The sequence below is a fragment of the Psittacula echo genome (assembly GCF_963264785.1).
Source record: "Psittacula echo genome assembly, chromosome: 2".
NCBI lineage: Eukaryota > Metazoa > Chordata > Aves > Psittaciformes > Psittacidae > Psittacula > Psittacula echo.
Genome location: NC_137737.1, coordinates 1,447,948 through 1,709,210, shown reverse-complemented (window position 1 = coordinate 1,709,210; position 261,263 = coordinate 1,447,948). Strand labels below are relative to the sequence as shown.

General features: G+C 44.6%; 5 protein-coding genes across 5 annotated transcripts in view; 2 read left to right on the top strand and 3 right to left on the bottom strand.

Annotated features, from left to right (window-relative positions):
• The window catches only part of AOAH (acyloxyacyl hydrolase), a 69,579-nt gene extending 55,614 nt beyond the window's left edge, over nucleotides 1-13,965 (top strand). Inside the window, exons 17-22 of the mRNA XM_080611458.1 lie at nucleotides 1,877-2,049; nucleotides 3,512-3,570; nucleotides 3,650-3,709; nucleotides 5,192-5,288; nucleotides 8,247-8,323; nucleotides 13,763-13,965. Coding sequence (XP_080467584.1) covers nucleotides 1,877-2,049; nucleotides 3,512-3,570; nucleotides 3,650-3,709; nucleotides 5,192-5,288; nucleotides 8,247-8,323; nucleotides 13,763-13,891 — 595 coding nt within the window. The 3' untranslated portion in view covers nucleotides 13,892-13,965. The remainder of the gene's footprint in view (nucleotides 1-1,876; nucleotides 2,050-3,511; nucleotides 3,571-3,649; nucleotides 3,710-5,191; nucleotides 5,289-8,246; nucleotides 8,324-13,762) is intronic.
• A 4,234-nt stretch (nucleotides 13,966-18,199) lies between these two features.
• ANLN (anillin, actin binding protein) lies at nucleotides 18,200-45,023 on the bottom strand (the record flags this gene model as incomplete). Its single annotated transcript, XM_080639673.1, has 25 exons — nucleotides 18,200-18,323; nucleotides 18,448-18,620; nucleotides 20,660-20,767; nucleotides 22,500-22,586; nucleotides 24,370-24,423; nucleotides 26,081-26,193; nucleotides 27,183-27,204; nucleotides 27,560-27,598; nucleotides 28,919-28,975; nucleotides 29,053-29,101; nucleotides 29,943-30,069; nucleotides 31,847-32,029; nucleotides 32,348-32,483; nucleotides 33,137-33,284; nucleotides 33,602-33,753; nucleotides 34,298-34,524; nucleotides 35,082-35,198; nucleotides 36,088-36,208; nucleotides 36,686-36,793; nucleotides 36,929-37,122; nucleotides 38,028-38,247; nucleotides 38,939-39,285; nucleotides 39,838-40,131; nucleotides 40,492-40,645; nucleotides 45,006-45,023. 25 exons carry the CDS (start codon nucleotides 45,021-45,023, stop codon nucleotides 18,200-18,202), a joined length of 3,372 nt encoding a protein of 1,123 aa, XP_080495799.1.
• A 10,027-nt stretch (nucleotides 45,024-55,050) lies between these two features.
• Nucleotides 55,051-80,154, top strand: MATCAP2 (microtubule associated tyrosine carboxypeptidase 2; the record flags this gene model as incomplete). Its single annotated transcript, XM_080610881.1, has 7 exons — nucleotides 55,051-55,075; nucleotides 61,390-62,072; nucleotides 71,473-71,616; nucleotides 73,674-73,806; nucleotides 74,950-75,255; nucleotides 75,752-75,849; nucleotides 79,993-80,154. 7 exons carry the CDS (start codon nucleotides 55,051-55,053, stop codon nucleotides 80,152-80,154), a joined length of 1,551 nt encoding a protein of 516 aa, XP_080467007.1.
• A 6,456-nt stretch (nucleotides 80,155-86,610) lies between these two features.
• EEPD1 (endonuclease/exonuclease/phosphatase family domain containing 1) lies at nucleotides 86,611-139,821 on the bottom strand (the record flags this gene model as incomplete). Its single annotated transcript, XM_080610971.1, has 7 exons — nucleotides 86,611-86,810; nucleotides 86,905-87,099; nucleotides 89,642-89,768; nucleotides 91,053-91,187; nucleotides 93,505-93,615; nucleotides 108,994-109,045; nucleotides 138,968-139,821. 7 exons carry the CDS (start codon nucleotides 139,819-139,821, stop codon nucleotides 86,611-86,613), a joined length of 1,674 nt encoding a protein of 557 aa, XP_080467097.1.
• Nucleotides 139,822-193,206: 53,385 nt separating this feature from the next.
• SEPTIN7 (septin 7) lies at nucleotides 193,207-247,670 on the bottom strand. Its single transcript, XM_080611745.1, has 13 exons — nucleotides 247,584-247,670; nucleotides 245,941-246,043; nucleotides 218,386-218,492; nucleotides 212,859-212,959; nucleotides 212,121-212,255; nucleotides 209,604-209,721; nucleotides 208,020-208,112; nucleotides 206,741-206,837; nucleotides 204,624-204,675; nucleotides 203,883-204,008; nucleotides 196,617-196,752; nucleotides 194,698-194,837; nucleotides 193,207-194,147 (listed from the first exon to the last, which is right to left on the bottom strand). The coding sequence occupies exons 2-13, from the start codon at nucleotides 245,948-245,950 to the stop codon at nucleotides 194,108-194,110; spliced, it is 1,155 nt and encodes a 384-aa protein (XP_080467871.1). The 5' UTR covers nucleotides 245,951-246,043; nucleotides 247,584-247,670; the 3' UTR covers nucleotides 193,207-194,107.
• Between the last annotated feature and the right edge of the window lie 13,593 nt (nucleotides 247,671-261,263).

The following is a 261,263-nucleotide window of genomic DNA, read 5'->3' as shown; positions in this document are numbered from 1 at the left end:
TTTCCTTTCCTTTCCTTTCCTTTCCTTTCCTTTCCTTTCCTTTCCTTTCCTTTCCTTTCCTTTCCTTTCCTTTCCTTTCCTTTCCTTTCCTTTCCTTTCCTTTCCTTTCCTTTCCTTTCCTTTCCTTTCCTTTCCTTTCCTTTCCTTTCCTTTCCTTTCCTTTCCTTTCCTTTCCTTTCCTTTCCTTTCCTTGGACCTCTCTTCACACCACACTCCTGACCTGAACTCGCAGCCCTTCTCTCAACCATTTTTTTCTGACACTTCACTTCGAACACATGAGAGCGAAACGTAAAAACAGAACAACGACATACACCTGAACCCAGGTCACCGATCGACATCAAAGCTCACCCTGCCTTTAACAACGGTAGGAATTCCATGAGCTTTATCACCCAATCAACACAATCCCCTCTGCGATTCCACGGCTTCCTCCTCAGTCACTTTTCACTTCAGAACCTGGCACAGAAAGGACATGTAAAGAGATGCACTGAGGTTAATGCATGACTCCAGCAGACAATGACAACAGCAACTGGAATGTCAGTAATTTTGCCTCCCCCTGATACCTTTATACTTACAGCCAAGGCCTTACATCAGAGGAGTATTTGGGAATCAATTGCTGCAACACCTGCTGGTGATATGAAGCTATTTCAGCAGAAAACCAGGCACATGTCACTTCTCCCTCACCAGAAATTCTCAGATGCTTCAGAAGAACACACACCTTTAAGATACATTTCTGGGTCCAGGGAACTCATCCAATTATTATTTTGTGTCCAAACCAGCCTGCTGAAGAATCCTGGATCCTTGCAGGGAATGCAGTTCTCCCAGATGCTGCACCATTTCCTAAATGCAACAAGGGGAAGGATAAATCTGAGCCTCAGACTCTGATTCCTGTCTGCCAATGAGGCACAAAACAGGGCCATGCGGTGCATGTGGGACTCTAATGCAGCTCCTGTACTCTAATGAACATTTCTAAGAATTAGTCTTGAATACTTCTTTCCTCTTACATATCTTATCTCTTCCATGTCTATCCAGACCCTTCCCTGGTCTCCCACTCTCCTGCAGAGCTATAGTAAGAGGGGTAGGACACATGCAAGACAAAGTTATCTTAGGTATTTCTACCTGGCACAATCACAGAATGTAATGAATGTAAGCTACACACATGGAGGAAGAGGCCCTCCTTTCACCCATCAGCAGGGCACCCCTGTGTATGGAGAACCAGGAAAAGGTTCAGAGCCAAACCACAGAGGCTCCTAACCAGATACAGCACCACCACGCATTCCCTTAGGGCAATGGGAAAGTTTCCTGCTGAAACTTGACGTGGCCTTTGGGTATAGTCCATGTAACACAGTGCTCAGCAATAAAAAGGGTGGATTTTAGGGGCCTTAACCATCTTTTGCTCAGGAACTGTTATATTAATCTACCTATGGGCCTAGATAGTGGTGAGTGATTGCCTTTGCATCACTTTTTTTGCTTGCTTTCTCTCTTCTACTTATTGAACAGTATCTTGTTCTTCACTTATTGTACTATAACATTGACTTGTTTATCTTAAAGCCAAAGTTTTCTTGCTTTTACTCTCTCATCTCACTGTGGGGGAGAAGAAGCAAGCAAGCGGCTCTCTGATGCTTAGCTACCAACCACAGTTAACCCACAACAGGAGGCCACTCAAAAAAGGGATACATCTGTCTGTTTTCAGCAGGAAGAAGAGTTACGCTGAGGGAGGTTTCTGTATCACTTCCAATTTTGGCAATAACGATCACAGACTAAACCACATAGCATCATTTTGATAAGGTCTTTTTTAGCTAACAGTGTGGAAGAGCAGCAAAGGAAACGGTGCTTTTGGTTACCTGGCATGATGTCCTGTTGGCACCCTCTTCTGCAGGAACAACGACACGCTGGCTTACATGACTACACCCGAAGAGATGCTCTCCAACGTGATGCAGGCGCTGCGATACCTGGACACCCGTCTTCCAAACGGCAGCCACGTGATTTTAACAGGCTTGGTGGATGGGCGCTTCCTCTGGGATAACCTGCACGACAGATACCATCCCCTAGGTAAATGTGAGCTGCTGTGAAGTCCCTCCCGGTTATCCGCCCCCTGTTCTTATTTGTATCTGGCTAAAGGATTCTTTTTTGCATCTAAGCAAGTGGAAAGCTCTTGTCATCTTAGTTCTCATCAGCAGAGAGACAGAGTAGCTAAATCATGTCATTGAAACGATACATTACATCTTCACATGATTTTGGCAACCACGGGTACTAAAGCTTTCAGCAGACTCTGTGGTATCCCAAAGGCTCCTCAATCACTGCCACTGTCTCCACAGCTTCTGTGTTACCTCCTATGGGTTATTTCCCCCCTCAGAAGTACCTGCCTCTTTTCAGGAAGTCTGAGCTCTCCATTTCTGTTTCTGACACATTATATTTGTCTCTATTGAGCACTACACTGCTACCCAGGAAAACACAACAAAAACATCTCATCCCTTCCAGGGAGCCTGTGATCATTATTTTTAGGCACATAAACACATTTCTTCCCTTGAGTGCATGTGTATCACAGGGGCAGTTCTGCTGATTATCTAGTTATCAGAGCCAACATGAAGCACTTTTTGGCCCAAGCCAAATCGAGAGTGATTAGCTATGGGGCTGGTTGGAAATACTTTAGAAAGGCTGATTTGCCTTGGAGGAACCCAGTTAATCCTAAGCAACATGAGATCACTTCTGGCAGATCCTCTGATGGGTTGTAAGCAGGTTTCCCCACTGGGATGCAGTCAGAAGGTCTGGCCTTCTGCTGAATCCCTGATCTCCCTGACAGCCCATCCCAGGAGCCAGCTGATATCACTGCTGAGTGATGGGCATCTATCACATCTCTATCAGGGTGCCACTGCAAAGCGATCTGAGGAACCGGTTTCACTCATCAGACATCACACTTTGCATATTTCAGCACTGCAAAACCAATGAAGCCTGATGGGATGATCAGTGTGCTACACACTCAAAGAACTGAATGGCCATTCAATTTCCATCTTGGTTGTAGCTAAGAAGCAAAAAAGGTGGAGAAAATGGGTGATTTTCTTGGCAAGCCAGGCTATTGCATAGCACGGTATCAGCTGTGTGTTTGACTTGGTGCTTGAATTTGCTCACCCACACAAGCATATCCACTTCCCTCCGTGACAGCAAAATTGTTCGTCCCTGAGGCAAATGCGAGGCTCAGAGTACATACAGCACCTCCAATCTTCCCTTCAGCTTCACAACCCCTGCACTTCTTGAGAGGATGAGAGACATGTTAATGGGTAAAATATCAGTCACGCACTTGGGGCACTGGCACAGGCTGTGATGACTAACCCTGTGTGTGAGACGCATCACCCATGACAGGCTGGAGAGGGATGTGGGAGCATCCCAGAGGCTGTGGGGACATGGGTACCTTTAGCAGGAAGGATGCATCGGTGGGATGCAGTTGGTGCATGAGAACAGACAGACCTGTGTTTGGCCATCAGGCACATGATGTTTTCCTCTCTGTGCTTTGCAGGGCAGCTGAACAGGGATATCACATACAGCCAACTGTATTCTTTCCTTGACTGTCTCCAGGTAAGGTCTTTGGCTGTCGCTTACGAACCCCCTTTCCCCTCAACCCACTGCTCAAGCCCTGCTCCTTGTGCCTGGCCAGGTGAGCCCTTGCAGGGGCTGGATGACTCCCAATGAGACCCTCAGGAATTTGACCTCAGAGGTAAGTCTCAGCGAAGCTGTCTTGCACAGACACTCCTGTGCCTTAGATATAAGCCTAAAATCTCAAAGGCAAGATGTCAGCGCACTTTTTTCTCCCAAAGGCGGGGAGAAGATGGGGAAACATCGGTACAGATCCTTTCAAATGCCTCTGCGGCTCTGGGTGGCAGCCTGGTTAATGGATTCATGAATGTATTCGCTTTCAAACCTCTCAGCCAGCCAAATTCATTCTTAAAGCATGTGATCTCCCTGAGAAAAAACTGAGTTTATGTTCTTTAAGGAAAAAACATACCTGATAAGAAAGAAAAGGGTTGGGGGTCATATAGCTGTGAGTATGAAAAGCCAATTGCATAGATTTTGCTGGCAGAGGGAGTAGGCCCCTAGAGCAAGAGTCTTAGCCTATCTTCATTCAGGATTTGTGCTAATCTGCCTCAGACACATCTCTGTGGACTTCACCACCAGATGGTGTGACCGAGGAGCAGCCAGGCTCAGCGCGGGAATGGGAACAGACAGAACAGAGATGTCTTAAAACTCACCCTACAAATCTGGCTGCGGAAGTGACTGTCACAGAATAGCAGCCGCTTACTCCCTTAGAATACAAGCTGGTTTTTAACCCCAGCACCCCCTGCAACCCTGTAAAAGGCCCAGTAACCAAATATGCCATCTCTGTGTATACTTAATGTTTGCATTCCCTAAACAAAAAATACGGCCTGAGTTTCACCAGGGCTTACATATGTGCTTCATTTTATGGCATCTCTTGACTTCAGAGAGGCAATTAAGCACATCTCTAAATCTTTGCAGGATTGCAGCTTATAAATTCATACCAACAATCCAGAACATGTAACCTCTGTCCATGAACAATGCGAATGTCTGCAGGGTATGAATTAATCTTCTTTCTGAGCCCCTGTCTGAAACTAATTGTCTATGTTATTATCCAAACGGCACAGCTTAAATATTTAGGAGATCCTGATCTCTGTTACAGCTGTAGGAATCACACTGGATATATCACTCAGTTAGATGTCCAATAGAGGTCATTTACTCTGCTGAAAGTAAGTAAGAAAGCGGTATTAGCACCCACAACACAGTAGCAGGAAGGATAATGGGAAAGGAAAGCATTTTTGTTGTAGAAGCTTCAGTTTGCTCTAAGAGCAATGAAAATAACCGGGCTGCCACTCATCAAGAGACCTCCAACACAGAGAAATTCAGAATATTGATGTGGGCTTACAGACATATGCTGTATTACCTCAGCTAAGGCCTCAGTGCAACCTGCAGTGATGGACTGCATGGTGAACCGAATAGCCCAACGCCTGGCAGTGCTTATGCAAGTCTATATTATGATGAAGAACCCCATTCCACCTGCTTTCCTCCAGCTAAAAGGGCAACGTTAGCTTTCAAATTCCTGACTGCACATCAGTGACGAAAGCTGAAGCCATGCAAAGCAGCATGAGTAGCAATGAATCATCATGAAATCACTTGATTTTTGCAGAGAGCTTTACAACTTTCCAATGTCCTGAAAGAAATAGCGAGATCTGAGAAATTTGCCAACTTTGATATTTTCTACATGGATTTCCCACTGAGACAAAGTAAGTTGCTTTTTTTTCCCTGACTTCCTCACAAAGCACTTAGTCAAGTGTTGGGCTTCTGAGATGCTCTCCTGGTTTAGCTCTGTACTGGGAGCAGGACAGCAGAGCCAGCCAGCCTTGGTGATGGCCCTGCTGGCAGGGCTGCAGGTAAAGGGGGACACTTAATGCCATCTCCTGGTTGGTCTGACCACGCCATCAGCCTAGGGACCATAACCTCCACACTGCTCCTCGCTGCTGGCACCCACAACCCTGCTGTGCAGCACGCTGGGTGGCAGGGAGTGGTGGTGGTGAGGCTGGAGATGGCACATCTGCAGTGGTGAAGGTGGTCTTCATGGGCTGTAGTTACTACATCACTGACCATATTGCCTCCTCTGGGATGAGCAGTGCCTCAGGCCTTCTTTCCTGTGCTTCCTTAAGCACCCATATGCTACTGTGACTTTTGACTTGGAGAGCTTAAAAAACTCATCCTTTTGTGCTCTTAAGTGACCTTAGGTAAGCTCATTATCTAAATCACTTCCTTTTGCACTGACACTTAAAGAAAACCCACAAAAGAACCAGAAACCTTTTCTTCTTATGAAATGGACAGTGTCCTTGTGGGGCTGGGGACAGACACTTGTCCCTGGATCCCTCCCAGCTCCATTTCCCTTGCAAGATGTGCGTGGGTCCACCTTGAGGCATCACTCAGCATCAGCCCAGCTCCATTGCAAGGAGAAACACACTCTTCCTATTTGAAAATTGAATCAGCATGAGGTGAGGGATTGAGCTCATAGTCACAGAGAGAGGTAGTTCTGTGTCAGGTTCAGTACTGCAGCACAGTGTTTCAGGATGTCCAAGCCTCTTTGCAGCTTTCGCCCCAGCTACTTAATATTTACGAAGTCATTAGGGTTTGGATCGAACTACCTGCTGGGTAGGCAAATTGCTTTAATAAGTTAAATGACTAACTTTAGGTAATTTATTTGCTTTCACATAAAGAAACATCTAAATATAATTTGCTGTTCTTGATTACATCGCGTTAAATGAACGAGGTAAACAACATTTCACATGCACATACAAACATCAGTGCCGAAAGACACTTTGCAAAGTTGCCTGAAGCCCTGGAGCCAATGATTGGAGCTTGCCATAAGGAAAGCTGTCACTTCGTGAGTGCTCCAAAGGCAGCTGAGGCTGCTGACCTACTTTTCTGGCCTCTTTCTGAAGCAAGTGCAAATCCTCCCCTAAACTCTCCAGACATCAAATATTTAGCAGTGGTTGCACACTGTGATGAGCACATTGATTTCAGGCTGGCCCAGGCATATATATATATATATATATATATATATATATACACACACACATATATAGCAGCTGCCAGCTTTCTTGGAGTAAAATTTGGGTATACTAGTATTGGTTCTATATTTAGATGGACAGGCAAGCTCAGGTGTTGGGTGCTGAGGCGCTGGCCCAGGGTGCCCAGAGAAGCTGTGGCTGCCCCATCCCTGGCAGTGTTCAAGGCCAGGTTGGACACAGGGGCTTGGAGCAAGCTGCTCCAGTGGAAGGTGTCCCTGCCTGTGGCAGGGGTTGGAGCTGGAGGAGCTTTAAGGTCCTGTCCAACCCAACCATTCCATGATTCTGTGTTGACTTTGGATGAAGAACTTAGTGGGTTCTTTAACAAGTAGTGCAATAAATAGAGTATGGGGTGGTTGTTTCAGCTTTTCCCCAGTGTGGATGGGAGCAAGCTCTTGTCTAACCAAGGCAATAGGTACTTTTCAAACAAACTCTTGGCATAGTTTGTGGGTATTTGTGAAAACTGCTGTAGGATTTTTGCAGGTCAAGTATAATGGTCTAAATTGACCTACCTCAATATAAGCCTTACTTCTCTTACTCACTCCTCTGCTGTTTCTGATGCTGGAATAGTCATCCCTCTGCAAAGTAAAACACAACACATAGCCTTGTACTTGTATCATATATAAGGAATTAGGCAAGCTCAGTCTGTGCATGTATATGTGCACTCCATGGTGTAATCTAAGGTGAACCTTCTGTGCCCAACGTACAATTTGAAACAAAGCCCCAAGCCCTGCGTTTTGAAACAGGTTACTTTGGCTGTTGACTAAAGCATCTCAAGTAGGTTTCTATAGGCAAAGTGGGAATATATCACCCTTCTGTGAATTCAGAGTTAGTATGGGGACCCAAACATCACTTTTTGGCAGGGTTCATCAAACAGCAGTGAGTCTATGTCAAAACCGTGGTGCTTGAACAGAGAACATTTTCCTCCTGACAGGATGCCCTCATAATGCCATTAAGAATTCTTAATCTGTTATTATAAAAGAAATCATTGAGTTTACAGTCTGTTAATGCCATATCCACTGGTCCCATGCTTAATCACTCCACAGCCCTTTTGAAGAGAGAAAGACTTTTACTTCTCTAATGGCTCTGGGGCTTACAGCGCAGCATCATTTGCATTGACTGTCATGCTTCTGTAATTCAAAAGGTTATTTTATTGGAGCTGAAAAAGGCTGCTCAGAAGTAACTGAAAATGACAGCCTATTCCTGCAGACATCAGCCCATGTGAATACTGTGCTGCCATCTCTGTCTCTGAAAAGCACTGTTTTCTTTATCTCCCTAGGTTTTTTTGCACTGCTGAAGATGCAACTGAAATGGGAAATGCAAAAGTATTAAATCAGTGTTAAATAATTTACAGCTTTACTCACTACAGCATCCATCTTGCTAGGGAGGGAAAGTGAATTGGTTTACGATCATTTATGTTCAAAGCACTTCCTTGCATAAATATGGCAGAGGAAAAAAACAAACAATAAGGGCCTAAATACTGCCCCAAGCAGAGGGGCTTGCACAACGTACAACTCAAATAGAGTTATCATAATCTGCATGCAGAGCTGTCTGTGCTTTGAGGGAAGGGGTACGTCTCTGGGCAGGCACCTGTGTGCTCACTGGTGGTAACCCCTCTGCTTACACTGTTTGCAGCAGCTGAGAAGTGGCGCAGGATGGGAGGTGAGCCCTGGCAGCTGATCGAACCAGTTGATGGCTTCCACCCCAGCCAGGTAAAAACCTACCCCTGGAGATGGGTGGGAGCAGGGGGGAATGGGCAGCACACTGCAGGGACTGGGTCTGGGGCATTCTCCTCCTGTTCTCTGCTCTGGGGAGACCCCCCCTGCAGCCCTGACCCAGCTCTGGGGCAGCAGCACAAGAGGGACGTGGAGCTGCTGGAGCGAGGCCAGAGGAGGCCATGGAGATGCTGCGAGGGCTGGAGCAGCTCTGCTCTGGAGCCAGGCTGAGAGAGCTGGGCTGGGGCAGCCTGGAGAAGAGAAGGCTCCTGAAGGGGAGACCTTAGAGCAGCTCCAGTGCCTAAAGGGGCTGCAGGGAACCTGGAGAGGGGCTTGGGACAAGGGCCTGTAGGGACAGGCCAAGGGGAATGGCTTTAACCTGCCAGAGGGGAGACTGAGATGAGCTCTTAGGCAGAAGCTCTTCCCTGTGAGGGTGCTGAGGCGCTGGCCCAGGGTGCCCAGAGAAGCTGTGGCTGCCCCATCCCTGGCAGTGCTCAAGGCCAGGTTGGACACAGGGGCTTGGAGCAAGCTGCTCCAGTGGAAGGGGTCCCTGCCCGTGGCAGGGGTTGGAGCTGGAGGAGCTTTAAGGTCCCTTCCAACACAAACCAGGCTGGGATCCTATGATATTCATTTCAAACTATTATTTCCTGAACTCTGTAAGAGGCATACAGAGAGCATGTTCTGCCATCAGCTACAAATAAAGCCAATCAGTTTTCTATACACTAGCTTCAGATTTGGAACACTGACACAGAGCAAAGCAGCAGCCAGTCTTCCCCATACTGCTCTGAGAAAAACTTTGCACAAGATGAAGCCCTGTGTAGCAGCAGCAGCTCTCACCACTACCAGCAGCTGCTCTCCATCCCATTTACTTAGCAATGGCTCCAGAAGTATCTTGCTACCTGCTGCTATGAGGGAAATGCACCCTCCAAGCAGCCAGCTCCATTCCTAACATCCCACATCCCTACCCGAGGACATAGGTCCGGGCGGTGGCAGCTGGGAGGAGTGACAATCCTCAGTGGTGTTTTTCTGGTGCGTGGTACCAGCTCTGTGCCATGGCAAGGGGAGTCTGGAGAAAGCTCTTCCACCCCATTACAACCAAGCCATGCAAGTGAACCCCACCACGCTGCCCAGCCCCTGGCAGTGCTGCTTGCCTCGAGCTTCCCCTGCTCAAAAGCACAGGGTGAATTCATGGACTGGTGTTCTGATGCGAGCCAACACCCCATATCTATTGACTCCCACACCCCCATCACCAAATAACCTGATGGGATGATGTCTTGCACGCTGGGAAGGAGCAGTCTGTGGAGAAGAACTTTAATGGGCAGGCACTGCAAACACTGATGGACTGCAACATTCCGGCAGCTTCCCCTTTGGCTCCGCTGTCAGTTAAGCCAGGGAAGACCTGCAAGGAAAGCTAAAAGGCAAAAGATGTGCTTTAGTTGCTGTCTTTTAGACTCGTGCTGGTTGGCTGGAGCAGCACGGTGGCTTGCTTAGCCTTGCCAAGTCAAAAGAGCCTCCCTGTTTGACGAGGGAGTAGAAATTCCTACCTGGCTACCATACAGTACCAGGAGACAGATGCATGGAAGCGTGAGCTCGCAGCCTGGGGAGGTGGAGAAAGCCTGTCTGGATTTCTCCACTGCAGGCCTTTTGCAAGGAAGCAATTAGAGAAAACTTGGCAAATGAAACGAGAGTGAGAACAGTGATGAAATGAACCCCATTCCCAACCCTGCCATCTGTGCGATACCAGGAGTCAGGTAGAAGAAGAAAAGGTCTTGGTTTTGCATTTATCTCTTACCTTGAGGCTGGCCTGAGGCTTCTTATGACCCCCATCAAGAGGCTGCTGTGGAAGCCAAGCTCCATGGATCACAGCGTTTCACCCAGGCTCTTGCCCACATCCCTCATACCCCCGCTGCTGGAAGGAGGCACGTAGAGCTGAAGGCAGTGGGTATTTATCTGGAAAGGATCCTGCCTAAGCCAAAAGCAAATGACAGAAGGGCACTGAAGGACCCTGCACACCTACACACAGCCCCCTGAGTGCTGCGCTACAACATGAGGCCGAGCGCTGCCATATTTCGCTCCCCCTGGACCTGGCATCCTGCAGCGGTTCTCATCTCCCCCTCCTGCTGTTAGGATGACGTTAATGCTTTCATGGGCACCTTTTCCTTTACAGCCAAGCTGCCAACTGCAGATATGCCTCAGTCCAAGTGAGTTACTGCCCTCCTGGGATTTATTAATTAGCCTTATCCAAACATCCACTGCTTTAAATCCATTTTTGTTTCCCGGCTAGTATACCCGAGCCTGTTATCAACACACCGCTGTTTGGACAGAGACATAGCACTCTGCTCTAAAAGAGTGGCTCTCTTAATAAAGAGAGGGCGAAGTGAGAGCAGAGAGTGATATTTAAGAGTACACTGGAGAGAGATGATAGACAACTCACTCCTCAGACTAGTTTCAAAGTTCTGCTTTCTGCCAAAGTGAATGCCTCTGGCCAGGTAGAGCTTTCATACCATATATATGCCTTGTGGGAGAGGATTGATGCTGTGCAGCTTGTCAAGTGAAGGGGGGCACTTACTTCAATCTCTGCAGCTATTCTCATGCCTCAGGTACAGCTTGACAAATAAATACCACAGATAAGACCCAGCCTGGGTATTTCTACTGAATTTCCTCCCTGAAGATCTCAAAGCACTTGACAAATATTCTCCCGTTGTTGCATCGAGCAGCAGCACTCCAAGGAAAGCATTAACATTTTAGCTCTTGTCGTCAGATGTGGGGAGACTTTGGAGTCTGGGACACAAGAACCACAGTGCCAAGGGTGAGCTGGAAGTGTACCGTGATCCCTAGGCAGGATAAGCCAGTGGCTGATGTGTCCCCTGGATTTCACCTGCCATTTACTTGCTGTCCCTGTAACTAAAAGACACTAATCTGCTGGTATAACCAGGGCAGAAGTGTATGTCAGCAGGTATATCTGATAGTCAGTTCCACCGTGCAGAAGGGATATGGGATGGAATTGAACCTTCCTCCCTGAGGCTCCTCACTGCAAGGAGAAATGAAAGAAGATAAGAAAGAAAGAGAGATAAGGAGAGATAAAGAAAGAAAGAAAGAAGCAGTGCTCCTTTGTTTAGCCTGGCCCACAACCACATTCCCTCACTGCAAATGTAGTGGAGAGGAAGGGGGTTTCCTGCATGTTTTTGTTAAGTTGCAAACAAAACACTCATTCCTGGCATAACTGCATTCCTCTTCAGTGTCAAAGCTAAAATAGGGCTCCATGAGGTGTTCTTCCACAACACCCAGCTCAGGTGGAGGACATTCACACCATTTACTTTTGGCACCTAAAAGCAAAGTGCATCACTCAGTCCTTCTCAGTCCCCTCTAGAGCTCCCTTTGAGACACCACTCCCCAAAGTCCAGCTTGGTTGTCCTTGGAAGAAATCTGACTTTCTCTTCCCGTTGACTACAGAAGGAGCCCAGGGATTTGTTTTTTCCAGCATCTCTTCCTTACTACAACATTTCACTGCACATCCTTGTGAATGCCAGATGGCCTCAAGGACATCGCTTCTCTCTAGAACAGGTTTGGATGACAGGGCCATGCGTTTCAACAGCATCCTGCATAAACAGCTTCATTTCTTGCCTCTGTGAAGTTAACAGGGAGAACACAAAAACCCTGAGCATCACAAACTGGAACCTGAGACGCCTGTAAGATCCTTAATGATTATGTACAGGCAGGAAAGCACAGCTTGGGCGTGATTAGCTTCTCCCTTTGCTTTGCTGAGAAGCATGCCTATCACCAGTTGGGTGCAGCAGGAGAAAACAGATAGCCAGAAGCTGCTGCAGTAACTCAGCCACCTCCCAGTGGCAGTCATCCAGAGTTCAGAGAGGAATGGGTAATACTGCCTTTTAAAAGAATCACTTCATCTTCACCAAAAATTAATTGCAAACCCCATATGAGTTACAGCAGCTCTCAGAGCACAGGAGCTTTGGAATTTAAAAGCAAGCTAAAAGGTGATTTCCAGGATCATGAATTCTTCTCTGTGCCACACTACTCGTCCAGAGTGAATAACCAAAACCACCAGGACCACATGAAGTGATGTCCAAGCAGGACCTACAGAATTTAGGGCAGTCTAAGCCTTCAGGTGCAGTCACCAGGACTGTGAACACTGTAGAACACACCTCCAGTGATACCTTTGCAGAGGCTGCACTGTGCACAGATAGCAGGGTTCATAAACAAGCAAAACACCCAACCCACCCTGCTGCAAAACATATGGAGGCTTAGGGACTTGTGAAAGACGTTTGGAGCCTACCATGCCAGAATGGACCCCTCTGACAGAGATGGATCTCAGCCCTCTGGCAGCCATAGGGTGTCCTAGAATAACTGTGATCAAGAGAAAACACCCTATTGCACAACCTCCTCTATCCCTATTCCTCCAGGAGCTTACTGAGACCCCAAGTGACCAGAGCCTAAGAGCTTCCACCCCACACATGTGTACATGAGCTCTGAATACAACAAAGTCATTGTCTCCCAGCCCCTCGGGACAGTTCCTTTCAAAGCACAGGACTTACAAAGAAGCATTTAAAATTCCCCAAAGGCTGCAGCCTGCTCCCACCTCCACCCTCAAAACAAAGGCAGGCTTTGCTAGCCCTATTTTTAAGCCTCATAATTACAATCAATGCCAGAGTGAGTTTTAGGGTTGAAAATAAAGTTCCCATGTAAGCAAAATGTAACTGTGGGTCAGAAGCTAAAACAAAATGCATTAGCAGGGTGTGAAAACTTGGTTCAAGGAGAAGCAGGCTGTTGTCCCTTCCCTTTTCTGCTACATCCCCTGATGGTTTTCACCCTGGCAATACAGCACATACAATTTCTCTTTGGTGCATAACTTCTAGGGCAAAACAAAGCTCTAGAAGACAGCCAGCAGAGGCACAAACTTAGAGCATCAGAGCTGGGTAGTTTTGGACTTAGATGTAATTGGGCCTCTTTCTCCTCAGCACCTGTGGTCTCTTTACAGGATAATGTTTGCTACAAGTATCAGAGGCATTTAGAAGCATGAATTCCTTTGGGCTTGCAAGAGTTTTACACCTTATATTCAAATGATGCTTTAAAATACTGTCAAAATGCCTGGAGTAGAAAACTATAAAATCAGACTCTAGGGCTTTGAATATACATTTATGGACCAGACATCGTAGACATCAGGAAGCAGTTGAGGACTATCTACCAAACAACAGGTCAGGGAGGTGCAGATATTTAGTCCTCACGTTATTTTGACTGCTCAGAAGGATTTCCTCCTGGTCAAGCATCTGGAATGGGGCATCTTCTTTGATTAGAGGTTATGGTCCACCACATTGCTGTACATGGGAGTCGTCTTTACAGTGGGGTCTCCTAAATGTTGTCTGGAAAGAACTGCATTGTAGAGGCACGCGAAGTTGACAGTATGTGTGCTGTTTGCAGATTGCTGCTGCCCTTGGCACAAGCATTACCTGGGAGAAGGCACTGCAGGAATGGCCTCAGGTGCTTGGAAAGGAAAATCCATTCAACGACCAGATCGAAGCTATATTCAAAGATCAAGGTGGACACTGACTTCAAATGGCTGGAGCTCTGACGTGGTTTATGGTGATGCTTCCCAGTGCATGCCACGGAACCAGATGATTAAAGACACACACACAAAAAGGGAGAGGGCAAGTTGCCACAGCCAGCAGCAGTGGACATAACACAACAGCGCTCTTCTCAGTCTGTATCTCACCTGCACAAGTAGGCTATGCTACGCAAAAATAAAAGTCAAAGGATACCTGCCAGCTAGACCACTTGTTGTACTGGTTTGCAAATCCATACAGGACTTTAATTCCATACGTAGCAAACTTCTAACCCTACCTCCTTTTTTCCCCCCTGCAGAACGTTACTCCTAGGCTTTCCATTTGTGCTGTTACAACAGTTAATCTGATCCCAAAAGGAAGGGGTGGGGAGGAAAACCCCAGACTCATTATACTGCTCTAAATTGTATGGAATTGCCCTGAGTGTCACTACATTATTAGCTGCTATTTGCTTATTAAAATGCGCCAGGAATAACAAGGTGCTGGGATTTGGATGTGCCTGGCAGCATTAGTAGTACAGGCTGAGCACAAGTTCTCTTCCCCCTGCCCCCAGCATTAAAAAGACAGCAACTTGACAACCCTCTGTGTCTTTAAAACAGGTTGCCTTTTCAACCTTTAATACATCAAGTCTGATATACCCAGTCCTGGAGCTTTTGCAGGTATGACCCAGGGAATCACTGAAGACACTGGACAGCCCTTACCTGCTTGGCTTCATGCAGACTGGAAGGCTGGGAGCCACTAGCAGGTTTTCCACAGACTTATCCAATAGCAAAATCAACACACAAAACAAAATTAGAGGCTGCTGTCCCCTGCTCACAACCTTAGTGCTGATGAAGGGATCAGACGACACAGAACGGCAGCACAGTCAACACCACAGCTTTAAAGGTAGAAATTCCTTTGGGACCACTGCTAACATTTAAGTAAATATTCATGTCACCTGCTTTAGGAAACCAATAGGGATTATATTCCTTAATTGAATGATACTTACTAATAAGGCCCAAAATTCATTGAAGGCGTTTAAATGTTAGCAAAACACCGACTCTCCCAAGAACCTGTTCCATCTCCACAGAGGCATGCCTGAGGAAGGCTAGTTAGCGTTAGAAGGAAAAGAAAACTTACCTGCTGTCCATACAAAGTCTCTCCACCGTTTGCTGCACACTGGCCAGGTAGAACATCTCTAAGTATCTTTTGTTACCTGTTCAGGCTTCCTATCTTCCGTTAAAAACAAGTGGGTAGAAGGAACAAGTGCCTCCACATGGTTTTACTGTAGACCAAGTACAGCACAGACAACAATTAGAGAATATCAGATAATTGCCTCGATGCCAAAATACAGAAACATAGCAATTAAAAGGGGGAAGGGAACAGTATGTGCTTAGAAGCCCAATTTTCAAGCAATCTCATTGCAAATTATTGTGTTTCATTTGAGGTTGGGATTTAATAACACCAATTAGGAGTTTTACAAGCTAGTAAGACTGAAATTTCCTTAGCTAAAATAAGCTTCATTGCCCAGAGCAAAGCATTTTCCATTTATAGACTTATTAGTGAACATCTTGAATTTGTGAACAATGGGGGAAAAAGCTTTCTTGTAAAATTAGAACAGCATCTTCTCAAAGACGACCTGAAACCCAAAATAAAGCTCTTGGATCTGCCCAGTGTAATTGCTCTGTGCTTGGCAAAGGGTAATGTCTTAGGGACATTACGAAACAACAGGCTTGCCACTGGCCAAAGGAACACAGAACACTGCATGTCCTCACACCTTGGAGGCAAGCTCTGCAGGAGCTTGACTTACCAATGCAGTAACTACGCACAAATAAAGATGAATTCTGGGCATATTAAGCCATCAGCTTTTACAACCGCTGCATCTCTCTAGTGCCTAAAGGGGCTACAAGAAACCTGGAGAGGGGCTTCGGACAAGGGCCTGCAGGGACAAGCCAAAGGGAATGGCTTTAACCTGCCAGAGGGAGACTGAGATGAGCTCTTAGGCAGAAGCTCTTCCCTGTGAGGGTGCTGAGGCGCTGGCCCAGGGTGCCCAGAGAAGCTGTGGCTGCCCCATCCCTGGCAGTGTTCAAGGCCAGGTTGGACACAGGGGCTTGGAGCAAGCTGCTCCAGTGGAAGGGGTCCCTGCCCGTGACAGGGGCTGGAACTGGATGAGTTTTGAGGTGCCTTCCAACTCAGACCACTTAGGTATTAAGTCACCTTTAACTTACTATTCAGGATTACAAACTGTTCAGCTATTCTACAGGACAGTCAGGAGTCCAATCAGTTTAAAAGAAATTAGAAATTGATGTTTAAATGTCTGTGGTGTGTGATTCTATGATTCTATGTCAAAGAAAATAGAATTCAGCTGCAAAAACCAGCTGAATTTCTGCACCACAACCATCAATCGTGTCCCAGTACCACTCTAAAAATATAAGTCCTATATTTAAAGAAATGCTTCCACAAAAACTTATTATTATAAAAGGCAGTATCAAGCTAAGAATCCTGGTCTATGCCATTAGTTTTAAATGGCTCCTGGTGCTTAGGCTGGTTGAAGTCAAACGATTTCATGAAATTCAAACTATTGGAGCAGTACAGATTTGTAGCAGGAATGGTGTATAAGGGCCTTTCAGTTAGAGCAGGTGAATAGGTGAGGGATTATGTCACTGGCTGGTTCCAACGCACTGCAAATAGGAGGGATGTTTTTATGCCATTCTGCTCATAAACTCTTTTCCCAAACTGAAAGCTCGGTTTGAAATCACACGCTAAGAACTATTTTTGAGGTATTGAGCACCTGTAGGCATCTGAAGCTATTAGAATTCATGCAGTATGGTCTCTTAGAAGCCTCCACGTGGAAGTTTAAGTAAGTGAACAGTCGACCCTGTATCCACCATCTATGTTGTATTGCTGCTCCCAAGGCATCACATTTCCTTCCCCAATCAAGTAGTATTTTGAGTTTCACATTCTGAATGGGAGAATCCTTTCTTAAACATTGTTTGGAGCCCAGCTTTTCTTCTTCAGCTTACCAATTGGTATCTCAAATGCACAGAAGACACGATAAACCAAGGAGAAAGTGTCTTCTTTATTTTAAATGAATAAAATAAATCTCAATACATAGGTTGGAAATACTTAAAGACACCAGAAAAAGAAAACTAGATGTAAAAGAAATGACATAAGTGGCAGGATGAAAACAGTATAAGCTAACAGAATTTAGTGTTTCAAGTGTGAATACATGACAGCAATAGCAATTATAAGTATCCCACTATTGCATTTGCAATTAATGAGCTGGTATTTCACCAAGCCCAGTGAAAAGCTGTGAAAATTCTAAGTTTTAACTGAGAAGTTTATGGATGGCTCTGAAGTACTGCTGTTATCTGCATTTATGGACATGTCTATGAGGGGGGAGAAGAGCCATACTTCCAGCCAGCAGAGCATTAGTTGGTACATAGCAGCTTCATAGTGTCTTATATTAAGAGAAAGCACTTTTACAACCTACTCCTGGTTCTCAAATGGAGAACTCTAACTTGTAAAAACCATAAGTCCCAGGAAATACTGACATATACAACCCTAATATTATTTTTCTCTCTTTTTTTAATATAGCAGTCCTAACAAAAATAATCAAGACCTTTCATCTCTATCAAAGTGCAATATAATGCATACATAATTCCACACCTGTAAACCACATAGTATACATGCCATGCACTTATCCATACCAGTTGGTATGAGAAATATCAAAAGAAGTATGAATATATTGTGCATGTGTTTTGTTCTGGCTGCAAGGACACTGTGCAAGCAAGAAATACCTATAACACGTTGTAGAATATAACTTCTATGCCTGATCATTACGAAAACAACCTGACAAACCCTCCAATAGTAAATGTTCTTCAGCATCATCCTTGTTAGGAAACTCTGAGCTATTGTTTCTTTCAGGGAGCATAGTTATTTAGGAAGCTTGTTTTTTCACTAGCTTGCCCCCCTTCCTCCCCTGGAGTGTGATTTCCTGCAACAATTTAGTTGTTTAAAGAAAAGAATGTATTTGGCTAAAAAAGACTTCCAAAAAACGGGAGTTATTCAGCATGTTTAGCAAACAGCTAATTACTTCCATCATACTCAAAAGCTAGGAAGTAAAAAAAGCTTTAAAATTCTTAAAAGTGAAATAAAAATACTGCGTAATATACTCCTGGTATAATGTTAAATATTCTCTGAAATTTAAAGCGTAAGTGACCCAGAAGACTTCCCACATTCCCATTTAAGTTCCTTTTTTTTGTGTAGTTGATGCAGGTTTTGTATATATATTTTCTTTGCATTTCCCTTCCAGAGTTTAAAGCTTTCCAATTGGTTTATAGCAGGCATCAGGCTGCCACATGCGAAGGTCAACAAGGACTTGGTTGAGCTTTTGCATCCAAAGATTACGCTCTTCTTTAGTATCAGCAGACAGCCAGTTCCTAAAAGGCAAAGAACCCAAAGGATTAGGTATGCCTGTCTTTCTTTGCCTTTACTTAGTTCTTCCAAAAAATGTCAAGATGATCATCCACGGAACACTAAATAGCATTTTATCTATCTACTCACTTTGTAACGCAGAGGGTGTCTCTGCATTGGCTGACAAGAGTCTCTCTGTCATCTTCCCTCTGAGGTCGGACAGTTATCAGCTCAAAAGTATTGGGACGGGCACAGAACTCCCTGTTGGCAGGTTCAATCTGATGATTTGTGCAGTTAGCCAAGTTTATCCGGCCCAAAGGATGCTGAAAGTGAAGTTCATCAGTCAAGAATTCTGCAGTCAAGTGTAATTCTGACTAATATATGCTTTGACCAATTTTTGCTATATTAAGTGACACCCCCCAAATCAATGACTCCATACAAAAAGAGGGATTCCCTTTTTGGCATTTAAGAGCTATAGCAGAAGCAAGATAATTGACAATGGAACATGCCCTGCTCAGCCACGTACCATACAGCTAACAAATCCATCCCTTACCAAAGGCTCTAGGAAGATACATCTGCTCTTTATTCTTTTAAAAAGCTTTAACTCTCCAATTCAAGACCATTTCATAATAAAATCCAAACTGATAGAATAAACCTTGTCAAAGCCTACAGAAAACAAGCACTTTAGGGATGCTTGCATCATTCTTGTCAAAGCCTATAAGCACACAGATTCATCTTCAAACATGCAATAAGGAAGGCACCTTAAGTGCCAAGTCTGGCTGTTCTAGCTCCCTCTGTAATCAAAGCTAGACCCCTCCAAAGAGGATGTCCAACTTCAAGGCCTTTCTCTCTTTCTGCTGACTATAGACAAAGGCTCAGATCTATGCCTAAAGTTAGTTACAGACGTTGGCTCTGACTCTTCACACCTACAGAACACCTCATCAGGGAAACATCACAAGCTGCTCTTGGCTTGGAGAAAAGCTTGCTATTTATTGGGCATGTTCCCAATATTATTCCATAGATAAGTAGAATACCTAAGTTACAGGAAAAAAGGTAGCTCCATTTCAAGGAGCATGAAGAAACAGGTTGGTGAGATAGATAGATAGATATATTTATATATATATATATATATACATACAGCCATGGGAAATTTAGTAACAAAAATATTTCACAATTTAAAGCAATCAGTGCCCACTACTGATATTTCTGAGGTACATCTATCTCTGAATGCCGGAACAGATACAGTAGGGGTGAGGGAGGCATTTAATAAGGGTAGTTTAATATTGCTGTGGATGATAGTATATCAATAGAACACAGCTGACCCTTTCTCAGAGTAATAGTTTAGTAACAAGTTTAGAAGATTTTCAAGGGAATTGGAAAACAAACCAAAACTGCTTTCTTGCAGACAATGGTAGAATAGGAACCTTTTTCTTGCTTAACTCATTTTTTTTTTTGCCTATCTTCTATTACAGTAGGCAAAGTTTTCCCTCTCTCCTGGCAGGAAAATAAAGCACACTGATATATTTGGCAATGTCAACTATCAGCATATGGTCTTCCTCTGTTAGCAGTGAAGAAACTAAACTCAGGCATCTGGATTGGCATAGAAGACCCAAAAGGACCAGAGTTTGCAACAGAGTTTGGGAAAGAGAGCGTTCTGCCAACAAACAAGCAAGCGTTTAGTGGTAAATTACTTAAGTGAGTCAGAAAAGCCCTCTTGAAATCAGTTTGTGAAAGGATCTGGAAATATTTCAGCACACACTGTAAGAACAGGCTAAGGAGACAAGGTTCACCTCATGACAGATGAGCCTCTGATTTGCCTCATTAGCCAGACAATAACTTAGGTTTCCATGAGAACCATTTAAAAAGTACCAGTTTCAGCTATAATGTGGAGCTGCAAAAAAAGACTGCAAATAAGATAGTCCATAATTACAGCTATGCTTCTGCAATACAGAAGAATTGCCCACTCTAGTTCTTTACCATATTAAGCGTTAGAGTCATTATTTTGTCTAAAACTTAAGGCAACTAGATACAGTCTGCTTATGAAGCTGTACAAGTCTGATTAATTTCAATTAGTCATTTAACAAGCACAGAGGAAAGCCTTAAGACTAAAGAGGAAATTAAATATAGATCTTCCTCCACTTTTCCCCTTTGTCACTAGATAAATCAGTATGTTTCTAAGTTTCCCCTGATTGAGGTCAGATTCATGAAGGTCCCTCCATGCCCCAAAGGAAACATTATAAGCTTGAATCTCACGCTTTGAATGTACTTCTTTGTTTTAAGCCTGAACTGCCATTAAAAAGGACCAGCTAGTTGTGTAGGGTACTAAAGAGCTTGGGACTTGAGCTTTAGAAAACAGCATTACCTTTCGTTTTTCATCATCTGGGTATGTCCAGTAAGATATACAGTTTCCAGACAGCACACACCAGCGCCTATGCCATGCTCCAAATCCACTAACATCTTCAAACATAGTCTTAAAAAAAACCAATTAAAACCAATGAGGTATCATTATACCTTGACTGTACTCAAGTATTTTTTCTACCAGGTAGTTCTGCAAGTACAACCCTTCACAGGAGGAAACATAAGTGAAGCAAAAAATATATACACTGGGAGAGACTTCTGTTAGTACAGCATATTTATTTTCCAGATAGCATTGCTGCCCTTTCAAAATACCAGATTTTCATGTTGACAGTGGTTCATTCTGTTATTTTAAGATAATGGAGGGTTACTTATAGCAGATACAGGATGAACGGTTCACAAACCATAATTAGTATAACACAATTTATTATGATAAGTTTTCTAGTACCTAAAGGGGCCTACAAAAAAGCTGGAGAAGGACTTATACAAGGGAATGTAGGGACAGGACAAGAAGAATGGCTTTAAACTGACAGAAGGGAGATTGAGATTAGACATTAGGAAGAAGTTCTTCCCTGTGAGGGTGCTGAGGCGCTGGCCCAGGGTGCCCAGAGAAGCTGTGGCTGCCCCATCCCTGGCAGTGTCCAAGGCCAGGTTGGACACAGGGGCTTGGAGCAAGCTGCTCCAGTGGAAGGGGTCCCTGCCCGTGGCAGGGGCTTGGGACTGGATGAGCTTTAAGGTCCTTTCCAACCCTAACCACTTAAATACCCAAAGTCACCTTTGACTTACTATTCAGGATTACAAAACATTTAGCTATTCAACAGGACAATCAGCAGTCCAATCAGTTTAAAAGAAATTGGAAATTGCTTTTTAAATGTTTGTGTTGGTAATCATTTTACTGGATGCAGGATTATGCCAATCTCAAGCCCTGTTTCTTTAATACTTGAAATGGAAAGCTTAGTATATGACTTCTATTCTTGATCCCTCTTGAACATACAGAATTCTGCCCCCCCCAATCTATGTGTTGTGTTTTTCACTCTTCACAATTCAGATTCTAATTTTTATTGCGTAGGGAGTTTCCAAACCCTTACTCTGAAAAAACCTGAATGTGTATGTACAACATTCTTCAGGTTCTACATATTGTATAGTAAACAAGGACTTTGTTAAACAGTACACAAAACCATAGGATAGCAAATACCATAAGCACATGAAATGTTTTCATCTAATGAAATCTGTTCAACTTCAATTAAGAGTAAGGAGACAGAAAGTTCTGCTTGAAAAAAGCCTAAAGAAATTCTAAACCCATCAAAATGAGACAGTGTCAATGTTTTGCTGCAGTATTTTCAGAGCACATTTACTGCCATCTCCTGGACACGATCTCAACAGCTCCATCTATTAGGCCCAAGTATCAGCTGCACTTTACAACTCCAGTTTTACAGAGAGAACTGCTCAAGATGTTTCTCCAAAAAATACTGTTGCTTCCAAAGTTTGTGCATATGAGGGGGGCGGGGGGGAATGTGTGTGTGTGTAACTTTTCTAGGGAGAATTTGGTTTTACTTCTGGCAGAGAAGCTAGGATCTCATCTCACATCACAGATTATAGCAAGAGGTTAACTGAAGTTCAGAATAATAAATGAAGAGTGTTTAGAAGAATGAGAAAAATGTAGCTGTAATTCAGGAATGTTTAGAAGACAAACTAGGAAAGGTTTGAGGTCTGGTTCAGAGAGGGGCAGGGAAAAAATGAGCTAGTTTTAAGCTTTACAATCACTACAAATACACGTGTGAAGTTAAAGAAGTAACTACATTTAATAGGACTTGTAATTTCCATGGAAGCAACTTGAAGTATCTTACCAAAAATCCTTTCTCTTCCACAGAGGAGTCCACTTGGCATTTCAACTTCAGATATATATGACCTTCCAAAGGAGACAAAACGGGAACCTGCAAAAAGTAAAGCAATTAGTCATTTAATTTGGACACCTCTCAATTCTACCAGTTGAAGCAAGACACCTGCACCAAGATGTTAGCAGTCTTGTTCTTAGGATCTTAGGCCAGAAAGAAGTGGTCAGTCTACATTAAGACAGTAATAATCACTTTTTGTGTCAAGTTTATTCAGAAGCTTGTCAAGATTTGTTTGCTTATTAGTTTGCTCAGGACATATGCACAAACATGCTTCTGTCTATAAAAACAAGCACTCCAAGCATGGTTAAAAACAACACACAGCACCAGTCCACATCCTGCAAGCTTCTGCCTCAGTTTGACATTAAGCTGTTGGGAAAATATCATAGTGGGCTTAAACAGGATTGGTACTTGGATGCCATGAGCATTTTTGGCGGATACTGATGTAGTAGTGCCTGCTCAGAGAAATATTTGTATTTCAAAATACTGGGGAAAAAGGAATGAGAGCAGTTCTCAACTGGCACTCAAGGTGTTGAAGACCAGCTTAACCAGTGTACCAGAGGATGGTTAAATTGTTATTTGACACTAAAGAGTTTTGAAGAGGAAGATGCAATGAAGCCTGCCTATTGACCTCCTCAATCCCTCCACACATGTTGATCAAGTTGAATTAAGTTTTGCTAGTAGTTCAGATGAACAAGAGTAACCCTAATAGCTAAAAGTGTACATCTGTAGGCCTCAGTGAACCCTGCAATAGATTTTACAGTTAGAAACTGATCACCTTTGAGTTGCAGGCATACTGCAGCATCCTCCCAGACATGACACACATGTGCACAAGCAGGGGAGGAAATTGTTATTATGCATTAGATCTGCTCCACCAGACAGCATGCATGGCTTGCCATGTACTTGGCCCTACCGTATAGCACAGCAAAATTGTGAGTGCCAGGTAGGAGTTTACATGACCATTTGAGAAGCAAAAACAGGAAAATGTTTCCACATAATAATAAGTTGCACCAGTCCTGGATTTTTATCAGCACAGATAGCCCTGAATGCTACACCAGGGAACACTGGGTTGTATCCTACTAAACCACAGTAACATCCATTGCTGAGTGAGGACCTCAAGTTTGTCCGGTTCCCCACTTCAGGTTTATTGGTTTTGCATTCCTTTCTAATTTAGGTCAGATGAATCTACTTTGTAGATTGAGGAGTTCACCAGTGGAGAGCTGTGTGACAGTAAAACAAAAAGGCTGTGCAACAAATGGAATGGGATCAGTTATTCAGAGCCTGCAACACCACTACTAAAGCAGGGCTCAAAACACCCTCCGGTACAAGTAATAAGAAATTATTACATCCTAGTTAGCAACATATCCCTTTCAAAGGCAAGTGGGGTGGAGGTGGTAGAAAGAAAGTTGAAACGAGTTCACCCAACATTTAGGCCACCAATCATTTTCCCTGGTCTTGTATCAGCACAGTAGCTCATTTTATCCTGTGCAGTTCTTCAGAAGTTGGCTCAAATTTCCTGACTAGCAATCTTTAAGAGACATGGATTTGTTTTGAAACAAGACAAACCCCCTCTAGTGATCTAGGGTGACACATGATAGGTAAGGAAAAACCCTAGGTAGCCTGAATCACGTTGAGTTCTAGCAGCATGCTTATTATTGTAAGAGACAGGGAGTAGAATCCTGCAAGTCTTAACGGCTCTAATATTTCATGGTTGGTTAGTAAATCTCTGTAAGCATTTAAATTCTGCAACCAGGCCAGGCAGATGAGCAACATGCACTAGGAAGCAGTTTCCTATTAAAGTTATAAACTAAAGGATCATAGCAACCTGGTCCTGGAACATATAGCCCAACAGTTCTTTTTCCACCCCTTCAAAATTTATCTAGGGAAAAAAGAAACATGCTCAATGCAATTAGTGTAGAGTTAAGGTTTAATAAAAAAAGGACAGTTATACATGAGTACGTTTTTGTCCTTTCTACCCTGTGCATAGAAGTGGGAGGAATGAAACACAAAATACCCACTGTGGCAGCAGTTTGTTTCATATTAGAAATGCATGGAGCAAGTTAAAAAGAAGCTGTTTGGTACAGCCATGGGCCAAGTCCAAACAGAAGCTTTACAAAGATGATCACCTTTTTTAATTATTATTTTATCAAGTGATTTGACATAAAAGGGGAATTCTTATTCATTAATAACTGTTGAAGTTTGCACCTGGAGAAAAGTTAACTAAGTGATGATTTCCCTGGAGTTCCATTAGAACCTTTTGCTTGTGCTAGTTCACTAGTCCAGTCCAGTGTCCTGTCCTAATGACTAAACCAAAAGAGTTTAAACCCAAGTTGCTCAATGTAACATAAAATGCAATTCCCATAACTCCAAGAATAAAGGGTTTCCAATAACCAAGCCATACACAAACTGAGAATTCCGCATGTAGTTCTGGTTAAGAACAACATTTATGCTGAAGAGCAAAGCAGGTACTTCTGAAGTTCATGCAGTCAGAAAGTACAGTGCAATTAAACTGAGAAGTTCTGCAAACTGTTCCAGTAATAAAGTCTGCTTCTATCCACAAAAAGCAAAGCTCGTAAAAAGCGAATTGGGATTATTGTGATGTTTCTAACCTTATGCACAAGCAACAACCAATTTGTTTTATCTCATCACTCATCAGAAGCTATAACTGCAATACTACTATCATCACAATAAAACTTAACTAGCCAAGGAAAAAAAGTTCATTCTTCTGCTGCTGTTTGGATAAAGCTGTCATTTAGTACCACCATAAGATGTAGTAGCTTCTGAATTTAAGTTAGCTTAAGATAGCTGCTGGCGTAAACACCTATTAAAATAGGTTTCAGGTATAAGATATTACACGGTCAGAGACTGTAATGGACATAAGATTGCATGTGGTTTTGATTTCTGATGGTAAAAGCCAATAAGCATATTCTGTTCAGACAAGGAACTAGTAGTATAAAACTCAATAATAGCTCTCAAGAATTAAAATAATCTGCTTCTACAAATTGAATTAGGATATGAAAGGAAACTCTTACTCCTAAATATATTCAAATGGCAATTTTTAAGTCAATTAAATTAAATTAAAAATTAAGTCAATTAAATGCAGTCAATTTCAAATACTTCATTATCATTAAAATACAATGTCTTATTTAGGGGTAACTGCAAGACTAAGAGCAAGGAACAATGTGAAGACCACATACAGAGATACCAACTGCATACAATTTTTCTTGTCAGTGAAAGAAAATCAGTAACTAAATGCCTTTTTTATCTTTGCATAACTATACCTTACGTGGAGCTACAGAAAAGAAAACTCCTGGCATAATATACTATTTTTCTTTTGTGTCTCAAACTTACATTTCAGTCATATGAAATGAAATGTGAACAACTAGACATAAATTTTATATATAAGCAACATTTATATAAACTTATGTTTTGTTTCTAGGATGGTAATTTCATCTGAAAACAGTGAACCAGACTCATAGCTGTTATTCCAATAACATGCAATTACATTTGGATTAGTAGCCAATAATTTCCATTACCTTGTCCAATGCAAATTTGGCATTTCCTACAGAAGACAATGACAGCTTGTGGGATCCAACAAGGGTGAAATTTGTACTGCGTATAGCATTAGGACCACCTGGACTGGCCATGGCTGTGGAGAAAGAAGTGACAACACAAGCCATAACACAACATGCAAGCAGGATGCTGCAAGGCTTAAAAATGTTTTATTGGTACTGCTTAGCACTCCAGGAGGAGCACTCTTTGCAGTGTGAGCCCCAGCAGCACATTCAGGCAGGAGCTTGATGCACACCATTCCTCCTCAGTACATCCCTTCTTTCAGGAAGCAGTTTTGAAATATTCACAAATGGAGAAGACAAAGCATTTCAAGAGGTCTCAGGGGGACAGAGAGCACTCTAGGTCACACTACAAAAGTGCCTGTGCCCTGCGGCGGAAATGTGACTTGGAAATCTCTTAAGCTCCTCTCATGGGACACGCTGCAGTCTTCCAGAATTTGTATGCAGAGGAATACAGGCACTTATATCGATAGAAACAAGCACTGTAGCTCAGGCGCAGGAATCTGACCAGTTGCAGCAGCATGGCAAACGTTCCGGAGTTAATTTATGAGCTCCTTATCGGTGCAATTTGTACTTAAACTAGCTCAAGTATCTCCTATTGTAGTCAGACAAGTGTATAATATATTTCTATATGGTTAGAGAACACTCAGGAATGCTGTTCTTCTCCCCCAACAGTCAGAAATACATAAACATGTTAAAAATACTACACACAAGCAATCCTTCAGAATCTATTTGCATTTTCAAGTTTCGTCTGTATTACTTTGTTGACATCAGACTCTGGTTTAAAATCTTAACATTCGTGTGCGTTTACCTTCTCAGGAAAAGCATGTCAACTACAGGAATCTGATATAAGATACTAAGTTTGATTTTGTGAAGAGACCTTCCATTAAACAGAATGATAACTCAGGTATAAACACAGCGCCAGTTTGAGCTGGCAAGCTGACATAATTCTGTATTTATTACTCCCAAATTATCGTCTGTTACAAGTATTACTTATTGATATACTGCTTTAGACAGCAAATGCCAAGATGAATAATCTACACAGGATGTTTTGATTTATACTTACCTGGAGTAAGAAGTGTGCTTTTCTAGAAGGAGAAAGAGAGAAATAAAAGCTCAGTGGAGGAAGTAACTTCTGCACATCTCTACACAAGACTAAGCAGGTTAGAAAAGCCGCATCTGAGGTAGTTTAAAAAGCAAACACATCTTGAAAGAAGGTCCCACTAAATATGCAGTAATTGTATATTTCCAGCATTACATATTTAATGTAATGTTACCTATTTCTTGAGCTGATGTCTGAAGAATGTCGCAGAAAGCTGGACAGTTACAGAGTTTCAAGAGATACAAAGAGCCTGCTATGGGCACGGCCTTATTCAGTGTGAGAATATGGCCTTTGGAAGAGGTCATAACCAGATCTTGGTACAATATTACATTTATACTTACAGAGGTAATAGATGTTAATAATCTCTTTGGAGTAATAACCTACAAAAGAATAAGATGATAAATGCATTTTCTACTGAATTGTTCATCACTTTAGTGTAAAAATTAGACAGTGAAACTACTGAAGGCTTATCTAAATAAGTTTTGAATGGATACTAGTTGTTGTAATGAGCAGGTCTTGGTTTTTTTTATTAGATGTAACATTTCAGTGGAAGGAATGCTATATATCAAAGAAATATTTACTGCAGAAAGGTTCAAATACGCATTAGCTTGGGATGAGCAGCATGTGTTTGAAAAAACAATCTTAGGTGCTTATTAAAGGTAAGAGTTAACTATACAAATACAGAGATGTTCAGTGCTACTGTTGTACATCATCTATAGTTCCAAGTGAAAATATCCAAGTTTATGTGAGACTGTATATTAATATGAGCTGGAATTATGTGCTCATTTAATCTTGAAGCTGAAATACAAGTTTAAGAATCTTGTCAAAAAGCAGGTACAATATGCTATCAGCAAACCTGTAACTCCACATCAGCAACTTACGTACACTGACACAAAACCATTAGATTTTAAGTGAAGATTCCCCTAACTACAGCACAGGAGAGAAATAAAACACCCTGGACTTCAAACTGGTTTTATTGGGGGATACGTGGAAGCATGCTTTCACTGTGCCAATGAAAGTTAAGATTAAGAGAAATTCCTATCTGTTTGCAGAGACAGGATTTAAGTACTCATTGCAGCTGTTCTAAAAGACACTGAAGTTTCTTGGTTTTATTAAGCTACCATTTCCAGAAAGCCACTGGCTAGTTTGAGGTCACAAAGCCTTAATAAAGCACAAACACTTGAAACGTGCACCCTGTCCGAGCTGAAAAGTTTTAATAACTCCTTGGACATTGAAGTTTGCTTAAAAATAACCCACCAACATCTACGGTTTTTACTTAAGGCTGGGAAGACAGACAGATGTGTTGCAATTAATCAACAGAACCTTTAAGACAAAACAAACTGCAAGGTAGGGCATATTGACTGATGGTGTTCAAGTAAAGTGGAGAATACAGGCACTAAATCACAAGCAGAGGCACCCTACCCAATAGAAGTTTGCAAAGCATATAATTTTGCTGAACTAGTAAGACTTCTTCTCCTCTGATATATTTTAGACTCAAGCAAGTGCTGCAGGTCCAATCTACTAATACCTGCAGGACTCCAAAACCCATCTGTCATTGCAGATGTTCCAATAAATAACAAGAAGAGTAAAAGCAAGCAACAGATTGTCTAAGACCATTAGTCAGTTCTCCCTGGACACTGCAGTCTTCCTAGTGTACCTGCTGTTGAAATACAACATGCTGATTTTGTTGTTTCATTTACCTTAGATTTATTTGCCTTTTTCCTTTTATCAGTGCTTGGAACTTCTTTTCTCTGTACCTGTAAGGCAAGAAGATATTAAAGTGCACCTCCTCATTCTCCTTTACACATTGTCTTTATCAAGAACTGATACATACCAAACTGTAAACTTCTATATTTATTTCAAAGTCATTTGACACATCATGCCTAAAAGGGAGAAGAAGGGAAAAATGAGTTGAACAGACTGAAGCAAAGAGGTGATCCTTTTAAATGATACTCCTTACTTCTTCCCTCTTTCTACTCCTTAAAACTGGGAGCAAACAGGTTCTACACAAGAGAATTTGTTTGTTTCACTTCTACAGTAATACACTTCAGTGCAAGCAGCGCTGCTGTTTTTAAGACTTGAGTGTATTACTACTTCAAGATACTTTCTAGAACTCAAAGATCAAAAGGGGACGGAAGGACAAGGGGCAGATAGAGTGCATCGATCATTTCTCAGTTTGCACCCTGCAGTCCACTGCTGGCACACATTTCTACGAACAGAGACTGGGTGGTTGGTTTTGAATAAATATCTTTTAAGTGAAAATTCCAGTTCGGTTGGATTTTCAAAAAGGAGCTTATTTCTTCATTTTAGAAGACTTTTGCTAAAACCCAGCTATTTGAATTCGCAACACCTTTTAGCTAACATATGAGAGTTGAAGTTTTAAGAGTACTATTTTCTTCCAGACATCAAAACCAAATAGCTATGTAAAAGGTTAGTTGCTGAAAACGGGAAAAACACACATCATCCATCTGTCATTGCAGGTGTTCCCTGGCGAGAACAAAAGTAGAAAAAACAAGAGATAAGTTAGCTGATGGATGGTGGAGTAAGTCTAGATTGCTCTTTTGAGAGAAGTGCATTCCAGCTACTTCTTGAAGTGGGAAATAGCAAGATGTCACTATATTTGTTGGTGAAATATGACATCCTTATATGAAGCTGTTATACAGTTTTATGCATGCTCCATCATCAGAGTTGAAACTGGTTTGAAAAAAGTTCCTTTATACTCACATAGTGAATGTCGTAGTAAAAGTAAGAGCATCTCCACTCAGGGAGCTGGCAGTACTCGCTAATGGGGTTGCAACCATGTTTTCTGCTCCAGATCTCAGTATTATTACATAGTAGTAATTTGCTGCTTCTGTAAATAGAAATCAGATAGATACTTGGACACCTCTGGCTAACAAACCTAAAAAACAAAAAAAGCAACCCCTCAAATACTGTAAACATCTCTGCTTCACCCCCACTTGAACACTTGGTTATAATCAACATTTGCTTATAAACTTACTTTTAAAACAAGTTTTTACTTGTAACCACTACTGTCTCCACAACTACCTGGCACCTCAAGCCAGACCTACACTACCCTGTGTGTGAATGGGGAGAGGAGCTTTCAGGCAGATGCAGCAGTTCATTTTAGTTCCTTATACTCCGGTTGTTATTCTCTAGGCCTGCCAGCTTAACCATACACCAGCATTGCTACTGCCTGTTCTCATGGTTTTCACTCCTGCGAAGGAACTGGTAATTCAGGCAACTCATTTCCCTAACTTTTCACATAAGGGAGGAAAACACACCTCTCAACAGTGGCAGGAGATAATCTGGAGTTTGTGCAGCAAACTGCTGAACAGTAAAAGCAAATATCATACCACATTACACAAACAATCATTACCCCCCCCAACACTTTGAGTCACAGCTTTCAGAACAACTGTTGAAGACTCCAGTAAGCACTGACTTGTACTCTTCCCTGAAGAAAACAGCAAATGTAAAAGCAATTATTAGAGCTTCTAGTGCACAATGCATAGCAAACGTTGCACTTTCAGAACCAAGTTTCGATGACAAGTAGCTCATACTTGTCTGTTCAGACAATCTGGTTTGGAGAATTACTGATGGAAACTAAACTTATACTATTGTAACCAGAGATGCTTTTCTGTAACTGAGATGAAGCATCTCATGGAACAAGAAGGTGTAACATGTTGGGAGTGGAAAAGGGGTGGTAAATTAGGTCAGATATTTACTTTTATATTCTTGGCTGTGGTTTTATTTGAAGATGTAAAAAGAACCACTTCATGTTTCATTGTACAGTTAATCAAGGAAACAAGAAAGGCTACATAATAATTCACTAAAAGTTTTCCAACCAGTACAAAACACAATTTTGTCCAATGCCTTTTGTCCTCAAGTCTTACTGAGGCAAAAAGTAAGAATCTGTCCAGCTACAATCATATTTGGTAGCATTATATAAAATAACATTGGTTATCGTGGGCTTGCAGATTCTTTAAGCAGCCACATAACAGAAGCTTACTATATTCCAGGGTAAGTCTAGACCTACAGAGAGATATCACCAGATATTCTTCTGGAATAAAGACATAAATTCACATTTTAACTTTAAAGTTAAAAAAATTTAACTTTAAAGTCAACTCTAATGACTTAAATATGACACAATAATGGAAGACAGGCCTTTGTAAATGAAGTACTGTGGGATGTTAACAGAAAGACTGAAAAAAATTAGAGGCTTAATGAGTCTGTCAGAATTTATGTAATGACATCTAGGCACTACACTTGCACCCATCAATAAAATTCCAAGGCAGCAAGACAGATTACAACCCAAGATACAAAACTGTACCTCTTCTCCAACAGGCTACACAGGACCATAAAGATCTTTAAGACTGGCTGGAAAGGATAAGTTTCTTGAACTTCCCAAGCCAGAACAGGATGAAACTAAAACCACCATGGAAAATACTGAAAACTTAACCAAAAAGCAGATCAATTAAAAGCAATTGCTGGGTTTTCATTGCCCCCCTGATCTATGAGAAACACCAATGCAGAAGACAAGATAAACAACCCAGGGGTATGAACCAGAAATATGTGCAGGGAGGATGGGGAAGGGGGAAGAAAGGGGTAAAGTCTTCAGTTGCTGGTTTTACCTGGCTTTTGAACTGTACCACATACAAAGTCTGCTTTCAGAGGTAGACGCATTTCTGAAATGGAAACAGATCCCCTGGATGGAGCACATTCGGTGGATATAGAAGCAGCTTTATTTCTTTTACTATGAGGTCCCTCACTCTTCAGTCTATTCAGTTCTTCCAATAAAGCAGTTCTCTTCTCAGCTGCATAGAGGAATTAATTATAGTTGTAACAGAGGAAAAAGTAGTACTGAACATTCTTTTCTTCCCCCCATAAGCATGTAAAATGAAGATCATTAACATTTCTGTTGCAAGAATAGTAGGAATATTAAAGTCAAGAAAGATACCAAAAAAATCCTCTTGCCTATACAAGTGAGACAGAACAGGTATTATCCTGTTTTCCAGATGAAGAACTATAAATAAGCTGTTACAAGGTAGCATAATAAATGCATTGCCGGTCTTGTTCCTGCTTCTTCCCAAAGCGTTCATGACAAAGAATCAAACTTGGGTCTAAAAACCTACTTGCTAAGAGAAGAAGTCTCTCTGCTTCTGCTTCTTCTTGTGACCCTTTCCCATGCTCCTCATCAAAACAGCAGTTCAGAGCTTGACTGGCTTGATAAATCACTGTCTGCTGCATGTTGATCTCATTATTGAGCTCCTAGAGTAAACCAATAGTTAAAATAATTAGCAAGAAGAGAAAGATTTAGATTCACACATGGAAATGTCTTGAGATTAGCATTTTGAGGGCCACGATTCAGAGAAATTAGACTACTTACACACAGAATAGTAAACTACAAAGATCTTGCAGTTCACAGTCACTTGTGCAGAAGAATGTTGCAGCACCACTTTTTTTTTTACCTCAGAAATCATTTAAATAATGGGAGTGATTGACTTCAACATTTGTATGCTCCATATGCAGGCTAGTCTGCCCTTCACCAGGGGAAGCAGCAGTTAACCAGAAATTCAGCTTTGTACATGAAAGAGGCACTACTAAATATCAGAATATTGCCTACTGTAATTATGTAGTTATGAATCCCGCCTAATTCAAAGGCAGTAATAAGAGAAAGGTTCCCCATTCCCTTCTCAAAATGACAGCTTGCTCTCTCTAGACTTACTCTATAGCTTGAGCCTTTCAAGAGATGCATTAAACTGTACAGCTTATACAGTATCATTCCCTATCACTGCATATTCATGCTAAAAAGCCTAATTCTGCAGTTCCAAGTAGTGTGTTTAAGTCCTGGACATGCTCAAGGAAAATGAAGCAAGGAAACAGTAAATTAGAAAAAGGATTTTAAGTAGTACATTGCATACCTGCATTTTCTTTTTGATATTGACTTGATCAGATGGGCCATTATGTTTCATTTCTAGCTTGGAAGTAACATCTTCTTTGCGAACAATGATTTGCTTTATTGAAGGACGATCGGTTTCTTTAAACCTTTGAGATCTGTATGCATCAATGCTTTCAAAAGAGGAAGCCCCATTAAATCTTTCACAGTTGTAACAATGCTTGGGTCTTTTTTTTCAATATACATACATATGTATCACTTATTCATGTTTTTCTACTTGCTTAAACCGCTTTAAAACACATTTCCTCATTTTAAGTTTAAGCACAATACATAAAGACTACATGGGGACTATCTGTGATAAAGGCTGAAATTTTGGAAGAAAAAGCTTTTTTTGTAGTTTAAGCAGTATGCTTGTTAGAATTGCTAAAAAAATCCAGTGTCTTAAATCTGCCCACTTACAGAATCAGGGGTGCGGTTTTGCATTTATTACCTATAGGGAAGGTTGCGATCGTCTGATATAGAGCCAATGCTGTCTCCAGATTCTGCCCTGGGGACTTTAGTCCTTTGGAACTTGTCAGACTTCAGACTTACATCACTGATACTGCTACCTTCACCAGTTGACTTAGAAGGAGAAACAAAGACCTGGGGAGAAGAAAACGTTATAAAGATATCTGGCCACAATAACCATTATCTGCTTTCTCTCACATTGACTAGGTCTTACATATAAACAGTAAATAGTATTAAGCAGCCTCCAAACTTAACACACGTTTTACAAGTATCTTTTAGGACATGGAGCAAGCAAATGTTTTATTTTAAAGGCACCAACAGGTCATTGAACTCGAGAAGTTTTCACCCTTAGTTTCCTAACTAGTAAAGCAACAGTTTCTTCTCCTCAGATTTTCATCAGTGATCAGTTCATTGAATGCATGTATATCACTGGAAGTCCAACACAAGTAATAGATACATATATATACTCAAACTTGATTTAGCAGAAGTTAAACCACTTACTTAGCTCAGCTATTTTCAGAAGAAGAAAACTTTGCATTATTATGCTTTCATTAGTAAAATGTCTCTTTTAACTTCTTTATTTGCCCATGTATCACAATACAACAAAATACTGTTGATACAAGCAAGTTCCACCTCTCTGTGATAAACAAACCTTTACCCATCTTTTAGGAACTCTCACCTCTGGACCAACAGATTCCACTAAAGGGGTTAACAGAGACATAGACGAAATATTAAGTGACTCTTCCTGCTCATCCTCATCACTTTCACCTTCCAGGCTCATTCTCATTTCTTTCTTCAGCTTTTCTATGTCTGGACCATCTTCTTCAAGAACTTCAAAAATCTCATTTATCACTTTCGAGCTATTCATCTCATCATCCACACTCATTTCGACTGCATACACTTCATCTAAAAAGTGGCATTCAAAAAGTATTAGTAGCATCAGGACTAATCTCTTCATTCTCATTTAAATGAGCGGAAAGATGTTAACAGATAAGGCAACTGGTTTTGAATTTCAAGTAAGCCTGATTAAAAAAGGACTTTCAGTCAGGTATATAGAACCCTAAAGTATACTTCCATCCTTATTTTAATACACTATTATCACATAAACTGCACAGTTGACACAGAAAGAGAATACAAAGATGCATTTGTGAAACAAGTTTCAAGATCTTAGCTCAAACAGCTATGAAACATACCTGCAAGTCCCACAGTAGACAGTCTATCTTTTCCCAATAAACTTTTTAATATCAGCATTTTAATTTATCTTGAAGATTTGAATGTCAAGAGAAAAGGATTATGTGGAAAGAAGACTCCTGATTCATTTTACATAAACCTCATTACATAACACACAAGTGTCAGCAGATGGATGGTGAACTCATTGTCTACACTTGAAGGATATTGACACTGTGCTGGACAAGTGGCAACAGACAGTTAAGTGCATTAATATACATCTACTCAATACAAACCTTTCAGTTTCTCAGCACGCTGCTCAAGTTTTGAGACAGACATTGCTTTTAAAGGGCTTTTTGGCTCACCGATCTTCAGAGGACTGGGTTTCTGAGTCTCTTCACATTTAGGAGCATCTACATAGTTATAAAGAAGATGTCACTGAAGATTATGTCTAGCCTTTGAATTTTATTTTAAGTTTGGATTTTTTCTGGCAGCTGGATAATACAGCTGACAACTGACAAAAAGCCCACTAGATTTAAGATAGGTTGCTGTTAAAAAATCATTAGAACACATACCCTCCACAACCTGCGTAACTTTTAATCTTATAATCAGAAAGTTGATAGCACAAAAAGCAATGCTGAAACCATAGTAGAGTACCCTCAGAGCAAAAAGGGACATTTCAAAAAACAAACAAGCAAAAAAAACCCACCACACAAAAACCATCACAGCCAAATCCAAGCCAAAAGCAGGATCTCATCCTGGTCTTCTGGAAGCACATTTGATAGCCTGTTTGCCCATAATGTCTAAAAGAAGTAGTAACTAAATTGCCTTTTTTCAGAGAACTGGAGGCTTTTCCACTCAGGAAGCACCAGAAAGGATGTCACAAGCCTCTCTGAATTCTTTTCGTGTTACTTACAATAAGAATTACTAGCAGAAAGGGCTACTGAAGAGAGAAGAGTTCCCACCCATTAGATTATTGTGGAAATATGGATACTGGGGTACAGTATAGATTACATCTATAACTGACAATTTTCATTCACTCTCCTTGCACTTAACATACATGACAGTATGAAAAATAGGTAAAAAAATGAAAGGCAGTTTTTCCTGCCCATCTTTCAAGTGGCATAAGACTGCAGAATATTATTATCAGACAAAAAGATTTAGGCAGGTCAGTAATTGTGAAAGAGATCCAGTTTTATTTTTTTTATATATTAGTGCTACCAGCCTCTTTATCTGCTCATGAACATCAAGGACAGTGCTTCGGTCCAGCATTAGCCACAAGCAAACAGCAACAATTCTTACCTGAAGACTCCACGCTGGGAGACTTTGCTGGCCTATCACCTGCTGGTGTGTCTTCTGCTGATGCAAAAGCACTGGCATCGGAACAAGGAGAACGTTTTGGACTAGCCTGAGATTGGCTTTCCTGGCAAAAATAAAACCACAGTACATTTAGGAGATAATGGTTGAAGGGAATAAAATGCCAGAAAGAAACACATTTTAGTACCTGCTAGGAAAAAAAGGCTACTGATCCAGTCTCAAGAAGGATCCTATTTATTTATGTAAGAAATTTAGCTGAGGTACTAAACACTGTGTGAGGAGCTTTCTTTTGCTTTTAAAGTCATAGAATATTAAACCCCACACTTAGAAAAACCACGGATAAGCTAACTGGCTCAAACCAGTATCACTTGTCTCCTTCCATGACACTGCAGGAGGAAAAATATCTCTACTAATTCGTTAATAATCACGCAAACCACTTGACAAGCAGTCTTGCACAGCCTGAGCACTGGCCTTGTCTTTTATTTACAGTTGCACATCTGTCCCATGTTCAGAACATGTTAAAGCAGTTCATTTGCTTTAACAAAAGACTATCATCTTTTGATACATGGCAGTCACACGTTACCATTTTAGCTTCTGGAACTTTTCTCTTCTGACTTCCGTTTTCCTTGCCACTCCACAGATTGCCCCTATCAAACCGGCCACGAAGACATGCAAGTTCTCGTTCACGTTCCTAAGCAAATAAAGGGCAACAGGGGGAAAAGTTAACAGCTTTAAGATGTCAAAACATTTCAAGTTCCTCAGGCAGGTGCAGAACAGTATCTTCCCCAAGCTCATAAGCAAACTATGAACGTAGCAAAGTCATTACCTGCTTAAGCTGCAGTGCTAAACTGGCAGTAGAGGAATTTTCATTTTGTTTAAGAAGCCTTTCCTGGATTGTCCTAGTATTTGGGGTAACAATGGGTGTTCTGCACCCCGGAGTATTCGTAGCAGGACTCTGTGCACTACGCTCTTGACAGCGCTCCCCAAAGCGTTCCAGGAAGGGTTTAATTCCTGATCCCCCTACAAGAATAATTGTTTTGCCTTGAAAGAGACTCTCAAAACCACAGAAATCACTGTATCCTGCTGAAGCTTCTCAATGAAGCAATTAATCTGTCTCCTTTACAGCTCTTTAACGTGAACTAAACCTGAAGTGCTAATCACCACAGCAACAGAACACTGAAGTTAGTAAAACAGCAAATCAGAGCAAATAGATGTCATCCTCTTGCTAAAGTCCACGTGATCCACCAGTTACTTAAACTGGTTTGCTTTCTCAATGCTTCCTATACAGCCAGCCTCACTTGCATCCTTCCTGTAAATGAGCATTCTAGTACATAAGGTGGATACATTGTTTTGCATCCACCTCACTTAGTCTTTTGCTGACAGCATATCTAGAGGCACACACTTGCTCTCCTGGCCACCTTCAAGGAGTTCAAGCTGTTAGTCCAAATTTCTGATCCAACAAGCAGTTGAATTTAAAATTGGGGATGATCACTTGTTTCGACATCAGTGCTACCACTGTAAAGACCGTAAAGTTGGAGCATCTATGTGACATTTAGCTTTGATTTCTTCTAACATATGCAGACTTTTTACCTTATATTGTTTGGAAACACAGCACCCAACAACTTGCAAGAAGCTTTGAATAGTCTCAATTAACTGATGTTAGCAGGATACATTTTCACATAGAGAAAAATTTTGCTCTCAAGAGTTACTAAAAGTTTGTCCAAGAAAACATCCTTGCAAAATATGGAAACCGTATGATTTATGATAATTATCACAGAACTCTTCAGGACTTCAGTCAAGTTCCAGAAGGAAATAGGCATTACCTGATACATTACCATAAACTCTCAATTAGTATGTAGTTTTCAAGTGAGGACACACAAGCCCAATTTAAATAAACACTTATTGAAACTGGTAAAACAGCTTACCTGGTGTTGTGGGTTTACCCTTAGGTTCAGGTTGCACATGTGTTCCTTTGACTGGCTCTTCTTTGGACTGAACTGGTTGAGGCAAAGTTGATTTTGCTGTTTGTGTATGCTTTTCAGTTTTCTGAGGGCTGCAGGGATTCTCTGTTAGCGGTTGTTGTACTGCAGATTCTTTAGAACAGGGAACAGTGACTCTTGAGAATTGAGTTAAATTGTCTGGATCCTTAACAAGGAGGAAAAAGGAGTAACATTAAAATGAGACTGTACATTCTCATTCTTCCAAGAGGAAAATGAAAGCATTCTGCACAGCATACTATAACACACCTATTCCATCAACAACAAAGCTGAGAAAAAGTGTTAGAAGCTCTTTGTAGATTTTTCCTAACCAGTATTTCAAACTGTTTCAGCATTTGATCCCAAGTGCTTCTCCCAGCTACTTTAGGTAGCTTCCCACATGTCCCTAAACAAGACTGCGCATTGCAGATACTGTTATTTCATAAATGGTGTAAGTTCAACATAGGTATCTGGCACTACTTTCAGCATTCTAATTCAATTTTCATACAGCAATAACATTTAAGTCAATCAACCACATGAAGATACCAAGTGAAACCCAGTATTTCTGCAAAAAGCTCCCTTCTGACAGTCGAGAACAGCCACCAATTACTTTGACATGAACTTTTACAAGACTTAGAAATATTATGTTCAACCAAGTCTCAATAAAAGGGATTCTAAGCTGTTTCAGGTCTGCTGTTAAAAACAGGCATGTGGGACTGCAATAAAGCAAAAGTTGTAAAAAGACCCAGATTGCTCGCACCAAATCTTTAACTGCAGATTAAAGAGTTATGAGTTAATATTTGTGTTGCCCCCCCGATACTCAAATTGATTTTTAATCAGCAGCTAAATCAGACACTCACCGCTATCTTTGAGTTTGCTGGTTTATTAACAGGAGCCTCAACAAGCCTTTGAGAACAGGATGCAGCTTCCTGCTTTACACTGCTACTATTGATTCTAGCAGATGCTCCACTTGTAGTGGACAATTTGGATAAACAAGTAGTGCCAGGCTGTTCTTGTGCATTGTTTTGCTTTGCAGATGGATGACTTAGGTCATCTTCCCAGGAACCAATTGTAGCAGCAAGGTTAGCTAAACGGCCTCTTCTCCCAATAGGGGTATCACTTGCCAGGGCATTAGATGCCTGCTTAGGTGGAGAAACAGGCAGATCCTTTGACTGGAGTGGAGACACAGGAACATATTCAGAGGGATCTGGAAAAAAGAAAACACATTTATTTTGCTAACATAATGAAATATATTTGCATCTTTTACATTTTGCTAAATATTGAATTTATCAACAGTTAAATATTCTTACCATTAACAGAATCAAGCTACTAGCTCTGAAGGCATTGAGACTAATCAAATTAAAGCTTATTACAAAGAAATAAATTTGTAACCAAGGAGTTGACTAGGTTTATGCCACTGTTGTGATGAGAAAGGCATCACACTAAGGTGGGGGGTGGGGGAAATAAAAGTATAAAATTAAGCTGCAGTCAGGTTTCATTATTTTAGGCCTTTCCCCAGTGCTGCACAAGAATTCTTTATGAAAACATTAGTATTCATACACACAAAATTATCTTCTGCTAGCAAACAATCACAGAATCACATAATAGTTAGGGTTGGAAACGACCTTAAAATCATCTAGTTCCAACACTGCTGCCATAGGCACCTCATGCTAGACCATGTCACCCAAGACTCTGTCCAACCTGGCCAGAGTCATCAATGGAAACAACGAACCACTGCTGCTTAGTAAAGGAAGCACACCCTCGCTATCCCAGCAGCGTCGCTGTTCTGCCAATCTCTGCATACGTGTTTTGACTGAAAGAGCTGCAGGAACTGCAGGAGTTTCTGATTCGGTGTTTGTTTTTCCTTTCTCAAGAGGCTGAAGCAATGAAGTTCTGTTAGAAGCAGTTATGTGCAACTCCGAAGTCATCTCAGGAGAACACTGGCTTGTGGAACTTGAAGGAACTGGCTGTATGTTCTCTGAACTGGAAGCTTGAGTCTCCACATTGTCAGGGCACAGCCTCTTAGACGGTGAGGGCTTTGTACCAGGTTTCACTGTACAGGTCAGAGTATTCAAACATTAGTATTCAAAAAATCCTCAATATTTTCTCAGACAATACAAAATTGTAGTGCAAATAAAGTTATGACTTAGGAGTAACTTGATATGCCTCCAAGAATCCTGCCCTTCCGAAAACTATCAAGCACAAGGCACTATCTTTGGCAATATACAATTATTTTTAAATAGCTTACTAATTACTTAAAGCATCTGCTCTCAAGTAAAGCTAAACATTAGCCATATTCAGTCCTAGCGGTCGGGTAACTTCATCACAATGGAAGATAAACACTAGGGGTTTTCACTTGCCCTTATAAAAAAGGAGATGGACTTGTAGCAAGAGAATCTCTGCTGCAAAATACCTTCTTCTGCAGGAAGAGGCACCTGGTTCCCAGTTTCTAACAAAGGCTCTCTGACTCTCTTGGTCTGCATTGTGGGTCTTGCTCCCATCTTCGGCCGCTCAGCCATTTTCTTCTGCAGGTTCTCTCGCCTGGCACGGGTTCTTTCAAGGAGTTTCTGAGTAGTCAATAAATCATGTGTTACTACTGTACACTGCAATAGGTGTGTTAACTAGTAATAGCCCAAATTAAAAATGTTTGAATTTTATACAGCATGTACCAAGATCCACAAGACAAGAAATTTATAGTTAAGGCTACATTAAGACAAATGCTGCTCTTGGATGTTGCTAACTGATCTACTGTGGCACAACGTGATGGAAACATTCAAAGTCTGTTTTTCTGTCTGGCGATGCCCACCTGCAAGCAGAATGAACAAAACAGGTTTTCTACACTGCCAACTACACGTTTTTTTCTGTCTACCTCCTTTTTCTCACTGTGATAACCCCAGATCTTCATACTTCAATTTCACCACTGCAATACCCAGAGCTTCTCATGTTTTCAGCAAGTACCTGTTAGATAAAAGGTAGCTCACACTGCAGCACATTCTAAGCTACCTTTCTGCTATCTGGCCAGTCAGTACAGGTTTACAAGTTATCTGAAGTCTGGCCTACCAGACAGACAACAGACTGCAGCATTTTCTTCACAGAGGCAAGGGTCTGGGTCTTTTCACCTAGCAACAAACTTCCATGAAAATTGAAGAAGCAGTGAAGTTTGGGACACCTACTCATTTAGTAAGAGGTGAAGCCAGCTAGTAAGTTCCAAAGATCCAGTCATAAAATCAACTAGTGTCTCACATTAGTTTGGCTTTCAAAGGAAACCAGGCTAAAGTGACACAAGCAATGTCGAAACTAAATAGAGAGCCTGAAGTAGCCAATCTTGAACTGTCAAGTCTTGCTAGTGGGTTATTTTGACACATTGCTAAAGTATATGGTCAAGTCACCGGATTGACACTAACCCTGTAACAAAATAAACAACATTCAAGTGGTTGCCAAGTGGTCATAAAAAAGGCATTAAATTAGAATTGTGGCTGTAAAAAAAAAATAAATAAATGCTGCTAGTAATACCTTCTACATCAAGAGGTGAATTTCTCTTCCTCAATCATAAATTTTAATAGAAACATTAAAAGGTAGAACTAGCTTTCTTAATAAACAGGCTATTTATCATGTCTATATACAGAGGAACATATAAAGTGATACCAATTAAGCAACCCAAAAACATTCTCTTTCATTCCCTATCCATTTGATATTTGAGTGCTATGATCATATTCCATACAAAATAGCTGGGTTAGTAAACATACCACACTAACAGAAACTGATTCCTTATAGCATCAAGTCTGAAATAGATTGTGTTGGGTTTTTTTTTTTGCCTTTGTTTGTTTTGAGGTGGGTGGGTGGGGAAGGCGGTGTTTGTTTTAAATTCTGCATTCACAAATCATTATCACTTAGTTTGATCACATCTAAAGGATAATTAATTACTCCTTTGATCTAGGTTTTAAGGTATTTTGAGACAAGAAATTGTGTGAGTGAATCAATGGTCTTTTTGAAGGGAAGAATATAAACTGCACTTGTTTGGTAGCACGTAAATTATTTTGAGAACTGTGCCAGCCATTATCTGTCCTGTTGCACAGCAATTAAATCCACATTTCACATTTTTAACTGTCTAAGGCTGAAGTCTTCAACAATGTTCCATTGTAGGGCAACACAGGACAAACGGAATGTCAATCTCAACAGCTCTTTGTGACCTTCCATAGAAGAGGAGGATTTTGGAGAGAGGAAAAAAAAAAAGGGGGGGGGAAGTGGGGAGAGGAGAAGGGGGCTGGAGGCAGGCATGAAATGCCAAGAGTGCCTGGAATTCAATTTTCATGCTATTTGTGTCCACAAATCACCTTTCCTTGCTTCAGCCTCCAAAAGACAGAGCTACAAAGCGCAGGTAACCCCCACTGAAATAAAATCTTACAGGCTATATACACTAACCATTCTTCTTGCGCAAAGCTCAGTATATATTCCACAACACTATTCATACAGTTCTATTCAAATGCAGTCACACATTCCTTTCTGTTTTGTTAGTTCAGTAAAATGGAGTTTCAGTTGCTACAAATAGGATGTCACTTCCCAAGAATGCACGCCTCTGTTGTTGAACTCTAGCTCCTATTGGCTTTTGGTATCTCAAGTTTTCCATGCAACTGCCATAATTCAAACTCTGCTATTACACACGATGAGTAAGCCAGTCACCAGAACTCGAGACTTACTTTCCAGGTTCATCAACAGGGTATTTGCTACAAGTACCTTCTTCAAGTGTTCTGAAACTCTGGCTGTTGTCAGAGGAAGACATATCTATTTCTTTACATCTACAAGCCTGAGAACTACCAAGTGGAAGTTAGAGGATCATGTTTTATACAGCAAAAACAGCTTCTAAAAATCAGAAGAGGCTTTCCCACTTCAAATGTTGATGGACAATCTTGGTATTAAAAATGTATGTTTCAAAGAATGTATTTTGCAGCTTTAGAAAAGGCACTCAGGCCCCCCATGTGATTACCAGAATTTGTTCTACCTTGCTTTACAAGCAGAATGCAGCAAAGGGAGCAAATTTAGCCATGACATTGAAGTAATAGTTAACTTCAGACTTCACATATGCAGATTTTCCCCTGAGCAACTGCATCACTTATTACTCTTCGGCCATCCTTCATGCTAGGAAACCACATTCTGGTCTGTGAATGTTAGTAAGTACTTCCAAGCACAAAATGACCTGCACTATCTCTAACATTCTGGAGTAACAAAGCCTTTTGTGCAAGAAAGGTGAATCATACAATCAGCTACAAACAGAAAGCCACAAATAGTATGTACATTATGATTCTAAAAAAGAATCCACTGCACCATCTCCTCTGTGCATTCTGTATTAATAATTTGGTTAGATTCAGAAGGGTATTAGTTTTTGCTTGTAGGCTGAATCAAAAGAAACATTATTTCAGAACTGTCTGATTTTAAAGCATTCAACTGAGTCTTAAAGCAAGATTTACTTGAGCTTAAATTCAGTGAGACCAGGGCAAAATTTGTTACTGTAAAGTGATGAGCAAACACTGAATTAACAGCATGCTTTGGCCAATTAAGGCTTGAATTACACTGCTATACATGATCAGCACTTACAATACACTAATATCAGTTAGATTTTTACACAGCAGTGGAATGTCCTCTGCAGCATATCCAACACTCTTGATAAGGCAACATTCTAGGCACTCTGCAATGCTAGCTAACATTTGAATGAAGTTTACTCAAAGGAGTGGCCTCACAGTAGGTCATTGCTTTTCCAAGTCAGTTACCTACAAGAAGGGTGTGCTGAGGCTGGAATATCTCCCAGCGCGCCAAACCACTTTGAATTTGATTCAGTCATCTGGACTTCAAGTTTATTTAAGACAAGTCAGATCATGTCACCCACTACCAATTAAGGAAGAGGGTTTCAGATGTTTATACTTGGCAAGCCTTTACATGGGAGTAGGGTAAATCTGCCTTGGTACAACATACTTAGTTAGTATGTTCAGATCGATACCTTATGTTCAGCTTTTTAAACCATATCTGTGCAGTCACCTTTTTTGGACGCTCAGTTTATTTAAAGCTTGATATACAGATTGTTTTCAAGGGGAGGAGAGAGTATTTCCCCAAGCTACTCCATTTGGGGATATTTTTAAGAGCAGTTTGGGCTTTTGCTTAGGCAGGCTGCTTACTGAAAGTCATCATTACTGTGACATTTCTCAAATCAGTCACAAGACAGCCCTGCAAGGTGCCACAGACGTGTGACATATCAAATCAGGGTACAGCACAGCATCTTTAAGAAACCTCCAACCTTTATACAGACTGAAACTGGTCAATTTCACTCATTCTGTTACAACTTGGCCCCTGTAAAACCCAAATGCACACACACACAAATCCACCCTAATGACAAATTCCTTTCCTTTTTTAAACAAAAGAGGAACTGTGCCTGCCAATGAACCTGACCAGTGGCAATTATGTCTAACAGGGCGCATTTTAAGATTAAGTTCCTGCTTTGGGCAAACTTCATGCTCAACCTTTAGAATGGCAGGCACAATGCTAGTCAATATCACTCCCATTAGCTTCCAGGGTCCCTAGTTTCAGCCGAGCGTCTTATCTGCCAGACACACGTGAAAAGTAAACACTAAAGTGCCAGGAAACGCGGTCAAGTATCCGTTCAGAAAAGGGCCTCTCCCTCGCAAAGCCTTGCATGAATAACCGCTCTCTCCTCTCCTGGAAGAGACCTGACGCCCCAAAAGCAGCAGCAAGACGAGGGGGCTGCAGGGAGCGAGCCTCACAAGCCCACCACCCCCCCCACAGTTACACAAGCGGGGATGAGGGGCGCTGACAGACCTCACCCAGGAGCAGGGGAATCTCTCCCGCCTCAGGAGCCGCCGCCCCGCGGCAGCAGCCGCTGACAGTGGCCCTGCTGCCCGGCTCCGGCCGCGCTCTCACCTCGGTGAAGGGGTCCATCACTGCTGCCGCCGCACTCGTCCACGACGCCTGCAAGCACCAAAACCTCCACCCCAACCGCTCCCCGCGTTTGAATTTCAGCGCCCGCCACAACTGCGCATGCGTGAGTCTGCGCACAGGCGATCCCGCGCTCTCACGTTGATTGACAGGAGTGTCAGCCAATCAGACGGCAGCCTGCCCTGCTCGCCCCGCCCCCCCGCTGCAGGCTGTACCGGGTGAGGGCGGGCGGCGGGAGCGGCGCGGCCACGTTGGGGTTGCCCTACCCTGCGCTGGGGGCTTCGCGAGCCGCGCCCCCGGGCTCTGGGCTGACCCCTGCTGGCGGTCTGTGTGCGGCGTGCAGGGAGCGCGTCCTGCCAGAGCGGTCAGGTCGCCCTCCCGTCCTCCTCCTCACCTCCGCTGGGCACGAGGTGTGGGTTCATGGAATCATGGCATGGTTTGGGTTGGAAGGGGCCTTCAAAAGTCATCTAGGGCAACCCCTCTGCAGGGAGCAGGGACATCTTTATCTCGATCAGGTTGTCCAGAACCACATCCAGCCTGGCCTTCAATGTCTCCAGGGATGGGGCATCCACCACCTCTCTGGGCAAGCTGTGCCAGTGTTCTCTCACCCTCATTGTAAAGGATTTCTTCCTCATGTCCAGCCAGAATCTCTCATTTTTAGTTTAAAACTATTACCCCTCATCCTGTCACAACAGCTGTTTATAAACAGAAACTGGGGGCTTTTACCTCCATTACAAGTAGAGCATCACTGCCAGGTTGACCCTGCAGTTGCTCAGGAGTGGTGCCAACCAACATGATTATCCTTATTGCTCCAAAGAACCAAAGAAAGTCAGTCCTTTTCAGGAATGGTGCTATAAAGTGGCTACACAATTCATTGTCTGCATAATGGTGGGGGGTTACAGCCTGTAGCAATGGAATTTCCAGTCAGCGGTCTTGTTCTTAATGAAAAGTATTTGCAACTTATGCAATAAAATAAATAAATTAAAAAAAAGATTAAAAAATCAGCTAATGTTTCACAGTGTGAAGGCCCAAGGAAAAAGAGAGAGAAAGAAAGGAATGCCATGTTGAAACCAGCAGAACAATGAGCCGGCTCTGCCTGCAGAACAGCATTATATGTTATGCCAGCCTTTTGCATTCAAGCATTATGAATCGCCCCCTTCACTGTCTCCTTACCCCATGTGATGTGGTTTAAGATTGCTTTTTGCCAGGGGTAAGCTAATGAAAAGTAATCCCTTCTGGAACAATATATAACACAATCCAGAGTACTTGGGGAATGGGTTTTGCTTGCTTGCAGTTTTCATGGGAATTGAAAGCATGGGCACAGAATGCAGTCATTTAGCTTTTAACATGGCAAGAAAAACATTTTTAGTTCCCCAAGTTCTCCTTCAGCAGTTTTTAAAGCATATTGTCTATTTTCAGAGGTGTATTTTCATTTTCAGAGGTTGTAGAAGTTTGCATTAGCACTGTAATGAGAATGGAGCAATTTTAACTAACAAGGAAAGGACTAGCCAAAGGTTTTGTAGCTCTGGCTTCCTTACAATACCAATACAATCACAAACGTAAAACACTGTAGGTGAAAATGCTGATTTTGGTGTATTCCACTGTACAGATCCATTCTGGAATCCTCAGGTAATATTTCCGAGAACGTTCTTTCTAATGAGAAATGGAGTTCATTATTCTGATTCCAAGGAAAGATGAGCAAGGTGCTTCCTTTGATTGACAGCAAAATACTCAGAAAATACACTCTTCTGCTAATCACTTGCTGTCATGATTCTGATACTCATTTCAACACTGGTACTATGATTGCGTAGGATGCCATAGAGAGGAGAAGCAAATGTATAGCCTAGGACACGATGTTGTGCATCATTATTTATGGTTTATAGTTTCATTAGCATTAATTCTTCCTAGTGACTTCAGACAAAGGCTTTAACCCTGGGGAAGAGGCAAACAGAGCTTCTTGAGGCTGTGCCACCAGCACAGGCATCCTTTTCCCATAGCCCACCATCCTTTTGCCTCCAGTGAATCCTGGAGGATGTGTGATGCAAGTCTGACTCTGTGTCTTGATGCCTAAGATGAAGCTGGGCTGTAAGAAACTCCCTTCTTCACAAGCCCTACACCAGGACCCCTGTATAAGGGAATCCTGCACTGAAGAAGAGTGGTAAGAACATAATATCCATCCTTTCCTCATTGATTCTAACATGAAGACCAAACTGTGCCCTTGGGTTGTCCTGAATATCCCAGCATGCCAGAGACTTGGCCTGCAAAAAGGCAATTTCACCCCCAGACACAGAATAGAAGGGCTGGTCTATCTTATGGCAAAACACAGCAGTTTGGGTTAATCTGTATTTTCTATTGCAAATACTACATAATCAGGAACATTTTGATGGACAGCATTTAGGATCCCTGTGCCAAACCAAAGCTGATTATACTGCTTTTGTGTGCTCCTATGGTAATCACAGAAGCAACGTAGGCTGACATTATCCAGTAAAGGAATATATTTATGTCAGGAATAAGACAGGTTTCATAAGTAATCCAATGTGTGATGTGTATTTAAACTAGCATTGCTCAGAGCACGTCTCTCTTCTAAGAGCTCCAGCTCTTAGAGGACAGGACCAGCTCAACCAGACTTAAAGAATGTAGCCACTACAAGTCTGACTTCAGCTGGGACTGTGCTTTACTGCACCAAAAGGCTTCATGTATTACACTACCCTGGTAAGCGTAGTTGGGAGGAAAATCCTTTAAACTGGACATTTGCTAGGGGGAAATATGCTGTATTTTCAGAAAGTACGGACTGAGTTTCAAATAGTGTTAATTTTATTTGTTCCCTCACTTTTCATTTGTTAAATAAGGGAGGTTCTCAAGAAAATGCTGGCTCGATGAAGGCACCATTTATATTAAAGGTTGGAAAAGCACACTGTCATTTATATTTTACACTAAATTGCTGTATGATGACATGGGTACGTTAGTGTCAACTGTTGTCAGAGCTGAAACCCACCATCTCATACAAGGACTGACTGAGGGAATCAGAAATCAAAGCACACAATGGGGAGAAAGAATGGAAAAAAAGAAGGGAGGATAACAAAAGAAAAGAATATATATTAAAATAGAAAAATACTGAAGCAAGGAATGAAGCAAAACTCAAGTTTCATTAACTAGAGATAGTTGTCAAGCGGACTCAGTTTCTGGGTGGTTGAACTCTGCATTTTTACAAGGCTGTGGGAGTTAAGAAACATTTGCCTGTCATGCAAGCTGAAAAGATTTACTGAGTTCATAGTTTTCATAGTATAATATTGCATTTGTGTCACTAAATCACAGAAAGTTTCTCAGGCCCTCTCCTGACTGATTTACACAAGAGATGGGGAATGAGACTTCCTTCTTTTGTGTTTCAGTTATAAAATACCCCCTGTTCTTTCTTATCCATACGGTGCAGCTGTACCATTTGCTGACAGAATAATTCTGCAACGGAGCAAAGGGCCTGAGAGAACTTCAATGCCATTATGTTCATTTAGACCATGATGTCAATTTACAGTTCCTGAGACTGGCAACTCTGCAGCATAATGCACATGGATTAATCACATCATCACATCAGCAATTTCACCAGCCAAATTGTAGCACAATTTTATATCCTTGAAATCGTTTTCTGGACGATGAAAAAATGAGGAGATTGTTGCAAAAAAAACCATTTTTCACCAAAGAAGTGTTCTACCAGCTCTAGTTCCTTTAGAACTTTCAGTTCCTGGAAGACTTATCATGCTGTACGCTTCAAGTGGTGATGATTTTCTGACCTCGTTCTTGCCATCTTCTTCTCATGTTTTAAATGATTAAATGAAACTACAGAACACAGAGGTAAAATAAATCATAAATCATGCATAAGAATGTTACCTACAATATTACCTTAAAGTTCTTAAAACTAAAGTAGGTGCTCCAAGCATAGGACAGGAAAGAGCTGAGTGTATGAAACCGGTTTTATATGAGTTCATGACATTTTTTTTCTTTTACTTTCCATGTTATTCCTCTGAAAAAAAAATCCATTCAGGAACATGAAATCCTTTCTGCAACAGTAGCATGCTTACACTAGAGGGTGCTAGTTAGACAGGAGTTGGGGCTTCTGAGGGATTTGCTTTGGAAATCTCTTTTTTTCAATATTTGGGGAAAAAAATGCACATGTGGAGTAAGAAGCAGTTGTTTTTAGAGGGAGAAATAATACTGAGATTGGAACAAACACAAAATGTATCAGGGATGATATTTCCCATACACATACCCATGAGGAGCACTGTCAGCGTACATTTCACTAGAGACTACATATATAATGACACTGAGGCTGTGTTAAGAGATGAGTAAATATCTGTAATATTTCAGTCTGCTTTTGCTTAAAACTCTATTATGACATGGAAAATGGATTAACTAATGGAATATGAAAATAAGATCATGGCTGCTTGTTAATGAGAGGGACAGAAACATCCAATGGAACAGTCTGTAGAAGCAGTCCATAGTACAAACACAGCATCACTGAACGTCTGGTGTGATATAATGGAGGGTTGTCTCACCTTGCAATACAGCATGAAAGAAGGTAAAGGGAGTGGAAATAGCCGGGAGGTTGGTTTAAGATGGTGTGTGCCCTGCACTGCCCCTCACTCAGACACTCTGGAGCTCCCTCTCTGGGACCCTAGTAACATCCTGGTAAAGTGGTACCCAGGGAATCCCCCAAACCAGACATGAGATGGAGGAGAATGAAGTCTGAAAGGAACTCTGTCTTGGCTCATGCTTCTCCCAAGCTTGAACACTATTTCCATCAGCTGGATTTGCCACTGGTACCACTTGAAAGGTAAGAAAGATAGCCCCAGCTGTTTTATAGTCCTGTCTAACCCCACAGACTTTGCAGGAACCTGCAAGATAAAGCTAGGTAGCAGTGCCAGGCATGTGCTTGGAAACTGGAAAAAGAGAGTGGGCTTACAACTTGGGTTCTGCTCCTCATCGAGTCCAGTGCTTCTCCTTCAGAACAGGACTTACCAGAAGATCACCTTCTCCAGGCCTGGCAAACCCGTCTGCTCTGCAGATCCTGTCCTAAGTGGGAGAATCTGGATGTCCCAGGAAATGAAATGCTTTGATGAAGAAGCACATCATTGCTCTTTCCCCGGTGGGACTTTGCCACTGAGGTAGTGGGTCCCCCCCTGCTCCCAGCACTGGTGCTCTGCCTGGCCCTGACGTACCAGTGAGGCCTCTTTCTCCAAAGCACCAGGCAGTCATACCTACTACTGCACAACTAGCTGCTAAGGTGGTGTTTTGTGTTTCTGGGATATCCCTACTTCATTTCCTAGGTCTGGTGTACAGCCTGGACCAGCAAAAAATAGGGGATCAGGTAGATGGGGTGGAAGAGGAAGCAATAAGGAAATGAATGGCAATAGTGGAAGGAACACTGTGCTTTTCTCAGGTTAAGAAAAAAGTGAAGTCCCCACCTGATCAGCCAACAATCAAGTGATATATTATTGAGAACATTTATGTTCTTACATGAATATGAGAACATTTGCTTTTCAGCTGATATTATGCCAGCACCACAGAAGAGTTGACAGACTTCAAAAGGCCCAAAGATAAAGTATGAACATTTGTGAAAACCTCATTATTTGGGGACAGCTTGTCACTAGCCCCGTGCTGCCTGGCTTGGCATTGTGTTGCCACAGCAAGGTATCCGTGACTTGTCTGCAGGGGTTTGCAGTTGGGCAGGCAGCCTCCTCCGCTCGGGCTGCCTGCCAGTCCTGCCTGCCCCTGCTGAAGGCAACAGCCTGCCTTTTGCAGAAGGACCCCTGTAGTGGCAAGGCATTGGTTAGAGGAGGAGAGGTCAAGAGGGTTATATGGGTCCATCAGTCCATAAGGAGGCACGTGCTTTACCATGACTGATGTATTTATACAACCCAGTTCTCTGCCATAGAAAGCAGCCTCATTTTTTCTTACTAGGTATAAGTGCATTTGTCAGTGTACAATAGACATCTCTGATTTTTTTTCACTGTATGTCAATGGACAACAGTAAGCTACATTTGTAGGTTTGTATCATGAGGCTCTTACATTGCTTTCACTTCTCTGAACTTTACTGCAAAGCTTGCCTGCACTTTGTTTCCCCTTGTTGGCCTGGTATTGAGCCTCCTTAGCATAAAGTGGGAACAAATTCTGTGGATAAATCTGAATACTGGAGCTGTATCAAGTTGTGCTCTTCAAGGCATCTTAAAATAGCAGTCCCATTGAGTAAGACTATGAGCAAGCAGCTCCCACAAGCATGTGCTGCCTCTGCTGTATACTAGAAATGTAGATCAAACAGCAGTGTTGGACATCTCAGGAGTTTCTAGAAAGAACACGGCTGGAAGGATGGCCAGTTGGAGTCACTTGGTCAGTGAAATTGTTCAGTCAGAGGATACTCAGCCAGCTAGGAGTCACGAAGTCAGGAAGGGGAGGCTAACCTTGCCACGCTGATGGCCCTGAAGCTCTGCCAAATTATGCAGAGTTAGGTAAGGACTCTCATCTTTCCTTCTTGTCAGGACAGAGAAGCGGAAGAAAGATGTTGATGTGAATATGGGGGAGGAATGAAATAAAACCCATGTTAAAATAAGAGTCGCTATATATGTATATGTGTATTTAAAACCCAAATGCACATATATGCATATATATTTATATGTGTGTTTGCTTGAACTGTGCAGTGTTAGCTTGTGACAGATGTAGAGATGTATCACTGCTCTTCCAGACTGTACATGTTGCAGAGCTTATTGATAATTGGACACAGCAGGTGGTAGCTATAAAAATCATAGACCTTGAGGAGGCAGAAGATGAAATAGAAGATATACAGCAAGAGATAACTGTTTTAAAGTCAGTGTGATAGTCTTTATGTAATTAAATACTATCAATCATATTTAAAGGGCACAAAACTATGGATAATAATGGAATACTTGGGTGGAGGGTCAGCTTTGGATCTTCTGCATGCTGGCCCATTTGATGAGCTACCAGATTGCTACCATGCTAAAGAAGATCTTGAAAGGTCTTGATTACCTACACACAGAGAAGAAAATCCACAAGGATATATCAGAAGATTCCTAATAATATTCCTGTATTCCTATAAAGATACTCTTCTGCATGCAAGACATTGCAGCATTTTTTGACTGACTGAATATGAAAGGCATGACCGGGTAAATCTGCAGTTATCTCTGGAAGTAATATTATGTTGAAGCTGAAGTACAAGATGCATGCCAGGTTTATTCTGTCTCCTAGCAATGGAAACATGATACAAAGATATAGATCTATTTGTATTATGGAACTGTGTTGTTTAAGCTGTATTCCACAGTGTGGCTCACCTAAACCTTACCATTTGTCCCCATGTCCCCTCAGCTTGCTGCAATGGATCTGTGCCAGCTGCGCTGATGGCCTCCAGGAATTTTTTCATGACTGAGTAGCTCATCTTGTTCCCACTGTCCATCCAACAGACTTGCAAGCTAAGATGCCTTTGAGGTCAAAACTGCTAGATGTACATTAAATACATACATAGAATTCTTTTCATATTGAGATACTTTGTAATGTTTTTCTTGGCTGAGCTTTCCACCTTATGCTTTTAATCAACAAACGTGACAAACCTTGCTCAGAGGCAAAGCAGAAAAGAGGCGCAGGTGGCCTTTTAGCATCCTTCCTCTGTGCCTTCTGCTGCTGCCTTTGGCATCCTCCCGGTAGAGCCAGGAGGCAGCATGACCTAACAAAACCTTCAGGTCATTCTGCAAAGGAAAAATGCTAGTGGGAAAAGAAAATGGAAAGCAGAGGCAGCAGATTCACTGGTGACGAAATGGAATGCACAAGCACTCAGTGAAAAAGGTCTCACAGACACCAGGGAGAAGTAGGCAGGATATAAGAAACATGGAGAGAAGGCACCCACTGGAGAGAGCAAGGAGGGGGAAGAGATGTATAAAATACACATCAAAAGCTGGAGTTACCGATTTCATTGCTATGGCTTCCAAGCATGTATAAAGTTATCATCTCCAAGAGGATAATTTAGGCTCTGTACAGCAAAACCAGGGGGGAGTTGTGGAAAAATGGTACATGGGCTTTACGCTTTAGCAGCAATCTTCCATTCCTTCATCTGCTGTGCTGATTATTTGCAGTGCTTGAACTATTTTGGTTTGTCGGGGTTTGTGTGTGTGCAATTGGCACATATCACAAGCAGACTCCAACCCAGCAGTGATAGCTTTGTCTCTCTAAATTTAAAACTGTTTGTGCAGCTCCTGCGGTTGGAGATTTGGAGACAAGCCTGTGGGTTCCAAACTCTACACTGTTAGCAAAGTACTTTAGAGGGTATTTTAGGTTAAACTGAGACATGTTGACAGAGCAGATCTCTTCTCTCTTCCTCAAAGAACTCAAGTTAAAAGGGACATCAAATTTGTCAGCTAGGGGGTAGAAGCGTGTTTCAGCACTAGGTCTTCATTAGCAGACTGAGAAAAATGACACCTCAGTCTTTCCATAACACACCTCAGTCTTAAGAGTGCCTGTCTTTGTGAGGCAGTAATAAAGTGAAAATATGCACTTTAAACTCTCTTTTTTTAGTTATTGCCTTTGAAGAGTGGTGTGAAAGCAGACAGAGCTCTCTGATCAGTGTCCACTCACTGCCTACAGGAAGGATTCATGAAGTTCAGTAAATTTTCCAGGTAGGACACAGAAGGGAGTTCTCATAAGTATCTGAGCCACGATCTGTGGAATTCCCATCTCTGCTACATGATAACATGGCCAGATCTTACACCTTACAGAACCGTGATATGGAGAGAATGTATGTGTACAGCCCCCTGATGGGAGGGAAGGTGGCAGACGTTTGCGCTGTTCAACCAAAGCAGCACACAACTCCCTGGCTCTCCTGACCCTTGCAGATCACTACATTCACATAATGTATATTGAGCACTGTTGTGCTGTTAGGTCACTTTCAGCTAAATTGCTTTCTCTGTTAAGTGTTGACCATTCAGAAAAGTAAATGCATGAACAGACTAAAATGTATTCTTGTGTAGTACGACTTCAGCAATGTCCTTAAGCCTGCATGATGAGTACAAAATCTTCCTACACCATGCCTACATTAACTGGTTACAGAACTGTAACTGCTAAGATAGAATAACTCATTCCTATTTGATGTGCAACAGGCACTCCAAGACGTGCAGATTACATTTCAGGGAAAGGTTTCACAAGCAAAGCAACAGATTGCAAAACAAGTAGAGCAACAGACGGCCACAGTGTAAAGCCTACCTTCTGCTTTAAATTCTGTTTACTACTTAGAGTGTATGACAACCTTCCTCATTACTAAAATTGGTTATTGCCCCAAACTGTTGCTCTGGTGCAATTCCTTCATTCTCCTTAGCAAGCGACAACAGGCACAAGCCCTGCTGAGCACCCTTGCCCCGTGCAGCAATTTGTCTGCCAGCTTTAGGCTCAACAGATAATTACCAATCAGACCAATTATCAATTACAATGATGACAGTCGATACCTATGAATGCATTGCGGCGCAGTCACTAAATTCAGTGCCAGTTGTACCTGCCGGACTCCAAGGATGTTATCAAGGGGTGAGTCCGTGAGCCCGTGCTTGTCGCGACCCATCAGGCCAAGCCGTGCCGGGTGACAGCGGGGCTCTTCGGCAGTGGGCTGGGCGCAGCTCGGAGCCGCTGTTCCCCCGCGGATACAGCCCGTCCCCTGCACTACAACTCCCAAGATGCAACTCGGCCGCCACCATGTGCACGGCCCCGGCTGGCTGGCGCACGGGATGCCGGGACTTGTAGTCTGCGGGCCTGGGCAGGGTCTCGGCTCCTCACCCGCGGCTCCTGCCGGCCGGGCCGGGGCCAGCCGGGCTCAGTAGGCCGTGTAGCGGCGAGGCCGAGCCGCCTTCGGTGAGACTTGTCCGGCGCGGCTCGCTGGCTCCTTCCCCGCCTCTCATCAGGGCTCCCCGCTCCTCCCCGCGCAGGAGGCGGGAGCCCGCCGCGCAGGGGGAAGGCAGCGGGGCAGAGCGGCGGCGGTGCCCGTCCGAGCACCATGCTGGAGTCCATCCGTGTCACCGGTGAGTACCGTCCCCGGGGGTCCTCAGCCGGGCGGGACTGGGGCACCGGGGCAAGGGGCTTTGCCGGCGGCGAGGCCGCGGGGCAGCGTGCAGGTAACCGGTCCGTCACGGAACAAGACTCACCCGAGGAGGCGCCGAGGGGTTCCGGGAGCGGAGGGAACCTGCCTGCCCCGAGGGAGGACGGCGGAGCGGGAGCGCCGCAGGTAAGCGCGGACCTGCGGGGCGCCACCCGCCTGCCTCTCCACGGGGCGAGGGGCTGGAGATGCGAACGAGGATGCTAATGAAGGTGTTCCTGGTTGTGTCAGGTGGCTTTCACACCTCTCTCCTTCTCGCCGTGTTGTCAGACAACTTTACAGATCCTGATGGTATGTGTATATAAAAACTCGTGTTGTGACTATATTATGGGTGACCTGCTCCAGGTGGCCCTGCCTTGACAGGGGGGTTTGGACTAAATAATCCCCAAAGGTCCCTTCCAACCCTAGCGGTTCAGTGATTCTGCATACATGGTACATAGGAAAACCAGCTGCTGCTGCAAAAAGAGTGTTTTCACTCTAATCTTCTCCTTGTTTAGGTTTGACATCATTACCAAGCACAACTACAGGCTGAGGAGACTGCATTGAGAGCAGCCCTGAGTAGGTCTTGAGGGTGTTGGTTGATGAGAATCCCACCCTGCAGTGTGCACTGGAGCCCAGAACCCCCCCGTATCCTGGGCTGCACCCCCAGAGCGTGAGCAGCAGCTCAGGGAGGGGATCCTGCCCCTCTGCTGTGCTCTGGGGAGACCCCCCCTGCAGCCCTGATCCAGCTCTGGGGCAGCAGCACAAGAGGGACGTGGAGCTGCTGGAGCGAGGCCAGAGGAGGCCATGGAGATGCTGCGAGGGCTGGAGCAGCTCTGCTCTGGAGCCAGGCTGAGAGAGCTGGGCTGGGGCAGCCTGGAGAAGAGAAGGCTCCTGAAGGGGAGACCTGAGAGCAGCTCCAGTGCCTAAAGGGGCTGCAGGGAACCTGGAGAGGGGCTTGGGACAAGGGCCTGTAGGGACAGGCCAAGGGGAATGGCTTTAACCTGCCAGAGGGGAGACTGAGATGAGCTCTCAGGCAGAAGCTCTTCCCTGTGAGGGTGCTGAGGTGCTGGCACAGGGTGCCCAGAGAAGCTGTGGCTGCCCCATCCCTGGCAGTGTTCAAGGCCAGGTTGGACACAGGGGCTTGGAGCAAGCTGCTCCAGTGGAAGGTGTCCCTGCCCGTGGCAGGGGTTGGAACTGGAGGAGCTTTAAGGTCCCTTCCAACACAAACCAGTTTGGGATTCTATGGTATTTGGGTGGGTGGGAGTAAGACTTAGGTTAAATGTCCAATTCCCAACATCCTGCAGGCTCTAGTTAACTAACATGCTGTGAAAGTAGAAAATAGTTCAGAACCAGTCTATATACAGGGGCTTACTGACTAATACTACAGCTAAAACATTTTCATTCATTATGAATAGACAGATCTTCCAGTGCTGTCAGATCAAATTGCCTGACACTGTCTGTCTGTTCAAAGCTTGAGTGTTTGTAAACCGTAAAGGTGTTTGTAAACCGTAAAGGTGTTTATACAGGTGAGGAAATACATTACCGGATTATGGTCAGATTCTGTTATGCCACAAACATAAGCCTGTGGGGGTTGAGAGGCAGTGGAACGTTACAGATTCATATACAACACACTCTGTTGCCTGTTTCTTACAGAATAGTCTTTCTACAGCCCTCTGCATGCACCACCCACACAGTCTGGAGCTCATAAACTACACGTAGTTGTTAATCTATTTTTATTAGCTGAATATTGACAGATATTTCTCTGTAATGTAACTGCCCTGTTGTGATGTGTCAGAGAAGGGATCTTGTCACATCCATGCGTTTTCTGCTCTCCATCTCAAACTTCGCTGTTATTACTTGCAGACAGCTCTCATACATTATTTACAGTTCTGTCAATCTGAAAAGTCAACCTATTGGAAGCCATTTCTAATTTTGAACAAGAAATTCAAGTGTAATGGTAATGGTGAGCTGAAAACCAAAAGCAGTGGCTCAGACCATGACATTCCTAGGATAGTGGGAGCTGCTCTGAGAACATCTTTGCTAAGCACCTTAAGAATCATACCTGCAGTTTGGTAAGGATTTGTCCATTTTGCATATGTAACCTGAGTGACAGCTGCTTGAAAACCACAGGAGCTCTCTGCTTCTTTTAGAGCAAGGTTAGCTGGACAGAGGGAGGTCTGTGCTCACAGATATCTATGATTAAGCTCATTCCACCTTTGGGACAGGTAGTTAAGAAGCTACCCAGTAGTGTAGAGGAAGATTTTTCTACAACACTCTCAAAGTCTGGAAAAAAATCTTACATTGTGATTTTACCACAGTATTATTAACATGATAAGATTTGCTTAATTCATCAGTTTGCAGAGGATGGAGACAAATAATATAACCTAGCTCCCAAATAGAACATAAAATCCAACACTTTTCCTAATGATCTAGTCTCTGACAAGATTAGGCAGTGTCTGTGGTTACAAGATTCAAAGTTAATGTGACTGGGGTGCATTTCATTAGTGCAGCATCATAATAAGGTTTGTGGTTCCCACATATCCTCTGTTAGCAGTCTTCTCCAGCCGTGCTGTGACACTGGAATAGCTACATGTATATAAATGAACTTACCTTATGGGATAGCACAATCCAAACACAGTGGATCTGAAGAGAGGCAGAGTTCTACTCTGGCCCAAGACAGACAAAGTTGCTATTGAACAGGAGGGTCTTCTGTCCTTGGTACTCTAATGATGCCAAAAAGGGGACAGGCACCTCTTCTGCCCCTCCTTCTTGCTTCCTCACGTTATCACCTTACATGTTTCATTTAGCAATTCACCTGTCTCTAGGGTCTGTGTTTTTATTACTGTGTTGTTGCAGAGAGGAACAAAATATCATTAAATGGAAGTAAACATAATGGGAAATCTTTTGGGGAGAGACTATGCCTGTTTTACCATGAAGGTTTTTAACTGTTGAAAAATTTTGAGTGTTTGGAAGCAAGGGCAATGAAGACAATCTTTGTACATACATGACATGATTTGAGGGAGGTTCTCAAAGGTAACCGGGGGCTTGGGCATTTGCTCTTTGACAGTTTGCTGCTGCAAAATCCGAACTGTGTAAAGTCAGGAAGTTCAGATTTGTGGATGAGATACAAAAGATAAAACCTACATAATCTGTAGCATGATATGCAGAGTAGTGTTATGGCATAGTATGGTGATGTTAATTTTCATCCCTTTTACAAGTAACCTGTTGATGTCTGTGCTGTGGCATCCAGATTTTACAAGATGGAAATCACTGCTAGCCAATCTGTGTAATTAATGGGAGTTGACAATCCTTTCTCCAACAGGCTGCTTTATAGCAGTATGATACCTCAGTACGTTTTGAAACACTGAAGCACGTTTTCAGAACATGGGCTGTGTGATGAATGGGGCTTATACTCAGAATACTAGACCCCTGTTTCAATAACCAGGCATTGCTGATCCTTGAAAACTCTTGGATATAGTTTAGTAAGTTGAGTTTCCTGGAAGACAGTGTGGTTTTAGTTTGGTTGACGTGTCTGACTGTTTAAAATGGTCACTATTACAGATTAAACCTAATGTACTGGAGAAAGAACTTTCAAATTTGCTGATTCGCAACATGATTTTGACATTGTCTCAAATGTTATTTTCTCATTTATTTTGTAAAATAATGATGTGCACAGGACCAATCAAAAAACTGAGTTAAGTGACTTATGTGAAAAGTGCACTGTTATTTAATACAGTCTCTCAAATCCGATGGATTAGCACTGAGTCTAGGCTTCCAGCACAAATATGCATCAAACTGTATCCTAGTTTAGTCAGAAGGAAATTAAGGACATGCTTAGTTTGGCAGCTGAAAAAATGCTTTGCTATGAGATTGCACGTACAAAGTCACCACAGAATTGGGGACAACTATTTTTGATATCAGCCATGTGCACATGAAACCTGCCAGCGCGTGTTCAGCACTTGACGACCACTGATGACACTGACAGGAGAATTAACATCACTGACTTGTGATGCTCAATCACAGGAAATTATCTAGCTATAACTGCATTTATTACTGGCCAACTATACTTCTTACCTCTGAAAGCTTACTATCATGAGATTTTGGTACTGGACCAACACAAGTGTTGGGGGATGTTAAGGTAATTTTGAGTTGTTTCTTTGAATTCTATTTTCTATTTATTGCTTTTTAGATACAAGTGTGGTATTAATTCAAATTATTCCCGGTGCAGTAGCAATTTAATTGATTAGTAGAGAAGGTGAAGCACTACCACTGCTAGCATTACAGTATTATCTTGCCCGTTTTAAGAAGTAGCTGTAATTTCCTGCTTCAATTTTGTCTACAGAAGCAGTCACATGCTCAGAAATTTAACATTTCTGTGTTCAGCTGTTCTGGAAACCTTGCTTTTCATTTGCCCTTCTTAAAAGTAAGGGTTCTCCTACAGTAACAATTGGGAGAGGTGTGAAGTCCATCTCAAATCCTTGCCGAGGATAATGTGAGAGATAATGTTTCAGGGAAGTTGTTTTGATATTGTGATGGGAAGTGTGGTTTCTTACCACAACAGCTCATGGTAAAGCAGGATAAGCCATGTAGGCAGGTGGTCACGTATGTGATGAGAATGATCTGACAGAAGCTGAACAGGAATGCCAAGGACTACGCCAAGGATAGAAAGAGAACTCGCAAGCTTACCGTGAAACAAAACTGACCTTGCACAAGATGTGCATGCTTTAGTGAAACAGAATAATCTAATGCTTCTGTCTCTCTCTTGCCAGTGGAGGAAACACCCAGGCTGCAGATTTCCCATCGTATGTGCATGCAAACAGGAGCTCTGTCTCTTTGCTTTTTAGGGCAGCATCTTCATGAGAACTGAGGAACACAGATGGACACGAACACAGAACTGAGAGAGGTCCAGCAGCATGAAATACGTTGTCATGGTGCTTCTGTTGGGAGCAAAGCCTAATTTTACTGGGAAAATAAAGCTGAAATTAAACTGCTATTGAGTTGTTTTTTTTTTTTTTTCCCTTGGAGGCATTAAATGATCTTTTGCTAATGTTCCATTCAGAGTATAATTACTGTATGTAAAGTAATTACAGCTCATCTATGTATAACTGTGGGCTGCAGCTCAAATCCCTTTTGCGGGCTGTAATCAAACTCTGGCCATATCTCCTGTTCTGGTAATCTGTTCATTTTAGGTGCGCAAGTCAGAAGCATTTCTCTGTGGCAGGATGTGTTTGTGCCCTTACCTTCAGCTCACCTAATGTTCTAGGGTGAACCGATTGAGGAGAGCAGGGATGGTTAGAACCAGGGAAGAGAGGTCACTTCTGTCTAACAAAGCAGCACAAATGTCAAGTACAGTTTTAATCCTCAATGATTTTCCATGCAGCTGCCCTGCACCAGGGACCTGTCTCCCCTGAAGGCTATGCCAGGGGTGAGAGCAAGAAAGGAGGATTCATTCATTAAAGGAACCCTATTCTTTTGTTGTACTCAGCTTGGTTAACAGTGTTTCTTCTCAAGTGCTTTCTTAAAGTCAGCTGTTATTTTAGAACAACATTGAATAGATGAAAAAACAGCATTGTCTTAAGGATTCTGAGGGCTGTGTTTGTAACTAGGTGATCTCTCTCCTCTTTAAATGTACCTTACTGTCTGTATTAAGAAGGTATACATGAAACTGAAGTCTTTTATACTGCTGTTTGTATGCTGTTGTAAATCATTCACAGTGGCTGGCCCATTCCTGTGTGCTCATCCTTTCTGAGAGTAAATTCTGTGAATGAGATTTTGCAGCTAAGCCCACTCCAGACTGCTTATATCACAGCACAGATCCCTGTGGGACTTCACTGTAAATACTGCTCACATACTCCTATACAGTTCCCTATTTTTAAAGCTACTCTTTATCCATACGGAAAGTCTTCCTTGCATGGTAAAGATCAAGCAGATTTTGACTGAAAATTGGTTAATGTAAGAGTAAATACTCATAAAGGCCTACACAGATCCTTCTTTTAAACAGGTTTGTTCTTAATTGCAAATAGTGCACTCGTACATGGAGATCCAAGCATAAAATATTTGTTTATCTGGATCTTACAAATCCGAAAGTACACAATGCTCCCCTATGTCAGGAAGTTAAGATTGACTCGATGTGATTGCAGTTAAGACAAGTCTTGTGTTTCATTTATGTTGCAGTTTCCAGTCCCTAAGATTAATATTGCTGCATGGAACAATTAAATTTGTCCTCAGTTTTATTCTTTTTTCCCCTCCTCAATGCAGAAAAACTTCACTGGCGTAAAACAGAGCTTTCTAAGAAATCGCTCCTGAGACCAGAAGAACATAAGCTGAACATCAATAATGAAAACAGCCTCCAGCACCCACCTTCGGGGATCCTCAAGGACATTTTCACAACAGGAACGAGTAGCTACAATGTCCTTCTGCAGAGCAAAGAGGAGAAAAAGCACCACACTCAGAAGCAGTCATCTGTTCACCACAAGAAACACAGAAAGACTACAAAGTGTTCTGCCACCTCCCGAAGCAATGAGCACCACAAAATCAAGGTCCCGCTACCCTTGCTTAGCCCTGGCTGGTACTGCACAAACAGACAGCCCTCCATCATCGTCACCAGCCCAGTGTCTACCAGTGTGAAGTTCACCAGCAGTGTTTCGGTTGCAGGGAGCAGCATAGGGCTGCCATCTCGACCCAAAAGTAGAACTAAGAGGCATTTGAGTCTAACAAAGCCAAAGCAATCCCAGTCCTCAAAAAGCCATGGTAAAGAAGGTGATGCCTCTGGCCAAAAGCTCTGTTTACTGACTGCAATCAAGCCTTCCAACGTGGAGAAAGAGAAGATGAAATTCTTCAAGTCAGATTTTACATACAATCCTCAATTTGAATATGAAAACCCTGCTCTGCCAAACGTGCTAGCTAAGCACAGCCATGCATCTGACAGATTCCTTAAGCAGGTATAGTTACTTTCCTTTCTCCTTTTCCACTGATGAGTTTTTCCTACACCTATTAAGGTGGTATCTGGCTTTGTTTGTAGCAAGTTGTTTCTCCTTAACATCCTCCCCTACTCTTTGAAAAATGCATCAAAGAATACCATAGTAGTATATATAATATATAGTAATATATAGTATAGTAATAGTATAGTAATATGTTAGTAATATATAGTATATTATATAATATATAGTAATATATATAATAATATTGAAAGAAAATATTTCTGATTAAAAAAGGAACCCCTTCCTAATATTTACAGGATTCTCTAGGGTAAAGGCACAGCTCCTTTTAAATGGGTTTACATGAAACATGATTTAAGGCAAGAAAGCTTTTTAGGCAATGAAGCAGAGTGTAATACAGGAAAAATACAATACCTAAATAGGCTTTAGTAAACAGAGGAAAAAAGGCAGTCCTCTTGGTGCCACAGGGATTGGGAGGAGGGGATAGCAGTTACTTGAGGTCGTGGTTATTGGATAAGCATATGTTGATGTTGCTTGTTTTAATCAAATCAGAAAGGATATTTGCATATACATGAGGCTCAATCAAGCAGCAGACAAATTCCATGCCAGAGAGGGGTAAAATTTAAACAGACATCTCTCTCCCCCTGCAGTACTATGCAGCCACATTGGGAACATAGCCACAGACATTCCCATTCTGTGTTACTATGTTGGCTTCCTACCTGTCTTTGAGTTACAAAACCCCAAAACCAAGAACAAGACCTTGCTTTCAACTTAGACCTAAGTGACAAAACCCAGTGCTTATCTATGTAACCACAGAAGCAGTCCTCCTCCTGCTTTTGCCATTTTTAAATGGTTTATAAAGATCTGACTTGAGTCTGACAAGCTTTTCTATACAGAGAATCTCATGTTTCTAGTGATTACTTGGGAAGAGATCCTGCTGTTCCACGAGTTTCACTTCTTTGTGGTATGAATATTTCACTTAACCCCTCCCCAAAACGCATGGTGAAAAACATACATGAATTAAAGTACCATGGATTCTAACAAGTGGCCCTTAGCTTGTGGAGAGTCTGGCTTTTTCACATCCAAGAACAAGTGTAGGTGTTACTGCCCCTTGTAAGGCTTGGTCTGCGTTACCCCTCAGTAGCTGGGTTTTCTTTGTGAGAACAGCCTGTTCTGTACTTCAAATCAGCTTCCATATTTCTAAACAACCCACTAAATCACACTGACACCAAATAAGACTACTCCTTGACTAGAGCTTTTTACAAGTCTGCCGTTGATTTCGGTAGCAGTATGAGCAACAGTAATCATAACGAACAGCAAATCAGCAATGACTAATTTAACAAACTGAATTTAATACAAATTATCCCTTTCAGTATGAGGTAGCAGAGCTTTAGAAATTATTTCATGCATGATGTTTTTATGGAACAGGCCTATCATTGATTTACCCTTCTTTTAATAAACACCCCCCCAAAATAACAGATATTCTATTAATGAGTGATTCCTCAGGATTATTCTGTTACTCTATCTTTTTCCCTTTAAATACAAAGCATGGGAAAATAAAGGCTTTATAACAACTATCAAAAGCAGTGAAGGATTTCATATTCAAGGAGATATGATATTTCTGAGACTTACTACAGAAGACGTAAATTGTTTCATAAGATTCAGTGTAAGTTACAGAAGTTCTTCCCAAGCAAGGCATTTATCTCCTGAAAACACTGAACGAGTGTCTTGCACTTCATAGAAACGACCAAAAGAGCAACTTTAACACAGCCCCAAGCTCAGCAGCTGGCACTCCCTTTTTTAGCTCCATCTCACTTGAGAAATTCTCATCTCCATGCACATTTTCTACCTAGAAAAAGCAGCATTCATCACCATTTTAATCAGCAAATACCGCAAGGAGCACTTGCATTTCCTTAGGGTGATCCTTTCCAACCCCAACCATTCTATGACTCTATGCTTTTCCTTTTGCCACGCAGGTTTTATTTGTCAGAAGATACATGTTGGTATCTTATAGGAAGCGATAACTCTGGCTGTGAAAAAAGTACTCACAGCGCCATGAGTGGGGTCTGCAGTAAAATCAGAACTGTGTGCAGCCGTCCTTTTCCCTGCAACAAGGACAAATTCAGTTTTGGGGTTTATTGAACCACTGTTGGCTTTCATTTGTTGCTGTACATATTTAAGGAAGCTTTGCTTTCCATGAGCAGAAACAAAATGATTCCTGTTTTACAGAAACCTATGGAGGATGCTTACAGCAACTTAACACTTGCTCTTCTATGACTATTATCTTTGTAAACCCAGCTTCTTACTGACAGAACTCACCCATTTTACGGGGAGGAATGTTAGGATACTTCAGTGAAATGAGCTCAAAAAGTAACATTTCAGAGCTTTAGAGGATTTTTAATAACTTCAAAAATACTTTTATCCCCAGCTATGCATAGCCCACTAGGACATTAAAATAGATTGTGTTCTCTTCTCGCCCTTTGTGCACATCTGTGGAATTGGTTAATACAGAATTATTGCTACATGTCTGGAAGATGAATCACATCCTGCCCCGTTTATTTGTATTATGTTTTTTAAGGCAAAGAATGCTATGGATTTGGAAACCATTAACACAGCAGTGCTGCAGTGGGGAACACACAGGTTTGTAAGCAACCACCTTACCCCCAGGCTTCCGTCAGCTCAACGGTTTTAAACCATGGGCACAGCCCAGCACATTTATTGACTTCTCACAGATGTAAACACTTTTAATCAATCCATTTGAAACCAGCATTCTGTTGTACCTCTTCCACTTTGTTCTGTTTCTTTGTTTTTCTCCACTTTTTCTTCATAATAAGGCTCTTTCCTGAGTCACACAAGATGTGCCTTTAAGGAAGAGGACTTGAGAATAAAAACTAGCATGCAGACTTGCAGCTTTTCACATTGACTGACATATCTAATAGTACAGAAATTAATTCTCTTACTGCTGCGTTTCAAGGTCAGTGCAGCAACTGCATGCTCTCAGTGCTATGAATGTTTTCTTGTTAGCACCTTCTGGCTCAGACTGTGCTTCACTGTTAAGTTTCCTTAATACTTAATCGTGTTAAGAAACACTTGAAGTGTTTGTTATTTCTCCCACAGATGGGAGAGGTGGCAATACTTAGCTAGAAGTAATTGTCCCAGTGTTTGCAGAGCAGATGACTTAACAGTTGCCATTTGCTTTAACCAGAATCAGCAGGGGAGCTGCAGCTTCAAGTAACCTGGGTGTTAACACCTCTTTCTCTGAAGCCTTCTACATGAAGGCAGGAGATATATTTTTATATACATAGGTATTTAGAAAGGAAAAAAAAAAAGCATCATTTTGTTGATTAATCCCCTTGTGGAAGAGTTGTACATCCCTCCCTCTTGTACTCATCAAAACATAGTAGCTTTCAGTTAATAAATATATCAGTTGTGTCTTATTGCAAGTGTTTGTATTACATACCTTTTAAGTCATCAATACAAGTAGTCTGCAATTAGCAAATTTATCAGATGTTGGAAAAACAGTTAGGTGGGGCTGGAAGGCTGAACAGCATGGCTTTCAACACTGAGTAATCCTCTGCAACGGCCAGGTAACGTCACAGCTTTGGCATGTTGAAGATTCAAGAGCATGTCACTGGCTGTGAAAAGCACTTAACTTCAAAACCCCTCATTCTCCACTAGTAACAAAGTCTCTCCTAAACTAAGATTTATAGCTAAGGTGTGTTAATATCTAACACAAAGCACATCAGGCCATCCAAGTGGCATAAGTTCTCAGGGTACTACACAAACATCTCTCCTCTGCTACAAGAGACTGTAGACCAGTTGCTTCTGGTGATACTATGATAGGAGTATAGGTTTATTTCAGAACACAGTCTCATACAAAAACCAAATAGGTGTTAATATTTAGTTCCTTACAAAGCATTTGGAAAGCTTTTAGTTAAAAACGTTTCTGCCAGCTCTACGTTACTTAAACGTGGTCCTCATCACACCAAGAACAAGCACAGAAAAGACATTTTAAACACTGAATAAAACTCAGAATACTACAGCCTGAATACACTGGCCTAAAAAACCCTGCTCTTACCTCTCTCCATTATTTCCATTTGACCCAAAAGGGCGGGTAGCCACCATTTTATGGCTGTTGATTAGACAAGTTCCATCTGGTACCTCTTTGTGTTACCTAAAGACACACCTGGGAAGCTTTCTTCTCCAGCAAATAACCCCTGCAGGGAGGAAAGGGATGGTACCTGCAAGCCTTGTCTGTCCCACAAATCTTAACAGAGACTGCAACCTTTTTGTAGCGGAGCTGCTTCTGAACATAGGATGAGCTGACAGTGTAGGGGCTGCGCAAGGGAATTTGTCTTGAGGCTGCTGCTTCTTTTGGTACTCTTTGGTAACAATAAGAGGGATTAAACCAGACCTTTTAGATAATAATTAAAAGAACAGGAATTACTGCTCCTAACCAGTAACCTGGCCCAGCCACATAGTCCTTTTTCTCCATTTTTTTTAACCTATTGCTGAAGAATTTACAGTTTGGCCTTATGAACTGTGGCAATATCAGTATTCTGCTCCCCAAAGGCTGGAAAATAAGCTCACAGTTGGATGTTGGAATAGGCAAGAGCTGGCATGCTGGTCTGGATTTTCCCCTTTCCCAGCAAGTTATTGCAACACCCGACTTTGAGTCATTTCATCTCCGAGAAAAATGAAGGGCTTGCTGTTGTATTCAGTGCCTGGGGTCCAAAAATATCCCAAACCTTTTCCAGCATCACTAGGGACAGGGCTTCTCCCATATATCTGTGTGCTGTGTGTGATGGTTCTCCCTCTTGTTTCAGTGCTTCCAGAGTCATATCTGCCCACTTGGAAAGAATTATTGGGACTTCTGCTTAGCTTGAAACAGTCAAAGGAGAAGGTGATAGTAGAGAGCACCCTTATTAGTACTTTCCTAACCAAGAGAATGGATGTTCAGCAATGAGGAGGCTTAAGCTTAATGATTTTCTCAATATGCATGGGTTCAAACCTGCACCATCTATTCGGAGGTCCTGCCAGGATGTAAGGTGGCACAGCATGGCACACAGGGGACAGGAAGCATCCTTCAGTATCTCACCTTTCCTCTTGCAGTTGCAAACAGTGCACTGGGTTAAGGTGGGAAAGGCGGGTGTATCTGTGCCTCTTCAGTGGAACGTAGCCCTGAAGAACTGCTGTTCGCATTATGCTGTTGATTCAAGTGTCTCACAGCATTTTAGGAAAGGCCTTAAACAGCTCAGGAAGAGTTCAAGAGGGTCTCCTGGCTCCAAAACTCATGCTGCCTCCCTCGGCCCACATAGATCCACAGGGAGTTTGCTGTTACAGACCTCCAAGCAGGAAGTTAAATGCACATTTACAGTGCTTGTTTTCTCAGTGTTTGTTGTGATGAGATAGCTTTAGAAAATCATAGAATCATAGAATAGTTAGGGTTGGAAAGGACCTTAAGATCATCCAGTTCCAACCCCCCTGCCATGGGCAGGGACACCTCACACTAAACCATGGCACCCAAGGCCTCATCCAGCCTGGCCTTGAACACCACCAGGGATGGAGCATTCACAACCTCCTTGGGCAACCCATTCCAGTGCCTCACCACCCTCTCAGTAAATACCTGCATCTAAGGTAGGAGTCCTCTGAGATAACATCACCAAATAAACCAGCGCAGCACTGCATCTCATAATAGTAACGTCTTTATAAACAGCATGACAACAGAGAACTGGTTAATAAAGTTTACAAGCTGTTCTCAAACACCCATATTTTTATGAGCTGTCATGTTGAGAATAAACTGTTCTTTTGCTCTCAGATGGTTTTGTCAGTCCTCTGCTTCATCAGCTCTGCTCTCATCCACCCATACGTGACTTTGATCAGCACTCTAGATTTGTCCTGCTCTTTTCAGAAAGTATGCAAAGTATCTTTGCTATTCTTCAAGCCTTTTGTCTTGTGCTAGCTTTACTGGCTTCCTTCAGCCTGTGAGCCTCACCTGCCTGTTCTCCGTACAAAGGCTTTGCCATCGCATTGTTGGAAGAGATTTTATTCAACGTTTGATATGAAACGGAACCGCACTTGATGTTTGCTTTGCTGAGAGGCAGGATGGGCATCAAAATGTAATGTCTGGAACCCAACAGCCACATGATCCTTTCGCTATGGCCAAGTGTTGATTGAGAGAGAAGTACTGCTTTATCTAGGGCAACATTGTGCCCGGGGGCTTACCAACCATTCAGCTCAATGGATGGGCCCCTTGCAGCACCTGAGCCAGTGTTGTGACCTTGTTTGATTTACTAGTAGAAAGAGGTGGCCTGAGTGCTGGATACTTTCTGAAAGTTGCCTTAACATCCTTAAAAAGGAAAGGACCAAATCCTGGTGCCTATTGAAAATAACCTCCATCCCTGCATCAGTTCCTCCAGTGACTAGCTTCCAGAGAATTTAAAGCCAAACCTTTGTTCCCACAGGTTCCATTGGGCTTTAAAATACATTACTGAAAACTTTTGAGGGGCATGCTGTTCTGTCCGTGTACATTTGAACATGGACTTATCACACACACGTACTGTGCTTTGTTCAGAGAAGCCAGATACACCAAACTAGTGGGTCACATAAGGATCTGACACCTCACAAAGGGAACTGAAGAGGTGTTATTGTGAATTACTCAGGCATAAACTTCCTGAGACAGGGGGCAGGAATGCTGGGGTTGCTTCCTTAACCAGTGATTTTGTGTAAGGCAGGAAAATGCCTCGGTATTCACAGACACTGCAAAAATGATGAAATAGCCAGTGTTTATAGAAGGTAAAAGTTAATTTGCAATAAATTCATATGTAATTAAAAGAGAATCCTTTGGGGAAATATACAAGCTATTAAACAAGAGCTAGATTTTGCTCTGATTTGTTCTTTACATCTAGCCCTCGATCCTACATTTTGCTAGAAGCAATTGTCATTAATCTCCAGAAACACTAGGACTTGCATGAGGGATTCATGTGTTCCGTCACTTCATGCTTACACACTAACCTTGCTTCATTGATCGGAGGGCATTTGTAAATAACAAGTGATGTTAAGATTTGACACAAGAAAAAACTATTTACTGCCATAGAAAGACCTCTCATCTCTTGCTATAATCTTTTAGGCCCTGCTACACCTACATTACACTTGTACAAGGCTTAATGGGAACCAAAATCCCATTTACCTCGTAGGTCACCAGTACAGATGCATATTGGTCTTTACTCGTATTTCTGAGCAATAAGTTACAGGAGTAACAGCAAAACTATCAGCACAATCTCTGTCAAATACCTACAGCAGTGGGTCAGCAAAATGATGCTAGAGCTGCCCAGTTTACAACAGATGAGAGTGTATCTTCTACTTTTAGTACATCCATCTTTACAAATGTGACTTGGTTTGAAGTCACAGAAGGACTTTGCAGTTTCCCAGCTGCAGTCCCATTGCCTCTTGTCTTCAGGAGCAGGAGGATTTATTTTCTCTGCAAACAATCGAGCCAAAGGTCTATGAGGTACCTGTTGATTCTCTTGGGAGTCACCTGTTTCAGTGCTTAAATGGGGCTGCTTAACCCCCACCATGGAGCTGTGCTGCCCTGTGTCATCATTGCAGTGTTGTCAAACCATTTGCAGTGGCTCAGGTGGTGGCCCAGCTTTCCTCTTTTTATGATACCTCTCTTCAGACATCCTGACGCCTGATCTGAGAAAGAAAACTTGATAATGTGTTCCTCCTTGGTGCCTTTCTTCATAACATCCATTCCTTATTCATGCTAGCTCCAGGTCACAGCAGTGAGACAGTAGATGATAGATCCTTTGCTTCCAAATTGCTTAACCTCCCCAAATGACAGCCTTCTTAAAGCTAACCCCCCCACAAACACACCTTAATCTGTGCTAAGGGAATAAATTATGCTGCTTTCTTCATCCTTGAAAAAGAAATTGAGATCTGACCAGGAGGCCCTTCAAGTTTAATAACAAGTATTAGAGGCAGACAAAGAAATACTAAGCATTAGGTGCAGTATTTCTTTGGCATTCAGGTAAGTGATATTTCTCTCATCAGAGAGCCACAGGACTTTAAGAATACACCTAGCTGGCATGTATGGCTTTCAGTAGCAATTACTCAGGGTTGCTTAGTTTCAACTTGAAAAAAAACCGGAACAGGATTGTTCGTAGCTGTGAGAGATATAAAATGAATCCTATTTTCATGGACAATAAATCTGACAATGTCAGAATTACATAGCTGGAAACAAGCAGCTTGTTATCAGCTTCATGCGTGGGGTTAAGTGTACAACAAAAAGATTCCATCTGCAGTTTCCACCTTCATCATTAGTGGTATTTTCTTAGCAAGAACATTAATTTTTTAAGGTAATACCAGTAACACTTTTTTTCTCTCTGAGATTCTTGGGAGCTTCTGCTCTCATATCTATGGAAAAAGACATTCCCTGTAGCTGGGCTGTTGCTGGGCAAGAAGTTATTTTCCTCATTTTCTTTCAAAGGTGTGAAATGACATGTTGGGAAGTAGATTACTGGGCACAAGCATTTCATACCCTACCAGTAATATGTCCAATAAGCAGAGTTCTGATCACATTATAGGCATCATTCTCTGCTCTCAACCTACAAGGGTCTTCCAGCAGCTAAAGGAGTGTTGATACCACATTACTTGTCTAATTAAACATGCCTCCTTCATGGTGGGTGGTTATAAAGAAATACTGTGATTTAAATTAAAGGTTTAAATCACAGAATCCCAGCCTGGTTTATGTTGGAAGGGACCTTAAAGCTCATCCAGTTCCAACCCCTGGCAGGGACACCTTCCACCAGAGCAGCTTGCTCCAAGCCCCGTCCAACCTGGCCTTGAACACTGCCAGGGATGGAGCATTTACCACTTTTTTGGGCAGCCTGTGCCAGTGCCTCACCACTCTCACAATAAAAAACTTCTTATATCTAACCCTGTTTCAGTTTGAACCCGTTACCCCTTGTCCTATCACTACAGTCCCTAGTGAAGAGTTCCTCTCCAGCATCCCTGTAGCCCCCTTCAGACACTGGAAGGCTGCTATGAGGTCTCCACGCAGCCTTCTCTTCTCCAGGCTGAACAGCCCCAACTTTCTCAGCCTGTCTTCATACAGGAGGTGCTCCAGCCCCTGATCATCCTCGTGGCCTCCTCTGGACTTGTTCCAACAGTTCTGAGTCCTTTTTATGTTGAGGACACCAGAACTGCACACAATGTTCCAAGTGAGGTCTCACGAGAGCAGAGCAGAGGGGCAGGATCACCTCCTTGGACCTGCTGGTCACGCTTCTCTTGATGCAGCTCAGTATAGATTAAAAAAAGAGAGATTGAGAGGGAGAGAAAGAATACACAGTCCTACACGGGGGTCTTACTGCATTCATATTGGCTATGCTTTTGTATTTTGTAGTCCATTAGCATTATGGAGCGGACACTGCAGAAGTATGGAAGCTATGAGAAGTTTGAGCAGGCCACTGGAGGCAGCTTGCTGACCAAAAGTCGCATCTGGAATCACGTCAGGAAATACATGGTGAAAGAAGGCTGTCTTGGTGAGGTAAGTCACCCACTGGATCAGGAAAGAAACATTTACCTAGCTCTTAGAAATGACACATGGATGAGCCCAAGAGACCATTTGGGAGGCCTTTCCTCCATAAGGAAAAGAATATTCCTTACATCCTATTTTTCTCATGGCTGTGCCCAGTCTAATTGTTGAACAATTGAAATGATGCAAATTCCGTGTGAATGCTTCAGCCATCTCTGAGCCTGTTTCCTGATTCGTTCGTGCTTGTTCTCAAATTCACCTCTTTGGGGAGTACCCCAGAACGACACCGTTCCTTCCCTTTCCTCAGCTGCTTGGAGACCAGCACATTCCCATTTATTCATCAGTTCTGCCATCCGCTCTCTTGTATCAAGCCGTTTGCACCAAAAGAAAGAGTTAAGAAAAGGCCAAGACAAATAAGCAGCAGTCCAGGAGACTGATTTATAAGAAGCAACACAAAGGAAAGTGACATAAGTGAATAAAAATGTCTGAAAGAGGTTAGCTTGTTCAGTTGGTTTGAGTGCCTGACTTTAACCACCTAATTTTTTAGAGCCGTATGCAAAAAACACTCATTTCCACCATCCAGAATGTCAAAAGTCCAGTTTAACTGATTTACGCAGAATTGCTTGGAAAAGTCAGATGAAACTGAATATAGAAAGAGAGAATTACTCCAAATGAAAGCAGCAGCTGACACAGCCCAAGACTTGGATGAGATCACTGCCAGTGAGCAACAGGAGTCTGGAACGGGAGCTCAAGAGACAAAAATCAGTTTCCTAGAAACTAGGTTTCATTCGTAAACATAATATTATTAGGAGGAACTGTTAAACTCATGACACTTTTGGGGGAGACTCCAACTGGGCACTGCTACCAGACTTTAGCTGTTTCTAAGGCTGAGGTTATAAAACTATAGCTTAGACGAAGCAGAAAGAAAATCACATTTTTGGTCTTCGTTACGCTTTTATCTCCCTTTGCATTCGTTTTGTCTTGGATTGTCTTCATGGAAGTAGGACCCTACACCCGCATCAAACATCCCACATCCTTCTCCAGGAAATGCTTTACTTTTCCTGCAAAAGCAGGGTTAATACATCAATCACACTTAGCGTGTTCTAAAATATCCTGAAAATACCCTCTCAAGTTGGAGAGGTGTTAAAGTGAAGTGGTACCTGTGCTTTAAATCTAAATCCTTCCTGCATCTTAAACACAGGACTGACCGTTTGCTGTTGAACTTGAAGCTGAGTGATGGGGCTTGAAAACAGGGAAGTGTCACATTAATGCCATTGATCCCTGGGTCCTTTTCTGTTAACTGATATTAAAAAATTCTCTCTTGTAGGTACTCTCCCCTGTACTCCTCTGAGCAGTACTGTTTCTTTAGGCATTACATGAGGAGGGAAAGTCTCCAACAAAGAGTTTTCCTTCTTCCTCCCATTCACTTCTTTAAAAAGTCTTTTTATATTCAAAAATAACAAAATACATCAATTTGCATTGATTTCCTTCTCTGGCTGCTTTTGTTTTGACTACCAGTTTTCCATTGGTAATCAGAAAGTAAGAACTAAATGGTATATAAATATATACACACCATTTATATGTATACCAAATATATGTATGGTGTGTATATTTGTTTTCCTGGTATAAAACAAACCAATACCAGTATTTTAATAATATTTCAATTCTGCATCATGTAGCAGGAAATCAAGTTCACGGTGCTTCCCCCTCTTATTTATATGGCTTTAGAATTGCAACTAAGAAGATTTCAGACAGTCAGGTATATAGATACGTAGTTTATTTATGTGTGCTTATCTAATATTTTTCAGTTCTCAGTAATACCAAGATATTTAGAGACAGTTCAAAAAATCAGGTGTGTATCTTAACCCACACGCTGAGACCTGAGGTTTTGTCAGCAGCACAGGTAGCTCAGAGGAGTCAGAAGTGTCTCTCAGACTTGATTCCTGGTAGCAAAGAAGAGCTGTGAAGGTCAAGGGACCAAAGAGTAATGCGATAATGGGAGGGTCAAAGGAAAAAGCAGGGCCAGGAGGGAGAAGAGCTCTTTGCTACCTGAACTCTCTCATCTTTAGATTGTGGTCCATCTCACGGAGGACCTGCTGTCTCGAGCCTCAATGACAGTGGTGAATGGCCGCCCCACTCTCACTATCAATATCTCCACTGCGCGAGAGCACTGGCTGGAAGGGATGCTGAGACATGAAATTGGTACGAGCATGACATCGGTTCTCCATGCAAAGGGGAGTACTTGCATGCCTTCTTACTTCTTTTGCAATGATGGCCAGGCACTGTACATATACAGAAGGAACATCCCTATCTAAAAACCTATGCTGTAGGTTCAAGGGAAGGAGAAGCCTATTTATCACTGCAGCATGCACTGAAAGGATTCCTAGGGTTCATGTACATCTGCATTTTAGGTTAGATCAGGAGTGAGCTTTTGAAGTGAGCCTCCCAGCTATCCCACTTACTGCACTGAGGTTCACATGCCAAAGGAATCTTGGAGCAGGCAAAGTGTAATTTTCCAGATGATGCTAGCTGAGAGGCTGTGCTGCAAGGCATACCTTCTGTGTTGTCACTGCTCAGGGTCATTTTGCTCATGAGATCAATTCAGAGCTAGTCTGGAGTTAAAAAAAACCAAAGGGAAACAAAAAGATGAAACTCTTCAACCTCAGCACCAGCCATTTCACTGGACAAATCTGCTTCCATTATGCTGCATTGCTTGCAAAAGTAGGCATGCTTTAGGTGTAAAGAATTTACCCAGTGCCCCCTAAAATGGTGTAAGATTGCCTTGATTTTGCATTACACAAGCTTGGCCCAACCCTGTGGAAGGTTGCTATGAAGTTTTCAGTGACTTGTTCAGATTAAGTACATCAAAACTGGATAAACTTGGCTAGTGCCTGAATTTCAACTGAAGACGCACATTACTTACACTATAAGGGGACATAGCCTCTTCCAAGGCAATGGTAGGGCTGTTAAATCACCTTCAAGAGGCAACATTTCTGCCCCTTCACTTTGATCCTCCTTCCTTCTGTCCATTACACTGCCTAGCCTATGCTAGAGGCATTCAGCATGTAAGATGCTTTTGAAAATTCCTTTCCATGGATTTGGGAACTCAAGTCCCTGCTGACATTTGTTTTCCTTAGGTATTTGTGGGAGTCCCATTTGCAGCCAGCAGGTGAATAATTGCACCATGTATCTACATCGGACAAAATTCTCTGTTGTAAACATGTGCCCAGTCCTACCAGTTCAGAGTCCTGAAATGGGCATCTCCTTACATATTTTTTGTATATATATATTTTTTTTTAATCATTAGACGCTACTGTTCTAAGTCCCATATTCCTTTCTTTTCAGGAACTCATTACTTTCGGGGTTTTAACAACAACAGCCAGCCTTGGTGCAACTGGAATGGACGTAGAAAGCATGGGCTAAAGCCAATCAACCCTACAGAAGAGGGGCTAGCAAGCATCCACAGCGTCCTGTTCCGCAAAGACCCTCTCCTTTGGAGAGCTGCCCTGCTGTACTACACCGTGTATCAGGCTAGCCAGATGTCCTTCAGTCAGCTTTTCCAGGACTTGGGGAAATTTGTCAAGGACCCCAATACTCGGTGGGATTACTGCGTACGAGCCAAGAGAGGCTGGACCGACACATCGCAGCCAGGTGGGTTCCCTCTTTGTCTTCTCTACTGTTGTACCTCAGGGAGGTTTTCCTCATGTCACACACTCAAACCTTTTCAAAACAGAGCCATGGGACTCCGCACTTGCTGAAATGAGGCAGCAGGATTTCGGCTATTGAAAACAAGGTTGAAAATGCACCTGCATGAGGCTTTCAGACCGAATGCAGTAATGGATGGGTTTTGCTCTTGGAAGTGGGAATGTAAACTGCGAAACACTGAAGGAGTTCATACAGTCTGACCTCCTTTCATGTTCATTACGAGAGATGTAATGTTGCTGTGGGTGTTCACAGGCACCATCTTCTGTGTTTGATTTCTTTCTCTGGCTAGTGGGTTTAGCCTTCTACTTCGTTTTTGGGAAGGTTTTCAAAGCCTGGGATATAAACATCTACTTTTTAAAAATACAGTTGTTCTGCTCGGGATAGCTCCTGGGAATATGCCCTGAGCAAACCCTGACAGAGTATATCTCCTGCTTCCTTTTAGGCTGTTTCAATAAGGATCAGGTGTACTTGGATGGCATCCTCCGAATCCTGCGATATAGGGAGTCCATTGATTTCTACCTTCTGACAGCCCTTGGAAAGGTGAGTGAACTCATCCTTACCACAGGGTACAGCTGTGTCATTTCAGCAGAGCTGCCTGTGAAGAGCTGTGAGTCATTGCGCTCTGCTTTTCTTTAATCTCTGTTCTGTACAGCGCCTTGTATTACACAGTGCAAGTTACAAATATTTGAGGTCCCAACAAATTTCTACCAGCTGTTCCTCATTCCTCACTTGTCAGATTTAAGATTTTATGGTCATATTGCTCAAACTTTCCTCCCTTTACAGGCTGCTATTTGACTTGCAGTACAATGGACTGCCTTGGGCAACTAGTGCTAGATAAGGTAGTGGTCCTGGTAGAAAGGAAAATGAACCATCCACAACAAGTTTTCCATTTAAAATTTCTCTCACTGATGGCACCTGCAATGATTGTTAAAAATCAGTGGGTTTGTTTCTTTTCCCCCAGAATACATGTTATTTTTACATTCACAGGATGGATTTTATGTCATTCTAACTGCCATTGCTTGTTTGCTCTCAAAATCATACTAAGTAGTGCAGAAACTTCGCCACGCTTCCTGAACCAAATCCTTGGATTGCTAAGTTTCCACAGTTCGTAAAGCAGGGCTCATACTCACATAAACCAGGATTCAAATTGGTGTTGTGACTTGCATTTAGAGCTGGTACACCAGCATTTCTGCCTACTTTGCAATCAATGGGCAATAAAGGGAAGCGGCATATTATGATAGAGGGTTTTGGTCCACATGTTTTGCCTTTAGTGTCAGAAATACCCATATTGATGAGCAGAGCTATTTAGGTAACTGAACCAAGTTAAGAAGCTCTGAAAAGAAAATTGCACTATCAAATAAGTCTCTGCAACTTTCATCTCTGAAACTTCCTTTTGCTTTAAGCCTGCTTAACTCCACACAGCTTCTGCCTGCTAAACTACTGAGCTCCTGCACTGCTTTTCTCTCTTCAGGGAGTCTGCAGGATTGTCAAGCCACTTCAAAAACATACTAAGTCATTAGTCATACGATTACAGATTCCACTATAATCCACATGGCAAGGCATTCACATTAAAGGTCTACAAGCAATTTAATTCTAGCAGTATGATAATTTATAAGTGCTTCACTTTACAACTTCTAAAATCTAAAGAGGGATCTAAAAGACCACTCTAAATGTTTTTGCTGCACTCATCTTTTGCAGTCCAACTGGAAATCTGTATGTAAGAGCAGTGCCTGCTCCCAGCATCACAGAACCACAGAAGTCTGCAGGGACCTCTCAAGATGAGCTAGTCTGACCCCCATGCTTAAGCAGGGTCAGCTAGGGAAGGTTGCCCGGGACCGTGTCCACTTGGGCTTTGAATATCTCCGCTGATGGAGACTCTACAACCTCTCTGGGAAGCCTGTGTCAGTGTTTTACAACTCTCACCATAAAAAAGTGTTTGGTGTTCAGATGGAATTGTGTGCATTTTAACCCATTGCCTCCTGCCCTGCCAGTGGGCACTGCTGAGAAATGCCCAAATCCCTTGTCATTCCCTCCCATCAGGTGTTCATACATCCCGGTAGAATCCACCTGAGCCTTCTCCAGGCTGAACAGTCCCAGCTATCTCAGCCTTTCCTCACAGGAGAGATGCTGCAGTGCGCTCATCTTACTGACACTTACTGGTCCTGCTGCAATACCTCCATATACTTACAAGAAAAACAAGTTCTGCAAGCATAGAGAAATACGGAACTTGCACTGAGATCTAGGCTGTGGTTATTCTGAGCTTATCACTGTTCTAAAGGGTGATTTATTTGTTAAGGGTGGAATAGGAGGATCAGGTTGTTCCAAAGGGAGTGTTGAGCACGGCTGGCCTGTCTTCCAGGTTAGACAAAAAAGCAGAGGATTTAAATATAGGGAAGCCCAGCATTTACTGGAAATGTTTTCATTGCCTTTGGAAGATTCTCAGTGTTGTATCGTTAACAAATGAGCTCCTCTTTCTCAGCATGACTACCTTGGGCATATTTTCATTGCAAATACAATAAAGATATGAACATAATAGGAAACTAAAGCAGTCAAGTAGAGTGCTGACAACAAATAGCTTCTGTGCTTTAGTAGGTAGTTAACACAGTAGTAAAATCAAATCACTGCTTTCTCAGTGAATGTATTTAAGACAGAGCCATGCTGAAGTCTGTGTGTCTTCTGTTTTCATTCGAGTGCTAAAGATCTGGCTGATGGAGGCAGCCATGCCTTCCTGATGCTTCTGACATTACTTACAGTGTAGTAGAGAGCAGTGTGTGGAAACAGAACACATGCAAGCTGTCCAGCATACCTGAAAGTGGCTAAGGAAGGAGCTTGAAGCCTGAGGAAATATACTTCTTAGAAGGATCAGTAGGATAAAATCATGGTTTTGATGTCCTCGGGATGTCAGCTTCTTTCAGCAATGGCAAGGACTGGGAAAATACATCCCATACCTCAGATCAGATGTTTGTTTCTTGGTTGCAGCAGTAACAGAAACCCTGACCATAAAGGCGGAAAGTGCCCGTTTTCTTTCCTTTGGAAGGAAAAGAGGTAGAATTTCAAGTTGGGATGGGAAGGAAGGTCAGTATTTAGTCTCATTTACTGCTGTGTCTCCAGACTGAGAGATGATATGGTTTCATATAGCTCTTCTGTATCTACTTCTAATCAGGTGTAGTGCCACACCATCTTCAAACAGCAGTATCTCAGTGACTTGAGGAAACCTGGGCATGGGTGTAGGTTTGGCTTTTTAATCAGGATGTATCTTGATCCTGTAGCTAGGAAAGCACAGGTGTGCACCCAGCTGCAAAGTCACTCTCCTTGCAGAGTTTGTTCCTGTTATCATCAGTGAGATATGCAGCTATCTCTGACTGCCTCCATGAATCAGGCTTAGTATTCCGGATTACACCATCCTATCCTTCCAGAGAGGCCTTCCATGCCCCTTATACATTGGTGGATCATTCATGCTCACTTTAATCTTTCCCGAATAAAAACCATCACCTGCTAAGAGGCCAGGGAAGCCTGACTGCACCATGCTCAGCTCCTTAGAAAAAACACAGGGTGGAAAGGTTGGAAGGCTCCACTCTCAAGCCACCTTGCACAAACCTGCTGTGAGGAAATAGGATGTGCCAGTTAGTAAGCACAGCCAGGCTTGGGGCTTTTGCCAGTACGTATGCTTCTGTCTGCAGGGTGCCCAGAACACACAGGTTTAGACAAAGCAGCGGCCACATAGATTTCATCACACTGGATGGCTGCCCAAGGAGCCCAGTCCTGTGCCTGCGGGCAGCTTGTGTAGCTATTGCACAGCTAAAGCATTCACCTTTCCTGGACCATCATTCACAGCACCTTGAGCTACTGTGAGCTCAGGACTTGAAGCCTTAGCTTGTAGAGTCATAAGACTATGGAGAAAGATCTCAGCTTTCATTAGAAAAAAAGTAGTATGTCCTGTAGTAGCTGGAAAACATTTGGGAGTCTCACGCCTATATCCAGAAAGCTCTGGTCTCCAGTGGCCAAGTGGGAAACCCAGTCTCTGCTCTGCTATTAAATGGGAAAAAACACAAACTGGGATGCTTAAGGGTTGCCCATACTGCAGTAAATTACCAGAGGTGCCTTTTAATTTAGCTTTGCATAAGCACATTTGCTAGTGAAAATGAAAACATCAGAGGTCAGCTGCCACCATGCCCTTCCTAAAGCTGGAGGCTCCCTGCTTCCTGTAGCATGCTGTCCTGCACTCCCTTTCTAGTCCTTCAGTCTTTGGCACAGCGTTTCTGCCATGCTCATGTCAACCTTTCCACCTCTTTGAGAGGAGACTCCAAGACTCACGTGTGCTCCTATTGTTTCCCTCTCAATTCCTGCAGCTGCTGTAGGTCATTCTCAACCAGGTTGCTACAAGTGTGTTCACTGATTGAATCAAAAGCAGAATTAGGTAGTGTGGTATTTGCTAAAATGATATGGGGGTTTTTGCGTCTTCCCCTGAGGCACACAGTTACTCATAGAATCACAGAATGGTTTGGGTTGGAAAGGACTTTAGAGCTCATCTAGTTCCAGCCCCACTCATGTTTTCAAAGGAGTCTCTCAAGCTTTTAAATCCCCTGCTCCAGAATGTTTTCTCACATGCAATAGAGAATTTAGAGTCGCAGCAGAGAAGTAACAGGCCTACAGTGTGAAATTAAACCATGTCCTTCCTTACAGATCTCATATGAAGATGTGGACCGCCTGAAAGGATTAGCCGTGATTGAGAACATGAGGGTACCACACTTTCTGCAAGACCATGCCCGGTATATGGAGCACTTGGAAAAGATCATGCAAGTCAATAAGCTGACTGATGAGGAGCTCCAGGATCTCATAAATTAACAGCATTAGCCCACCATTCACATACTCTGTGAGGATGTAGAACTGGACTTCCAAGAGCTTGCAGAAATGGAGTTACGAGAGATGGCGTGGGAAGGGTAGCCAGAATATGTGGAGTTGGGAAAAAGCCCCTTTATGTTCCTCTTGCACTGTAATTGTATCCTGATCACTTTTTAAAGGGTTTGTGCATTGGTTTACATTTGGCTTAGAAATTCCTTTGCAGTGATCTGTCCAATCATCTGCTCTGTTTTATATGCTTGGTATAGTGCTTGACACTGTCTTTTGTAATATACTGCCTTTTCCCACCCAGGGTTAGAGGTGGAGGAAAGGAGAAAGAGGAGAAATTCCCCCTTAGTTCACTTGTATTTGCCCTGTCTTGGGTCATAGTTTTCATGGTTCATAGCAACAGAACTTCTGCAGATTAATTCTGCGTCGCCATCTGCAGAACTCTTTACCATTTGGTCACCATTGCAATGAAAAAAGAGTTTAAAAAGACAGTGCACAGAAGCAGGTCTTTGTGCCATAGGGTCAAAGCTTTGTCATGCTTGAAAAGATTTGTTTGTTTGTTTTTAAATGGGAGACTTAGCATTTGAAAAGAAGAACCTATTGCTGGTTTGATCCCAGACTGGTTTGGGTTGGAAGGGACCTTAAAGCTCATCCGGTTCCAACCCCTGCCATGGGCAGGGACACCTTCCACTACAGCAGCTTGCTCCAAGCCCCATCCAGCCTGGCTTTGAACACTGCCAGGGATGCGTATGACTGTAAGCAGGTAGCAGAGTTATTCCCCTTCATCGCCTCAAAGATTTACACTGTTCACATCTTTCTCTGTATAATACATGTTTCAGGAAGCTGACCTCCAGAAAGATTCTCCCTGCTTTGAGGACAAGCACAGCCTGTCGAGGATGTTCAACGTGGCAGTCTTTTGGGAGAAGAATCAGGCAGAACTGTGATTTCATGTCTTGCGTGTTTGAAATAAATTCAGGAACACAGGGGCAAGATTCAGCACCTCAGGCAACACCCACCTGGGTCACCTGAGCTACAGATGGTGAAATCAGCTTTTTGAGCAGTACTTCCATATTACAGCAACCTTAAGCTTGTCAGGCTCCTTGAAGAAGCAAGATGTGAATGGGGGAAAAGAAGACTCACAAGTGCCCTGTTCCTGTGTTCCAGCAGAAGTGCTGCACTACTCTGAAGCAACCTTACCTCTGTTTTAACTGCTGGTGCTATATCCAGAACCAAGAAGAGAAAGCACCTTACTGTAAGGCATGGCCAGAACCATGATAAATAGCTTAGATGATGCAGGAGGACTTGTTACATAAACTACATTTTCTGATTCCAAAGAATTATGGTATTACCAAGGGAAATAGAGTTTTGCACCTATAAGCATTCTGGCAAAGGCCTTTGTTTTAGTAGGCAGCATTTTACCAGGGCTCCTCTGAACCCCTGGGAAGCAGCTGTGGTAGGAGAGACTGGATGGGAGCTAGTGAGAGTCTTGGACAAGGTGTCTGCCATTTCTTCCCTTCAGCCTTGGCACACTGGTAACAGGCCTGGCGTTGGTTAAGGAAAGTAGATGAAGGCAAGTTTCCTCCCCACCACATCTGCATGCTGTCCTCCCTTCCCATTTATCCTGTTCTTTAATGAAACAGGATGGAATAAGCCTTTAACCTTATTTTACACTCAGGTCATTACCAGCCATGACAGCAAAGCCTTGAGAACATGTTTTCTGATCCATAGGGAAACGTGAGTAAAAGCTCTCAGCTGACTAAGAGGTCTGAAGGCTTTTGAATGATCCCATAAAAGCAGCTGCCTCTCTGGTAGCATTGCAGGTGCTGTTGCAGCAGCTGCCTGGCTGCTTCAGAAAAGAAAATGCACTCAACAAGCATAAATTTACTAAATTTGGTTGTTTTTGAGGCAGGGACCAAGAACTGCTCACAGTAGCCTTAATTTTGTATTGTCAGTATTGTTCAGGAGCTGGAAGACTTCAGCCTCCGTATGAAATAAAAGCCCTTCCTTTCTCTTCCCCCCCCTCCAGGCTGTGTAGCTGGCTCAGTGGTGACTTCTCTTTACAGAGCAGCGCAGAGCAGACGTGGGACTGCAGTGCTATAGAACCATCTGCAGCCGTGCACCCATGGGCTCCAGGTTTTGGCTCCTTTACCAGGAGCGGCAAGAAACCTACACATGGCTGAGGTCGAGTCAAAAGAGTGCAGTCAAAAGATGCCTTTAATCAGGTAGAGATCACTTGAGCTACCCCATGAAAGAATCTGGCTGACTTTGCTGACCCAGGGGTGTGCCAAGGGGACAGTCCTTTGTGGAAGGGACCATTCTGAACTCTTCTTTTTCTTACAGAAACAATCCCTGCCTTCCTCCAGCGACTTCTGCATAAGCAAAGTGCTTTTCCTTCTTCCCCGGGAGTAATGTATTATAATCTAAGTGTATGTACATAATGTGTCCTTTGAACCAGGAGGCTGCGCTAGTCACCCTTCTGTGCTGCAGAATGCCATGCCTGAAGTCCTCCCTCTAGCAGCCAGCTGACTCTCTTGCCACTCTGTAGCCCTAAAGACTACTACAGGCCTTTTTGCTCTACTCAGAAACCTGCATCACATTCCTTCAAAGCCATAGGTGCCATTAAACTTCTTTTCTTTGTTATTCTAGGGTTAGATTTGCCTTGTGCAAGGTTGGAGCCTGGAATTGCTCAGTATCAAAGTAATACCATAGCAACAGATGAAGCTGTCAGCTCCTTTTGGCATCAGATTTGTCCTTCCTCCCTTGTAAAAGCATTCCAAGTTTTGAAGTGTAGCTTTTGTAAGTCTTCCTGAAGTTTCTTCTTCCCCTGGGATGAGGCTGGTTACTCAGTCATGGTACTGAAGCTGTGTAACAAAGCACGTGGCCAACAGTGCACATGAGCTCATGTCACTACACTGTGATGGTATCAATGACATGCTGACGGCCTCTCCTAGCAGCTTGGTGCAGTTGCTTTGCTGTGTATCCGTGTTTCACTACTTTGGCATTATTCCTATACAGAAACCTGGTCAACATTGGAAAAGCCTCCCTGTTTCATCAGGCCAATTTTAAAATACATTTTGTACAACTTATAAATAAAGATAAATGAAAGAATGGTTGGGGTGAGGGTATTGAAGTGTTACCTTGTGTTGGGTGAGCGCGTTACTCTCTTTTGACAGCACTGGCTCTATGGCTACTTGAACATCCCATAATAACGTTATTCCCAGCGTCCTTGCTCAAACATTTCTCTACCCTTCTTAGGGACCTCCGTGCTGCAGCTATGTCCTAGATGTGCATCACTTCTGGGAGCCCCAGCACAGTTCCTGCCTGTCCATTGGCATGCTCCTGCTGTCCCCCTGCATGTTTGCAGTCTCTCACACATCTCCTCCAGCACCCCATGACTCTTTGAGGCTCCTGCATGGGTTCTTGGCTGTCCCAAGAGCAAAAGAAATCTCCTTCCTTCTGCTCTGAAGTGAAGGACACGGTTAAGTGTACCTCTGCTTACACCTTCCCAGCCTACAGCCCTGCCCATTACATTGCTGCTTTCCTCCTGCAGACAGAAAGGAGCAGCAGTGGATCCCCAGCCTGCTGGGACAGGCTTATTTCTAAGCATAAAGCAAAGCATGGTACTACAGGCAGACATCCTACTCTTTCCATCCCACAGGTGATAGGCAGGGAAAAGCAAGGTACGTATCCACTGACCCGTATTGCCACCCTTTGGGTCTCCACATGTGCCTCCACGCATCCCTCCAGGCATAGGGCAGAAGGCGGGAAGGAAACTTAGCACCAGTGCTTCCCCCCCAGCACCTTCCTGACCCAAGGGAGCACCTGGGTGCATGAGGACAGGGGGAAAGGTCCCTTTAAAGCAGGTGAGGAAACCTCACGTACGAAGGGGAAGAGCAGCATGACCACAAAATGATCCATTCAACCTGCAGCTGCCACGACCTGGTTCTTGGAAGTTCAATGCCAGCACAGTTATTCAGCTGTGTTTGCTTCTCAGAGGTGTTGAGCATCTCTCATGATTCCTCCTGTATCAAAACCCCTTTACTTTCAGCTGGCTTGCAGCACTGCTTGGTGCAGCGACGCTGCAAAGCCAGGAGACCAAATGGACCCTTGCCAAATAAATCCCCCCAAAAAAGCCCACAGGATAAAGCAGAGGCTTTGCCCCGAAGCAAACAGGTTGGAGCAGATAGGAAAGAACAGTAAATTTGGCTGTGAATGCTTTAAGAGCCTGCACTGTGGGAGCAAAGAGGAGAGGCCAAACACCAGATGTGCCCCCCTCAGCCTCGGTGAGCAGGGCGCTGCTTTAAGGTTTTACTCCAGCAGGCTCAAAAAGGTCATAACTCAGCTTGAAAACCTGCAAGAACGATTCACTGCCACTGTGCCACCTGCCTGGTGCTGCCAGGGCAATGCAGCTACTGAGCACCGGGCTGGCCCAGCTGCTGCTGTAAGCATCTTGGAATAACTGCTATTGCTGTTCAGGTTTGCTCCCACCACTGAACTGAACCACCATAACATGACCAATGCTCTTGGGAACTCCAGAATCCTTACAACCATCTCATCACCCTCCAAGGATGTCACACACACAGGCAAAGCAAGCTTTTTGACCCTAGTGACACTATCAAGACAGAGGCACTGCCGAGTCCCAGCATGAAGTAACCAAGTACGTACCTCATACTGATGCTCCACGTAAGGCAGACCTCCATATAGGTACCAAACTCCTCTGTCCTCCTCCCTCTGACCACAAAGGATCCATCTTACTCCAAGGCATCTTCTTAGTCACCAAACAATCACCCTTCCAGAGCTCCCCATTCCTCCCAGCAGCCTGGGCTGACTCTGGGCTATAGGCCAGTCCCATTAATCCTCCCTATAGCTCCTACATGGGTTATGAAGGTGGCTTCTGCTCATCACCCCCACCATCAGCCCATGCTAATTGGCAGCTCATCAGCCATAGCAAAGCCCCCTCCTGCAGCAGTGAGTGCTGCTGCTTTGCAGACCATCACCCTGCACTTACACCTGCAGCAGGTTAAATCTGATCTGACCCTTACGAGTTCTGTTTCTAGAGCTATGAAGTCATTTCAGCCTTCGAACATTCATATGTAAGGGAAAAGGACAAAGCAGCAGCAAGGATCCAGAATGAAAGCTGGAGCTAAGCTCACCGGCTGGCTTCATGAGCAGGGACAAACGCCTGCACCTCCCATGTTCAACAGGGAATGCTGAGCAAGTAGTTTGGTCTGGTAACTCTGAGTCATTCACTGCACCTCTTCAAATGTCAGCGACACCTCCCTCAGTCTCAGAGTCACACCCAGACCATTTCACCTTCATCCAGGCTTAGTTTTGTTACAGGCAGAAAAGCTGTTTGAAATCTCCAGCTGTGTGTGTTTGCACCTGAGTTTATTCAGCTCTTGCTACCTGAAATGAGGCAGTAGGTTAGAAAGTCAAGAAAACACTGCAAGAATATGGTACTGTTTTGCTCTAAACCTCTCAATCACATCTCCTTCGGTATGGCAGTGCTGCCAGCAGTAGTTTTCCCTTTGTAGTCTGATAGCTGCGCCCCAGAGCTTGCCTTTCTGCTCAGCAGCATCATGTGTGGCCACCTACAGCTAGTGGGCAGCTCAGCACATCTCACACTCAACCTATTTCTTTTGCAGTTGCTGAATTGCTTTTCCTTATACTTTTCCCGTCTAGGTCACTGCTTATTGATTGCTGCTATTGAAAACTTCCATGAAGGTAGCAAATGTGATGCTCCATCCCATGGCAGCTTGCTGACTGCAGTCCTCCCCACCCAGGGCATGTGCAGCAACAAAGCTCCTTAGAAGCAGACCCCATCCCTGCCACGTGCACAGTGACCATACACTGTATTCAGACTCCCCGTTGTGGTGCCTGGACTTACACAGCAGTGAAGCTCAGGAGAGCGATGATCCGGAGGCAGAAACTGAACACCAACCGCTGGGCAAGGGTTGGTACAACACGTGCCTTTGCAGCGGCTGCGTGAATGTGAGCCCGTCTATAGACCCTCCCGCCGATGTACCACCTCTTTGTCCCCAGTGCAGAGCCCTGCTCAGAACACCAGCTCCTGGGCTAAGACCCGGGGTTACCTCTCCTCCCTGACGCCAGTTGCAGGACCAGAGGACAAGGAACAGAGACAGCTTCCCCCCTCACCGTCCCCACGAAGCCCTGCTCGGCTGCACTGCAGCAGGCACCCTGCACAGTATTAAAAGCACACTTTATTTCCTGTACAATTCTCATCCCAGTCTCCAGCCGTGGGAAATGTCCTCTGTGGCCCCACAAAGCGCTGCCATGGGGCACCCCACAGCTGTCCAGGAGGGGCACAAAGCCCCGGCCGCCGAAATCAAGTGCTGGTGCTCCCTAGGCATGGGGAGGAGAGCGGGAAGGAAGGAGAAGGGGAGGCAGCCTCCGCCTGCTCCCCGGGGAGCAGGAGGCACCCTCAAGTTCACGTCATCGTTCGTGCTTAGCATGGGAGTCGTTGCGTTCCACCGTCACCCCGTTCCCGTTCCGCGTCACCTCCTTCCTGCTCCCGTCCTTTTCCAGGTAGAACTCAGCGAGCACGGGGCAATGGTCCGAGGCCACCCCCCCCCAGGACCAGTTATCAGGGATCCATGGGTTTGTGAGACCTTCGCGCACGACAGCCCAATGGCCTGCATGGAAAAGAACCACAGACAAAGGTGTTGCCCACGACTGACACGTGTCACTCGCTGAAGGTTCCACGACCTCCCTGAGAAGCAGCTGTACCTGTGAAAAGCTTTTTCAAGCTCCGGCTGATCCAGATGTTATCCAGCGACTTGGATCCTTGTGGGTTCTTTGTGCTGATGTTGGTGAAGGTGCTGGAAGGGACCAGGTGATGGAACTTCTCCTTCCTCAGTACGTCGTGGTCGCTTGTGTCTGGGGCCTGGTTAAAATCTCCCAGGATGATCACGTCTTTTTCTCCTAGGAAACAGGAAAACCAGGGATGACCGGGAGGAATGGACGTCCATTGCTTAAGTACAAGAGGGAGCGAGGACAAATGGGAGGAGGGCAAATACAAACGCTGAGTCGCAAAGCTGATTTGACTCCGAACTCCTGGCAGAAACGCTGTCTAAAGGCTCCTTCATTGGCTCTTTACTCCTGGCTTGCGCTGCCGTTCCCAGCGCCCAGGGACAAACCTCCTCGCCTGGGGCTGTTGCTGTAGGAGTAGCCAGGAGAGGGAGCGCAAGTTCAACAGCAAAACCGGTTCCACTCCCGCTCTGCGCTGTGTGACATGAACTGAGGCTGGAGAGCAGCGAGATTGACAGCGTCTGACCTCCAAACCCAAACACTTCAAACCGTGCTGCTGCTTGCTAAGATGCAACGAAAAAAGAGCGAAACCATTTGTGGTTTCTCTGCCCTTTGCAAGCCACAAATCATACTGGAAATGACAGCAGGTTTCAGTATTATTTTGCTGCCAAGGTCCCTCCCACAGACTGTACTGTCCCACAAGGACCCAGAGCATCCATCTGGTGGGACACAGTGGCATACTTCCCCAGATGTGATTGTACACTGGCTGCTAAGCAGCTCCGTACAGCCTCTCAAAGGTCTTATAACCCTAGTGCCTGATGCATGGGTAACCCATCGAATACGGCCAAGCCAGATGGGAGAACACCCTGGTCCCTGGCTTCAAGCACTTGCTGCACATCTGGAATAGCATCTGTGTGCTGCGCGCACTGAGGACAAACTGACGCTGCAAAGAGTTAGCTATGAGCAACCAACAGCCACCACATCTCTCCAGCACTGATGAAAGGAAAGAACTAGGTGGAAAAAGGAACCAGGACTCTCTGGTCTGATGGCAGAAATATGGGATCATTAGTATTCTACATTACAGGAGGCTGTGGACAGCAACCAGATTTCCTTAGATGCTCCCATGCCTCTTCATAAGAATGAAAGAGAACAGAGTAGGCATCTGTTAGTACTCACTGCAGTACTGGCTTATAAATCAGTTCTTATTACCCATATTTTACGGACTGATTTGGAAGAAGCTGAAGGATGATGGTAATCTGAAGCATGGCATTCATTTTGGCAGGGTAATTCAGTACTTCAAAGTAACAAGTGTGCACTACCATTTGCTTAGGAAACAAGACCTGCACTGCACAGGTTTGGAGGACTCAGAATCTCATTTGTGAAGGACTAAGCAAGAACAAGTACCGTCCTACCACAGGGAAGTGAACACATCAACTAAAAAGAAGCCCTAACGCCAACAGTCTCAGTTTAGATGCAGTGGAAATGCAACTGGGTTGACTTCAGAAGAGCTACACATTTATCTGTGCCTCAGTTCAGCCTCTGGGGATTAAACAAATGATCCCTTTGTTTACCTTCATCCTTTCCAATTTCAAGGTACGTGGACAAATACTTAAACCAGTAGCACCTAAAACCAGCTCTGACTTCTTGCAGCTCAAAAGGAACAACAATAGCACACACATAAACGACAAACACCTCTTGTGTTATACACGAGGGATATTCATGCTTCCAAGCGACCAACCTTGCTAAACTGGTCCAAGCTGAGAACTACCATGCATAGAACCTGGTAACCCTCTTGCACCCTTGTCAAGCAGTAACCGAAGGGCTAGGTTTTTCTGTTCCTATAACAAGATCAGCAACACGCAGAGCCTGAAAGGTGCTGCTCTGCTTCGGAGGAAACGGAATTCCATTTGCAAGCTTCCAAGTAAGAAGCAAATTCTCAGAAGTGAGGTAAAGAAAAGGAGGCAGCTGCCCCAGTGTTGCTCAGGTTCAGCTCTAAACCCTGGTGTCCCTCATCCTGCTGTAAATCCAGAGCAGCTGATTATTTACTATCAACAACATTACCCTGCACATCAGACCAAACCGCAGGTACCAGAGCAGGATTTGGTCTCTTTTTAATTCGTTAGCATTGAGTTTTCCAAAAGGCTTCCAGTTACCCAAAAAGTGAATATACAGAACCTATTTCTTTGGGGGGAAAAAGCCATTAAGCTTTGTTCTGATATCAGGTGTGCCATTTCCACAAAGCACTTACAATAGGGTCTTAACCCTGGGATCTTTTGGGTTTTCTTGGCTGAACCTGCTCTTAAACTAGCATAAAATCGGAAGGGATTGCATTTGAAAAGATGCTCTCAAAGCCAGTAGGATCCGCTGTGCTGTTTGTGTTAATGAGGAAAGACTTTAAGACAATGAGGAAGAGGAAAGCACATTTGCCACACTGTGCACCATCGAAGCACAGGTAAAGACAACTCTGAGGCTGATGAGGATCATAGAATCCCAGACTGGCTTGGGTTGGAAAAGGACCTTAAGCTCATCCAGTTCCACCCGCTGCCATAGGCAGGGACACCTCACCCTGGACCATGTCGCTGGCCCTGAACACTGCCAGGGCTGTTTGTGAAGCTCACGCTGAGACAGGCTTCACTCTATGCATTTAAACCCCTTTTGATGCGAGAGCCCGGCCCCGCGTGCTCCTGAGACCCAGCAGCGCTGAGCCCGGCCCCACCTTTCAGTGTCTCCTGCAGAGTCTGTGCAAAGGCTGCCAGTTTGTGGCTGTCGTGGTTCTTCCCAGTGCTCTCGCCCGCCGGCAAGGCCAGGTGAAGGTTAACCAGCGTTAGGTCGTTCATCCCAACCTGGGGAGGAAGGAAGGGGGAGAAATCGATGCCATGCGCACAGGGCACAACGGGTCGTAAAGCCGAACCACACGCCTGTTCCCAGTGCTTTGGGTGACGAGGACTCGCTTAGCGATGTGTGTGGTGGGGTTTGGTTTGTCTTGGCCTCGGGAGGACGAGGGGGAAGGTGTTTTGCAGCTTTGTTTCCACTCACCTGACCCCCTCCCAGCTCTGGAGAAACTGGTTTGCATGAGCATGAGCATGAGCAAACAGCTTCTCTCCACCACGGCTGCAGAAAGAAGCCAGCTGCTGATGGAAATCAGTTGATGCAAACCCAGTTGTTAATAAGCTACAAATAATGCTGTGGTCATTACATGGGCTAATTACTACTCGTGATTAGCCCTGGTTTGTCACAGAGACTAACCAAGAAACTTAATGTACCTTGAAAGGAGCTGTTGGCTCCACACAATCTTCTGCTTACCTTCAGGGACTGACCTGGCATGAGTAATACTTACTCCCAACATTGACCTATTAGCATTATTAATTAATATTATTATTAATAATTTATTTACTAATAATTATTTTACTAATGCTTCTCTGAAAGCATTACCAGAGATGTCAGCTTCCCCAGACTGGACCCCTCCATCACAGCCTGTGTGGAGATGGGCTCCCTCTGCTTGGATGTTCACTCGAGCACATAGAATCATGGAATCACAGACTGGTTGGGGTCAAGGGACCTTAAAGCTCATCCAGTTCCAACTCCTGCCACGGGCAGGGACCCCTTCCACTGGAGCAGCTTGCTCCAAGCCCCTGTGTCCAGCCTGGCCTTGAACACTGCCAGGGATGGGGCAGCCACAGCTTCTCTGGGCCAGCACCTCAGCAACCTCATAGGAAAGAATTTCTTCCTAATATTTAACTTAAATGTAACCTTTTTCAGCTCAAAGCCAGAGCAGATGTATGGGAACAACCTCCCAAATGCACGATGTTCTTTTAGATGGGCTCAGCCTAGTGAAACAGCTTTAAAAGGGAAACTCTGCAGTATGCCAGCAACATAAGCCTGAGTCTCTCAGGAGCACTGTGCTTTCTGTACTTGCGTATCTATATATCTAGATATCTATATCTATCTCCATCCTGCCTACTCTTACCCCTCTCCACCTTTCTATAACCAAGCCATGAGACGGTGCCGCAGTGATGAGTTAGAGCCCAATGCGGGTTTTCATCTCTCAGAAGACTGTGTCTCTTTCCACCCTTCCCAAATGTTTTAACCAGTGCTAAACAAGGGTCTGTTGGCACAACAGCGGTTACCTTGAAATGTGCAAGATAAGGGTGAGGGTACGAGTGCTTGCCATTGCCGTTAGTCTGCGGACTCTCCTGAGATGAGGCATCTTTCAGTTCGATGCCAGCTGTGGTATCCCAGAGGAAGCCCGAATATTCAACTCCCTGGAATTACAAACAAAAAAGAGGGTGAAAAAAGCAAGCAGTAAGAAGGCAAAACCAAATTGTTTGTCTAAGCCTGAGCTCGGTGCCTCATGGTCCCATTGGGTGGCTGCTGGGGCTTTGGAAGATGACGCTGAATACACTTGTTCCTTCTCCCCATGCCATATGCCATCGCAAAGGCTTCTGCCACCCACAAACTGAAAGCATCCAGGCTCCTTCAGTATCTTAGTGTGTGATCTGGTCTAGACCTCTCAGCTCTGTCAATCTGCTCTGTCTCTTTTCCAGCTCTCCAGTCCTTTCAGCTCTTTCTACCATCCTGCACAGGGTTTTGGTTTTGATAACTTCAGGATGTGAAGCTGGCATCCCACCCTGGTTACAGCAGCAGCAGTAGCTACAGCAAAGCCTGTCAGCCTCTCCTCCCATCATGCAGACACCATCTTCCTTGATATCATTCAAAGCTGCTTCCCCCAGTTAACCACAGTTAAATCCAGCACAAAGAGGATTCTTTTCGTTTTCAGCTGCAATAAACAAGTATTATCTGCCCTGCTGACTTCCTGTGGGCCTTGAAGGAAAGTATTAAGGTGGCTGAAATCCTTTGGTAGCTACTTTAGATAACTCACCCTTAAAACACTGACACTATTCTGCCAGTCACAAGTCCAAGGTCTGAAAACCGCTATAGGAAAAGATGGGGAAGAATAAAGCTGCTGACAAGTGCTCTTTGCTATTTCCTGGCTCCAGATTTCACACCACCACGGTGGTCAAAGTCAATCCGTGGTTGAAGGCATGTGGAAGCAAACGCTATGAAGAGTCCTGATACCAGCCTTGCACTCAGGGTCACACTCTTCCTTCACTGCACTGCACCCGCATACACAGTGTTCCAACCTGAGGGACTCATTAACTAACCCAAGGGGTAGAAGAGGCTTTCCCTGAGTGGAACAAGCCCCACGTCCAGCACAGCCTGGATCTCTGTTAGAGCAGCCAAAAGGAAGAGTCAGCGGAGAACATTCCTATTCTTAGCTTGGCCACAGGCTTCTCACCTGATCCGTTCTTACATCCCTACCAGTAAAACAAGGTGGATGATGGGGTTTAGTCACTCAGCCCACGGTCAAAGCTTTCATTGTTATCTTTGGAAACAGAGCTCAAGAAAGAATGGACGAAAGGCTCTGGATTTCACATGGAAACCGTGAGACAATTACTGACAGCTCTTGGAAAAAAGCAAGAGCAGAGGGAACAACTTTGACAACTGTGCACAACTTTTAAACCCAGTGCTTTAATAGCCGGGCCTAACAAGGGATCCCAAAGGAAAACTCCAGCCAGGAATAAAGATGTGTTGAAGGGAATCTGCACTCTGCATCGGAATTAAGTGTGAGTTGTGGTAAACCTTGGACACTCTCCAAGCCTTCCTAGTGGTAGGCAGAGCCCAATCCTTGCACTGCTCAGGTGGTGGGTTTGGGTTTTGTTTGGGATTTTTTCCCCCCGTGTTTGGGTTTTCCTCCGAAGGGCAATGCAAGGAAGTGCACCTCCCACAGCATCAGTGCAAAACCAGCGAACAGTGGCGCAACCTGATTTGGAAAAGCCAAACTAAGGAAACGTGAATTCAAAGCAGCGTGATTAAGGGATACAACTGCGGCTACGTATTTAATAACGCCAGTGGTCAGAACAGATGGAGGCAACCCCATGCACTGCTGAGTTATGTGACAGGTCTTGGTGCCTGCTTCCACCCCACAACAACATCCACACTGCAATAACTGCATCATGAGAATGAACCCATTCAGCAGCAACAGGCTCCAGCTCCAGAAGGACCTTGCTCTGAAAACTCATTAGCACCCTTAACGGAAAGGAATAGAGATTTTCCCTTGGGAAAGGCTGCTTTTGGGCACCGTTAGTGGTGCACCCAGTGTAGCTATACCTTGAACACTGTCACGGGTAGCAGGTGAGTACCTCACTGCAGTCCATATGCATATTCCCACAGCAGAAGATGCTGCAGGGAGAAGCACAGTGCAGACTGCCAGGGGCAAAACCAAGGACTCTTTCCTTGTCCTAATGTGTAGCCTTTCTTCTCCATTTCTGCACCATTTTTACCCACCATACCTCCCCCCAACACACACCTTCCTCCTTATAAGAGTGCCACAGGCTGAGGAGAACAATTCCTCCACACGGGTGAATCAAAAGCTCCAGGAACAGCCAGCTTAAAACACAAGAGGTGCAAACCTTGCCAAAACAGATTAGCACAATGTTTTGCCTAAAACATCCAAAATATGTCCTTGGTTAGAGGGGAAAAAGGAGCAAAGGCAAAGTTCAGACTTGGGGATTAATGTACCTTGTGTAGCTGGCCTGAGGGCTTCTCGGAAACAACACCCTTCCAACATCCTCTAGGGCCCTTCCACTTGCGGATGTTTGGCAGCACCGGCTGGTTCAGCTCCATACAAAACTGGAGAGAGGAAAGGGAAAAGGGAAAAAATAAAAGAGATCAGCTTTGTAGGGCTTGGAATAAAACCTGAAAATAAGGCACGGGTAAGACATGGACAGGCTGCGCTGCCTGCCCTCCCTGAAGGCTCACAAAGGAGGTGGGACACATCGCAGGCTGACTCACCCCCACGGACATGACTTGGAGATAAATAGCAATGACAACAGCTCAGTGCAGGTGGTGCAAATGGAACGGTTTTCCCTCAGAGCCTTTCTTATCCCCCTCCAAAGCTGCTTGCTTGGCTGGAATGAGGTTTCCTCTGTGCCACCTCCGGAGATGCTGCCTGGACCGTATCCCACCCTCGAGGGGCTTCACGCATGGCTGCTGAACTCTCCCCAGGGCAGGAAGCCCCCGTAGCGTGGCTGGCCCCACTCCAACGCTAAGGCTGCCAGCACTACACCAGAGGAAGGGTGTTGGCCAAGCTCAATAGCTGGCATTTGGGGGATTTAAACCCGGGATGGCGCATTGAGACTCCCTGAGCACGAAGGAATCAGCCTGTGCGCAGATCCAGCAGATCCGCCTGACCTCCCTGGAGTGCTCATTTTCCTGGATACTGCCATACAGCCACAGCACTTGGACACCTTTATGTGTCCAAGCACGTGGTTGGAGCTATAGGAGCTGTGTCCTAATGCCCAGCAGGTCGGGGATGCTGTAACTGTGGACACCATGGAAAGCCCCCAGGTCCTTTTGGTTGAAGAAGTAATATCCAGAATGTCCCTCCTAATTAACGGAGACGGATTTTCAAGGCAAGCAATAACCTCCTGTCCACAGTGACTCTTTGCAGTGGTAATGACAAACACAGTTCAAAGAGCTACAGTGATAAACTGTGCAGATGTGTTTCCTATGTGGGCATCAGCAGAACAGTGGGACAGCTATTCTCATCTTTATCTTTTGATTCAAAAATGAAATTAAACCCCTGCTCTCTCACTAACTGCCTTGTCTGCAACTGCAGCATCCCAGAGGTGAAAGCTGTAAGTGTTGACTTCTGAGGTGCATGCAACCCAGCAACCCCTTCTTGCCTCGGAAGGCTGAGGGTCATTTTGGTCACACACCCAAAGCAAAAATGCCTGGCACACCTTCTAAAAGAGTCTTCTGAAATGCAGAGATTGGCTGGGGCTTCTCTTTCAACATGTCACATTAACACAGACTGGTTTGTGTTGAAGGGACCTTAAAGCTCCTCCAGCTCCAACCCCTGCCACGGGCTGGGACCCCTTCCACTGGAGCAGCTTGCTCCAAGCCCCTGTGTCCAACCTGGCCTTGAGCACTGCCAGGGATGGGGCAGCCACAGCTTCTCTGGGCACCCTGTGCCAGCGCCTCAGCACCCTCATATTCTTGCTAATATCCAAGCTAAATCTGACCTCTTTCAGCTTCAAGCCCTATCACCCTTGTAAAAAACATACGGTGTCATTGTCTGTTGTATGCCATCAGGCAGGAAAAGTTGACATTAGAAATTCAACTGTAACTCAAGAAAAGAGTTTACTTATCCCTGGGTTGCAGCTGCCTCCAAAGTCCAACCAGCATGAAGTATACAAGGGGACTGAATAAACCCTACAGAACCCATCACCAGTCTGAACACTTTGTTTCCTCCACATTGATTTAGTTTTTAAGGCCTTGGTTTAACTTTGCTCAAACGAAAACATGACAAAGAAGATGATGCAGTTTGTTCAGACAAAAAGCCACCAGCCTGCCCTGGCCATGGTGGCCGCAATGGAGAGCTTGGCCTGCAGCACCTGACTTTAGTCTGTGCCCATTCTCCAGAGCGTGGAGGCACACGGATGCTGAAGCTGTGACAGAGCACGTGCTCAGGTCATGGGTTTTTGATGAAGTGAGAAGGGCGTTTCTCAAATCATCTGCCCACAAAACCCAGTGTCAGGCAATATTCTGCTTTCCCTCGGGCAGCAAGAATACACAGACAAGCTCTTAGACCACACTGGGAAGGAAAGAAATGCCTTTCCTCCTTTGAAAAGCTAAGTTAGAGCTACGCATCCTTACAGGAGCAGTTCTTCTGGTGGGAAAGGAAAATCAAAATCAGAATCAGAACAACATTTTTTCCCCAAAAAAATCCTCCTAAGGAAAAAAGTTCCAGTTTTGGCTTTTTCCAGAGCCTTTCTGCCTGCAAATTGTTAGAGATTAAGTCACCTGCTTCTTTAAACCCTACACATACAGAGTCAAAACTCACACACACACCGTAATACCAACAGCACCTGGGTTTAGTCACAAGCATGCCCTGCACCACACCTGTGCTGCCATGGTTGCCCTTCCAGCTGCGTGCTGGGCTGTGTGGGACAAGCAGTGATTCCAGGGAGCAGGAACACAGCTGCACCAGGATCCAGGCATGTCCCTAGCAAAGACCATGCTGTGCTCTTGAGCAGCCAACCCCTTGTGCCATGTACCTGCCCACTGCCCCCGTTTGGTGTGCCAGGTGCCAACAAGGGCCACCAGCCCAGGAACCGCGACAAGCCCTGCTGCCTTTGCTCATCAGCAACGCCTCATTTTCCTAAGGAGGGAGGATCCAAAGATGTAATTGCTCCTTGTCCACCCTAATAAAGAGCCAGCGTATGATGCTCCGAGCCCCTCCAGAATCAGAGACGGGTATAGGAATGAGCTAATGACTTACACTGGAAGAAGCTGGGGAAACACATTTGAGGAGGGACTGAGGAGCAGAAAACAAGGAGCCTTGGACTAATCTGGGAGCAGGGAGAACAACATCTTCTGGGCTGGATATCCTAAGGGAGCTGCACACTCCCTAACACACCTACCTGCCCCCCTAAGACACTCCAAGCACTGCAGGCAAGAGCATCCAATTTGTACATTAAGTTAAATCTCCTCCAGCGCAGTAACTGCCCACTAGGACCCACTGCCAGCCAGCATCCTGCAGCAGCCCACAAGCTGATCTCACCTCCTCTTGTTCAGGATGCCCTGGTCCATCTTTGTCTTCTTTTGAGGGTGCTATTTGTGCAGCCAGCCCAGAGCAGGCACTGAAGGGTCATCATCTCCAGTTGATGACACCATTCCGTGTGGAACACCTCTGCTCATCAGGTGTTCCTCCCTGCAACACCAGCACTGAGGACCACTCTGAGCCAGCCATGTCCCTTGAGGTGAGCATCTTTTGCTCAAAAAGAGGGTGTGCTACTCCTAAACCTTGAGGGAAACTAAATGTGACGCAGGAAAACAATGCCTTGGGGCTTAATCAACTGCACATTTCTAATTAGCCAGTGATTCCTCTCTGGAGGACGCTTTCGTTGCAGACATGGTGTCAGAGCAGAGGCTATAAGGAGAGTGAGAAGAGAAGGAACAGTGAGGAGGAGCTGCCGGGGTGAGCCTGTTGTTATGGCATGGTCCATCTCGGTGCTGTAACGAAAGGCGCTCAAAGCAACTAAGTGCCTGTTTTGGTTAATTACTACAGCAGCTTTCAGGCCAAACGTAAACAGCAACTCACTTCATCAAAGCAAAGGTGATTTTGGTTCCTCTTAACCAACAGGAAAGAGCACAAGAGAATGAACATTCCACTTCCAGGTGTCGCATATACACAGGTCCTTTACCTTTGACACTAGAGGGAGCAGCTTTAATGAATACGGGAGGTGGAGATGAAACTTCTTTCAATTCCTTACCATTGCAGCTATGTTCAGGGGTCATATTAGTAAAGATTTGACATCGTCATGGTGAAAGAGCCTTGGGGTTTGAGTATGAGAGCTGGAAATAGCTGAAAAGGAGACCCCAACTGGGGTAATGTTAAACTATAAGGTCAAAATTCACCACCTTTTTCAAACTGCAGATCCTGCATAAATCTTGAAGTAAAAACCTGCGCCTGAGCATGAAGAATGTAAGGCTGGTAATGGGCTCACTTTCCTGTTACTTTTGAGGAACAGTTTATGGACTGCAGGTGTTTCCTATCTGCAGGGATAGGAAACACCAAGTTAAAGGCTTCTCTGAGCTCCAGAGCATCTCCTAGTGCTGGACTTGATGCTTTAGGAAAAAGTAAACACAAAAGCTCTATGATATATACCCTGTACATTGTGCAGTGGTGCTTGAGGAGAAGCCCCCCCCCCAGTTCAACACCCATCCTGAAACATGTTTAATTTATTTCTGATGAAGATAGAACAAAATTGACATAAGACCATCTGGCACTGTTCTTTTTTAACCCATCTTTTAATACAGATTTGCCTTCTCTGCTCCATCACTGGGTATCGTATAAGCTAAAAACCATGGTCCTGGGATGCCCAGCGTGCTTCTGCAGCTGGGCAACAGAGCATCCGCTTCCCACAGGCAGGAATGACTCAGTGAGGGGACATGGAGGAGCATCAGGCCCTTGATTACATTTGGATTCTTCTATAACCAAACGTTACAGCAGGGAAGGAAGTGTTGTTATGGCTAAATCATGAAACAGAGACCCAGCGTTGGATCCCATTTCCCACTGACAGCAGTGCTGTCCCAGCCCTTCATCGCTTGTTTGCCTTTCCCTCAGGTGTATACCCCTTTCCGGTTTGCAGAAGTAGCCAAAAACCACACACACACGAAACAGATGCATCCGGTAGTGTGGGGAATGCACTCACAAACTCCATTCAGAGGAACCCTATCAATAACATAAGGGAAAACCAGGGTGGCCCTGTGTTAAGATATAACATTATTCACATGCCCATTCAACTAATCCCTTCTAGGAAGACTTCGTTAAGGACTGCATAATATTTGTTTCCTGTGCTGTTCAAGTATAGATATTACATAAAGGCAAATAAAACTTGGCAGGCAGATGGGGGCTGGACACACAGATAATTGTGAGTGTTTTCAAAGGAGAACAGCCCTCTTCCAGGGAATTGGGTTCAGTTTCAGCCATAACTGTACACTTATGTTGGAAAAGGTTTTTTGCTTCTACTTGTACCTAATTCTACAATGAAGTTAGACCTGAAGAACTAAATACATAGATATATAATTTATGGGGAGGGTTAGATCAGATATTAGGAACAATTCCTGCCCCAGAGGGTGCTCAGGCATTGGAACAGGCTGCCCAGGGCAGGGCTGCAGTCACCGTCCCTGCAAATGTTCACACACCGTGGAGACGAGGCCTCGGTGCCATGGGTCAGTGGTGGCCTTGGCAGTGCTGGGACAATGGTTGCACTTGGTGACCTTAAAGGTCTTTTCCACCCAAGTTGATTCTATGATCTACAGGCACTGTCATCACCTCTATGTGCCTTTACATGCTATGGACATACAAAGCTCATTTGCTGGGAGGACAGGCATGCACATCGGGGTCCCAAGTCCTGGTCCATTTGAAAGCACCTACGGCGTTTTTCCGAGCTCATTTTTTCCTGGAAAATGTGCTGTTTCCGCTCCCTACAGAGCATCCCCATAATTCAGACTCACAGGGTGTCCTGCCTCTGAGGATCAGATGCTCACTCAGCTCCTAAATGACTGCTCCAAGCACCATGTTATGGACTGGAGAGCAAATATTTCCCATACCTGGCAGCCACACAGTGACCCAAATTCATGACTTTGCTGCAGAAACCACTTCTAAGCTTAATGCTTTAAAAAGGAAACCTCCGGGACTGAGCTTCTCAGAGGAGATAGGATGAGGAGGGCTCATTTTTCAAGCCCAACTATACAAAGACTAGAAACTAAGTTGTCCAAGTCCACTCTGCGTGCATCAAATGGGGGTAATTCTGGGTCTGCAGACAGGCACTGCTGCTCACTTAAGAGCATGAAAGCAAAGCATCAGGATCTCTGCCATTCAGGCACCCCTGGGGTTATGTAGCAGCCAAATGATGCTTGGCAGGACTGGAAAGGTTTTCAAACTGAAGGCATCATTTCCTACATCAGGTAACAGCCCCTCCATGAGCTTGGCTGTGCTCTGAACCAGCCCATGGATGTGAATCCAGCTGGGCACACGCCTCTCTCCTGCCATTGCTGTGTTCCTCACCCATTGTACTTCATGAACATGCGGGAAACAATTCTGCTGATAAGCTTAACATTACCTCAATTATCAAAAGTGTGTGATGATTTGTTTCCATACACAAACCTGCCTGAATCAATTCAGAGGAGGGATTTTAAGCCAGGCTCTACAGGATCAGCTGGGGAGTGGCAGGAGCATAAGTCTGCACTTCCAAGTTATTTGCTTTCCTTTTTAAGCACTTACGTTGGAAAAAATTAGCAGTGAGTTCCTACACTGCCCTCCCAGATGAATTACAGCTCAGCGCAGACACCCAACTGCTTAATTCTTTGGAACAGCTAAGAGGAAATTACTTGATCCTTGAATATATGATTAGAAAATACCAGGCTGTAGCCCACAAAACCAGTTCTTTGCTCGCCTGCAATCACGGTGCTCCCAGGACAGCAATGCGGGTCATTCCCTGGCATGTTCTCCCACCTCCATCCTAAATAAAGTGATTATTTATATAAACAATGTCTTTTTATAGCTCTTCCAGAGGAAGACATTGAAACCTTTGGTGCAGAGCAGCAAAACAACAACTGGAAGAGGCAGCACAATAACTCTCCTCTCTCCAGCACTTAAGTGCTGGAGCCACTATTGAGGAATTACGGGATGCTCAACTACCTATCGTCAAAACAGGATACGTAACATCTTTCAGCCGGTTTGCCATTTAATGGGAAGCTGTCTTCACAGATGCTTGGTGGAAATCTATACTGCCCCTTCCCTATGGAAGAGACCACCTGCATCTGCCATCCTCCATGTAGGAGAAGTTTCGTGGGGTTTTAATTTCTCATGTTTCCAGTCACAAGCTGAGTTTTTTCCTGTACTTCATGAGACAGACTAATACTGCAGAACACATTTCCTGACTACTTCTTTTCCTACTCTTGAGGGGTTTTTTAAACATGATACAGGAATTCAGGCTCAAGAGGATGACCACAGTCTGTGCAATTTATTCTTGAAGCCTTTTCAAGATAATGTTTTCTTCTGCATAAGTAAGCTGTATAGTCATTAACAGCAATAATAGCACGGTAAGGGACCTGGTGTGCTGTAAAGAAGCCCTCATGACTATGGGGCTATCTTTTTCATCAAGCTGCTTTTACGAGAAACGAGTAGTTGAGTTCAAACACTTCTGTCACATTCATAAACCAGTCTATTCAACTGGTTAGCTGTGCTAAAATCACAGCCACCCCATGACTGAATCATTTACTTGTTACTGTGCTGTCCACTGCAAATATTCCAGTGCTTTTCCAAGTTCTCCCCTCCAATTCATTACTTCCAAAGCAAGATGGCAAGCTTCATTCTGCTGCCACTTTTACAGCTGCCTGTAGGGACAGGCCAAGGGGAATGGCTTTAACCTGCCAGAGGGGAGACTGAGATGAGCTCTTAGGCAGAAGCTCTTCCCTGTGAGGGTGCTGAGGCGCTGGCCCAGGGTGCCCAGAGAAGCTGTGGCTGCCCCATCCCTGGCAGTGTTCAAGGCCAGGTTGGACACAGGGGCTTGGAGCAAGCTGCTCCAGTGGAAGGGGTCCCTGCCCGTGGCAGGGGTTGGAGCTGGAGGAGCTTTAAGGTCCCTTCCAACACAAACCAGGCTGGGATTTATAATTCCGCCAGCAGAAATACCCCTCTCTGGGAATACGTGTGTATGCTTAGGGAAGGTATCACTGAGATCAGTAGGACAATGCAGCAACCAGGAATCAGTGACTTGCTGGGAACCCCTCTTATTTTTCATTTCATTTTTGTTTATTCCCTGGGGTGATTCCTTCCTCATGAAACCTGAAACTCAGGAATCGATTTCTGCGCGGGGTGTAAAACCAAACCACCGTGAGTACAACCTTACTCACCCAGTAACTACACAAAGGGAAAATCAGTTTATCAGAACCTAGCCTTTAATATGGAAAGCAAACAGAAAACCATCCTATGAAACACGAGACCTGAAAGTGCTGAGAAATAGTTTCTGGTGCACCATTAAAACATACCTCAAACAACAAAAACCAACCAACCAGGGAGCTACATTGATTTGCCATGATCTGAGTCTCCTTACATGCACATTGCCTTCGCTCAGAGGAAAGAGGAGGTGAAACAAAGTGTACTAATACAAAAGAAAAACATAAAGGGAACAGGGAATCCACAGTCTTGAATGTTATTAATCAAGGAAAGCTGCTTAAGCACACAACATAACAGGGTCTCTCTCCATTCCCAGGATAGAAATACACTTATTTCCAGAGCTGTAAGCAAGTGAGTTGGATATTTGATTTAAAAGATTGTGCCCTTCTGGCATATACCTGGTGGTAAAGACTTACAGGACTGTCCCGATGTGCAGGATGAGAAGGAATAGAAGCAGTATGTTAAGAACTGGTGTGACACAAGGAAAAGGCACAGCCCGAATTACTACACGGTCACAGTTTGGCCACCTTGACAGAGACTTCCATCAGAAATAGTTATTCACTGGGCATTCTACCTCCATTCATTTCTTTCCCTCTGTTACTGTTTTCCCCAACTGATTTTCATCTCTGCTTAGCGCAAACATTCTTTCCCATGGTAAGAACACAAAACAAGGGAGAGAAAAATATATAATATGACTCACAACCATTGCCAGCCTCAAATATTTATTCTTCCTTCAGGCATTGATTACGCCACGTACGGAACACTGTGCCACCTTCTGCAGAGTCACTTAAATCTGTCTCACATCCCATTCCATTCATTTTTGGGGTAGATGCTTATTATTAAGAGAATCTCCTCAGTTTCTGGCACTAGGACATGTTATTTCACCTTTTATAAAAACATCTCATACACTTTTAATACTCTTTTTCACACCTCTAAATTTAAATTTAAAGAGCCCAATCTGACACTGAGTCCTCTCTCAAATAGCACATTCTTTATTTATAGGTTAGCGTAAGTAATAGATGGCTTTCTGCCTCCACTCACTAGCACGCTCTCCACAGAGCCTATGGGACTGTCCTCCAACCCTGACCAAGGCTCTGCTCTAACAGATGCAATGGGCTCTGGTTCCCCATAGAGAACATACGTATCACTTAATCCATATAAACTACTAAAAAATTATTTGGGCTGAAATTCAAACACTCTTACTGCTATGTTAATCCATTCAAAAGGAAAAAACCAACCAAACCTCAAACCACCCTTGCCCAAAATTGCTGACTATCCAAAACTGGTCCTGTTCTCTGAATTCACTTTGTCCTCTGCCATCCTAGATTCATAGAATGGTTAGGGTTGGAAAGGACCTTAAGCCCATCTAGTTCAACCCCCCCTGCCATGGGCAGGGACAGCTCACACTAAACCATGCCACCCAAGGCTCTGTCCAACCTGGCCCTGAACACTGCCAGGGATGGAGCATTCACCACTTCTCTGGGCACCCTGTACCAGCGCCCCAGCACCCTCACAGTAAAAAACTTCTTCCTTATATCTAACCTGAACTTCCCTATTTAAGTTTAAACCATCACCTCTTGTCCTACCACTACAGTCCCTAATGAAGAGTCCCTTCTAGAAGAAAGCCATCTAGATGAAAGATAAAAAGGGCTAAGGACCTCTATCAATTCTACTGCCCACAAACAAAATTTACACAGCAGCAACATGTTTTCTGTTCCTCCTTGTTCTGGAAGTACAGAGAATGATTTAGTGACGGGTAAAGCTTGGCTTCTGGTTCAGAGATAAGACGAGGTGCCTCACAAGCTAGTATGCCAAGCTAGTACGACAAGCAATCTCCATACCACCACCTCTCAGAGAGGCACAGCCATGTTCTGGAGCAGAGGAGGGCACCTCCTCAACGACAGCATTTCAAGTGCACCCTGTGTTTTCTGTGGCTCCCTGTAAAGTCTGTAGAGTTTTGTTTATTGAAGTCCACTGATCATCAGAAAATAGGCTGGCAATGCAACTAAAGAGAAAAGGAATCCAGCCAACACCAAAGACACCAGAAATACTGATAGATGAGAGCCTCTGCTTCCAATCCTGCCGACCACTTGACGATACTTTGCAGCAGAGGGGCTTGGAAAGAAAACGTAGTCATAAAGTCCCCTGCAGAGAGCAACTGAAACCACCACTGAGCAGGCCCAATGGTGAGACCTGACTCCAGCTCCCCTCTCTGGAAATGGGGAACAGAAAAATTAAGCAGCAATAGGGCTTCAAAGGTCCTGACTAAGTCATTGGCCAAGTCTACATCTCCTTTTCCAGTTCTCTAAAAGCCAGGTGCTGTTCTTTATCTGACTTTAGGGGACATCCCAATGTACTTAAGTTTCAAAGGGGTCAACCTCTTTTTGGAAAGGATAATTAAGAACAGGCAGTAAATATAACTCATTTATAGCAACTAATTCATCCATTGCCAAGTGCCTTGTAACCTTTTTTAACCAACAGCTCTGAAGTGCAGCAAGATTGCAAGATGGGGCTTGCACTGCATTATCACAGCTAAAAATATGCTCCCAAAGACTCAGTCCTGAACTAACTGAGTTTCTGGGGTACACGTCTGCTGCAGTAAAAACAATCCACATCAAAGAGGAAGGGTTGTCTTGGCTCCAGAAGAGTGCCTGGGACTCAGGAGGCTGAGGTTCACTTCCCAACTCTATTCAGAGTCAGTTACCTTGGGTAACTCTGCCAATACTGTGATTTCCTTGTAACTCCAGCACACCTCCATAAATCAGGGATCACGACCATCCTTCCCTACCTCTCTGGGACTGCTGCTTGGTCGCACTCTCCAAACAACCAAACCACAGCAATAGGACATGACATTTTGGCTGTGCAGGCAACAGATACATTCCAGGTGATCCAATCCCAGCAGCTGCAGAGCTCAGACAGCTGTTGCAGACCCTCACCCTGCACGCAGTGATGTCAAAACCCCTTCCCTATTCTTCCTTCAGGAGACACTGATGGTAGCTCCCATGCCAGTGCCTGCTTATACACAGGCAATAACGTTTGCCTGCTTATACAAAGGCAGTAACGTTTGCCTGCAAGGGCAGCAGTGACTTGTGACCAGCCACTTGGTGCTTTCACCAAGGAAATGGTGATGGGCCAGACAAATGCCCTCCAGTGACCAGCTGCTCCATGTCAAGGCACGGTATAGCTGATGTCCAACTGCCCTAGCAAGCGCACACACAAACATATTTATATCCACGCAAATATATTTATACCCACACAAGCAAGAAGCGACGTGCCTATGCTTCCCCCTGAAATGGAGAACACAGCCTCTTTCAAACACCAAAGAGCTTCTAGGGATAACCTTTCACAAATAAACAACCTGCTCTGCTCCGAGAGGGATTTTAGAAAGAACAGAGATTACAATGGGCTTAATCATGATTAAACACTGATCTGGCTTGATCTACTCAAAAGCAGACTAAAGATAAATAAAAACCTGCAGCAGATGCATTTCATACTGGAAATTCTGGAACCTCGATTGACGTCACACTTTTTATGTTCAGATAATATCTGAAGGAAACAGATCAAGAAAACAAAAGCAAATTTTGAGTTAAAATTCTCTGTGTGCTGTGTAGAAAGGAGGCAGCTACAGCAAGGCATGCACAGGGCAGCTGAGCATTTCACAGACCTGGTTTTGGCTTTAGCTGAAGTGGCACTATTAGAGCGATGCCACTAGATAGGATCAAGTATTCCCTTTTGTTCTCATCTCCTGGGTCTTACCCTGTAAAAGTAGACAACATTAGTCACTGCATTTCCCCTCAGACAGAAGCTGCTTCTGATCAGTGACAGGCGGTGATTTTCTTGTACTAAAAAATGTCACCTGCTCAGTATCTACCGCAGTTGGGGTTCACTGATTCCTCAGGCATAACAAGAAAGTTCTGCACGATGGGAAGGGGTTGCCTTTAGTGCACATCTCTCAAATACAACATCTGGTCTTTCCTATGGGTGAGGAAACCCAGGAAACAGATTCCACATCACAGGAGACAACTCCAGCCATTAGTACTGCCGAAGGAGGTGGGAAAAGTAAAGCAATGAGCACGGATCATAGAGACTGCTTGCTTACAGTGCTAAGTTTTCCATTTCATTCAACAGGGTAAGGGTATTGTCTTTGAAGAGACAGAAATACCTTTCCAAATGAGGGGGGAATGTATGTGGAGGAGAAAGCTGATCAGAGTTCTCTCATTCTATCATTTCAACTCTTCATGTCCACATAAGCCCAATGGATGACTGCATAATGTTTGGCCAATAGATGGGAGATCCCTTCCTGCACTAAGACAGCTAGAAGCTAATCACTACCTCTCCTGGTGCCTAGGGAATGTATCCTGTGCTTCATAGCTACAGGAACTCTACTTCCAAACACCAGGTGAAAGACTTTCAACCCCTTTTTATTTGTGACCTCCAAATCTTCTCCAGTGAGGGTGACAATCCCCATACAGACAATGTAAGCCTACTGATAATTACTTTGCTCTTCTCACTTGCTTTTCACTGACCTCTTGGACGTAGCTTACAGCGCACAAATTTGGCACCACTGGCACAAATAGACCTTGATATTGAAGCCTGTGTTACTTACCCTATTTTTTCAGGCTGCAAGTTATCACCTACTTCAAGAACATCACCCTGCACAAAACCACAATTCTCATCCCAGCTCCTACCATGCTTCAGCCCACCCGTTGTATCTCTCATGCCAGTCTAGATTGATAACTTTCAACTTCAAGCAGAACAATCATCTCTTTGCAGTTGAATTCCACACTTGCACAAACTGCAGATGAGGGTTACACGATTTGCACTTCCTAGATGAGAAGCCACCAAACTGCTGTCGGTGGAATCAGTGGACAGTCCTTCCTCATCGACAGTAACAGCAGATGCACTTGCTTATTAACACACAAATAGGAAAATCATGGGTTAATGTTGCTTTTATCCCCAAAAAACCTTCTCAAAAGAGAAAGCTGTCAGGGGGTTACTAAATATAAGGCTGGTGCACAGATTACTTAAAATTGCTCAGTAACCTACTTCTGAAGGAGAAATGAGTCCAGGAGCCCTGAAACACCTGAAAGGAGCAGGGGGAACACTTGACAGAATGCAAAGAGTACTTTTATATTCATCTTAAATGGGTGGCTCCTCCTGCACATCCTACCGGCGTCAAGCACCAATGCCAACAAACATGTTGGCATACCTGTTGCCTATGGGAAAGGACTACAGAGCTAAACATCAGAACAGCAAACAATGTGAAATGTCACCTGGCGAGGGGGTGCAATCTGTTACTTGCACAGATTTCTTTTTAAGCTATAAAGACAGCTTGTTCCTCAGGAGAATTATTTTGTTCCCCCTCCCAAAATAGGTACAATTAACACTTGCCGAGGAGAATTCTTCATCTGCAATTAAGGACTTCCCGAACCTAGAAATAACACCTAGACCAGTAAAACACTCAAAAACACCCTGGGGCGAGAGTTCCTGGGGAGCTCTCCCAGAGCTGTGCCTCTTCCCCAGGAAAAATCAACCTGGCAGTTAATAGTAAAACATTATTATTTAATAATATTCTGTATCCCTGCAATACAATGCAGGGAAATAACAATTTACAAAGACAAAGCCCAGCGTGTGCCCTCAAAACCTGACTCTGCAAGCAGGCAGGACACGGGATTTTGTTCTTGTCTACTTCCCCCAACCCCCTCCTGTATTTAAAACCTAAAGACAGCAAATTTATCTGAACTTACATAATGCCACCCTGCTTTTTTCCAGAGGGCTAATCTGGCCTTTTACATTCGTTAAGCCTGGCATTGTATGACAGCAGATATCAAATACCCAGAGAGCTCAATTTAGAAAGATCCTTTTTCTGAGGCTGAGCTTTTCTGAAGACCTTCCTGCAGAGCTCCAGGCAATGCCTCAATCAGCCATTCCCACTAGGCCAAGGGCACTCACCCTTCCCAAGTATGTTTTAGGAGGTGCAGGCCCGACAGAGAGGTGAGAACTGTACAGGGTGTGAGGTGCCAGAGACATCGACCACTGCGAACAATGACAATGTGTGAATGTTAACCTGTTTTGCACGAGTGGTTGAGAACCGTGCCTTTGCATGCAAGAAACTACAGCATCACCTGCCTAGTTATCACCTGTCACTGCCTTCCAACAAAATCCACCCCTTTGGGTCAAAATCAGAGCTCATGAAAGCCAATGAAGAGATACCCCTCTTGAATTAACAGGGTTGTACATCGGGCCTCTGTGAAACACCAACCCAGCCAAGGCTGAAGCAGCCGCTGCTGCTGCATTTCATCCTACCCAGTATTTCTAGAGTACCTAGCAGATGCAGCCTCACCCCAGTGCTGCAGGACCTTCTCCTTCACACAGGCAGGATGCGCTCAAGGCAGGAGGTGGTTTCCTTCCTTCCTTGCCATGTCACTCATAGGGGATACTTGTGTCAGCACCAGCTCACTACCTGCCACAAAAGCAGCGGTTTTCCCAGCAGGGCTCTGAGTCCAGGGGTTTTCTTTGAATCCTACCCAGTCTCTTGTATTTCCATGCTGCCCCACAGCTGGCTCCTTGGTCTCCTAGATGAAGGTGCAGAAAGTGAAGGGAACCCACCAGTCCCAGCATAGATACTGGAAGAGCAGTCCTACCCTCCAGGCCAGCAAAATCATAGACCGGTAAGAAACGCAACGCTTGGTTCTTCGCGCAGAAGGGAACGATCTGGTTTGCAACACCAGGCTCCATTTACAAACCCTGCAGCCTTTTGCGGCTGCTGGTTTTGCTGTATCTCTGCAGGTGGGATCTCAGGCTGCTGAGACACCTTGGTTATGCTAATGGGAGGCCTTAGGCACTGGACCACGGGGATGCACCCCCTGAACAGGACCACATCGCTTGGATGCAGGAAGCCATCAGCTCCACACAGTTCCTCCTCTCTGCCTCCCCCTCCTCAGCCATGCACAGGCTGTTTGCAAACCTCCTCATCTCTGGGACAGTGATGGATAGCACATCCCTCAGCTCCCTGGAAGGCCAGGCTTAAAGGCAGGCCTATCCCTGCACAAGGCAGACAGGAGGAGATCTGAAGCTAACAGACACCATATAGTCAGCTGGCGCTGTTAGGACCAATGTGGAATAGTTGGCTGCTTTGATCTCTTTATCACTAAATTAAACCATACTCTAGCCAAGGCACTTCCAGCCATTCTTCTGAGCTGGATGTTCAAAAGGGGCTCCTCAGCCACTCATTCTGCTTCAGGCATTCATCTCTGTTGGTTCAAGTCATCTACTTAGCTGTTAGCAGGAACTGATTTCAGGAAAGCTCACACGAGCAGGCTGGAGGCATTGTTCACCCCAAGCCCACTGCAAGATCAGAAAACACCAAAAGCATGCCATCAGCTTGGATAAAACAACATCCCTCTGACCTCACATACTACATAGCTAGGTAGATGTCCTATTTTATGCCGCATGATTTCCCGTAAAGCTGGAAGCCCAGCTAAACCAGAGGGTTTTAAGAGCTTAAATGTATTATGACAATTAGATATGTTTTAAAATACCTTTTCCAGCGCTTCTCTATCGACCAGCTCCTGTACAGCTAAAAGCTTGATACTGTAAGAAAGAACAGAGAGAAAGAAAAGAATGAATCGCTCCATTGCAAGCATTACAGAAACACAAGTCACAGCAGAACTGAAGCTCTCTTTTTATCCTCCCACTTCACACAGCAGCCTGTAGAAGTAGCAAACAAGATTTTCTGGTTTCCAACTTAAAAGCATGCCTGAATTCACCTGACAGAGGAAGCGCATTAATCATTACATTTTCAATACCTTAAATGAACAATTTAACCATTACATTTTCAATACCTTAAATGAACAATTAAGGATCTTCTGAATGATAAACACAAAGGAAGACTCTCAACATTTCTATTGGGTTTAGTCAGCTTTGTTCTTCAGTAGCAAGAGGTTTCTCTGGGTCCCACAACAATCAATCCCAAGGATTTAGAACATCATGTATTAAGTACAGTAACTAAGACAACCCAGCTCAGGAAACTTGAGGGATATATGAGGGAAATGTGCATAACTGCTTGAAAGTAGGGTAAAAAGATAATCCCTAATTATTATTCTTGTAGTGCCATTTGCTCATCAAAACCGGATTTCTTCACCTCCTGGATCTTTTCTAAATTCACCTCTAGGAGCTAAATCCTGCACATTGAATTTCCTTCACCTCGAAAAGACTGCGAGTTACCCAAGCAGGATTTTGCCCTGTAAGACGAGTGAAATCAGAGCTAAATCAAAGTATACAAGAGAACTATGTAAAACATCTGTACTTTCAAAATCAGTTTAATGAGCGATTCGAAGTTATCCCTCCTTCAACTTTGGTTGTAGTACTTGTACACGTCCCCATGTAGTGCAAAAGCCCCATCCTTCCCACAGTAAGGAATTCCAGGAAAATCTCGTTGCATCCCCACCAAGCTGCAGGGCTCACAGGGCAGGTATGAACCCGGAAAGTCCTGACAAAGCATTGCCAATAGGTTGAAGGAGGTGATCTGTCCCCTCTATGCAGCACTGGTGAGGCCACATCGCGCCTCCCCGTTGCTGGGCACTCACAGCAGTTACCTTAGCCAGGGAGTAGAAGGGATCAGCAACAAGGGATCAGCAACACATCCACCTGTGGAGCCAGGCATCTACTTTAAGATGACATGGTTGATATTCAGCCCACCTAAGCTTTAGCTCTTCACAGCTTTAGTGCCTACTTCAAGCTTTAGATTGACTATATGGTTAATGAAATGAGAGAGGAACTTCACTTCCCCAGGGCAGTTCAAGCCACCTACCAAGCCTGCCAAAGGATATAATTGGCCATGTACTACAAGAAGCTTTATCCATCTTTCAAAACCTCAGAGCAATGCTGTGTAATTCTTGAACGTCCACTGACATCTTATACATTAATCATGTAAATCCGTCCTCTAACAGCAGCTGGCAAAACAGAGCTTTAGTCCTGTCCTTCTACTGCATTACAATGCTTTCCACTACAGGTATTCACAGCCTAAGCCCTAAACACAAATGTGCTTTTACTTTAATGTACTTCTAGCTTTCAGATGCCTTCAAAGCATCATAAAAAGCCAATGAATTATAAAATAGCTCCATACATTTCCAGCCTGTAGAGGCTATTATGACTAAGACAGAGAGGGTGGAGGTAGTTCAGAAAACAACAGGATAATCAGGAAAAAGGTATTCCATTAAAGCCCAAGCACTACAGTAGCAGAGGGCACATGCTTTTCTGTTACCATTGAGCTGCACACAAGCATTCAGCTGAAGTGGAAGGTGCACAGTAAAACCCCACATTTTGCCATTCCCTCCTGCCAGCTATACATCAAGGGGTTTGTTATACAAATTGCTTTGTCTTTTTCCTTTTGAAACCAAAAACTTTTTGATCACTTGGTCACGAAAAGGCAGAACTTATCAATTAAGGCTGCTTCTACCAATTGACTGATTTATTTCTAGGACATTAATTGTGGATTATCTGAGACTCAATAGCTGCAAAAGAAAGAGAGAGACTGCCGCAAGTGCAAGTACTGTTCTCGTTAGAGATCATCATCTTACTGCACAAACTTACTCTCCTTCCCATTTACACTAGTAAAGCCCCACAAGGACTCCTTCAACTGGCACGTTTCTATTTAAAACAAAGAATACCAAGTTACACAGAAGCAAGCAATAAAACAGGGAGCAGGAATCTTCTTACTTTATCTCACTGTATTTACAGGGATGCTGTACTCTTGTTTAGAGGTGAAAAACCCACAGGAAACATTTACATCCTGCAGAGATACTGCATATGCAAGGCCAGAAGAAAATCCAAATTCAATGTTGTTATGCGATTTGCAACAACACTGGTTTAACTCTTGGTGAAAAAAAGCCTTCCCTCTACTGTTATCAATGCACAGAGATCAGTGTCTGCCCAGTACTTCACTCTGTCAAGTATTTTTTCTGGGTCAAAAGCAATCAGTAAATGTAAATATCAGCCTTCATACAACCTGCTCCAAGATGTTTCTTTCCTTGAAGCAGCATCACAGATGCTCTCTGCTCATTGCATTACAGTCCAATACCTGGAAAACTGCTCAACAGCTAGTTAGTCACTGCTATTTCTTCCAGCAATTCCAATCAACATTAGTATGTGCTACTTTATGCAGTGTTGGCTTAGAAATGCAGCTTCTTTCAAGGCTGCTGCTTTGGGGGCTTTATGCTTTGAAATGACATCAGGCCACTTATTTAGGCACTCCATCAGCAATCCTACAAACTCTGAAAGCAACTCACAACTACCTCTGCTGTTGTAGCTTGTGTGTTCACCCACGATTTCAAAACACACAGGAATACGATCAGTAACTGAGAGGGAAGGAGGATCTCTACTAAAGCAGAAATGCAAAGACAGCCACCAAAATCCAGTGCTGAAGCTCAAGACCTTGCTGTCTGCAATAGCACACTTTAGTACTCTGTTTATGCACTGTGGTGTCATGTCTTTCTTCTTCATCTGTGCCATGCAAACAGTACCTCACGAATGAAGTCAGAGAAAAATCATATTTCCTGAAGACACCTTTTGGATCCTGGAGCACCAGCTCTAATGTACCCGCCTTCCTTAAAGCATACTGTTGAGAAACCTGCGGTGCAAGTAACTATACCAGCTTGATAAAGATGGCCTTGCTTGTATCCGAAACTCTGTTAAAAATACTCCCTGACTCCATCACTTCCATGATCTATTTAACCAAAGCTATTGCATTTAATAAACTGGCACCTCCGGCACACTCCAAATACCTGAAAACATGCAGGGATCAGGATGAGGGACTCTCCTCCAGCTGTGCAAATATGCAACCATGATGTGCTGTCAAGGAAACACGATTCCCTCTTTTTTTGGCTGGGGTGACGCACAGCATTCTCCTCTGAGGGAATTCCTTTTGGTTTCCAGAAGATTAGTCACAGTGCTAAGCAAATGCCTGTAGCTACAGCACGTCTGTTCCTTGGGGCAGCATTGCAATCCTTCCCTCAAGGTCTTCTTACTTAAAAACACATAGCACTGGGCTCCTCTCTCTAATCCCACGTACCCAGGAATAATGAGAGCCTTTTTAGCAGCCTTTTCCAATACTATAAACTTGCCAATAGGTCCCTTGCTGGTTGGTGCATTCCTATTCACCATGAGCCACTGTTTGATTTGCACTGAGCTTCACTTCGCAGCTTGAGTTCACACTGCCCATAAAACCCCATCTGCTCTTGCAATGGGGATGTCAGGGACTTCCTAAGAACCACCTCAGGGTCCTCTGCCTGCAATCCAATGCAGCTGTGGCTCTACAGCAAGCCAGATGGCATAGGCACAAACTACCACGCAAGTCAGATGCAAGAACCACTCATGCAGAATGCTCTTGAGGAAGAGAAGATGCTTCCTCCAAAACCACTTTGAAGAGTGCCTTAGTATAGGGATGGAGAAGAATTAGGAGTACAGCCAGGTTCTGGACCACCCCTGCACAGCACTAGAATTGCAGCCATTAGGGACACAGGTCACTTGGCTGTCAGTATTAAAGAAGGTCTCTAGACCTCAGTGACCTGCACCTGCTGAGCTGACCCCAGAGAGGAGCTGAGGCTCCCATTCAGTGCAGAATGGGAATTCTGAGAAAAAGGGGAAGAGAAGTGAGGAAAATGTGAAGCATTAAGAGCAGTGATCAGCATCAGTGAAGCATTGAAGCATCATGGTGGCATCCTCCAGAAGCTGCTAGGCACTGGGATGCAGGGCGGCTGCGAAAGCAGAGCCCAAGATCCCAGCTGGAAGCTGGCACTCCCAATGCCTGCATCTTGGCTCTCTGTGCCTCGTTAGCCTGCAGAGGGCTGGTGCACAGGGAGCCCCCAGGCACACCAGAACAGCCACATTTGCTGCCACTTTGCTTATGCATCCCGGCACACGGAAGAGCTGAGCTCCTCAGGCAGCCAGCACCGCCCGTCTCCCATGGATCGGTACAGCACATCATCTCCAGCCCAGGTTTGTCACCCAGCAGCGATGTGAACTGAGGATTGGCTCAATTTGCTTTGCAAGCTCATACATCTTTGCCTGGGGCCTGAGGTTTTTCCAAAACGCTCATGCTTTCTATGAGTCAGCGCATGAGCCTGACTGAAGTTAACAACATCCAGAAATGCCGTTTGACTTCTCTTAGTTTTCTGGCTCCTCACTCAGCAGACAGCTGTGCCGAATCATGCTTCAGCTAGGCTCACAGACACCATCATAAATAGCCCGTATAAAAACCACTCAACCCCAAACTGCTGTTCTGAGCATCACTAAATCATTCCCTTCCTCCCTCCCTTTCAGTCCATAAACTTTTCCCTTTGTTCTTGAGAGGAGATACTGTAACGATGTTGTGGCCCACGGTGAACATTCTACGGATGAATTACATATCCAAAGAGAAGAGCACGGATGCACGTAACAGAAGTGCTTAGGTTCGGGTTAGTTAACAAAAAGAACAGTACAAACCCCCTTGGGTCATTGAATTTGTGTTCTAAAATGGTATTTGCATACCTGCATAAACTGGTCTCACTCCTAAATCAGTTCTGCTCTAAGAGATGGGCATGAAACACAAGAGTTGGAAAACCAAAACACAGCTGAGCTGTGCTGACTGCCCTTGGTACCTGGGAGGGAGCCCTCCCCATCAGCTGCCTGCTCTCCCCATACCTGACCTCAGTCCCCAGCTCTCCTGCGCAAATGGCATGCTCTGTTTCCTCACCATTCACATCACAGCTCTGTTTTCCCTTTGGTGGTTGGTGAGCTAACAATAAGGATGGGGAAGTGACCGTCACAGGGTTTGTGCAGCCTTTACAGTGAAGGAGCAACATTTAAAGATGTTCGTCAATGCATGCACTGGGAAAAACCAGCTCATTTCTGCTGGCATATCCCATTTAAAAAGTTGTCTTTCCCCCCAAGACCCTCTTTACTCAAACCCCAGTAAAACCAAAAGGAGACAGAAGAAAGAATAAAAATACGCTTAATGACTTTCAGCCTCATAAACTTCCTCCATCAGCCCCTGCGAAGTCTGGAAAGGAAATAAAACCGGTTTCTCCTTTTCCACTAAAAGCATCTGCATCTTCTCAATCACCCCTGAAAGGAAAGGGAAAAACCACGTCCACTGCCACGTCTTAATGGCTGCTGGAAGCCATCGGAGAGCTTATGAAGTAAACTGATGGGCCTGGATGAGAATACCATGCCATCTAAAGTCCCAGCTTTGGGACTGGCTGCCAGCTAATGACACCACAAAATGAGCTGGGAGATTCTCAGGAGAAAATACAGCTACAGTAAACAGAAATCAGAATAAAAACAGGGAGTTGGGTTTCCTTTAGAGAAAAAATTATATATGTATTTACTTTATGTATATCTATATCATGATATAACGTGTATTTAAAGACATTATATATTCATATTATATGTTAAATAGCTATTATAAATTTATATATAATTTTATGAACATAATCTTGATATAATACATACATGTAAATCTACTTAGAGCTAATTTTTGCAGTTCGGATGTGTTTTTTGCTGTCTAGTCATCATTGATTTGCCTGCAGAATGGTTGGAAACCCAAAAGCAGATCAAGGCACTGTAGCTGGGAAGGGAACCAGGAGTAAACGGAAGGAGCAGAGAAGTTGAAATCCATCAAGCAAATTGGCATACAAACACTGTTACCCCGGTGTTTGCATCTGTGGATCCTATTACATTGTGTGAGTGATTGGAGTGTTTGTCATGGGGAGAAAGGAAACTGTAATGGAACTAAAAGGGGGAAAACATGCATTATCGATGGTTACTACTGAGCATTTAAGTAGGGGTGGGAATAGCAGCATTACCCAAGCTAACAGGCAGGAGGCAACAGAAACAGTTCACTCCTTTCTTTTTCCATTTGAGCGGTTCCCTGGGTCCAGGGATGCTCTTTCAATCCTCTCCAACATGCAGCTCCCTCCTTGCTGTTCTCTTTCCAACACCTGCAGTAAAGCCATCACTTTGCAGGGCCTATAAACTTAGCATCGAGGGGCTGATCCCACGTGATGCTGTGGCTTCAGCACAGCTATATCATTGCAGGGAAGGAACGATGATTCGTAAACCCTGGACACTGTGTGTTCCCAATGCACAAGTGCAAAACCAAACAGGGAGGTTGCAAGAACTTCTTCCTAGCACTCTGGAAGGAATCAAGACATGCTCACAAAATGACCCAACCCACAACCGGCAACAGAAAGCATCAGAGTCCCCATGTTACATATGAGACCTGGAAGCCTTCTTGACCTCCTCCTTGGGAACACCCATTCCAAGCTCTTTCCAAAAGGCATGAAATCCATGCTGCTGTGCATACAGACATTTCCTACATCAGTGAGCAGAGAGGGTCATGCACAATGAAATTAAGAGGGGAGCTGCTCAAAACTCCCAGGCACTCTGTAGCACTAAGGAGACATCATTCTTTTCTCGTCCATCTACACAGAAAAGGTGTCTCCTGAGTGGTGAGGCACTGATGCTCAGCAGGGCACTGATGCTAATTCTGGGGGGTTCCATTATAGAGAGGATTAAGAGCAGTAGGGAAGCATCCTATTTACCTTCTCCTCCACATACAGGATCATGTCTCAAAGCCTAATTCTTTCTTTTTTCAGCTAAGGGGGAAGGAGGCAGGACATCATCTGATTGTTTCCACCTGTACAAAGTCTCCCTTTCTGAAGATTCCCCTCAAACTTTTAAATCAGAGGAAGTCACAAAAGAGGCATCCTTTTGGGTGCACGCAGTGAGTGCATGCATAAACAATCTTATTCATTATGGTCATAAAGATCTGCTAACCCATCTCCATCTGGGATGAAGAGTACTGAAAACATAAGCCCTGAGCTAGATGCACTATTTAGAAACACTTTGCTAAGTTGTAGACCATCCTATGGCCTTTTCTCTTGCTGTCCTCTTATTAGTCCTACCTATTCTTCTCCAACGCTGTCCCTGCACACTGGTGCAATGCCAAGAGTGGCAGCAGTTAGAGAAGTAAAAGTCATGGAACATTACCAAGGTCCTCAGAAGAGATGTTGGTTATTAAGGACTGGGATACATTGCACTTGATTGGACAGAACCAAAGCTGATTCCTGAGGGGCAAAGGTTAATTAGGCAAATGGCTCAAAGGATCAATCTGTTCCAAGTCATTGTTTGTTGATTTTGTTTGTTTTTAGAAGAGTTTAAAATAGACAGGGCAGTTGAAAATAACCCCCAAATTCCCAAACTCATGAGATGAAACCACAGAAGGACTGAGGCTGCCAGTAACATAATGATGTAGTAGCTAATGAATAAAGCAGCAGCAAATCAAATACCTACATTAAATGATATTGAACACAGCAATCTTGCCTGCATATATCTACTAACGGGGACCAGGTACAGGCAGTGGCAAAATGCAGATTAACTTCCACCATGGTTCAAACCTCAGGGTAACAATCTGGGAGGCTTCTCTGTCACTGCTTCCACTTACTCCTCCACTGGTTACTCCCGTGCCAAACACTTCACTATACAATAATTCAGGCAGCAGAACGGAATACTACTGCAAGTGCAGGGGGAATAGTCTGATGACAGTTATATTTACTCACAAAACCCACACAAGTTGTTTCAACTCACTCTGAACACACAGCAAACCAAAACCAGTTGCCCGTGTTAAAAAAAGGGGGGGGCTTGGCTTTTGGTTTAATTTATAACACGGTAAAATGTATTTTCCTTCTTCCGTACTGCATTTCTTACTACATTTCTTACTTACTCATAACATCTCCTTTCAAACCAGTTCACCTTATGCCCAGTGGCTCTGAAATGAGGGGAAAGTGCTCTGTGTAATGCTCACAGCCTTTGGATTCGTTTTCATTCATTTTTCAATTCTTCAGAGGACGCCTGTTTCCTTGTAATTCTGCAGGAAGAGGGAGGCCCACAAAGAGCGCTGTGTTTGCAGCAACATTGATTTCTTCTGACTCATTAAAACTGGACATGGGCAAGTTATTTAACTTGCACTGAATTATTCAAATCTGTCCAATGAGGAAGGAGACCAAGGTTGAAACCAAAAAATGTAGAAGCTCATAAAACCCAAAAGGTGACCGAGCTTCCAAATACAGGCATTACGTTATAGTGCGAGTGGTCTCCGGTATTTGGCTCTTCTTCCAGATTTTCTGAATCATTCCCTGCTGGAGTGAAGCTCCTTAGTTCCAGAAACAGCACCTCCTCCAATGCAACCCTGCCCTACTGCAGCAGTGGAAAAACCGAGCAGTCCTTCATTAGACCAGATGGGCATGTCAGGGAAAGGCTGCACCACCACACTATCGTTCTGCCATGAAGAACACAGCGACCCCAAAGTTATAGGACCTTGGGAGGCAAAGCGATTCACGGGGACTCTACTAGGAGAATTTACCTCCGTGTCCCTGCAAAACAGACTTGAACTTGGAAAGCAATAAAACATGGTGTGAAATAGTTTGGTCCCCTTTTTCTGTCCAGTATGTGAACCCTATGCCATCAAGTTCTTATGTGAAACCCCCTCATATCCCCTTATTCACTCGCAGAAACTTAATGCAATATTACCCTGTCCTACACACACATCCTCCTCTCAGAGGAATGGGTTTGCCCAGTTAAGAGCCTTACAGCGAAGCCAGCTCATTTTGTTAAATACAGGCCCAAGAGCAACGCTACAGTTTGGTAGCAGCACCAGCTCGGCAGTATGCAAAGAGTATTGCAGCTTCCTGGCTGCATCTGTACACAGAATTTCAAAGCCTTTTATAGTATGCTCTTAACAAAGAGTTTTAACCTCAAAAGCTGGCTCCTACTTTGAAGAGGCTGGCAGAGCGCTCAGCAATTGTGTGTTTCATATGAGCACCTTCTGCAGAAGACTTCATGCCAAAGCGGAATGGTTCTAACGGTGGAGGAGGCTGAATACCTGGGATTAAAATAGGAGAACATACACAAGAGCTGCCCAGAGAGACACCAGTGAAAACCCTGAGGAGAGGCACTGTGACAAGGGGAAAGGAGCAGTGCAGAAATCAAGCGCAGCGCTTTGGTCAAGTGTACTTTTCTTTACGGCTCTTTCATGAGCAGCTTATGTTGTCTTACAAATAGTGTCAGGACCCACTGCCAACAACTGGGCTATTCTCTTTGTAGCATCTGTACCATGTGGAGAAGGAAAGGCCACAGGAGATGAGACTTTCTCAAAACTGGCACTTGGCTAGCACACTTAAAGACTACAAAACCCAGAACAATTTGGTACCCAAGCTTTGAAGGAACACGACCATGTACCCATCCTCCTAAAACTGAGCTCAACTGCACATTCCAAAATGTGATGTAAAGAAATGGAAAACTGGGAAAAGAAGTGAGCCACAGAGAGCAAAAGCTGAAAACCAGAGTTTGATATTCCAGTGAAGATGGCACTCCTCTGTCTTGCGTACACCCAACCATCAGGAACAGCACGGAAAACAACCAGGTAAAGCTACTCACAAGTGGAGTTAATGTCAAGCCATAAAGAATTTTGTTTATGTTGATGCTGCAATCTCAGGTCACCAGAAACACAAAGGATGCTGTAGTCAGAAAATAACAATCTGCCCATTGTCACATCTGCATGAGCCCACAGTGAGCACAGATTAGATAAGAAAAACACGTGTCACGTAAGGGTAAGAAGTTAGAAGCCTCCTTTCCAAGAGCTAATTACAAAAGTATCATGAAATCCCAGCCTGGTTTGTGTTGGAAGGGACCTTTAAAGCTCATCCAGCTCCAACCCCTGCCACGGGCAGGGACCCCTTCCACTGGAGCAGCTTGCTCCAAGCCCCTGTGTCCAACCTGGCCTTGAACACTGCCAGGGATGGGGCAGCCACAGCTTCTCTGGGCACCCTGGGCCAGCGCCTCAGCACCCTCACAGGGAAGAGCTTCTGCCTAAGAGCTCATCTCAGTCTCCCCTCTGGCAGGTTCAAGCCATTCCCCTTGGCCTGTCCCTACAGGCCCTTGCCCAGAGCCCCTCTCCAGATTTCTTATAGGCCCCCTTTAGGCACTGGAAGACTGGTATCCTACCAGCTTCATCTACAACATCACACGATATTGCATTAGAATAGGGAATTTAACCTATGGGGCATTTGGAGTGCCATTTCAAGAACTTTAACCCAAATAGCAGGCCAGAAGGTCTTTCTATCACTCCAGTTGTTGTTTACTTTATTAATGTCTATGAAGTGTGACAGGGGCTGCATGAAGCTTAAGCCTCTGGTTATCCAAAAGCCACAACCTCATACAGCCTTTGCTCTGAGTATCAGAGTAACAGAGAGAGGTTTTGACTTAAACCTCCAGGGATGCATCACATAGCTGCAACTCTAATCCGGGAGAGAATGTAATCCCTTCCTCAGTTCTTAAAGTCAGAAAAACCGGCTGAGTCGGCACCATCCCAGCCAACTGCTGTCCTCACACCAGCCTCTGCTCAATGTGCTGTGAGCTTTCCAGCAGAGATATGCTAAGCAGAAGGGCCAGACTGATCAAAAGGAACATATGCAACAGACAGACAGCAGAGCAGAGCAGACTGTAGCCTATTTCCACAGGCTGCTACCATCACTTTTTATAGTGCATCCCAGAATATTCCTGGAGACCGTGTGACAAAAAGAAGAGCCCCCCACCAACGAAAGCAAACCCTGGGTGTCTGTAGGGATACTGCAGAACCACAAACACAGAAATGTTGGTCAAAAGAGGCCACCTGATGCAACAACCCCCTCAACATGGGACTCTCATGATGTTAGCGGTGGCTTCACCCAATTGAGTCCTGAAAACCTCCAAAACACTTAAGACTCCATGGCCTCAAGATCACCTCTTCCAGTGCTGCACTAACTTCTGAGTGAGCCAGCTGCTTCTAATGCCTGTTCTGAAGATTCCAAACCAGCCAGTTGCCCACTTGTACTAAAGCAAGGGGTTATTTTACCTGCAGTGCTAGGCTATCTGCTTCCTTTTGAACGCCATAAAGCTTCTGTTGACCTAGCCAAGTTTCTCCAGGATCTAATGGACTGAAGTGCTACCAACTTCTACTGCAGCCACTCCCTCAAATTACGTACTGTTATGCAGCATAACAACTTAGTACCCATCATAAAGGGTAATTACCCTGTGTAGCAAATACATACTACCCCAACAGTCTTTGTTGACACAGGAATAGGTTTATCTGGCTAGGCACATGGGTCAGGTCATGTTTTCTTTCTCCCATCCCAAGAATAGCTTGTGCCAGGTTCTTCCGAGGACAAGGCAGCAAACAGCTTCTCTGCTTTCCTCCCCCTACTCTAACCTCACATAACGGGATGCCACCACTTTCCATGTAAGCGGCTCATTCGGTGGCTCCCAAGCTTTCTGGGCTGAGAGCTGTTGTCAGGATTAAAGCTGCTCTCCATGAAGAATTACTCATAGTTGTGAAACATTCGACCAAAAGATACTGCAGAAGAGATCTCATCCACCATGAAACCACAGTCATGTTGGTCCCACCGCTGGAACACAGGAGGAGGAGGGTGACTAATCCTTTCTTTGAGCTTCTCTGGGCTCCTAACCCAGTGTGGCATTTTCTGGCATAGAGTTATTAATGTGCTATGTTAAAAAAATCCCTTGAAGCAAGCAGCACAGCACAAGGTTTTTCCCTTGTTCTAATATGTGCTTAGAAAATAGCACAATTGAGCTATTTTATATTCATTTATCACAGCAGTCTATTATCTCATGACTGAGATCAGAACAAACCTCATCAGTAAGGAACTTCATTAAAACTCATCTATTTCTTCTATAAGAGGAGAAATCTGAAGATCGTGGAAGATATCAATGAAAGTTATGAGTTGTGGAATACTTCTATTTGGAATAACAAGTTTCAAATCAAGAGGGTCACATGGGTACATACACAGCAGCTTGTGTCACAAGCAAAAACAAGTACTGGTTTTTCCCCTCCGGCAGGTTAAAGCCATTCCCCTTGGCCTGTCCCTACAGGCCCTTGTCCCAAGCCCCTCTCCAGGTTTCCTGCAGCCCCTTTAGGCACTGGAGCTGCTCTCAGGTCTCCCCTTCAGGAGCCTTCTCTTCTCCAGGCTGCCCCAGCCCAGCTCTCTCAGCCTGGCTCCAGAGCAGAGCTGCTCCAGCCCTCGCAGCATCTCCATGGCCTCCTCTGGCCTCGCTCCAGCAGCTCCACGTCCCTCTTGTGCTGTTGCCCCAGAGCTGGGTCAGGGCTGCAGGGGGGGTCTCACCAGAGCAGGGCAGAGCGGGTGAATCCCCTCCCTTGACCTGCTGGCCATGCTCCTTTTGATGCAGCCATCAGTCACGGCTTTCCCACTTCCTTATGACAAATACAACTGGCATTTGTCAGGGTAATAAAGAAACCACCAACAAAACAAACAAAGTAGTGCCAGTCTCAGAGAGCTCCGGTTTGATAAGGAATATTGCACCATGGCAGGACACTGTCAGGCAGAGCAGCATCACACTGAAACACAACAGCACTACCGGCACCACAACCATGGTGGCTACATCTACCCTCCTGGGGAGGGCCACGTGGCAGAGCTCCATCTCCCCTGATGGGCAGCAGTGCTGAGCAGGTGCCAGAGGTGACCGTGATGGCTACAGTCCTGGGCCACAGCCTTCCCCTCTTCATCACAGAATCAACCAGATTGAAAAAGACCTTCAAGATTACCAAGTCCAACCATCACCTCTTAGGCCACCTCACTCCTTAATGCCTCATTTAGATGTTTTACAGGGCATGAAAGCATTATATAAGTGCTAATTATACAGTGTTAAGGGCTCCTACTTCAGATTTAAGGAAAGCATTCATGCATTATTCATTACTTCATCATTTACTCTTTTCTATTTGGATTATCGCTCTGATTTCTGGAGCACACACCATCTTTTTCTTCTTTTTCTGATTTGTCCAATAGAATCATAGAAACACAGAATAGTTTGGGTTGGAAGGAACCTTCAAAGGTCGCCTAGTGCAACCCCCCTGCAATGAGCAGGGGCATCTTCAACTAGATCAGGTTGCCCAGAACCACATCCAGCCTGGCCTTGAACAGTTCCTAGCTATCATTTTGATTGCAGTTTGCAAGCGCTGGTTTCTGAAGGATTCATTCTGATGGTAGAGGCAGGAGAAACGCGGTGGATACAGCCAGTGGTAGTCCAGAAGCACAGGACAGAAACAGGAAGCATCGTGGTTTTCTTCTCAGCAGGACTCCGTCAAGCAGCAGAAGTTTCAGGCTGTCTCTTCCTCAAAGCTTGTCAAATAAACCCCCCAACACTGAGGGGCTGCAGCTTACAGCTTGGTCTTAAAAGGGCATACGCTATTTAGAGTCAAATAAAGATTCAAACCAAACGCAGAGCACCTGAGGAATCTCCAGGCTGGGAGGATGGGAAGGGACATTCATTTCATTACACAGCTCTCATTAAACACAGATGGCTAAAAACTGTCATGGGCACAGCCAGCACACAGGTACATCGCCAGTTACTATAGCAAGTTATAGAAATGACCATTACATAAATTGCAGAGCTATAAATCATCTATAGAGAGATTTTCTTCAATCAGCCTGCTAGTATCTGCTAAGCTGTAAAGCAAAGTTGAAGGTCTAAAGCAAGGAGAGTCTGTCACATCTGCTTCACCAGGTGTCTAACAGGGGACAATAAACACGATTCTGCTGCATCAGCTGGCACCAAAGGTTTTCCTTTAGAGAGGGCAGAGGTAAACTTAGAAGTAACCCCCCCAAATCCTTCTATTTTCAAGAGGCTGGGAGTTTGTTGGGGATTAAAGAAAAAGCCCTAAAAATATCCTTGTAAAGCCTTTCAGCAAGCCACGAAAAGGAGATTTTGTTCCACACGTGATTCCTGCCATCTCCTTATTTGTGCTACGCAGCGCGAGTAGGGCAAAGATTTAAGGTGCTGCTGCCTGTGAGTGGATGCAGCGTGAACTCCCTGAACAGAAGTAACCCTGCGCAGGCAGGGATCCAGGCAGACGTCTTAGGGGTTACTGGGATTCACGTCTGCAGAGGAGGAACACGGACTCTCTCTCTCACCAATAAAAATCAAAATTGCCAAAGGCAGATGTCTCCACGTGCTTGAAGTCAGCTCCATGTGGTTGCGATTGCATTGCCACAGGATTTAGTAAGAGGAAGTTGTCTTATCTCCCTTGGCTAGGCAAAAACAGAATGCCTTTTTTGGTTTATAGAGAAAAAGGGAAAACAGCACTCACCACACAGCTTAAGAGGGGAAAAAAAGCTGCTGACATTATGCAAGTGCTAGCAGTGTAGGAAAGGTTAATGTAGTTCACTGGACTTCTAATAGGGCATAAATGTCACATAACTTCACAGCCTGCACGCATCAAAAAGGTGATTTCTTATCTTTTCTTACTTATTCCTCCACGACCAAACTCCTTTGCCTCTAAGCCCATTCTCCTTTCTGAGACAACATCCACCTCGGTCAAGCAGAGCTGTGCAGCACACGTAAGGGTACTGAACCTTCCAGACACGGCACCACATTAATTTCTCCAGTGGGACTGATTTTGGTTCACAGTCCAGGCAGCCAGGATACCCAGCCAGGAGGAAAGGAAAGCCTCCACACCTTCTCCTGATGGAGTCCATGGAGCAGCATTTCAGAAGGGACTTGTCCCTCCATCAGGCTGGCATGCTCTGGCTTCCAGAACATGGCAGCAGCCTTGACCTACAACAGACCTGCCTGTGGCTCTTTGGATGCTCAGTGATCTGTCACTAGTTTAAGCAATCAAATGCTATTCAAATGATAACTCTACTATGGCATATACATCTAAGATAATAAAGAAAACCATGCCCCCCCAATGCCTCAAACCCCAGCGCTCAGGAAGAGATGAGCCATGTCACAGATGATGAAAACAGAGCAGGTACAGCAGCATTCACCAGCACTTCCCTGAAGAAAAAAAGCTGAGCTCAAGATTCCAATTTGGCATCTTGCTCTCAGTAAGGTCCCTGTGAAGCAGCACCATCCTCAGGGGAAGGAGCTCAAGGAAGGAAAAGCGAGTCCTAATGGAGTGGAAGGGTATGGTAGGTCACTGGGCAGACACTGCAGGACGCAGCCAACCCATTACTGAGCCCATAGGGTACTCAGCAAGGCAATGAGGGCAAGCTGGGGTGGCCCCTCTTGGGACAACGCCACATGTGCACATGACAGTGTAGGGACACAGGAGGATGAGGAAAGCGGTACACATGGGGAGGAAAGGTTGCAAACAAGAGGAGGCAGCAGTCATGCCTTCCCCTTTCCAGGACAGCACAGGAAGGCGATGACAGCATACGTAACACCTCATGACACAACCACACAAGAAAACGCTAAGGGCAGCTTTCCCAGAAAAGCAGGGTAGAAGAAAGGAGCAGAAAGGAGAATTTCAAAGTTTCGTTCTCCTCTTCAGAGGAAAGCACGAAGAGTTCAGGCAAAAAACATCCCTGTCAGGGCTGGAGCACGATTTAATAGTCAGGATGGGCAGAAAAACAAGGCTGAGCAATCACTGCAGCAGCTCCCCAACAGAGATGCTCCTCCCTTCACTGCAAAGGGAGGGTCCTGGGCTGGATGGCAGGGTCCTCTCTTCCCATACCACATGCAGGCAGTTAGCAGTAAATGGCATCATTTCTGCCTATGCAAAGAAACCCAGTTTTCAGATATCAGTTGCTACTTTATGGAAGACAAATGACAACTCAGCTCTTTCTCAGCCCTCTCAGAAGCCGTTATCCATGTGCATGCACAGTAATAGCAGTGGCAGCTCTGCCCAGTCAGAAAGCACCCAAACAAATGCACGTTGCACTGACACATAGGAAGAAGCCAGCAGCGGGGAGACAACCTCTTCTGATGAGTAAGCAGGGGTGATGCACGTGTGTGCAGACACAGAGTATGCAAAGGAAGTTTGGTAACAGCACGAGGTGAGCCAATTCTTTGCTAGGATTAACCCCCCCAGCAGGAACATTACGAATTAGTCAACATCGCCACAAAACATCGCACCCCCCCAGCTCCGTGCTGAAGAAAGCTCTCACGTGGCAGGCACACCATCTGATTCACTAAGCCAACGGAGCCAGGGTGCTGAGCTTTTGCCTTCCTCTGTCCCCCACCCCCATCCCAAAACACAATAATGCTCTAAAACGCTCTTTGAAGAAGGGAAACACCCACCGTGCTTACAGGATGTGAGAGGTGAAAGGGATGTGGGTTAGTGCAGCAACGATCCTCCAACTGCCGTGCCCTCCAAGTCATACCAGGACATGCCCCACAGCTCCCAGCAGACAGCAGCGGGCCATGGGTATCATCGTGCGACCTTGCTCTGAAGCATCCTACCCACCTCCCAGCTTAGCTTTCCATTCTCTGGGGCACACAGCCTTATCCACAGGGCACAGCTCTGTGGGATGAATGCAAAAGGTGTGAGGTTATGGATCACAACAGTCTGCAACTGTGTGATAGTGCAGCCCTGAATTAATCCTGCTATTTTTTAGAGACCATCCTCACCATTTTTGAATGTTCAGAACAGGCAAGACTTGAACATTAGGGCCTGAACCTGCTAACGGTCCCCTACCTCCATCCACCACTGATTTAGGGATCAATGGCTGGTGCCATCTGTGTGCCATTGATCAAATGCTGGCTGGTGCTCATGGGTAAAGCTGCTTACAGATTCTCACAATTAGAAGAAAAACCAAGCCATCAAACTGTGCACGAGCTCCTCCAGCACACCTCTGACCACAGCTTTCATTCTACCCCAGCTTCCTCTTCCTCAAACCAACTCCTTCAGCATCCTAACACCCACGGCTAGTAATACCAGCAGAGCTAACAGCAGCACAGCCAGGTGCATCAGGAGATCTCAATTCAACCAGGCTCCTGACCTGCTGCACCCAGGAGAAGGTGAAACAGCTCAGCTGGAATAAATTGTCTTTTCTTCCTTTATTTGCTCTTCAGGCCTGCAAGCACCTCGAGAGGTGTGCAAAGTCTTCTGGAGCAGCACCTTCATGTGCCAGGTGGGTTGACCTCAAGGCTGTCACCTTATGAATGATGCAATCCAAACCTCCAAGGTCAAATCCCTGCACTGAAAGATGTCCTCGTAAAGACATCTCAATATATCTATCTATTCATCACCTTGTTTTCTCTCTCTCTCCTTGTGCCTGGGTTTGGGAAGAAAAAAGGCTGGTTCAGTAGAAAGCACCCTCCTCCCTGCCCCATTAACCTGCTTTTATTTCCCCTGGCTACCTGCACACAAAAAGAAACTGCAAACCAGTACCAAAGCATCCCTGAGAGACTGCAAGCAGGGTCGAGAGGGAGGCATCATTTCCTCCTGCTGCAACCCCAGAGCCCCACCACGCTGAGTATCTGTGCTTCTTGATGGCAGGCCAGCAAGCAGATAAATGAAGCCCCACCATAAGCCAGCCCAGCTGGTCATAGCAGCCACAGAGCTAGCCACAGAGCCAAGCACTCGTACCACCATCACCCCATACAGCCGCCCTCCGCCTTGGCTCATTGCTAATTCAGGGTTACCTTATTCCCACGAACCGCCGCTTGTGTTCCCGCGTGGAAAGCCAACAAAGGAACATGCGAGCCTCCCGAATAACCATGCTCTGCAGGGAGGAGGGGGTTACGAGGGAACAATGTCAGAGTGTCTTCAGTGAGCTGGAAGCAATCCCAGCTTCCAATGGCACAATGACACGCAGGAAGGAGTTTTGAAAGCTTCCCAGTCACAGAGTACCCCTGCGTGCCAGGCTCGGGGACGTCTGGACCTGAGAACGGCCTTTAAAGCATAAGGATGCAAGAGGACTGCAGAGCCCTGCACACAGACTGGCCCTGGCAAAGCTGGGAATGGTGGCTTGAGCTTAGCTTCTATGGTTTTTCTTCTTGCTGGCACTGGATGCTGATTGTGTCGCCCAGCTCCTTAACCTTATTTAGGTCAGAAGCTTCAGCACGAAACAGTCTTACAAATGCCAGTCTTCAGTGGGAATGAGAAGCCTGCTTGTCCAGACCCAGAGCTCTCCAAACGTTAGAGCTGAAGTGCAATCATATGTTAGAAAGGGATGACAGGAGGAGATGGCGTTTGACGTGCTGCACACAGTGGTGCAAAGTTAGGCCTCGTACAGGTTTTGACATGATTCGTGTGCCTGTAACAAGCTCCAAGGCAGATAAAGCAGCTCCTAATGAACTATGTGCAGGGCATGAAACAGGATCATGTGGATGCTCACAAAGCTATTCCCCATCGCCCTGCAGCAGATAAACACACAGTTTATGGATGGTTTGGGTTGGAAGGGAACTTAAGATCATCCAGTTCCAATCCTTTGCCACAGGCTGGGACACCTTCCACTACAGCAGCTTGCTCCAAGCCCCTGTGTCTAACCTGGCCTTGAACACTGCCAGGGATGGAGACAGGAATGACAGTACGGTCATTGGGCTAATCTCTGCTCCAGAAGAACTGGAGTTTTCAGAAGATGGTACCTACATTGCTGGCTGAAAATACCCTTATGTACTAAGAGAGGACCCACAGTTAGTGCTGATCTGGCTGTAGACTCCAAACAATCCTCCAAAATGTACCAATAAGTGCTTGAAAAGCTGGGGCACAGCAAGTCTTGCATGGACAACTCGGTTCTTCTCCTACAAATACCAGGGTTTAGCAAATCAAGCTGTTCCCAGACCCTAAAGAGAAGCACTGCTGCCGTAACAAGGCTGATATTCCTCGAGTACTTTCTATTTTTGAGAGAAACGCTGAATGACACACGGTGTTGAAGAGCTGCTAGACCAAAAGATTCTTCTCATATAAATTCATCAGTCTCTCCCCACAGAGCTGACGTCTGTAGACGCTATCTTTAGGAAGACAAGATGCATATCGAAGGGGAATCATAAACTGTGTGTGCAGCATCCAACCGTGCAGCATAATCAGATAGGCTCAACTGAAGATAGTAACAAGAATGTTGAGCACTTGTGCTGCCAAGCTCCTAGCATACATACAAACTGCTTTTAAACAACTGCTCTAGCAAGGCAAACACAATCCCATGTCCAGCACACCAGGAAGTTAGCAAGGTGCTTTCCTGCAGAGCTTTAAGGACCTCTGAGGAACAGAAATCAAACCCAGAAATGCTTCTTTCCTCTAAAGCAATGGTACAGGAGCCTCCTCTATTTACAAGGATTTGTAACTCCCCTGACATAAAAGGCAAGGCTGCAGTTTTTAAGCAGGTTTTGCCTGAAACTCGAGCTATCTTAAAAGGTACTGATTTTCACACTGCCTGGCAAGAGGCTTCAGTGGAGGAGAAGGAAATACTGCAGCACATCTTGGAACAAGAAGAGAGTGTTAGAATGATTTGGGGGAAAATATCATGGATGATCCAAGGGAACTGAAGTCCTCAGCCTTGTAGATAGGAGATGATCCTGTTCAACCCTCACGGTGTGAAAGCAAAGGCTTAATCAAGAAGCACTTGCAATAACTGAAGGTGCAGAAGACAGTTTAAAAGCCAAGGGATGCCAGTGGAAAGGCTTTAGTTTCAGTAGGAGTGGAAAGAGGACAAGGAAGGGGGTCAAGTCCCCGTTACAAGAGCAAGCTTCAGAGGTCAGGTCAATGATAGAGGCAGGTTTATGAGGCAGTTTCCTCTCAACCTGTGGACAACCAATGTACAGGAATCTGCCCAGCTCCTTACTGCCACTTTCTTTCTATCAAATCTGAGCGCACAGCTGGGCAATAGAGAGGGTCACCATCATCACTGCACCCAGCTCCTCAAAAACACTGCTGTATTGAACGCATGGAGAAGCAAGTCAAACCAGACAAGTTGAAGCGGTCTCAGTTTAAAACTGGAACGGGAAACACCGCATGCTTAGAGGTGGCTTTTGCTGGTGCAGCAAAACCTCCAGCTACCGGCAACACATCCACAGATTTCACTGCCAACAGCTCTGCACGGAGATTGAACCTGTTAAACCCAGGAGCTGCTGATGGAGGACTGCTCAATCCCTCAACCTTCATCTTGTCCTTTAAGCCGTGGTTCCCTTTTTGCACCAGAGAACTCAGACACAATTGAAACAAGAAATCACTGTGGGGTTTTTGGTAACCAAAGGGTAATATTTAGCAAGAGACCCCTCTGAAGCATGCTGGAAACCAGCCCCTTCACCCTCACCCAGGCCACATGCTGTTCATTGCTCAATGCCATGTGTCCGGGCGGGCGGCCAGCGCAGAGGACAGCAGGCAGCAGTGCTGGTAGTGCCGTCTCCATTGATTATGAAAGGGGAGCGTAAACACAGCGAGAGATAAGGGAAGGAGCTGTACAAAGGACTAGCAGGAAGATATAGACAGATAGCCAAAAATTGCATTGACAAAATCATGAGTAAACTTGGGCTGGTCAGTATAAAGGTTGCAAATGGCAACTCAGGTAGCACCGCAGCACCTTCCTGCCAATAGCATTTATCTTAACACTTAATTCAGCAGTGGCTCTGATGTTTCAGACATGTTGGGGATCTCCTGCAGACACAGTGTACTTCCTCTCCCATGCACTGTGATGCTGGTATGTGCCTCACCACCACCAGCCCTGCACACCACGAGAGGGAAACAAGTCCGTGACCTCCCTAAGGTGGTCTGCATGTGGGACCCCATCATCTGCCTATGATAGCTTAAGGAAAGCTGCTGCCTTGTTTAAAATGCAGACTGGTTTAAATCAAGTCATATGGGTCCTTTCCAACTTAGACTGTGAATCCCCATCATGGAGGATACTTTTCCATGCTTCCATCTGCTTAGGAAGACAAAAAGGAGAGCAGCAAGGTAGTTATTTCAAATGCTACAAGCAGGCTTGGCAGCAAACCTATGGAACTGACCTTGCATGCAGAAAAGCAACAAACCTGCCTATTCTACAGCTCATTTTTCAATCCCAAACTAGAGCTGCTCCTGCCACAACACCCTGCAATTCATGGGCACTGAGCTGGAGCTGCCCTTAGTCCTACTTGCTTAAATAAAGAAACCAGGCACGAGGTTTCTAAGTTAACATCCAGTGCATACCCCGTAGCACACTGCTTCCAGTCTGGGAGAGAGCTGGCTAACCTTCACACCAGCCGAGCCTGGGTGAGGGAGGGAGGGAGGGCACTGACTGGAAATGACCCTGAGCAAGGCTGGACCAAGCCTGCAGCTTGCTGAAGTCAGAAGGATAAGTCTGAAAGCAACAGCCTCTTTATGCCGTAGCTGGGAGAGGTTTGTGCTTTGCATCCCCCTTGTTAAGCACAGGGCAGGGTGTTTTTGCAGGACGAGCAATTTAGGGCAGGAAGGCTGGCACCCAAACGCACGGGAAAAGCCTTGTTGAGCAGTTCAGTGACCCATTCATTAAACCCCGTTCCGCTCGGAACGCCTCGGACAGCTGTTGTGGCTAAATTTGCAGAGGAGCTTCAGCACGTCGCCTGAAACGCCTCTAAAAACAGGGCAGAAAATAGCCATGGAGAAGGAAAAGGACATTTTCTAGTTCCTCCTCCGCATCTGTAAGCCTGCGGCATGAGCCATAGGAACAGCTTTGCCCTGTGGGATGCTCCCCACAAAGGGCAGGATGACATTACCGCGTGCTCCCCCCACTCTGTGACAGACACAGAGATGGGACAGGCTGCATAGCCATGTGGCTCCCTTCCAGATAGCAGAGGGACTCCAACTCGCTCTGCACAAGCTGGCTGCATCCATTCCGCTGCAAACACGGCATTCCTGGCCATCCTTAGCACAAGTGACAATATAATCCCAAATGTATTTTTTCCATAGGGATTATTCTAATTATATTTCTATGCACACTTCAGCTTCCGGAACATGCACACGCGTTGTGCACGAGCAGGGTAAGCACATCTCCTACTCACTGGGCTCTAATAATTTTACCACAGGCACTGAAAATAACAGCTTGGCACTGATGTGAGGCTCCTACATGCACAATCCCTCCAGAAGCAGGGATGAAAAAGGAGGTCAGCAGCACTGATCCTCCCCGCTGGTGCTACTTATTCCCTTCACTATTTATCTGCTGTTGACAGGATGCCCACCCTACTCTCAGCACCTTATAGGGCATTTCAGAACTTGTCATGAACCAGAGACAAGGGAGGGAACCAGACTGAAGCCTTGTGGAGAGCACATCCACAGCTCTAACATAGGAAAGGACGTCATTAATAGGTCTCACCCTCCACTTAGCAAAGCCTTTGCACTTTTATTGCAATAAATCAGCTATTATTCAAACAAAGAAAAGCTCTGAATATAACCAAGTAATAAATAAAAAAATCTGGAGAAGCAGCAGCAATAGGGTTCCTATTTTTAAAGCACCGTTATTAATAATGTGCCACGGTTCTTGTCTCCATCACCGCAACGTATAATAGTGTTGAGAAATTACTGCAGCCTCTTGTAATGATTTCAGTAAGGACACCGTGCCTCCATCTGTCAGCTTACACCTGCATCGCCACGCAGAACAATGCCACTTCACAATACGTTACAGGCACACTGTAATTTGTGTCCTGTCAACTCTTCTCTGCTCATCCAGCCAAGCCTTGAAATCATTATTTGGGCAAGACTCCCAGAGAACTGCTAATTACAGCCTGAAGCAGCAGGGCCCTGCTAACAACACAGCTGTAGGAAACACGCTGAAGCCCAACTCCATCCAGAAGGGCCCAGCCAAATCTGCAAAACCAGATTCTCCTAAATGTCGCTGTTTGACACGGCTGCAGAGGCAGTGCTCGCAGTGCGCCAGGCCGGCACTGGCTGCAGAGGCAGTGCTCTCCTCTAGTTGAGGACTGACCAAGTTTCTGCATGCACCTTTTCAAAACCTTGGCAGTATTGGATCCCTCTGCTTACAGTCCCTCGGTCTGTTCTCCTGGTAAGAACAGCAGCAGCAGCATCTTCTGCCTTTAAAAACAGTCCTATTGCTCTTTTTAAAGCCAAAGCTGGAAAAACAGCCTCCCTGCAGCTGTACCATGAGCCTTCAAAGTGCAGGATCCCAGGTTAAAGGTTTCTGTGCATAAACTCTGGTCTGTCTTCTACAGCCATGCGGCACAAGCGTTTTGAAAAGTCTAGCAGGATGAGGTTACAGTTCTGTGGCCTGTGCCCAGCATCCAGGAGCAGGCAGTGTAGCATCACTCACTGAGCCTCCAATTTATTACCATAAATCACGGATCAGTTTATGTTGAAGAGACCTTAAAGCTCATCCAGCCCCAACCCCCTGCCACGGGCAGGGACCCCTTCCACTAGAGCAGCTTGCTCCAAGCCCCTGTGTCCAACCTGGCCTTGAACACTGCCAGGGATGGGGCAGCCACAGCTTCTCTGGGCACCCTGGGCCAGCGCCTCAGCACCCTCACAGGGAAGAGCTTCTGCCTAAGAGCTCATCTCAGTCTCCCCTCTGGCAGGTTAAAGCCATTCCCCTTGGCCTGGCCCTACAGGCCCTTGTCCCAAGCCGCTCTCCAGGTTTCCTGCAGCCCCTTTAGGCACTGGAGCTGCTCTAAGGTCTCCCCTTCTCTTATCAATGAACCCATTTAATCTTTGCCACACAGAATACAGCAAACGCTGCAGGATCAAGCAAACTCGCAGCCCTGGTTTACCACAATACCATCGGCGACATGAATCCAGTGACATGAAAGAAATGTCCAGAATAACCCAGCAGGCATGGATTGAAACTCTGCAGTCACTAAGTGCTGCCAGATATATCAAGTACACATGTTAGGAGAAAAAGAATAACACATGAACAAATGCTTTCCCCTCTGATCTGTTCCATTTTAGTCAGGCTTTATGGCACAAGTAACAGTGTCAGGGTACGATTACAGCTTTAAAACAAGGTTTATTTTATATGGATAAACTGGCCTTTAACCACAGCATTTTTCCAGCCACATTCTCAACTTTAAAGCAGATAGAAATGGCTTGTTGGATACAGCCTCTCAGATGTTCAAGGAGTACACCGAGGCAGCTGTTCAAAGTCAACAGGATGCCCAGATGTCCTTTTAAAAGAGAAAAGCCTGTACTACATCCCTGTGCCATGTCCGAGCTGTGGGAGCTGCAGCAAACCCACCAGATCCACAGCAATCGACAGAGACCAAGCAGGAACCGGCAGCTCAATGCATCCATCCCTATGAGCTCCTGTGCAGTGCATGGCTCCAGACTCCTCCTGTGGCAGGCTGGACCCGCGGATGGGGTACAGCCTTCATGATCTTGCTGCAAGTTCACCCACTGCTTTTGATCTCTTCTGCAAAAGAATTGAGCAAGGGACCCACCTCTTTCCTACCGGAGGAGCAGGCGATGCCCATGTAGAAGGTCTCAGCACTACATCCGTAGAAAGCAGAGGTTTGGAAATGGAATTGAATTCATCGAAATTAAATCACTGACATTCCCCCAGCAGCAGTCCTAAGAGGGGCTGGGATCCCTACCCAAGGTGGGAGCAGTACCGCAGAGGAGCCCTCGCCCCCCAGGAGATGGTCATGCTTCTCAGCACCGAGCTCCGCAGCCTCCATGTGAATCAACGGAGACAAAGGAATGTGCCAAATCCTGAACAGGACTAAATCAGTGGAGTTCCATGTCACTGGAAAACGGTGTAACTCCGGGTCTGACCTCCGAATATCTTGCTGCTTGCCCCGCCAGACTGCATGCAGAAGGCAACTTCAGTTTCCCACTAGTCTCCAGCAAGGAAAATATTGTTATCCTCATATAGGTGTAGCCAAAAAACAAACCCACAGAAAAAACCAATCACAAAAGCCAACACCAAAGCCCACAAACACAACAGCTCTTCCATCGCCCCATTTTTTTTTGCTCTTAGAGGTATTAGGAAGTACAAATTAATGGTGTCTTTTCATACATCTGCATTTCTATTGCTCATAAAAACCCTTCTGTGGAGGGCACATAGAAGATACCATCTACCAATTCCTTTTTCCTCAAGTTTTCCCTGAAGTTGCAGGATTTCCTCCCTATTACATAAGGAGAAAAGGGTGTATTTGTTCTTTTGCCATTTAAGACTTATTAGCACGGTCAGGTTACTGCGGCCAGGCCCTCTTTCCTGATCTTTTCTTGCAGGGGAATTAGTCTTGGCAAGGCTCCAGCCTAGTATTAACCCAATGGAGAAAAACCAAGCGGCTGTCTAAAGGAAGAGACATAAACCAGACACACCTCGGGGCTTTGCCAGGCCACTGAGAGCTGCAGTGACAGAGCTGAAATAAGTACAAGCTGGTGCTGAGCCTCTGAAGGATACAGGTACAACCATCACTACTACTACTACTAGGATACACTATTACAATGTCTGTTTTGGGGGAGGAAATCCAGCTACAAGCCAACAGGCAGGGTACCACACTGCACACCTTCCCAAACCAAGCATCAAGCCCCACTAGTATATAATTGTCCTTTGGAATGACACCACCTCTCGGTCCTGACTAAGAGATTGAAAAGAAAAACAACTCCACCAACCCATTATTTAATGTAAGGGAGCAAGGGGAAAGTGGCTCTCCTCCCTTTGGCATCTAGTGCAGGGACAGGATGGCTTTTTCCTCATGTCTCAATAGAAAGAGCACGATTCAGGAGCTTGCCTTGGGTTTAGGTGTTGAGAGGATGTGCTTAGGGTGACTGCTCCCCTAGGACACCTACCTGGCGTAGGTAGGACAAGGAGAAAGAGCTTCCAACCATGGGGCACAGTGAGGGTTACCCAGGGACTGCCTGCCCACCCACTGCCCCCCAGGAGGCTATTCTGGGCTGAGGTTTACATCCCCTTCCCCAGCAGGAACACCAGGTTGGGTCTCTGAGTTAACAGAGGTTAACTTCTTACCTGTAAACTCCTACGTAACCAAAGTGAAAATAGCTAACCAGTTTCAAAGCTAGAGGAGGAAGAGGCCCTGGCATGTTCCTAAAGGGCAGGCATGGAGGCTTGCTGCTCAAGCAAGAAACTAAGCCAAGGAGAAAAACCAAAACAAAAACCCAGTCAATCACTGTAACAACCTCCCCAGGGACGCAGGAAAGCCCCCCAACACTGGAAGTTTTCAAGACACAATTGGACAGGCTGCTAGATCATTTCATCCAGGCTCCCTTCCCTACAAAAGGCATCAAGAGAACACACATTCTGCCTTTCAGACCCTCGATCGATGTCATTTACTCAACTGCAAGTGTGCTTACAAGAAAAAGGCAATTATTATTAAGAGGTCTTCACAAAGTTACTGCTCAGTATTATAAGGCATAATAAAAACCACGCTGGGAAAGGTGCACAAGAGATCACTGCCCTTGGCTACTAGCAAGCAATTAAACTAGAGGGTGCACCTTCAGCACGCTCTCCACTGATCCTTGACTAGAGGCAACATCTCCGCTGGGGCTACTTTTCCTCCCCATTAAAACGCTTTGACCTGAACTTGCTCTCCCCTTCAACCATGCTACACTGACCCTTATTTTGCTGAGAAGCTGTTGGTTTCTCCATCCACCAGGAACGGGGAGGCCCACGAAGGTCAGCAGAGGGGATGACCTGCATACCCAGACCAGCTCTGATCCCTTGTCAGCAAACCCCAGATTTGCCAAGCCACGCCTGCAAGAAACATTGCAGGTTTGGGCAAATTCACCCCACATTTGATATTTCAGTTACACATCACGCTCGCCTCCACATTCATCATGTTAATCTCTGCTAAAATTACCCTCTGGTCCTCTGAATGAAAACACCTCGTTCCTCCACTCCAGACACTGTGATAAACATAGAAACTTGTAATATGAGAAAGAGGGCAAGGACCTTGCTGTGATTTATTATTTTTGCACTGCAGTGATGAGTTTCAAACTAGCTGAGCAGTAGTAGCTGTGCTGCTGATTTGGTACGTGTCCCCTTTGCTGCTCTTCAGAAATGGAGCACTTCTGGGCTCAAGTGTGAACATTTTGGGTTGAATTTTTCCTTCGCCACTTCACTAGATTACATGATCACATCTTCTTGCTTTTTGTTTGTTTTGAATGAAGGCACGGCCCTCTTCCCTTCCTGCACAACTGGTCCCTCAGTGCAGGGCTGCAAGACAGGAGGACCTTCATCTTCTAACTTCACCTGTGAATAAGCAGTAATCTTCCCCATTGTCAATGCCTGAAAGAACAAGCTCAAGGGGTCTCAACGCTATTTGCTGTGAACTGGTCATGAGAAAAAACCCCACCAGACAACAAAGCACAACCAAACCAGCCTTTCAACCACCGTGAAAGTCCCCGAGATCGCCAATTAAGATTCTTTCCTGCTCTTTACACAGTTTCAATAGAGTCTTCTCTTGCTGTGCTTTATTCCCAGACTTCAAAAGCTAAGTGAGGAAAGTCCTCCAATAAGAGTACTGCAACAAGGCACTAGTCCAGCTCCTGTGACCACCCCAGACTATAAGGGACCTGCATGCAGGAGAATGCTTGTGTACATAAAGGCATCTGTGCACCAAGTGCATCAGCAAGCAGGTGCCCATCAGCATAGCTCATGAGAGCACCTGCTTTCTGCTGGACCAAATACCCTTTAGATCCACCTGGGAACAGCTTGGGTCCTAGCCAGAGACTTCAGCAACCCCACGTGGGACACCTGCTGAAACACAATGTGCCCTCAAAACACACCACATGAGCTTGACAAGGCAGAAGTGCTGGGCAGCCCCGTGCAGCAGCGTGTTCTGGCTTGCGGAAACAAAAGATTAATGTCTCCAGCTGATTATCAACTGAAGTGCATTTACCTGGGCAAAGAGTAGTTTGCAAGGCATTTTATCAGTTCCCATGGTACAGGGCCACGGCTGGGAGGGAGACCATGGATTGCAAACACAGAAAGAGGGCAGGTTCAGACCTCAGCTGAGGCTGTTTTACAGCTGCAAAGCTCCACTGACCTCAGCAATGCCAGCACAAGCAAGAGGAAATTCCTCCCCAGGGTGCTGAGTAGGACTTTTCCCAACTTACACTTTTTTCCTGCATTGTGTTGATTTTTTGCTGTTCCCACATCTATTTTCCCAGCAAGGTTCTGCAGGCGTGCACAATGTGGATGCACGTTGCTCCAGTGCCTCACGTTGTCACAAACAGGATTAAGTACAGACAACAATTGCATCACATTCTTCCTGGGTGATGGATGGCCCATCTACATATACTAAAACAGAACAAAACCCCGTGCTCCTATCAGGCTCCTTTTGAACTTGAAGGTATCAGAGAGACCTTTCACACCACCCCATGCAACCAAGTACATGTTTGTAAGCTGGATGGAAACAAAGTACCATGCGTTTAAGAGCAGAACTAAGATGCCAAAGTGACAGACAATTAGCACCTTACTGGATGAGGTCCTTAAAAAAACCCATTTTTTATATATATATATATGTATATTTACATACACACGTATGTATGTATACATACCATCACTGTCTTTCTCGCATGCCTGACCTCTGCAACCACACCACCAAGAGCCATTATTCAGCATATGACTAGAAAAAGACAGAGCCCTCAGCACTACCAGAGCTCAACATCACTTCCCCTCCCCACAATATCCCTTTTGCAGAAGTCCAAGACTCCTCTGCCCCCATTCATTTCCAGCTGGAAGCTTGAACAGCAGCCAAAGAGAAAAGTTAAGTTTCCCAATACTAAATGCTGATCAGCTGGGACAGATTTCACACATGGAAAGGAAAGGGCAGGAATTGTTTCAAAACCCTTATTGCATCCTTACATTTGTGTTTCAAGCAGAAAGTTTAGCAAGAGACACCCCCAGCACTGCTGCCCCATTACCTTACCAAAGCAAGTAAATAAAAGATAAAAGATAAATCACAGCTCTCAGCTTCTCAGCCACTAACACCAGAAGTACCATCCCACTCAACACACCACAAACAGACCTTGCTCCGTGCCCACCAGCTCAATTAAATCAGGCACAGGGACAGCACAACCCCATGTCTCGCATCCCCAGGGATGAGTGGTCCCTGCAGCTCAGCAGATGCCCCATGACCACACACTAATAAGCCGTGTCACCTTTGTGGGATGAGCCATGGCATTCCACGCTTGTTACACAGCCCAAACCATCCTGACTGTGCTCCAAAGCCCTTTTTGATTTGAGGAGCTGATGCGAGGAGGAACGGACTACAGCCCTAATGCTGACGTTAAGGAGGTCACCACCCAAACAAGACATCCTGGAGAAAAGGCACCGGCAGCTCTGGCAGAGGCGGATGTAGCGCTGCATCCCGCCTCCCACGGCAGCAGTAAGATGCTCGGGGAAACACCATATGAAATGGTACACACAACACAGCCCTTCCTCTGCTGTTCCTCCCCTGCTTCTGGCAGGAAACACAGTCCTCTACTACTTGTTCAAATGGCTCTTAACCGAGAAACAATCCCATTAACAGGCCCAACGCGGCTAACCATAACAGCTCAGTCTTCCCCACACAGATGTGTGCACCCACCAACCTCCTCAGGAGATGCACCACCACCTGTCAAGGAGTGCAGAGGCTTTATCAAGAGTCATTCCAGCACTAGACTCAACCAGGGTTCAATGCAAGAAACGGGAAACATTTGGCAATCCTGGGAAGGGGCAGTCCCACTGGGATGACAACAGGATTCTAAAGTGCCCAAACCCCAAGGGCATTAACCTCTAATCCTGCACCTACAGGTCGGGTGCTGCCTCTTACCTGTTCTCCAGCAGCGTCATGCACACCACCTCCCGCACTCCTGGGTTGTTGGCTTTCTCGATGGAGCAGCTTTGCAGGTTCCAGGTAGCCACCCTCAGGACGGGTCTGCCGTCTCTCACCCCCCCAAACATCTCCACAGAGGGGCGAGTGGATATGATCTGGGTCGGACCCCCAGGAGGGAAGTCCAAGTCCTCGCTCTGGAGGCTCAGAGAGGTGGGGCTGGGGTGAGGCTTGGCGGTGAAGTTGAGGCCACCATTGGTGTTCGTCGAAGGGGGCCGGGAACGCTCCGCAAAAATCTGATGCCTGATTTTGTCCAGGAAGGAGGAATTGATGCAGTCCATCCTCACCAGGTCCTCGATGCTTTTGAAGGGGCCGTGCTCTTTACGGTAGTCCACGATGCTGTTGGCGATCTTCTCGGTGATGCCGCGGATGCTCATGAGCTGCGCCGGGGTGGCCGTGTTAATGTTGATCTTGGTGGCGGAGAGGTGATGCTCAGCAGGCAGGTCCTTGCGCAGGGAGCTGGGCGAGTGCTGCACAGAGCTGCCCTTGCTGCTCACGCAGATCTCAAACTTCACCTGCTCCAGCTTGGCAGCCCCGACCCCGCTCACCAGCGCCAGGTCCTCCACTTTCTTGAAGCCGCCGATGTACTCCCGGTACTCCACGATGTTCTGAGCCACCACGCGGGTGACGCCGGGCAGGGTCATGAGCTCCTCCTCGGTGGCCGTGTTGATGTTGAGCCGCTCCTGGTTCACCAGGATGTTGCTGAAGTTGCACGCCGCGCTGAACTTGCGGCTGTGGCACAGGTCGGCCGGGTCGCGGGGGATGGAGCGGTGGCAGCCCAGGCTCCCCCCCATCTCACCGACCGGCGGGCGCGGGGCGCTGCCCGCCCGGCACTCATGGGCCCCCGCGGGAGGCCGGCGACGGGCAGACCGCGGCGGCTGCGGGCAGGCACGAATCGACTCGGTCAGGCGGACCCGAGCCCTTCCTCTTCCTTCCCCCCCTTCCTCCTCCTCCTCCTTCTCCCGCGGGCGGGCGCCGCCGCTCCAGCCCCCAGCGCACAACGGCCGCCCGCTGCCCCGCGGCAGGCAGTAGTAGCTCGGCGGGAGCTCCCGCCCCTCGGCCCGGCGAGGCGGGGCCGGGCGCCGCCGCCACCAACCCACGCCCCTGGGCGTCACCGGCACCGCCTCGGCTCTGGCTCCGTCCCGGAGGGAAGAGGGAAGCGGGACAGAACGCGGGGGAGGCTCGTCCCGTCCCGTCTCATCCCTCACGGCACAGCATCCCCGACAGGACCAAGGGGACCCGCCGTAGCCTCACTGCGCCGTTCGGGGCAGGTGTCCCTTCCTCCTCCCGGTGATGGGAGCCAGGTGCTCAGGTGCTCTCTGCGGCATTCCCCTCGCTGGAGTTCCCTGGGATCGCCTCTCCGCCGCTGGCACGGCACCAGTGCGTTTCCAAACTGCATGAAAGCCTCATCAGTCACCTTCAGTGGCTCTTTTTTTTTTTGCTGCGGCAGGCACTGTACTGTCATACAACTGGATTTCTTTTTTCCCCCCATTTCGAGTAATCATGCGAGTGCTCTGCAAAGTGAATGATCATAGAATCATGGAACGGTTTGGGTTGGAAGGGGCCTTAAAGCTCATCCAGCTCCAACCCCTGCCGCGGGCAGGGACACCTTCCACTGGAGCAGCTTGCTCCAAGCCCCTGTGTCCAACCTGGCCTTGAACACTGCCAGGGATGGGGCAGCCACAGCTTCTCTGGGCACCCTGTGCCAGCGCCTCAGCACCCTCACAGGGAAGAGCTTCTGCCTAAGAGCTCATCTCAGTCTCCCCTCTGGCAGGTTAAAGCCATTCCCCTTGTCCTGTCCCTACAGGCCCTTGTCCCAAGCCCGTCTCCAGGTTTCCTGCAGCCCCTTTAGGCACTGGAGCTGCTCTCAGGTCTCCCCTTCAGGAGCCTTCTCTTCTCCAGGCTGCCCCAGCCCAGCTCTCTCAGCCTGGCTCCAGAGCAGAGCTGCTCCAGCCCTCGCAGCATCTCCATGGCCTCCTCTGGCCTCGCTCCAGCAGCTCCACGTCCCTCTGGTGCTGCTGCCCCAGAGCTGGGTCAGGGCTGCAGGGGGGGTCTCCCCAGAGCACAGCAGAGGGGGGGAATCTCCCCCCTTGACCTGCTGCTCACACTGTAGGGGTGCAGCCCAGGACAAGGGTGATTTCTGGGCTCAAGCACATACTGATGGGTCATGGGGAGCTTCTCATCAACCAACACCCCCAAGTCTGTCTCTTCAGGGATGCTTTTGAACATACTAGGTCTGTCTCAGCCCATGTCTCTGGTGTACTGCGTGCCCCACCTTTCCCTGAGACAGAGCATTCTGCCCTGAAATCCTGGTTGAGCATCACATGTGTGCCTCAGCTGCTTGACTATAGTTCATTGATGGCCTGAGAGCTGCAGCTGACCACCACAGCCCGTGTAGGTAAAGCCACTGAAGTATTTACCCAGCCTCTACTGCACTGAGCCCCGTGCTGTGCTGCCTGCAGTGCTATCTGTAGCCAAATTAGCTCATTTGAAAGGAGCTTGACTGTGCCCACACAGGAGTGACTGCAATGTCAATGAATCCAAAATATAATTGGGGTGTATAATTGAAAGGATGGGGGAGGAAAACCTAGAGAAACCAAAAGAAAGAGCAGCGTATGCCTGCAGCACCAGCTACTCACCCTGATGCTGCCTGATGCTGGGACTCCACATATATTTCTTTTAGCTGGACAGAGTATGATGCACATATATTTTCAATACCAAGACTGTTGGTTGGCCCTCTAATGGAAATTAAACAGTTTGTAATAGCAATTTATGCATGGCAAGTTAATGGAAGTTATTTGGGTTCACCTAGAAGAAAAGGTTGAACTTGTGCAGGTTCTTGGGGAAGGAGGATGTGATGCACATAAGGGAGTGCAAGGAGCTTTCAGGCTGCCCAGGGCACTGCTGCTTTAACATTTGCACTGGCTATTCTGCTGCGGGTCATGCATTTCTCTCCTGTTTGCCTGAGCAACAGAGTTAGCAAATTGCCATTACAGGAATGGGCACCGGCTGCATTAGGGCATTGGCTCTCTGCTGACTGTTGGAGTGGAGAAAGTGCTCGCTTAGGTGATTAAAAGCTTCCACATCTACTGGAAAGTGCTTGTGCACCGCAATAACAGCAGCCAATGCAGCAAAAGTCCTGCTGGGCCTAATCCTGCTGGGATAAAACCAGCACAGAGCTGCAAACAATTAACCATTGAAACAATTACTCTTTGCAAGGCAATATTATTATGGTAATAGCTCCACAAGCTGTTATCTCAATGGAGAACATACTCTTCTGCTTTCTACAGCAGGTTCTTTCAAATTGGTCCAGGCTCATTAAAGAAGTTGCAAAGCTGAAAGGCACCAAAAGCCATCTGAGGCATCATCTATGTTGCAGGCAGCACTGGGTTATCTGAGCTTCAGAGAGGAGGCAGGAGCATCTCCAGAAAGAAAATAACAGATGTCCTGCTCATCCAGCACTTCCTATTGTCAGCAAATACTCTCTATTTTTCAGTCTGCAGCACCAAGATAACTGGTGCAGCTGAGGAAGTGGAGCTTGAAGGGGTGCAATGAATGTCGCATCACCTAATCCAGAGTAGGACCTGTGATACTGTAATGTGCACCTCACCTGTAATGTGAGCTGCAGGGGGAGAAAGGGAGTTATCACTCCAATAGCCCCTTACCCTTATTTTTTGCCAGCATTACCTAAATGACAGTTACAGGGAGCTGACTGAGCTCTGAGTCAACTTTTGGCACACCTGGGTGTTTTGAGAAAGTCCCAAAAGATGGAAAAAGGTACAGGACTGGTTTCTATTTGAAAGAAAAAACAGAGTCATCTTGACACCAGTGTTAGGCAATGCGTTAACATGAGGAAGCTAAAAACGGGGTGCAGTCAGTAAATGATTAAAAAAACAATGGTGAAATTATTGACAGCCAGCGTAGGCCACAGAGAGCACATCTTGCGAAACCCAGGCAGGGACTAGATTTTATCTCCGAGCCAATCCCAAGCTCAGTGCATTTAAAGGTAGTCAAGAAGTGATTGATGGTGCTCTGCTGGTGCTCACTGGCTGGCAGGCAGCTCAGTACCTAACGTGGGAAGTGCCCAGAAATCTGTCTGAACACCTCGCACCCTGTCCCCTCAAGCAGGCAGTGAAACAGGTTCCTGGACAGCAGAGTGGGACCAGGACAGGCGGGTGGCCATGTGGGAAAGGCAGGGGTAGGGTCATGTCATCTGCTTGCCAGTTCTGGAGGTCTCAAGGTCCTCTTCCCTGCAGCAATTGTTCAAAGAGGAAAGAACAAAACTAAACTGTTCTCCATTGGAAGGAGGTCCTGCAGTACTTAAAGACTTTAACTGTAATGTTTAAGGAGGGAAGAAGCTCTTCCCTGTGAGGGTGCTGAGGCGCTGGCACAGAGAAGGTGCCCAGAGAAGCTGTGGCTGCCCCATCCCTGGCAGTGTTCAAGGCCAGGTTGGACACAGGGGCTTGGAGCAAGCTGCTCCAGTGGAAGGTGTCCCTGCTCGTAGCAGGGGCTGGAACTGGATGATCTGAAGTTCCCTTCCAACCCAAACTTTTCTATGATTCTATGATATGGAATTGCTTGAACCCCTAACGATGGAGTGGGTGCAGATGCTGCTGAGCAATGCCTTTTGGCTTCATTTGTGCAAAGAATCAGCCTACAGGCAACTACATTTTAAAGGCTTTAACTTCTCGGCATTTTAAGATGGTTGTAAAAAAATGGATTAATCTATTTTCACATTTTTTCCAAAATACACCATCTACATTGCAGACTCTGAACAAATAAACTCTGTTTCATGATGAGGGCTAGAAGGAGCCAGGAGATGTTGCTCAACAGAATACCACAGAATTTGCCTTCAGTCTGCAGGCAGCAACTGCAATCCCTACCAACCCTCCATGTGACAGCAGTGCCTTTTCCAGCTCTCACTTACACGGTCTCAGGGAGCAGGGGGCTTGGCACTGAGGAGCAGTCACGCTCCCTGGGACTATGTTTTCAGACCTGCTGCACTGGGCCCTTACCAGGCAAGGGCTCAAAAAGGCAGGTGATTAACTGGAGTGCCCGTTTCTTTATTTAAAGGAGCTATTAAAATAATTGTTTTCCTTCTGAGAGGACACCTTCAGGAACACTTGTAACAGATGCCAAAGGCAGAAGACACGCAGTGTCTTTATGAAGACAAGTAGGAGTTAGCAATTTCATGAGCAGTGGGACTTAAGTCTGATTTCTGATGGCTCTTTCCTCTGTTGACTTGCTGATGTATAGTAATAACGCTGAGTATCCATTAGTCTCTCAGTGGGGTCACTAACTAGGATGTCTCTGTTCTATGTGGCCATCGGTTTTCATGGCACTCATAGGAACTCTGTGCTTTTGAGACATTTAACCTCCATCAAATGTGCTTGAAATTAGCCCACACGCTAATGAAATCCCTGCGGAGGGGATGACTAGCGGAATAGCAGAGCACACAATCACATGAGTTTTGTCTTAGGAAGCCAGTGTCTATGCTGTGAGCTCTTGTTCCTGTAAGGCATTTTACATGGCTGCCAAACTTGTTGCAAGAAGATTAAGTGATGTCACTGGTGCTAGGTTGCCAACTTACAAGTGTCACATCCTACAGAGAAGTACAGTCAGAAGGGTGAGCAGAAGTGACTCATCCTTATACCTGGATCAGGGCTTCATTTGGGTTGGTGTTAGGTCTGAAACCCAGAGCTCCCCCTCCCACAGGAGATCCCAACCACTGGTGCACCATTCTGTCTTGTCAGCACGTGGTGGGATGGCTCATCCTGGAGAGAAATGAGAGGAACCCTTGCTAGAGAAGATGTTCTCCAGTAGAGCCTGGGATGTGATTTCCAGGTTCCTTAGGCAGCAGGGTGTTTAATTCCCATCCTTCATACCTGAGATGATGCTTATTTATTCAGACATCCCTCGAGGCACAGGGATGGAAAGGAAGTAAGAAATCTAGTCGTTCCTTCACTCCAGGCAGAGTCACGGTGGTGACATCTCCTAAACTTCCCAGATGAGAAGCATGGGATACAGTGGACCTGTGTCACAACTAATGTTTTCTTTGAGGCCTCGTCTGGCAAGCCTTTAGTGAAAATACCTACAGATCACTCCCTTGTGAATCTGGCAGGGTGGAGTGTCAGAATCTGTGACTTGTGAGCTAGGTGGCTAAGCTCTCACCATGGGCAAGCTTTCTGTGGTTCCATCCAGAAGCAAGCATCAAGTTGATTTTAGGCATCAAATGATTTTAGGCACCTCAAGAACCAAGCAAGAGGAGAGGGGAGATCAGCCAGCATGCCAGAAAGGGACATCCAGTATATCATCCAGCACTTCACCCAGTGCCTTGGTTATCAACGAGGACAGCCAGCCTCTCAAACATTGCCTTTCATGTAGACCTCTTACCCTTCAAGTGTCTTTAAGCGATGCCTCTGGGTGGCAGATAGGGATTTAATATGCCAGTAAGTCAGCTTGCAAATTTGTAGTGAGCTATGGGCTTCACAGGGAGGGTGTTTCATTGCCAAACATGTGCATTTCAAAAGCAGCATTACTTGTTGATTTTGGTGCCAGAAATTGTGGTAAATATTAAGGCCAATCTCCTCATCATCAGTTAACTTACGCATAGAGCTTTTTAACTCAGAGTGGCTCTGCAGTTACTGTAGCAGCCAATGCAGTTCTGCCCAGACTTATTATTACTTAGAACTTCTGCTATGTGGGGGTTTTGAGTTTGGGTATGGTTTTGGTATAAAACCTAAGAGCTCAGTCTCTGCTCCTCACTCACATAAACAGTCTTGCTTCAGAACCTGAAATCATCCAGGGAGACAAACCCTGGGCTCTAAGTTCTCCTCATTTCCCCAGATGTAAGGAGAGGTCAGTCAGGTCTCTGTGTTGTTTATTTGTGCTAAGAGTCATTTGTTTCCAATCTTTGCATCTTCACGTGTAAACTCCTATTTGTTAGGAAGGAAATCAACTGCAGAGTCAAGTTTTCCCTGAGCCCCGAACTCTCAGAGGAGATCTGCAGAGAACAGAGCTGCAGTATAAAGCCAGAGCTGTGCTGACGATCAGGTCATTGGTTTATGAAACAGTAAAGGCTTTGTTTCAGATCTCACACAAAACACAGCATCTTGCGTAAATGAGCATCTCTGCACTGGGCTCTTGAGAAAGTCTGTCTCTCACATTGCAAGCCCTGCACCAACAATTAGCATGGTTTCATTACGTCAGGCACTCCCGACAGGCTTTGAACCTCTCTGAGGAACCTCCCTGGCAAGCGACACCTGGCTGCCTAGTCATTACAGCATCTTCTGGGAAGCTTCCATCCAATTCCCATAAAGAGGGGATGCACAGAATGATTCCAAAGGCTGCTTTTCCCATTTACATGAGCAGACGGACCTGCGCTGTCGATGGAATTGATTCATGTGGTTCTCCACCTGAAAGCCAGGTGTTTTCAAATGGAAGCACAAAGGAGGTAGGAAAGCAGGACAGAATAGAGGCCTTCCTGTAGAATCAGGTCCTGTAGGATGGCTGCTGGGAGGAGGCAGGTGAGCTCAGGCCAGCAGTGTCTGAGGGAATGAGCAGCAGAGCATCTGAGCAATACTGGACCAGTGGAGGACAAACCAGTCCCTAAGCACCTGGAGGTGCACAGCCCTGAGCTATCTAAACCCCAAAATGAAGGACCCATGAAGCTTAGCTTTGGTCCCTGGAAAGACCCTGGCATAAGTAAGGATTTAAAGTTTGGAAGATTAACTATGTGATCAACAAACCCGCCAGCATGGCTTCATCAAAGTCATTTTGCTCTTTGATGATGCAACTGGCTTGAGAGATAAGACAGAAACAGCCTAGTAATGGCAGAGGGGTGGAAGAGGGTATACTTACAAAGCTGTGGGTGGCACTGAGCTTGCAAGGACTTGGGCAGCTGGGATCAAAAACCAGAGGAGTCTTCTCAGATCAAAAGGATGCTCCAAAACTGACAAGATGAGTTTTTGTAGAGACCTGGGGAGCAGAAATCCACAGCATCAGTACAAACTGAGGACTAACTGAGCCACAGATGGAGCAGGAAAGGCTCCATGACATAAAGCGGAATCAGCAGGATGGCCCATTAAGTAGAGACCAAAGGCTATTTCTAGCTGATCTCATGAATGCTACCATGATTAGGAAGATAGTTATGCAGTGACACAGTTGCAGTCAAGAACATGATGCTTAGAGCCACCATACCAAAGTACTGATGAATTACTGCCAGATGTTGTATGAGTTGCACAAACCAAACAGTTCCTCCAAACCAAAACCCACAGCCCTGGAGCTCTTACTGTTTTAAGCCTAGATCCTAGTCCTATATGCCCAGTAATATATATGCTGATAAACAGCCTAACTGGAGTCACAGGTACTGTTGGAAAGGAATAATCATAGAATCATAGAATAGTTAGGGTTGGAAAGGACCTTAAGATCATCCAGTTCCAACCCCCCTGCCATGGGCAGGGACACCTCACACTAAACCATGTCACCCAAGGCTCTGTCCAACCTGGCCTTGAACACCGCCAAGGATGGAGCATTCACAGCCTCCCTGGGCAACCCATTCCAGTGCCTCACCACCCTCACAGTAAAGAATTTCTTCCTTATATCCAATAAAGCTTGCATAGCCTAGGGTGAGGAATTTGCTGCCTGAATAAGGGCTTAAATTACACGAGATGTCAGTGTTCTTTTTGCTGTATGTATGGCTGAGGTCACGTCCACAGCTCCAAACCTTGTTCTAGCCAAGTATCATCTGCTTTGGAGATGCTTTTCCAAAGCTCGAAGAATTGCTGTCACCATCCTACATGAGCTTTTGTGTTCTGTCAGCAGCACGAGGTCCCCACGCTCTGCAGGACGTTCATTCCTTATGCACCTGATGGATTTGTTAGCATGACTCAACATGAAAACAACACAGCCATTGGCTGGCTGCAATTCCAATGCCAGCATCGCTCTGAATACCGTGGGACTTCTCTTTTTCCTGTGATGGATTTTCTGACTTCGCTGTGGCTCCCGGCACCTCCTGCTTCAAAACAAACCTCTCTACCCATCCCGAAATCAGGTTTTAATCCTTCCCCCAGGTGTCTCGAAGCATGCAGCTGATTAGCCATGATTCTGCACCACCGATTGCCATGTCACACACACACACACCCTTGCCACGCAGTACATGAGCCACATTCTTCCCATGTTAGTCATGGAGAATGTCTGCCTTTAACCTACCCAGTGGCAGACAATTATGGGACACACACAAGGAGTGCTCCTCCCATGACTCAGGAGACATTCTTGTCTCTCGGCACTACAGGGTGCCGGGCATCCCTATTCTGCCACCTACCAAGTGACATCAGGGGATGCTGGTATCTCACCAGCATGACCCCTAGGATGGGACAGAAGGAAGGCAGGACATTCATCATGGACAATAAGCTCAGAGAAATGGTTGGATGAATGACTCGTTTAAGCTGACGATTTTTGGCCCCATCCCGAAGGTGTCAATTGCTGAATCTGACTGTTCCTCATGCACACACACAGAAGCTGTGGCAGTCAAACCCCTCCAGGAAGACAAACGCTGCACCTGCAATATACATAATGTACTGCTACCCCAAACTGCGCGTGAACTTAATATAGGGCTGACTGCATGGTGAATTTTGTGCCTTGAGCTTCAGGGTGTCAGGTGCCCCTTTTGGATATGCTCATTCCCTTGGCCTGCATGACATGCAGCACTCCTGGGTAAGGCTGTCAAGTTTACCTCTCAGACCATTAGATTTGCCACGTATCAATTATGCAAACCAAGCAAGCAGCTGCTACTAGGTGCACTATCACCTTTGTGCTGCACAGGGTGGGAAAGCTGAAGGTCAGGTTGTACAAGGCTTTGAGCAACCTGCTCTGGTGGAAAGTGTCCATCCCCATGGCAGGGGCTTGGAACTGGACGAGCTTTAAGGTCCCTTTCAACCCAAACCAGTCTGGGATTCTGTGATTTTCAGCAAACCAAAGCATTGCTCATACTGTTGATTTTTTCCCCAAAGCTTTTTCCACTGAATTTCACTGCTTGCAGACATTACTTCTAATAGCGCAGGACAGTAGGGTTTTAGAAAGGCAGGTCAAAAGAGAACCCAGAATGGTCTCCATTTACTTTAAGAGAACTTCAATAGAGTCATTACCTATCATATCAATATGGGTTTGCAGGTTTCTAATGGCCGCGGGCCCAGTTCTGCCAGGTCTTTGGACCTGAACTTGCCTCTGCATGGTGTGCATGAGGATCTGCCATCTGCACTGCCCTCTTTGAATCCAGCTTTCTCCAGCATGATTATGACTAGCTGGAGAGCAGGGGATTGCCCAGCATGAGGAACGGGATCAGCATGTGGCCTTCACAGGGAGCGTTTGAAATAGGCTGCAATCATGCCAATAGCTGGGGACATTGAATTGCCTCCACATCAATCCATCTTGATACCATCTGGTTCTGAAAGGGCTAAATCTACACAAGAGAAACACTTGAGGGTTCTCACCATCTCTGAGGTAGCTTGAAAAGGAACGGGGAAGGAGTTTTGTTCCATCTGTATTCTTTTGACCCTCCCTGCTTTTAGATAAGGCGATGCAAATCTGCAGATTCCCTTTGGATTTAAGCACAATGATGACTCTGTATCACAAGAACGGATCACAAAAGAAACACTGTGAGAGAAGAAACCCCTCAAATCAGGGAATGCACTGTATTTTCTCCCTCATTAAGCTCTGAATTCCCTTTGGTTTTGCTGGGCAGAGGCTCAGGCAGGTGTAATGTGGGAGGCACTGCCCAGCACAAACATCCCACCAATTTACTGCAGGATCATAAGCCCAAGTCAATACTCAAGGGCAAGTTCTCTGAGGTGTTTGCAAGTCCCTCAGCAGTGGCAGGGCATGCTTCCCCTTCAATTTCAGGAAGGGTTAGAGATTCCCAGGAGATTAGGGCAGGCACGGAACATGGAAACAAGAAGGCAAGACAAGAACTGGTGTTACTTTAAATCAAGTGGAGAAAAAAACCCCAACCAACCAACACTAAAAGTCACCACCTGGTTATATAAAGGCTAAAAGAAGCCTCTTTCCCATGCTCCAGGAAATTCTCAGTGTGTTCTCTAACTCCCATTTTTAAACCAAAACATTCAAATAGATCCTATCAGGTAGTTTCACTTTCCAGAATGGGAGCATTCGGTAGGAAGTCAACTCTAGTCTTGATTTTAAGTATTGAATTCAGCTTTAGAAAAGAAAATCTTAGAAAAATGGAATATCCCAGCATCATTTCCTTGATTAGGAAATGCTCTTTTGCTAAGAGCTCCGGACATTTGTGATGTCAAACAATTGTTCCAAGCTCACTGTTGAAAACAAAACTAAACAAACCCCAAATTTCTAAGGATTTGTTTTCCAAACAGGCTTGAAAAATCTGCAATATTTGACTGATCTATAGTGTTAAAGGAACCAGCTGTAAAGGGGTTCACCTTAATATGCTGTTGTCACTTTATAGGGTCAGATATTCAATGCTCACGTATTTTAACCTTTGAATAGAGAACTGCGACTGCCTGCAGATAAGATATCCAGCACTCTCCATGCTGTCTTCTAAATTGCCTACAGCTTCACTTAACAGCTCCCTGACTCATATGAAACCACTGAGAAGCGTTTAAGATCCAGGAGCAAATTATCCAGGAGAAGCTATTTTCTTTTCTTCCTGCTTTCTGTACCACCCACTTGTCTTTCTCTTGGCATCCGCTCCTGCTCTTTAAAGCTGTTTATGACTTGCAGCTAGCAGTGGCAGAGAGAAAATCTGTCACTCCTAACCATGGCCTAGTTATTATTAAGATGAATAGATCTAATTTTAATAATATTAAACTCTTGAAATGTATTCAATTTCAGAGAAATTGAACAACTTTCCCCACCCCAAATATCCCCATGAGAGTGATGCAGGCCCTGGGCAGGAGTCCAGAGAAGCTGAGGAACCACCATCCTTGGAGATACTTAAAATTCCACTGTACATGGTCCTGAGCAGCTTTGACCAGGAGGTCAGTCTGTGATCTCCCTTCCAACCTGAACTGTTCTGCAGCTTTGTAGAAGGTGTTGGTCTTGGACTTGTTGCCTTGGTAAATAGGAGCTGGGGGAGGATTTGGTGAGCTGCAAGCAGCACGGCTATGAGAGGGAGAGGAAGGGAATGGAGGATGGGTAGTATGGGACTGGTAGTTATCCATGCTTGGAAGATCCCTGGGGATCACCATCCTGTTTTGGACTGTTGAAGGAGCTGTCAGTTGTGTATTATTTTTGATAGCTAAGGGGAACACATGAACTAAACTGGAGTAAGAAATAAGTAAAAAATCCTCATCCATCTGCTCCCAAATACTTCAGTTTTTTTCTGATTCTGCAGGAGGGGGGACGGTGGTTTGTTAACCGTGTGCAGGTAAATCCATGAGGTATGAGTCAAAGCTCTGCTGAAATGGTCCCACAGAGAGCCTCCCTAGTAAAGGAGAGGTGCCTTCTCTGGGGAAGGGGGGATCAAGGCAGCCTTCAAGCAGCAACATAACAGAGTTTTTATTCTGCTGTCACTTTGCATGATATTTGGGGTTAATTTTAAGAGGGAAAAAAAGTGGCAGGCTTTTCTTTCTGCTGCTTTTTGCCAAATAGGGAAAAGTTCGATCATTTCAGAACAATGGAAGCAATGAGAACTCCAGGGAATTGTTCATCTCGTAAATGGATTTTGATTTTCTAATGCAAAGAGCAGGCTTTAATTACAGCAAATTGAAACAATAGAACATTTCCTTACTGAAACTTGGAGGGTATTTGCTGCTATGATTACTATGTGAAGGGGATGCCTGTGCTTAGGAATGCTAGTGATGACAGTAGGGTTTAACTTCAGCCAACTGCTCTATAAAAATGACCATAATTGACAATAAGAATATTTTCCATTAACTTCTCTTAAGGACCATGATGTGTGCATAGTCATTGCATGACATACTACATTGGCACAAAAAGGGGCAATTACCTTTGCTTCAGGAAAGGGACCTTTTCTTCCCTTGAGAGTGAGGCCCTGAGGAGATCTCCTTCAAGGTCTTTTGGAGGTCCCCCAGAAGAGACAAATGGATCTCCATCTCCCACAGTCATCCCTTGGAGGAAAGATATCAAACAGCAAAGTCACGTTAAGATTCTGCTCTGTACTGAATGAAGCAGTTCTTGCTAGCTTGCAGTCATCATCTTTGGTCAGATTATGACCAATAGCATTAATAAGATAGCCCAGGCCAGGATTTCAGGATCCTCTGGCCAGGATTTCAGGTTTAAAATGCCCACAACAGTTTTTTCCATAGCTACACTTCTTCACTCTCGTGGTCCCACCATGAGCTGGGGACACACGTACTGGTCCCTGGCACCACTTTTGGAAGCAGAGGTTCCAAAACTTGCGGAAACGGAAAGAAAAGAAGTGAACTCCCACACTCCTGCGATGCTTTCTGAGTATGAAATGAATGCATGCTGTGTTTCTTACAGGCTACAGTCAAATTAGCATTTAATTACGTTAACATTTAATGCTTTAAAATGTCAGGAGAGGACTGGGGTGGGGAAAATAAATCAGAATGGAGAATAGAGATAGACGAGATGCACACAAGTTTAAAGGCCTGATCTGGTTTCCCAGTGAAGAGCCATCTCCATTGCCTCATGCCATACTGCAAACAAAAGTTTGGTGTGTTCAATCTTAAAACGCTCCCTCTTCCAGCTTTCTAAACTAGTTGAAGCTAATCAAATGTAACTACTGCTTCCAACTGATTTTGTTCCCTGGAATGTGTTTGATAGTGAAAATCGTGATGGAGATAAAACAGATCATGTTCTTCTGAGGTCTCAGGACTATCAACCATGCTCCATTTAACCTTAGCACTCATCTGAGTAGGAGTAGATGAACTCAGAGCTGACGTAGCAGCCAGCACTGTGCCTGCACAACAAGGAGCAGCTCTAGGGAGCTGGTGCTCATGTTCACCACCTTGTTTCTTGAGCCACATAGCAAAGAAGCTTGCACCTTCGGGAGACTAGTGCTCTGTCAGATTGAGATTAGACATATAGTCAGTGCATACAGACGCGGGAAGACAGAAGTATTACATACATGGTACATACATGGTACATGGACAGTCCTCGCTAATGAAAGAAGTCCCATGTTGTCATCCTTTTAATCATCAGATTTCTCCAAGCAGCCTGGAGAAGCTCTGGCAAGCTCTGGTCCTGGTTATCTCCTGCAGAAAGGCCAGACGGGGTATGTTTCAGGGCTATTCTTGAGGATTTGGGGTTTTTTTTAATTATTATGATCCCCTCAAATAGCAATGGAGACTCCTACAAAGTATAAGCCGTGCAGTCCTGAAGTCCAATAAAAGCCTGTGCCTTGGTGTTGCTTGGCGAAAGATAATCCAGCAGAATCCCATTGCTGAGAACTTGGGATTTCACAGCCAGGTGAACTTACACATAGAAGAGAACATTCATAACATACATTCATTTTTAATGAAGACATTAAAAACTCAGAGCTTTGTTTTCCCTCCTGTGCCCAGCCTACAGCCTCTGCAATGAGCACCCCAGCCTCAGAAGAACAGTCTCTGCTAGAGAGACTTCAGGGTTTTGGTCTCTTCACTGAAGAAAATACTTGACCCTAATGGTTTATAATGAAACCAAACTGCCTGGAAGATTTGATAACAAACGAGTGGGACCAAGGGCTGTATGGCCTTGAGTCTTCTCACCATCCAGAAAGCCCCAAGAAGGATCTCTCACACACTCTGGTAAGCAGAGCAGTGGCCAGAGGGCCGAGGCAAACAAAGCAAGGGATGAGGTGTTTCTGGGCCAGAGGAGCTAATACAGCATCACAAAAAAGCATTTCATCTCCTCTCCTTTCTCCTAACAGTAAGGTTCAGAACAAATAGATGCCTTCTGCACTTCCAGGGCAGCACATGCAGAGAGGAAACCCTTTGGGAAAACACAAATGAGGGTACTTCCCTGGAGAACTCTGGTGATCCAAGGTCATGGAACAGCAAAGCTCAGAGGTACTTGCCCTGCCACACTGCAAAAGAAGCAGGTCTGAAAACTGATGAACTAACAAAACTAACAATGTGGGATTGGAAGGCATCTGCTTTCCAATCACCCTTTCCACAGTGTTTCTAATCAAGGCGCCTCAGGAACATCACAGAAATCTCTTCTTGTAGCTTCTTTGTTTCAGCTGGAAGTGCCATTGACCCCTTTTTACAACTGAAAAACTAGGGATTAAGATGAAATGCCTAAAAGCACAGAATCAACCATGTTGGAAAAGACCTTTAAGATCATCAAGTCCAACCATTACCCCAGGACTGCCAAGACTAAACCAGAGCCTGATCTGTCGCAGGCTTTCTCCTCACCCCTGGGCTACTCCATCACACATGCAAGATAAAGACAATCTTGTATTAGTCAAGCCAGACAGGACAGAAGATTTGTTTTGAGGAACATCACCCAGACACTGCATTCATCCTACATAAGTCAAAGCAAATATTTTCTTCCTTCAGTACCCTCTCCTGTCAGCAATCCCATTTCATAAAGTAATATCCGTAGACTGGAGTTTCTGTATGGAAATGAAAATGAAACATTACTGTACTGTAATGGCTTCTGGCATGGACATGTACTGCGTTTGAGTCATTGCTCATGGTGGTTTTATTTCTGAACTGTGAAATCTTGGCCACCTGACTCTTAGATTAATACATCAACAAGATAAATCAATAGACCACAGGCTTCTTAAAGTTTAGCTATGCAGGGGCTTCCTATTTTATCCTTCACTATGTCACAACGAACTTTAACATCTAATTCTTGAGCTAAAATTCCTATTCAATACTTGATGCTCGACAGATAGAGCAATATTTTGGAGTTTAAGTTTAGATGAGGTGACACGCAACAGAATGGAGCGCAGACACTGGAAAACAGTCTCCTGCAGTGTGACAAACGACAGAGTACAACTGAGAAACACAGAGGCAATTAGAAAAGGAATATACACTGGAAGCTGGCACCCCACAACCCCATGACTAAGCAGCCAAGCAACCAAGTGAGTGCCAACACCCTCAGCTATGTTTAGGCAGCATGTTCCTCACATCTAACCATACTGAGGGGCAGTCCAAATGAGAACTTCGGTGCAGTTCTGTGGCAGTGGTTATTTTCCTGCACAGTGCAAAGGGACCCTATACACCAGCCCTCCCCTCCTGTGCCATTATCCATGAAATCACTCAAGATCATCCAGTGCAGCTAAGTTAGGACCTCGTCTGAGATGAAACATCACTCTTCACGCAGGAAAGCTTTAAAGCAGGTACTCATCTTGCAGCATGGGCATAGTCCCATTGGCTTTACTGGCTCAGTGGTCCTGCATGCACGTTTACATTTCTTTTGCTGGAAGAAGCCCCCCACAGATGCCTCCATCTGCCTGGCTTTTAGGAGGGTGCATGACCTCAACAGTATGACCCACTGAGAGGAGCTGGGATTTTCACCAGTGTACTTTAAGCCAAGCAGCGCATGCAACAAGGTGTTGGCACTGTCCTATGGGAGAAATGGTCTGCAGCTACAAAAGGCAGCCAGAACTAAGGGTCAGATGGATTAAAAGAAGTAAACAGTAATTTGGAAATGGCCATGCTGACAGAGCAGGGGCGATGTTAAATCTCCTCCTAGCTTAAACTGCAGGGTGGAAAAGACATTTGGCAAAGTCCATTTCAGAAACACACAAAGAGCTAAGATAGGCCTAACTCCAAGATTCGCATCTGTTTCCAAGGTATTGTATAGTCTTAATTGTGACAGCATCTAAGTTATCACACCAAGGCACTGAAATTACTCATCCAACAGAGCACTATAATTCATACTGTCAAAGCTATTTTTGTTCACGTGGAGCTGTTTTTAGAGACTGACATAATTGGACAACAGGTATGACAAGCCTTTACTGTGATGTTATCTCCTTTGAGCCGGAGACCTTTGTTGTGGAAAAGGATGAAAACCAGGGCTGTGGCAAACAACACAGTGTGAAGAAAGTTTACCTTGCCTAGGGAAATCAGGAGGTTTTTCTTCTCTGAAGCAAATACCACTCCCACCAAAGCTATCTCACTGTAAGACTCAAGAACTGTAGTGGTGTTTTATGCTGGCAATTTCCTAGTAACCAGTTATAAAGAGATAACATAATAGGATACACTCATCCCTTTACCTTATCACCAGAGCCCACATAGCTCATCTTTACTGAGCTAAGCAGTAACAACTTCTGCATAGTGCTTCACCCATCTTGCAAACAGACTGACTTCTTGCATTGCCCTGCTCATGGATATGGATAACATTCAGACACATCTCACCAAGTGGGCAGTTCTCACAGAGAAATTAAGCTAAAGCTCTGCGGCCACACAAAGCTGCCAGCTCTGCTGCTTGGCAAAATTGACTGTGTCTCAGTAAAGCAGCACCTACGTGAGCACAAAACAACCAAAACCAAATGAACTATTTCCCACCTCCTCCTGACCTCAGTCTGGTCTGTGCTAAGAAAGCCTTCGCTCAAAAACAGCTGAGGCTTAAACCCCACACTGGTTAGAGACAGCACACACTGAGTTAGAAAACCTGGTGCCTAAAAGAGGCAGCAAGTAACTATCATCCCTTATCACTGGGAGATGTTCTCCCCACAGCTCCTAACCAGCTTGCACAGCATTGGCTTTCAGTGGGAGCTCCTCGCTTGCTGAGATTGCCTGACAGGCTTCCCCAAGCACAGGCTACTTCTTTGCCATCCTTCCTGTGGTGTTTACTCCTGGCTAGGAATAACTGAGACTACTATAACATGAATAAAACGGTACAGAAAGCCCCCTGTGCTGCTGACACCAGGAGAGCTCATTGCCCTGTGGCAAACAAGGCGATCATAATCCCTCCAGTCCTGATGAGGCTCATGGAAATGTCAAGGCTGGTAGCTGCCCTTTCTCTCCTGACGTGATAGTTAGCCCCTGGGAAGGAAATAAATTACTGAGCCACTTAACACCTCATTAGCAGTTAAACCTATACATTCAGCATCCCTAAGCACATCTTTAAAGCAGCTTGGGTGTTCAACAGCAAGCTGTGAAGTTAGCGCTGCTGGTATACAGCACTATTTCCTTAAGGAAAGCTTTTCCTTTAAATGGCTCCAAATCCCTGTCAGGTAACTGTTTCCATTCTCCCTGCTTAGCTGCCCTGGTTTGGGTTGTGTGGCCTGTCTGTATTTATAAACAACCCACTTTGTTTACCAATTATTTTAGGTATTTTCAGGAAAGGGAAGGAAGGCAATTTTGGAAATATTGCAGTTGCCTGCCTGCCCTCATTAGCCCAGTGATGATTTCACTGTAACTCAATTTTGTTTCTTGTACTAGGCTCAGGATAAGAGGCAGCGGCAGTTAACAGCTGAAAGTTCCTCTTCTCTTTTCTACTCGTCTCCAAGGCAGTTCATCCCTGCCTCTGCATCATTCCTCCCTCCCAGTTATGATACATGGGGGGCTTGCTTCTGGGTATTGAATCAGAGCTAAAAATACTTGCCTTCCTTTCTTTTATGTAGGTTTTGATTGTTTCTAAACCCAGATTGGTTGGCATTTACGTGGTGCATACATTGTGAAAGCTAAATAAGACTTATCTTCTTTTGTTCAAGTTAATAAAATCTGTAAACACTGTGTGACCTATTACTGAAAACTAAGATACTTTAATACTCAAATCTGCGAAGCCTCAAGACTGCGTCAAAGCAAATGCTTTGAACTGCATTAAACAGCTTTTGATGCTCTTTACAAGCTCCCTGGCTCGAGAGGGTGTCATTTGTTCCCCATGCAGCTTCATTGGCAAGTTGCATCCTCTCCAAAGACTGAGTGTCTCCCAGTTCACTTGCTAAGGGGGTCTCCTTTTGCTGACAGATCCAAGAACAGACCTGCGTAGAAGAAAGGTGACTATCCTGCTACTAGGAAGGGGTAGTGGGGGGAGTGTGTTTAAACACAGCTCTTCCTATTTTAAAAAGCAAGTCTCAGTCAAAACTTGGTTGATGCAATTTCCTCAGCAAGGATACGTTGAACCGAACTGGTTTAGAATTGTCTTATTTCTGTTGTAAAGCTAAAATGACCTATTCTTTGATCTATTCTTATTTAACCCCAGGTTCCAGTATAGGTTGGGGAACGACCTGTTAGAGAGTAGTGTAGGGGAGAGGGACCTGGGGGTCCTAGTGGATGGCAGGATGACCATGAGCCAACACTGTGCCCTTGTGGCCAAGAAGGCCAATGGCATCCTGGGGTGTATTAGAAGGAGGGTGGTCAGTAGGTCGAGAGAGGTCCTCCTTCCCCTCTACTCTGCCCTGGTGAGACCGCATCTGGAATATTGTGTCCAGTTCTGGGCCCCTCAGTTCAAGAAGGACAGGGACCTGCTGGAGAGAGTCCAGCACAGGGCAACTAAGATGATGAAGGGAGTGGAGCATCTCCCTTATGAGGAAAGGCTGAGGGAGCTGGGTCTCTATAGTTTGGAGAAGAGGAGACTGCGGGGGGACCTTATTAGTGTATATAAATATATAAAGGGGGAGTGTCATGAGGATGGAGCCAGGCTCTTCTCAATGGCAAACAATGATAAGACAAGGGGTAATGGGTATAAACTGGAACACAAGAGGTTCCACTTAAACTTGAGAAGAAACTTCTTCTCAGTGAGGGTGACAGAACACTGGAACAGGCTGCCCAGGGGGGTTGTGGAGTCTCCTTCTCTGGAGACATTCAAAACCCGCCTGGACACATTCCTGTGTAACCTTATCTAGGTGTTCCTGCTCTGGCAGGGGGATTGGACTAGATGATCTTTTGAGGTCCCTTCCAATCTCTAACATACTGTGATACTGTGATACTGCTTGAACCAGAACTGCACTTCAGAGCCTAAGGAGCTTTTCATGCAGGGGGGAGAGTGGTATATTCCTCCTTCTTACCTGTTCCACTTACACTTTATCAGAGCAACAGCGTGGAGCTGCTCTTCCAGAGTCTTCCTTTTCCAACCAGATGGCAGCTGCCATCCTTCCTGTGCTTGATGTTCAAGTCTGTGTCACTCATGTTACCCTTTGGCAAGCTCCAGTGACCTCTGTGCATGCCTGAGCCCACCACAACAGCCAAATGCCAAGATTCAATCTGCAAAGGGTGACGCACCAGAGGAGACAGCGCATCACGGTGTGTGGACCAGACCAAAACCAGCTCTGGTTTCCCCAGACTAGCTGTATGTGAGGAGCTATGAAGTTAGCTCAGGTTTCTCAAGATGACCATGCATTTATCTTGTTCATCAGCGTGGCCCTTCCCAGAGAAGCCAGGATGTTCTGGGAACTGCACAAGAAGGGGAAGCTTCCTGTCTGGTCTCACTGATGTCTCCTGCCTAGGAACAACGTGCACTTTGCTAGCACATCAAGGCTTTCTGATTTGCCTCACTTCTCATAAACACTCCAGATCCAAAGGGGTGGAGGAAGAAGAAGAAGAGGAAAACATAAGGAAAAACTGGGGGGAAGAATGACTGTGAAGCCCCTCCAGCTCCCAAGAGCGAGTAAGAACTGGTTTATAATAATCGATCTCAGTGCCAAATCTTCCATTAGCCTCCTTCTCCCAGAGGCCTTTTGGGGGGGTTATTTTTAACTCCCATCACTGCTACGAATGGGTAACCCGTGTCCTCACAAGCAGTGTTACCAGCCGCACCAAGAAGGCATGGGGGAACCATAACCCAAAAGAGGAGTGGGGAGATGGTGGATTTTGCTGAGCCTGGCTTAAACAGACTGGGGCACCAGGAGGGATATCTGGAGGAGGATGGAAATGGGTCTTTAAAAGAGTATTTAGAAACTTCCAGGACCTCCCAAGACAGCCTTAGCCATAACCCTGTGCATCTGCATCCAACACCAAGGACTGTTCCAGTCAGCACCTGTGTCTTACTGCTGCATTTGGTTTGGGTGCAATACGAAGCTCTCCCTAGTGCTACATATTCTTTCTAAGGAAAGGACTGGACCTTGTTGGTATATTGTAATTGTCCTTTGACACTGGGTTTCGAGCAGGATGTATCCACCATCAGGAATGGGAAGGAACAAGAGGGGCAAGCACCCACTGATATCCTTGACAGAGGTAAGTCTGTGTTGTTCAGCTCCTTCAGTCCTACCTTAGCAACAGGGAAGGAAATTACTCTTCATGTTCTGAAATGTCCACTTAGTTTTTCCTTCATGCTTGGTGGCAATCACTGGGTGTGCAGAAGTGAAGCTAGTTCCAATGGGAGCAGCCTATGCCTTTGTATCAGGGACAGCTGCTTCTCCCCATAGGTCATTGATGGCTTTCTGAGTGCCCTTGGCATGCAGCGGTGTGACAACCATTAAGGCCTGGGTGACTGGTTTGTTATAGCAATGTTCTTTCCAGATGTACCACAAGGAAAAGGCACAAGTCTGACATTACATCCTTCCCGGAGAGGGGATGGCTAAACCATGCCCCCCCCGCAGCAGGATTACTGCTGATTTTCCCATGCATGGACTGTCTCCATCTAATGCATCCCCAGTTCTTGTCTCAGTCCTGCAAGCTGACCTCCATCTGCAGTACATCCGGTGATGCTGTAGAGCAGGGTTACCCTTGGTATGGCTGAACTTGTCTGACCTCATCTCAGATACCCTCAGGTTTGATAGAAAGTTCCACTCAGATTCATACGTTTCTAGGTGCAGAGTAAAAACAAGTAAAAGAGGAGAAGAACACAGGGAAATGGTACTCAGCCTATGGAGCAAACAATACAAAGGTGATCATGAAATTAGAAGCCAAAAGGGGAAAGAGAAACAGTCTAACAAATCCCTAACAGCCTGTGCCTTGTGGAAAACGTAGTAGCTCTCGGAAGGAAGAAGGAAGGTTATTTCATCCCTAGATCATCATGTGTCCTCTAGCTAGAGCATGCTTTCAATCTAGATTAATGGCCCAGCATAGAAACCCTAAAATATAACATTTTGAAAGCTAGGTAGATTTGTAAGCCTCTTCAAAAAGCACGGTGAGCAGTCTGTAAAGCCCTGCGTGCTCCTAAATACCTACTTTCTGTACCAGTATTTGAGGAAACCACGACAGATGAAACCATGCTGTAACCATAGAAGACTTACTCCTTTTATTTAATGTTATGTTTTAATCAGTCTTCCTGATGCTATTCCCCAGTAGCATCTGCAGCCTGGGACCATCCTGCTTCCCCGTGGTGTCCCAAGGCAGGGCTGTGCTGGTTCTCCAGTCACAGGTTCTGCCTGGGCAAGTTCTTCACCCCACTTGGAGGATGCTAAACTCGGCCAGGCAGGTTTTGCAGGTGGAAAACGGAGCTACTGGGGAAGGGATAGCACTTGCCTGAAGATACACAGCTGATCAGGGACAGAACTGGATGAATTCCCAGGCTTTTCGAGTCCAGGTCAGTGCTTTCTGCTCTGAAACGCTTCAGGTGAGCCCGCCACAAGTATCCTTCTGCTTGGGACCCTTCAGCCGAGACACTGCGGGAACACAGCCCTTCCCATCTCACACCAAGCTCAGGGCTGCACAGGGAGCCTCTTTCTCCCAAAGTCACCATCTGGTCCCTGGTGACACCCTGAGGACCTTCTCATCTGCTGGGGTGGGAAAGAAATGTGTTATTTTATGTTCCTGGGTAGCAGGAAATTCTGCCGCCAAAATCACCAGAGTTTGGTGATCACCAGTGTGATGCAGCACCAGCTAAGGAGGCAGCTAGCTCCTGTCATGGGAAATGCTTTGTGGCCATAGTGGGATGAGCTGCTCAGGACTTCGTGATGACTTTGGCAAGGCTACGATGATAGGCTTCAGCAGTTCCCCAAAGCTCCTTCTCTGAGGACTGAAGAGAAGAAACCTGCTCTTTCTGTTCAAAGACATCCATTAAATTCCCATTTAAAAGTGTCTTTGGAAGTAATTCAGCATTATCTGTAAACATGGATTACTGACTTTGTGAATATTTCATGATTTCTATTAGTCATCCGTATTTTTAGAAACATGGGCCATCAAAAATTGAAGTCATTTTGCTTCAGTTCTGCCGTGCCAGAAAGCTTTTCCTCCCAAATGTGTTGTTAGAGCAGTGTACGTGCTGAAAGAAATAGGAGTGAAGGGATTAAAAGGGATTCCTGGCTGGTCTCTTAACACTTGCCTGAAATATGGGTCTACCAGGGTACATGGCAGTGGACCAGGTTTCATTAGGCAGGTGGGGAATTCTCCTCTCCACATCCCCTCCCAGCACTGACTGTCCTCAATACCTTCTGTTTCACCCAGTTAATTTTCCCAGGGTTTACCCTTTTCCTAGATAAAACCATACCTTTTAATTTTAAGACATGCATTTGTGCTCCATTATATTTAAAGTCCTTGCTTTTCTCATGACCCGTGGTGCTCTGATGGCTAAATCCTCCTGCAGCCACACACAGCCTTATGCTTGGCCTGAGGGCTCCTAATGCTGCTGCAGCCCCAGGGATGGAGATGGACCACAGGTTGCCTTCTCCTGTGCAGGCACGATGCCCAGCAGCTCCTATAGGGAGTTCAAGAAGCCAACCTGCTTCTGGCTACAGGCTCTGGGGGTGATAGGGGTTGGGATGTGATCTGGGGAGCTCAGCAAGGACCCAAAGAGCAGGACTGGTCTCTCTGGGGCTGGGGTGACCTGTTAACACATCTCTCCGGAGCACCCAATGACCCAGATTTTGATGATAAGCTCTGAGCAAAGGGATGAGCTGTGGCTGTTGGGATTTGGGTCAGATATGCAGATAATGCAGTCCAGAAAGTGCAAGCAGCGCTAAAGATGGAGATGAGGGCGCAGCATCCTGCTGTGCAAGCCCTGGGGGTGAGCTGTGTTTGAGCTCAATTTAATATCCTCAACATCAGAAACATTCACTTCACAACAGATAAAACAAAGCCCTGCATTATCCACGGCTGGCAGCCAGATGGGGTTGGGACTGATGCTGTCCATCACTTGCCACAATAGGAATGGGGAGGCAGGAGAGCACAAAAGCAGGAGCAGAGGGCGTTGCTGCATAGGGCCCCTGGGTTTGCTTCCAGCTTCCAGGCAAAGCAGACTGATTGTTTTCATCATGCAGATCCTATTTAAATACAATTTATCGCGTTTTAAAAGACTTTTAACCTGCCAGATTGACATCCCCCTAAACACACATTGCTCCTTTTCCTGTTAGAGTTTTACCCCCTGACGTCTGAGGCATAGCAGGTCACAGTGGGAACAGAAATCTTGCTTTCCAAGAGGGGGCAAAAAACCCAATTCCACTAAAATTGTCCTAAAATTTGTTACTCACAGATGCGAGAACAGGGTCAGTACAGAACTGTGGCAGCAGCAAATGCTGCACACATCCCTGCTCCACATGTGGATGGAGACTTGCCAGCAGCAATCCATCGAGGGGTGGTAGGGCCTTTTGGCAGCACGTTATTGGTACACCCTGTGAATCTCCAGCTGGCCTCTGGGTTGTAAATGAACTTCTGTAGCTGCTGCAATTCCTGCTCCGGCTGTTCAAAAGCTCGGTGCCACCACAGGCGGGCTGGAAACCATTAGGTTGGTTTTTCCCTTACGTTATAATTACTCACAGCTGCTGGGAGCCCACATACTCTGATCTCCAAATATAGAAAGCTGGGTAGCTTAAACCTCAGTCCCGGTTTTCCACAGCTTGCTTTACATCTTCCAGACCCTCATTCTTCTTTAGGCTTTACGTGAGTTTCCGAGCCTGACTGGAAGACCCAGGAGGCCCGTGATGGAAAGTCACCACTTCTTAAGCGCAGCACATGTCAGGTGAAGGAACCCTGAAACCACTGCCGGTTCTTCCCCTGGAATGCTCCTATTCCCTTTGTTTGGCACTGGTAGCCCAGTGAAAGCGGCTGGAAGAGAAAGTGTTTTGCATAGGAACAAAGGGAAATAAAAACACCCACTGGGTTGTAAGTCGTGGCTGGCTTGGCCAGATCTGGCAGGTTTTCTCCTCTTTAAAACTCTTTACAGCTTATACTGTTCTAATGGGAATCCGATCTAGAAACCATGGAATTGCAGCTGATTTTAAGACTCATGTTTAGCCCACAGACCTTAACCTCATGGTGCAATGCAAAGGGATCAAAGACAGCACAGAGATACGAGCAAGTTCAGATTTCCAGCCACGCTTCTCTCCCCCTCTTACAGCTCCAAGGACCAGACTCGGAAACAAGGTGGAAAGCCCTGCAGCACTGATGTCTTTGCAGCCCTTCATTTACAAAGCCGTAGGAAGTCACTCGCAAGGGCTGATGTTGGTCCTGTTGTACGGCTCCAGCAGCCAGCTAAGAAGGGGGAAAGCGGTTTGGTCACGGGTGTCAACACTGCGGGGCAGACACTGTGGAAGCTCCGAGTGCATTTTTCAGCTCTCTCCCTGCTGTTCTTTGCATGTTCTTGTAGTCACAAGAGACACAGGGCAAGAAAGCTACTCTAGATTTTAAAGCTTTTAATCTCCCGAGTACTGCCCCATGGATCCGTGAACTGGATTCTACAAATTCCCTTAGATATGACAGGAGCTATTGAAGACTCTCCTTAAGCTTAATGAGACACCTGAAAGCTGCTTTCCTGTCAGAGCCCAAAACGATCTGCTGCCCTCCCTTCGCTCAAGTGTACTCCCATAATCTGTGCCAAAAAAGTCTAGCACCCGACCATTGAGCTCGGCTGGTCAAAGCCATGGGGTGAGTCCTTCCAGCCTCTGTCACTCAGAGTCTCTGCCAGGACAGGCCAGTTTGATTACAGAGTTTCTCCATGCTCTGCTTCTTTTCATCATAGTTTCACTGGTGGCCTAAAACATTCCTGTGTCAGCTTTGAACTAAACACCAAACACCACCAGACAACTTCAGGGCAGCCCTGGGGAGGAAAGCTCAGCTATCTGAGAAAGTTTTGCCCTTCATATGAAATGTTTTATTTTATGAATAAAGGCTATCCTGGTATAACTGTGGAAGAGTTCTTATTCTATGTGTTTTAAAGCAGCCCAGTTATGGTTTATTTTACCCCCTTCCAAAACAACAGAGGCAGGAAACAAAGCAGTTTCATTACATACCAAGTCACTGCAGGTACCTACGTATGTCCATCACTTCCATTCAAAGATGAAACGTAAGAAATGTACTAAATAAGGTCCAGGAAGAAAGTGCAAACTCATGGAATATGAGTGAGTGGATAAAAACATTGGTATTATATAGGACCCAGGACAAAAGGACACAATAATTGCACACTTCAAGCTCAATTCATTGCTTGTGTGAAGTGGCAGAACTCCCCTGGAGCTGAAGCAGCAGTAGCTGCGTACACAAGGGACTTTGTGCAGTGGGTCAGTCAGGTAAGATTTAACAGTAATTTTCTGACTGAAAACCAAGGTGCATTTCATGGTTCAGCTGCCCATAAAGGCATCCCAGACCACCCTGGGTGGAGCAATAGCGCTCCCTCCCCTTAGGGCATGTTAATTTTGCCCACCTCATGCGCATCTGCACTTTTTCCCTTTTCCTTAAAGGAGTACCAAAGACCTTTCTCACTTTTCTCTGATGCTTATTAATTCCTTGAATATATAGCTTTAGTTTTCCTAAAACTGGAGAGTTCAAGGACCAAGTTTGTGCTGTGGCAAATAGCTGCTGTTACCAGGCTGAAATCTCAAAGCTTCCTCTCTCCAAGTCTGCCCATTTGGAACTAGATGATCTTAAGATTCTTTCCAACACTAACTGTTCTATAATTCTATGATTTTGGTATATGTTGGGTGCACCCCATGCCCAAAGCCCCCACATACTGCATGAGTTTCCGTGTCCTGCCTGGCACAAGGCTCAGATGGAACAGGTAAGCCCTGCGAGGTTTGTCACAACATCACACTTTCCAGATGCCCATGGATAACCCCTTTTATGTCTGTGAGGCTGTCCTGAGTCTTATTTTTCTTTCAGAGTCTCAGAAAGCTGCACAATGGAAGTGGGAACCATCTAACAGAGCTGCAGCTGCTGCGCTGGCCCCACTAAAACCATATGGAGGGCCTTGGTCAAAATTCATTGCCTTGTCCTGCTTCAAAGGAGAAAGCATCAGAGAAACCTGTTCCCACTTCCTACATCTGCTCTGTGGCCTTAGCAAAGGCGTTTCACCTTTTACTGCCTCTGTGCCCACATCTGCAAAGATAAACGGTAAAGAAGTGCATGGCATATGAACACGGAGTGCCACGGGAAACTTAGATCAGGGAGGCACTAGTGAGACCAACCAGCAAATAAAGGCTGAAAAATGACTGTCGCTGCAGGGCTGTTATGTTTTGCAATGCTGCTATATTATTTTCTCCCCTTCTTCCTGCGTTTTCTCTCCCAAGCAGTTATGCTTCCAGTGGGGAATTTTGCAGCCCTCCCCCAGCCCTTTCCTTTTCCATAGAGAAATTCCACGTCTCCAGCAGGAGCCCGGAGCCACAACAGGCAAAATGCTCATATTTCACTTTGTGCCTGCATGACCTTTAAAAATATAACCTGAGAGTGATGGGAAAAACATAAAGGAGAAAGGTGTTCAACTCAAAGCACAGGCTTTCACAGCAGCACAGCCTTCATGGGACAGCTGGTGGTGAGCAAGCATGGACCACCAAGACAAGTGACAGAACAGCTGTGCTGCATCACACAGCTGGAGAGACACCCGCCAGAGACTCTCAAAGGGTGACTCTCTCCCTGCCTTCCCCGTCATGTAGCTCACTGGTCAGATCTGCCTTGATTGACAGCCCGTTGTAAAAGAGGATCAGCCGTGGTGGGTGGCATTAGTCAGAAATCCCAGAGCGGGAACATGGAACCTTCAATCACGTAGTGAAGCAGAGCCAGCCTGGGGACCTGGATTTACAGCTAATAACATCACCTCCTATTAACCTCTTTGCTGCACAGGAGAGGTTTCAGCAAAGAAACTCGCTGTTTCGTGGGACTTTCATCCGATGCTTTCTCCGCTGTGCTCAATGGCAGCGGATAAAAATAGGAAGGAGGTGCAAGAGATATAATTAGCACTGTTAGCTTTCACCAGGATCAATTACGGTGAGCAACAACTGCTTCATTCATCTGAAACATCATCTTTTAGGAAGGAAACCTAACTGAAAGCCTGACTAAAGAGGACAATCAGAAGGATAAGCAGACTGCGATGCTTTTGATGTCCTCCAAGCCACACTTGGGGAACAGTGGCAAACAGCCATGAGGCCCAGTGCACGATTCCCAGAGGTATTATCTATTTCAGTAGAAGTTATAATGCTTTTGGGAATCCCAAGCAGCCACTTTTTTGCAACTGAAAGATCCTCAAGCTGTAGAAAAGCTGTTCTGTAATCAGAGGCTCCTGTTTTGTTCTCTTCATCATTGGGTGCTATGAGAATTAATTTGGGAAAGTGCCTGCCTGGACAGTGCTCGAGCTGTGATGGACAGAGCAGCTTGGATACCAACTGGCTCTTTTATTCCAATGCACCAGAAGAGAACGATGTTAAGAAATGAATTCAATTTTCCTTTGGGCCACTACATACCCATTGAACTAAAAACGCTGGAGATGTTCTAGCTCAAGAGGAACAACTTTTTCCACTTACAAAAAAATCCAATTTCACACTCCATGAAAAATCCAGAAGAAAACTTAAAACACTTTGAGTGTTTTCACAAATTATCTTGGGGGGTTTGATTTTGAAAGGAGACATTTTTAAGCAGCAAGATGCTATGTGAAAACTCAGACTGTCTGTAATTGAATCCAGCAGTGGGAATGATTCAAAACCTTACAAAGAGTTTGCTCAGTATGTGTATCCCATTGTATTGTCAGTTTATTGCTAGCACATTGTAGAAATGGATAGCAGTTACTACAGCTGTATCTGACAAACTATAATTGTGAGGTGTAAATTCATAATGCCTGTCCCTAGGACCTGCATCCTTCTCATGTCGTTTTATAATGCAGGGTAGTGCAGCTTGTGTAATGCTGGCAATAAAATATTAAGATGCACCCAGCAGAAAATTGACTTGTCCCGTCTTTCAGCTTTGGGTCTGCAGCAGATGCTAGCAGGAGAAGTCAATTTTCTTGACAGGGCCAGTCTGGAGAGTGAAAGTCATTGGCTGTTGGCAGCAGAAGAAAGCATCGCTTTGGAATTCATGTTGAACCACATGAGCCATGCAGCCGCTTTGCTACTTCCTTCTGGATGTTAAGTGAAGGTGGCAGGTTTAAACTGAAGAAAAAGAAGCAGCCTTTCATGCAAAGCCTCAGCAAGCTACATCACCTCCTGGTGCCTAATGGTATGGACCCTACCAGTTCACAATGACTGCAGGGACAGCTAGGTGGCCTATGAGACACATCAGTTCAGCCATGAACTACACAGAAAATGCCTGTATGGACCCTGGCCTTACACTTTGTTAGTGGACAATCATAGAATCAACCAGGCTGGAAAAGACCTTCAAGATCATCCAGTCCAACCGTTCCCCAGCACTGCCAAGTTCACCACTAACCCATGGCACTGAGAGCCTCTTCATGCCAGTGATGGGGCAGCACAAATAGGGATCACAGCAGCAGCCAGCCCCTGATGTGGGCACATGGAGATCGAGGCAAACCCATCACCAAAACACACAGGACAAGTCATGAATGGTTAAATGGATGCCAAAACTGTGTGCAGATCAGTCCTGAGCTTATCGGGGGAAAAGAGCTGTGGCTCTGGGGGCTGTTTGGCCCAGAGTGACACTGACCAAAGACACTTGATTGAATTTTGCCTCAGTAACCTGATTACCTGGGCTGCAGCCCAGCTTTTGACATCTTATCAGCTTTTCTCAAGCTGGAAAGGAAATGCTGACCCTTGGCCAAAGAGCAAAACCAGGGGGGCAGGTTGCTGCATTAGAAAAGTAAAATAGTAATAACATATTGAAGGAGTCTTTAGCAACTGGATCAAAGAGACCAGGGGGCTTTCATATTTAGCTGAAGCACTTACATATTATCTCGGTGACAAACAGGCCTAACCATACTATGAGTCTACGTTGCAACAGGATTAGCTTGAGATTTCCAGCCTAATTTCAATGTTTTACTGCTGCCTTCGGCTGGTAAAGAGATAAAGGCATCAGCCATGCGCTGGGATCCTTCTTTGCAGAAGCAGGTGCAGGATCTGAATCAAAACCTATAGCATTTTACTCTGTGCACATTGCGATTAAGCTTCTCCGGGGGTTCATGCCTCTCTGCAGGTGACATTGCATATGCGTGTATGATAGCCCCAGATAAGCTCTTGGAAGTATAAGGCACCTTTTCTTCTGCTTGCCGAGGGCCCTGGCACAGCTCTGACATCCTACGGACACACATGCAGTAAGCAATAAGCCTTTGAAGTTTTAAGTAGCAATTCAGCACTGGCTTGGGAGTTTCCTCAGATCCTGTGAGAAGGACTCAAACCCCCCTCAACTTGATTACAAATGGGTGTCTGCTCCGGTGCAGCGTGTCTCCATCATGCCCCCACTTCTCTGATCCCTGGGGATGCTCAGGGGAACAAGGTGTGCTGACAGAGTGAGGAAGACTAAAGTGCCCAGCTAATGTCCCAAAGAGGTCCTTCTCTCACAGTGTTTAATGCTATCAGAGACCTCATCTTCAGTGTCCAGAGGTAGAGAGCTGCAAGTGCCTTTCCTCCAGTGCGTGCCCCATAGGGCACCATTCATCTCTCTTCCTATGCCATTTGCCTCACTTGCCTAAGTTGCATTTTGTCTCCTGATTATTGCAAGCATTATACAGGTCAGAATAAGAGGCTATTTAGAGAGCACTGGATCTGTTGTGCTGGATTTATAGATCAGTACAGATAGGAGCACTGTCAAGTACTGATTTCAGAAGTCGTCTGTAGGTAGATGTGAATGTAAATACATTTTGCTCACATCATCTATAAACTCTAAAGAGACATTTATCTGTGTGTGCCTGTAGGTGTGTCTATATATAGCTCTCTGCATCTATCTACCTGGCATCTCCATTAGCCTTTCCTTAAAACGTGGTATGCAGCTCCAAGGTCCACAATTCTTCATCCTCTCACCCTCATCTCCTTCCTTTCCACTTCACCTCCCTGTCCTCATCCCTCTGTTTCTTTCATCCCCTCCATCCCTGCCTTGTCTCCTGGCTATTCAATTCCCCTACCCTCTGCATACAACCTTTAGTCATGGTGTGTGCCCAAAAGCAGCTCCCTACACCTGTGGCAGAGGTGGCAGCCACAGAAGAAAAGCTATGTAAAGGTGTTGTCAAACCCATTTCTCACTGGAAGCACAGGCTCTCCAGCCTAGTTAGAAACCCTAGGGAAAACCACATTTTCCTATTCATTTCCCCCCCATGTACCAAACATATATTCTCAGAAAGGCCAACAAAAGCAGATGGCCTTTCTAAACCAAGCCCAAAATACCACTGAGCCAAATCAGCCCCCAAACACAACAACATAAGGAATATTTATATTAGGTTTAGTCTGGGTTGGGTTTCTTTTTCAATCATTGTAACATTAAAGTACCTTCCATCATTTTCAATAAGGAGCACAGATCAACTGTGTGGGTGAACCAAGGAGAAAGAACATGTCTGTTACTGGCAGGCAGCTTTAGCTTCAGCTTCAGCTGTAGAAGAGCTTGTGTCTCATCTCAACATCTCCAAGATGTTAAGAGCGGGGAGCAGAGGAGCAGCTCTGGATTTGCTCACACATGATTCACTTGCTGTTGAATTTCCCCCTCCTTGTGCACCAGGCACAGTGGGGATGTGTGGTCTCCCCTTCCACTATCACATCCCTGTGACTGTCTCCAGGTATCCCACAAGCCACATCCCAGGGAGCAGCAAGTTGTGTAGGACAGTGACACAGCTTCAGACTTGGCTTCTAACGCTAAAACTTGGCAAGCTTTAAATGCAACAGGCCCTTGCTGGCACAGTGCAGCCAGAGCCAGCTGTGTGCTAAGATAAGTCCTGGCACTTGATGGTAACAGATACCAGTAAACCCTACCAGCAGCTGGTCCTGGGAGGACTGGCATAGCTCAGCAGGGCGAGGGGGAAAGGTCTGCCTCCTGGTTATAATTAGCAAGCAATTCAGCATGATAGGAGTGGGTGAACGGACTAAAGCAGCTGGTGCCCCCATGCTATAAGCAGTTCAGAGGTTTTATTTCAAATGAGGTCTGGTCCAGTCTCCCAGACTGGGTGTCACCACCACAGGGACCAATCTGGGCTACCCCGGATAGGGATGGACCAGTTACGATGTGCACGTGGAGGCAGCGTCTGGTTTGGTTTCCTCCCCAGGCGCCTGGGTCACATACACCAAAGCATCCTGCCAGCACATACAGTGCTCATATCCCAGCATACAGCTGCTCTGAACCACAGGGTGAGCAGGAGGCAGGGAGGCACAGCCACAGGCTCTCAGTCTTGCATCTCTGCACTAGAAGAAAATGAGCTGAGCACAGAGACAGCGGCCCCGGCTCCATCCTGTTGCTAATACACAACACAGGCAGATAATGGTGCCTGCATCCACAGTTAAACTGCAGGCACAGATCTGCCCTCTCCCAGCAGCAGGTTCCCTTGGTTTCACCATCTTCCAGGCAGAGCAGGTCTCATCGGGGTGATCGTGCTCTGCACCCCATAAGACAAGCTGACCTCATTGATACAGAGATGGGGATTGCTGCAAGCCATCGCATCCTTAAACTGGAGATAGGAGCAGGGAAAAGAAAAGGCAGGCAAATTGCGTGTTGCATTACAAACCTAGGACTTCCTATTGACTATTTGGATAGCCTAGTGCCCAAGGTGACAAATGGACACGTTTATCACAGCCTGTGCATCACTTGGGGAAGGGTTGAGAGATTTTTCTTCTTTATTTTTAATTTCTTCTTGCTTATCTGCATGGGAGGGTTTTAATTAGCTCTGAAATGCCATTAAGAAATAAAGCAGGCCAAGTTCACCAGGAGATGAGTCTCCTGGAGGCAGCTGCATTGCTCAAGGGGTCAATATCCTCCTCCATGCTTTTTGTGATCATGTTATGAAATATGCAGGGCAACAATTAGATGTTTTGACTGGAAATAGATTTCACCAAGGAAACATCCCCCAGTTTTAGCAACCCCCATCTGACCTAGGACAAACCCAGCTGCAGCTCCCCATCAGCCACAGAGCACAGCAAAGCCTGAGCGCATTCCAGCAGCAGTTTGCATAGCTGAGTCCCCAGATGGCCACCACCACCCCTGTGCTATTAATAAGAACTATTTTGGAACAAATGATCATTTCACAAGCAACCTGTCTATGTATTAGCCTTACTGTCATTCCCACCAGCTACAAGGTGTTGTGAATACCTTGTGCATTGCAGACATAGCCTGACCCAAAGACAGGATGGTGCGAGCGAGGGTGATGAGCTGGCCTCGTTGGGCACGTTAAGCACTTGGAAAGCTGATGGCACCTCTCTGCCTGCTTGGCTCTTTACAGTAATGACCTGCAGCAGCTATTTTTTTCATGGCTAGCAGCAGAAGAGACAATGCCGTTCAGATTATCTGGGTCGGTCCCCTCAGGTACTGCTGCTTCCCTCCCCAGCACACGCTCTGCAATTGGAGTTGAATCACTTGGAGTGGCAGAGCTGCTCCCAGCAAAGGCAAGGCTCCTATGTACTTGTTGCTTCCTATAGATTAATGTCTTGCAAAACGTATTCTGTGTGTTGAAGAATAAAACCACGTTAAAAAAGGAAAGCAAGAAGGATGACGACGCAGTGCAGCCCAATGCAGTGTCCTCAGGGGATCCCTTCTTGGAAGCCATCCTGAAACTTTTACTCCTTCAACTTTCTGTCACAGGAAAAAGCAGTGGGTTGGGGTTTGGGGTTTTGCTGTATGCATGGGTGAGAAAAGGGGTTTGCTATATGATGGGTGAGAAATGGGCTGGCTGCTGCAGCAAGCTGGCAGGAGGCAATATCTTTACTTTGCCTTCTTTGATGGCTGCCACCTCTCTCACAGGTGTAAGGAGATGCTTTTGGGTACATCATCACAGAGGGTTGTATGCAAAGGCAATAAATAACAGGGAGTCTAAACAAGAATGGAGAGGATGAAAGAAAGTGGGGCATGAGGACAGGTAGGTGAAGCTTTTGATTAGATGCTAAAATGCTGTCATTTACTTCTATTCCAAATTAAGTGTCTTCCACAAAATGGCCTTTTGTCCCACCTTCCTCATAGTCCTCTTCGTCACCGTTGGGAAGACAAAGGTAGGATAAAGCCCAGTTTCCAGACATGTTTTAATCCCATCATGGTTCTGTGCAGCAAGCGGTGTAATGTGGGACGGGCAAAACCCACTCCTCATTCCAGTGACAACATGCTCTTTCCAGCCAAGGGGGCCAGCAACAGTTGATCCCTGGCCCAGCAGCCACCAGGAAGGCACACATCAGAACACGATGCTCCCCATAGCTGGGCAGCTCCAGACACCCCACTTCAAAATCCAGCTAGAGAAAGCAAAGCAGCTCCCTTACACCCCCCCCCTCCATTCTAAAGATTGCCTCCCTATGGATTTTACAGGATCTACAAAGTCTTTTGCAGTTTTGGGGTGAAGCCAAAAAGCAGACTTATAATGGCAACTCAGCCACAGCCTCTGGTGCAGTTTGGCAGCTCTAATCCTATAATAAACCCAAAGCACACGTGAGTCTGCAAAACAGTGTGATGAATTCTCTATTCCTGTCCACAGTATTTTTAGCAACTGGAGTCATTTTTAGCCGTGTGTTTTTTTCCTCTCGTTCAGTGTAAGGATGTCGGAACACAGGCACTGCTCACGGTGCGAGCAGCAGTCAGTCGATTTGGACAGACACGCCTGACATTTCAAACCCCAAAATGCTCAGCGATCCCATTCCTGACATGGTATAAAATGCACAAGTGTGAAGCTGTTACCCATAGCAAACATTTCTCCATCAGATGCATGACAGCATCGTGGTGAGGAAACCAGTGGAAGAGGAGGGGAAAAGTCAGAGTTTGTTTTGCAGATGGCTTAAGGGAAAGGAATCCTGAATCTTGAGCAAACGTTTGGGTTTGCCCTGTGTCAGAAATGTTTGTTTCCTTAACACAGGGCCATTGCAACTGCTTTTTGTTTAAAAATACATCTCCCACTGTCTGGGCTGCAGTGTAAACAGGATGCACTGCAATGTCAGCCCATCCGTGGCAGACACACAGGGAGCCAGCGCTCAGATCTGAGCTGCTTCTGCCAAATAGAGCTCTGCTACCCTTTCAGAGCCATTGTCATCTGATTTCGGTTTGCCACGCATGGGGAACGTGGAGATGAGCAACCCTATGGTCACATATAGAGGGACTGAAAGCAAAAGCTAGGGGGGTGAGCCTGGGGGATGCACAGCCATTAAAGAGACAGGAATCCCTCAAACCCCTCAGGCACAAGCACTGTCTTTGCCAGCCCCTGGGCACCAGTTAACACACCGGAATTTTCCCAAAAATCAAGTACATTAAAGTGTTAATTTACAGCAAAATGATGCTAGTGCTGGATCCAACCCTTTCTGTTTTCCTCCACCAGAAGTTGCCCCCATTGAATCTTCTTAAAAGACAGTTTCTTGTGATCTACAAGAAGCCTCTTCTATTATAGAATCGATATTCAACAGACTGCTTGTGACAGGGCCACCATCCCTTAGGTGTCACTGATGTAAGAACATTTCCCTTACCATCCCCACGCGCTCTGTACAACACACGTTGCACAGGGTAAGCACTTCCCTAAAAGTGCTCTTTCTTCTGCATTTTCCTGAGCCCTGATCCAGCACAGCACTTGAGCATAAGGTTACCTTTTAGGATGCCTGTGATCACACCAAAACCAAGAGGCCCCCCTACAGACAGGAACTCGAGGTATCCAAAGGTCCCTAATCAGATCTATCAGAAGTAAGTGTTTCTTGGAGCCCACCTGGACGTTAAACACAGCCTTACATAGTTTGATTATGATGACTTGGGTAAATCAATGTGCTCAAATCAATGGAGTGCTTCAGCACTCCAAGACTTGTAACAGAGCACAAGTTACACTCAGATTAAGAAACCCCAAATCTTCTCCCATACCCCAAAGCTCTGACAAGAACAGCAATAGGTAGAGCTCTGGTGGGTGCAACCACATTAAATTGAATTCCTTATTATCCCACAAGCTCATGTGTCTTTAGGGACTCTTAAAACAAACTTGTCTCCAGCAATGGTGTCCAACCAAGCTAAAACTGGAACAAGCGTTCAGGGAAGAACACTTCACTCAACTACCATCTCTTTACAGAACAGGATTCCCAAAAGACCAGCTGGAGTTTTATGGAAAAGCCATATGCAATTACCTGGGTTGTGGGAAAACACGTGTCAGCATATAACAACTATGAGGGCTAAGGATGAAACTAATTGCTTAGGAAACTACTCACAAAATGAAATACATACATTTGCTTTAACTCAGTGAGCATAAACTGCCCCTTGAATGAGCGATCTTCCATTCTGTTTGCTTCCCTTCGGTTAATGAATGACCAAATAGGCTTGCTTTTCAGTATGTAGCCAACAGCTATAAACATCATGGGCCCTTCAACCAAATCTTTGCTCTCCATATTTCAATCCAGAAACCAATGAGGAACATAGGGCTATGGCTGATTTTCTTACAGGTGGCTGCAAATCCTTTACAAAATAGTGTATCATGGAGATATTACTAGTGTCTCTCCTCTCAAAAGCTGCCTTATACTCCAGTGGTATGAGAATCTATATAACAGATCTGCAGCTCACTTCCATATAAATGGTGGTCTATGACATACATGTGCATCTGCTAAAACACAGCATGTGCTGAAGAATGCAAAGAGGAGCAAAAACCATAGAGAAACAGCTATAGAATGAACAGATTTTCAGGTGCAGGTGGAACCCAGATTGCACATGAGGGTTGATAGCCCTCTTGCCTTGTCCCTGCTAGCAGGGAGTGGGAAAGAACAACACACTCTTAACAACCCCGTGCAGGGGGGCACATATCTAACCACTGATGCCTTTTCCAAATGGAGAATGTTGCAATGTTGGACTGTTACTGAAATTACCAAGAAACCCCTCTTCTCCCAATGGCCAATGCTAATTATTTTTCCCTGATAATTTTAAGGTGCGTACATGTGTCCCAATACACAGAGATGCCCCATCATCAATGGAAAGAGATAGGTCTGCTTTTTTAAGCCCTAGATGAAGGTCAAATAAAGCCAGCTGGAATAGCTAGGGTGTTTCATGTGGGCTGGCAGGTCAGGAAGCACACTTGGACTTCTGCTGACAGATTTTGGCTGAGCTGGCAGGTGCTAGAAACGTAAGATGAGGAGGCAGCAGTGGGCAGGAACAGTTGACCAAGCACAGCGTTTACTGCTAAGAAACAAAATACATCAGGGGAGGTGGACCCAAACACATGAAATCCCCAGTCATCTTCTCTTTAGTTTTCATAGAGAGCAAAGAAATCAATACAGAAAATACCCAAACCCCAAAAGTCAGAGCTTGCTTTGGTGCTACCAGTGCAGACTCAAGGCCATATTGTTCCCTCTCTATGCACCCATGCATGCCAGACTTGTGGGTTGGGGCCATCCAAAGTCAAGAAATCCAAAAGAAACATCAAGGGTCTGGACGCTGATGCTGCACATCCTGCCTGAAATCTGTGCTGCCTCCCAGCTGACAGGCAGCATCCCTGCAGTGGGGGCTTGGTCCCTAGGCCCGCTCTGGGAGAGCATCATCTCTCTCTCATTACTCTGCCTTTCTGACCCTCCTGTTTGCAGAGCAGCACTTACTTCCACCCCAGAAAGACCCAGACAGACCCAGGCGTTTACTATTGCTTTTTGGCTGAGGATATTTTTCAGGTGCAAAAACATCTCCTGGTTTCAAGCAAAGGATGGGCTGCCTCACGACTTAGAACACTGGGAGCTGGCAAAGCAAGGAAGGCAAAGCAGCAGCTGGCAGCTAACAGTGAGAAATCCGGCTGCCTTTTTCCCTCCTCCCTCCCACTCTTTCCCTACACCAGATGTCAACTGGGACACACCGAAATGCCTGCCATCATCCCAGCTCCCTGCCTGCTGGCTCATGGCACAGCGCGCTGTGTGCAAGCCTGTCACCAGCTTCCCAGCACTACCTGCCAGCCACCCAGTCTGTGCTGAAAAGGCATCTGCGCTCCTACCCCTCCGTCCTCCTCCTCTCCCCTCACCTGTTATACATTGCAGAGGTGTCTTTCTGGTGGGGATAGCAGATACACAAAGAGTACGTTAAAAACATGCTAAATGAAAGTCAAGGCAGGGAGAAATAGCCCCAGAGGAGCCATAGCAGCAGGGGAATATGAATCATTTCCCATCAAATAAAGCCTAGTAGAGCTCCTCATTCCTTTCAAATAGGCAGGGTTTCCTCTTTTCTCCCTGCTGTCCATGTTGCTTTGTTGGGTTAGTTTGCTACCAATAGAAGTGCCGTGTTGAAGGACATCTTCAGACCATCCCCACCCCACATGAAACGGGCCTGTTCAACAACAGCACAGGGCAACACACGACGATGAGAGCCTGGTGTTCACTGGGAACATTTTAGCCGTGCAGCAAGCTCTCCATGGTCTTCTCAACACAGAGTCTCTGTGCAGGGCCTGATGAGCCCTCCCAGCCATGGAGCATCCAGGGTTGGGCTCTTTCCATGCTACATGGAGACAGGCACACAACCCACCAGCCTCAAGCTTTCTCATCACCATGGGGACCACATGTTGCTCACCACTCCAGAAGCGGACAGACTTGAATGACTGCGGTGACCAGAGGTGCCCGCAGTGAAGATGGTTCTCAAAGAGTGGGATTATCCAGAACTGCCTCACCCCATTCCCAGGAAGGTGAGCTGGAGTTTCACACCTCACTGGTGGGACCAGGGTCAAGCCAGCCTGTTTTGCTTTCCAAACTCCTTCCTTGAGTTTAGAAATGTTCCACACAGTGTTCAAGGCCAGGTTGGACAGCGCTTGGAGCAACCTGCTCTCATGGAAGTTGTCCCTGCCTGTGGCAGGGGATTGGAACTGGAAACACAACTTAAAGCTGGAACTTTAAGGTCCCTTCCAACCCAAACCATTCTATGATTCTGTGCTACCTTCCTGTCTTTACACTCCAAATACGGGGGCTCTGCACAGCAGGGCACTCAGAGGATGGGGATTTATTCCCTCCTTCTGATGCAGTGAGAAGATAAGTTACACCATTTATCCTCCAGGATTGAAGTCCTCAGACACCTAGATTGAAGCTTTGGCTTGTGCATCAGCCCAAAACCCAGTACTGAAAACACCAGCAAGGTAGAAGCAGAGTTTGACAGACACAGTGTATGGTCTGTGGCTGAGGAACTTTAGTTTCTTTGTCCTTTTGTCATAAGGGAACAAACCAGACTTTATGCACAGCTCCAAAGAGACAAAGGAAGAATTCAACCTGAGCTCACTGGGTTGTGCCCACAAGGAGTGCAAAAAAGCCCTAAAAGGCAGAGCAGGGGGAAAAAGAGTCCATCTCTGAGACCACCCAAGATACGGGTTATCCTAAGGAGCCTCGGCATTTTGGCTCAGTTACTACTTGCTCTGAATGAGTTTGAAGTCCATGCCTGGATGGCAATAGAGGGACAGAATCGTACTGAAGAGCCCAGTGCTTTCTCTCCAGGTATCATCATTGCTGCTGAAATCAAAGCTCTGCCTCGCTCCACAACTTTCAGAGTTATCTCCTGCCACACAACCAATCTCCGCCTCCAGCTCCTTCAGTGTTTCTTAACAGAGCTTTATGTGCACATCAGCATCTCTGCCAGGCTGTACCAGAAGGAGCCAAGTGGCTCCACTCTGTGCCACAGCTTCTGCTGTGATGGATTCCCATCAGGACTGAGTTACTGACAGGCACTTCCTTAATACATGGAAGCTGAGTTTAGCCCAGGACACCAAGATTCAATCATCTTTGTTAGAGATTATTTTTAATCATTGTGGTTAAAGATTATAATTTGTGTAAAGAAAATAAGATCAGAGCACGATTTTGAGCAGGAATCATGTTCAGGAGGAACGTGTCTCCATCAGGTACACAGGGCACCGGGTATACCCTGTGCCTGAAGGCAGCCTGCAACAAACACATTGCCTGGGAAGCGTTTGCAGGGGATTCACTCACATGGATACGGCGTCAGGATCTGCCAGCCACAGCGTGCATCAGGGCCACTGTGCTGAAGAAACACACTGTTTGCCCCCAAGAAAGCAAAATCCTTCAGGAGGAAAAAGAAGAAAGGGAGCGAAAAAGCCCGCCTGGGTTTTGCCATTCTGCTCTGAAAGGCAGAATGCTGCTTTTCCCCAGGAGGGGCAGCTAAAAGGGCTTTGCAAGGTTGACACAAGCCTGATTCCCACTTTACATGGAGGGAAAGGCCCTTCATTGCTCAGCTCTTCCTTTTGCCAGGAGCAAGTTATCACTTTGGAGAGTCACTCTGAGCAAGGAGGCAAGATTAAGCTGGTTACATCCAATTCCCCTCATCTCTACAGGCCTCCATGCAGCAGCTGACAGAGAAGAGTGAGGATGAAGTGGGAGCAGCAGAGGGGCTGCAAGAAGGTTGGCACTGGTTACTGTGCCTGCTGTCAGCCACCACAGCTTGGCCTTCACTTTCCAAAGAGAGCAGTGATTGCAGATGATGCCATCTGGGGGGTACCCAGCACAGAAACACTGAAAACAGATCAGCATTTCAGGGGTGTTCAACATCTTGAGGAAGCCTCCAGACAGCTGCCCAAGTGGAAAACTGCTGCAGTTTTCCTTCATCCTTGCTCGTGGCTCCCCAGCCAGATCAGGCAAGGAGCAGATGCACAGAAAAGTGAAAAGCTGTTGAGAAAACACATATAAAAATAGCTGCAGCAGCCATTTTGGGATGCAGAGAGCACAGCGATGTGAAGAACACGTCTCAATGCCAGTAAAGAGACTCAAGACATCTCTGGTAACTATGGAGCATCAATACCCTGCCCTGCTCTCCTGCTCCCATGACAGACAGCAGCTACTCTTGCTTTAGAGCAGCAGCAAAGAGGGTCCCATCAAAGGATGGAGACATGGGAGAGATGAGTTTAATGACCCTTGAGTACTAGCATTCCTGCTTGCTTTGGCTTCCCCTGCTGTGGAACGCTGTTCTCCTCTTCTGCAGCATCTCCAGGCTCTGCTGCTGCAAAGCCACACGTGGCTAGTAACTATGGAGGATAATCATTGTAGCAGTGATCATACAGGTGGGTCTTCTTTGCAAGGCTCTGGTGTTCCTTATTGCTCAGCAGGGGAGGATGAGGTTTGTGAAACATAAGCTCCCTGACCCCTGCAGTAACACAAGCATCTGGCTCAGAAGGGCCTTTGCTCCCCTGTATCATGTTTACAGGCCCAGTATCTCACCACCTCTGATCCAGTCCTTTCGGAAGCACGAGCTGCTCGAGTTCTGCCAGCTGCACCCAGAGAAAACCCTCCCGCAGGCAGAGCCAGCAGCGATGCTCCTTGGGGCTCGCTGTCCTCGTGCTTTTGGTCACACCCGTCAATGTGCTCCTCCTGCAGGGCTGAACTTCCCCCCCATAAATCCTGAATAACACTCTGGGCAGTCACCACGAGGTGCATTTATCATAGAATGGGTTGGAAGAGACCTTCAACAGTCATCAAATCCAACCCCCTGCAATGAGCACGGACATCTTCATCTAAATCAGGTTTCTCGGGACCACATCCAGCCTGGCCTTCAATGTCTCCAGGGATGGGGCATCCACCACCTCTCTGGGCAACCTGTGCCAGTGTTCTCTCACCCTCATTGTAAAGGATTTCTTCCTCATGTCCAACCTGAATCCTTTACTTCCTGAACATCATCTGTAGCTGATCACTGATTCTGCTTCCGAGCAAGGGCAGCAACCTCACAGGTTATTGAGTGTCAGTTCTCTGTTCGCTGTAGGGGACTTCCAGCATGGGAATATATGAGGTTGAAAGCATATTCTCTGCAAGCCCCAGAGTCCCAGTGATGGCCTGAGCAACCACCTCCACGATCCCTGCCTCAGCTGTTGATGGAGAACATGCTCTGATGCATGGAGGCTTTGGTCCTGGAGGGAGGGAACATCACCGGCTGTCTCTTGCTGCTGTCTTTATGGGCACCAGGCCCCCAGGTGCATCCCTGCATTTGCCTTCTCTCTACATCATGCACGATTTTCCCATCTCTGAAGCAGCACTTTGGGATCCCACTCCCTTTCCTGCTCTGCTGTAGTACAGAGCACGCAGTGTGGTGCTGGCTGGGCACCAGAAGCTCTGTTCGTGAAGGAGGGTTGCAACATTTGCTTTGAGAAACGTGTGATTCCTATTCCCAAGTCACATCATAGCTTATTTTCACTGTACGGTTACACATAGGAGAAGCTGTAGGAGAGAAGGCAGCTCCTTTCACTACCACTGCTGCAGAGCAGGTGGTGAGCAGGGCAGGAAAGAGCCTCTTTTCCTAGTAAGGTTTCTAGAAGCCCCAGACCAGTTTTTGACTGGAATGATCCAGGGCATGATGCAAAAGAGGCCACAGATGAGAGCAAAAGCTCGGTAAAGGCAGGCAAAGCTGTGGCAGGAAGACAGGGATAAAGGGCTCTGTGGGACTCTGGGAAAGAGGAGGGAATAAAGACAAAGTCTCAAATCAGACAGTAAAATGGTAAATGAGGCACAAAGAAGTGAAAAGAGCAATGAGCCTGCTGTTGCTACTCCAGCCACAGCTTCCAAAGCAGGACCGTGAATCACCAGCCCCATCAGGGCTGGAACAGAGCCCCCCAGCTCACCACGGGCAAGAGCAGAGCATCGCGGGTCTGGCAAAGCCAAGGGCTCCTGTCTGTGGGATGTGGGAGGCTGGAGGTGCAGAGGGAGGCGCTGCAGGTACCTGTCCGCGGTAGGAAGGACCACTCAGCCGCACGGAGGGGTGCTCTGGGGGAGCAGGGCTCTCTCGTCCGTGCAGAGCTCACGGGCACCACTGGACAAGGTGCAGGCTGGGGCTGTGCTCTGCAGCCTGGGGTTTGAGGCTTGCTAGGAAGGACGTTTTCTGGGGGGTGTTAAGGAGTTTTCAGGTTGTTTCCTTCTTGCCCCAGCAAGACACAGCGCTGAGCTCTCACCCAGCCGCTGGTTTGGGCTACCCTCACAACCCCGTGTCACACCGGATGCTCCGACTTTGCCATTGGTAGCCTGGGAGCTCTGAGCACTCCCCAGCACTGTTGTGGCTGCCACGAGAGCCAGCAACACTTTCCCAGTTCCTCTTTGCCCATCACAGGCATCTCAGAGGCACTTGTAGAGAGAAAAAGTGTGCGTGCGGCTTCTGCTGTGTTTTAACGTATCCATAAGGAAGTTGTGCATCCGCTTTCGTGCGGAGAAAAACCTTTTGTGCATGTGGAAGCCCTGAAACCACACAGGGCATAACACTGCGGGCAGCACCCAGCCCTGGCACAGAGGCATCTGCAGAGATGCTGCAACCATGAACGCCAAAAGGAACAGATCCTCGGCCAGCTGAGGGTTTATGGGCTTCGGGCTGGTTTCTCCCCTACTGTGCACCACAGGGCTTGGGTTCCCACGCAGCACAGGGGAGCAGAGCTACCTGACATGGTGCAAAGCACAAATCAGGGGTTGCCCCAGCAGGATGCCCGGCTCCAGCTTCACGCAGTCTGGACCTGCTGGGGTGCTCGCTGATGTGGTGGGCAGGAGATGCACTGTGCACACACAACGTATACGTGTGGAAGCAGAGGTGTCTGAGGAAGGTTTCATTTCCCTGCAGCGGCTGCTGAGAGATGCTCTGAAGCTATTCTAGGAAAGCTCAGTGTCCCCTTGGCATGCAAATCAGCTGAGCAGCCAGGCAACCACACGTGGGTTTCAGTTGGAAGGGACCTTAAAGTTCATCCAGCTCCAACTCCTGCCATAGGCAGGGACACCTTCCACTGGAGCAGGTGTGCTGCCCCATCAAAGCTGTGGGCCTCACTGCTGACATAGCCCTGCTATGCTTCAGGTGGCTCCCTCTTATTTAAGCCCAGAAGCCGTCATCATCAGGGCTCCGTTAGCTATAAACTGCAAGCAAACAGGAGTCTTGCCTGAATGCTCTGAGAGATGCTGTGGAGCTGAGGCAGCTCTTTCTGGGGTGAAACAGCAGGACGCTTCAGTCCTAAAGCTGTCTGACAAGTAGTAATAGAGCCCAACAGCATTAGCAATCATTTGCGTGCCTATAAATAGTGAACAGCCCTGTTCCAGCTGACAATACTTCCATCTCATGCATAAAGATGCTTCGCCCGGTCTCTCGCTTTGATCTCAGATAAAGCTCCATCCCAGGTAACTCCTTGCACTTGGCAGATGTTGGATTTCTGGCCTGGAGGATGGGATAAAAGATTTCCTGCATATTTTAAAGGCTGCTGGGTGAGACAAGGAGAGTCACAAGAGTTGTGACTAGGAACAGGGCGCTCCGGTGTGGCAGGACAGGCTCCTGCCTGCAAGCCCCTGACAGCGCTGCTTGTTGCCATCTCCAAAGCAGCTTTACATAGACAAAGCCCAGGTCACCACCCAGCCCTGTTCCTCCTTGGGACCCCAGGACCAGGCTTTCTGCTTGCCCCACTGCTGCGAGTGGACAGGCCCTGGGCACCAGCCTTCATTCTAAAGGTCACCCCAGGAGTCAGGGGAGATAAAGGGTTCATTGACTCCTTAAGCAAACAGAGTGAAGCGGAGTTCATCTCCCATCACCCACCCCTATGGAGGCAAGAGCAGAGCGGTCAACGGCTCTTCTCCAATCCTGTGGCTATTCAGGTCTGGACAAATGACCCCTCTGAGGGACGTGGCTGTAAATTGCTTCAACAAATACAGAGTTCAGACAAGTGCAAGGAATGTGCCAAAAAGAGGTTACAAAACACCAGTGCTTTCTGCAGAACAAGCCTGAGACACTCGCTTGTGAGAAAGAGGATGAGGTGCCAAGAGCGGCGAGCGGGGAGATGGGAAGGGCTCTGTCTCTTACCCAGACAGGGCTTTGTGGCTGGGTTTGCTGTTATTGCTGCTAAGACATGGAGTCACCCAGAGCCCCGCAGAGAGAGGGGGGCAGCAGAGGTCCCCTGGGTACAGCAGGTGAAGCAATGTTTGGCCTGGCTGCAGGGCAGCTCATTCCATCACCCGTTCGGTCAGGAGGTGACCCCCCCTCAGCACAAGAGCTTTCCAAGTCCCTTGTGCTCCAATCAGTAGCAACTTCCCACATCATGACCCCAAACCACTTTAAGGAAGGGGAATGACCTGGCCAGCATCTCCCAGCTCTTACGTGGCCTTGTCCCCACCACGCATGGGGCAGGCACATGAGCATCGCCCACCGCAGCAGCGAGCTTTGCCATTGCAATGTCTGAATCAAAGACAAACTCGGGCTCCCTTTTTGCCCCTAGGAAGCTGGCCACAACAGGTTGTTTTTCCCCCTGCACAGCACCAGGAGCAGGTAAGTAGTGGTTGCTACTCCAAAAGCAGCTTAAAGCCACCACCCAAACCCAGTATCTAGGAGCTGTACAAGCTCAGTGATGAAATCCTCTGTAACCAAAGACCTAATTAAACAGCCACCAACATGTGGCCAAGGGCTCAAAGCAGTAAGAGGCTCTTTTGTGCTGAACACTGCAGGCACACCCTGTGATTTACACAAGTCACCTCATTCAGGGCACAAAGACATGACCATGCCTTCCCCCAAACAAACTTTCCAGAGATAAGAGACAAGGAGCACAGATGATTTTTAACCCAAAATCCCACCTAGGACCCCCCCGACCTCTCACTGTTCAAGCCGCTGTGCTAAGAGCTGGTGTTTTACTGGTTTATGGGGTGAGGAAGGGAAGGGGAAAAGGAGAGAAGGCTGCAGAGGGCAGAAGGCCACCGGGAGGTCACAGAGCCACATAAACCAGATGGGCAGGCCATCAGAGCAGATGAACTGCCTGAGATCAGCTGCACAGGGCTGTGCACACAGGTACGCAGCTTCTCGCTCACCGCTTGCTCAGGAGCGCTGCCAAACCCTCCTCCAGCCCCCCTGTGCGATCCCCTCTCGCAGGCAGGGCATCGTTACCCCACATCGACCTGGAACGGTTTCCTGGCGAGCCACAGAGCATCTCATCGCACCTCCCCTGCACACCAACGGCTGCCCAGACAACCCCTGCCGCTCCCCAGGAGCCAGGCATGGAGCTGCACGGCAGCTGCCCCACAGCATGGGGGGATTTGAAACCTTGGACCTCATCTCTTCATTCGAGCACCGAGCCCCATAACCTGCTTGTGTCTTGGTTTCCATTGCAGGGCTAACAACCCTCAAGCGTATTTGGGAAGTAGCAATAGTGCTCAACAACATCAGCAATCATTTACGTGTCTATAAATAGTGAACACCCCTATTCTAGATGCTGATATTTTCAACTCATGGATAAAGGTGCTTTGCCCAGTCTCTCACCTTAGGTCTCAGATAAATCCCAAGTATCCCCATGCACTTTAGGGGGTAACGCATGCTGCACGAGGAACTTTAACACAACAGCTTAGATCCCAAACCTTTCACAAAGACGCATTTAAAACAGGAACATCAGCATCTCACATTTTGGGGTTTAACCCATAGAGAATAAACACAAGAAGCAACATTTTTGTTCTAAACCCTTCCTTTTCTCACCCACCCGCACTTCCTGCAGCGTGACTTACCTGCCATCCCTGAGCTAGGATGCTGAAATACCTCTTCTGAGACCCCCAGTACAACAGCACACAGAACAAACTGGAAACCACCCACGGCACTGAAACCACCTTTAACTCTGCCCCTTAACTGGGAGAGGGCTTTAGATCCCTGCTTAACCTGACCCCAGAACTGCCAGCTGCTGGGGATTAAGTCCCAGCTGATAGAGATCAGCAGTGATTCACAATTACCACACCAGAAAGGTGGGGGGGGTCTCTGTGCCAGGACGGGATGTGTGGAGCCACAAAGCACCTGGGGAAGCCCCTGGCCCCAAAGGGATGGGATGGGATGGGATGGGGTGGGGTTTCTCCTTGCGTCACCCTGTCACAGGGCAAAGTGGGGCTCTGCTTGGCATGCTCTCTGACAGCTCTCATGCCTGAAGGCTTTGCAGAGCCCCTGCCCCACTAAGATCAGGAAAGGTGATGTACAAGACTTGGGAATGCCAGCCCTTTTCCAGTGCCGAGCACTGAGCTCATTAAGCGGGTTGTGCCTTTCAATGGCCTGAGGCAGCATGGGAGCCTCCCAGCACAAACTGTGGTTGCTTTTCCACTCGTGCCCAAATAGAGCATCCTCATGGAGCATCTGCTGCTGCTGCCTGCCCCTGGTGACTGAGGCCAGCACATGAGCAGCTCCTGCCAACAGCTTTGGCTCGCTGCCTCTTGCAGGCAGGTGGGGATGGAGAGCAGGGACATGTACAGTGCCAGGAGATGGCCTGAGCTCCGAGCAAGGTCTGCCTGAGGAGTGCTGTGATGAGCCTCACTGGGGATTCACTCCTGCAGCCTACGCGTGGACACCCAAAGCATCCCCCATCAGTGACCGCACCAGAGCCCCTCATCCACACCTCCCTGCAGCAAGGCAAGAGCTTGTTCATGGCTCTTGGACAAGCAGGTCACACTGACCCCAGCCGTAACATCACCGAGCAGGAAGTCAACAGGAACACACAGGAAGAAGAAATTCCTGTAAACACCCCTGACTGCTGCTATAATTAGACGGGAAGGGTGCTGGCTCCCAACTTACCATTCCTTCCTGTGATTTCCCATCCGCAGGCCTCATGAGAGCAGCTCCCTGGAATGGATGCCTTCCCACAGCAGCTGCTCCCAGAGAGCTGCTGACACTGCATGGCTTAGAGATAGGGATATTGGCAGTGATTTGGCTCCCCCCATCCCTGTGTGCTTGTTAAGATCACAAGGGCAAGCAGAGCTGAGAGACCTGGTGTCTAAGCACAGAGCAGGGTTGAGGAGCGCTCTGCCCCCCATCCCATGATGGGTATCTCAGCCACCTTGGATGGGAACTTGCCCAGGCCTGGAAGTCCACCAGACCCATGTGCAGGGGAGCAGGGGGCTGTAACGCGTCGGCTTTCTTGAGAGGCATCAGAATAAACCCAAGGCACGTGAAATCCCCGGGGGTCCAATGAGACCAAACTCTGCTGTGACAAAGTGACAGTCCTAAGGAGAAAGGTGCAACCTCCTGACTCTGCTCTGGACAAAGCCACATGGCAGGGGGCCGTGGTAGGAAGGATGGTGCTTGGTGCATGGGCTGGAAATCAAGGATCGTTCCAGTGTTTGTGACACACACATGAGGATATCTTTGCTTCCAAGGCATCAGTGAGAGCCGCTCGAAGCACCCCGCTTGAACCAGCAGGGAGTTAACATCCCTGACAGAAATGCCCCCTGTGGGGAAGCAGCTTCAATGAGAACCCAGCGCACATCCTGCCGTGTCAGCACCGGGAAATCCAGACCGTGCGCCCAGCCCTGGCACGCAGCGGGGCTGAAGCACGGGAGAACCATCAGGGATGCTGCTGGCTGCAAGTTTGGGCACCGCTGCCCCATACAGACGCAATGGACAAGGTGCCCTGCAGAGGCCTGAAGCCAGGGTGATGGCTCCTTCCTCTCGGCTGCTCCGGCACAGCAGGACGTGCAGCAGGGACGGCAGGCACCGGTCCCCAGGATTAGGTCAGCGGAGCTGCAATATCTGCCCTTCCTTTGGAACGAGGCACAGGACCCGCTGTGATGCGAATACCCCGGGATGCGGCTCACGGGTGCTGGAGGGTCTGAGCGCGTTGTGCTCTCCCTGCAGCCGAGGGGCTGTGGTCGCCCATCCCCTGCTCCTCCGTGTGGAGCCGCGGGCCCGGCCGGTAGCTCAGGCTCCATCAGGCTGCTGGGTCAGCCCCCATGAGGTGCTGTGGCAGCGCGGCAGGAACTGCAGCAGCCAACAGGAGCGAACCTGCCCCAGGGAGCTGGGGGACCCTGCGGGAGTGAGGCAATGCCCTGCAAGGCTGCAAGCTGCCCAGGAGCTCAGGAAACCCGGCTTTGTGACGGTGAGCCCATGGCCAGGGTGCGCCGGCTGCTGAGGGGCATTCCCGCTGCTGAGCAAAGCCCAGGACAGCTTTTCATGCCCTGTCTATAAACACGCAGCGTCGCCACAAAAGCTCCCATAGGTAAACACAGGACGTTGGTCTTCCTGAGCGCTTCGAGCAGCAATGGAAGTCCTTGTTTGTCAGCCATGAGACACCTTTGTGAGTCACAGAATCAGCTCAGGTGGAAAAGCCCTTTAAGATCACCCAGTCCAACCCTTCCCCAGCCCTGCCAAGGCCACCACTGCCCCATGGCACTGAGGCCTCGTCTCCACGGGGTGTGAACACTTGCAGGGACGGTGCCTGCAGCCCTGCCCTGGGCAGCCTGTGCCAATGCCTGAGCACCCTCTGGGGCAGGAATTGTTCCTCAGCTCCATCTAAACCTGCCCTGGTGCAGCTTGAGGCCGGTTCCTCTTGTCCCATCCCTTGTTCCTTGGGAGCAGAGCCCAGCCCCTCCTGGCTCCATCCTCCTCTCAGGCACTTGCAGGGAGCGATCAGGTCCCCCCTGAGCCTTCTCTTCTCCACACTGAACCCCCCAGGTCCTTCAGCCACCAGTTATGTTTTCTGTGTGGTTTTTACTGGTTCCAAGTGCCCAGCAGCACTGCCGGGTGGTCCCTGACCCAACCGCTTTGTGACTTAGTGCCCTGGCCTCCTCACCCACACCAAATTAACCCCCCCAGGCTTTCAAGCACCTACTGCTGACCGTCTGCCTTTATGGACAGGAGTATTTCGGTGCTCCCAACAGGACGATGTGACATCACATTTTCAATGGCACGTTTATCTTGTTCCTTTTGTAGCTCTTTCAGAGCTCAACCTCACTGTGTAGGTACCGCACCGTTCCAGGCAGCAGCTGCTCACAGACTGGAAACCTGGAAGCACCAGACAGAATCACACTGCAGTCAGAAGGGGATTTGGGGCTTTAGGGGGTTGTGTTTGTTTAAAAGCACTGCATTTTTGGGCATCACCAGCTGCCTCATGCTCTATACCCACAAACGTTTCACTTTTCCTAGCCAGAGGCACGGAAGAGCTGGACAGTAGAGGCTGAATGTGTGTCAGAAGAACAACAGATGTAAGCTGAAGGCAGCACATAGAGGAATTCAGCTGGTGTTCTCTTTGACTAATTAGAAATTACACTGTTAAACCACTCTCTCTGGATCCTCTATCCTCCTATGCCAGAAGTGACTTCATTTTAGGCTTCTTCGGGCAGCTCCCATTTTGAAATTAGCTTTAGCTCCCTCCCTTTTGGGATAAGACCCAGATGCCCTTCCTCATCCCACCAGTCTGAAGCTGAGCAATGTGGTGGACGAAGCACACAGAAGCAGCCAATGAAGTGGCTCAACAGAGCCAATGAGGTTAAAAGCCATCGGCTGTGGAGTAGTCACTCTGTGGTCCCCAGGATGGCGATAAGGCCAGAGAGCCATGCCTGGAGCCAGCGCATCTGTGATCTGACCACTGTGATATCAACAAGGCACCATTTCAAGTTAGAGCTTGCATTCAGGTGTCACAGAACAGTTTGGGTTGGAGGGGACCTTAAACATCACCTGCTTCCAACCCCCGAAAGTGATTTGCTTGTGGCCAACTGAGGCTCACACGAGACTTCGGGAGGATGCTGAGATTTAGCAGTGGGAAGCAGAAAGAACAGCAGCAGCGACACCCTTAAAACAAGAAACTCGACCATTAAAGGCAGTGTGAGCAAGACACATGGAATCATGCTTTAAAACTTCATCCGGGATGAACGCCCAGCTTGCCATCTGATGCATCCCAAATGTGGCTTTGCCTCATTATCCCCTTGCTTGCCAGAGCAACAAAACCCAGAGTACACCCGGCCACATCCTTGTATCCAGGGAAAGCTTTTTTCCCCTGCCTCTTCCCCAAACCCACTAACAGCGACCACACAGGGAAAGCGCCTGCCAGTACACTTGGACTCCTGCACCCTTCACACACCACCAGCTCACCTCAGGTGATGCTCAGTCAAAGCCATTTGCCCAAGGAGACAGAACCCACCTTTACACAGGAACCAGAGCACTAAATACAAGATGCTTCCCCACTGCCCTTCAGAAGTCCTTCTTTTGGAGGCACCAGCAAGTTGCTCCTGGGAAAGGCAGGGGCTGCAAACAGAGCCTGAGGTTTGTCCCGCTCCGAAAGAAGGAAGAGCAAAACTTCCCTGAACCAGTGACTTGGATCTCATGGGGCAGAGGATGCTGCCACATAGGGGCACACATTATTTCCCCGGGGTTTGGGTCCTTTCTCTGTGGCTTCTTCACTGTAAGCAGGTTTGCAAATCAGGTGCAACAACCACCCACCACCTGCAGAGCCTTGGAGGAGCACAGGAATGCTCTCAGCTGCCACTTCTTCCCTGGTGCCTCTCAGTACAAGGTGCAAATCCTGGGAGATGATGAGGACTGTGGCTGGCCAAATCCTGGGCCCCCGAAAGACAGAAAGGACTCTTGAAACCATGGATAAAGAACTCTAAGAAGTGCACAGGGAATTCTACCTCTGCAGGGAGACCAGAATCTCTTTTCCAGCTGGAAAACTAAAGAAAACTACGATTTAGGTGACTTTCCCAAGCTCTCAGAGGCCTTTTCCAGCCCGGTGAAAGCCTTGAATGGTGTCAGCACAGCTCTCAGATTCAGTATGTTCAAAGTAAAGCCCTCCTCTTAGGGAGCAGCCAGTGCTGTGCTGGTGTTCTCGCGCTGCTAAAGCCCACAGAGCAGGGTCTGGCTGGAAAGAAGAGAGCGAAATGCATTTATTCCTGAATTTTACCACCTTCTCCTCAGGAATTAGGGAATTCCAAATCAGCAGACTTCAAACTTCCCCATGGCACTTGCCCCGGGAGAACCATGTGGATGAGACAAGTCTGGGGGGAAGAGATTTAGCAGCTCTCGAAGTAGAGGAGTGAATTATTCTCAAGGTATCTAAATGAGAAGTTCTTGAGAGCAAAAAAAGGGATTCCTTTTAGCTCTCGGTCATCTTGGCAAGGTACAGAAACCTGCGCTGGTCACTGTGACATGACTGCATCTTCCATTTCCTTTCAATGGCTTCCATGAGGACTCTTGCCAGCAGATCAAGCGGGGGGAAGCCAGAGGAATAACATTCCCTTCTGAAAGCAAACCACAGTTCTATCTTGAGTGACGAGGTGCAGCTGTGGCAGGGCAAGCTGAAAGACCTTCCTCAAAACCTGCCTCTGGCTGCACAAAGCAAGCATCTTGGCTGCCTCGGAGACCTCTCTGGGTGACAGCACAGTGGTGATGTGTTACAGAGAGAGAACCAGCGCTGCCTCTTCCTGTGTCAGTCACCAGTGTCTTCTCATGCCATTGCTCAAGAACGTGTTCCCTCAGTCAGGCACTTTACAAAGCTCAGTAGAAGAGAACGGGGTGCAGCACGCAGGGATTATTTGTACCACACTTGCAGGTTCTCCCCGCTGTCACATAGGTGCTCTCCTGCATCCCCTCCTGCTCACACAGGGATGCTCCAGGCAGCTGTGGATACCTGCTGAATGGACCAAACTGTTCTCACACCTGTACATCCTGGTGAGCAAAGGGAAGGAACAACCTTCTGCTTACTGAGCTTCCTCACTGCTGTCCATAGCCAGAGATGGGCAATAACCAGTATTAACAAGACAAGGTGATGGGAAGGCGGCTTTGCTCCAGTTATCAGCGGGCGGTTATATCCCTTTGAAGGCTTCTACCATTTTCACCAGGCTACAGCACGTTCCTACAGATGAACATTTGTGATTAGAAGCAAAGGAAGCTGCCAAGAGCAATGGCCGAGTAGGTCCTGGGGGAAGTGACCACGTGCAACAGGAAGGCAAAACCACCTCTTGGGACAAAGCTTAAGAAGTGCTCTGTTCCTGACAGTGTTGGGACAGGCAAGAAGGCATCTTGGGGAGGGCAACACCGCAGATCTGGTGTCAGGGGCGGGCTGTTGTGATGGCTGGTCACCAAGCCCACCAGCCACCCGGCAGAACAGGATATGCAACATGGGATGGAGCAGGTTGTGAAGGGAGTAATTGCCTTTGCTGAGCCTTGAACAGGGTAAGGTTGGGTCATGGAGACGTTGGCAGTGAATAAATGCAAACTGCATGAAGAGAGGCTTGTGAACATTGAGGTGAAGCTGGCAGGAAACCCAAATAACTGGATGCAAGGGCATGCTCAGCACCAGCCTGCAGGGAAAGCATATCCGTACCTTGGGCACCTACCACAGCCTGCCCTCAGTGCCCAAAGACAAATGAAGTTTGACAGTGCTGCACAAAGAGGAAGAGGAACCCTTAATACACTGCTTCGCTCCACAAGTTCAGCTGCACTTTCCCTTTCTTTCCAAAGCATGAACTGGCAATCCAGCCCAATTCTCCGTTTCCATACTGATTTATTTCTATTGAAACCTTTAAAAGCAGTATTTTTAAACAATTTTAAGCCATTTACATCTAAATCATCTTGAGGGTTTTCTTGCATTGATGAAGACAAAAACAATCCTCCTACAATTAAAAATTTCCTCTTTTGCTTACTGTGGGAATTATCACAGACAGGTTTGTGTTGGAAGGGACCTTAAAGCTCATCCAGCTCCAACCCCTGCCACGGGCAGGGACACCTTCCACCGGAGCAGGTTGACTCCAAGCCCCTGTGTCCAACCTGGCCTTGAACACTGCCAGGGATGGGGCAGCCACAGCATTTGCAGTCTCCTTCAGGTACTTCTGTTGGTTTGTATTGGTTGTTTCCAAACAAACCAGTCTGTGCTTCTAAGATTCATTTTCGGGTTTAAATAGCTCAGCGCTGCGCACCTCCAGGTGCACAGGGACTTGCTTGTCCTCCACTGGTCCAGTATTGCTCAGAAGCTCTGCTGCCCGTTGCCCCAGAGAGCGATTCTATGTGCTGCTACCAAGCACGCTCGCTAGCTACACGCAGATGGAGGAAGAGAGGGTGTGATCAGGGAGCTGGTGGGAGACAGCAGAGCGCGTGTGGAGGCTTGGTGCCCTCTGCTGGGCACGACAGAGCCTTGTTTTGCCACATCCACGTACACTGGAACTGCGCTTCCCAACACTTCCACAACGCACAGGCATTTTCTCTGTCTTAAATCAATTCCAAATCCCAGACACAGGCCAACCCAGTCCGGAGAGAAGAGAGAAAGTTCAAACAGAGAAGTATGTGGCTGTAATTCCTTTACAATTCCCGACACAGCAGCGTGTTATACATCACAACATTGTTTATTATGTGACTTTTTACAATACAAACAAAAATACAGAAATGCAGTATATGAATACAGCTAAATGTGAAATGGTGATGTTTTTCTTGAGGCCATATTCCCATTTCTAGTAAAAGAAAGAAAGACTGCACACAGGTAGAAACAGGTTGGTAGTTAACTCCACAATTCTGCCTAGAAATGACCTATAAATGCATTTTTCTGCTACTTACCATAAAATGTAAAAAGGGAGTTAAAGGAAAAGTTTTACTCACTGGTTCCTACCATACGAAAGAAGCTATATTCTATTTAGGAGGGCCAATATATGGAAAAATATCTAAATTAAATGTTATTACAAAAAATGAAGCAGTAATGAGATCCTTCTGGCTAAAGAAGTTACTAAATGAGAATAGCATATATTTAAAGAATCCAAAACATAGAAGGGTTGTTATAAAAAGCTTAGGTGCACTGTAAGCCTACAACTTTTGTTTTTTCCATGTGTACTTTTAAACAATGGAAGTGTCAAAAAATAGGGTCAACTGTGTTAGACTAAATTACATTATGGTATATGCTGCACTGAATGGAATTCTTGTATTATAATAGTACAGAAGCATCATTTGCATCATATTATGGCAATTTATCCTCACTAAAAACCGTCGAGTCCTTGCAGTTTTTAATAACCTGTAAACTGTCAAACCACCAGAACATGATTGTACAACAGTAAAATGTACAATTTTGCATTAAAATGACATGTTTCTTAAAAAAAAAAAAAAAAAAAAAAAAAAAAAGGAAAGACAAAAAAAGGTACTTAGAGCTGTTATGTTTCCAAGTACACAACAAACACCCCAGACAATTCAAGGCATCTCATTCTCCATCAAAATTAACAAGAATTTGTCATGCTGTTAAATCCATTACGATGGATACAACTGGTGCAAAATTGGTCAAACGGATCCAACAAACACTGATGTCCAGGCTGGTATATTGGCAACTAATACATAACTGGTGGTCAAAATGATGCATTTAAAATATCTTCCCTTTCTTCTTATTCTTTTCCAAGGTTCTAAAAGGATAGATAACAAAAAAAGTTCCTTAAATCAATGCATGCAGGCATTGATTTATTTTTTTAAATACTAATTGACACCGTTTAAAATAGGCATTTTATAAAGCTTTACTGGTTGCAATACCATACATGAAGCTTATAATGTACACAGTAGATGTGCATGTAACATGCAGTCAAGCAATGCATTTCTCTCCAGATTTCCCCTTCCAAGGACTAGGAGAATTAAATGCTTTCATCCCCAAAGCTTTAGCTCTTTATCCCTCAGAAGCCTGATTCAATCCAGCTTTCAAATACAATCTTCATTTTTTTAGAGAGATCTAGCTCTGTATGGATACAGTGATTTTGCAGACTGAAATCTGCAAAGCTAATCATTATCCCAACTGATGAGATGTGCTCATCTGCAACTAAAAGCAGCTCAAGATTTTTCTTGGCTGTTCAGTGACACTTTTAACCACCTTTGACCATGACTGCCAGAGAAACTGCCTTTCAGACAGAACGTTTACTGACAACAGCAGGACAAGACTCCAATGTCATAGAAAGGAAGAATTACCTGGAAGAATTCTGTTGTTCCAAAATACGTTGTTGAGCTTCCCAGTTGGCTTTCTCATCCTCAAACTGGCGACGCTTCTCCTCTAACTCTTTGTGTTGTGCCTCCAAACTCTTTTTCATTTGCTCATGGCGTCGTTGCAGCTATACAGGAAGTTATGAACAGCATCAGTAAGTGCAGAAAACACAGCAACTTTTGGAGCTGGAGTAATAAACAGCTATACCAATGCACGAAAATACAGTACTGTATCTTCTCTTCAGAGAAAGTAACTCTTAGACCAAAACCTCTAAGGTTATAGATACTGCCAAGAGCAGAAACAAAAGGGATGTTAATCCCATAGCCTCTCTTTGCAGTTAACAGAAAACACCCCAAATGCTGCCCGAGTTACAAACAGGAGTTGTAAGCAGCTACATGTGGCAAGCAAAAGGACATTTAAGAATACTTAGATATTTCATGCAACTGGTAAGAAGCAAGTTGCAGAGCATCCAAGTATCTGTAATGCATAAATCAGCAGCATCTCCGACTTTACCTGGGAAAAAAACCCCAGACACTGGTTTCGGAGCTACCTGGGAAGCCATTCTTGGGAAGCCATTCTTATGAAGTGGGTTAATTTATTCATTAATTAAATGAATTATTATTAGTATTATTGCAGTGAACTGCCTGCACTGCTAGAAGAGTAGAAGTCTCTCCTGCAAGTTAACAGGACAGACTGACAACCAAATGTGTTGAATGTGAGAACGGATACTCGGTCAGGAGAAGCGATACCTTCAGTGTGGTCTAACATGGTTCTGAATAAAATCAAACTCCCTCTTTCCTTGCTCTCTTGAAAGTTCCTGTCTTACACAAACCCTTTTAAACATATTTCCTTTTACAGATGAGGTAGTAACATGAAAACCAAAAGGACAGATATATGCATGTTTGGTTTTCATGTAATGAGGAGTGTGGAGGCCAGAAGTATAAACGGGTTCATAAAGGTTCAAGACAGAAATTGAAGAAGGATATATCAAGTGACTAATTAAACACTGTGACCCAGATAAAGCATCAAGATTTAAAATCCTCAAGTTGCTCAGGAGTGTCCTTATCTATTCACTTCTCCAAAAGAAAAAAAACCCAACTAAATCATCTGGATTGATTTTTTCCTCTGATCCAGTATGCCTTGGCTCCTTACAGCGCTTAGGCTGCCAAGTATTCCAACTACCTCTCCAAGTTTCCTCACTTCCCCTCAGATTTGGAGCCAAACTTTCTTTAGGAACTTCTCTCTTTGGCTTCTTACGCGAAACTGCCCTCCTAAAACTTAGAATTCATTTTGTACTGAAATGCAATTTTATACTGTCTTTAACAAGAGCTGCTTGAAGCACACAAAAACCAGGTTCACTGTGAGGACTTCCCCTGGAGATGACAGGAATTAAAACACAAAATATTTTAATAATTTAATATAAATGTATGTTCAAGTGACACCAAAACACTGACAATAACATATCCCTCCTTCTTAGCCTAGAAATGCTCATGTAGATGATCTCTTATCGACATCTTAGCAAATTCCTGACATGTTTTCTTAACATGCATAGCAAATTCTCATTACTACATTGGCTTATGTAAACCATGAAACTCCCAAGGACATTTTAAAGCACATGGAAGGAAAACAGGCATAAAAAGAAAATTAAGGAGTACTTTATCATACTGTGACTGTGAAAATAAACAGACAATGCATGCGAACATGAAAGTTACACTTTAAGGTTTGGGTTTATACCATTTCAGCAATGACAGCAAGCTGACAAAGAATAACTGAGCTATTTTTAATCCCAGAACCTAAGCGTGGAATCAGTTCCTAGGCAGATGCTATGTTGTAAAGTCTTGGCAAAGAGAGTCATCCCTACACTTGCTCAGCCTCTGCATATGCGGGTTTAAGACGTTTTCGTTACCTCAGCCTCAGAGTCCTTCAGTTTCTGAACTTTTTCTTTGACTTTCATATCAAACACCTGCTCCATCTCCATTTCCATTTTTTTCATCTTGGCTACATGCTCCCTCCTTTCCTCCTCCATCTGTGCCAACGGGCTCCTGCCATAAATGCAGAACAAGTTAGATAAGAACCACCTTTATTTGTGTCTGTTACGTTAGGGCATCTGTAAAAAACACGATCAAGATGCTGAAGCATTAAGGTAATTAACACCACTGTATGCACTGTTAACTTCAACTCAACTTGCATTATTATATTAACTGTTCAGTTAAGCTCTCCACAAAAAGACATTTCATACAGTATCTTTTCCTCCCCCACAATTCTTTTACATTATATTTAGGCTAATAAACTCCTGACTTTCTGCCTTTAGTAGAACCTGGTCATGGGAAGAGAGGAAATCAAAGTTACAACCCCCCAGAATTAACACGTTCCAAGTGATCTTAAGGCATCTTTTTCCTTCCCGTTCAAATAAATACAAAAATTAATGGACATAATCAAAATTTAAAGAGCACTGCAGACAAAAGATCCATTTCCTCTCTAAATCTTCACTGTTTAAAGTGAGCCCAAGAGTAAGTTACACATTACACCCGTGCTGAACGCTGTGGTCACACTTTTGAAGTGATAGCAACTTTGGGCAACTGAACATCAGTAATTCATGAGAGTGTTAGATGGAACATTTCCCTTTAGAAAGCTATTAATAAACTTCACCTATAAAAATAATGTTCATTATTTATTATTTTCTCTATGTACATTATAGTAACTGCTTCCTGGATTTCACTGGATTCTTCAAGCTGTACAAGCCCTCTAATCCACATGATGGTGCTACAGGTTTTAAATAGCAAGTTTCATATTAAATGCCCAATCGAATAGGATGATTTTAATCCAGTGATGATTGCTACACAACCTTGTAACAACTTTTTGCTGTTCCACAAAGATCAAAACGAATCACTGGCTTCTTGTTGCAGTTTTGAATATGTGTGGCTTAAAATGAAATAGAAAAAGAACTGAATGTGTTTGGAAGTGTTACAATCACCCAGCAGAGGATATCTACCAGAATGTACGCAAAAGTCGCTCAGACCAGAAAAATCTAAAACCTAAACCCTATCAAAAAATAGTAATTTCATTTTAATTTCTTTAAAATATCCAATCAAAACAAAACAAAAAAGCAAACAAAAACCCACCACAACCAAACTCCAAACTGTTCTGATGCAAATCATGCACAGAAAGTATTCCAAAAAGAGAAAGGAGCTGACTTAACTTTCAGTGATGACTGAAACATAATTAACAACATCTACTTGGATTCAGACTTTGCCATTCATCCTTAAAGGAAAGCAGGTTATATATCAAACACATGGTCAACACATCTGGTTCACTATTAATGTCTCATTTTATCCTTCCTGCTTGCCCATTTTCACTAACCATCCACACGTAAAAGTAACCAACACCATATAAACTCAAGGCCATATGAACATTTTCCTCCAGTACTAGTTCTTTTAAGGTGACAACTGGTGAGGGGCAAGAGGGAACCCAAAACAAATGGTTAAACACAGATGAAGTACAATACTACATGAAAATAAGAAGCAAATGAAAGAAGTGGTGAGTAGCAGTCTGTGGCAGCTGACCAGCTGTCAAAACAAGGCTATTTTCTTGTTGCCTTTCAGAAGTGGAAAGTTCTCAAGTGTATCTGCTCTTCAAAAATTAACCTAGGTAGTAGACCTGAATACTGAGGAACCATTGCTGCAGTTCCTACAGACTTGAAAGACCGTGAATGTACTTCTACTGGCAACCTAATAACCTAACAGGGATGTCAAGGAATCACAGAAGAGTTTGGGTTGGAAGGGAGCTTCAAAGGTCACCTTGTCCAACTCCCCTGCAATGAGCAGGGACATCTTCCATTAGATCAGGTTTCTCAGGACCACATCCAGCCTGGCCTTCAAAGTCTCCAGGGACAGGGCATCCACCACCTCTCTGGGCAACCTGTGCCAGAGTTCTATCACCCTCATTGTAAAGATCTTCCTTACATCCAGCCTGAATCTCCCCTCTTTTAGTTTAAAACCATCACCCTGTCGCAACAGGCCCTGCTAAAAAGTCTCTCCCCATGTTTCTTACAGGTCCCTTTTAAGTACTGAAAGGCCACAATATGGTCTCCCTGAAGTCTCCTCTTCCCCAGGCTGAACAACCCCAACTCTCTCAGCCTTGTGAGCTGTATGTGACCAAGTGGTAAAATTCAGTCTGCACAGAAAACCTGAGTAAAAAGCGGGCATTTACAGCTGAGAGTTTCACAACATAGGTCAAACTGGGTTTTGCTAGGTCTTACGTATGTGACGTGGGTAAAAGCACATCATCCTGTACCTTCAGGATAAAATTACACATGGGATTTGAACAAAGAGAGCTGAAGGCAAAAACCCAAAGATGTAAACCTTCTACTTGATTTAACCGGATGCATGTTAAAACAGCCGAGTTAACCTGCAGAAATTAAACATTATTCTAGATACGTGCAAAGCGGAACCTCTGCAAACCAGCAATAAGATAAAAGCATGGTCAGAAAAGATTAAAATAACTAATTCCACAATACAACAGAGTTGTACATTTACAGGTAAGGAGGAAAATTCCACTAATTCCTTATAAGCATCTATATAAAGGTGATGGAGCTATGGAGAAACTGGGGGTATTTCATCATTTACGCACTTCTACTTAGTGTTGAAATTAGACCAAAGTTGTCATGAAGCTCAACTAAAAAGCTTCTAGAGGATGGGTTTTTACAGAGAGATTTGTCACTGAAAGTAATTACAAATTCCTAAAGATTACATTAGCACAGCTTTAATGCTACGGGGGTGTCAAGGGGTGGGGAAATCAATTCCAAGAGCGGGATAACAGGAAACTGTTTGAAATCTGAAGCATTAAACAGTGAAACCTTTGTTGTGTTTAGAAATCTGTTCTTTAAGGTTTTTGGAAAAATTTAAATGACCACTTACATGCCTTCAACTGTGTCAAATCTAAAAAACAAAAAATACAGAGGCTTAGCTTAGCAGGCTTAAATCAAACCACAAACCAAAAATCAGTACTTTACAAACCCAACTCATTGGTAACAGATTCCTAAAGCTAATTATGTGCTCCCCCAAAAGTCAATTTGTCCATAGTAAATGGAAAGATTGTTAGTTAAAGCTTGTTATATTTATTTCAAATTCAGTTAGTAAATCACTACCCCATGTAAATATTAACGCAGGTTTGATGTGCAGGTACTTCCAGGAAGAGTTTCCCTAGAATACAACACGTGCTTTTAAAGTGATGTTAAATCTTTTAGTGGCATGAACAACCACTTGCTCTAAACAAGTTTTTGGAAACCAATGTTGTATTAAGATTTACCTGTTCATTTAAGGTATCGTCAAAATATAATATTATGATAACATTAAATATAATAATATTAAAATTATCATCTACTATACGACATTCTGTTAAAACCCATGCATGTTCTGGTGCTACAAAAAGAGCACTCTGATTCAGTGGCCAGCAGAGGTCTGCAGAAGGCTTGGCTGCAGTGGCACTTCCCTAGACCATGATGCTTAACCTGAGAACGCCTTGTGTTAGCATTTCATTAACACTAAGGGAGAGGAGCGAAGGGGAGGGAAGGGAAGCCTGAAGATTCTGATGAGAAGTCTCACCATATAGTCAGATGGGCTTAACATCAGAATCATTTCACAGAATTTGCTCAGAATATAGGTAAAGGAATACAGAATCCCAGACGGGCTTGGTTGGAGGGGACCTTAAAGCTCATTTAGTTACTGCCACGGGCAGGGACACCTTCCACTGGAGCAGCTTGCTCCAAGCCCCTGTGTCCAACCTGGCCTTGAACACTGCCAGGGATGGGGCAGCCACAGCTTCTCTGGGCACCCTGGGCCAGCGCCTCAGCACCCTCACAGGGAAGAGCTTCTGCCTAAGAGCTCATCTCAGTCTCCCCTCTGGCAGGTTAAAGCCATTCCCCTTGGCCTGGCCCTACAGGCCCTTGTCCAAAGCCCCTCTCCAGGTTTCTTGTAGCCCTTTCAGGCACCGGGAGCTGCTCTAAGGCCTCCCTGGAGCCTTCTCTTCTCCAGGCTGAACATCCTTCTAACTGCTTAACTTAAACAACACAAGAAGGCCCTATGCATTGTGCATTTTGTCATCCTGTGTGACAGGTTATTGAATAGCTTAGTAGATGGATATGGCTCATCTTTACATTGTACAATATGACTTCCAATAAAATAAGGTTTTCCCATTAAGCTCACTGAAGACAGCAGCTTCATGCAGCAAATGGAAAAGATTTCTACAATTAAAAAATTTACATTTCAGAGTAAATGCCAATTTGCCCACATGTCACGTAACACATGCATGAAATTATAATTACCACCTAGCTTGAAGAGACAAGTTACTCATGTATGTGAAGGTTACCCTTGACATTTTTTTGTCTTAATGGTTCGGATGTTGAAAATTTGATGAAATCAGATACTAAACCTAAAAAACAAAAGAAGTTACATAACTATGGGAAATACCTGCTTTGGATTGCTCTTAGGTTAACAAGTTACTCGTAGAAGAGATAACTGCAAGTTTCACCAAATCAAAGGAGACAAATCAGAAAGAAAATTAGCAACTGGACAGAAAAAACTGCTTCAATTCATCTCCACGGTATTAACAACCCTCGTAGCACATCCTTCCGTTTGTTTTCATGCTTGTATTTTTGTGCAGAGAAATATGCGAACAGTTGCATGAAAACAAAGATTTGCTAAGATCGTAAAAATACAGCTGTTTTAAAGGTACAAGAGGTCAACAGCTGCCAGTAAGAGACGCTTCTGGAAAAGTGCAAGAATCACTGTATGTACATCTCGTCTTACATCTACCCTTCCAGCTTACAAAATAACAGCAGCTCAGGAGTTTCCAGAGCCAGAGGTTGTATCTGCCTTTAGCAGAATGCTTGCAATACCACCAGATAGCATCAGAGCATGTCTCTGTTCTCATAGAGGATCTGCCTCCTTTGAAACAATCAAATTTCCAGAGGTCAAGTCAAATATTGCCCCATTTTGAGACACAGACACTTCATGCAAAAGGAAAGCAGGCAAGCATAAAATTCCTATGGGGATGTACAGATAAACTGTTACTATTTGTTCTTCCCTCTTCAGTTAATTTCCAGAAAGACACATGGTGGTTAGGAAAATTCCTGCTGTGCTGCTTCAACCATGCTAGATTCAGAACTGAAGCCAAGAAAATTGCTGCAACTCCACATATGGATAAGGTAACAAGACAAGAATAGCTTGAGCTGCTTCATAACCAGTGTATGTGCTCAGTCTTATGTATTTACTTATCAAGTCACCCCACGTTTGGAGGAACAAGCTTTAAGGAAAAGGTTCAAAGTATTTCTTTCAAGTTTGCAATAGATTTGGCCACCTTTCAAGTGGCTGAATCAAACAAGCTGTGATCATTTATATCTTCTCTGGAAAAAAAGAAGAAGAGCTGGCAGCTAAAAGCTCCAGTTGTATTTATTCACCTCTGAGCTTCAGCAATGCAGTGTTCTGACCAATATACTTCTTATGAAGAGAAGTGTTCCAAAAGGCACAGTTACCTGGAAATATTCAGGTGGGATAGCACAGTGATCTGAGATGGCAGAAAATGCTTCAGAAAGAGGAATTCCAGACCTTTTAGTGTAAATTATAGCTGAAAAGGAAATCTCAGCAATGCTTTCAGCAACTGATGGAAGGTTTGAGGGGAAGGAAAGAGAATGAAGGACACGAAACTGGTTTTGAAACCGTCTGGTATAAATTTAAACAGAAATGCATCTTGCTATGTTTGCAATATGGGAACAAAAGGTCATTAAAAAAAACAACTCACTGCACTGCTCTTTTTAAGCTGAATGCGGAATAACTAATCCTTATGTGGACTAAGTTTGTAGCTGCAGGCCAACACTAAACTAAGCATGCACAAAAGAAGAAATGGCCAAAGTGTTACCACTAAAAATGAGATGGCATGAAACATGACAGTGAGAAGTAACCTCAATATTACGGATATACATATATAAAAACTATTCTTTTTAACACCTGAGCTCACTACAAACTTTATGTAAGTTTAAGTACACTTCTGAGGAGTTGATGTACCTGTCAAGTACTATTGTATTTCTTGTCAATGCTAAGCAGGGAAGTCTTGTGCAGGCTCACACTGGACGAAACTAAATTGGGTCCACTTCAATCATTCCTTCACAGTCACTTTCAAAGCATTAAGACAATGTAGAATAGACACTCCTGTACAGAAAATGGCTTTGTGGGTATCATATTGATGGGAATAGCAGATGCTCCCATCTAATTTCAAGGATCTCTTTCAGGAAGAACAGCTGTAATTTGGCATATGGTTAGCTGAACAGAATATTTTGGTTGGGAAATTTGTATACAGAAAAGAGTATCACTAACTATTATTTCATCACTAATTATTGTTGATACAGTTGATCCATGCAGAGCAGGAAAAGTACTTCAATTTAAAAGTGTAGCTATTCTCAAGCAGCAGCATATAATGCAGAACACAGTAGAGCCTACTTTAAAATTTTCCAATAACTTCACCAGGTTGGCAAACGACTTGCTGTCAAAGGCAATTAAAATGACATATTAGGGTTAAAATAAAGAAGAAACAAACCAAAAACCCTCTGCATTGCAACTCTCCTCTCACAAAAGATAAAGATGTTGTAATCATTTCCCTGCCATGATAAGCAACCATAGAAATAATTAACCGGGGCAGCACTTCAAAGATGACAGTAGCAGGGCTGGATTTTCCAAATTTCTAAACAGATATTAACCCATTCTTGTCAAAATCATCCCTGACACTTACTATTGAGCATTCGTGCCAAAAAAAGCAATAATCCCAAAAGCAGTATATAAACAAAACCAGCAACACTAATGAACAAGGATTCTCTTTAGAACTGAATTTAACTAAACCCCAGTTATTTAACATGTTCAGTTAAACTAGTGTGAATGCTAGTGAACAGAAAAAAAATAAGCCATAAGGAAACAGGAGTATACTGCCTGAACAGGAGTATACTGTCTAAAAACAGACCAGAACACAGTGAAGAGGCAACTGACTGGAAGAGAAATACAAACAACACCCCCCTTCCCCCTAAAATACAGTAGAAAAAGCCCACCACACATACACAAAACCAACCAAGTGACCAAAAACCAGAGCAAAAAGATTCAAGTGCAATATAACCTTCACAAGAACTTACTTTGTTAGCTGCCCTTTGTTTTTGTTGTTGTCAACACCGTTGTATGTAACAGCTGCCAGTTTTCTGCTTCTGTAGTTCTCATAATGTACATTGTTAGTGACATCCTTCAGGTCCTGCATATGAGTTCTGTCAATAAGAGTCACTTATCAGCTTAGTGCACAAATACACTGAAAAACATCATTCCATGTTCAATGTGCAGATTGACTTAATTCAATTACATCCCCCCACTAATGTCCCATTTCCCACAGTGTCGTCATTCTGCCATTTGGAGCTGTCAAGGACAACATAGTCACAGAAACACCAGATTAGTTTTGCACTGAACTATCTCCTGTTCGCAATATTCCAAACATTCACTTATAGATCCAATCTTTGGAAAAACTGAGTTCTGTGGATAAACTTGCAAGGATTTGTAGAGCAGGTACGAAAACTGCGTATTACTACTGTAGTAGGTGCATCAAAGCATGTCAGGCAACAACAAGCAAGCCAAAACTTGCTAGTTTCTATCAACTTGGGTTCCTATGGTTCATCACAATTTTCAACAAGAACAAGTACTCAGAATGTAAAGAGAGCTGTTAAAAGAAAAATCACCACCACCACCACATGCTAAACGTGTGGTTAAACAAGATAAAGTATAAAATATGAGGATTAATACCAACTCACCAGCTCAAACCCTTTTCCTCCAACATATGACTTCCCAACCTCTCAGACATACTAGAAAATGTTACCTGTTATGTTACTTACCTTATCAACATGTTCCTCAGAATTGTGAAGTCACAGTGTTCACCATTTTCAACTGCAAAGAGAGGTAATGTTTTTTTGAGATGCCAACCAGGCCTTAGACAGAGCTAAGGCTTTCAGATGTCACCCACTGCCTATGTTCACTCCAACAACAGATTACTTCTAGTCTCTCCTTGCTCGAACAGGATGCATGTTAACCATAGGGGGGGCACTGACAATATAACTAGATCAATGTATCCTACCAGCAAAGTTACTATGCTCCCCTAAGCCATACTGGCAAACTGAGCTACAAGTCAGTGCAGCAGAATAAGCTACTGCAACAGACATAGTTTTGCCTGTTTAACTAACTTTGGAGGACCTCTGGAGGCCCTGCCAGCACAGTTGTATAAGGATCAGACACTAACTGAAGATGCCAGTCTAGATTCAGCTATATCCAAACCTCCAGACGACAGGCTTAACACAACCTGTTTTCCCTGCCCTGCCAAATGGGTTTCAAAAGTCTTCACTTTAATTTTTATGTGGATTTAGCTCTTTAAGTACAGGAAGGTTGTACATTTCATTTGATGCAGCTGTCATTAGATGCCACTATGCCTATCATCCATTGCTGCAGAAGAGACTGATGCTGAGTGGCATTTCCCTGATAGTCAATGAGACAACCCTGAAGAAAAATGTCCACCCCTCTGGCATGCAGAGAAGACAACACAGAAAGCCCTTGGCCGACACAGAATAAAGGCATGAGGCAGGTGCCAATGTGCCCCTGAAGTAGAGATGGACGTTTTCATGGGAAGGAGGAACTAAAACAGGATGAAGAAATTAAAATAACCCAAGTAAGTTCAGTGAATCCTACAGAACGAGAAAGCACGCAGCCTCTTCGTGTGTCCATCTTGCATCTGCACTCCGGCAATATTTTACCCCATGGTTTTACATAAGCTAGTAAGCTCTGCTCAGACAGTACACGAAGTCACAGTGCCAAAGCAGCATCATCTCTGAGTATTCTGTCCTTAGCTGACAGACTCAAAAGCACCTAAAGAGGTTCCCTTTAGTTAGGCTACTTCCAAAAGTTGCACAATCGCATGAACATGAAACATTTGTGAAGTTTGTTTTAAAATAAAGAAAAGCAGCAGCATTTTGTACCTCTCCAAAATGCCAACGCAAGAGCCTGAAATAAAGCTTGATCCTTTCTGGCACAGCTGGTTTTTACTTCCTGCCAAACCTCATTTCCTGCCAGACACACACTTCAAAGTGCTACAGCATTTCTCTTTAAAGCATTGGTCCATACACTGCTTGCTGGTTGAGCTGGGCTTCTTTTTGTCTATTTTACACTGCATCAAATTTATACCCCAGTGCCCTTGGAAGGCAGAGATTGTCAGAAAACAAAACATCTTCTTTTAAATACATGCATACTGCAAAGAAGTTGTTTAACGATCATGAAAAAAAACCAGTTTAATAGTGATTGTTTCACTATACAGCATGGTGTATCCTTTGGTAGGATGGTAAAATGGTTTAATGCAATGTGCCAACTGAAATCAGTGAGCAGCATTAAAGCACAAGTGATGGCTGCCAGAACAACAGGCAGTTATTGTCAGGCCTCTAGTAAGAGTAGGAGTTGAGTTTTAAGTAAGTTTTAATTTAAAATAAGTATTCAATTCATTCCCAGGTTATCTTCCTGTTGCTACATCCTAGTAATTAAGGTTCAGAAGTCTGGAGAAAAAAATCCCCAAATTCTTCCAGAAACTTTAAACTGAGTTTATGCTATCCAAGCCGATCAAGTTAACATTTATAATGTGAATATTCTAGAAAGAAGAATTTAAGAAACATAGTTTTTATATGAAGACAATTAAAAGAATGCTAGCAAATAGTGTAACATAAGCTTCATCAACTGCAGTAAGTTACTACAGGCTTTACCATTCCTCACTGAGGCTTCAGCAAGAATCTGCTTGCAAAGTTACACATTGCTGAAGCTTTACCTTGTTCCCAGACTGTCAGAATAACAAAACCATATATTCAGCAACTTTCCAGAGCAAAGCACATTCAAATTAAGCATTTTGAACATTTCAAATACAGACTCAATTCTAATAAGTTTTAAAAGGATAAAGAAAAAGCATCACGAGAAGCCTTACCTTCTGCAACACCCCATGGGTACTGCCTTCCTCTCACTCTCTTACCATTGACTTCAATGATCGTATTACTACCTACCACAGCAAGAGGTAAACGGTCCTACAAGATAAAGCATTACTTTAAAAATCAACATTTCTACTGCCAGAAGATAATGAAAGCATGCCCATGGATAAACTTGACACACACAGTTTGGTGCTAGAACGCTGCAGTGGAGCTTACCCAACGGGCAAGAACAGTTTTGTTTACTGACCTCTGCCTAGTTTAATGACAGAAATACACACACCCCCTTTTGAAATTCCTGATACTCTTGCATTCTGTAAATCTAGTTAAGAAACAGACATTACTGTTACTTAGTAAGCTAAGCAACAGGCAAACCATTTCCTATTTACTCAACTGCACAGTAATTATTTATCAATTCATATTCCCACTGGCTATAAGGACTTTGAGCGCCTCTTGTTCCCAGTTTGCAAAGGTTTGGCAAAGAATTACAAATTCTTGTTTTCAGCTGAACCAAAAATCCCTCCAGTGTAAGAAGCAACAAAGGAGCCAAGGGCAGCTTCAAGTAGCTGAAAGGAACTGTGTACAATGCTATGTATTTTGGACTTTTGTCCTTGCTTTTATTCTGCCTTTTTTTTTTGGGCTTCGTTCCAGAAGCGCTTCCATTTGTGCTGCTGTGTTTATCTATCCTCGGCGATTCCCACAGCAACAAAGAATTAAAAACTTTTACAGGCTGTTAAAGCTACTGAACAAACAGAAGCAAGGCTCAAGAAACATACACAAGATGGACTCCAACACAGAAGAACAGCCTAAAACCACGAGTAAACAAAGTAAATCCCTTCCAAGAGCCTGACAGTCCTTTTGATTTTCTTTAGTCATTCATCTCCATTAAGGCTTCAGTATATCAATTAGTCAGACAGCTATTAACTGTAATGCACGTACTCTGTGCCACGCACATCTCTGAAAGACAACCCTTGCCTTTTTCAAAGCTCAGAATCAAACAAACTATGGTAGGTGGCTAGAAGTCAAATAGGGATGGAATAAAAAGAAAGTGACCTTTTAAGGGTTTATTAATGAACGTGTGATCCAGTCCTCTCATAGCGAACTTTACCCCTTAAAGGACTGTCCTTTACTGCCTCTGCTGAGGAACACTGACTCTTAGAACAGCTTTACATCTGATTTGTTATCTTCTGAACATTTTGGTGGGCTCCTCATTAAGGACAAGACGCTTTTCACTCACTTCCCCCACCCCCTCCACAGTTCTTTCCAAAGAAAATGATTTACCTTTATCTTTTTAACAATCTTATTTTCTTCTTCATCATCCGTTTCAGGGAATTCATATATTTTAATTTTGTGTTCTTGGATTTCTTTCATTATCTAAAACCAAAAATGTTATTTGAGAAATGCATACTTTGTAATAACTCCATTTCTTGATGCTGTTGGATTCTCCCTCCTTTTGCTTGATATATAAGATTGTCAGTAAGATATGTCGCACCATTAGCAGACCCCGAAGGACTCATACTGTAGCCATCTCTCCTTAGGCAGAAGACAGGATCAGAGCCAGAGCCTCAGAGCTAACAGAATACCATCCATAATACAAGCCAGCAAAAATGAATGTCAGTTTTCTACAGCAGGACAAACAGGTTTTCATTACTGAGAATTCAACCTGCCCATGCAAAAACTAATCCCATACAGCCTAAATCCTCGGACTCATCTGGCAATTCAGTCCCTCAAAACCCCTCAGTTTGAATAGATAACTGCAGGCGTACTTCAGCCCTTTGAGTTCCCACATTAGTGACTGCTCTCGCTCCTATGCTGTTCTGTTTCCAGCTCACCTCAGCATCAGTTGCTCAAAGCGGGATCTCCTGACTATTGTAATAGAGCTTGTAACTGATGGACTGACGTGAGCAGTTAGCTGTGTTGAAAAATATCTGCAAGCACCCATAAGAATGTGAGAATAACTGACAGCATCCTCAAGAATGAGACTGCACTGATTTGGGGCTCTATTTGTCTGAGGGGTTTTTTTAAAGCCAAGCTGATGAGTTCTCCAGAGTTTGAGAATGGAAAACAATCAGACCATTTAGCTGAGAGCTGCACTGCAAAGCCCTGGGGAGTATTTCTGCTTCATGAGTTTGCAATCTTACAGAAGTATAACCTTCCAGTTTATGCAAGGGCTTGTTTTCAAAGTTTGATTTGGGAAAGTCTCCCCTGTTTAACATCAACTCATCGATAAAGCTGCTTATAAATTCAGAGGTATTCTGTATTCTACCATTTTTTCCCCCTTTACATCAAAACACCCCATGAACTGCAACCAAAACAGACTTCAGAGCTATAGCACCTTGCTTATGTTCCTCCAAGGCAGAAAACATCCTTTAATTTTTAGTCTTAAATCAAGACTGTAAGATTTGAATCAAGACTGTAAGATGGGACTGAGCCTTTAGGCTTAAATCAAGACTACAAACAACAATCCTAAATATTCTACTCTGATCACGTGAATACCACAATACAATCAGTAATACCATGATACTGCTAAAACCACCCTTTTTTTTTCCCTTTAACACACAACTTCTGTTAGGCACCTAAATCTTGACAGCTCCCTTCCTCCCTTCCTGATTTTTATCTCAACAGTGAATTATTTCACTTGCCAAGAATCATACTACACTTCAAACCTCTTCCCCTGAGGAGAGAAACAAGATTATTTCACCAAGAAATATAATTAAATCTAGAGATATAAATTACTTTGCTTTGCTGTCTCAAGTCATTGCTGCAGGGTTTAAACTTTGCATGCAAGAAGTTAAATCTCACCATTTCCACAGGGATCAACTTGCCAAATTATCCCATGCTGTAAATATCAATCTTTCAGCTCACCTGTTTTTTAAACTGTTGGCATTCCTCCGGTGTAAGTGTGTCTGCTTTGGCAATAAGTGGAATGATATTCACTTTTTCATGCAGGCGCTTCATAAACTCTATATCCAAAGGTTTAAGTCTGAAAGACAGCATTAGAACTTTGCAATTTATGTTCATGAAACAAGAATGTACAAATGAGTTGAGGTTTGTCCTGACAATTACTCTTAAGACACTGATTTATGAATGATAGATGCTTGAATGAAATTCAAAAGGCTACCTACAACTGCTATAGGAAATCCCCTAGCATTGCATAATCCCAGAGGAATATATCGTTAGTATTAATAATAGTCACAAGACTTCTGCTAGCTGAAACTACACCCATTTAAGCAAGTGATAAGAACTTCCTGCAAAGGTAGTAAAGCTCATGTCATTAGGTGGAAGACTGTTCTGGCTGGTAAGAGTTTACAGTTGTGCATCACGCTCTGTTCACAGACACTGTTTCGGTTTCTGAAAGTCATGTTCCTTTGTATGCTTCTTCCTGAAAGTGGGCTCAGATTTTTATACATTAGGTTGCAGAAGACAGCAAACTGGCCTGTGTACAAATGAAGTAGAAATATCTCTAAATCACACCATAGAATAAAAAGACCATTGTTAAAGTGGATGACAACTAAAACACCCACCCTATGGGGATATAAAACCATCAATGTACATCAAAGTGGTCACTACTTCCTGGTTGCTAAAGCAAAGCCACAGAGGTTTTGATGCATTAATGCTTCAGAATTATTGTAAGTTTAGCCAGGCTTAAAGGATTCATTTAAAGGATTTAACAGGATTATTTCTCATATAAAAGAAATTAGGATTAGGGACATTAAAACCAGATTCATTTGGTACTCAAATTTAGCTTCTCCTCCAAACCATACATAAAAGAATAAAAACAAGTTAAAGAACACATACTTCACTTCAACATTTCCTCCCAGCCACCGACCTTCTCAGCATGTTTCCATTAAATAACAAACATTAATGCACATCTAGATTAAGAGCACTGGTTTGGCTATCCATTCACCTTCATGTGCTTTCCCTCTGACTTTTACAAATGCATGAAAGTCATAGAACAAACAGAAAGTAAGTTCCCTTACGAATGTTTTAATTCACACTTGACAGCTCCCATGTGCTACTGTCTGCACAGGAAACATGATCAAAGACTGCACCACCACAAAAACCAGGTAGAAAGTTAGCAATGTCCTTTCAGATAAGAGTATCTCAAAGATGAGAGGAATGCTAAGAGCAGCACCAATTTTCTCCATTCTCCATTCATTTCTTGCAATAGATGACCAACTCCAAGCATTTACTCTGGTAATTGAAAAACACTAAGGAAACCTAGCTCACCTTTACATGCCTCCTCTGCCCCAAAGTAATACTGAATACCTGTACAAGGAACACACTTTTCCAGCTTTTAACCTTACGAATCTAGTGACCAAAACTTATCTAAAGCATTGCCTTAATTGTTCCCTAGAAACAATTTCTACTTCCCACTGGTTTACAAATTGTTAACAGATAAAAGGAGGGTGTGTGGGGGGAAGACAAATGTTATTTTGAAGAATCTCAAAGCTACCTCAAAAAGAGATTGACTAAAACAAGCAATGAATCATCTTCCCTTCACTTAAATAGTGTTTTGATTTTGCACACTCGTAAAACAGCGTATGCGAAGGATTCAAGTGTTTGAATTTAAAACTGAAAAGCATTTTGAGCACAAATGACAGCACAAACATACACGCTAACGACAACAACAGAAACTGTTTCATTAAGGCAAGGCTACATAAGAAAAACTCTTGCCCACTCCCCAAGATTTCTTTCCAAAGTTGAAGCTGTAACTCATGAGTATCTGACAAATTTTACCAGTTGTAAAACAGTGATAAAATGCTAACCAACCAACTTCAGATCTAGTCAGTCTGAGTCTAATATAGCCTGGAAGTGCAGTTCTCTCTCTCTGCCACTAGATAGAAGTCTGATCAAGTTAAAAGCTAAACAGGGGTGGAAAACTGCATAATAACTGAACAAACATCCAGAATGCCTACACTGGAATTGTCACTTACAAACCATTACACCCCAGGTGAATTAAAGCATGCTTATAAAGATGCAGGAAACTTCAATTTATCATTAGTCAAAGGGAGGGAGGAAGAATGGAAAGGAAAAATCCTGCTGGCTCGAAGGGCAAACCAGTTTCTCCTTCTAATGGGAACAAAACCATAGGTTACAAATAGGCAGAGCACTTGTGAACACCTGGATGGTTTTAATTGTTCTAATATTATTTTTCATGTTAAGCAATTACTGTGCAATCCTGTTTCCTGGTGTTCCAACTTAGTGCTTGTCTGGCTTGCTGATGTTTGACTAGCCAAAGTAAGCTCATCTTTGAAATTAAGCATGCTCTGCAGGCCACTACGAAAATCCTATCTGGAACTCTACATAATTAAGAATGCCAAATCTGGATGATTACCTGAGATAAAAGACAGAGAAAAGACAAAATACAGTAATACAAACCCATGTCCTGAAGGAGCAATGAAGTATAAACAACACTGCACTCTATTATCTGGCATCTGACGTCTGTTCACTCGAGATTCTGCGTTCAGGTAGTCCTCAAATTTACTGTCAATGTAGTCGATAACTGGCTGCCAACTGCAGAGGTTACATGAATAAAAACCTGTAAGTTATATCATTTATGTAAAAAAGGCTGTCTTTGCTAAGAAAGAGATGTACACTACCTCCCCACGGCTTGTGTGCATCTGGGGGGGATTCGGTTTGGTTGGTTTTTTAATTAAAAGTCTTCAACACAGCCTATTTTAAGTGACCGGCTCCTCTACACACACCCGAGTTACACAGCCCAGAAGATACAATCCTTGAGTTCACTGAAAAACCTTCTCAAACACAATTACCTTCACTGTAATAGCATTAAATAGAACACTTACAAACAGTAGCCAAAGGAACATGCTTTACTGGTCACATCTTGTGACAGCACAGAACTCTGCTCTGCACACTGCATGAGTGGATAGAGCCAAACGCTCCATTCACTTTAATGGGACAAGCTGACAGCATTTCAATCAAGTTCTAGAGGTGCTTGGAACTACAGTTGTTAAAAGTTTTTAGCTAACAGAAAAGTTTAAAAGCATTAATGTTTTACCTGAAGATCAAAGCTGCATTTAAGAACACGTCAGAAGGCGTATCTCACACACACAAAATACAGCTCAATTATTGTGGGAGAACAGACAAAGAACATCTTACCAATTACTATTATCCACAGCATCTCCAAATCCTGGTGTGTCAACTATTGTAAGTAGTAACTGAACACCACCCTCTTTGATTAAAACTTTTGACTGCTCAACCTGTAAAATTAATAAGGAAAGATCAAACTTTGAGCGATTTAGTCACCCATCATAAACACTGAAAAGCATTCAAGGAGTAAGAAGTCTGACACTGAATTGCTAACTTTTCTGCTTCAGAGGGATACTGGCTCCATGTTTGGCTTATAAAATCCCAGTAATTTGATAATAATTATTTTTTAAAGAACAAATGGGCAATCATTTATATAGTCAGTGATAAAAGAACCCAGGTAGGCATATAGGATAGCTTTATATTTTAACTCCTGTCAAAGCAGGAACAACCCTAACCAGGCGTTATCCTTGATGAAATTGTCAACATTGGTCACCTCAAAGAAAATGACATTTTTCAAAACTAATCCTTCCCTGAAGCATCTCAGACAGTACATTTCTAGTCCCTGATAATGCTTTTTTAAGAATAAATTTATTCTTCAGCTAGTATACTGCTTGGGAAAAGAATGACAGAAAGCAATGGCCTCCTGTTACAAACAGATTGATATTGGAAAGTAATACAATCTAGGTGCAATCTGCTAAGCTAGACCTCATGTGATCTGTAATGGATCGGTTCCTGTTAGCCCAGGTCACCGATGGAAACTTGGCTCAGAAGGTAACTGCATCAGCACAAGGCATGATGCAAGATGTGGGTGTGGGAACACGCGTCTCACGCTGTGACCACCCATGTGCAGCACAGCTCAGTCAGCTGGCAGCAAGCACATCAAACAGAAAATACAGGCTAAACAGCAAATGGACTGCTACCCACTTCTTTCTTCTAACATCTCAGTAATTGACAATGCCAATGTCAGGTGTATCTGCCTGCAAAAGCACCGTACACCACTGTCATTGAGTCAGCCTGCTCCACGGCAGTAAGAAATGACAAACTCAAGTTAGAGTGCTGGCTCTTGCCAACTGCTCACATAGCTAATCTTAGCTTTTCCCCCCGATACTAAGACAATTTTTCTTAAATCACTACTGATGCATTGTTCTGAATATTGATTTAAGAAATCAACCACGCAAGCCATTTATTCAGAGCCCCACAGGAGTTGGCAGACATTGATACCACCTTGCTGCTCATTGCTTAACATTTCTTAACCTTCCTGAACCCTAACTGGGGAGAGAAAAGAAAAATATAACTAAGTGAACATCTGCAAGGATATTCAGTAATGAACTTTCAGAGAGAGGAGAAACTTGGATAATACATCCTACCTGGATGGTCTCTTGACCAGCTCAAGATTTGAGAGATCGTATCAAAGCTGCTTAAGCACTTGCACATCCCTAATTCTATAGATGAAACACTCTCTCACAGCCACACCTGAACACGGCTGTAACCACTCTGCAATCACTGGTATGTGATGCAATGCAGATCTACAAGATAAATTAACACTCCACCAGAAAGTCCAAATAAATACCTCTTGCACAAGCAGAACACTGCTTCTAATTCAGAAAAGAATACACAAAACCACAGAAAACAGTAACTTGACTGCAAAGAAAGCTCCGTATTCAACCTCCAAGTGTGCTGGATGCTAGTTTAATCTACTCATCAGTAGGGATCTTATCTGAGCCAAACCAATCCCTTTCACTGATGGGTCTCAAAAAATAACTCAACTGCACTATGGCTGTTCACAGCATGCAGCTGTCCTGACCTGCACCCTCAGCTAACAAGAAGATAAAAAAGAATCCCAGAATCCCAGCCTGGTTTATGTTGAAGGGACCTTAAAGCTCCTCCAGCTCCAACCCCTGCCACGGGCAGGGACACCTTCCACTGGAGCAGGTTGCTCCAACTGTGTCCAACCTGGCCTTGAACACTGCCAGGGATGGGGCAGCCACAGCTTCTCTGGGCACCCTGGGCCAGCGCCTCAGCACCCTCACAGGGAAGAGCTTCTGCCTAAGAGCTCATCTCAGTCTCCCCTCTGGCAGGTTAAAGCCATTCCCCTTGGCCTGGCCCTACAGGCCCTTGTCCAAAGCCTCTCTCCAGCTTTCCTGCAGCCCCTTTAGGCACTGGAGCTGCTCTCAGGTCTCCCCTTCAGGAGCCTTCTCTTCTCCAGGCTGCCCCAGCCCAGCTCTCTCAGCCTGGCTCCAGAGCAGAGCTGCTCCAGCTCTCTGATCAGGTCCACATCCCTCTTGTGTTGGGGGCCCCAGTAAGGCAGCTTCATAATACAAGAGTCCCCAACATCTGGCTACAGAGATGCTAGTCACAGAAGAATCCAGGTTGGGGTGGACTTCAAGGCTACCCAACTCAATCTCCTACTTCAGCAGGAGTTACTGTGATGTTAGGAAGGTTTTAAAGAAGAAAAAATAGTAATAAATAAGTAAAAACATAATGATGCACACACACCTGCCTCAGACACCACCAAGTTACCCTTTCACTAACTGCACAACTCCTGTCCTTCAAAAACGTCCAGTCCAAAGCCATGAGAACCCAGGAACACATGCAGTGCTTTAAAAACTGATGTTTTAATTGTGGTGAATTCCCTCCCACCCCAAGTGTTCCACAGAGAAATGTTATTGTACATAATCAATGCCAGAACTCAAGACAGCAATCCCCAGCCACACAGTCAACTCGGCCAAGAGTTTACTATTCATAAGCTTTAGCACACAGGAGATTAACTTCTGATTCCTCGCATTCTTTTCGCTATCTTGCATACAGTAACCACACAGCCCCTCCTATAACCAAACTCTCTGCAAGTATAAGAAACTCCTAGCACTTTCAGAATATTAGAGATGATAATGTTAAGAGCTGTACTCTTGCCAAGTGCTACAAGGTATCAGCTTTATTCTCCAGCACAAAAATTCCCAGCAAGAGCCATTAAATGATTAAGCGCTCACAGTGGAATGCTTTTACAAAAGAAGCAATTAATAAAACATTATCTTGAATGTGTGTTTATAACAAAGGAAAAGGAAGGTCAGGAGAGCCTCAGAAATGCCACGCCAAACATTTTTCCTGATCCTGTATGCTTGGAAGTTTTAAGTATGGCTGAATTGGTGAAGTTCTCTTCTGACAAACGGCCTGCTTCACTGAATCCCTGCAGACAATGCAGACCCTACTGCAGGGGGAGGGTTTCAATTCACTTCATGCATTCATGGAGGCATCTTGCTATCAAAGAAACATTAATTATCAAATTAAATGTCAGATGCTTGTGTTAAGGACAATCAGACCACATGCAACATATATTGTAAGCAGCAGAAAGCACCAGTAAGAGACAGTAGGTGAAGAAGCTGCCTCTGTAAAGTTGCATTTTTCTAACCTAAATTGATGTGTCCATACATGGTCAAAGGCACAGAAAGCAGCATCTGGCAAAGATCCAGAATATCACTGTAAACTAATGTCATTCATAGTTAAGCATCCAACTGCATCCTATCATCTGATCTGCAAGTATTCCTGAGGGATTCATGGAAAACATTAGTTCAAGTCTTGGAATTTAAAGCTTTTTAATCAAAGTCTCTTCCAAACAGCCATTTTCCCATGCACTCCAGCCAGCTGGGTCACCCAGGTCTCCTTGGCAGCTCCTGCACAGCATTCAAGACATGAGGCTTGTTACAGCTTGGCTGCTTTTAATGGATTAAACAACTTGACCATACCCCACTACAGACACTCAAACAACCATCAGAGAAAACCTATTTCATACCCATTATTTCTGAAGAAGTTTCCTTTGAATTCATCTGTCATTGGTTAACTGCTTTTCTGTCTTTTCCATGGAATTAATACACAGGACCTGCCTCACCAAGCTCTGAACTGCGGCCATTTTCCAGCCCAAACCACAGTTTGTGTTTATCTATGCAAGAGTCTCTTGTACAATTCCTGAACAGTAAATTATTCCCACCATACAGGAGCAGGCAATTATTACCAAGGAGATTTTAGGATGCTCTGGTGGTCTGGCTCATCTCTACCCCACAAAACCCTTGATATCCTTAGAAAGGTTTAAAATGGCAAAGAGCACAAATCCCATGGATCCAAACAGCAGCTCCCACTGGTAATTCCTGGATTTCAAATTTGACTGGCATCATCTCCACGTCATATACAACATTGCCAGCACACACAGTTTTCAGGGGTGTAGGGGGAAACAATTTTATCCTCACTTAAGACAGTGACACTGAAATGAGATAGTTTCAGTTTCCTTCTTAAAATGGCACCCTTGATTTTTCATTCATCACAACAAGGAACTGAAGGAAAAGCAATGCTGCACTACAAGTATACTCCAAAAGAAGAATACTCATCAGGTAAAGCAAGCAGTAGTTTCTAAGGGGGAAGGTGGGCTTTAAATACATTTTATTCCAATCATATTATTTGCTAAGTCATAATAAATCCCAGTTCTCTACTGAAAATAGGTTTGACAGCTCTTGGCCACCCTCAGGCTTTAGCCCACACAGTGGAAGTAGGAAAAAACAACCAAACCACCTCTGAAGAACTCAAAAGGTCAGGATGAACGGATGATCATCTCATCTCATCACCTAACAGATGAAAGCACTTAACTCAGATTGGGAAACTACACACACAGTTTTGGTTTAATTTTTCTTACCCTAATCCACCCTTAGCCAGGGTGGGACCGAGTTATCTGTGAAGGATGTCTCGGTGGGTTTTGTGTTAAATTTTATGTAAATTCTATGATTTCTATTAATATTTTATATTAATATAAAATACAATCTTCCAGAGACAGGGAATCTAATTCTCACTTATTTAAACTAGAATTCAATGAACATAAATTGAATTGCATAATCATAGAATCCCACACTGGTTTTGGGCTGGAAAGGACCTTAAAGTTCCTCCAGTTCCATCCCCTGCCACGGGCAGGGACACCTTCCACTGGAGCAGCTTGCTCCAAGCCCCTGTGTCCAACCTGGCCTTGAACACTGCCAGGGATGGGGCAGCCACAGCTTCTCTGGGCACCCTGGGCCAGCGCCTCAGCACCCTCACAGGGAAAAGCTTCTGCCTAAGAGCTCATCTCAGTCTCCCCTCTGGCAGGTTAAAGCCATTCCCCTTGGCCTGGCCCTACAGGCCCTTGTCCAAAGCCCCTCTCCAGACTTCTTGTTTGATCCTTTAGGCATTACCTATATCCTTTAATACCTGGTTTCTAGAAGCCTGTCTTAAACAGTCAGGAGTTTTAGTGCACATCTACATATTTCTACAGATATACTCCATACTTTATTAAATAATAACACATTCAATTTCCAAACAGGACTGCACCCGTACGAGGTTTCTAAAGTACAGGCAGTGCACAAGTACTTCAGGGCTCCGTCACCTCAATACACTACAACTTTCAGAACCTGGAAGCTTTGTATAGCTAAGGGCACTGAAAAACACGCAGAGTATTTCTTAGTGGTTCACAATGTGCCGTAATTTATTTGAAATATAGGTGCTTATGTGACAACTGTATCACCTTAGATTACTATACTGTAAGTTACATTGTTCAAGCTGCAGTTTTTCCCCCCAGACATACCTGGACAGTCTTTTTAATTCTGTGTGAAGGACCTGGATACTCTGGGGAATACAGTTCTGTTAAGAATAATGAGTTGATTAATGTTGATTTTCCCAGTCCGGATTCGCCTGGAAGAAAACAGAACAGTTGCAGTTAAATCAGGAGCATCACACTGAACGTCAAAGCAGTTGGAACTAAATTTCAAATACTCTTGAAATGTAATACCTCAAAACATTCACTACGTTCTAAGGCTTTGAGAATCTATTATCTGTGCCAGTTTCAAGGAAGACTCTCCAAATCCAACTGTCACTGGTGGATTCTAAAGACATTCACTGTTCTGATTGCATTAGGTACTGAATGCATTTAGCGCTTCTCCATTGCTCCCATTACAGTACACAAAGATGGTATTACCCCACATTCAATATTATAAAGAAGCTATCTTCCTGGTATGACTTCCTAGCATGATGCCAAAGCAGACTGAGCTATTTCGAGTATTACTTGAGAGTCTTATTATCAAGGGAAGGGGAAAAAGAAGGGCAGGGGTGAAGAGAGTTTGAGATTAGTTTGGTCTAACTACTAAAGCCACAGGAGCTAAAATGGAGTTTCAGAACCATGCAGTTTGCCTGGGAATGTTGTTGTTGGGGCAGGGAAGGGGGACTGGATTTTCTTTGAGTTTTGGTTATTTGTTCACGAGTAACAGTACGTCAGCCTTGCTAAAGAACTAAAGAACCTGGAGACACTAGTGCCATGACAATCCAAGCCAATACAGTCACAATTCCCACAGTAAAGACCACACACACCCCACTCTCCCCCATTTACAGCTCTATAGAAACAGGAGTGTCAGATCTACTTATGACAGGATTTTAAACACAAGCCTTTTGCTCAGTTTTCTATTGTAAAGAAGCTATTTCAACATGACAGGGCTTTGAGTAACTTGGTCTAGTGGAAGGTGCCCCTGCTCGTGGCAGGGGGTTGGAACTGGATGAGCTTTAAGGTCCCTTCCAACCAAACCATTCCATCATTCTGTGACAATTCACACTGGCATGAGAACTAAGGAGAAAAGTGTATGAAAATGATGCTTTCTGTTCAAGTTTTCAGATCAGTGCTGTTAGCTAAATAAAAAACAGTCACACAGATTTGCTCTTAAATTTGGGTGCAAACTACATATTGTCACTGAGGGAGGAGAATGGGCTGCACTGCCTCACACTTTGAAAAGAAAAACCTAACTCGCTAATCCCTTCATCCCCAACAAATTATAGCTCATTTAGAGACTGCGCTCTGAAAGCTTCAAAACTTGCCTTGAAATCTGTGTCCTGGGTTAATGCAAGTCATCGAGAGTCATGAAACAAAAAGAGTTTCAAACTTCGCAGACAAGCCCCTGTCTCCACTATAATAGCTGGCTTGATTTCATCCACCAGCTAGCTGAAACACATCAGCCATCTCAATTACAGTGGCATAGCACAAAGTCTCTGCAGCACCAACAAGAGAAATCTGATTAGAGAGACTGCAAACAGATTAGCAGCTGAGGAAACACTGCAACCAGAGCTCCTGCGGGCTGACTCCAGTAGCAGGAGGGCTTGTGCTCCAAAGCTCATCCTGTCCAACACATGAGCCAGCCCAGGCTGCAAGCACAGCTTGGAGACAGCCAGGAAGGCGGGCTGCAGCAGCCAAGGACCAAAGAGATATTCAAGCTATAAGCTCAAGATAGCAGAGGTGACACCTGAGGCAGAAGGGATGGGCTTGCTGACAAGCATTTTGTCACTACCATCACAGATTTCACTTTTTCTGTGGTCAGATGCAGTCAGCATTTCAGAAGGGCATGATGAATACAGTGCATAAACATGTCTGGTTGTAAGGCTCATGTCTTCTTAGATTGGGTATAAGTAAGAAGCTCTTTACTGTTAGGGTGGTGGGGCATTGGAACGGGTTGCCCAGGGAAGTTGTGAATGCTCCATCCCTGGTGGTGTTCAAGGCCAGGTTGGACAGAGCCTTGGGTGCCATGGTTTAGTGTGAGGTGTCCCTGCCCATGGCAGGGGGGTTGGAACTGGATGATCTTAAGGTCCTTTCCAACCCTGACTATTCTATGATTCTATGATTCTGCACTCCTGTGTTTGCAAGATCTTTGGGGCAGGGTGAGCTGCAGCTGAGAGGCTTCCCTAGCAAGTTTTTAGAAGCTTCTTTCTATTGCATATCTTTAGTTGTCCACCTGGGTTAACAGTTACCTGCCAACAGTCAGCATCTTCATACAGACGGCCCATGGCACATCATTTGATATTAACCTTGGACAGCAAGATTTCTTCTTCTGTGAACAAACCAACTAAACCAACACATTCAGCTTCTTTTATATTTCAAACACATTTCTGGGGGGCTCACAAGAGGCCTCCAGCAACCACTAGAACTGTATGCAAACCACGGTAACTATACTCACCTGCTTTAATGTTATTCTGGAGACTATTTAAGTATGGAGAATTAACAATTAAAAAACTGGAACAAGGAAGCGCAATCACAGAAACAGGGGGAAAGCAGTGCTCTGGAGAGGAAAAAAAACTAACTCACTCAGGCTGGTCTCACCTGAGCTACATAAACCTTTCATCTTCATTTCCAAATCACTACAAGAACCAGTTAGAAAATCTACTAACAGCAAAGTAGCAAGTGTTCAATACATGTTGGGTTGGGTGGTTTTTTTCAGTTCAATTTCTATCCATCGGCTCTTGTTCTGACTTGATTTTTACTAAGCAACTTAAACTCAAGCATCTCTTGCCTCTGACAATAGAAGTGAGTTGTTCTCCTTAAGTCCTACTGCTGTTGCATTTCTCACTGTTCATTCTTGTGGCACATTGAGCATGTGGCATATTTCCAACCTCCTCCAACTTTTCAGCCTTTGCCATTCTTACTCAAATACCCACAAGCAGTCCAGCCCAACCCAGCTTCCAGCTTTATATGTAACTCTTACTGGAGACTGCTCTTTCCTCACTCACATATTACATCTCCTGATAACGAATCACACCACATCTTCTAGCTTCCACATCACTCTGAAAATCAGTTTTCTACTGTTCATAGGATTCTGTTTTCTAAAATCTGAGCCCTGAATTGAAAACCATGACTTACGTTCTTAGACATATGACTCTATGTCAGAGAGTTCATTAAATACATGAAGTGACCAAGATCACTAACCAATACTGAATGTTCTCAGTGTGCTGTCTGCATGTTTTATTTCCTAGTTCTTCATTAAATAAGAAAGAAATTACTCTTGCAGAAATCACCAGAGGTTTTTCTATTCTTCACTAACAATTACTTGGCTTCCTACCAGACAAACAGTATTTCATGCTCATGCCCTGTGACAGTCAACTGCATTGCTGAGAAAGTGACCACGTGTTTAGAGTTACTTGATACAAATAGTCCAACAGAAGCTGCAGTTGCTTTACTGCTTTATCAGAATAAAGATAGCCAACATTATGTTTCTTCTCTGATGTAAAGGAGCATTTAGCGCATTTAGTAGCCCCGAAGAGTTATTCCAAAGAAATTCAACAGAAAAATGCTGGTTTTCAGCACTTACATACAGAATCATAGAATCCCAGCCTGGTTTGTGTTGAAGGGACCTTAAAGCTCATCCAGCTCCAACCCCTGCCACGGGCAGGGACCCCTTCCACTGGAGCAGCTTGCTCCAAGCCCCTGTGTCCAACCTGGCCTTGAACACTGCCAGGGATGGGGCAGCCACAGCTTCTCTGGGCACCCTGGGCCAGCGCCTCAGCACCCTCACAGGGAAGAGCTTCTGCCTAAGAGCTCATCTCAGTCTCCCCTGTTCTGGCAGGTTCAAGCCATTCCCCTTGGCCTGTCCCTACAGGCCCTCGTCCCAAGCCCCTCTCCAGGTTTCCTGCAGCCCCTTTAGGCACTGGAGCTGCTCTAAGGTCTCCCCTTCAGGAGCCTTCTCTTCTCCAGGCTGAATCAGCCCAGCTCTCTCAGCCTGGCTTCAGCCCTCACAGGATCTCCATGGCCTCCTCTGGCCTAGCTCCAACGTCTCTACGTCCTTCTGGTGTTCGAGGCCCCAGAGCATATTCTATTTTTAGCAGATGAACCATTTTTTTCATGGAATCTTTTCCATTTTATAAATTCTAATGATTGTGATTTGCTTAAAAATACAATCCCATCTTTGGTGACCTGAAGAGGGGTAAACAGCTTGTCAGAAGAGATAAACAATGTATTTCATCTTCTTTCATCCTTCCACAATGACCAGTTATGCTCAAGACAGCACCTGCAAGCTTTATGCAAACGTGCAATGGCTTTGATGCCCTCTAATACACAGGTTTTGCTTTGATATGGAAGGGAAACTACAGGAATAACCGAAGAGCCTGAACTACTCCAAATGGCATGATGCAACCGTGCTCTTGCCGATGGGTAACGATGCTCTGCCATGTCATTACAGACGACCACAAAAATGGAGACTACAAGATGCTTTTAATTTGAAGTCTGATTTTAGAAGCTTTCATGCAGGCTAGTTCCTGTCTTCGGCACACTACAAAACATGAACCAACATTTCCATGAACACACAAGAACATCCAAATGAAACCCATCAGGAGGAGGGGTGGGAGCAGCACCATGCTACACAGCTGCTCCCACACAGCTCCAGCTCCACGTAGGACGGTGTCATGTGAAACCCTGCTAGAAGTCCAACTTCGTATTTTACAGACGTTTATAAGGGAAAGACAGCCAAAGCTCCACCATTTCACAACTTGCATTTGGAGCATAAATTATGGCAGTAACATCTGTTAAGAGTCACAGAGCTGATCCTCACAAACAGAGCAACAGGGAAGTCTACCAGCGATGAATCTGCCTTTGCCCATCAGCAACTGCATCGACAGCAATAAGATTTCAGCATTCCGGATACGGTAAGACAATTCAATCAACTTTCTTAGAGCAAATCTTGAATGTTAAGTGGCTGGGGACAGAATCTTGGTATATCCTTCCTGTCACAGATGCCATTTAAATAATTTACAAAAGCCATTAAAAGCAGGGAAGTACTCAGAAGAATATTGCAACAGATTCTAGAAAGCCTTTTTCAAGTACTATTATTTCCCCCCAAAGCAGAAGCAGTTTTAGCTTTCTACAACTGACAGTTATAAACGGCAATGAAACAATGGCTGAGCTTCTTCACAGGTGAGATTTTAGCTGCTGCCAATAGAAATGGTTCCCTTCTTCCAACCCACCACTTGCACTAGAATTCATAATGCAGCATGGTGAGGCAAGAAGCGATCCAGCAAACCAGGGCTCGAGGGTGGGAAAATGTGAGAAAGAAGACACCCGGCAGACAAGGGAAGTCAAATCTACAGGTGCCCAAAAAGAGGGGAGGGCAAATATAAAAATCTGCTTTTAAAACCAGACCTCTTCTCTGCAACAAAACAACCATCAACAGTTCATAAGTCAAAGAATTTGTGGCACTTCATGAAGAAAGTCATGTTTGCTTTGCTTATGTATCTAGGCTTTGCTGCTGATAAACAGCATGTCTGCAAGGTAGCTGTTTCAAATAGGATATTACTTAATTAAACATGAGGCAAAGGAAGCCGGTTTTCAGCATATTAAAAGAAAGTTCTACTCTAGTAAAACCGAGGAACCAAAATCAAGTTTCTCTTCATTTCAGGTTCTTGAACATGACTGCAGATGACAAGAAATCACCCCAGGGCATTGGTTCACCCATATGGAGTACCAACAGCTGAAACGTGACAACCTGGCGATTCGGCATCCAAGGCTGCATGAAATCATGAGCCCACAGTCAGCAGCCCCTGCTTGCCAAAGCTCACCTCACTTTGTTTCTTCTTTGTATTAGTTAAAAGAAAACTGTCTGCTCAAGCTGTAGTTATACTGCAATGCAGCTTCAGAGGCATTACAAGCATCAGGGAGTTGTCAAAACTGACCTACATGGAAAATGTGAATGCACAAGCTACCTGTGAAATAAATGGGTTAACGGAGTCAACTGGAAATGACAGAACCTGCAGAGCTCCAGGACAACACGCCTTCCATTTTCACAGGCTTTGCCAAAGCCAAAATAAAGAGCCTTTGTAAGAAAGGAAAAAAACCCACATTGCTTCAAAGTGAGAGTAAGAGGAACCAGAAGAGTCATGAAAAGATGCTAAAGGAGGATGCTCTCTTGAAGGCTGAGGAAACAAACAGACACCTGAGACCATCACTGCTTGCTCTGGAAAAGAGTATGTGTCTAGAGAAAGCTGCAGAGGTGGACTTACTCTCTGGAGACATATTGAGTGACAAATATAATTGGTCACATTCCCCAATTCTATGAACTAAAAACTTCCCCAGTTATGTGAATTAAAAAAACCCCCAATATAAGAACACAACATGCCATCTGTGCATCACTACTGACAATTAATTGCAAAGCATTTCTAGTACCCCATTTCTAACGTTTGCTGACTCAAGAATGAAAGCTCTATTAATCAACAGCTCACAGATCAATTACTCACAGTAGGATCTTTCATTACTTGGGCAGAAATAAAATCCACACATGCCAATGAGAAAATAACAAGACAGTGATTGGGACAGAAAGATGAAGCAGCAGACTACTGAAAAAAACCATCCAACTGGCACATCTAAGGCATGACCATCACAGAAAATTCAAAATGGATAAGAAAGACTTACTTTTATCTACATGGAAACTAACGAGTTTCTATAGAACTCTACAAAGAACACCTAGATTGACTTGAACTCAACACTGCATCAGCTCTTCCCTTGAAAATGTATGCATGAACACAGTAAAACTACTGGAAGTAAGTGTTGAGTGCTCTCAAAATACCTCCGGTGGGATATTTTGCTATCCACAAAAATATGTCAGAGGACTGACCTTTGAAGATTTCTAGTCCAAATTTCATTCAATACCTTATACCTTGTCTCTTGATGCCTTCTCTCCTCAGTGTCTTTGGAAGCACTTGTAATTGCAGTGGACACAAGGGAAACTATAATAGGACAAAACACTTCACTGGCACAAGTGTCAAAAGAAAGACACAGACAGCTGGGTAGAATTCTGCAGATTTACCCCAGTGGTATTCTTCTGGGGGCAAATAAGGAATGGAAAGTTAGGGCAAAGATGTTTACAGTCAGTGCTAGTCAAACGAGGACCAAGAGGATGGCGGAGATGCACTCTGCTGGGCACACTGCTCCCACTTGTAAGCAGCCTTGGCAAAATACACACATTTGATACTTCAGTTACTTGTGGGTGGTTACATTCTTTTGTTTCCATAAGAGAGCTTCCACTGTAGTTGTCAAACTACATTTTATCTCTAACAAAAGCTGAGGTAGTTTGGAATAAGCTTGTGTTGTCAAGACTACACTCTTCTTAATATGGTGAGGAGAACAGTTGTGCAGAAGTGCTAAGCCATTGCTTCCAAATTGCTGTCACCACCATTCAGTTTTCTAATAAGTACTTAGAGGAAAACTGAGCCGCTTTTGAAGCCAACAACAGAAGCACACACTTAACAAAGCTGAAAGGAAAACAGACAGGGCTGACGATAAGGTGATATCCTCAGACCTGTCTGGTGCGCTTGCTATGTTTTGCAGCAGATGACCATGAAGGACAGACACCGGAGGTGGACCAGGATTCCTTCTGGAATTCTTTCCAGCTAGGGAGGACAAAGCCCAGATGCAAGGACGCACAATCAGGTAAGCCACAGTCCTGTTCAAAGGAGGGGGTGACATAAACATTTTCTCCCATAACCTCTTAAATCATTCAGTCAAATGCAATGTAAAAGAAAAAAAACACTGGCTTGGTAAGTTAGGGAAAATCTGACATGCTCTTTTCTCTCTCAACATCTGCTGAGTTGTCAGTTATTGGTTTCTGCTATGCCTGGCACTGATGTAGCAGAAAAGTGGTGAATAAATACTTGCCAATAGTCAGTTTCCTCTAAATTAGCAACTGTGTATTGACTCCACAGTTGCGTCAGCAGGGTAGGCCTCCAAGAACTAAGGAAAAATAAAGAAATCATGCAATCTCTCCTCCACTCCAGGGTAATGCTACCCCTCTAAATTAGCCTTTTTAATGCAACGTACCACAAAATCCCACCTCATCTCCTGTTTCAAGATTTATGCTACCCTAAGACTTGCAGTTTCACTCTGGATTTTAAAGTTCCCTGCTTTTGTAGCAGCACATAGAATATTTCAGTAATTATCCTACATTCCCCAAGTGAGAACAGGAGGACACCACCACTGCAGTACTATGGATTTTTTTCATTTTAGCTGAACTCCAACGTCTGAATTAAAGAAGTCTCCTGTTGCTCTCCCACAGCAAGTAGCTTCCCACTCCTCATGAAGAATTTGCTTGAGTAGTTGTCAGATTCCACACTGTTGTTGGAATTGGTCTCTCAGGTATTTGTTCATCCTGAAATCTAATTCAAGTCATCAGACTTTACAAAACATAAAGGAAAAGCTTCAGTGATGCATGGAAGTCCAAGTAAGATCCATGCCATGGAGTTATTTACACTTGAACACATGTGGAAGCTCCCCATTTAATAAAAACTTGGGGAGTCATTTGAAAATACATACAAAGAAGATCTTTCCATACCCCACAAATGTTTGGTTTGAAAGATGCATCCTAAAAAACCGATTTAAAGCCAAGACCGCATGTACGTGTCATTTACAAACCTTAAGTTGTTCTTTTAAAGGAGGACAAAGACTTGCTTTCATTCTAAACCACACTGGGCTGTTGCAACAACCAGGCTTTCAAACAAGTGTCAACTCGAAAGCATGTGGCCAAAGCAGAGTTCTGCATCCATTGCCATCAGCTGATGCGATGCATGACTTCAGCTGAGCAGTGCACCCAGTTGTGCTCTTTCCTTGAGCTCTCCAGAACCTCAGACACATGCAGAATCTATAAACCACAATCTTTAAACATTACCCTAGGAATATGTTTCAATTGCATCCTACAAGATGATTTGTACATAGCTTCATTTAGTATTTGTAGTCTGAAGATATCCACAGAATAAGCTGATCTTCCAACTGTACAAGTCTTAAATTCTTCAAAGCAAAGTATCTCAGATACAGACACAGATCCCTCATTCCAATCACCAGAGTACAGTCAGTAATTAGAACGCTGCAGATTTCTAGCCGAAAGTCAGCATTATTTCAATGCAACCACAGCTCATTTTGACAAGTTTCTGAAACAAACACCGAATCATAGAATCATTTAGGTTGGAAAAGCCCTTTAAGCTCACCAAGTCCAACCCTTCCCCAGCATTGCCAAGGCCACCACTAACCCATGGCACTGAGGCCTCGTCTCCACGGTGTGTGAGCACTTGCAGGGTCGGTGCCTGCAGCCCTGCCCTGGGCAGCCTGTTCCAATGCCTGAGCACCCTCTGGGGCAGGAATTGTTCCTCAGCTCCATCTAAACCTGCCCTGGTGCAGCTTGAGGCCGGTTCCTCTTGTCCCATCCCTTGTTCCTTGGGAGCAGAGCCCAGCCCCTCCTGGCTCCATCCTCCTCTCAGGCACTTGTAGGGAGCGATCAGGTCCCCCCTGAGCCTTCTCTTCTCCAGGTCCCTCAGCTGCTCCTCATCACACTGGTGCTCCAGGTCACATCAAGCACTACTTTCACCACAAGAAATTAACCCCCAGCCTCCATGCCACCCCTTCTCTGTGCTGACACAAGATTTCTCTTTTGCATGCTATGAGCAGACTGAAGACCAACGTTCCTTGCAGCTCCCAGAAAACTTTCCAGCTGGATTCTCACACTAACCCAGCTTGGGCCCAGTGCTCTTAGTTCTTTCAGCAGCAGCACAGGCTTAGACCAGGCTAGAATCTGAACTTCAGCCTAAAGGAACAGCTGCTATTGCTGGATCACAACTTTTTTCCTAATTAAACCAGAACGACACTTCATAAATGCCACCAAGGCCAATGTGTCTCTTCAAGTACTTAAAAGTGATGGAGAATCATTTCCATACTCTTATTGACGCAACTGCCACCCTATATATCACCTAAATTTTCCCATTCAAGCATCTTCAAAGAATTGTCCACTATATTAAGAAACACTATGAAAAGGGAATTCCAGCATCTGTCGAAAAAGGCTCAGTAAAAATAAGCAAGCCTTACAGAAAAACTAGTCACAAAGAGGCTGACCACATATGGAATGCACAGTGTCATTTTTTCCCTTCACTTTGCTCTGGGCTTCATTAAGAAAACCGTTCAAGTGTTGGGGGTTGGTTTGGGTTCGAGGTGTTGGGGTTTTTTTGCTTCTCAATGAAAAGTACTCAAGTCTTATTTTCTTACAAGTCCCCACAACCTGGTTTGGGAAAAGCAGCTGACAAGCACTCAATCCTGAAGTGAAATAGTAATTTCCATTTCACAGTATTTAAAGGTGTGCAATGACTGAAAAGCTAGGGAAACAAACACTAAATTACACACAAACCTTGAAATAAGCAAGTTTAATAGCGACTCCAGTGCCACATTAAAACCAAGGTTTTACGTAGTGTTTTATCCATTAACATCTGTGACACTCATCATCCTTGCCATATTCCGATGGGAAACCTCTCAAAGGAACCAGCAACCTTGGTGACAGCAGCTCTAGTTATTTTCCAGTGGTAACTTCATGCTGGACATGTTACAGATGTACCAACATTAAAAAGATGGAAGGAGGACTAGAAATAGACAGTTCACCACATCAGGCTGGTCAGTGGAAAAAGAGCCACGTCAAGGAAATCCACTAGTATCGATAGAGGAGAGAAAGGCAGCCAGATGAGGTAAGGAATGGCAAAACAGAGTCACGGCTGAGGCAGTGACTGCCAAGGGATTGACACTGATTCTAGTAGTTTTGAAAAGGAAGATGCGAGTCTGGATCTTTCCTAGATGTTTCCAACTGTTGCGGCTAAAATAGGTCACTGTGTAGCACAACATCCTTGCAGAAGCAGGGAACGGGGATGAACAACTTCTGCAGTTTCAGTAACATCCCGTATTGTTCAAACTTCTTATGGTGAAAAAAACCCCGACCTACCAGGGCCGTTTTTTGCACTTTTATATCCAGTGTTATTGGGAACTCTGTTTTCAAAAGTAAAGGCAAGATGACAGCCAAGTCAAGAACACAAAAATGAAGGTCTAAAAGACTGTGATTTAAAAGGATGAAGCCAGCAGATTCAGTAGTTATAAAATCATAGAATAGTTTGGGTTGGAAGAGACCTTAAAGCTCATCCAGTTCCAACCCCTGCCACGGGCAGGGACCCCTTCCACTGGAGCAGCTTGCTTTTGTTTTTGAATAAAACTGAAAACTAAACTGCTAGCTATATCTGAAAATGACAGCTATACATAGCAGCCCAAATCTATGCTGTTTCTGCACAAAACTTCTCGACAGTGAAGCACTTAAGCCACACAGACTAATCAGAGAGAAAGGAAGGACAGAGTCCTAAATCGAGTATCATAGTGGGAGGGCAGTACTAGTCATCCCAGCATCCAATTACACTGGAATGAAATAGTCCTACAGAAAAATCAATCAGAAAGCTGTGGAAAATGGTTTTAGGCAAGAGTCAGACTTCAGCAAATCTCTCTGCTGCAGTGAGCTGTGGTACAATGAAGCATCAATAAGCTCTCCCAAGAATATTCCTTCCCAAAATAAACTCACCCTGAACAACAACCAACTTCCTGTTTACATTATGTGTTTCAGGTCAACCACTTCTTACAGTTTGATCTAAACCCATCTATACTGTAAAAATAATGATCGTCACTACCACCCCTGCAAAACATCACCTTTACATCCAAATTTCCATGAAAAATTCCACCACCACCCCCAACCCATCTCTACTAATGCTCCATCTGAATTATAGGCCAAAATTGCCCCAGAGATAATTCAGGTACTGAAATGACCAGTAGATTTATCCATAATTGGCCATAACTTGCTGCCTTTACACCAGCGTTATGTTTCACAACATCCTCCTGCACCTCCACTGGAGATGCAGCACTACAATCTGTATCAGGACAGTGTTTTGTAATTTGAAAGGCTTCTCGCTGCCATGCTTAAAAGAGCGAATCATCAGGAGTGAGGGAGACCACCAAGGGACCTGGACGGCTTCTCCCAGTCCCAAAGTATAGATTGGTTTTTAATTATTCTTTATTTAAATACACGTAGCCCATAAAGAGCTACATTAAGATCTTTAAAGTGATCGGACAACAGTAACGTCCACAGCACAGGGAGAAATCTAAAGGCTATTTTCAGCCACAGTGCCTCTAACAGCAGACACGAGATACTCTAGCATTACATTTTTTACTTCAAATCAGGTGAGATTTGCTCAAAGCTACAATAATTTCACAGCATTTGTACAGAAGCACAAAATACTTGGTCACATCTTTACTAATGATTAGGTTCTAAAGAGATTTTCACTGGTTTCTTTTTGCTATTGGTCAATTTCTTAATCTTAAAAATCATTACAATTAGTGGGCTTTACTTAGCAAACATTTGGAAGCCCCTCAAGTCTACTACAGACATAACATACCTATGTTTCTGTGTGCTTCTTTGTGCTTAACTGATCATCCTCAAATGTCACGCATGGAAACAACTGGGGGAGGGAGGGGGAATATAATTCATTAATATCATAGAATGGTTAGATTAGTATCATTGGAATGGACCTTAAAGTTCATCCAGTTCCAACCCTCTGCCATGGGCAAGGACCCCTTCCACTAGAGCAGGTTGCTCCAAGCCCCGTCCAACCTGCCTTGAACACCTGAACACACGTGGCTTCATTCATTTGAAAGTACTTGAAGAATAACTCACCAAATACATTTTATTTACAGCTCTAGCACGAGCCTGCTGACCCAGGCAGCAACAAGCTGCAGAACACGGTTAGGCTGGTTTTAGTAGCATTTTGACAAGTATATAAAAATGTCTTACAAGAATGTGAATTTAGCACCTCTGGATCATAGGGGAGGAAACTGAATTCAGTCTCTGTTCTCTCACTTCTGAAAATGAAGGATGGCACAGGACATAGCAAACATCCTCCTACCTGGAATGTATTATAGATTATGGATCACATCCCATAAAACTTTGTAGAAACCAGCATATTCAAGAACCCTTTTTGTACAAGCTTTATATAAGCCAAATAAATCAGTATTACTGAAAATCCCAAAACCCAACCAACAAAGACCCCTCCACACAACACTACAGCTTTAAAGTTGTTCTCATCTTTCACTCACTTCTTTCCAAAAACTGGACTCAAAACACAGATAAAATACTATTTTGGAACTTCAGTGCATTGAACTGAGAAGGATCAACATTAAAGAGCTACTACAGTTCATATACCCTCAAACAAGAAGCGCCAAGGAAAACACACATGTAACAACACAGAAAGCTCCATTAATTCATCCTGTTCACAGCGTACACAAACAGTGCTTGGTTTTGATTTTTGACCAATGCTAACTGCTAATTAGCAGGCTTAGAACAGAGATACAAAGAAGCTTGCTCTGAAAGGCAAGCTAGAGTGGTTTCGACAAGCTTGAGTAGTTAAATTATCAACACAGTATAAGTCATGAGCACTATGCATAAACTCTATGGCCAGCAGGGACTACAGACAGGGTAAAACTTCTCCTTCCTTGGGAAACAAAGTTTTCTTTGCTACTTTGCAAGACTCTTCAAAAGAAGAAAAAAGCCAAAACACAAACCCATAATGTCCATATCCAGGTTTTCTTTAAGAAAAAACTAAAAAATCTATATTCCTATACTGATGGTCTCTATAACTAGAGCTTCAGAATGGCTTCCATGTATTCCTCTGCATTCTCCTCAGCCATACTAGACTCTGAAAGTAAAACAACAATGATCTGTTGTTCTGGATGCAGCTGACTTATGGTGATCTATAGTTTTAGATGAAGGCTTCACATTAAAGTGTTGTGCCAAACACCCTCTCTGAAGCCAGTAAACCGATCCAGGTTCTCAACAAGCTACAAGGCAAAAAGCGAGAAGGGCAGTATCCACAGATGCACAGCATGATTCAGACCAGGAACAAATGGACCACCACATCTGCGCAAGAACCAGCTCCGCACTTAATCTTTAAGGCTGTAAGTGGTCTTTGTTAGACATGAATCATGTAAGTCAGGAAAACACAGAGTTACCCAGAGGATTAATGAATACATTTAGCGATACTTTGACGACAGAAAGGGCAGGACAAAAAACACATTTAAGCCTTCAAGAGGGAACACCCAGAGAGCTCACACGTAACAAAAATGGCAAAAAAGTTTCTGATGGAGAAGAACTGATGCTTACAAAAAGGCCCCATGGTACAACATTCAGAACAATTCCCAAAGCTTCAGTGGAACATCAGCAACTGCATTCACTGTGAACAGGTCTGTGCACAACAACCCACGCATGGTGCCCACCAGACTCAGCCAGACAAGTTTCCACAACAGATCTGCTTTTTAGTAAGTGGCATCTCATTTATCCTACCCTTTTAGAGAACCACAGTATACCACCTCTACCTCACTCAACTGTGTTACTCCAATGTGTCCTCAACCTCATTTACAAGGACTTAGTCACCTCAAAGAGAGAGGACAAAAAGCTGTGGTATTCAGTGGGTCTGAGGTAAGAGAAACCCTTGCAGGTACTTGGGTGCTGTCTGACAGCCTCTCACGGCATACTGAAAGAAGCCAAACTCAAATTCACCTCTGCTGGCAGACCTGACCAAGGGAACTTCTCCACGAAGCCCAGCTCCCCGCCGTCCCTGACCACCTTACCACCAGCCAGCCACACGGCTCCCGCTTCCCTAGAAGCACCCTGTGCTATATCTGAACTGTGTGGGCTTCAAACTGAGAGGACAGCAGGCAGCAGGAATATCTGTCCCGGTCGCATTTTTCCACCTTTTCACCCATGGAAATTCAATTACTAATTATTTTTGCAAATCAAAATTTACATCTCAGGCTTAAGCAGCAATACAAGGAGTTTGTCTCTCATTTTCCCATTCCCCTTCAGTATTCTTCCCACCTTCACACTCAGCAGATCAAGTCCTCACTTTCTCCCAGAATAGCTTCAAGAACCACAGCTTTTGCTTCCTTCTAGAAGCAGATAACTCTAAAGCTATACATATGTTTTGACATATGCAGTCACTTTGTTAGAATCTGTGGAAAGAGCTAAAGATGGTTTTGAACAGTAAGTAATGAAAAGCCTTCCGGAAAGGGTCCAAAGTACTTGAACAAAAAAAGCTGCGGCCTGAAACATCAGAAACAAGAGCACTACAATTTATTGGACATGAAAGGATGCTAAATATATTCAACTGCACTGCCATGACACAGCAGCTTGAACAGAACAGGTAGAAAGGCATGCAAGACACAGCCCTTGATCTTCCAATCTCAGAAGAATAAGCAGAATCAAGGCACAATTCATCTAACAAGTCATAGGTGATGATCTATAGAAACAAAGGCAGTCTTTTTAGCTAAGTCTTCTTAGCTGGAAAATAAAAAGCTATCAGTTGTTTATTTCTCCTGGGGTTTCTTTTACAGAAACCACCTCATTTAAAAGCTTCTCACTGTACCAAGAAAACCCAGCTGAGTCTTTTTTCAAGCTTTTTTTTTAATCCTTTCATAAAAGGATTTTATACCTATCATATAACTTCAGCTATGCAGAGGCTTTACACAAAAAAACAAATGGAGGGGAATCTTACACAGCAAATTGAGAATGCAGCTCATTACAAGTAAAAGCAGCAGCGCATTGCTTATGTAATCACAGACTGGTTTGGAAAGGAGCTTACGATCACACAGTTCCAACCTCCTGCCATGGGCAGCAATGCCTCACACTAGAGCAGGTGGCTCAAGGCTCAACCTGGCCTTGAACACTGCCAAGGATGGGGCAGCCACAGCTTCTCTGGGCACCCTGTGCCAGCGCCTCAGCACCCTCACAGAGAAGAGCTTCTGCCTTATTGATTCCTCTTCATAATAAATAGGCAACATGCATTGAGGGGTTCATGTCATTGGACATACTGTCAGTACTAGGATATGCACCAGAAATATCTTTTGTGAAAAAAAAGGTATTACAAAAAGGTAAGATACTTCAGGGGGAAAACTCTCAGGAGTGGAAACATTTTGCCAACCTCAATTTGGCACACACACCTACTGCTCTGAAAGATACCACAATCTGCAGTGTTCCTAACTATGTCAAAGCTAATCTCTGTTTTCTGTAGTTAAAAGCGCTACAGGCTCTCAGATTCTTCTCCAAGAAGAGCCAGCCTCAAGCTTCATCTACATTGGCAGTGAATGTTGTCAGAACAATGTGCCTACCTGAACAAAACTAGGAGTTTCTAAATGTCACGTGATTTCTAGGAAACACAGACTCTCCCAGTAGAGCTGCAAGGGTCTGGGCCTCAGTAGCTGGGCAATTAGCTAACAGCTTTCTCCTCCTTACTGAAAACCTACAATCACCAAGAAAAAAGCAAATCCCACCAGTTTATTATTGATTAGATGGGAATGTGGTTCTGGAGAATTCAAAGTTTTACAGTCAAGTACATGGATGAAAACGTAAATTAAGCCTCTAACCGCTTACCTGGGGAGAGAGGGCAACTTCTCAAGAGGGAACATTCCATAAAGCACAAATACCAACAGCACAAAGTTATGCAATATCTCCCCAACACCACAAGACAGAGCCAGTAAAGATTCATCGTACAAAGATACACCTAAGCGAAACCACTTAGGAACATGCAAACAACTACAGAACACAACATGACAGCTCAAGGGGAGAATGGCTTTAACCTGACAGAGGGGAGACTGAGATGAGCTCTTAGGCTGAAGCTCTTCCTGTGAGGGTGCTGAGGCACTGGCCCAGGGTGCCCAGAGAAGCTGTGGCTGCCCCATCCCTGGCAGTGTTCAAGGCCAGGTTGGACACAGGGGCTCAGATCAAGCTGCTCCAGTGGAAGGTGTCCCTGCCCGTGGCAGGGGTTGGAGCTGGAGGAGCTTTAAGGTCCCTTCCAACCCAAACCAGCCTGGGATCCTGTGATCTTAGTGAAGCACTGTTGTTGGGCTTTTTTATTCTTATTTCATTGTAATAAACTATTTATTTAAATATTAACTATAATCAACATTCCCAATTTTTTTTTTTCCTATTTTTAGGCTGACAGCAGCAGTTAAGGGAATTGGGAAGCACACAATGTTGGCAAACATAACTGTACTTGAATAAGCAGAAAAAATTCTCTGCATCTGCCATCAGCTTATCTTACTCACTAGTACCAGGGAAGGCTTTCTTAACCTGCTTTCCTATGGCACAAAAAATGACACAATAACATCAGTTTTACAATGCAAAAGGAATAAGATAATCAACTGCAGGTTTACTCATGTATGATCTTTTCTGTAAGAGTTCATTAATAGAGACATGCATTGACAAAGGGTCTTCACATTCTGTATATTCAAATTAGAGTCATTCAAACAAGAACTGCGATTGTGTGCAATTTAGTTTCAACACTAGTTTCTATCTGAGGTAACCCTATTTAATTGTTTCCAGTTTCTCATTAACCAGATACTGTGAATGGCCTAACTTCACCTGATTAGCAAGTGCAAAGGATGTCAGGACACAAATACAGCCAAATTCTAAAGGGTATTAGATCTATAAAAATTCCAGAGTCCTTTCAAACAATCAACAATATTTTCCACCTTCCTGAGCTCTATTTCTGGTTGAAAAGGCATAAAAGCATTGTTACAGTTTAGCCTTTCTTGAGACAAAATCCACCTAAATGGTAAAATGAGAAAGCTGAATAGTCAAGACTCCTATGCACCATCTCATCCATATGGATCTCTAAACGTGTAGGTGTCAACTCCTTTCTAATTAGACAGGTGTATTAAAATGTTTTGCAATTAGTTGTAGAATAAATGCTTTTATTGTTACTTGAAGCAGAAGATGAGTCCTGAGTAGAACCTCAAACAGCCCAAGTATCTGCAGAGTTCATAAATACTTCCTCTGAGTCAGTTTTGTTTCATTCAGTTAACTGAATGCTTGCCATTTGACATAAATAACCCAAAGCAGATATATAACCCACATATAAAACCAGATATAACCCACAGCCAAATACAAGTTTGGACACTGCCCTCAGTTCAAACCACAGTTCATGAGCACATAAAAGTCACATCCTTTTACTTACTGTATAATTGAAATGACTGTGATAATTAAGTTAAATTGTTGAAATTCAAGGAATACTTAAGGTTAAAATTTGCCCCCATCATCCACATCTCAACTCATTACTTTGCATTCAGTCTGATCATAGAAAGACATCAGCATTAGAGCTCAAGGCCAACAGATAACCAGATAAAAGGACCAAAGTTCTCTTTTATAAGAAGAGCCCATGGATTTAGTTTTCCAACCACTAGACTGTGTTAGTCTATTAAGTGAATTCATGAGTGATGCGCATGACTGGATTAAGCTCTACCCATATGCCAGCAGAAACAGGTACTGATTCTTCAAAATAACTAAGAGAAGATATTTCCCTGAAGGGGAACTGGTTTAGTCTTTTAGCTTCAGCTACTCAGGAAGAATTTGGATACAACATATGCCCTTGAAATAATCATTCAAGTGAAGGTTTTATGTACTATAGACACCCCAGACCATAAAAGAATGAAAATGGAAAAATCCCAGCACAACTTTACAGAGCCAGTGAATATAAAATGCTATTTTCATTGACACAGTAATCTACATACAGGAGGGGATTTGGTGTGGCAGCAAGCAGTACTCTTCAAGGTGTGACTTCACTAGGGTTTCACTAAAGCTCACCAACAGACCACAGATGGCAATGCTGTGGAACATACTTGGCTTTGCTCATCCTGCTCAGGCTAACCCTGGCATTAGTCCTGTCACACAGGCTTCAGAGTACATGGAAACAAGGTGGTTGGGATTTTGTTTAACATTCTTTCTCTCTACACCAGAAGACATAGTAAAGAAAAAGTCCTTCAGTATGAGAGTGCTTAGGCGCTGGCACAGGGTGCTCAGAGAAGCTGTGGCTGCCCCATCCCTGGCAGTGTTCAAGGCCAGGTTGGACACAGGGCCTTGGAGCAAGCTGCTCTAGTGGAAGGGGTTCCTGCCCATGGCAGGGGGTTGAAACTGGATGAGCTTTAAGGTCCCTTCTGACCCAAACCAGACTGTGATTCTATGACTCATACTAACAAGGTTACCTTTGGGCTTTTCAGGGCAAGGAACGTCATGCACTAAACATCTGCAAAGAGATGATATAATTTGTCCTCTTGACTTCAGCTCTGCTACTGGAAGCACAGAAGAATGGTTAGCCCCAAACCTGTGCAACCATCTCAAAGGTTTCTACATTCCTCGAGTCTTTTGCCAGAGGTCTAGAGATACGAGATTAGAATTCTGGTAACCAATATGTAATAACTTCAGAAGGGAAACCCCCCTAAAAAGAATTACAATTAAACCTGAACACTATTTTATGTTGCTGACCTCTCCATGGGTCATTAAGCAGAACAACATCACACATTATTCACAACCCATCAAGAAAACTGATGTTCAGAGTAAAGCTTGTCTTCAGCTCCTTTAAAGAGCTCCTTCAGGTATTTACTTTTGCCATCCTACATGAAGACAATGGTATTTGTACTAAAGGGTATTACATTCATTGCTCAAAGGCCTCTTTGAGACTGGCCTACTTGTCATAGAAAGCATTTTCAGACATCAAATGGCTAGTAAGGAAAACAGGGAAGCACAAACTAACCGGAAACTGACAATAAACTTTCTCATACCTTAAACCAAGGGAGAACAGATGGTAAAAGAGAGCTGCCGACTTCCAAGACAAACAACAAAGTTAACTTTCGGAAGACTTACAACTCCCTTTTAACTCTGCAGTGAGGGGCACAAACTTCAACAGTACCTCCTCATTGGAAAAGTCAGGTGGATGTGAAGGCAAATTAAACACAATTTAATCGAGATACAAAGTAAGTATTTTACAGATTTACATCATAGGGTCTGAGGAGATACATATAGATGAAAGTTTAACTAGCTCTTTACCGAATACTGTATCACAGCAGAACCATTCAGATCTTTCATGAGCCAACTTCAGAATATTCCTGAGACTACCTTATTTGTAACAAAAATCAGATTATTTCATAAGAATACAAATCCAGCTAAATTATGATCCTTTAATTTAATGAACTGTTGGTCTGACTGGCAACAACCAGAGCCTTGATAACAGGCATTTCCATCACAGCAGAACAACAGAACATTTTGTTGTATCGCTGGCAAGCTAATATTTAAGGTCAAAAAATACAGGTCTTCAACAAGACTAGATCAAGGACAGCAAATTCCAAAACACTGGCACAAACTGAAGGTTGATGCCACTTGCTTCTAAAATACATGATTCCCTACCATGCTTCTAAATATAAAGCACAGTATTTCTACCTTGAAGGACAGAGGACCTGGGCAATGTGGATCAAGGCAGTAACAACAATCATCACCCATGTGTGTGTGCAATGAAGCCCCTTTGCTGCTCCATGCCATTCCAGCTTATCCAGTGTTCCCAGCTCTTTAGCTGATAATTGTATTTTTCAGCAGTGGTTTGTTTCACAGTTCTTCATTTTCACACAATGCTTGTGCTGCAAAGTGCTCCACAAACATTCAGCAACTGCTTTCACTCTACTGAATTAGCGTGTTTTTCACTGGCTTAAAGCCTCATCAGTGATGGAGGTCAGTATTTCAGTGATACAAAGCCAGAACTGCTTCTGCAACTGGGAGATCAGCACCCTCCAAAAAGCTTTCACTTCAAGCTTAATATAGGGAAGGAACTACGTTGAATAGTATCATTACACACATAATACAGCTTATATCAACACTGACAGAAATTTAGCACCATTCCAAGACAGAGTGTAAGGGTTCTTCCATTTGTGGTCTTGGTATGCATGACAAAACTACCTACAGTGAAAAACTGGGATGGAAGTAAAGGCTGACAGAAACTCAAACAGAAAAACTAGCTTGATGAAACAGCTTCACCTCCAATCACTGAGAAGTTTAAATATGCTGACTTAAGTATCATAATATGGTGACTGGAAAAAACATTAGACTACACCAGAAAACAAATGAGAAAACTCTTCTTGAAAGATGTTCATTTGCTTTAATAAAAGAAATTCCAGACAGGAAGATGGTATCAACTCTAACTTGCCAGTAAATCTGTTCAGAAGCTCAACAGAAAACATCCAAAACCCAGAACCATGTAACCATACTACATACAGAAAAACACAGGGAAAAAGCAGCAAATCTAACCCCTTCAAATGGATTCACAGTGAGGATCTGAACTATTGCAAAATCAGCCAAAGGGAAAACACGCACATTGAATCTAAAAGTCACAATTAAGGGGTCACAGCAGCTTTAGTACAATTAGAGATACAGACCACAAATACTCCATCCAAGAATAACACTTTGGTTGCAATAGTCACCTATCCATTCATGAGGCTGTCTGCATCTCTTGATGCAGCAGGCAAGCCTGACATTTTCAGCCAACAGAAAGAAAGAACCAGGTTTCAACTCCTACAGTATATTTATCTACACAAAAACCTGATTTCTACTTTGAATTTCACTCTAGGCTTGTAGAAAGATTGCCCCAAAACAGTCCTGCAGTAAATTGGCACCTGATCATCCAAGGCTAAGGAACTAGAAACAGGAGCAGTGACTTCTAACAAGACACTGCTTACCAGATGTACAACATTTAGCTCACACCCTACCCATGCACCACAGCAGCTCAGGACAATTGTTGACTTTTGAAGGCAGAATCAAAAACCTGTTTTGGCCACCTGATAACCACTTTAAGAAGTAAAACATATCAATTAGTTTGGTACCTTCTCTAGGATGTGGTTAAGTTCACACATTATATTAAACACCATCACATCTGAGCATCCCTGGCAGTGTTCAAGGCCAGGCTGGATGGGTTTTGGAATAAATGGTCTAATGGAAGGTGGGAGGGGGCCGGAACTAAAGGAGCTTTAAAAGGTCCCTTTCAACCAAACCATTCCATGATGCTATGAAAACCAGAACATCACGCAGTGACTAATTATTCTAATATAAAACAAAAAGAAAAAAACCCAGATTATTCATTTCAGTTAAACAGTGACCTACAAACCCGTCACCAAAAGGAACAAGAACCAGGTTCCAACACTGATCTCACCATAGTGAGCAAGCATACTGTAAAAGATTAAATACCAATAGAGTAAGCGTGTCAATGCGTGCACACATTTACATGCAAATTCAGCAAGCACATTTTTATTTAGGAATCAAATGAAACCCTGGTAAGGCAGGGTAAGAAAAACCACCCAGAGCAATAAGATTTATGCAGTTAGAATATAGCAAAAGTTCCAGCTGGCCTGAAGACAGCTAATACCATGACAAGATTAATTATGCAGGCAAGGATGAAAAACTCCACACAGCTTAAAAAAGAGACAGTGAAGATGACACCTACACAGTGCAGAGCACAGTATCTCATGAGATGGCTCTCATGAAATTCCTGGAATACATCTATTAGAGAACCAGTTTTAAATACAGAGGGATGTAAAAGAATTCATATTATTTGTTATGAGACTGTCATGAAAATGATATATGCAATAGAAAAATGTTTTCAACAGAATCATCACTTGTTTAAAGAAATAAAGCCCAATCAGGTTACAGGCAGATTTTGCCAAACTATGGGTTTGCAACCATACACTGAGGGAGAAGGCTCTTCCCTCAAAAACCTTTGCCAGGAACAAAGAACTTTCGTAGATAAATCAGGCTCTGACCAAAACGCAGTTCAGTTGAGTTTCAATCCAACCACCAAAGCTTTACAAAAACTTTCCTTAATTTTTCTAAGCAATATTTTAATATAATAATACATGGTACATAAGGTTAGCTTTTAGAACTCAAGATTTGTATGACAGCAGGCATCTAGCAAGAGATCGCAGAATCACGGAATGGTTTGGGTTGGAAGGGACCTTAAAGCTCAACCAGTTCCAACCGCTGCCACGGGCAGGGACACCTTCCACTAGGGCAGCTTGATGAAAATGAAAGGGGTGATTCTAGTCAGAACATGATCCATCACCAGGAGACAGCAGTATCAAACCAGTTCAAGTTTTCTTCAGTGAACAATAAAAGCATTTTCAAGTCAGAATGTGCTTTTTGTTTAACACAACTTCCAAGTCTTGCAAAATACAGCCCTCTCCTTGGCATCCATGCCAAATAACCATGTTTGGCCAAAGCATTTGAGTGCCTGTATATCAAATGAAACACTATGACAATACTAAAGCATGAGTTTTTGCTTTAAGTTGTAATCTGCAGGTGATCTACAAGGCTAAAGCAACAATTAGAAAACAAACCAGACAATTTATTATAGGAGAGGTTTCAAAATAGCTTTTTCAGAATCAAAGCTAGCAAAGAATTGCTCACAAATAGGAGCTGTGTAGGAAGGTCCTCTAGAAAGTCACTTGACTGTGTTTTACACTTTGTAAATCAGACGAATTTTAAACAAATAAGTACATTAACTTTAAGAGTCCAACCTCTGAGAAAGCTCATGAAGTCCAAACACCTTCAAGTACATAGCTCTAGGAAAAGCCACCCTAAATAGTCATTTTTAAGTACGTAATGTCTATAGGAGAAAAGAATTTTTAGAAATGACGGCTTTGCATCCACTTGGGTGTTGGTTCAAACCCCACGTTACCAGCGTCATTCCAATATGAGGACAAAAGAGGGATTTCCTGATTCAGCATTTGGAAAACAGACACGCTGAAAAGCAACTCTGTTCCACACCTCATTACACTGAAACAAAGAGAAAAAACACACCCACTACTTCAGCAAGTGTAATTACATTAATAAACAGACACAACCACAGTGTCACAATTAAGCTTTTTCTTAACTGTGAGCTAGCAACTGTGGTAGTATTCCTGCTGGAAGTTCTCTTTTCTTAAGCATCTGACTTCAGCATATAATTTCCTCCAAAAAAGCCTCTACAGCAGAGATATCCAGAGAATACGCTTTGGATTTCAAACAGACCAAATATTTATGTCGGGTTCTCAAGTGTTTTAACAACTACCTTATACTTTAAGAGATTACAGAAGGTTATGAAGGAAGCAGCCTACCGAGGCCAACTTGACATTTTTTTTCCATCGGTGAGCTTCTGTATTTCAGATCAGTTGCTTTAAACCATGATTTAAAAGCCTTCTTATGAAAGCATCAAGAATGAAGCTCAGCTTAACACATATTTCTGCCTACTTTACATCTTACACTTGGAGGAGGCGCTTGTTAGTTTTTACTCTACAAAACCAAGCCATTTCAGGAGGAGCGTGGTTTCAACAACCGATGAGCCTTCTGGAATAGGATTCATACAAAATTCATTGTCTCAACAAAGATTTTAAAGACAAATTGATGTCCAGTGACAACTGATCAATAAGGAAAAGAAAGGGTTATCTCAGGTCTTCAGGTTCTTAAGGAAAGTTTATAAATGCTACTAAAAGGAACCATACAACCTAGAGGAAACAAATACAGCTAATGAGAGAGAAACCTTACACTGTTTATCATGGCTAAATATTATGGAGTAACTCCAGTTACTCTCTAAAGGTTACCTTTTCACTGGTTCTTAAAACACTGAATATAAAAAGGATATTTTAACATCAACTTTTTATATTTGTGTGTGTGTAGCTCATAAAGACTTCATCCATTAGTTACATTTAATGTAAATACCAGAACACCTGGACATTAGCAACTATTTACAGGAAAGACTTTCACTAGCATTAAGCCTCAAATACAGCAACCTCACTGAGCTCTGCCTTCGAGAGCAAGCCCCACATGGCTGCAAGGAGCCGCTTCCAAAGCAATGCCCCCAGCCAAGTCAGAGAATGAACCCCTGTACCCTGAACCTGCTCTAGGCTATTTAACAACTACTTGGCCTTCCGCACACCCAAATTTAAAAGCCCTCTCTCCAGCTTCACTGGCACAAGAGAAGACAGGAACCCACCACACACTGCTACAGGCAGCCCCATCAGCTCCAGGGCAAAGACAGTAACTCAACAGTCTGGGGAATAAGTATTTTATTGAGTTCTGTAAAACTGACCTATCCCCTTGCAAAAATGCTGACTGGAAACACTGTCAGATCTGTTGGATGCTGTACTTACTGCTTCCTCAGAGATAAATATCACACACTGTTAAACCGAAAACCAAGTTGTTTTTACAGCAGTCGCTACACCTCTACAACTGCACTGGCAAGCCCTCCTCAACAGGCTGATCTGCTGACTTTCTAGGCTATGTATTTCAAGACCAAGAAGCCAAGTATCATGCTATGTACATCTATTAAGTTTAACTGATTATTCCAGACTAAACAGACAACTGGAAAACAGTTTCTATACATAGTTGCAATATCAAGCCTCACAGATGCCTCAAAATAGCTGGGCAGAGATCCCAGATGCGAAACATAATTTGTTTTCTTCTTTGTACCTGTTTAGCAACTACAAGCATTGTTTTTCCCAGTTTTTCATTTCAGAACAAACAGGTGTCTATAAATAAAGCAGACAAGCACTTGTGCATTAAAAGGCAGCCACGCATGCACGACTCTTGATAGTAGACAGAGCAAGGGAATACTTTAGATTACTTCCAAATGATGATAAATTCAGTATTCTTACTCAGCCAGCTCTCACCATAGACAGATTAGCATTACATTCTGAAGTTTGAAGTTTTAATAACTAGATTATAAATAATTCAATTTACTACTACAGAACTGTATCACAACGTCAACTTAAGACCTCAACAAAGTCAAAGCACAACATCTCCAAAGATGAACACAGCAACAAACAATTACAACTCTAAGAATCTAATTGCACATTACATTACAATATTGACCACCAAATGACCAGTAATACACAAACCATTCCATCTTCTTATTTAAAATACACATATTTTTTCAGGATATATTATTATCAGACACGTCACTTGTAAATAACATAATTTCTCCCTCTCATTCCTCTCCAGATTACTAAAAGATCAGCCACCATTTGGGTTAAACACTCACTTTCAAGTATCTGACTTCTATACTTGTGGGGTGGAAGGAGACCATTATATGCATTTTCAACTTATAAAACTGCTGCCAACCCCCTCAGTAATTTCCAGACAATGATACGAATTCCTATACAAATGTATGAAGTCTCAGTAGTAAGTAAAATAGTGTTAAAAGTAAAACTGGTAACAAAATTTTCTGATCAACAACTCATTTTTAATCTAATTTTGGACCAACTTTTCTTCTCAACAGTGACCATTTTCTACAGTTCTCCTATGTGCAACTGCATTAGGCTGAACTACAGGCAAATGTAAGAACACCAAGGTAATGTCACACACTTCCTCCAATTCTAATACATCACTACATCTACTGCTTCTGCTTTAAGTGACTTGGTTTTTGCGAGAATGAAACTTGGAAGTATAAGTTATACCCCACTGTGGAATAATACTGAATGAAGACAGCTCCCTCCCTCCATCCTCCCTTTTTCCTGTAGGCAGCAGAAAATTACATTTTATTTAAGGTTATATACAGATTTATAGCAAACAATGAATTCTGTACTTGGATTCTGGATTACAAAAGACCTGTAATCAAGTCCCCAGAGAAAAAAGCAATCTCGGATTCTAAAATTCTAACTCATTTTGTAATCTGAAGAAAACTGAAGTGACCTGCAATGAGTTTTCACCAATGTGACCTTGATTTCTAGCTCTGTCAATGGTACTATTATGTTACAAGCTACATACACATAATGACTGCACAAGACGTCCATTACAGCAATGACAAACCAAAGCATTATCAAGCTAATCAAATTACAAAAGATAAAGGTAGACATCACCAAAGAAACAGCTGGCTATTATAAAACATTTATTATTATTATTATTATTGTTAGTACTTGAATCACTGTATGTCAAAATCGGGTCACATATCTGGTATATGTAGGTACGTACTCAACCTTAGTAACAGTCTACTATCATACAAGTACTCAAACGATGGAGTAAAAAAGGCAATCTGATGTCCTAGCAGGAGAGCGGTCATTTTGGGTCATCACCGAAGCCCAAATGAAATGCTCTGCATGGCATTATCCATTTATCCTAACGAGAATTTCCCATTCTCTGTAGTCCATAGGGAAAGTACTGTTTACATTTGGTTTTCTTTACAACCATACAAACTAGGAAGGTCTGTTTAAATTGAAGCTTTGATTTTGTAGCATAGTTTTGTGGCCACAGAAGTGCAGGACATACAGGATCCTGCTGCCTGGTTATGTACAAGGAAAGATTCCAACGTTACTTTTGGATGCCAGTTTGCCTTGTTGCACTCAACTGTAAAAGCATTCTATTGTTTTCCTCAAATGAAAATCCAAGTTTGAATTATTTCTATTCTGTCATACTTGCAAGTCACATTTTAGACTAGATCCACACCACTTTTCCCTTAGACTGGATGAACTACACAGTTCTCTTTCTTTATTTCCCTCATCTACTTGCATACTGGACAACACATTCTTTTTAGCCACTCTAGATTTAACAGCCTAGAAGGCATATTTTCTCATAAGACTATACAAAAAACATATATATATATATATATCAGCATCACAGATTAAGAACTATGTTAATATACTTTCAACAATCTCCACTCAAAACTAACTTACCTACTACCATGAGTGTGAATTCAAATCCTCTCTTCACAGACTTGCGGTAAACTTGATTTGGAAGATTTGCAAACCCCACATATCCTTCAAGGTTCTTCTGTTGCTATGGCAAGAGACATAGAAAAGTTAGAAGAAAAGCTTGTAACTTCTTCCTTTGCTTCCATTAGTTATTTAAACATCCACAAGAACAAACAGATTAGAATAAAATCAACTTTGTTTCCACACCCATTTGAAACACAGGCAACTAGTACGACTGTAGCTTTCTTGAACTCTGAAGAGTCATGGTGGTAATGCTCCAATATGATGGGGACTAACTTGATTTTCTTTACTTCTGGGTGGCACAACTGAAGGCCTTCATGTTAAATCCAGCTCTACACTAATGCAGCATGCGCTTCAATGAGCTGGCCATAGAAACAAAGCTTCAGTTCCCTTGTACTGTGAAGAAGTTACTCAAAATACTGCCTGCTATGAACAGTGAGAATTCTGGATGTTAGCCATTAGTGCTTCTCATCACATTAATGAAAACATTAAGGTGCTTAAAATGCTTCTTCCTCACTGTGCTAAACCTGGTGATCCTGCAGAGATTGACCATGCTACTTTTAAACTGCTCTTCCAGCAGATCCTATAAATGTGTTTGATACCACAGCAGGTCCATGGATTGTCTTATGAGACAAGACAGTTTAGTTCTTTTAGAGAGAAGCTGAAAATGCTTTTGGAGACAACTGTCTATTTAAAGCAACATGAGGTACTATTTCTCTCGGAGTGATGGTTTCAGCCATAATATATAACTTAGTAACTACTAAAGACATGCAATTGCTACCCATCCTACCAGATGTGAAAGATCTAATCACCATCAGTCACTCTGCATCTTTTAATGCCTACATACCTTTTAATCTATGTCATGCTTACCAGAAACAACTCACCCTCTCATTAAAATCTAGGTAACACATCTTTTGCTTAAAAGAGTAGGTTGACATGTAATTCTCATTTTAAATTTATTTTTATGTCTCTTCCCCTTCATATATATCTCCACATTTAGGATAGTTTTGCGACTAAGAACTCTAAGAACAGAGTATGAAATGCTAAACAAGAATAGATGGCAACTTTCAAGTTGTTTCCTCTGTTAAGTGGGTCTACAGCATTTACATGACCGATTTTAGATAATGAAATTACAAATATTACTAACTAGAAATACCTATGAAGTGTTACACTTGATATAATGCTGTATTTAGTGTAAGCAATTAATACTCCATGGGAAAAAGCCTTTTAAAAACCTGAAGTTGGATGCCAGATTCCGATTTCCAATATACCACTACCAACTGAAATGGAAGCCTTCAACATATTCATTTTTAAGCGGCTGAATTTGTTCATAATTTGCTACTTCTAAAACGACCAAAACAAACCAGCAATTGAGTTTCTTAAATTCCTCCAACAGCTTTTCAAAGAAGTTACTTCTTTTGTTTTGGAAGCACTGACTTCCACTGCATTGATCGTTGTATCAGGTGAGATCTCACGTTTCTGACACTTACAATAGCTTCCCCTTAACTTTTATACCTTCCTGATTTTCAACCAGCTCCTACTAAGCTAAGGCTTCTCCTATTTCCACAACAGCTGTAATACATGTGTATCAACGTAATACTTACAGCTACTTTGTAAATAACACGTTTCCATCATTTTCAGTGTTGAGGGTCCAGAAGTAGTCCAGTAAAACAATGAATTTGAGCCATTGCAGCAATGAGTCCACAGAGACATAGCAACAATCCAGAAAAAGAAACAGGGGCGGCATGGGGAGAGAAAGAAAAGGAGAGAACAAGTTACTTACATTTGACCAGTTACCCACAATAACTTTCCATCTAGCATGCTCAGCATACAGTGGTTTAGGCAACCTTAGTTTAGTTGGTTTTGTATGTATGATGGCTTCAGTACTTCACAGTATTACGTAAGATGACCTCCACGCACTTAACGATCAATACAGGTAGTTATACAATAGTTCTGATTAGTTATTCAGAGTGCTTTTGGTTCACCATAAGCTATCTGAACCTTTAACAGGTTCAAAGGTATTTATTTTCTTCAGAGATGTTCAATGGTACATATAATATCTCATTTTGCCACACTACCACATGGTATTTTTGAATGGAAAAGGTACACAGATCAAAGTCATCATCATCATAAATGTCTCTCAGGATTTTGCATTTCCATCTCACTTTATACATTCAATGAACAGTGTCAATTCCCTTCATTTGCAACACCGAGCATTAGGGGACTGCTACAAATTTGGATGTAACTGTCTTGGTTGAACAGCCAGGAAACAAAGAACAAATTAGGGGGCATGAGTGAAGAGTCCATTCGGAATCACCTAACTCTGTGCATGACAACACTAGTTCTCCAATGTGGCACTTAAAAAGCACAGAAAATCAGCTCCAGTCCCCCTCTGCATCCTGCAGTAAAGTGACAAGACACTCCATGTAGCCCTGGGAGGAGGACAAATGCAGCAGAACTGGAGCAACTTGTACAGGCTAGAATGTAACTGATACTGCAGATCCTGTAGCAGTACAAAACATGGAATCATGGAATGGCTTGGGTTGGAAGGGACCTTAAAGCTCCTCCAGTTCTAACCCCCCTGCCACAGGCAAGGATACTACGAACATGTTTGTCCTTTTGCTATTCAAACTAAAAGCCTCTGCTGGGTCAGTATCTGCTATAATCGGCATGGGAGAAGTATAGTAGTGACAGAGAAGAAATCACCACTTCTATTTCCTCAAAGAGCAGAAACCTATTAAAAGCCTTTTTTTAGAGTAAGACAAGCTGGGTTCCAAGTGTGAACCCAGGGTCTTGCCTACATTAGAAAAAATTAAAACTATTCTCATAAAGGATCAAAAACCAGGAAATCCTTTCAATGCAAGACCACAATTAAAAAATTAGGATCTCTTTCAGTCTCCAGGTACAAGCTGATGAAATCGATAATCAATAATGTCTATCACAGACCAACTGAATGCACTTTCAATTCAACAGTTGCTCAAAATCTCTCTGAGCATAGTGAATGAGTATAGCTAAAGAGGGAGCTTTAGACTCTCTCTTTTCCTGTGCCAGACACTATCATTGAGTTGATTAAAAGACAGTGCTGAAACACGTGATGTCTAAGAGCAAAAAGATTCTGAACTATAAAGATCAGAAAGAGCAGACAACAGAGTCCATCTGTTGAGCTACAGGCAGCATGTCCAGAAGGAAAGCAGAAAACTGAAGAACATAGCATATAGCAGACACACTAACAAACCTTAACTTGCCAGCCTTTAGAGCCAGTGTAGAGCACAGAAGCGCATGCCTGAGGAAACCCCGCACAGGCTGCACACAGACAGTGCTGCAGTTCTTACAGTAGGCCAAGAAATGCAAGAAAGCAGACAATTAGAGGAAAATCACAGGATGGGTTGGAAGGGACCTTAAAGCTCATCCAGCTCCAACCCCTGCCACGGGCAGGGACACCTTCCACTGGAGCAGCTTGCTCCAAGCCCCTGTGTCCAACCTGGCCTTGAACACTGCCAGGGATGGGGCAGCCACAGCTTCTCTGGGCACCCTGGGCCAGCGCCTCAGCACCCTCACAGGGAAGAGCTTCTGCCTAAGAGCTCAGTTCCCTTCTCCCCTCTGGCAGGTTCAAGCCATTCCCCTTGGCCTGTCCCTACAGGCCCTTGTCCCAAGCCCCTCTCCAGGTTTCCTGGAGCCCCTTTAGGCACTGGAGCTACTCTAAGGTCTCCCCTTCAGGAGCCTTCTCTTCTCCAGGCTGAACCAGCCTAGCTCTCTCAGTCTGGCTCCAGAGCAGAGCCACTCCAGCCCACAGAATATCTTTATTGCCTCCTTTGGACTCACTCGAAGAGGTCCACAACCCCCAAAAAATGCTGGGATGTGTTCAACAGAAAGGCCTTACTGCATGTTTTTTTCCCCTTTATGAATAGTAACAAGCTGACTCTTACAAATGTATTAAAGACATAAGGACAAACAGAAATAAATTGAGCTACAAATGCTTTAATTCAATGTAAATACAATCAGGCGTTAAGAGTAAAGAGTACACTATTGGACGGGTTCCATGTGCTGCTGTCTGCACAGGAAACATGACCAGATACTGCAGCACCACAAAAACCAGGTAGGAAGTGAGCCTTTCAGAGAAGACAGACCTGCCTAACTTAAACATACAATATAAAGCATTTTACCCACATTGACTCTACAAAACATTCAGGCCAGCCACACATATCGACAATTCTAATGTAATAGTTCATCCTTCAGTAGAATTAGCTAGGCAATTCCTTGAAGAAAAAGTAAACCTTTTTATGTGCATTTTAAATTCAACTTAATAGTACAATTTTAAAACCTTCTTGTTCTTTTTGTGCACTGGTGTCTTTATTCTGACTTTAAGCAGCATCCTTGGTCTATTGCATCCTGCAAACCGTCACGTAGCAACTTGCATCTAACTGAAATGACCCACTCGAAATCAAATTTGACAGTGAAGTGACCAATTACCTTCCACTCCACAAAGCAGGAGTCAAAATGACTACAGCAAGAAAGGGCACGCGAGACAGAAAAGCTTGCAGAAAGAGGTCACCAAAACGGCAGCCAAAACTAGTTTCAGGCACAGCAGCAGGTCCACATCTCAACTACGTATTGCTTGGTGTGTCCATCACCACTTCTAACCATCCTTCCTTAGTCCTTGCCTTCGTTTTTGCTATCATCAAGTGCTTATTCCAAACCAGTAGGAACTCTGAGGCAGTTTTAACTCACACTCCTTCCATCTCCTCTGAAGTCCACTAAACCTTTTAAGGAAACAGAAATCCTCCACAAAGCAGGTTTGTGCCTCAACCTGAAAACCATTTAAAGAGTCTTACTTAGCACCACAGAGTAGACAGAAGCCATAAAACATAGTATTAAGAAACACTCAAGTATCATGCTGGAAGGTGTCTTTTAGTTCCTTTGCCATTTCCTTTCAATCTAAAGGAAATGTTACTGTTCAAGTTTTGTTTTTTTTCAGTTCCTTCAGGCTCACCTCAGCATTGCATTTTCCTTCAGACCTTGCCCACAGATTGGGCAGTTAACACAAAGACTCACGAGGTGGTGATAAATTATGCTTTATAGGTTATCTATTAAAACCAAACAAACTCCAAACCAACTGATTACAGGCAAGACATTGAGGTGCTAGAGGGGGGCAGAGAAGGGCAACAGAGCTGGTGCAGGGCCTGGAGCACCAGTGTGATGGGGAACGGCTGAGGGACCTGGAGAAGAGAAGGCTCAGGGGGGACCTGATCGCTCCCTACAACTGCCTGACAGGAGGATGGAGCCAGGAGGGGCTGGGCTCTGCTCCCAAGGAACAAGGGATGGGACAAGAGGAACCGGCCTCAAGCTGCACCAGGGCAGGTTTAGATGGAGCTGAGGAACAATTCCTGCCCCAAGGGGTGCTCAGGCATTGGCACAGGCTGCCCAGGGCAGGGCTGCAGGCACCGACCCTGCAAGTGTTCACACACCGTGGAGATGAGGCCTCAGTGCCATGGGGCAGTGGTGGCCTTGGCAGTGCTAGGGAACAGCTGGACTTGATCAGTATCTCAAGTTGCAAGGGACCCGTAAGGATCATTGAGTCTAACTCCCTGCTCCACCTAAAACTCACAATACTTAAGTACCAAGTACCACTCAGTTCAAATTGTCTTAAAGGTTTTTTCCAACCTAGTTGATTCCATGATTGCCTCCCTCCCTCATACCAAGTCTTTGTGGGAAGCAGCAGCAACAGGAAGTGCACCTCGCATCTGCCCAAGCACAGGAGAGAAATCATCAGGAAGAATCCAACTGGCAGTATTCCAACTGAGGAATGCTGGGAAAATCATTTGCAGGTGAGCACTCTGCGCTCCTTTCTGTTCTATCCCTTGAATAGTGACAGAAGTGAACTTGCCACTGGATACTATACCCCAGCCTCCTCACAAGCAGCTGTAAGGATGGCAATACAAGAAATTTCTGGCCTAAAGGGCTCCTCTCAGATCTAGAAAAATTTCTTGCACATGTAGGTGCAGAAATGCTAATGAGAGGTGAGTCACTCATACAGAAATACTCAAGTATGTTCAACACACTCTAAGTGAAGCATGTTCCCCTTAAAATCATGAAAGGAATTACAGTACTTCACCTCTGCTGCTTCTGTTAACATGAGGAATTCTCATTTAAAGTGACTGGGATGAAGGGCTTTTACCAGACATTTCTGTATGGTGGATGCAAGTCGTTTCCATATGGAAGCCATCTGTTTTTCTGGATATTCTCTTATTATCCTATACTGGTTTCTATGCTGAACACCTCAAGCTCTGACTTACAGAAGCCTTCAAAAGCTTTGTAGGTTTCACCATGACAAACATTTTGAGCTACAATTTTAAGAGACACATCCATGTCACTTGTCTGTTAAAGTTTATTGTATTTTTGTGCTGCAGAAAACCAGACCCCCAGAAGAGTGAAACCCAAATACTTCTGAAAGCACCAACCCTTGTGCATCAGGTAAGCAACTTCTTTGGAACAAATAAACTACACCTTGAGGCTTTGATCATGAACAAGCTGTTACCAACTAATATTTTAAAACCTATTTTTGTGGGGGGAAAAAAGCAGCATAATGGTAGCTCAAAGTTAAGCTACTGTATTTTTTAATCATTTGAAGCAGTTTAGGTATTTTCCCCCAGCATTCACTTCCCCCCATAACAGCATACTTTCTTGACAATAAAACACAGAAGTTAAGCTTCCAATTACAACTTGAATTTTCAGCATACTCTGAAATCATGGGGTTTTTTTGTTTCAATACTTCTACTCCAAGGTTCATCAAAGACAACCTGGAGAGATCCTTAAGGATTTTATTAAATTACCAATACTTACAGGATTTTACGTTTAACTACTTCCACCCCGAGCTGTTCTGTATTTAGAATATAAAGAACTCCTGTGAGACCAAGAAGATCAGAAAAGACGTAGGTGCTAATTTAAAGAAGTATGCCAATAAAAACTTCTCCATGTGTTAAACGGTTTGACACACAGCTGGCTGGCTGCATTGGTTTTAACTGTCTGTCTTTTTAAGCCAGAGAGATACCACAGAAAGATAGCTTTCATTATAATTACCGTATAAGATGATAGTAAGTGAAGTTCCAGACTGTTTTCCCACATGTTGCAATGGCAACTGATACAAAACAATGGTCCATACTGATAACAAAATTGTCCATACTGATGATAAAATTTATCATCCAGGTTAAATATTAAGACTGTTACAATATGTAATTGTTACAATTACCACTCATCTGTAGCGTAAGTTGGCAGTTCAAAACCCAAATTTTTATTTCATTTATTCCATGTCAAGGAATTAATCTTTTAACTTGGCATTTACTGCACATGTTTTTCAAAGAGGAAGGCAACTGATTTGAGAGCACCCAGCACACCAGTGGTCCAATTACCCTGGATAACAAAGCTAAAACTGCAAGGGCTGAAGTCACAGCTCAGCAGCGCACATCCCAGTGATCCACAGCACCCGTTTCTCATTTTCCCAAGTACTTCTGTTTCTGGCATCAGTAAAGAAGCCAACTGTGAAGAGCATGGATTACACAGTCCAGCATGTATACCAGCAGAATAGCTCTCCTGCATGATTAGCCCTGCTCAGGTTTAGAGTGGGAGTTAAATCTTCTCCGTAGCCGACAGCCACACAAGGATACTTGATAGCCAAGATTTACAACCAGAAACAATTCAAAAGAACAGGATTATTGCTGCTACCCACAAAGAACAGAATATACAGAAGTGTCACCATTACCTATGGGGACATTGGATGCCTTGGCTAGACAAGAAACCAGAGACATAAGGCTGCAGCCAAGTAAAATTCATGCAGTGACCAGGCTAGTGGCCATCCACTGAACACTTCTTTGGATAAATGGTGTCTTATTCACTTTCAAAGTCTTCTCCAAAATCAGCTCTTGCATACATTTGGGCAAACAGAATGCCAGTGTCCCTTCATTGTTAAGGTCTTAAAACTCAACTAACTACATTTGTTCTGCACAAAGTAAGTTTGAACTCACCTGCTGAAAATTTCAACTGTTTTAGGGCTCGAACACAACAAGTCTGAAGGAGCTTTTACACAGGCCGTGTTAAACACCTATGAAGGAGCAAACAACAACCAGCTCCAAAACTAACTTGCTAATTGAATTTGAAACCACTAGCAAGGAAAAACTCCCCACTGAAATTCCCAGCTTTCCTTGCCGAATTTGTATAGGGGGCTCATCACCCCTCTCCTCTCCTCCTTTCAGTCAGCTGGTCTTCAGTGTTGTTTTGAACTTGTAATATTAAGACATTTTCCCTTTAACTGACTAAAAAGGAGATTCCTTTTATTCACAGGGCACAACTTTCCAACACCTGAGAGAAGACTGAATCACCATTTCCCCTAGTTTCTGCCACAACCTCTTTATGGTCTTGTTCCCCATTATTCCAGTCTTGTCACTTACAAATTGCAGGTTCCTTCCACTGCTCTGAAAACTTACAGGATTGCAGATGCCCACAAAATTGCAAGGAAGAGCACTCAAAGTCAATACTTGGCACAGCAGGAAGATCACAAGGAGCTTCAGGAACTAATACCATAGCAGTTTGCAGACTATTCTCCTCTAAGTTCTCCCTCAACTAAGTGCTAAAGAAATAAAGAACACAGAAGAAGGGAACAGGATGGCTCCCCTTTATCCATCATCAAGAGATTACTCAGACCTTGATTTCACACCATCTGGAAAAGCCTCTCAAGAGGAAACTAATCCTGAATCTCTTGGTTTGGTAGGATACCTTTATTAACCACAACGAGGGAGCATCTGTCTCTAGAAGCAGGACAGGGAGAAGACACGTTGCTTGGCCTCATTCTGCTTTAGAAATTTTCACTGTCCTGAACTTGAAAGCATTAAATTACAATTAAGCCAGCATCTGGAACTCAGATTTTGTGTCATATACTCTGAGTTTTGCATTCCTGTTTTAAGAAGCTACAGCAAGTATGGCTAAGGCTGCACAGCCAGAAAAATCTCTACGGTCAGAAAGCTCCCAGAAAAATCACATTTCTCCAGCAACAGCTTTCAATGCCTCACAACTGCTTTGGTTTTGACAAGTCAGCTAAAACTGGTATCTCAACTTAAGATACCACAGTTAGGATCTAATTAGGCCTACAAGACCCTCTGCACTGCCAGATTTCCGCAGCCCGCGTTAGTCAGGGCTTGCATATCACTCAGGAAAGTCCTAATGCCAGTATCATTAGCATGAACATTACAGGTAAGACTGCAGCAGCAGATAATACAAAGCAAGTAACCTCACCCATTCAGTGCTCAAGGAGGAAGTGACAGTCCCTGAAAAAGAGCCACCAAACTCTTCCCACTTGTGCTTATCCTCAGCTAAGTCACCAGCTCAGCACCAAGGGGAGAGTACTACCACCTTCTTAACCACTAGCATTAATTCCTCCAATAGGATAGGGTTTTCCTCTTTTCCTATCTTAACCACTGGCAGAGTAGAAATAACTAAGTTGCACAACTAGATCAACTACCAGGTATCTCGGCTGCCTTGGGCACACTACCACAGCTTTCAGCCTACGTTAAGATTCAGTGCCTGGGTGGGAACAGAAAAATCAAGCTTGCTTCTCTTTGTGGCAGTGCCATGTCACACCAGTCTGACACAGGCACTAAACCAAGACTGCACGTACCTGCCTACTGCCAAAATGCTCGGCTGAAGTTTCATCTCTTGCCTAGAGCATACCTGTCTTTCTTTTTTCATGCCAGCGCTTCTGTGATCCCACGATATGAAAGGTTCAGGGAGCTCAACTGGTAGAAAGAAAAATAATCTTGAGGAAGAAAAACCAGGCAGTTTCTGTCAGTTGTGCTCCATGAACTGACTCACTGTTGGGTTAGAGGCACCGCTGCAAGGCAGGGGAGAGCAGAATTGCCTCCTTTCAAGCAGCTGGCCAACAGATTCACTCAGCAACTGTGCCATTGGGATGAGTTTAGGCTTCCCTCCTTATCCGTTCTGGTAACTATACAACTAGGGAACAAGCCTGATCAGCTCACACACCCAGCTGAAAACTACTCTACCATTAGGTTAACTTTCTATTACGTTAGCAAGCTTATCTAACAATACCAGTTGGACATAACACAAAGTAGAAGAGAAAAAAAACACACAATCAAGGCAGTATTTTTCAGCTGCAGTCCAGTTATACCAGCATAAGCTATGGAATCACAAGATAAGGTTCCTAAGAAAGACTTGAAAAGAAAAGCAGAGGATACTGCTGGGCATATTAAAGTTTCCTGCAAGCTGTGAAAAGAATTACACTTAAATGAGACGAAAACGCTCCGACTGGCCAACACTGGAAAAGGTTTGATTTAAGCTTTATGTTAACATTAACTTCAGCATTCTTGGCAATTTCGATCACCTCACTTTTATTAAAAGTTCCATATGAATCAATCCATTAACTGCCTTTTAATGTACAAGATATAAAAAGAGGTAATATTCCATACATTATTCTTCTCTTAATGTGCCTGCCCACAAAGCAGTGACAACCACTGGCACCAGTACCAATGTTCATGCCATCTGACATTCTTCTCAGCATCAACTGCCATGACTTACGATCCTATTTCAGACAAACGTCACACCAGAAATTCTGCCACCAATGACTTCAGAAAGGTCTCTTTGTAATAACACTACCATGTGATAGACTGATTTCTATATACAAGATAATTTTGATTGGAATTTGATAAACAGCTACTCTGTAGCTCAACATTCACCAACAACACTAAAGAGCATGCCTTATGTCCCTAGTTTGCATTTCTCCTTTTCTGGTCATTGTTCCTGTCATGCCTCACCTCAAACCACTAAAAAATCCCCTCAGTATGTGATATTATCTCCTTTGAGAACACGGTTCTATGATCACTGTCACCTCTTGGTGTTTTTTGTGGTCAAATGCATGATAAGCCTAAAGTCATTTTTAATTTCTTCAGGTCTCGCACCTTTTGTACGATGCAATCATTTAAAAAGCCCAGTTTGAAAAAGGCTGACACCAAAGCTAGGTTCCGTACCTTCATATTGATCCCCAGTGGGTCAAAGGAGGGAGAAATCTCCTTCATGTTTTAATCAACACACCCCCCACCCCCAGCTTGTAAGTCCTAACATCTTAACTATGCAGGTTAAAACCAACAACCAAATGAAAGGCATGCAACTGTTAAGTGTACAACATGGGGGGCAGGGGAAGCAACTGAACCCCCTACATCTTGAGATGTGTGTTTCAATGTTGATGAAGAAAAAAATTCTGTATCCTCCATGCTACTAAAAAATAATTCAGTTCTATTTTAGTTGCTTAAGTGCCTCTGAATGTAACACTCATCGCGTTATTGGTCTGAAACACTGCTTCCAAAATTATTTGCAAACCCATTCTGAACTATCATTGCATTGAATGATAGAAATCTGGCACGAAAACAGGCACACAAAGAGCCATCTGAAAACAAGACACAGAGCTAGAGCCACTGAAGAACAGATTCTCCCGAAGTGGCTTTAAGAATGGCTACCGGGCAGCGCACCAGCATGCAACTGGCACGCTCCTTTCAGGCACATTTAGAAGCATGGAACAGCACTGAGGCACAAAAACCAGAAGATTAAGTGGCTTTTGCAGTGAGGAACTCCGGGATGGACACGAGAACAAGGTTTATTTTCTATTTGTAATGTAACACAAAGCATGTCATACCTTACAGTAGCTTCACAGCCATGTTTATGCAATGCAGCAAATATCTGGTTTTCAGGGCAGCTGCATTAAACTAAAGCAGAAGGCAAAACTACAAGTTATGGAAGTAAATATTTATTGATCTATTTCCTATTAAAAAAAAACCAAACCAACAACATATACACAAATAGAAACCAGCTACCTGATGACACTACAGAGCTGTCAGGATGCAACCATTAAACCGGGGTGGAAGAAAGTCCAATTTGACTCACTCCGACACACATGAAACTCACTCTGACAAGGTGAACAGGAAGGCTTTGGTTTCTGGGAACCAAGTTTCTCGCCCTCACAGTTGAGAAACATCTTTACCTCACCTATGCCACCATCTCCACCTCTGCAAGACACCTATTCTCCAGTTCAAGATGCCAAAGCCCTCTTAGGGAATAGTTTGTGACCGCCTACAGTTTAACACTACCCCAAATTTGAATTACTAATTTAAACGAGACTTAACTAAACTACTTAACCGGTGACTAAATGCCATTCTAATTACAGAGAACACATTTGCAATTAACTGCTTTCTTTCAGGAGCTAGAGCACCAACTTACAGAAAACAGAACCAAGCTCATACATACACATCTCTGGTCTAGACAGGTTAAGTGAATAGTCTGGCAACAAATTAAAGCTAAAATGTATGTCATGCTGCAGTTCCGAGTAGAAACCTCTCTCCTACACTTTCTCCAACACAAGTTTTCCTCCACTGACTCTGTGTTTAAGATGAGGTTTTGTATCTGTAGCCATTGAATTTTATAACTATTTATTGTCTTAATGGGTTTTTTTAAGATAGTAGCAAAAACACCACCACTGCAACACTGAGCAACTAGAACTGAATAATTAAAGTACAAGAAGTATGAGCCTGACCAACGGAACAAAGTAATGAAAGTACCACCAAGTTGCCAGCCACTTAAAGAAAAAAAGATTTCTCCTGTTCACATTTTGACATTTTCACACAAAACCAAAGCAAAATCAAAGACAACAAATCTGATCCTTTATTTCTGCATAAGATACAGAATCGTTTTGGATCCACATATACACAAACACACTTTTGTTTATCACACTGAACACAGATCTGAAGCACCATTTTAACAGAGACTTGTCCTTGTGGCTAAACTGAAGGAAATGCTGCGAGTTATTATCAGCACACTCACTGATATGCAGGGCTCTAGGCACACCGGCTTCTATTTCAGAATGACTAAGTAGCAACCTTTTCTTCCATAGTAGCAAGAGCAGAAGAGGTGATGTTCTTGCATTTCAATTCAGGTTTCAACACAGAGAAGGCAGGCCTTTAAAGCAATGGGTTTTTTTGAAAACTGCTCTCCTCAGTAAAATTCCTATTTATTGGGTTTTGTTATTCACACGTCAGCTTAATAAATAGATAGATAGATAAACGCAGTCATCCAAAGCCAGGATGAAATAATGCTCTTTATGTTCCCAAGTCACCAGCCCCAGATGCTAGCAATGTCACAGAGCAAGCAAGATACAAATGTTACAGACGAAGCAGGTATCAAGTGAAAGATGTTGCATTACATCTTCCGCAATTTCCACCTGGGGCAGGCAAGAACTTTAAAACAGATGTAGACAGAATTACAAAGGAGAAATACTTTATAGAAATATTAGTTTGAGATCTCAGTGAAAGTTCTAGCTAGAAACTCTTACTCAGCACTTCAAAGCTACCACTACAAAGAAAATCCTGCATAAGGAGGTATGGTCTACCTTTTAGCTGTGATATACAGCAGTGACCCATCTAACTTGCATAGGAGCTGAGCCTGCATATTCACACAAGCTGACTTTTTTCTGATCCCAATATTATCACAGAACGGTTTGGATTGGAAGGGACTTGAAAGATCCACCCAGTTCCAACCCCGCAGGTATTTCTACCCATGGAAGCATTCCTCTCACTGAACCTAAAGCCACTACCAGCCAAAGAGAAGATTCCAACGGCCACGAAAACGCATTCAGTGAATGGGGGCTCCTGATAGCCCCCGCTCAGTGATTTTTCATCTGCAGGAGGTGGCACACAAACTGCACGCAGAAGATTCCTGAACGTTGTCTTTCACAGAACTACATTTGCACGTAACTGGTTCAGCGCGAAGACACCAACTTCACGCTCAAATGAGCCGAACTGCTTCGCCTCAAGTTGTGCATTAAAAACCTTCGTACATAAATCACCCCTTTTCCCAGTCACCCTTCGATTCCTTTTGCAAGAACCGCTCAAACGGGGAGCTCACACACAAACCGCTCATAAAGCATTTCCCACAGAGCTCCGGGGGAAATTGGTAAATTTTAATTGTTTTAAACATTTTTGCTTTGGTTTCAAACGCTCCCGGCCGAGGCCCTGCTCCCGCTCCCGGCCCGCCGCCGCCGCAGGGGCAGGACCGGCGGCGGCGAGCAGCCAATAAAAGCCGGCCACGAGCGGCATAAAGCCCTTAAAAAAACCTTAAAAGAAGGAAATAAAAGGAAGAAGGAGGGAAAATAAAGGCAATCTCTGTAGTGCCGCGGTGCCTTAGGCCCTCGCCCGCTGCCACACACGCACCCACCCGCGCACAGGCGTCCCCTTCCTCCTCCCCCCGGCGCCGTGATTTCAGTCCCACCCGCTCCTCTCCCCGCACATTTGAAGGCTGCTTTAATTCCTGCAGCAAATTCCTCCCTCCCAAATTTGGGCGCAAAAGGAGAAAAGGGGGAGGAGGAATCGGGATGGGATGGAGGGGGAAGGGGAGAAAGCGAGGGAGAAGAAACATCTCCGGCATTCTCGCCGCCTGGCTCCCCAGCTCCGCGCAGGCATTATACAATTTCAGCGAGGCAGGAAGTGACTGCAGGGGGGGAGGGAGGCGGTGAGGGGGCCTGGAGCCGCATCTCAGGAGGAGGAAGGCGGGGGGCGGCAAAAGGGGCGAGGGGGCCCCCGCTCCGCCCGGCCGCCGGTCCCCGCATCCGGAATGGGGGTCTCGGCGGTGCCCCCCCCTTCCCTCCTCCCGCGCTGCCTCTTAGCCCACCCACCACGGAGGCCCCGCGGGCTCCCGCCGCCTGTCACGGCCGGCCCGGGCTGGAGACTCACCCATGGCGCTGGCCGGCGGCGGTGCTGTCGCTGCCGCTGCTGGGCTCCCGGCTGCCTGCCCGCCGTCCGTCCGCACCGAGCGGGCCGCCCCCTCCTCCCCGCGCGCCTCCCGCCAGCCAACCCGGCGGCCGCCGCGGCGATTCTCCAACGCCCCCTACGCTGGTTCCTCCGAGGGGCCGCGGCCCTTCCGCACAGCGCCTACGCGCGCCCGCCCTGGCGGATGGATGGACGCACGGACTTAGCGGCTCGGCTTCGCGCGGCTCCCCCTTCCCCGCTCCTCCTTCTCGCTCGCCGCCTCCGCCCCGCTCCTCACACGCTCCCTGCCCGCCTCCCCGAGCACGCAACGGCGGCGCCCGCTTCCGGCTCGGCCCCTGCGCTCGGCGTGGGGCTCGCGGCGGCCCCCACGTCTCTCGCCTCGCCCCTCCCAGCCCAGCCCGGGGTCTGGCTGTTATTTCCTCCCGCTTCCTAACAGAGAAAAAAGGCACCGCTCGGCGGCCATTTTTAAAC

Excerpts from the sequence above, each read along its gene's own strand:
- SEPTIN7 (XM_080611745.1), bottom strand. Across the intron at positions 206,838-208,019 it reads AGATTGTTAAAAAGATAAAG|GACCGTTTACCTCTTGCTGT; the intron begins GTAAATCATTTT and ends TTTATCTTGTAG. Across the intron at positions 204,009-204,623 it reads CTGAGGAACATGTTGATAAG|AACTCATATGCAGGACCTGA; the intron begins GTAAGTAACATA and ends TCTTATTGACAG.